This window comes from Aristolochia californica, unplaced genomic scaffold, assembly GCF_029961685.1.
Source record: "Aristolochia californica isolate CCGP_79_NKW_82.1479 unplaced genomic scaffold, dmAriCali1.0.hap1 SCAF_10, whole genome shotgun sequence".
Classification (NCBI taxonomy): Eukaryota; Viridiplantae; Streptophyta; class Magnoliopsida; order Piperales; family Aristolochiaceae; genus Aristolochia; species Aristolochia californica.
Genome location: NW_027181771.1, coordinates 2293684 through 2564687, shown reverse-complemented (window position 1 = coordinate 2564687; position 271004 = coordinate 2293684). Strand labels below are relative to the sequence as shown.

The following is a 271004-nucleotide window of genomic DNA, read 5'->3' as shown; positions in this document are numbered from 1 at the left end:
TGTGTGGCGCGGGAGGGGCTGAGAGTTGGGTTGCTCCGTGTGGGGCCGGAGTTGCAGACGAATGCACGTTGTCATGGTCGTTTGTCGTGGTGAAGTTGGCGAGCACAAAGGAAGAAGAAGAAGAAGACATCGCGTAGGGAGAGAGAGGACAACCGATGTGTTTTGGCAATTATAGTAATTTAAAGATCTACGGATTCTTCACGATCGGAGATTTAAAATATTAATTCATACTTGAATTCACAGATGCTTCCATTTGGAGACGACGACTCTGTTTTCGGAGGATTCGAATTTTTTTCTTTTTGTCGGCCACTTTTTTTGGGTTGACGTGGATCGATTCAAGATGGGGATTTCTGGGTATCCTCTCAAACCCAAGTTTTTTAACCAAAGATCAGAGATTTTGATCGGAAAACCTGAAAACTTTTTGATAGAATACAATCTTTCGATCTGGATATGCCCCTCGTAAATTTTAGTTAACTCAGTTAAGACATGATTCAGTGAGTTGGAAAACTTTGCTTGGATACTCATATCTTATTGGGTCTTTGGAGAATTGGACTAGAATTCCTTGGGCAAAACAAGAAGTGGAGGAGCCAGCTCCGCTTCCATTTTGTGGGGACTTAGAGGAGCGATGACGTGATGATAGTGTTTTCCAAAATTGAAGTTAACTCAGGACTTGACTCAGTGAGTTGGGAAACCTTGCTTGGACTCTATCGTCTTATTGGGTCTTTGGAGAATGGACTAGAATTCCTTGGGCAAAACAAGCAGTGAAGGAGACAACTCCTCTTCCCTTTTGTGGTGGCTTAGAGGGGCGATGATGTGTTGATGGTGCCTTCCTAAATTTAAGTTAACTCAGTTGGGACTTGACTCAGTGAGTTGGAAAACCTTGCTTGGACTCTCTCGTCTTATTGGGTCTTTGGAGAATGGACTAGAATTCCTTGGGCAAAACATAAAGTGAAGGAGATAACTCCTCTTCCCTTTTGTGGTGGCTTAGAAGGGCGATGATGTGTTGATGGTGTCTTCCTAAATTTAAGTTAACTCAGTTGGGACTTGACTCAGTGAGTTGGAAAACAACAACAACAATCATAATAATAATTAGAAGTTTAAAGTTTCAATTTGTCCCTAGACTAGAAGATGGTAGTATTACTAGCAGAAACAATGGACAATAAGATAATAAAACGACAATAAATTGTCATTTTCTTGTTTTGATTTAGAAGTTACCTGCATCATGAGTTTACACATTGAGTCAAGATTTATCACTCTTAAATCCATTTCGACTGGTCCAAAAGCCTTCCCATTACTCTCTCTTGGATTTTTCTTGTCACCCTTGGGTTTCTCATTTCTTTTGGTGCACCTCATAGACCAAATTTTAAGTAATAAACAACTATCCAAAAGTGCTGAACTACTGATGATAATGGATGTAATTTGGGAAAAGAATTGGAGGAAAGCCCCTTCATTTATGATGTATACAACGCCATAAAAAAATTTCTTCTAAGTCTGACTTACCATCTTGTTCCTTTGACCTTCTTCAATAGTTTGTCTCTTCTCTCTCCCAAAACTGGCCACTTTTGGCACCTATCTCTCGTGCTATTATTTGTCCTTTTTGGGACAAGAGATATAGACCAACTATTGAAGGTAAGATTCAACATAGAAGGAGGAATAATAGGACAAAATATTTTGAATCATCTCTCATTGCAAACAAATTTCAGACTTTGAAATTCTTATTCCTTAATCCAAGAGAATTGGAGCATCAGACCACGACAACACTTTCTATCCTGGAGGCAGTTGTTGTTGAGTACTGTGGAATCTGGTCTACACCGCTCGAGTAGATGCAAGTCGGAGAGATATGGGACATGGAGGGCATTTCACATTTCTTTGTTGTTTTGACGTGTGCTGCACTCAAGGAGAAATTAAATCTCTCTTTGTTTGATTTTTTATTTGTTCTCTCTCGGGACTTACAGAAACAGTGTAACTCTCTCGGGACTTTTGTATCTGCGTCGTTGTGTGTTGCTGTGAGAGGAAGCAAAGAGAGGCTTCAGACTCGTTGGGACGAAGCTGCAGAGAGAGTCTTCAGACTCGTCAGGATGACGCTGCAAAGAGAGGCTTCAGACTCACCAGGATGACGCTGCAAAGAGAGGTCGTGGGACTCGTCGCTGCGGGAAATAGTGAGAAGACATTGTTGGGACTCTCGACGTTGGTCTGAGAAACAGAGAGAAGGTCTGGGGGACTTATCGCAGCGGGAAACAGAGAGAAGACTATTGGACTCTTGTCGGTGTGGGAAACATAGTGAATATTAGTCATCCCCACTATTGTATTGTGATTCCTCAAGTAATAAAAATCCTCTGCAGCTCCCGTGGACGTAGGAAATTTGTCGAACCACGTAAATGTTTATGCCACGTGTGATTGTTTACCTTTACTTTATTGTCATCGCTTTTCACAATAATTGGTATCAAAGCTGAGGTCCGAGTCTGAGGGAAAATGATGGTTGGAGACGAAGTGAAGGTAGCAGGGATCGAGAAGTTTGATGACATGGATTTTGGATACTGGAGGATTCAGATAGAGGACTACCTCTTGTCAAGAGGTTGACCAATACAACCTAAAAGACTAGTCGTTTAAGTGCGAAAAACCAACCTACTCAAGAGTGGTGGATCGGAACCACCTTTGACACCCACCCTGACCCTTACCGCTCCCCGCGGGATTCGAAGGCGGGACATGGTGTGCCTAACTCTGATACCATGTCAAGAGGTTGGCCAATATAACCTAAAAGACTAGTCGTTTAAGTGCGGAAAGCCAACCTACTCAAGAGAGGTAGACCGGAACCACCTCTGACATGACAGCGGCTAGCCAATACACCCAAAAGACCGATCTGTTAGGTGCGGAAAGTTATTGCCTACAAGAGTGGACAGAACCACTTTGACACTCATCCCACCCATTCTTGATCGCCTCTCACGGGATTCGAACTTGGGATGTGGCGTGCCTAGCTCTAATACCATGACAATGGCTAGCCAATACACCAAAAGATCGATCTGTTAGGTGTGGAAAGCTACAACCTACAAGAGTGGACGAAACCACTCTGATACCACCCCGCCCATTCTTGACCGCCTCTCACGGAATTCGAACATGGGACGTGGCGTGCTCAGCTCAAATACTATGACAGCGGCTAGCCAATATACCCAACAGACCGATCTATTAGGTGCGGAAATCTATTGCCTACAAGAGTGGACAGAACCACTCTAACATCTCTATGGGAATAAACTCTATCTTCCACTGTTGGGGAATTAACCGGAAAAAATGGAGGAGGCTGATTGGAACCTATTGGATCGACAAGTTCTGGGGGTTATTCGGCTAACCCTGTCGAGATCCGTTGCACACAACGTCATCAAGTAGAAGACAATTGCGGGTCTCATAACGGCTTTGTCAGGTATGTATGAAAAGTTTTCAGCAAATAACAAAGTATATTTGATGAAAAAGTTATTCAATTTGAAGATGGCAGATGGTACGTCTATTGCACAACATCTGAATGATTTTAATACTATATCAAATCAATTATTGTCTGTTGAAATTGAATTTGATGATGAGATACGTGCATTGATACTATTGGCCTCATGGCCAAATAGTTGGGAAGCCTCATAACTATCAGTAATTTTGCCAGAAAATCAAAGTTGAAATATGATGATGTTCATGATTTAATTTTGGCTAAGGAGGTGCGCAGGAGGGATTCAGACGAGACCTCGGGTTCGAGTTTAGCATTGAATCTTAATTCTCGGGGGAGATCACATGACAGGAACTCAAATAGAGGCATATCAAAATCAAAGAACAGGGGTAAGAGCAAGTCAAGGCCTGGTTAGCAAGCAACTTGCCGGAATTGTGGCAAAGTTGGCCACATAAAGAAAAATTGTAAAAACCCTAAGAAGACCGAGAATGATAGTGCTAATGTGGTAATTGAAGAAGTACATGATGCACTATTGCTTGCAGTTCATAGTCCAGTTGATGACTGGATACTGGATTAAGGGGCTTCCTTCCATACATTTTCCCATCTGGAGATAATGCAAAACTATGTTGCAGATGATTTTGGGAAGGTGTACTTGGTTGATGGAGAGATTTTGAACGTGGTGGAGATGGGAGGCATTGACATTGCACTCCCTAACAAGAACAAATGAACCTTGCAAAAGGTCAGGCACATTCCTGAGTTGAAGAAAAACCTCATTTTTGTTGGGCAGCTTGATGATTGTTGCCATTCAGTGGTGTTCTTAGATAGCACCTGAAAGTTCACCAAAGGGGCATTGGTACTGGCTCGGGGCAGGAAAACCGGTACACTCTATTCGACTACTGGTTTGAATAACATTATTGCTATTACCATTGCAGAAAGCACAACAGATTTGTGGCATTGGTGGCTTGGCCATATGAGTCAAAAGGGCATGAAAGAACTTCAGTACAGAGGCAAACTACCAGAACTGAAATCAGTTGATCTCAGTATGTGTGAGAATTGCATTATGGGGAAACAAAAGAAGGTCAGTTTCTTGAAAAGTGGCAAAACACTGAAGACAGAAAAACTGGACCTTGTGCACACAGATGTGTGGGGACCTTTCCCAGTGGCATCCCTTGGAGGTTCTCGTTACTATGCCACGTTCATTGATGATCACAACAGGAAGGTATGAGTTTATTTTTTTAAGCATAAATCTAAAGTATTTAATGTGTTCAAAATTTGGAAGGCCATGGTTGAGACAGAGACAGGCTTGAAATTGAAATATTTGAGGTCCGATATTGATGGCGGGTTCAAAGAGTATTGTGCAACTCTGGGTATCAAAAAAGACCATTCCTGGGACACCACAACAAAATGGAGTTATTAAACGTATGAATAGAACCATAAATGAGTGTGCTAGAAGCATGAGGTTGCACACTGGATTACCACCTACTTTTTGGGCAGATGCAGTCAGTACTGCAGTCTACTTGATAAACAGAGGGCCATCAGTTCCGTTGGATTGTGGATTGCCTAAGGAGGCCTGGAACGGGAAAGAAGTCAAATTTTCTCACCTTAAAATTTTTGGTTGTCTTTCTTATGTTCTCGTTGATTCTGATGCTTATAGTAAACTTGAAGTTAAGTAAAAAAGAAATGTTATTTCATTGGCTATGGAGACGAGGCATTTGGCTTTCGTTTCTGGGATAATTAGGGTCGGAAGATTATAAGAAGTAGGAATGTGATTTTCAATGAGAAGATTGTGTACAAGGATAAGTCCAGTACAGTTGCCGAAGGAGTTCCTCAGGAGTCCGAGTTCGTGAGATTGGATGACCTACCAAAGGCCACAGTGCAGTGCAGATGAGTGACGGGGAGAGTGGGTCCAGTGCACCCATTCCTATTATTCCGCAGTCAGATCCAGAGCCATCCACTCATGCAGCTGCAATTTCCAGGTCAGTTAGGACTATTCGGCCTCTATAGCGTTTTTCACCTACTTTGAATTATATTATGTTGTCAGATAGTGGAGGTCCGCAGAGTTACGAAGAAACCTTGCAAGATGGAAATTCTAGCAAGTGGGAGCTGGCCATGAAGGATGAGATGGATTCCTTGTTAGGGAATCAGACTTGGGAGTTGACAGAACTTCCACCAGGAAGAAGGTATTACACAACAAGTGGGTGTACTGGGTGAAAACTGAGCATGATGGCAGTAAGAGGTACAAGGCTAGACTTGTTGTAAAAGGCTTCCAACAGAAGCAGGGTATTGATTACTCTGAGATTTTCTCTCATGTGGTGAAGACCACAACCATCAGGTTAGTATTGTTCATAGTTGCTATTGACAATTTATTTCTTGAGCAGTTAGATGTGAAGACAACCTTCTTCATGGACACCTTGAAGAAGACATCTACATGCACCAACTAGGGTAGTTAGTAGTATAGGGAAAGGAAGGTTAAGTTTGCAAACTGAAGAAGAGATTGTATGGCCTGAAGCAAGCTCCTAGACAATGGTACAAGAAATTTGGCTGCTTTATGTGCAATGCAGGGTACATCAGATGTCAGGCAGATCACTGTTGCTATGTCAGGCATTTTGACAATTCTTACATTATTCTGTTGTTGTATGTGGATGACATGCTTATTGCAGGGGCTAATATTGATAAGATCAATAATCTGAAGAAGCAGATGTCAGAGCACTTTGCAATGAAGGATTTGGGAGCTGCAAAGCAAATCCTTGGTATGAGAATTGTCAGAGGCACGTTGAGACTCTCGCAGGCTGAGTATGTGAAAAGGGTATTCAGGAGGTTCAATATGGACAAGGCCAAACCAGTTGGCACTCCCTTAGGTAGTCACTTCAGACTCAACAAGGAACAATCACCCAAGTCAGAGGAGGAACAAGATTACATGAGTAAGGTTCCTTATGCCTCAGCCATTGGTTCATTTATGTATGCTATGGTTTACACTAGACCGGATATTGCCCATGCAATGGGAGTTGTGAGTAGATACATGAGTAACCCAAGAAAACAACATTGGGAAGCAGTGAAGTGGATTCTGAGATACCTAAAAGGCTCCTCAGAAACGTGCTTGTGTTTCTCAGGAGAGAGCTTAGAGGTGAAGGGCTATGTTGATGCTGATTTAGCTGGAGATATTGATAGAAGAAAAAGTACCACAGGGTTTGTTTACACTTTGGGTGGTACTGCAGTTTCATGGGGTTCTAATCTACAAAAAACAATTTCTTTGTCTACTACAGAAGCCGAGTACATTGTAGCATCAGAAGCTGCAAAAGAGATGGTCTGGCTACAAGGTTTCTTGGAGGAATTGGGAAAAAAGAATCAGAAGGGCACTCTCTATAGCGATAGTGAGAGTGCCATATTCCTTGCCAAGAACCCAACATTTCATTCTAGGACTAAGCACATTCAAATCATGTATCATTTTTTACGATCATTGTTAGATGACGGACAATTGTTACTTAAGAAAATTTGTGGAAGTAAGAACTCTGCTGATATGTTGACAAAGGGTGTTATACTTGAGTAACTGAAGTTGTGCGCAACTTTAGTTAGTCTTCTAGCATGAAGACAAGGGCAATGAGGTTCAGAGGTGGAGGATATCATGTTTGAAGAAGAGGGCGATACAATGGGTGTACCAGTCTCCAAGTGGGAAAATCGTTGAGTACTGTGGAGTCTGGTCCACACCGCTCGAGCAGATGCAAGTCAGAGAGATATGAGCCAACAAGGGACATGGAGGGTATTTCACATTTCTTTGTTGTTTTGGCGTGTGTTGCACTCAAGGAGAAATTAAGTCTCTCTCTGTTTGATTTTTTTTCTTTCTCAGGACTTACAAAAACAGTGTAACTCTCTCGGGACTTCTCTATTTGCGTCGTTGTGTGCTGTTGTGAGAGGAAGCAGAGAGTGGCTTCAGACTCGTCAGGACGACGCTGCAAAGAGAGGCTTCGGACTCGCCAGGACGATGCTGCAGAGAGAGGTTGTGGGATTCGTCGCTGCGGGAAACAGTGAGAAGACACTGTTGGGACTCTCAACGCTAGTCTGAGAAACAGTGAGAAGTCATTGTTGGGACTCTTGATGCTGGTCTGAGAAACAGAGAGAAGGCGGGGGACTCATTGTTGTGGGAAACAGAGAGAAGACTGTTGGACTCTCGTCGCTGCAGGAAACACACTGAATAGTAGTCATCCCCATTATTGTATTGTGATTCCTCAAGTAATAAAAATTCTTTGTAGCTCCCGTCTCTTTCATGTTTACCTTTACTTTATTGTCATCGTTTTTCACAACAATTGTCTGAACTTAAAATCTTGTTGGTAGTCGAAGCAGCAATCCCTGTCCAACAGGTGGTGGAGGTATTTTTCATGGCGATGAGGAGATGTTTCAACTAGAATATGTTATTTTTGATTGTCATTAAGAACTCAACTAAAACTTGAAGCCTTTGGACCAAATGAACAAAATTCAAAAAAAGGAATCAGGAAAATAAAAACCAACAAAGATAATTTACTGTATGGCGTATACGAAGAAGCAATCCCTCCGACGACTCATTAGTAGGAAGGATAATTCTCTCCTCCGCTGGTTCATCTTTCGGAGCCCTTCTCCGAGAATCAGCTTCTGCCACTGGCTCGACAGTAGATGCCTCTTTACAAAGCAGAGACCAAGTGTACGTCGCTGCGTTCCCTCTGCGAGCAACAAGAGGCCCCGAACAAATGCTCATGTCTGCAACTTACTCTCTAAATATCTGGGATTTGCAGCACTATCTAGCTGTCATTCGAACAAAATCGCCTCAATCTCAGGTTCTCTTCATATCTTGGTTTTTTTCTCTTTTGAGGCACTTTCAGTTAATTCCGTCATTTTCTAGTCTTTCTTATGTTTTAGCAAAGATTGCTTCTCTTAATCTCGTTAAATTGGGTCGAAGGCTCTATCCCAAAATGACTAGCCACTTAAGATTTTTTTTTTCGAGTTAATAAACTCAAGATCTTTGTATCCAGTAATCCATGTGAGATTATTTCTTAACATTCCTCCTCACAACTAATAAACTCAAATCTTTGTATCCATGTGGGACTATTTTTTAACACTCTCCCTCACGTATGGGTCCACTCTCTTTTGTGACTCTACAAGTAGATAATTTAGGTGAATGCCCACATACTGAGTGGCTTGCTCTGATAGCATGTTAAATTGGGTCGAAGACCTTATCCCAAAATGACTAGCCACTTAGGAAATCTTTTTCCCAACTAATAATCCATATAAAACTGTTTCTTAACAAATCTTACATTGTGTTTGATTTTCCCGAGAACCTGTTCATGGCATTTACGACGCTGTGAAGGATTTTATAATAAAATGTTATTATAATTTTTCACCATTTTATTGTGTTTGAGCATTTTATATTATATTACATGTTTTTTTATCATTTTGTTATTTATTTTATATTGTTATATTATATACATAAAATGCATTAAAGGACTTTTTTTTTTCATTTTATATTATATTAAATGAGTGTATATGAAAGGTTTGCTTTCATTATATTTCACAATATATGCATAAAGTATGTTATTAACCTTGCAAATGGGTTCTTCCCCGCCTTAGGGTTTTGTGTTTCAAAGGCTTTGACATCTCCCTTGTTTGCCTCGAGTCAGTTCCAGCGCCGGAGCAGCCATGGTACGAAATCTTCTCTCCGTCGTTTTCTACCTATTTCTCCGTCTTGCATCGTTTTCAGTTTTTTAGGGTCTGTAAGCATTTCTGTTGTATGGCAGGTGAAGTACTCGAGAGAACCGGATAATCCAACCAAGGGTAAGTGTTGATTCTTTGCGGAATTTTCTTTTTCTTTCCCTTCTACTTTTTCTTTAGTGGAATACTATTTTATGAATTGTTATAATCCTATGTTATGAGATAGTTGTTGGTTAGAAACAGGGGTATTTTTTGTCCCAAAGACTATGAATCGTGAGAATATCATCTTTGATCTATGGATTGTAGATTTAACTTCATTTAATATCTAATCCGTAAATTTTTCTAGTATTTGATTGTGGTTTAATATTTTTGGTTGTGGTTTGATATTTTCTCTGTGCGGCATACATGTCTAGCTCCTGTCACATTGAGTTAATTTTGTCTGAGAAAGAGGAAAGCGTGAAGGAGGAGGTAAATTTTCAAAACCAGCATTCTGTTTCTCTAATCAATTTATAAGCAAAAGCGAATATGTGAGTCATCTTCAGGCTATAGTCGTTCTCTTTTTTCCCAAAAAACACTTGCTTCAAGTTTATAGAGATTTGAACTTCATTGCCTTTGAATGGTTTTCTTCATTCGCGATGCTCGAGTCAGTCACTGTTGAATTATTTTAAACATGCATGGGTTTTTAGCAATGGGTGACATATAACTGATTTGGTATGATTTCATACACATTGACGATGATGCAAGATGTGAGGTGTTTGGGAATTTCATCAATCTTTAATGGGTTTTTTCTCTAACCGATTTGTTTTGATGTTCTTGAGGCCCATGAACATCTAAATCCGCTTATTATAATAGGATTAATTAATAGCATTTGCTTTGACTTCTAAATATGTCATACTGAATCTGACTATTCTTTGTCGATATTAGCTTAAATTAGTTAAAACCAAACATGAATGTGCCAAATCCCATCCCTGTAAACATTTTGTTGCAGCCTGAAATTCAATTGGCACCACGGAAATCGAAAAATCAAGCCCTTCGCAGTGGTGCTTCATCTGCTTAAAGTGTGTTTTTTCTTTTCTTCTTTCGGACCTAGTTTAAGCTCAGAAGTTACTCTACTCTTTGGTTTTATGTCTGTCTTAATCATGGGCCTCAATAAAACTCATGTGGTGTATTTTTCTGAACTGAGTTCTCAATGTTGGATTATGATGATTTAGAGAGACCTTGACAAGCTGTATTGAGGGATCAGAATAGAATTGAGCTCAGATGTATAAGGCTATCGGGTTATTTTGAACAAAATAGAATTTTTGTTCTCCAGTAAGCTTGGGAGGAGCAAAGTGGGTCCCTTTAGAAGCAGAATAGGATCCGGATATGGTCATCGCTCATTGTTGCGGATCATCGTTTATCCTTTGCTGATTTACTACTGTTCGAATATCAAGGAAACCTGCATTTTTGCATTTCGTTATTTGGCAGAAACGCCTGCAAGAAGCATTTCGTTAGTCTGCTTGACCCATAAGGGATCAAGTTCGAAGTGTAAGTCTTATTCTGCATGTGCAGAAGATGGTTTTTATCTATTTTGGAGTTTTCATAACTGACATCTCACGACTTGTAGATTATACGAGAAAAGCTACACCACGAGTGCTTGAGGTAGAAGACGAACCTTCGAAATCAAGATGACAAAGTACACAACAGCTTGACCTCCTATTGAATGCTAACTGATTTCGTTATTATTGTCTTCCTTTAAAAGTTTGTGAAATAGATTCAGTATTAACAACGGGTTCGGATTTGTTTGCCTACCAGTAGGGGTAACATCGAACCGAGCCGGTTCATTAGCGGCTCGGTTCGATTCGATTCGATTTATCTGGATCTCGAACAAAGTTCAAGATCCAGATAAGGCTCGTTTGAGTTAACAATTCGAGTTTGACCGAACCATGAGTTCGAGATCCAGATAAGGCTTGTTTGAGTTAATGAGCCGAGCTCGACCGAACCATGGTTCGGTTTGAAAGCTCGTGATCTGGTTTGTTAACTTATCGAGGGCTCAAGCGGGAGTTGTCAACAACCCCTCGTGGGAGCGAGGGCGGGGTGGGGGTGGGGGTTGGGGGTTGGGGGGATTCTTCCTCTCCTCGTCATCGTTGAGCCCCTCCCGTCCACTGCTGTGGTTTACGATTAAGTCATCCAAAACCATTTTTCTTAAATTTTATCTTTGTTTCCATGATCTAATTTTCTAGTTCTTGAATCAGAACGATCTGATGGATAAAACTAATGTTGTTTTTTAAAGGAATGTTTTTATGTTTGATTATTGCATAAAATTTATGTATAATTATGTAACTTTTATGAATAATTTTTTACATAGTATATAAATAATTTTATGCAGGATTAATATATAGAAGTTATGTCCAATTAGAGGTTATACCCAATTTTATGTAAAATATATGTATAATTTTATATATAATTTATTAAATTTGTATTTTATGCGAAGTTTTAAATGTAAGTTAAAACTCAAATTTGAACTCGATTACAATTTTAGGTTCGAGGCTAGACTCGTCTCAAACATAGGTTGGTTCGGGTTTGATGCTATGAAGTTGTAGCACCAATTCTCGAGAAATAGAAATCAAAGATAAAAAGGGAAGATCGTGGTTGATGGACGTCCATATCACTAAATTATCTAGTGCTTACATACGTAGAGGATGGAATTTGTTTGGGAGGGAAGAAGGAACACTAAAACTAAGAGTAAGGGAGAGACCCCCATGCCCCACCTGATGTGGGAGTCTAGAATAGCAGAAGGCATCCGAGTAGCATCAGTATTGAAACAGAGATGGAGGTGGTAAGCCTTGGCTGTGCACTTTGCTGTGCACTTGGCGATGGCAGAGAGGTTGGTGATCCGGTGGATTCTCCGGTTGTTGGTGGGTTTTTGGATACTGGAGGCAGAGGCTGCTCTGCTACATCCGAGTCCTTCAGTACTGGGAGTGGAGCTGCTGCTGGTGGCATATACTGAGAAGTGATTAACTGCAGAAGGGCTCCTGGTTGAACTGGATCCATAAAACTAGGCGCCTCCTTGCCCTTGTTTATACATGAATTTCCTGCTCCAAAACAAAGCAATGAGGTGAATGCAACTTTCTAAAGAACACGACAAACCAAAGTAACGACACTCCCTCTGGACAATTAGCCGAAAAGATGTAGTGTGGGTGGTTTTTGTGTTTGTAACAGGCACAGAAAAAGTAGGCTTTCTGATAATGTACTAACAGGATTTCACAATCATACCCTCCAGTGAACGTAGTGGATTAGTTACTACCACCAAAAGGAACTGTTTGGAGGCTATTAAAGGCTTCAAGCAGGAAATGAATAGTGTACTGATGGCCATTCTTTGATGCTCTATTAGTTTTTTTTTTCTTGCTTAAAAAAAATAGTGTTCTTGGACAAGAACTAGTTGTCTGTCTATCACAATGCTAACAGTAATAACAACAATTAAACGGTTATATCGAATCACTTACTTTTGTATGCCTTGGACGTCCCAGGATAATCAGTGATGATCCCGCCCACTTCCCCTGCCTGGACATAAGTGTTGATCTCCACTATGGGATCAGAGAAGAAGTCCCATGCTTGAGAAACAAACTCATTTTTAAGTGTGAAAACATATGCCTCGAGACCAAAAGCATGCAACTTGCGCACAATATCAGTAGTGCCCAGCAAGAATGCTTTATTATCCGGAAAAATTGAGGATTTGTCAATGGCAACAGAATCTGCAAACCCCTTGATGTCCGCAAGTGTTGAATTTTGAGCATCACGAATGGTTTCATCAACCTTGTACATGAGCTTATACTTTGTTTGCTGCTTGAACTTGGTTAGAATAGCGCTGTCTGTGGATTGGATTGTGATTTCTGGACTTTTTGAGTCATTATAACTTGAATTACGTAGACCAGTAAGAACAGCATTGATTACATCAAGTCCTTGCTTCTCTGCAAGATATGCTGCCCACTGCAAAAATATAAATGAAAAAAAACAAAAGAGTTATCCAACTTTTCACTTTTGTGTAATAAAGAGACATTTACAGCAAACATGTTTCTTGTTCACAAGTTTTCTCTTTTAGGTAAATATAGAGACATTTACAGCAAACATGTTTCTTGCTCACAAGTTTTCTCTTTGAGGTAAATAAAGAGACCTTTACAGCAAACATGCTTCTTGTTCACATGAGGAGAACAAAACCATACATCCATGTTGCAAGATATAACATTAGAACCAGTTCAAGGTAACATCCAATATTTTTCTAAGCAAGCAACAAGTTGACATAACTTATGTGTCCCAACACTTATATACCAGATTAATTTGTTTGAGCTGCCAGAATATGTCCTGTCCAGACTTAATTCAATATACTGAAACCTTTCCTCGACCAGATATGTGTAGATTTTTCTCCCACGAAAGATTCTTGTGAGAAGCCACAGACACAAGCATCAGGAAAAAATACTCTGCTTCACAGTCTGAAGGGTAACACCATAGATAGGCTTGAGACATACAATCAGACAGAATGGCAACTTAGTTATCGATTCAATAGTCTACTGGATGAATTTACATTTCCTACTTTAAAACATTATCTTCATTTAATCAGGCACCTAGGCTTCCACAATCACAGGAATTCTTTTGACCTCTAGCACTAGTATTGTCATAATAAGTCTAGGAACCCACCTTCACGTTAAGTAGAACCCCTGAAATTGGCTGAGTTTTGGCAAACTTTAAAAAATCTTCTAATGTCATGAATCTTCCTGTATTTGCATATGCTGGATTCCTCTGAAGTTTGTAATCCGAAAAAGGTTTGGATATCAAAGCTGCAAGTTAAGCAGATAACACTTAAACACAAATCAATTTACTTTTCAACGTTTCTGGAAGCAAAAAAATACAAGGATAAACATGCATTCTGAGTCATTATGCTTATCTGAAGATGAGAAAGAAACAGGATGTTTTTGAAAAAAAAATAAGTTGGAGCCAAATAGAGCAGTTTTTTACATAAGAACCTAAATGCACGTGTTAAATTTAAAAAAGAAAAAAAGCCAACCCCAACTGTACCTTACAAGGATATTTTTCATTACAATATTTTCTTGTATAAAAAATAAAGATTACAGAAGGGTTTGTACCTGTGCATTAGCTATAATATTGTCCGTAAAACATTATTTATAATACTAACCAATCCTAATTTAACATTATTCGACAACATTGGTCTATTGTATGTCTATTCTCTATCCTACATTCCTCGCCTCAGGGATTTTTAAAATGATAACAATATTTTATAAAACCAGCAAGAACACAAGAGGAAACGCAAAAAAACAGATTAAGCATTTGTGTCACCACAAGAGTTTCTATGATGGAACTTCCTCAAGACAGGCAAAAAGAAGAAGGGATGATGATTTAACTCACGCTTCAAGCCTTGAATTTCAGCCCATGTGGCGTTGAAGGAAAAAACTCCATTGGCATTTTGAATATCTGGAACCTTTGTAAGACGGGCATATAACGGAGATTGAGCAACATTTGTTCCAGTTAACAAATCAATTGAAGTCAAGCAAACAGGGATTCCATCTGATGTCATTTGAACTGAACAATCAATAACCTCTGCACCATCTTCAACAGCTTTCTGATAAGCCAGATCGGTAGAGCCAGGATAGAACCCGCTAGCACCGTAGTGTGAGACAATGACTGGCTTCTCTGAAACACACATAAGGATAAGAAAAAACAAAACATAATAAAGACCGTGTCAGGTCTAAGTTGCGTGGGTTATAAAAGAACTTTATAACAGCGGTTATAGACCCTAGAACTTAAATGACTAGTAAGACTCCCATAATGGTATCATACCTTGTCCAGGGCTTTTTCTGTTTACATGAGCAAAACAACCTGCATCAATTGTGAAAAGAGTCAACAGCTGAGGAGAAAAAAGGGCGTTCCGGCTTGCAGCAGCCAGCCAATGTACTCTAAGATTCTTTGACACAACCTGACTAATCCAGGTAAAGTATGCTCTCTTGGCAAGCACCAGACAGCAGCTGGACAACCCTCGATGCAAGTAAATATTATTAAGTGCATCAAAGAGAAAATTTCACCTATTGCTTCTGACGGTGTTATGGGGAAGTCTGACATCAAACCATCAACAGAGAAGTCGGGATTGTCAATAAATGATAAAGCCTCAGTTACAGGATCATAACTGTAGTTGTATGCAGAAGGAACATCGTTTGCAAAATCTGCAGCAAACACTTGAAGCCCTTCCTTGTGAGCATCTGATACAACCGAAGTATGTGGCAGTAGATACGAATTCACATCAACTGGCCGGATGTAACTCTTGGGAACAAGAATTCCTGAAGCAAAAGTCTTCACAAATGTGAGATTCTTCAAGAGGGAGCCATAAGATTGGTTGGTGGATGGCTCAATAGCATCTGGTAGTAGAAAACGGAAGACCAGTTTTGTACGGGTTGCCCTAAATCTTTGGACAATACTTGTCAGGAAGCTCACTTCAGGTGATGAGATGTAATCTACAACTGTGCGCCTGAATACCCCAAGCACAAAACTTCTCATACTTAAATTATGCTCCCTGAAGAACAAATCATGCTGCAATAAGGGGACAAAAAGAACCATATGAATCAGGTCAGAAACTTAAATCAGGTAATCAACAATCAGACTTTCCAATAATAATATCTTTCCATTCACTTTTTGAATCAGGTCAACAGCAAGGAATAAAATGAAAAAAACATGAGGCCAACAAACAGGAAACTAAAAAAAATTCGATTTTTCCTGAACTGCAAATCCTCGAAGCTTCTACTCCCAAATTCGCTAGGTTAATGGCAATTTAAACCAACCTATTTCTCTTAAATTAAACATTACTTGAGATAGGAAAACAACAAAAAAGTAAGAAAGTTTTACGAGTTACCTGAATATTCAACCAATATCCTGGCGGTTTCACATCGCGTGCCATTTGCTCAACAGTATTGATAGGGTAGAGATTACCATCAAATACACTAGGCCGAGAAAACAAGCCTTGAGTTACTGTACTTGTCCAAGACAGCAAAAACCATTCGTAATAAGAGACAGAATTTAATAATTCTCCAAAATCCCAGTAAAAAGAAAATTTCTCTGAACATGAAATGAAGTTATTCCTCTTGCTTTCATAGAAGGTATTTAAAAAGTGATGTAAAGATTCTTTTTTCTTTTTAATCTTCTTTAAATGGTTATGTCTAGATTTTTAAGATGATATAGAAACATTAGATTAAAAAAGCGAGCATAGGAAAATTGCTCAGGAGTAACTACAAATGGATGTGTTGGTTGATCTTGGAGCTCATCTTACATAGGAGTGATGATTAACAGAAGGAACCGAGATATAATACATCTTCTTCAAAAAAAAAACAGAAGGAACTGAGATATATACTTGTCCACACACACACAAAAACCAGTCTGGTTAAGAATCCAAGCTAAAATATTCTACCTAAATGCATACAGAGCCATGAGCACCACTTCCAACAGAATATAGAAGAGCTTACTACGGAGTTTTATTAGAAACTTAGTGGATCTTGAATCTGTTAATACAGTCTCCATGAAGCATATGTTCTTGCTAGGGAGTTACTTTCAAGTCCCACAAAACCATTCAATCTTTTTTTTTTTTTTTTTTTCTGTTACAGATATATCACTAAAATGGTAAAGCAGCAAGAGAAGTTGCACAGCATTTGCTTATATAAAGTGCATCTAAATAAAATAAAACATAAAAGTTTAGTAAACGTACATGTGACATTTGCTAAGTCATTTAAGGTATAGTCCAGAGAGAACCACCCTTTCTGTGGAACCCCATTCACAAAGTAGGATTTTTGTCCGTTAGGAAAAAAAGAAGCAATATTTGTAGCATTGTTTAGTTTTACATCTGGAGCACATATGCCAATGTTATCCTTCGTTAATTGAACATCGCAGAGCACAACCACATCTGGAAGACTTGTTAGCAAGCTAAGCAAGTAGGCAGTTGTACTAGAATCAGGTAAAAGCCCAGAAAAGCCACCCCTAGCAATCACTATAGGTGCATCCCCTGAAAAAGAACGTAAAAAACACCATGAAATGATAAAGTAAATCAATGATGTGATTCAGAAAACTTTTTTCTTTTGGTTATGAAACAACAAAACCTTTCAGGAATCTCAAAAAAGGATTTGAATATCCTCTACCAAAATTCTTTATCATGTCAATAATAACGAGAAAAATGTCTTGAACCTAATCAGATTACTATCTGAAGTAGGTTAGATGGGTAACAGACGTTACCCATGCTAATCACTTCTCCAGTTAGGGGGCTTATGGACAAAGTCCATCCTTTCATTTTACTCTAATCAGCCCAAACCTCTAGTTGACGGTGCTTTCCCACCATAAATACATTTAAATTTGTTTTGGCGCCTTTTCTGCAAAAATAGATAGTTTTCGCTTCCTCAAATTGTAAGACGGCTATATAACCAATCAAAAAAGAAAAAAAGAAAAGTAAGAGCATGGAGGGGTAAGCAAGAGAGTGCTGATCATCACCAACAACTACACGCCGTTGCAAGATTCCGCAACCATGCTCCCAAAGCATCCCCCCCCAAAAAAAACAAAAAAAAAAGTTCTTCGAAACCTCAAAGGGAACACTGCCCAACCACAAAAATCAAAACGACAAAAATCGTCGCAGATCTCAACTTTTCTCAAACCAGACAATTCGCCAAAAAGAAATCCAACTCTGTAGACCTCCGAACGAACTTTTTGGTACTCCAAACCTCATAAAAAATTAATGCAACCAAATCACCACGAGAACAGCAAAGAAGCCAGAAAAAATAAAAAATAAACAGATAAGCAGGCCGTACCATTTAGAGTCTTCCAGAGAGAAGTGGAGTTCCGACCTCCAGATCTCTGAGCTGCAACCAGAGCTGACTGGACAAGAACGAGAAGCAGAAGAAGTCGAAGGCTCGGCATTGCCTGTAAATGCAACCGGGGACGATATTTCCTGCCAACAAAGCTCGATATTTTTAGGGCTTTTCTGTTCTACTCCCTTCCCTCAAAACGAGAGAGATCAAGAGACACAACCACCCACACCTCCTTCTTACAATTTTATAGGGAAGAAGTTGCTGGAGATGATAGACAATGACAGAGAGCGCAGAAGCAGCGTGGAAAAGCGCAGCCGAATTTCCCTCACCGGTGGCCCGCAGGTACTCCGTTTTCATTTTGGTCGCCTAGTCCTCGCCGGTCCGATTCCTAGATGCTTCCATTTGGAGACGACGACGACTGTTTTCTGAGGAGTGGGATTTTTGTCTTTTTGTCGGCCATTTTTTTGGGTTGACGTTGATGGATTCATGATGGGGATTTCTGGGTAACCTCTCAAACCCAAGATTTTTTATCCAAAGATCAGAGATTTTGAAAACTTTTTGATAGAATACAATCTTTTGATCTAGATAGGCCCCTCGTAAATTTTAGTTAACTCGGTTAGGACGACTCAGTGAGTTGGAAAACTTTACTTGGACTCTCTCTCGTCTCATTGGGTCTTTGGAGAATTCCTTGGGCAAAACAAGAACTGAAGGACTCCTCTTCCCTTTTGTGGTGGCTTAGAGGGGCCATAATGTGTTGATGGTGCCTTCCTGAATTTAAGTTAACTCAGTTGGGACTTGACTAAGTGAGTTGGAAAACCTTGCTTGGACTCTCTCTGTCTTACTGGGTCTTTGGAGAATGGACTAGAATTCCTTAGGCAAAACAAGAAGTGAAGGAGACAACTCCCTTTTTTTTTGGTGGCTTAGAGGGGGCGATAGTGTTGATGGTGTCTTTCTATTTCGCCTTGACCGAGAGGGCACTTGATTCCTTTTTCGGTGAAGTTGGGTGGACTTCAATATCGCATGATCTTTAGTATAATCAAGAGATAGGAAGAGGGGATGCCCCTTCCCATTACATGGTGTAGGATTGTGTTGCCACTCCCTTTTTCATATGACCAAGAGGAGGAACAACATTACTCACCCTTTCTTGCAAGTGAAAGTCGTGTTTCATCCCATGTCTTCCCTACCTTCTAACTCTCCCCCTCAAGCTAAAACACGTAGTTTAAGTTTATTACAAAGTTTGTCTTCTTGTTACATAAGCATACAAAGAACATAGAAAAAATTATTCTTCAATAACAAAAAAGAAAAGAAAAAAAAAGTATCTTGAAGAGACTCAAGTTATGTGGCTTCTAGAGTCTTTAACCTTCAACATCTTTGTTACAAATTCTTCATTTTCCATTATTTCCCTTACTTGAATGTTCTTAAATATAATTTGTGGAATTTTTCATTATTGGTCACTAAAAAAATTTATTGTAGGCTTTTACCAAATATCTCATTTTGTTTACTTCTTCTATTTCTCCCCTTCAAACTGGGGATCAAAAGACACAAGGACCCAACTTGGAAAAAATAAATATAGGAGAAAAAAAAAAACACTACTAGTTAAACGACAAAATTTCACACACCAATTAAAAAAGGGTCAAGTCTGAAAAAAAAAAAAAAAAGGATTGAGATGGGTTATGTAGAGAATTCCAGAAAAAAATACTTGAGACTATTCAAACACTTTTTTGGAATTGTGGTAAAGTATGACATTATCTTATCACAGAGGAATTATATACTTGATTAGCTCAAAGAGACTGGTAAATACTTCAATAGACTCTGCAATAGACACTAATGTTAAGTTATGTATTGGTTCGGGACAAGAAGTTTTATGTTGGGAAGTTTCAAAGGTAAATTAGTAAAGTTGACATTTCATTTGTTATTAGTATTGTCAATCAATGTCTGCATAGACTTCAAGTCTCCCACCAAAAAGCTTTGAAATGAATAATTAGGTATTTGAAGAAGTCATTTAGATATGGACTCGTATATAAATTTCATAGTCATGTGATATCGAGGGTTTTGAAGATGTTGATTGGGTAGACTCTTTGGATGAAGAAAGTCCACCACAGGTTATTGGTCTTTAGAGGTAGTAATCTTATCACTTGGGGAAGTAAGAAATAAAATATAGTTGTTAGGTCTAGTGCAAAGGCTAAGTACAGAGTTATGACACATATAGTCAGCAAATTGTTATGGTTGAAATCTTTTCACTCTAAGTAGAGAATTCCAAAAAAAAATAAAAAATACTTGACCCTACTCAAACACTTTTTTGGAATTGCGGTAAAGTATGACATTATCTTATCATAGAGGAAGTACATACTTAATTAAATCAAAGAGACAAGTAAATACTTCAATAGACACTCAAATAGACACTAATGTTAAGTTATGTGTTGGTTCGGGACAAAAAGTTTATGTTAGGAACTTTCAAAGGTAAATAGGTAAACATGACATTTCATTTGTTATTAGTATTGTCAATCAATATTTGCATAGACTTCAAGTCTCTCACCGAAAAGCTTTGGAAAGAATATTTAGGTATTTGAAGAAGTCACTTAGATATGGACTTGTGTATAAATGTCATAGTCATGTTGATATCGAGGGTTTTAAAGATGTTGCTTGGGTTGGCTCTTTGGATAAAGAAAGTCCAGTTCACATTATTGGTCTTTAGAAGGTTGTAATCTTATCACTTGGAGAAGTAAAGAAATAAAATATAATTATCAGGTCCAATGCAAAGGTAAAGTACAAAACTATGACATATATAGTCAACAAATTGTTATGGTTGAAATCCTTTCACTCTAAACTTGGGTTTCATAAGAAATTACCTATGAAGCTCCAATGTGACAATCAAGCAATTATTCGTATTGCATCAAATCCAGTTATTTGTGAAAGAATAAAACACATTGAGGCTATCTACCATTTCATTCGGGAAAAATTACTAGCTGATATTATAAGCATGGAAAACGCTTTTCTCAGTCAAGTTGTTGTCATATTTACGAAAGCAATCATATTAGGACTCCTTTAATCTACTTGCTCTAAGCTAGTAGTATTGAACAATTCAATCCAAGAAAAGTTAAAAATGAAAGGGAGGAGGGAGACATTCTCTCTCGCTCTCTTGCTATTCACTTTTCTGAGGAATGAAATAGTGGGTTGGGGTAAGAGTACTTACGTCGGGTTTAAAGCCATTAAAAGAGGTAAGAGTGAACCCACTTCTGAATTTGGGGAAAAGACTGAAACATGTCAAAAAATAAAAAATAAAAAAATGCATGGTTAGGAGAAGAATACGATTTTGGAACAGATCTATCGGGCTTTGTCTTCACTTTGAGTCATGCCCGACTCTTCGTCTGTCTTGGTGTCCCCATCCAAACCAAGCCCACAGTCAGCCCTGTTATAACCATGGACAAATATCGAAAACTCTGGAGGCTTTTCAGGTACAAAAAGCACTCTCCCTTGAAGCAGATACGTTCACTAGCAGAAGCACCCGGGAATTGATTCTTTCCCTGCTCATGTATACTATTTACATTGAAACAACCAAAAAGATCTACACAGTAAGACGAACAATCTATAATGTAAAAACACAAAGTGAAAGATGTTTACTTATCCCCGCTAAGACAGTAATGCTAAAAGAAAGTCTAATTCATCTGTACAGAAACTATAATCTTATGTACCCAGATGAAGTCTTCACTTCTCCAGCGTCCTACATCCTACCACATGCCAAAGCTTTGACTGACATGCTCCTGGATAATTATACTGATACGGTCCTGCATAACGGCTAAAGATGGGTACGGAGGCAGACAAAGGCGATAGAAGCAGGTATGCGATGTTGGCAGGCGGTCAGCAGAATCTGCGGCCCTGAAAATGTATAACTTTGAACCTAAGCCACCGAAACCCTCAACAGGTAAATACTTCACTGACGACCAAAAGTAGAGAAGAATCCTTTGCTGCTGCAAGGACATTGCCTCCACAATCTGCAAATTATTCACAAGTTTTTTCAGTTTCCTTGGTTTCTTGAAACCATAAATGAAGCAATGCAAAATACTTGTTATATTGGATTTCTTCTAGATTTCATGATAAATGGGCCTATGTCAACAGAATCCTGATGTTCCTCCTGGTCCATACAAGAAGACAGGCTGAACCTCCTAGTTGGAAGTAACCCAGGATTTTCTTTATTGAAATCCAATTTCTCGAATAAATGATCAAGTACCTATTAAACCAAAGAATTTGGGTACAAAGTAACAAATCACTAAAGACATATTAGTCTGTCTTCAACCAGAACAGTATTGAAGTGAAGCACATTCAATGGGTTAAAATATAGTTCTAACAAAAAATTAAGTGTTCCTTGAAACCATGACAGAGAGAGAGAACTGCTATATTTCTAGACATTAAGGTCTATTGCAACTGCAACAAACAGAACCCAGCAAACTGACAGCCAGTTTTTTCTTTCATTAATCAAGTGCCATGACTTCTATAACACCTTCCACAAAAAAATTGTAAAAGTTCATTTCACTGAAAAGTTTCAAAAGAAAAAAAAAAAACTTGCTCTCAGAAGATACACTCATAGCAAAATTTATTTCTGCAAGCATCTGACTTGTCAGTGAATATTCCAGTATATAATAAACTATAGAAATAAAACAAACAAGAACAACACTTAAACCTCAGTTTATGTAATTCTAAGTTACATTTAATATAACATCGAAATCTTGAGAAACTTTGAATAGAAGCTGACAGATAATGGTAAAATATTAGGTAAGAATTGATACTCATAAATAATGGAAACAATTGTGTGGTGTTCCTGCTAAAACTAGTCTATATCAATTTACATATCATATAAGAATAAAAATGTGTTAACCATAGCAATGCCAGGCAATACTTTGCAGAAGAAAGAATAAACAATTAAGATGCTGTCTATAAAGGATTTTGATGTCATCAGCATCCTTTCTCACCTCATATCTTGGCTGCCCCCTTCTTTATGTGGTAAGTCTACTAAACATTTTCGGATCCTAATCTTTTGTGGTTTGAGCACTTCAAAAATAAGTTTCTTTTGTTAGCAGAAAGAGTAACACCCAGTCTACTCTAGCAGGTCTGGCTATATACTCTTTCCATGGCCTGATTTTCATGACAAAGATCAGAAGAAAAGCATAAAATAAGTTTAAGTAGAAGTATGTTTCCAAAGAAACATAGGGCTTTGGGGCATCCAAAGAAGTATGCTTCCTTGCTTGTCATCTCACACTTGTAACGCAGCCCTTGGTGATCTGACTACTCTCTATGTATTATTTCATGCCTAACCCAATGTGTCTTCTCAAATTGAAGCCAGTTAAAAAGGACAGCTCCAGGGTCATTTAGGTCACTTTCCATTCCTATAATTTTGTCCCTCTTAGTTTACTTTATTCCTTAAAGTTGGTGGAGTCTGTAATTTCATTTTATTTCTTGTTATTATGATGGTATATAACTTGTGGGAATAGCAGAATATGATCATTTTTGTTAAAAGATACCGATGTGTGTAGGGTGGTATTACAGTCAATAGGACAACTCTTCCATACGAGGTGGTATGACTTTGTAATTATACAAACTGATATATGTCCTTCTATGTCTTTTTTTCCCTTAATAGGCATAGTCCTAAGGGTATTATTGACATTGTAAACATCTCTCTACAACTACAAATACTGCCCAAAGGCATAGGGACGAACATCAAGCTCTACCCTCTTGAGCCTCATTCCCTCTTGGAATGTATCCCTTCTCCTCTCTCTCTCTCTCTCAAAAGCTAGAGTTTCCTCTTTTCTCTCCTCTTCTCCTCTCGTTACCTTTTCTCCATCCCTTGAGTTTTCTTGTGTTTATGTGAAGGCCCTAGAAATCAACATATATCAAAGCCGGTAAAGATTTGACATGGAAAAGGAGAAGGAAAATAGGGAAGAAAGGGAGGAAGAAGAAGAAAAAGAAAAAGAAAAAAATGAGGTTTTTTTTGTTTTTTCCTTTAGTCTTATTCATTCCTATTCATTCCCAATTCCTGAGTTTTCATTGGAGTCTTTTTTGTTTTTTCCTTTAGTCTTATTCATTCCCAATTCCTGAGTTTTCATTGGATTTTGCACTCTCTTACCATATAGAAAATTATATATTTTCAAAAAGATCTTTCGATTTAATTTCCAACACAAAAAAGAATTTTTGCAATTAAAGTTTTCAACAAAGAGAAATCGATATCTGAAGCAGCAAAAAAAACCCTCAACTTTCTAAAGGGTTTGTACCAACATGACTGAGAATTTATATAGATAATTCTATCTCAAAAGAAAGCTCTGTGAGTCTACTTTCTATCCCAATAAACCATTTATCAATCCAATCTTTTTAGATAGAGAGATATCCACACTGGAAGAATCAATGGTCATTATAGTAGCCTGTTGCATGCGAAAATCTGAATTTAAACCATTTTTGTGCTTCACTTTTTGAGTTGCTAATCTTGGTTAATATTACAATGTGAGACCCACCATGGTTGCATGAGCTGGTGGGACCCACCATGAGGACGTGGGATGCCAAGAAGAGTCCTCACCCAAGCTGGCACGAGTTAGGAGATAAGAAGCACAAGTTGGAATAAGTTAGAAGATCAAGTGGGACCCACAAAGATACCATGAGCTGGTAACCTTATCAACATGAGCTCGAAGATCATGTGGGATCCACAAAAATAAGACCACGAGCCAACCTCCTCTCTTATGTCCACGTGATTAAAGAAGAGTGGACCTCGAGTAGATTGTGTTATCTTTTCATGATAGGCTTATCTTAGAGAGTTAGAGTTGGAATGTAATTAGGAGACTTAAAGTTTAATTATATAAGGACTCTATCAATTCCTCTACTATAAATAGAAGTGTTGTAACTTGAAATTAATCAAGTTCTACAATTCTTTCTTGAGTAAATCTCTCTCTCTTTGCTTGACAAACATCTTGGTTTCTCTTCTCCTCTTCTCTCTACCCGAGAACCTTCTTCCCTTTTTCTTCTTTTTTTTCTCTCTTCCCTTGCTCGGGATATTAGAAAAGGGGTCCTAAATTCAACAGTTAACTTTCCTATTTGCTTTCAAACTCTAGCCAAAATTTTACCAACTAGTATCTTTCCTTCCTTGGGATTTTCCTTTTTTTAATCTCACATTACATTATTTTCCTAAAGAGAAGTCTGTTTTTTTTAAAAGGATGTATATATTAACAAAAAGAATTACAAAGATAAAGAGAAGTCTTTCCCTATATGAATTTAGTTACCCTTTTGACAAAGTTTGAAAATTTTGAATTAGAAAGTCTTGTTTCTTAGTTTAAATTCCAAATATTAATGTCCTACATCTCCCTCATTCCAGAATTTCTCTCTTAAATATTTTCTTCCCAAATTGGTCAAGCTGTGTTAAAAAATAATTGTCTTGTGAGAAGTCTATTTTTAGAAAGTTTTAATTATTATGTTTTATCTCAAAACTTTCTTATTGGAGTTTTTTTAAGTTTCCTCAATCATCATCTTCATAAAAGAATTATTTTTTTATCTCCCTCTTGAATCAAACCTGGTCACTTTTTATTCATCTATTGGTCTAAAAATGCCTCCTTACTTGGAAGTATGAAGAACAATATTGTGCACCTCCTTTGGTTTGAAGTATGAGAGTTGTTATCTTTTTATTCACACTCTTAATTCCTCAAAGTAATTTATTCAATTTGTGTTTTTTAAAATCGCTTCAGAGCAATGCTTATAGATCCACTACTTGCAAAGATCAGGAGTGCACACAACATCCAACTTAATTCAATTCTTTTTTTATCGAAGTGTATACCCAATTGGTATTTTGAGCTACCCTTAAAAAGTGAGTAGACACTTTTCATTGTCCTAAAATGGGTAAAACCGCATTTAAATTTCAGCGGCAATTCCATACTAGAGTTGGATTTTGTCATTGGGCTAGGGGTGATTATTCTTCTGTCCCTATTATTTCGTGCAAGTTGAGTCTTTTGGTAAAGAACAAAGAGATCTCCAGCTTGAAGGGAAAAAGTAGAAGAAGTACAAGAAAGAGGTAACCAACAATGAAGAATTTCACATGTTGTGGTAATCAAATTTTATGTGACTAGAATATCCAAGGAGGAGAATAAAATAAGAATAAAATGAATACTACAAGCAACACAAGTTTCTTGACCAAGACAATTAACAAAGTTATAATACCAACTTGAGGGGGAGTGTTAAAAGACATCCACATGTGTAGAGTGACATTATGGTAAATAGGACAACTCTTCAATAAGAAGTGGCATGGTCTTTTTTCCCTTAAGAGGTGTAGTCGTATGGGTATTATTGATATTGTAATAGGCATAGGGTCGAACATCAAGCTCTAACCTCTTGAGCCTCATTCCCTTTGAGAATTCATCCCTTCTCTCTGGCCAGCCATTTTCTCACTATATTGGTGGGCATGACAAACAAACCAATAGAGAATAGGTCTACATGGGCTTTTTTTTTTTTTTTTTTGGAAATGATACATGGGCTTTCTTAATTATTTCATTCTATTCCCATAAGAGCATTTAGGTACAAAAACCACCCATCCCTCCTCACTAACATCTCACATTCATTTGGTGTGCCATGACCATTGATTAGCTCAACATGAGGGTCTATGCCTTCCTGTCCCACTCTCTGGCCATATCATTTATGCTCCTCCCACCTTCAGCAAGTCCTTATCGTTTTTTAGAAAGGCAAGATTTATATCAACCTTGAGAGCAAAAAAATTACAGCAAAGAAGGGGGATCCCTAACAATGAGGGATTGGGGGGAAACCCTCCTCTAGCAAGAGAGTCACCCAAGGAATTGGTTTCTCTAGGAACACGACTCCAGGTACAAACAATATAATTGGCTAGATAAAAAATTTCAATGTAGCAGGACCAATGATGCCATGGAGGCTCCGTCATCTTGAGCAGCAATCAATCACACGGTTTGAGTCACCTTCGACATGAAGAGGACCTTGGAATTTGTCTTCAAAGACCAAGAGACCATGCCGGAGAGCCTGCAGCTCAGCAGAAATGGAGTCAGCAACCCCGAGGGGGCAGCTTCAGCAAATTCATGGCCCAGTATTTTTCTTTTGAGCCTCCTCGCTTAAGAAATCTTTTAGGCATATTTTAGTTGCTGCTATCTCCTGTTCAATTTGGAAGGGAAGAAATGATAAAACTTCTCAAAAAAGTAGCTTTGACTGTGGAGGTGCTTGAAAGCATCATTCCTTTCATCCTCTTTTGGACAAACCTTCTGGATTATTTCAGCGTGCATTTTGTTTCTATTCTCTGTCAAATTTGGAATCCATTGCAGAGGTATCCCCCTCCTGGGTCAGCACATTGTTAATTAGAGTCCTCAGCGCTCCCTAAACCTAAATGTTGAAACTACTTTTCAGAATAATACAGGGCCAACTGGTTGAGGCAAAATCATTAAAAAATGTGAGAAGTGTGTTTTGTAATCTTGTTTAAGTCCCCTTAGCAGCATCCAGGGCCAAGTTGGCTTGTCAACCTTCATCATCAAGAAAACATCTTCGTAAGTGGACTCTTCAGTCTATGGCAGAAGAACTCTTTCCCTCTTGGGCTGAATATCCCCTTCACCATCCTTTGTTGTAATTCTTAATAATTTAATGGAAAGGCAGCATACAATCTCTAAAGAAAAAAAAGACAACTATTTCCTACCTGGTAGGGTGCTCGCCTATTTCCTACATGGGTATTCATCTGTTTTATGGTAGAATAATTCCAGCTTTGGGAGCCGGTTGTGAAAAAGCTAGCTAGCAGACTCTCAATATGAAAAAGAAAATTCTTATCACTTACCAGAAGTCTTACAGTCTTGAAATCTTCTCTGGTTGGCATCCCAAGGTTCCTCCTTTCCATCCTCCATCATTTGGCATGTGTGGCACACAAAACTGAAGCTATTCAGAGGTTTCTGCAGAATGGAGCTACCGATAAGTTCGTGTACCATTGGTGAATTAGGGGGAAGTTTGAATACCCAAGGGAAGATGGGGGCTAGGCACTAAAAAAATCAAAAGCCTTAAATGATGCATTCTTTATGAAGTGGATTTGGAAATTTGGGGAAGAGAGCTCCAGCCTCTGGAGACGAAATATTTGTGCCAAATACAAAACTCAGATTGATCTTCTTACTCCTACTGCTACTGGACTCCAATAGCGAGGTAATAAAAATAAAGGAAAGAAATGGGAATAAAGATAAATGAAAGAAAGTTCCAACAGCGAGGTGCTGTCGAGTGACCCCCTCCCTAGCCAGAATATCTGCCACTCCACTGATGCCTCTAAGGACATGCTGCAACAAATGTGTTTGGAGCAAGCAATGTCCTCAATTTCATTGCAATACTCCAAAAGAAAGTCTTGCAGGGAGGCTTTTGCCCCACGCCCAAGATATGACTACAGTTGAGTCTCCTTCAACAACGAGGGGGGTCGTGAATCTCTGAAAATACAATCTTAGCTCCTGCAGGAGAGCCCCGTGCTCTGCTACCGTGGACTCAGTATGCCCAAAGGGCACAGAAAACAAGAAGAACCACACCATGCGAGTCCCTAACACGCACCTCCACCGACCGTGGGACCAAGATTCCATCACGAACTGCAGTCAAAGTTAAGTTTCAACCAATTCTTTGAAGGAGCCATGCAATCTACTGAACTATGCAACATGGGACTGAGTGAACGATTGATCACCAATTCCTTCTAATGAGTAAGCTAGGCAGGTAGGAAGTATCATTTACTTTGCTCGACTAGAAAAAGTTGCAACGTCTTCTCAATTACTTCTTCTAAGGATGTATCTTTGCCCTCAAACACCTTTTACTGTGCTCATTCCAAATATTTCATGCTATCACAGCTGTGGTGAAGCCCTCAAAGTTTTTCCCCTTCTTGCCCCAAGGAATGGATGGCAAGAGAAGGGTGAGGGATTGTGGAAGACAAGATTATAGACCAAACTGGAGGGCAAATGAAGTCCAAACTTGATGAGAGATTGGGCAATGGAGGTGTTCTATAGTTTCTGGTGGCTACTTTAGGGCTTGGAAGTTGGGTTCTCCAAGGTTCTCCCCAGTTCGGAGAGCTGGTCCATAGTGAGGATCTTGCTTTTCATGGCAAGTGAGTCAAAATTTTCCAAAGGGCTTTCCCTAATGGAGGTGCCTCTACACTGTCTCCATACAAGAATGAGTAGTTGGAGGTCACCGTGAAGGTGCCCGAGGGGTCACAATTCCAAACCATGGTGTAGAAGCCCTAATGTCTAATGTATTTGGCTTCAAGAAGGGAAAGGACAATCAAAACTTCACAAGATTCCTCATCTGAAAGGGCTCTCCAGGGAAGGTTCCAATAACAACCATCAGGATGTTTTGAGTATGAATCCTTTACAGACACGATCGGGTTGATAGCCACTCTATAGGCCATAGAGAAGACAGAGGCAAGGCAAGCCTCCCCTGGCCAGATGTTGTGCCAAAAGGAAGTTCCCTCACCACACTTCACATGTAAGGAGCCAGAGGGAATCACCGTAGTTGTATTTTTCTAAATTATACTTTTCCACATACAGTCTCTCTCATTACCAAACTTCCATAACAATTTGGATAAGAGAGCCGAGCACATAACACAGATACTCCTGACGTTGAGACCACCCAATAACTTGGGTTTGCAAACCCCATCCCAATTGATGAGATGGTACTTGAAATCACTTGAGGCACCCCAACCAAAGAAATCTTCTTTCAATAGCCTCAATGTGAGTGGCGATAGATGCAAGACACTTGATGAAGGAACGATAGTAAGTGGGAAGACCAACCAGCGTGGGTTTGACAAGGATGGATCTCCCAACCAAATAGAGGAGGTTCCTTTGCCACTTGGGAAGGCGACACTTAAAACTGTTCAAGGATTGGAGAGAGAGCCTTTCCTGGTCTCCCTAGAAACAATGGCAGGCCCAAGTAGGTCGATGGGAGAGAGCCAATTGACACCCAAGAAAATTAGCCAGAAGTTTCCGTGCAATCAAGGTTGATGTCAATGAGAGCGGATTTGACCAATTCACCCTTGACCAAAGATAAGCTCAAATATTGTCAAGAGAACATAAATGGAATTTCTTATCAGCAAGCTGGAAGGGCTTTATACTTGAATGAAGGGGAATAACCAACTTATTTGGACAAATGATACTTCTGGATTAATTTCAAATGCTTCCAGCTACAAGTTGACGGTCTTGGAGCCTTTGGGGATCTCTAATCAGCCTTCAATTGTTTGGAAGGTCAATGCTCGCCCTTAGTAAAAATTTCCATATGATGCCTTTTGAAGAGGAAAATCCTCACTTGTTACCAGGCCTTGGCACTTCCTTTTTGGGAGCTGTCTTTCATTTCTTCTGTTTTTTGTACTCGATGTGCCTGTCTCTCTCTCATCAGGAGCTCTTTTAACAGAATCCTTGTTCTCATTGTTACACAAATAAAACATAAGTTGGGAATTCTCCGGTGACACATGACCATAGTGACAGTGCCTTGGTGCCTCTTGCTGGAACGAGTATACCTTTACTGCCAAAGCATGATCAATTGGAGGTGTATTTGAGAAAACAGAGCACATAATTTTGCAATGGACAAAAAAATTCCACAATTTCGATGGGTGGCCTGCTGCCAGCATCCAGGAAAACTGGCAAGTTGTTGCTTCTTGCTTTTCTCACAAGCCTGTGAACTTCATGACTTGGGCTCCTCCCCAGGTGGATGTTTTAAAGTTTAACTTCAAAGGGAGCTTGCTTGGGAACCTAGGCCCCTCTAGGTATGGTTGAGTGATTAGGGATTATGACAGTTGCATCACCCTATCTTTCTCTAGTCCCTCAGACAGATTGGACCATACTACTGCTGAGACACAAGGCTACTTGATTGGTCTGAGAATTTATCAAAGGCACTTCTTGGACCTGATAATCATGGAGGGGACGACATTTCATGGGAAAACTGTGAAAGCAAATGTGGTAGAAGATATGATCAACAATTTATCCAGATAGAAGACATTGCAGCCTATGTTCAGATCAGAGGGCTCGCATGCCCTGTGAGGCAAATTCTGCAGGAGACCATTTCGCAAGAATGGGCAACTGTCAGAAAGATTTATTCATTGAATTTATGGAACTTAGCAGAATTAAAGGTATTTCTGCTTTTGCTGACTTAGCTTGGGACTCCTTGACCTTGCTGCTTGTATCATTTTCTTTTTATTAAAATTTCCACCTTTCCAAAAAAAGGCCACCATATCTAAAACCTACATAGTACAATAATATTTAGTCCAGGACAACAATACTAGGTTCCTCGATGAAGCTTGAGACAAACAGCACGCAAGAACCTCTTCATAAATGGACTAAAGTTCCTTCAACAGTTTAAATCTAGAAACATTAAAAAATAAATATGTGCAAAAATGACTATTTTAGATAAGAATCTGATTTTTTTTTTTAAAAAAGTGACCAGAACATCAAATATCATAGACAAGGTAACTGCAATATCATCTCTTTAAAAAACTAAAAAAAGATAATTGCATTATCAGAGCTATGATGCATAAAAGCAAGATCCTATCACTGAGCATCCAAAAAGAAAATTCTAAAAAGCTAAAGAAGCTGTACCTGCCAAAACCAGCATATATGAAGATCATTTTGCTGATAGCCATTATACTCAGTATGTTCTTTCCAGTCCCCGATGTTAAAAGCATCATCACTTCCATATAGCATTTGATCAAGATCCTTGAGATCCAAACTTGCAAAAAAGAATTTCTGAAAGCTTGAATTGGAAAGAATATCACCAAAACCTTGGCAAAAACGAGTAATCTGTTCAGAGGCAGATGTGGCAAACCGATGCCGAATAAGAAGATTCACATATTCTTGTCTGTTCCGACTATCCACATTAATGCTTTTGCCCCCAGGGCAAAGTTCCACAACCCTACGGGACCCAACTTCTTCAATTTCTCTCACAAATGTAAGTCCTAGAGCATCTGAATCAACTAGATCTGCATCTAACTCCAGAAGTTTTCTACAGCTCTTATACAAACATGGGTCCGCTTCCTGTATGTCTTCCAAGGAGATGGATTTCCCTCCTAATTGTAAGAAAAAAGCGCGATCAAATGCAACGCCTACTTGTATTTTATGCAGTAGTGCCAAACCAATCAGGCGACCACAGAAGACAAAGTATTCAAGGTGCAAGGGGTCCACTCCTGACGCTGAAACAACATCAAAAGTGTTACTTGTGTATTCACAAAAATAATAAGTTTCTTTCATTTCTATAAGAACATTTCCATATCTAGGATCTTCTTGACAATGAAGACCCCTACATGCATAAATGGGACCAAAGATAAACCCCAATGAACCCCATACAGTAAAAGAAACTGAGACTATTTCACATAATTATCTTACAGAACAATCTTCCAAGAAAACATAAGAAAGGACTCTGTAGCATGTGATGACTAAACTCACTCCATAGCAATGAAAAAGGTCAATGAACAGTACGTCTGATTTTTTCTTTTTCTGAATATTTATTACACATGCACACCCCCTCTTATCCCTCAATAAGACTTGAATTCAAGACCTCACACTAGAAAACTCCGATGTTACCATTGAGCCAAATGCCCAAAACCACTATCTCTGAATGTTTCAACCAGCATAACCTGCCCTCACTAACTATTCATCAGGTGAATAATAGCAAAGAATCTTTTCTTTAAAAAATAATAGTAAAGAATCGATAAGCCATACTCAAAATTCCACCAAACAACCTGCACATAGTTGGCTTTGATGATCCAACCATTTTATAGGAAATTGAAAGATACGCTCAGTAGAATATCATATTAACTTTTCAGAATAATGTGGCAGACATATCGATAGGTTCGAAACAGTTATATATGAATTACTCTATACCACAGCCAAGCACCACATACAAAAATAGGCAGAGATTTGTAATGAGTTTCACACTACAGGGTTTGGTAAACCAACCAATCTAAGCAACATGAGTAATGAACTTGCAAGATTATTAAGTAGCTGAACTGAAGGCCATTCTCGAAGTCTTTCTATTAACCATAGTATTAGCTGGTTAGTCCTAAATAAAGTCAGTATATAAATTGGGTGATTAGTTAAATAGTCACATATGAATTAGGCTCACATCTCCATAAGATGTAAATTGCAGTAATACAATGTAACAAATTGTTACAAAACTTTTAATGACATCCATGTAAAAACCCAGAAAAGCAATAAACAAAATTACCGAGAAAGCACTTAAATTTGTTATAAGTTGTTAGAAATCACCTTTTAAGAGAAAGTGAGTCACTGAATAGTTATTTTTTATTAAGAGCTAAAGTAAAATATTAAAAATCACAGTGACTAAATCAATTAATAAAAAATACAAAAGAGACATCTAGACATAATAAAATTCAAAATATAATAGGACAATTAACAAAAGCACATTAACACTCCTCCCTGACCAAGCTATTACAGCTAGAAACATTTTTTTTTTTTTGAAATGATACAGCTAGAAACATTGAAACTACCAAAAGGGCATGTCCTTTTGATAAGGACTTTCACATAGACTTCGGTTACTGAATTGGCCGGACGTCTGTTAGTGCAATAATATGGTAAACTTAGACATAAACAGCAAAAAAAAAAACCCATTATTTTACAAAGGTTTTGGACAAAATTGGACCCATTTGATATTCGAGAATAGTCATAGATAAATATAATTGGTGATAAGATACGTGGTGGACAGCGGACCTTTTTTTTCAGGTATTTTGAAGAATAGTCTTGGTTATGAAGATCACTAGAGATGAGATGGATGATGGACAGTAGAACTTCCATCCAACTAAAAACTCCTCCATCCTCCATCCTCCATCGTCGTTGTCTAACTTGCTCAGCAAATTGTACAACAAACTTGTACGTCATGTTAACCCCTTCAGTAATTGTACTCCTGCCAACTAATAGAGTCTGAAATCATTTTATTACTTTTTCTATTTTAATAGAACTACCACTTTTTTTTTTTTTTAAAAAAAGAAAGAATTACCACTATTCGGAAATTGTTATGGAGCTTCACCACTTAAAGAGTATGTTATCATGGTGCATCCCAATCATTGACCAAGAACATGTAAGAGAGGATAATATATCCGTTGTTCACATTTATGACAAACTTAAACAGAAGTTTCTCCAACATGTATATGAGAATAAACCTTTTTGTTTGTTTTTTCAGTGATATAAGAAGAAACTTCAAAAGCTTGAAAGAAAAACAAGCGGTAATCTAATGGAAAATAATTCTACATACCTTTTTGTTTGTTTTATCAGTGATATGAGAACAAAGTTCAAGAGTGTCTGAAAGAAAAAACAAGGGGTAATCTAATGGAAAATAGTTCTACATACAGAATAGAGAAGAAGTAGTAGCTGTTGTCTTATTTACAAACAGAGAATTGAATAAATTATGGAGCTGGCTAAACTTCAATAAAAGTAATAAAGTTGGTAGCACATCCATAAGAAACGAAGAGCTTTCGTTGGTCTCGGCAAAGACATGACATCAAGGACAATGGTGTTACCCCTTGATGCAATGATGCCAATTAATAAATTCAATAGTTATTTATATATTACAGATCCTAGGAGCCACCCATAGGTATTCATTTTTTAATTTTCTGTTGCTCGTTTACAAAAGGGATGTTCTGGCAGGTATGTACTCAATTAACAAAGTGCATACTTACTTTTGGAGCATCAGAAGCTCCCGGATTCTTATTCTAGGTAGTTCTCATTCTTATATAAGTCAACCACATCCTATTCAGAATCTAGATATTTAAGAGATACGATCCAATTCGGTTCATTTCTCACAATTGAGTTCTTGAAAGACACAAAGATTAATGATAAGATTTCCGTTGCACGAGGAAAAACATCAGACCAGCTATGGGAATCTAAAATGAGCTGGCAAAACCAATAAAAGTAATCTCACAATCCAAGTCGGTTCATTTGTCACAATTGAGTTCTTGAAAGACACAAAGATTAATGTTACGATTTCTCTAGCACGAAGAAAAACATCACACCAGCTATGGGAAATAAAATTGAACTGGCAAAACCAATAAAAGTAATCTCACCAGGATTAGGAAAAAATCTCCTGCGGTCATTTGGGCATGACAGGAAGAGAGGGTTTTGGGGGTTGAATATTGCCTGACAAACCAAACAAAACCACTCTCGCAGAACACCAGGTCCAGTAGCTTCCTCATTCTTAAACTCCATGAAAAGACCACCATGCAAAGACTCACGCTCAGCCCTGCCAATATACTCAAAAGATTCTGCCAATATCTGATTACGGTCAATAAGCATCTCATGGAGCTCATCATAATCATCTCTTATATCTGGAAACATCATCATTACTAAGTGCCTCCTCGACTCAAAATCAGTCACATCCTTGTATCGAAGAAGCCAAAGATGGTCATCCCTCCGCCTTGTCTGTTTAATCAGGAAATTTATGCCATTCTTCCTCAGACTCAAAACAGACCGAAATCTCTCCTCTTCTCCTTGAAACATTTTTGAAATGCTGTTCAACTCTTTCAATATGATGAGATACTGAGACCAGCTAAACCGGTAGTTCTCACTACCAGCTAACCCATTCACTGCCAAGTATTCCTCCACCTTCTCAAGGCACTTACCAACTTTCATCAAAAGCTGGCTGAAAAGTGTATGAAAGGATACGACCTCGTCTTGATGTGGACTGTCACCCCAACTTGGTCTCACTGCAATGGGAGTCTCCCCACGCAGATGGTCTTCCATGGCGTGACGTAGGGGCCTCACGAATGCAGTAAACTCATTCACTTCTGCAGCTCCTATTGCCGGGAAAGATGAGCAGCTTATCTGAGCATCTAGACCAGCCAAAATCATGAACGCCAACTCATTTATAAACGGATACAATTCCCCAATCATTTCTGAAGCCTTGGCATAGTCAAAGTAGCGAGAGCCGTGGGCAATGCCTATTGTCTCCAATAACGAGCCAAGGGTGCTACGAGATGTCAGATAAAGAGGGCAACCCGGCGCAGCCCTTCTGAGTAATTTGCAGAACTCTAATACGATGAAAGCGCAATGGTTTTGCAATACTTCGGGCAATAAATCAACATTAGGAGACAAAAAGAGACGAATTGAATCTTCTGCGCATTCTCGATTACCTTTATCAGGGGAAAGGAAGAGCATCACCAAAGCAGAGGGAGCACCAGCCAGGTTGAAAACCTGGAGGTGGCCCCAGGTCATATCCAATTCAGTATGTGGAGCCATCCTCAAGAACTCGTTGACGCGGACCTTTACCGAGCGAGAAGGTGAGACGCCGGGGCCCCGGCAGAGGCGGCAAATAGCCGAGACAGTGTCGTTGACAAGCTGCCACGCACGCGGATGCTCCGTAGACCTCATCCGCCCAACCAACTGTAGCCCGGCATCGTTCTGAACTCCGCATTCCGCCAGAGTCTGGTCCCACGAGAGTTGCTTTCCACGATAAATTAGCCTCTGCTCGATGATCGGAATGCCCGTCATCTGCCTGATCCGCTCATGGACCGATTCAATGGTATCATCGCAATTGGCATGTACGACAACAGTATTACCCCCGGAAATCATCCGAACAAAGAAATGAAGGTCGGGAATCGAGTTCGACAAACTGGTCGGCCCGGAGGCCGAAGCTTTACAAGACTGAGCCGACGTATCAGGGTACCCCTGAGACGACACGGCGGCAGCAGCGTCGGGACTATCTTTTCTCATTCTGACTTGAACCAAATGGGAGTCGTCGTCCTCCTCACCAGGCGCATAATCATCGAATTTCCTCTTCGACGGAATACGATCAGGTCGCCAGTCAATCGCGGCCGTCGAACTGAGGGTTACGAATTCTCCAAGAGACATGGCAGCCTACAGAGAGGCCGTCCGAGCCGATAGGTTTCAGGAGCACCAGTCCGGCAGAAAGCTCGGGTCCATGACAATTCTCGAAAACAGAAACACTGGGTAAAAATCCAAAATCGCCAACAGAGAGAGCACGAGGAATCGAAACGGAAGAGACGAATTTAAGGGAAAGAGAACGGAACCAGCTCCCTCTTTTGAGTTACTTTCCCACTCGTCTTTCGGCTGACGAAACCGAGGACAACCTCCTGCGATTTCACGCGAGGTGGAAGAATCCCAGGTCTCATAAAAGGAACGTTTTAACGCCCACGTTTCCGCGGGAGGATTGAGGATAAAATTGTAATATGTTTTCTACCATCTACCCTCGGTTGCCGACCCTGCTCAACCGTGCTCTCTCCGGTCTAGTGCAATTTGTTCAGCCTCTGACCCGGTCGGGTGGCCGATTTTAGGTCTACTGGCTCAATCGTAATTATTAAAAATATAAAATTATTAATTAAAAATAAATGTGTGCATGAGAAAGGAGCCTAAGCTCTACATGACCACTTGGATGATGGAAGAAGACCCTACCCTCATTATGGTTCAGTGCTTGAACCGGGTCAGCCGTTTTTTTCTTTTTCATGTTTTAATATTATAAACTCGATACATTCGTACAGGTCCAATTAAATATGCAAGACCAACTCATCCGGTTCAGAGTTTGTCCAATTAAATATGCAAGATCAACTCATCCGGTTCAGAGTTTTAAGCGGCAACTATATATTTATGGGGCCTTCCTCGTACTCTGAGAGAGGAACTGATAAGTTTGCACTCCGGCGTCTCCGGGACAAACAGTATCCAGCAAATCTTCATTGAAACGGAGAATTAAATCTGGACTCTACCAGATCGCTGAGACCCGACTGCCAGCTATAGCGGGGCAACCCGTCCTTTAGAGATTTCATTTCCTTATTTACTTTTTGAACCGCTTTGCACACACCGATCTTTCGATTTTCTGACGCCTCGCTTTTCGCTCTCGTCTAGATGCAGCCAACAGAGAGGCGACGATGAAGCGATTTAGTACTCCCTCCGCCTATCATAATGTCTATTGGGAACAGTTGTGTCCTGTTGGAAGGGGTGATAAAGGGAGTGAGGAATTTCTTTACGTTTGACGAAAAATTTTATGTTGTTTGTACCGGTTTGAGAAGTAGAAAAGTGTTTTTTCATGCCGATTCTGGCGATCCCGTGACAGGTTAATCAGGACGGAACTAAAGTAAAATTAGTCTACGATTACTTCGATCGAAAACGATCTGAAAAGGGGCATCGATGGATCGTCTCCCGAGTGAACCTCTCATCATTTTGCTATTTGCATCTCCCTTTCATGTGACTACGACTTCCATCGTCGCCTACGAGTGCCGAAGACGTTAAATATAGAGGTAACGTTTCTAAATGTTTTCGTAATAATCTTATTTTTCATTCTGCCTCTTTTCTTCCTCTCGAGTCTCTGTATCTCTCGGTTACCATTCTTAAAAATTTTCAGTTTGTTTTGAATTTTCTTTATTTATTTATTTACCAACTAGTAGCTGTAGAAGTGACCACTGGGTTTGGTAGAAATGGACTAGGGAATGCTTCTCGAAAGTGAAAAATATTTGTTGTTTTCTCGATTTTTTTTCAGGATTATATTTACTGTTGCTATTGTTCTGTCTTTTGTTTTTATAGCAGCAGTTTGGGGTGGAGCCAGCACTCGCCGCTGCTTTTTAGTTCTATTGAAATAATTGCTGTCATAAGACGAAACCTGGACATGCTTCTCCCATTTGAAGCCATATCCGGTCCACGTGCGAAAGCCATCTACCTCGCCTCCCTCTATAACGGTAACATTGATTTTTTTTCTTCCAAAGACACTTTTATTTTTACTCTTTCACATCGGCTGTAAATTCATGTAACCATGAACCTCGATTTGGTTTTGTGAAGTAAGATAGTTTCTGTGATTTGATAACATTTCTTTCTCCGGAATGTGGTGTTTAGCTTGTACATGGATTTCGATTGCTTTGGATAAGGGTGTTGTAAAGTCTTCTTCATTCTTTTTTATTATTGCAAATACAAGGATGATGATGATGATAAAGTCCCTTTCATTTTTTTTTTATTATTGCAAATACAAGGATGATGATGATAATAAAGTCTCTTTCATTTTTTATTATTGCAAATACAAGGATGCTGATGATAATGTTTATACTCCATAAACTAGCATTGCTAAATGGCCAACTTGGTGGACTCACTCTTTTGACAGAAGTCTAAGGATGGGCTTTAAAAATTCATAACATTTGTTTAACTGTGCTCAGCTATTCTCTTCTCCTTTCGTCTGCTTTTTCTCACTCTCTGGCTTGTCTTCTCTCTGTCAAGGTCAGATACATGCCGTAATACAATTCTTCATTTATTTAACATGATTTTCAGATCCGATTTTTTCAACAGGTGATTGCTGACTGCGTTGGTATAAGATATTGGGTCTATAGACAAATAATTTAGATGGGAATTTTAATGGTAAAAGACTTAGGATTGAACAATTTGCTCAATTAAATTTCATGATAGATTTATGTTTTTGATAATGGTGAGAAAAAGGATTCCATTAAGAGGGCTCCGAAGGGAAGCAAGAGTACAGAAGACAGAAGCTAAAAACAAAGAAAAGAACTCCCCCAAAAGAAGTGTCAAGGAATGTTAGAAGAGAATAGATGCCTTGAGGTGCTGCTGGAAAACCCTTTTCCCTAGCCAAAGTGTCAGCAATGATGTTAGCACTTCTAGGGGTATACTGCCAAGGAACATTAATGTTTTTACGTAAGTTCTCAATTTCATCAAAATACAATAGAAAATGCCCAGTGGGTTCTTTCCCTCTACTCCAGCTGATAATGACTGAAAAATCCCCTTAAATGATTAAAGGGGCAGTGAATTTTCCCACATGGTGTTGGATGCCCTGCAATAGGGCTCTCAACTCCACCATGGAGGAGTTATTTATTGTCAATGGCTACTTAAGGAACTCTGAGAAGTCCCAGAGTAGCTCCAATGTTTAATCATTGGAAAGCCTCTACTGTTGTTCCTGAAATTTACTTGGCCTTGTAGTCTGCACTAACACTAGAACAGTTAGAAATGGAGTCATTAATGCTATTCAGTTAATTTTTCTTTTTGTTATGTTTAACAGTTTTATATTATGATTCATCAAATTGGTATATAACCCACCAGGTTTATTGTAATGTAAGATAAGTTGTTTCAGAATTCACCATGTACTTCACCGTGTAAAAACTGAGCGGTTGCTGAACGTACCACATACTGGGACTTTTCTGTTTTAAGCTACTACATGTTTCCTTAGTTGCAAGAGTTATTCATACGTAAATATTTTGAATGCATATGTTTTTTTTTTTAATGTTTTAGGAATTTATGCTCCTCCGCACATGCTGTGGAAATTGCTTCTATTTCACTATGCTTTGAAGAAGAATAGGTTGTAATATTGTTCAGAATGTACTTTTTTTATTTTTCTTAAGGGATATTGGCCTTATAGTACATACTTCGACTGTAAACTATAAACATAATCCAAGGAATGGACAACTAGGGCAGAAGTGCTTCTTTTTTTTCATTTAGAATATTGTGATGCTTTACTGTAATAGTGGTTAGAAATGAACAAGAGAAGGCATGGAGTAAGTCTAAGCTTTGATTTACAATAGAAGAGATAATCCAACAACAAGATCTCAGGTTACTCCCTCTTTAGCTTATTGAACAGAATATTGTTTGCTGTGATCATTTCAAGAAGAAGATTACTCTTCGAATTCGTCAAATTGGGAACCCATTCTCCAGGAGGGTTAGCTTGCTTGGATGTCCATGTGATGATGGTCGTTGAGTCTCCTTCAATTATCACTGGATCCGAATGCTATTTGCTTTCTTAGAACCTAAGTCATTCAAGAAGAAGATAACTCTTAGAATTCATAAAATATGGAACCCACTCTCCATGGAGGGTTAGCTTGCTTGGATGTCCATGTGATGGTAGTGATTGAATCTCCTTCAATTATAACTGGATCCAAGAAGATTTTGGCAAATAATTGTTACCCCTGTGAGAATAGCCCTCTGTTTGGTCTCAACTGAGCGAACTCATCCATAGACCTGAAGTAAGCCATGGGGAGAGATCTGCTTTGATCTCTTAAAGCACCACAAACACCAGTGGGCTCAGGATTAGTAAATGAACTATTGCCAAAATTTATTAGTTAAAATGGACTATAGTACGTTGAAGTCCTTGAAATAATTTTGCTAACAATGGTTTATATAAGTATTGAACTGTTTTTTTATCGAACAATCATGATGATGTTTGAGATCAATTATTTCTTGGTTGATTGTGATGAATAGTACCAAAAATTCCTTGAAATATCACTTAAATACCTACATGCCTTGAGGTTCTAAATTGATAGTTGATGTTTCTTTCCATACAATTTGTTGTACATCACCGGTGAAGAGCACAAAACAGTAACATCCACCCCTCTCTATGGATGAGGGAGATTGAATGCCTTGGTTGTTAGGAAGATGTGGGTGTTTGTTGATCTGCCCCAGTTGGTTGTAGATGTGTATATATATAGTGAAATATCATGCTAATGGCACTGTGGAAAAAGCTCGATTGGTGGCTAAGGGATACACTAAAATGTATGGTGTTGATGTATTTGTAGCCTTTCCCTTGTAGCTTGGTTTAGCACTTGTCAAATTTTTGCATCAATAGCAGTCAATTAGGGTTGGTATTTATACTAGCTTGATATTAAAAATATTTTTTTATATGGAGACTTGTAGGAGGAGGTGTAGGTAAAACAACATCTAGAGTATGTTGCTCAGGGGGAGACAGGTAAAATGTGCAATCCCCAGATGGCCATTTATTGTTTGAAATAGAGCTCACGAGCATGGTACGAGAAATTTAGTGAGGTGATGGTGTCGTTTGGATTCGTCAGAAGCCATTGTGATCATTCTTTATTTATTTTGTGAAGGCAAATTGGAATTGTTGCATTAGTGGTGTATGTTAATCATATTATACTTACAGAGGATGATGTTGAAGGTATTAAGGATTTGAAGAATCATGTTTGTTGGTTGTTGGGTTGAGCACGGTTCCATCACATAATGACTAACTACTTAGGAGCCCTATTATTCAACCTTATAACCCATGAACTTGTTTTTCTCATTTTTCAATGCGGGACTTTTTTCGACTCAACATCCCCTCTCACATGCAGGCTTACACATATCATATCTGAGACGTGTGCACAAACCCTCTAACAGAGCACAAACTCCTACTTCATGGAGTCCACAACACACAAACTCCTATCTCTGTGAACCCTACTATACACAAACTCCTATCTCATGGAGCCCACAAATTGGGCCTCAGGCCATACACACAACCTGATCTGATACCACTATTGGGTGTTGCATTGACTCCTTGCATTGAGTCCGATTCCATCCCAAAATGACTAGCCACTTAGGAAGCCTATTGCTCAACCTTACTACCCATTAATTTTTCTTCTTATTTTTCAATGTGGGACTTATTCCCACTCATAAGTGGCGAGAAGCAAAAGGGGCATGCTTTTTATCTCAGGAAAAATATGTGATAGATATGTTGAGTGAATATGGATTATTGGGTGTCAAACTTGTTGATACTCCTATAGAAATGAACTCTTGTTTGCATGATGACAATAGTCCAGTACTTAGTGATAAACTATTGTATAGGAGACTGCTTGGACAATTTATTTATGCCACTATTATTGGGCCTGATATATCATTTGATTCCTCCTCTATTATTTCTCTGAATGGAGAAAATTATATTGAGTGGAATGAGAAAATTCTCCTGTCATGCATGGACCTTGACTTGCACTTCAAGTGGATGAACTTCCAAGGCCCGTGGAATCCAGTACCCAAATTGAGAAAACATCATTTGATCTTTGGGAGCGATCCAATCACTTAAGTTTGATATTTATTAAGTCTCATATTGGGAAGAGTATTTGTGGATCCATTCCTAATTATGCCAAAGCAAAGGAATATCTTCAAGTTATTCATGATCAATTTGAGATTTCCGACAAGGCATTAGTGAGCACCCTGATGACCTAAACGTGTTCCATGAAATTTACTGGCACTGGCCAATCTGAGTCAGATTTTCATGCAGATGCGGGATGTGGCCGCAAGACTGAAATAGAAGGAGATTGAGATGTCCGAGTAATTTTTGGTTTACTTTATCCTTAACTCGTTTCCGTCTGAATACGGACCTTTCATGATCTTTTATAATACATAAGGAAAAATGTTCAATCAATGAACTTTTGACCATGTGTGTACAAGTGGAAGGGAGGCTGAATCAGGAGAGGATTGAAAGTGCACATTTGACGACTCGTAACAAGAAACCACTTAGGAAAAGGAATGGGAAAACCGCCTCTTAATCAAGTTAATAAGGGCATTTGTCAAATGATTCTTTTGCAAGAAGAAAAGACATATAAAGAAGACTTGAATTGAAAATAAAGGTAATTTCATCTCTCTAGTGTGTTTTGAATCTAAGATGGTTAATGTTTTTCATAACACTTAGTGGATTGATTCTGGTACTATAATCCATGTTGTTAACACCATGTAAGGTTTCTTAAACCAACGAAAACTGACAAAAAGTGAATCTTCCATCTATTCAGGAAACAAAATGTGTTCTCATGTGGAGGCGGTTGGAACTTGTAGACTTATCCTCAATACTGGTTTTGTTTTAGACCTTGAAAGGACCTTTTATGTTCATTATTTTCTAAAAACCTTATCTCACTTTCTAGACTTTCACCATTTGGTTTTAGTTTGAATTTCCTTGGTAATTCCCTTCATTTGTATAAAGACAATATTCTTGTTGGAAATGGCTTTTTGGATGTTGGGTTGCCCTAGTTTGTCTTTTTTACTTTTGCCATAGTTTATTTTTTCTTCTATTTAGTATACGGGTGTTTTTTCTCCACTTTCTTTTGTTCCTTGATTCACTGCATTTCCTACAAAAAGACTCAAGAGCCTGACCGACTCTTCTCGTCTCTCTAGGCCTCCTTATTTCTCTCTCTTCTTGCTTCCTCTTTATCTATCTTTCTTTGTTTCTGCTCATGAACCAGCTCGCAGGTATGTGCAATTGATTGCGTTGAGAAATAGGGACTTCCTTATTGCTGTTGTTATTTTAGACAAGCTACATGTTTTTTGTTCTCAGTTTTTTTACAGCAGAAGTCTCTTTTTTTTTTCTACCCCCTCATGCAAATTCTCGCTGTCCACTACCCCCCATTCGGTAAGTAGAGAAACGATCAGATTTTATTCTTGCTATGTCGGCAGCATCTGATCGAAGGAATAGGCGAAAAAGGCAGTGTTGAATAATTCAGTATCATTGAGGAGGAACACAAAGAGGATCTTGTGGTCAACTCTAATGCAAGCCTCAGTTTTCTGCGGTGTCATCCTCAGTAGCTTATTATCGGTGCATGGAATGGACTGTTGTTGTGCCTTCAGAATGGTGGTGGTCATCGAAATTGAACACTGTCTCTGAAGTTGCAGAATTGTAGATCAATCTCCCAAATTCGAAGGGGCCGCATATGATCAGAGACCTGAAGTTGAAGCTATCCGCCTCTGATTTTTGAGTCTGCATCTATCCATTGTCTCCAAATTGGACTCCCTCTCCAATTAGAAGTTGCAGAGTCGTTCAAACTCAAACATCGTGCTTGGTCAGACTTGGTGGTTTTTTCTTCAGCATCATGCAACAACCAATTGATTCTCTGGAGATGGATATCTCCTTTTTTTTGGATTGTGATTCCTCTAGCTCCACCTCCTTGAAATTTCCCAATTGGCCAGAAACAAGGCTCTCAGCAGACAATTCTCCTCAGAGATATCAAACTCAAACATTGTGCTTGGTCAGACTTGGTGGTTTTTACTTCAGCATCATGCAACAACCAATTGATTCTCTGGAGATGAATATCTTCTTTTTTTCGGAATGTGATTCCTCTAGCTCCACCTCCTTGAAATTTCCCAATCGGCCAGACACAAGGCTCTCAGCAGACAATTCTCCTCAGAGATATCAAACTCAAACATTGTGCTTGGTCAGACTTGGTGGTTTTTACTTCAGCATCATGCAACAACCAATTGATTCTCTGGAGATGGATATCTTCTTTTTTTCGGAATGTGATTCCTCTAGCTCCACCTCCTTGAAATTTCCCAATCGGCCAGACACAAGGCTCTCAGCAGACAATTCTCCTCGGAGATATCAAACTCAATGTCAAATCTTCATGCTTTCTCTAGCTACATAAATCAGTAAGTTTGATTTTATTTTTATTGCTGCTCATAGTGTCTTGTTGCATTTTTTTTTCTTTTTTTTTTCTCTTGGTTGACCCTCAAAAGTTACCGCTGCTGCTGCATTCCTCATTAAAATCCTCTCAGTTTTCCGGTTCATTTATTTTCGTAAGTTTCTGTGAGAATCTTTTGTTCTGCCTTGTTTGGCAGAACAGACCAGGAGGTACAGCAGGGACACAGAGTAAATTCTATGTCTATTTTCTGGTTTTCATGCTTCTGTTGGCAGCCAAAAATCAATAAATTTAATTTTGTTTTCTGCTGCGTTTTGTTTTGGTGTGGTGGTGTTCACTTTTCCTCAAGAATGAGCAGCCATGGGAGAATCGTATCTCAAAGAAGCATCTAGTATTCTATTGTGCTTGTTGGATGTCTAGGCTATGTCGAGGAACTGCTGTTGTTGAGACACTGATTTGCTTCTACTTTTACGTTCAGAAACTACTGAAAGTTGATTGATCTACTGTTATCTTAATGATTGAAGTGCTGGGAATTTCTGACGCGATCCTATTTGGTACAAGAAGCACATTTGCATGCTCAAAAGGATCAGGAGAGGCAAGGTCTGAGTCATTGATTAGCAGTTCATGAAACTGCTTCATTCTCTCTCACTTTCGGTTTACTGCTGCTGTAATTCTTGCCTTTGTTGACATGCTTCAGAAGCTTCTATTCTGCTTGTGATTGAGCACATTTATTCATTAGAAATTGCAATGGTGTCAAACATGACTGATCTTTGTCCCAATTATTTGATTCTACCAAAGGAGAGGTATTTGGTTGAGAATGGTTAGGTTTGTCATTCTTAATTGATTTTTGAAGTTTCTTTTGTTGGTTGATTTGGTGGTGAATTTTTCTGCTTTAGGGTTTAGGGTATTGGTGCACATACAACGCATGACACCAGAATGTATTGCTGGAACACGCTCAGAAACGGAACGTGTGAGCACAACAAAGGTAGAGGCGCGCGTGGCGCTATGCGAACAGTGCTCAACAACCTCAACGTGTGATGCGGCAGGCAGCAGACCCTTCACGCACATCACACGCGATGCGGTAGCGGCTGCGCGAGACGGATATACGTGCGGCGCATGCACCAGCACTTGCTTCACACGCCCCACGCGCGGTGCGGTAGCAGCAGAACATGAAGAGGCGCACGGCGCACGCGTAGGTGCAAGAGATATGCGCTTTGCGCAAGGCGTGCACGCACACATAGAGGACCATCTTGGCGCAGAAACGGAAAATGCGACTTTGCTATTACGAGCCTCAATAGCAATTACACACGTCAGTGCTTCGCTGCTAGACAGGTTTAACATTTGTCTTTGCCAAGACGCCCAGGCTTAGGCCATTGTGCAAGCTGCAACCTTGGGCGAGACGAGAAGATTCTGGCTTGACGACGGATTGCTCAAGACCAAAGGTAATCGACTTTATGTGCCTAAGTACGATAACCTACGGCGTGACGTCTTGAGGGAATGCCATGACACCTTGTTGGCAGGACATCCAGGTCAAAGAAGGACGTTGGCCTTGCTCTCTGGCCAGTATTATTGGCCAGACTTGGAGAGCGATGTGGAGGAATTTGTGCGCACATGTCTTATCTGTCAACAGGATAAGATTGAACAAAGAAAGCCCAGAGGCTTGTTACAACCTTTGCCCATTCCAAAATGGTCGTGGGAGTCTATTTCAATGGACTTCATTTCTGGTTTGCGTAAGAAAGACGAGCTAGGGTCTATCATGGTAGTGGTGGACCGGTTTACGCAGTATGGAACATTCGTAGCAGTGCCAAGTGATTGTACAACGGCGGAGGCTACTTGAGCATTCATGGCACAAGTGGTGAAACACTAGGGCGTGCCCACAACTATCATAAGTGATCAAAACTCCAAGTTCACAGGAAAATTCTGGACCGAATTATTTAAACTATTAGGAACTACTCTAAAATTTTCCACTAGTTATTATCCTTAGACTGACGGCCAAACGGAACGCATAAAGATCGAGAGGAGTGTCAAAGGGGCAAGCCCCAAAGGACGCAATACTTGGTCAAGTGGCAGGGTCAACCAGAAAGCGAGGCAACATGGCAAGACGTTGTCGAGTTGTGGCAGTTTGAAAAAGAGGTGGCCGACTATCGCCAGGGGACGCAGACGAGGGTGTCTGCCTTATGGCGGTGGGAGTATGAGATGGAGGATGAAGCCATGGTGTGGCCAGACACCAAGGCTGAAGACTGTGCAAGTCCAGTGCACAGCAATAGCAGCGACAACTAATGCCAAGTGCAATGGCACAACCTAGAGGGGCGCACGCATATGGTCGGCTCGGCAGCAGCTGCTGAGGAAGAAGACATATTTGAGCTTGCCAGACAGATGGCCAACCAGCAAGATGCGCAATGACCCCAACAGCCTAGCCAACAGGCATGCAAGCGGGTCGAAATGGGGTTGCGGCCAGCAGGCTTGCAGGCGGGTCAAAATGGGGTTGCGCGCGACCAGGACTCCAGGCACATCCGTAGGCGCGCGAAGCGAGGTTGCACATTCAAAGGCGTGTGCGTGACCAGGACTCTAGGCGCGCGCGTGACCAGGGTGCCTTCGACGCCAGAATTCGAAATTTCAAGAACTGTCGGCTTTCTGGGCGTCTTTAGAGATTTCTGAGAGCCAATGACGGAAGTTGGTTGGTTTCTGAGTATTTCTAGGGCCTTCTAAAGGCCAGGGGAGGAGGCTATAAATAGAGGGGCATCTCCCATTGTAAAGGAATTCGGGGAGATTATTAGCATTTTTTGCTCTTTGAGTGTATAGAAAGAGTTTTTAGCCTTTGGCCTTCAAGAGTGTTTGGCTACCCTTTGTAATATTGTCTTCTCAATACAAAGTTGGTTTTTCTCTTCCATATCTTTGGTCTTTTTATTGTTCTTTTTGTCTTGCAACATCTAGTGTGGAGGTTGGTTGAAGGATCCGAGGTACAAGGAGGTTGACTAGTTCTTGGGAAGAGTTAGGCCGCACAAGGTAGATATTCCGTTTGGATAGACGGATTAGGCTAAATATAACCATGTGACAATTGCGCGCAAGCGGGTCGAAATGGGGTTGCGTGTGACTAGGACTCCTGGTGCATCAGCAGGCATGCGCGCGACTAGGCATCCAGGCGCATCCAAAGGCGCGCGAAGCGGGGTAGCACATTCAAAGGCGCCCGCGCGACCAGGACTCCAGGCGCGTGCGCAACCAGGGCGCCTCCGACGCCAGAATTCAAACTTTCAGGAACTGGCGGGTTTTCGAGCGTCTTTAGAGATTTCTAAGGGCCAGGGACGGAAGTTAGTTGGTTTTTGAGTATTTCTAGGGCCTTCTAAAGGCCAGGGGAGGAAGCTATAAATAGAGGGGCCTCTCCCATTATAAGGGAATTCGGGAGATTCTTAGCATTCTTTGCTCTTCAAATGTATAGAAAGAGTTTTTAGTTTTTGGCCTTCAAGAATGTTTGACCACCCTTGTAACATTGTCTTCTCAATACAAAGTTGACTTTTTTCTTCCATATATTTGGACTTTTCGTTGTTTTTTTTTTCTTGCAACATCTAATGTGGAGGTTGGTTGGAGGATCTGAGGCACAAGGAGGCTGACTAGTTCTTAGGAAGAGTTAGGCCGCACGAGGTAGATATTCCGCTTGGCTAGACGGACTTGGTCTAAATCTAACCGCGTGATAACTGGTATCAGAGCTTACGTTGCAATCAATGGCTTCTACAAGTGAAGAAGATGTTTCAACAGGCAAAGAATAAGTAAGTGACATTAACTTTCGTTTTACAACTCTTGAGCATCGTTTGGACAACGTTGAAAATCTTTGTATGCTCCGGGAGGAGTTCGTTCAAAGGTTGATCGAGGAGCATCAACCAACTCCGCATTGGTTGAGAGGATTTGAGGAAGATGTCCATTCAGCCATTGCCGTCAGGTGGAGATGGAACAATTGGGGAAGGACGTCAAAGACCTCTCTGGGGAATTGCGTGCAAGACTCTCCTTGTGCGAACAAGCCTTGGCAAACGGAGGAGATGTTCACGCACAAGCAAAGATTAAGGTGCCTGAGCCAAAGTCTTTCAACGGAAAGAGAGACGCGAAGGTCATAGATAATTTTCTATGGCAAGTGGAACAATACTTTCACGCTAGCAAGCTCAACCCAAAGCAAGCTTGGTGGCAAGTTTTCTTGGCCGAGTTTGACTTTGAGTGATGTACAAGGCGGGGAAAGCCTATGTTATTGCATATGCCTTAAGTAGAAAGACGGATTTGGCTACACCTTTTGATGGAGAAAAGGGCAAAAGGGTATTGGCACACATACAATGCACGACACCAAAATGCATTGCTAGAACACACTCAAAAAGGGAACACGTGCGCACGACAGAGGCGCGCCTGGTGTTATGCGAACAACACTCAACAACCTCAACGTGTGATGCGGCAGGCGTTAGACCCTTCACGCGCATCACACGCAATGCGATAGCGGCTATGCGAGACGGATATACGCGCGGCGCACGCACCGGCACTTGCTTCACGCGCACCATGCGCGGTGCGGTAGCAGCAGAACATGAAGAGGCGCACGGTGCACTGATCTCCTGGCGTAGGCGCAGGAGATATGTGCTTTGCGCAAGGTGTGCGTGCGCACATAGAGGACCATCTTGGCGCAAAAACGGAAAATGCGGCTTTGCTATTACGAGCCTCAGCAGCAATTACACAGGTCAGTCCTTCGCTGCTAGACAGGTTTTGCACTAGTCTTCGCCAAGACGCCCAGGCTTACAACATTGTGCAAGCTGCAGCCTTGGGCGAGACGAGAAGATTTTGGCTTGACGACGGATTGTTCAAGACCAAAGGTAATCGACTTTATGTGCCTAAGTACGATAACCTACGGCGTGACCTCTTTGAGGGAATGCCATGACACCTTGTGGGCAGGACATCCAAGTCAAAGAAGGACGTTGGCCTTGCTCTCTGGCCAATATTATTGATCAGACTTGGAGAGCGATGTGCAGGAATTTGTGCGCACACGTCTTATCTGTCAACAGGATAAGATTGAATAAAGAAAGCCCAAAGGCTTGTTACGGCCTTTGCCCATTCCAAAACGGTCGTGGAAGTCTATTTCAATGGACTTTATTTCTGGTTTGCGCAAGAAAGACGGGTTAGAGACTATCATGGTAGTGGTGGACCGGTTTACGAATTATGGAACATTTTTAGCAGTGCCAAGTGATTGTATAGCGGCAGAGGCTACTTAAGCATTCATGGCACAAGTGGTGAAGCATTGGGGCATGCCCACAACGTTCACAAGTGATCGAGACCCCAAGTTTACAGGAAAATTTTGGACTGAGTTATTTAAACTATTGGGAACTACTCTAAATTTTTCCACTAGTTTTCATCCTCAGACTGATGGCCAAACGGAGCGCATAAAGACCGAGAGGGGTGCCAAAGGGGCAAGCCCCGGAGGATGCAATACTTGGTCAAGTGGCAGGGTCAACCGAAAAGCGAGGCAACATGGCAAGACATTGCTGAGTTGTGGCAGTTTGAAAAGGAGGTGGCCGACTCTCGCCAGGGGACGCAGACGAGGGTGTTTGCCTTATGGCGGTGGGACTATGAGATGGAGGATGAAGCCATGGTGTGGCCAGACACCAAGGTCGATGATTGTGCAAGTCCAGTGCACAGCAATAGCAGCGACGACCAAGGCCAAGTGCAATGGCACAACCTAGAGGGGCGCACGCATATGGTCGACTTGGTAGCAGCTGCTGAGGAAGAAGACATACTTGAGCTTGCCAGACAGAAGGCCAAGCAGCAAGACTTGCAAAGACCCTAGCAGCCCGGCCAACAGGCGCGCAAGTGGGTCGAAATGGGGTTGCGGCCAGCAGGTGCGCAAGCGGGTTGAAATGGGGTTGCACGCGACCAGGACTCCAGGCGCATCCGCAGGCGCGCGCGCGACCAGGCATCTAGGCGCGCGAAGCGGGGTTGTGCCCAGGCGCTTCTTTAGGCGTGTGAAGCGGGGTAGCACATTCAAAGGCGCTCGCGCGACCAGGGAACCTCCAATGCCAAAATTCAAACTTTCAGGAACTGGCGGGTTTCTGGGCGTCTTTAGAGATTTCTAAGGGTCAGGGACGACAGTTGGTTGGTTTCTGAGTATTTCTAGGGCCTTCTAAAGGCCAGGGGAGGAGGCTATATATAGAGGGGCCTCTCCCATTGTAAAAGAATTCGGGAGATTCTTAACATTCTTTGCTCTTCAAGTGTATAGAGAGAGTTTTTAGCCTTTGGCCGTCAAGAGTGTTTGGCCACCCTTTGTAACATTGTCTTCTCAATACAAAGTTGGTTTTTTTCTTCCATATCTTTGGTCTTTCTGTTGTCCTTTTTGTCTTGCAACATCTAGTGTGGAAGGTGGTTGGAGCATCCGAGGCACAAGGAGGCTGACTAATTCTTGGGAAGAGCTAAGTCGCACGAGGTAGATATTCCGTTTGGCTAGACGGACTTAGTCTAAATCTAACTGTTTGACAACTGGTAAGTTTCTAGAGTCAGTTTTGGAAAGTAGTGTTATATTGTTGCCTCCTCCTGTCTGAATTATACTTGTGTTTCTCTAATATTTTTTAAATTTATTATTTTTCATCACTTCGGAGCACTGCTCAAACTCATTATCTATAAAGTATTGATGTGTGTCCAACATCTAATTTGAGTCAAGTATTTATTTTTTCTCCTAACACCAGTTGGACTTACATTTAAAAAAGTGAGTACTCTTTTTTTATGCCTAAAATTATACCTTTTTTCCGCCTTTTGAAATTGAGCAGATTTTATACATTTCAGACTGTGACTTTTTTTCTCTCGTATTTGTTTTGTTCAAGTTGGGTCTCTCTATCTTTTTTATTCTGCACTTTGAGGGAGAGAAATAGAAGAAAAAAAATACAAAGAAAGAGGTATTTTATTTTATGTGATCAGAATAAACAAGGGGGAAACAACAAATTGTGATTTTACATCTATGAATATTTTTTTTCAACCAAAGAATGAAGATCATAATATTTTTCTTTGCAAGTTTTTATAAACTCTACTTGAGGGGGGGTGTTGAAGAGGATAGAAGAGTTTTACATGATTCGCACATAAAGAAATCTCGCAGAGCAAATAATTATGCTGGTTGAATCTTACGGAAGTCTCACTAGAGTATCTCAATTAAAAAGAGTTTTAAGTTATTTTAGTTTTCTATTTATGTTCAATTGTTTAATTATTCTATGACTTATTTTTAAGAGTTAGACTTTGGATGGATTGAGACATGAGTAGTTTAATTGTAATTTGATTTTATTTATTTATTTTTATTATAAATGGAGGTTTATTGTAAATAAATAAATTGTTATTTTTATTATAAATGGAAGCTCATTGTACTTAGTTATAATTAAGTTAATAAATTATTATTATTTTAGAAATACAATATTTTAATATTTTAATAGAAAATATCATTTTTATTTTTATATATTTATATTATATCATAATTATGTTCTTTTTATAGTTATATTATATCATATTATTGGAAAAATTGAAATGCTTTATAAAAGTTAATTTGTCACTCATTCAGACATAGCCCTATTTGTTGTGATTTTGTATTGGGCTTTATTTATTTGATAATAACTAATCTTGTAAATCTAAACAAAACATGGTCCTGAGTTAATCCAAAAACTTGTATCAAATTCGAATTCAAACAGATTCATTGATAAACACATGATTTTTAATTATTTTATTGAAAATTATACTAATAACTATTCTTATGAAATTTCTAACCAAATTTCTATTAGGCACTAACAAGATTTTGAATTGAAAGTCTTTGGGAAATCTATAACGAGGAAAGCTGTTTCTAGTTGAATTTTGCTTGCATGAGACTCGATTTTTATCGGGACTAGACTCGACACATGAAAATCTGACTCGGATTGGTCGAGTTGGATGGGGACTCGTTGGTTTGGTGTTTAAACTTGGGGTAAGTCAAAGGGGAGTTGGTTGGATTAAAAGAGTCCAATCCTACCCTTAAACTTGGCTCGACTTTTCCTAAAATTCGATCCGATTTGTTTGAGTCATGAGTCAACTTGGTGAGTTAAAAAATCTTGGTGTAGAGAGTGGGTGGCAACTGGTGATACATCTCCACATATAAAACACATAAAAATCTTTTGTTTCTAATTTTAAAATCGTTTGCCCCTCCACTTACATTGGGAAACCATTAAGAAACTTGTAAGTGGCCTACTTGTGGTGCCAACCACCTTTTAATAAGCTAAGCTCACATTTCCAAAGTGTTTGTTTCCAAAAGCTGCCCTAGGCTTTGTTTTGAGATAAAATTCTAGTTATTTGGCCTTATAAGACTATGCGACATTTTGAAAAGAAATTTAGAATTTATATTATTATGGACTCTACAAATAAGAGATAAAAAAAGAAAAAAAATTCCGACCAAATTGAAACTTATAAGAATCCTATTTATCGATATTCATTTTAAAATACGATTATTTAAAGTAGTTTCTAAATGCAACCTACTAATTTTTTGTTATCCTAAGCGTAGTTTTCGAATACAATGGCCTTGTAACTTGAATCTAATGGTTACCAAATTACTAATATTAAAAAATGGGGAGAATGATGGAATAAGGTCTCAAGATTCCTCTAAGTGATCTATGTATGATGATAAAAAAAAACCCAAACATTTAATCATAGCATATAAGTGTAATTTTTGTAGAAAGAACTCCTTTGCATGGGAATGGCTCATTGTACTCAAATGAGTGAACAACCCTTATAGAAGGACAAAAAAGGATTTACCACATGCACAGGAGTTGGTCCCTTTGGTATGAGGAATGAAGAACCTAAGGTAGAAAGGTGTTAACTAACACAAAATAGTGACTTCTAAATTTCACAAATGAGTTGACCCCTTTAGTATGAGAGTAGAGGGCTTTAGAGTGCAAGAAAATTATCTCTTGCTATAGTGATTTTTGAAGCTCCTAAGTGCTCTCTCGAGTTTTTGCAAGTTTTAGTTTCCTCCTAAGCTCAAAGGGATGCCAAATCTCATAATTCACTCTATAGAGAAGTATTTGAATGTTTGTATTTTAAAATCTGATTTGAATACTTAGATATTTGATTGTTTAGTTATACTGTTGAATTCAATATTGAATATTGAGTGTTTGATTGCTTGACTTTCTCATAAACAAATGTTACAACCATTTCATGCCGGTTATTTTCAAATCATACGTTACTTGTGATAGCGAATTCCTGGTAGATTACCTTAGATTAAGTGTTATCATTCATTAATTTTGGTTGATTATTATGCTTTATTGAAAAGAAAATATCCCTAGCATTTTTAAAACCAATCGCGACTTAGATACATTGATTGATAGGTGTTGAAAAATCCTTTGTGGTTCTAGGTACTTGTGTCTAGTAGTTGTTTACCATAAGACCAAAGCGTTGATTAGACAGTTGTTATCTGCTCCTATAGATACCTTTCGACTTTTTTAGTGGTTTTTAAACTTCAAGGTGAAGAAATCTTAGGATTGGTTTGTTGTTGTTTAATTGATTTGCCTCTATTGAATTACCTTTGAATTGCATTAAGAATTGAATTAGGCGTAAAAATTTGATAAAACTATTCACCCCCGACCCCCCAAATTAACACACAGACACACACACACACACTCAATGGTTCATCCTTGTAGAACACATTACTTTTGTAGTGAATGATTAAATATGTTTACATGATCTAACCAATTTTTTTAAGAAAAAATATTTTAAAACTTTGGGAGTGATATCATCTTTTGACCTTAACCCGATTTTAAAACTTGGGAAGCAAAATCTTTATTTAGTTTGTTTTCCCATTTGAGTGATTAAACAAAAGCAAAAAAGGGTAAAAGAAATGTTGTACAAGGTATAGATAATTGGAGTATTTCTCTCCCAAGTCAGAAGGCATCTTTACTTCATGTACCAACAAAACTCCCTCTATTATAAGTAGATACAAAGTTATGCCAAAGACAAACTTTCCCTTGACTTCTCGTTCCATGGATCTGCATCTTCCAGCTCCCCCATTCCTTATCCTAGTCTTTCTTGTGTTGATCCTAGTGTTGAAGAAGAAGGGCAGAAGTTCTGATGGTCGAAAGCTGCCCCCTGGTCCTTGGAAGCTACCAATGATAGGCAGCGTACACCATTTGGCAGGAGGGTCCCTCCCACACCGGATTCTGAGAGACTTGGCCAAGAAGCATGGACCTCTCATGCACTTGAAGATGGGTGAAGTGCCCCTTGTCGTTGCTTCCACAGCTGAAGCAGCGAAAGAGATCATGAAGACTCATGATCGGAGCTTTGCAAGCAGGCCAGAGCTGCCCGCAGCCAGGCATAACACCTATGGGTTCACTGATGTGGCCTTTGCACCATACGGTGCATATTGGAGACAAATGAGGAAGATTTGTGTGTTGGAACTGTTAACCATCAAAAGAGTGGAATCTTTTGGTTTCATCAGGGATGAAGAGGTGCTCAATATGCTTAGCTCCATTTCAGTTTCTTGTAATTCCCTGGTGAACCTCACTAGGAAATTCTATTATCTAACGAACAATGTAGTGGCGAGGGCAGCTTTTGGTCATAGAAGCCAGTACGTGGACAAGTTCTTATTTGTAATCGGGGATGCAATCAAGGAAGCAGGTGGTTTCAGTGTCGCCGATCTATTCCCTTCATCAAAATTGCTTTTTTGGATCACTGGGATGAAGGCCAAAATGGAGAAAAATCATCATATGCTTGATGAAATTTTAAGTAAAGTTCTTGAAGAATGCAAGGTTAGATATAAGATTAAGAACCGAGATGGGGACGACTCTGATGAAAATTTAGTTGATATTCTTCTCAGACTTCAGCAACGTGGGAATTTTGAAGTTCCCATCACCGACGACAACATCAAAGCAGTCATTCTGGTCAGTATTGCCTTGTTGGTACCCAATACTGAGACACCAAACCTTGATTTAATCAGATTGAAGTGTTTTACATAATCTGATCATGTGTTTTTCTTTCAGGATGTTTTCACAGCAGGGACTGAAACCTCAACAAACGTGTTGGGTTGGACCATGACTGAGCTGATGAGAAACCCAAGAGTGATGATCAAAGCTCAGGAGGAGGTGAGAGAGCTTCTCAGAGGAAAAGAGAAGGTTACTGAAGCAGATATTCAAGACCTGAAATATCTCAAACTAGTAGTCAAGGAAACTCTAAGACTGCACCCTCCGCTCCCATTGTTGCTTCCTAGAGAGAGTAGAGAAAAGTGCACTGTAATGGGATATGAGATACCCGCCCAGACCAGAGCCATATCTAATGTTTGGGCAATAGGAAGAGATCCACTGACCTGGGGAGATGATGCTGAAAGTTTCAGGCCGGAAAGATTTGACGATAGTTTGATAGATTTCAAGGGAGCAAACTTTGAATTCCTCCCGTTCGGCGCTGGTAGAAGAATGTGCCCAGGTATCGCATTTGGAATAGCTGATGTAGAGCATCCCTTGGCTCTACTCCTCTGTCACTTCAATTGGGAACTCCCTGAAGCCATGAAGCCTGAAGATATTGACATGACTGAGGTTTTTGGAGCAGCAGTCGCCCGAAAATCAGATCTCTGCTTGGTTCCTAAACTATGCTATCCATTACCCGACCTCTGATTGTTCAACGGGATGCTCTTGTGTGTTTGTATTGAACTCAATCCATTTGACATACACGTAGAAGACATCTTTTGATTCTGTTTCTCATTTCCATGAGTTTCTACTGTTCTCATCTCTACTTTGTTTTGATAATTTTGTCAGACAATTTCACCCACATGAGGAAACTTATTTGTTACCTGAATCTCACGATAGTTATCAGAATTTATCCGAAATTACTTATTTTGCCCAGATTGTTAGCCATTTGGCCTCGTGTGCATCTTCGATAGTTGTTCCTATCAAGCAACACTTCAGCTGTTCTCTTCTCGCCCAGGTGAATTCTTGATGTACCTTTAGGTAAGTCTGGTTGGCTTTTTGCTTAATTTTAATGGCGTTTCTTGGCTGGGATTCTGCACCGTGCAACACCTCACTTTATGAGTGCTGATTTTCTTGCGGATGGGGTCTGCTGTGCCATTCTGCTTCTTCTTGGCTATTTTTGCTTTGATTAGGGTAAGCATCTCCTTCAGCCATGTCTGCAGATTTCCACCAGTTCCCAACTGTTTGCTATTGTGCTCCATTAGGCAAAAAACGAATTTTTCTGTCTGCCATCTAGATTAGTCTCTTTTCTTCTACCCCCTTGATTGTCTTTGTAAAGGCCTCCATGAAAGGTTCTATTTTAGCTCCTGGTAACCTGACAAAGGATCGGGAGAGAGGGCTATGTCAGTTGGTACTACTTGCCATGACTACCGGCCAGTTGACGGAATGTCAGTTTCCTCTCTACGTTGCCTTCTTCACTCGTTCATCAGCCTTCCCCCTCCTCCCACACCTTCCCTCCTTAGCTTCTTCTACTGAAACTCAACATCTCAATTAAAAAGGAGTTTTAGTTATTTTAGTCTTTTATTTATGTTCAATTGTTTAATTATTCCATTAACTTATTTTATGAGTTAGACTTAAGTATGAAAGTCATTGAAGCACAATACCACTTTGTTATATTCTTCATTGTTGTTATTGGAATTTTGCTTGCATCTGCTTTGCAAATTTGCTTCCATGAGACTCGATTTTTAGAGGGACTAGACTTGACACATGAAAATCTGACTCGGATTGGCCGAGTTGGATGAGGACTCATCAGTCTGGTGTTTAAACTTGGGGTAAGTCAAAGGGGACTTGGTTGGAATAAAAGAGTCGAGTCCTACCCTTTAACTGGGCTTCAACTTGGTGAGTCGAAAAATATTGGTGTAGAGAGTGGGTGGGAGCTGGTGAGACATCTCCACATATAAAACACACAAATGTGGGAAGAGTGAAATTTGATTTCTAACTCCAAGAGCCTTTAATTTAACATCTTAGATTTGACCCTAAGAATCTAGTTATTTTTTACAAATTGAAAATGAAAGGTTTTCACTTTGGATCATAAATAACAAATGTAACTATCATCACCATCATCACCATCACTTGAAATATCTAAATAACGCGTTCCCTCCAATATTGCCAGTGCCCTTGTGAGTGAAAGTAATCTATTCATAGAATACTTCAATTCCCTGTCTTCTCTCCCATTACTGGTTTTGTTTCTAATTTAAAAATCGTAGAAGAGCATATTTGGAGTTGCCTCCTCTCATTGCCCCTCCACTTACATTGGGAAACCATTAAAAAACTTGTGACCTACTTGTGGTGCCAACCACCTTTTAATAAGTTGAGCTCACATTTCCAAAGTGCTTGTTTCCAAAAGCTGCCCTAGGCTTTGTTTGGAGAGAAAATTCTAGTTATACAATATGACATTTTTAAACTTCTAAATCTGTTTGGATGGCCCTGAATATCTTAGGAATGAATTAACAATCCATTGGATTCTGAACCACTATAAAAATCTTGGTATGTTGTTGTTTGATTGATTTGACTCTATAGAATACCCCCCCCTTCCCAAATAAATAAATAAATAATTAACACATACACAACTTTAATTGTGTATGTTGATGATATGGTCTTGACAGAAGATGACCCAGGTGAAATGCAAGCTTTAAAGGAGTATTTAGCCAATAAATTCGAAATGAAGGATCTCGAATTAAATATTTTTTGGGAATTAAGGTAGCAAGATAGGAACATAGAGTCTTCCTTTCACAACAAAAATATGTGTTAGATCTTCTAGCTGAAACTGAAATGTTTGATTGTAAACCCGTAGAGACGCCCATAGAAATGAATCATAAGCTCAGAATTCTCCCAAATCAAACCCCAGTAGACAAGGGGCGTTATCAGTGGTTGGTTGGAAGATTAATCTACCTATCACACACAAGGCCAGATGTAGCATATGCGGTGAGGGTTGTGAGTCAGTTCATGCATGCACCAAGTGAAGAACATATGGAAGTGGTATATCGGATCTTGAGATACTTAAAGAGTGTTTTAAGAAAAAGTTTGTTATTCGCAAAAAAAGGTATCTCTAACATTGAAGGATACACATATTCTGATTAGGCAGGTGATCAGACAACCAGAAGATATACGTCTAGTTACTTTGCTTTTTTGGAAGGTAATCTTGTCGCGTAGAAAAGCAAAAGACAGAAGGTAGTATCAAGATCAAGTGGTATATGCGAATTGTTATGGATAAGAAATATACTAGGGACTTAGGGATTGGATATGCTGAACCTATGAATCTCCATTGTGATAATAAGGCAGCCATCGAAATTGCACAAAATCCTGTTCAACATGATCACACTAAACATGTTGAAGTTAATCGTCATTTCATCAAGGAAAACCTAGATGCAAATATTATACAATTTCCTTTTATTCCATCCAAGAATCAGTTGGCTGATATGCTCACAAATGGAGTATCAGGGAAGGTATTTCATGGTATAATTGACAAGTTGGGCATGATCGACATCTATGCACCAACTTGAGGGGGAGTGTTGAAATGAGTTGTAAATACTGTAATTTTAGGATCTAAACGATTTGTTCCCTGATTTTACGATCTAATTTGGATATATCTTTAGGGTGTAATTGTATCATTAAATACCTCCGTTTGAGAGAAGAATACATATCTAAAAATTATTATTTGAAACCTCCGTTTTACAATACCCAAAAGTGAAAACCTTCTTATGGGTGATGGCCATGGAGAGCTGCCTACTGCAACCAGAAAATGTGCAATGAATCAGTGCGAGTTTTGTATTTTCTACAATGATTCTATCAGATTTTGTAATCTTAGGTTTGTGTAATGTGGAAGGATAGATTTTATAAGGGTCTTTGATGGCCGCACACGCTAAAGTTTGAGTGTGATAGAGAGAGAAAGAGAGAGTTTGTGTATTAGCTATTTGTGTTGTTTATTAAGGAATTGTATTTCAGATTTTTTAAAGTAGATATTTAGTGTATTGCGCTGCATTATTTTTTGAATAATTTTTTATGCTCGAGATGGGTCGATGCAACTCAATACATTAAAAAATTAGTACGTTGTTTACTTTTAAAAGCTAAGTTTTACGAAACCATTAAGAACTAAAGTATAAACGATGTTGGATTTATGAAAAAGAGAAAAACTTCATTGACTTGATTTAATTTGAGTATATAAGAAGTAGAATACAATTACAATTAAATTACTCTTGTCCTAGTTGCACCCAAAGTTAAACGCTAAAAGATAAGTCCTAGAGCAATTGAACAACTAAATATAAATAGAAGACTAACATAACTAAAATACATTTAACTGAGACTTTTTTGCGAGACTTCTTCCTCTTATGAGACTCTTCTAAGACTCCACCATAATAGTTCTAGCTCTGCGAGACTTCTTGTTGTGAGAGTTAGGTGAGACTCTTTCATATCTGCTCTTCAATTGTATAAGAGAAATAGGATAGTTTATTATTTCGTAGGTCATTCTGATTATGCATAACTTATATTGAATATTATTGTATCCGATTATTGATACTCGATTTATTTATCCATTTTCTAAAAGGTAAAAAAATAATTAAGTAAATGAATGGAACAATGAAGAAACTTACTTTTAAATGTATAAAAATCATATATTCAAATAGATAAAAGACTAGAAAGATGCCACTCTAGAATCACTAGAATCATATAATACCTCATGTAAAAAGTCATTGAAATCATATAGTATCTCAAATCACATAAGGGGCTTTGACATGGTAGGAGCTAGAGTGAGAAGTGGGAAGAGCAACCTTTGCCTTTCTGATTTTTCTTTACTTGTAAAAGAGAAGAGTAAAAGGTTCTTTAACATGCCGAGAGAAACTAGTTTTCATGAAGCTGAATCTACTCATTAGGATCGCCTAGAAAGAGCTCAAGGGAGCTGGTGCTCTTCGTTGGCATCCTGGACCAGATCATTAATGAAAATGCGCCAACCTGTTAGTTAATGGAAGAAGAGAACTTGTTCTTGGTAAGTAAACATTGCGAGGTTCATAAAATATGGCTAATTTCCACCTTTTCCTTCTAGTAGAAAAGAAAATTCATATTCATGAAAGGCTATAAAATAATAAAAAAGATTCGAAGCTTTTAAGAACCAGCTCAACCAGAATTATATTGTTCCTCAGTAATCGTTATCGACTATTCATAATCTTAGTTCTGGTAATCTGTCTAAAGAGGGTTCCTTGTCATTGTAACAGGTAACGACGAGCTTTTCTTCTTCATTGGATGGTGAGATTAGGCTCTGAACTTCGTTCTCAATTTGAGAGGTTACCTCTGGACAGAAGCTTCGTTGAGCTTGTTTGACAGGCGGACGAGATATTCAACCTGTCTCTTCGCTTTAGTAGGCTCAAGGCCATACATTTCTGAGTTAGTCCAGGAACGAAGACATCCTTGAATTCCCGGAGTTGCTTTATACACTATATACTCTCTCCGATAAACGGAGAGAGGTCGGACGAGGATCGCCAGAGCTTCCAAGGTTGATGTCTTCGAACTCATTGACAGTAGTCAAGGACTAAAGAGATTCAAGTGAAGAGAGTAAATATTGACTTCTCCCTGTTACAGGAGTTTGGAGAAGAAGGAAGAGAAAGAAGGGAAGAAAAAAACGAAAGAGAAGGGAGAAATTTTAACTCGTGGAAGAGAAGAGGGAGGAAAGAAAACAAACACAAGAGAACATGAGCAAAAAAGCTTAGAGCTTGATACTATTATCCAGGCCCCTTGGGTTGTATTTATAGTTGTAGAGAGATGTTTATAATATCAATAATGCCCTTAGGGATACCTCTTAAAAGAAAAAAAAAAACATAAAGAGATATACACTAGTTTGTATAATTACAAAGTCATGTCACCTCTTATTCAAGAGTTATTCTATTTACCATTGTGCCTCCCTTTCACATGTGGGTGACATTTTAACACCCCCTCGAGCTAGAGTGTATACGTTATAAATTCGAGTTGTTTATCTAGAAAATTAGGGCCTTGGTTACTCGTAGATGGGAGATTGAATTGTTTTCACTAGCTTAGATGGAATAAATACTCTATATGTCTTATACTTTTCTACCACATGGACTATGTCCCTTTGGAGTCTCCTTGGGGTATATTGGATTGGTGCATCTTCTGGTCGTTTGTATGAGTCTTGTTCAGATTTACCAATATAGCTTCTTTTTCTCCCATTTCTTCATCAAAGTTATCCTAGTAGAGCCTTGTATTTGTATAGTAAGCTTCTACCCCTTAAAAGGGTTTCTTATCAGTTGTTGATTTTCAGCACTCCATAGATTACGCCATGGAGAAAAAGAGAGAAGGCATATTGGGGGAGAAAATAGGAGGAACAATGAGGTTATGGACTTGTGTCCTAACCCTCCCCTTGAAGCTCTATTTATAAATGATAAAAGGTACAATATTACAATTATGTCTTTCACCCTATGAAGAAGAGACAAGAAACTTAAACTAATTATATTAGTACCACTCTTGGACATGTGGGCCTTTTCCTTGGTCTATAGGCTTGAGCCCATCTTCCACCTCTCTTGGACGTATGGGTCTTCCTTGGTCATGTGAGCTTGAACCCATCTTCTAACACACCTCTCTTGGATGTGTGGGTCTTCCTTGGTTGTATAGGTTTGAGCCCATCTTTTAATATTTCCCACTTAAACTAGAGGTGAGAGAACATTATAAACGCCCAACTTGCTGCAAATGGTGGATAAGATCTTCTTGTATAAAATAATAGTCCATCATATCTTCCAACACTTCCTCTTAATTTGGTGATCTCTTTTACCAAAACACCCAGTTGGCATAATAAAAGACTGAGAGGAGGAAAATCACTCCTAGTTGTATGATAAATCTTTATACTCCAGTCAAAATGGTCATAGTCTGAAATACTCTCCACTCAATATCAAAGGCGAAAAAGTAGCCCAACTATGGGGCACAGAGTTTACTCACTTTCTAAGGAGAGCTCAAAAAACACTACTTGGGTGAATAATAGACTTGACTCACGTTGGATGTTGAGCACAATCTATCCTTTGTAGATAGTGGGTATATAAGCATTGCTCAGAAGTGATTTAAACAAATAATAAGAGGGTAATGGGGAATCACTGGAGGATAATATATTGGGACCACCTTGTGTTGTATTCTATTCGTCAAAATAACCAATGCTGACAATCAGTCAGCAACCAAAGAGTCGAATGTCTCACTCAAAGAGACACAATAACAGTAGCGAAAATGGGCCAATGCCCAAATAACACGTACCAAATAATGAAAGTCCTTAATAAGGACACATGAAATAATCCGTTGAGAGTCCATAAAAAAGTTGTGCACCAAATAATACTTTGACCAAGTAATAAGCTGCCAATTAATTGGGCATTGGTAGAATCGACAGATTAAAATGAGAAGAAAAAAAATAGCAACAGATTATCCGAGTAGATTATCTGAGTAAAAGATTGCAGAAGCAAAGAACTAAGCAGTTTGGAATTCTAAAAAACCACAGCTATGAGTTCTGAAAATTAATGCTCCAATATCATGTCGATTTTCAGGATTTCATGGGTTACGCCATGGAGAAAAGGAGAGAAAGCATGTTGGGGAGAAAATAAGAGGAAGAATGAGGTTATGGACTTGTGTCCTAACCCTCCCCCTGAAGCTCTATTTATAAATGATAAATATGTACAATATTATAATTATGTTTTTCACCCTAGAAGATTGAAGAATAGATAAGAAACTTAAAGTAATTACATCGGTACCATCTTTATGAAATGACTCTTTATTTACCATTATGCCACTACTCTTGGACATGTGGGCTTGATCCCATCTTCTAACACACCTTTCTTGGACATATGGGTTTCCCTTGGTCGTGTGGGCTTGAGCCCATCTTCCAACATAAGCAAAGACAGTTTAAATTTTATTCAATGTACTTAAAACAATGATGTGAGGTAGGTGTTATAATAAAATTATCATGTGTTCATGGCCTTCCAAGCAAAATGCTATAAAATGTATTAGCATGAATTACATATCAAGCGACTCCTACGACCAAATCAAGAACTTGTAGCTTTAGCCTAATCTTTCCCATAGCTCTTTTTATAGCCGCATTGTATTCTTGAATCATCAATTTGGTGTTACCAAGTTTCTTAGGATGAATATTGTTGAAAAACAGGTATGGAAGAATCTCACATGACTCTCACAACAAGAAGTCTTACAAAGCCTTAATTCTTATGGTGGAGTCTTACAAGAGTCTCACAACAGGAGGTCTCACAGAAGATCAATTAAAAGTGTTTTAGTTATGTTAGTCTCCTATTTATATTTAGTTGTTCAATTGATTTATGACTTATCTTATAGGGGGTTAGTGCATTTACCTAGTGTAAGTGTAAGTGTAAGTGAAAGTAAAAGTGAATCATTTGTTGGTGTTAGTTAGTGTGGTAGATGTAAAGTGCACAGGAAAACACTTTCTTGTGTTAGTGATCAACATAAAAAATATAGCGTAAACAAGAGAATGAGTTACTTTTTATAATATACTTAAAAAGATAATTAACCTAAACAAACATGGTTACTACTCTAATAAGTAATTTAATATAGTATTAAAATATATTAATATACTAATTAATTAAGATATTTCATTAATAAAATTAAGGTAAAGTGTAATTTAGTCTAAATTAATACAATAATTACGTGAGAAATTAACTGGTCCACTAATTAATTATAAAAAATATTAAAAAAATAAAAAATAATAGTAATGAATATAATAAACAAATAAATATATTATTTTATTAATAACAAAAGATAGATTTTTATGTAGTATAAATTAATAATATATTTTATAAAAATTACAAATCATTAGTTTAAATAATTATAAAAAATAGAATAATTAAACAAAAATACTTGTTCAAATGCTTACTTTAATAATATTTTAATCATCACTCTTAAATCACTAATTTAATATAGTAATAAAAATAATTAATATAATAAATAAATAAATATAGAGGGCTGGAGGGAGCCTCGATCGGAGGGAAAGTGGATGAACCATGATCATGGTGGGAATCCTGATTCACCCACTTTACTCAGGAGAGAGTTCAAGTGTATAAATTGCGTGTACTAACACATTGGAGTCCAATGAGAATGTAATCACTTACATTTTCACTTGACCCATGCACACACTAACAGCCCCTTAATGTTTAATTTTGGGTAACATTTAGATTTTCGTTAGTCCGATATTGATAAGGGCCGAAACGTTTTGTGGACAACAACTGTTACGAGGGAGTTCGCCTTTTCCAATCCTGGGATCAAGTTAGTGGGACAGTTAAGAATTTTAATTTTAGACGAATCCTCCGGATGAGCATTGGCAAAAAACAGAAAACTACCGATATTATCAAAATCTCGCGAAACTTTCCATTTCGGGCTGTATTTACGAGTATTCCTCAACTTTAGCTGGCTTGTCCAAGATTGCTCCACTTTGTAAGCTAAGTGGCTTAATGGGCCCCACTTGAAGAAAGCAAATTGTAGGCCGAATGGGCCCTCCACCCCTATATAACAGGAGGGAGCAGCGGCTCCTACATTCCCAAACGCTCCTCGCCTCTTAACGTCTCTCTCCCCCTCCCTCTCCCTCGCTTGCACGCAACAGCCGTGTATCATCTCACCGGGACTTCCTCCGCCGCCGGCGACAGACGATGTTTCGCCTGCTGGTCAACGTGCGCCGCGCCCTCATGAAGTCCAGCAAGCGCCGTGTCGCCGACGAGAGCGCGCTTGGCCGCGGCGACGGCGTCGAACGGGACGGAGCCTTGGATCACCGCCGGCCCGACGGAGGGTTTCTGATCATGCGCAGCCTGGTGGCTCTCCTCGGCTGCGTGTCGCCGCACCAGTTCAACGCCGACGAAGGCCTCTGGCTGTCCGGCGAGATCTCGCGCGCCTCCGAGCGGGACTACCTCATGGTACGTGACAGCATGCGCTATGCGATATATGTGTAGATTTAGAGAAAACTGTATACCGAAATCCTTTCGCTGGCAGCCATTTCCCGATTTGCTTCTGTGTGGCGATCGAAAAACACAAAGACTGAAATCAGCGACAAGATCAACAAAAAAGAAAACCTGATATTTCCATGAAATCAGGAATTAGTTTTGTTTCCGCGCAAATCTCATTTCCCGATCGTGATTGTTGTTTGTTACAGAAACGGCCTACTTTCCTATCCCTATCCATCTTAGAAATTTACTGAGTTTGCCATGCCTTTGAATGGTGTGTAGTATACAATACAATACATACTGTGATCGACTACTTGAACTACTAATTTTTTGTGGAGATTAAGATAATTAATCTCATGAATGGATAGACATTACAAGCCAGACCACAAAGTGAAAGAGATCTGCAGTAAAGAGACAAGAATGACCCATCTCCAGAATCTGCAATTATTGTGTGTGAACCTAATAATAACAATCATTCTGTTGGGATCGTGTCAATGAACAGTCAGACATTTGGAGACTCTCAACTTTTCCACTACTCCTTGCTAGTTGCCAATCTTGGTGGCGTCCTAGTGCGTGCTGGTATTATAGATTTCTCTCACTCCACCGTACCAAAACAAACCTTTCACCCTTTCAAATTGGGTTTCCTCATTTGAAAGCAAAGATGTGTCTCGTTTCGGTACATACTACCTGTAAAATATGCATAGTTGTATATTTGACAGCAGAGATGGGCTTGAATGTTGCAGACAGTGCAAATTTGGAAAGCATAAAACTAAACCATAATGAGAATGAGATCTAAGAGGAACTTCTCAAGTTTTATTGGAAATTATTAGGAAACTTTAATAAAATGTCATGGAATCATTTTTGAAACTTTTAGGAAATTCAGACCAACATTCACCGGAAATGTGTTTGAAATATCTCGAAATAAGAGGGTAAAATGGAAGAAATAAGGGATTCAGATTTGCTAGTATATATTACTTAGCAATTGGAGGAGACAACATATCTGATCTAAAATCATGTGATTAAGTAAATTTTTTAATTCAATTATTATTGTCCATAAAGCCTTTATTATTTATTATTTGTTTAAATCAATCTGTTGGAATGTTTCTTGTTTGATTCTTATCCGCTGCTTACAAATTTCTTATCCATTTGTTCATTTCATGTTTCGTAAAGTTTTAATTCACCATGATTTTCCTTTCCGTATCTCATTTCGTTTCCCAGTTTTGTTTCCTATTCTGGAAGCTATGATCAAAATAATTTTTTTTTTTTGATAAAAAAAATGCTGAACATGTGTACTTAAAAGTCTAAAGGCAGCATGGGCAGGTAATACGGTATCAATATGTTCTATTTCCAGTGCATATGTACTCATTACCAAGATGGTCAACTGACTATCTTGATCACGTATATGAACTTTAAAATAAGCTTTGTGTTTTATTAGAAAGCAAACAAACAAGGAGGTTAAGAAAGGTTTTCCATGGCTCATGTGGACCACTAACTGGGAATTTTGCCTCCACTTGCATAAATGGGACCAGATCATCTCAATAATGGAGAAGGTAAATCACATAGTGGTGGGTCATATCCTGATTTCTTTTCTTTTTTCTTATGGAGAAAACTCTTGACTGATAAGGACAATCTCTAAGCCCCTTCATGATTGAGTTTTGCCTGGTATATAATATGAAAGCAAGGACTGCTAGGGGAAGTACCAAAGAAGGTCTGTTCATGGGTGAGACCCACTTCACTCTTACCTATACTTGTAAATGTATATTTCTTCTTTAGGACCATTTGTGCTTTATTAAAAAAAATCTATTGAATAAATTATCTATAACTGCTCTTTTCATGCTTGTCTTCTTGATTTATCTTCCCATCATCTCATATTAGAGTAAGGAAACTGACTTTTTATCCTCTAAAAATTTTTAGAAGAAAAATTGGAGTGCAAAATTTTCAATCCCCATAATATCTTACAAAAACCAAAAAAATTTGGTTGAAACATTGTTTTTTGTAGTTTTCTGTTTACATAAACACATCCTACATAAATATGTAAATAGTTGACAAGCCACATTGTAGTTTACAGTTGCAGAACTGTAAAGACCTTTCTTTCTTTGGGTGGAAATATAGTGACCCACCTGCATCAGTTTCATTGTAGAGGACCACTCAGTCTCTTGGGGTCATTATTTATTGACAGGTTAGTTAGTCAATTGATAGATTTGAAAGATATGAAAGGAAACCACTATAATATTAACTTAACCAGGGTCTCCATTAAACCAAAACTAATATAAAAAGGCACTAGAATAAGATATCTTATTCCCCAGCTTATGCTTGATTGATTCACTACATGTAAAGTAAAGACATATTTTGATCATGGCCAAAAGGTGTACTTGATTGAAGCACTTGGGAGAATCAAATCAGCCAAAGGGGGCTGCATTTTTGTGAGGAGAAAAGCTCCATTGAGGCCTTATCATACCTTATCTTTAAACCAAGGAGAATGTTTGTGGAGGTGAGATTGATTATACTCCACATCTTTCTTACATTTTGTAAGATGTCATCAACGAAAAAGCTGGAGTTATCATGGATTGATTGAACCCTTCCTCTTTCCCTTCTTTCGTGCTACATCAATTTTAAAGTTGATTCTGCTGGCCGAGTTTTAGGCGGCTTTGCGTTTTTGGAAAACAATGGTCTATGTTATCCTTTTGATGTGTCTGGTATGTTCTCTATTGGGTGCTTACATATTTCATCTTTCTTATTACCAACCTGTTCCAATTTTTTTTTCTTCTTATTTTCCGTGTCTTATTACTTTCTTCTTCCTTCTCCCTCTAGCTTGTCTATTTTCACTAGATTTATTGCAGTTCTTTGGGATGGATTTGAGTTTTTGAAAGATAGAAAATGGGAGGTGAAATAGAAGATGATTGAAGGCAAAAAGAGAAATAAATTGTTGGCTAAATATCTAGGATTGTTAGCCAAGTCACAAGCATGAGTAACTAAATTGAGTTTGTGGCATGAAGTATGTACATTTGATATGCACTCAAATGTTGGTATGTACCACGAGTCCAATGATGGTAATACTAAGCATCACTAGTTCAATAGGTGTACTATGTGACTCAGTGACACATCATTTCTTACATGGTATATGACAATTAGTCATTTTCCAATGTGTATGGTGTGTACATGTTTATTGTGTTTATGTTGATGTGCATGTCACTTTGTTTACATGGCATGCTACCTTAGCTTCGTTTGGGTGACAATTAAATTTTACACCTAATTATACGAATTATTCTTGTGTGGAAATTAAAGACAAAAACAAATGGAAATGATAACACAAAAAAATTGTTATTAAAAGCTCCCCTAAAAAATTTAAAATATTATCACTTGTTAAATTTATATAAGAACCCAATAGGTACACACAATGCTTGCACTTTGGGTTCTAGAGATAATGTTTAATTTTTTTTTATATTTACCAATTTAATCAATATGACATCATAAATAAAAATAGAAACCCAAGAACATTGGAAGCACTAACAAAATGTTCCTTTGTTGCTTAAAAACTAAGAATCTGATGATTAAAAATAAATAGTAGCTTCTAAAGAATCTATCCTCCTTTCACTATCTAAGAATGTTGGAAGCACTAAGGGCTTGTTTGGAACCCATAGCAAAGAAAAGGGGAGAGAATGTTATTTTCTGTTGTTTGGTGGAGGGAATCATTGAAGAAAATAAAATAAGAGAAAATCACTCTCTCTTAGTTAATAATTATTTTTCACAAAATGAATGAACTTGGGGAGAAAAAAAAAAAAACTTAAGAGAGAAAATTTTAATAATCAAAATTTTAAAATATTATTATTTTTTTTTTTCATTTTTCACATGTATCCAAACAAGAAAAGTTATATTTCTCTTTCATTTTCTCTATCACGGGCATCTAAACAAGAGAAAATAAACCTATTTTCTTTTTATGTCTTCCAAAGACAGCCTAGATGATGGGATCTTTTATCGTGGACTAGCTATGTCCACCTTCTAGATGATCAATATCAACCATATCCTCAATTATCTTCACTCTAATGTCAAGGATATGATCTTCATATTTGTCCCAAACCATTTATATATCTAAGAAGAGCATTTAAACGACATGGGTTGAAACTATTAGTGTAAATGGCAAGGATTTGGTTTATAGGGATTATAGTTCTTTATAATTGTGACAAGGATTAGTTTGGGGGTTAAGTATTTTCAGTGCCTGAAAATATTGAAATCTTTCTCTCTCCTTCACCAGTTAAAAATTACTCTCATTTCTTCCTCAGTATGTCACAAGAGAGAAAGGGTTTCTTAAAAGGACCCATTTTCCAAACTCTGTTGGAAAATTTAAAACAACTAAGAGAAGGTACTCGTGTCTGTCTGGTAGGTAAAAAGCAGCTAAACAGAGTTGGGTGATATTTGATACAAAAACCAGATTGTGGTGGTAGGCAGCTCTAATTTTAAAGCTGGGGTCACTTCCATTTCCATTGACAATTCAAGTCAAAATGGAGTGGATGGAGAGAATAATGTCTGGTGCATAAATGAGCCTCAGCTGTGAATGGTTGGTAGTAGTGGATTAGAACAGGGTGGAAATGGATTTGGTCGTTGATCCTGGGAGGAAGAAGACTGTTTTTTTTTTTCTAGTTCATACAGCTGCGATAGATAATCAAAGGGGCTACTGCCTTTCTGATGGGAACCAGTTGCTCAAGGCAAAAAAGAAAAAGAAAAAAAGGTTGGCCCAAGGCTTTGTTTGTTCTGGTCAGTCACGTCTGAATAGACTTGCATTTTATTATATTTAAGGATTATTTATAGCTTGTTATGTAATTGGTTGGATTTAAGAGTGTAAACGATATATAAATGAAATAGAATAAGTTATTGTGTATGCTATTATGTTTACAAATAGTATTTCACTAGTATATACAATAAATTGTTTAATACACCGTTTACTAATTTATTTATCAAACTTCCACAACCCCAAATTGTTTAAAACCATGCAAATGTCACTCTAAATTCACTTGCTAGAAGAGACAATATGATTTTAAACTAATGGTATAGAAGTTCTAGCAAGGATTATGTTAAGCAAGTAAAGATTTCAAAATAAAGGCTCAAAAGTACTAACCTCCTTTAGACTTTGGCTTTTTGAAAACCCAAATTTGATCCTTAGATTCAATTTCAAAGTGTAAGTATGCTTAGGAGTGATTGTAAGTGCCACAGGAGTTGAGAGAAATAAATTTTGGTGTAGAATTAACTTTAATGAACAATTTTTCAATGTTCATAAATTAAATCCCCGATATTAGAAAAAAATGTTTCTTTCTTTTAAAACTCATAGTAAATTTTTTACTAAAAATCTTGAGAAACTACTTAAATTTTCTTCTGAAGTGTGAGTGACATAGATTGGTCACTTATAGATTCTGGAGATTTATATTGATCTAATTGAAGCCTTCAATCTCATTTCACGACTTTTCTAGAACATCATGTCATTTAGATAGTTGTGGACTCGTCGATCAGTTTTTAATAGATGCCTCTTTCTTTTTTTCAATATATTTGAATGGATAGTTGAACTATTTTCTCTCTCTAGGTGTTTGACTTCTTTAGCCTTGTTATTTGAACCATTCATCAAATGGATCCTTTAAGTGGCTTTCTTCTAAACTAGGCATTTTGTCATAGACTATTTGGTAGGACACTTCTTCATTGGGTTGGCAGTTTGAACTTCTAGGCATAAGGGCTTGTGTTGCTAAATAGTGTTGAACATTCATCTAGGTCGTTCCAACAATACCTCAAATGGTCTATGCCCAAGAGTTTTTCTCTCTTGCATAGTCAAATGGTACAACTAGGTTACTTGCACTGCTAGAAATTTCATTGGGGTTTTTTTACGTTATTAAGGTATCCTTAGTGTGAACATTAATAACTTAAGTATTTACTATCATAAAAAAATATCTTAATGAGAATCTTAATGTTAAATACTTAGCCAATATAACCCATAAGACCAACTGTTAAGTGCGGAAAGCCAAGTACCTAACCCAGGTGGACGGAACCTAACCCAGGTGGACCGAAACCACCTAGCTCTGACACTTAATACTAACATATATTAGTTTCTTTATCACAAAATTGAATATTATTTTAAAATGTTGTGAGTTATTATTGTCATAAATAATAAAAATATAATAATATATAACAACAATTTAAGTATTTAAATGAATTTCTGTCAACAAATTATCTTTCTTTATAATATAATATAATGGTAATTTTAACAAATGAATTATCATTTTAAAAATAAAAAATAGATCCTTCCAATGAAAATAGGCATTAAAGGAAAAGTGAGGGTCTTCCTCCATTTTGGGTTCTCATGGCAAGTGGGAAAAGATGAGGGCTTTCTTCTCTTTCTATAATTTACTTTGGTTTCTCCAAGAATCAAAATCAATTGTGCAAAAGTTGAAGAATTAAGGATTTTGAAGATTATTCATGGAAAACATTTCACTTTTGAAGATTTTGGTATATATTAGAATGGCATTTTTCTTGAACTTATGTGTATATAATCATATAAATTGTATATTTTTAATGATTTTATAAAAAATTATGTTATTTTTATTATTTTATTTATTTACATGGGTATTTGTTCTATCAAACAATAAATAAATAAATTATATATATAATATATCGTTTTAGTGCCGACTTAAAATAGAAAATCGGAAGCTTAACCTCCCTCAAAACTCTGCTATTATTTCTCCGCCAAACCCAGACACAGATGACAATAGAAAATAAAAAGGGCAGTTCCAGTCATTTCATAATCACCTTCAGTCTTCTGGGGCTTCTGCAACTTCGGGGACTTCGCTTTCTGCTTAGGATCATCACGAAATGGAGATGGAACACCTAGAAGAAGCTCTTAAAGTAGTCAATGCAAATCTCTCTCGCATCCAGTGGCGCCTCCGAGCCGCAGCCAGACGTCGACTCGAGATAGGTTGATCTATTTATTTTTCTTTCACAAAAAAAACGTAATTTCTTCCGTTTTTGGTTTTTTATTGTTTTGGTGTGGTTAATATGTATGTAATTTTAGTTTAGGAGCTTGATATGGGCTCATCGAAGTCGGTAATATTTATCTGGGAATTTGTTTTTCTCCGAGTACTTTCAGTTGCGATTCGGGGAATTGCCTCTCAAGGATCTCACCAATCGGGTCCGCTGCATTTACATCATTTGGGTAGATGACATAATTTCTTTTATATTATGTAGTTACATTGAACATTTATGTAAGCAATGCAGCGGGTTAAGTTAGAACTTTATGTTGCTTGTTGCACCTGATTTTTCAGTCACTAGAACTTCCGCTCCTCAGTGCGTTTGCTTGCTTTTCATCAATACAGATATTGTGGGCAGGCATGAAAGTACTTGTAGACTAAAACGAGTTCTTCGTACTGTTCGTTTTAATTTCTGGTATAGTTTTTAAATTTCCTTCTTGTTTGAGCTTTCTGTGCACTGGGGGCCTTGTAACTTTGCTATCTCTCTGTAGAAACAATCTCTTGCATAAATGCAGATTTTGATGTTCAAGTCTTTCATCTGTTCAGATACTCGGCTATTTACAATTTGGCCTCCATCAGTTCTGGAAATGTGAATCTATTATTCTACTATTAAAAGTATTAACTAAGTATAAGCTTGTCGTATTTTTAATATAGGCATTATGTCGTGATAATTTTTTAATTGTTTTCTTCTCAGAAAAGCATATATTAGAGCTGAAATAGTTCCATAAACACTAGCTCCTAATGCAGTATCACGGAAGAAGACCTAACACTAACACCCAGTACTACTGAATTATACATAAATAAGTGTAGGTAGCTTGGAGTAGCACTTGTTAAATGTTGTGCTTCATGTTAAACATTCATGCAATAGTTGGAGATACCTTGTCTTTATCCTAGGTTTTGTATTGGTCTTCCTCTGCTGTTACTGTTGTCTGCATGTGATAGCCTTGTAGACATTCTTGCAGTCATCTTTTTCCTATAAAAGCTACATTCTTTTCCTTTGCTTGTATTTCAAGGTCGTGTTTTTTTTTTCTTTTCATGCTTAGAACCAGCCCAACCACTAATTCGTTCTCAGGCAATAAATTGAGTTCATGATGAGTGCTATAATTAGTTACACCACTTGGCACTGTATTTTTATTTCAGTTACTAACTCTCTCAAAGAGGTCTTTACTGGATTGCATAAACTTTTTTTTGTCAATAACTTCATCTGTAAGCATTTGCAAGGGCCAATTGTGTATTTCAATACTATCTTATTATGTTAACAGATATTTATATTTTATTTTATTCTCAATTGAAATTTATATCTCAAGTTTGTTTTCTGACAAGAAGTTTCTGTTTGAATTATTTGCGCTATATTTTTTTCTTCATACATTGCAGAATATATTGAGTGTTTTATAATTTCTTTGGCAGATATTCTAGCACTGTGTACAGGTCTAAGGCCAGCGGTAATGGTAGACTATGGTGGCAAAATGCCTGAGTTGCAACAAAACCTCTGTTCATTGCTACGTTTGAGTTCCCAGGTCCAGAAATTAAATTATTTCTTGCCATTAAGTGGTGCATTTGATGTCAGCTTTGTTATGACTCGTGTATTCTTCAAACAGATCACATTGAGTATACCAACTACCATGTCATGTTGTTTTCTTTTTCCTTTCTTCTTCTTTAATCCTGATTCTGATTGATAATTGTAGTAAATTACGACATTGTAATTCATAAAAAAAAAAAAAAATACAACATTGTAGGCAACATTCATGGAATTAATCCCCTAAGATTTCTATTTTTCTATCTAATTTGCTCCCTAAGTGGGTCATACCTATGTTGGTGTACTCTCGCCTGTCCTAAAACAAAAGAAACTTTGTTGGTGTACTCAAATTACCTAAATGTGTCTGGTTTACAGGAATCATCCATCCTGCAGCATTTGAAAGTAATGACCATTGAAGAAATGATTTATTTGATACATGATCAAGGATTTACCGAATACATTTCGTCAAGTGTTGCTTTGCATCAGAAGCTGCTTTTTGTAGACCTAGAACAGGATCCTCCAAAGGTATTCTCCTGTTCACGTAATCTTATGGATTTGTAAAATGGTTTATATTTTTTCTAAGAATGTAAAATAGTTTATTTACTAGCGCGGTTTACATGTTTTTGGTTGCAGATGGTATCACTGACAGAAGACAACTTGGTTGTATCACAACTAGTATCAATTCAGAAGTTCTTTTCATTGGTATTTTGTGCTGATAAACTGGATGAGGATCTATTGTCAGGTGTCAAGCCTGCCAGTGCAGAGAAGGGCAAGGAAATATTAGACAATTCTAACCAAGATGTAGATGAACTCTCATGTAGTGAACCAACTGCCTCTCAATCTACTGAGTTCATTGATCTTAGTAATTGCATGCAAGACATTCAAGTCACGCCTCCAACCCTCAATGGGTAATTCTCTCTTCAATAGCACACTATTAAATTGTTACATTATGAAAATACTGCATAAGCTTACAGGCTAAACCAGTGGGATGTTTCGGCCGTTGTAATAGCAAAAGCTCAAGTATTTGGTCCTAACATATCCTATTTTTAATATTATCCACTCTCTTATTAGGCATGATTTTCATCAAATTTGCAACTTTTAGAACTGATGAACCACTACATATATTTAATATATACAAATCAGAAGCAACAGTTATACCCACTCCTCGTGTCATTGCTCAGCTGTTTACATTATATCTGGCGAGTATTTGAGGGATTTTTATGTCATTATTCGGATATCTTGGGTTGAGGCTTTTACTGTATAGAACACATTTTTCTAATTTATGACAAAAAAAAACTCCATCTCACATGAATTCATTGCCAGGGGCTTAGAATTTGGTCAGCTAAGTAATGAAAAATGCAAAGCTAGTCAATCTGGCAGATAGAACCATTTGTCAAGCCACAAAATATCTAAGGCACATTCTTCCAAAAAGACAATCTAACACCTAACTGAGTTCAAGTGTGGGTCTGCTTCGTTGTATTTTAGTTCTTTCTATGAGCACTTTCATTTGGGAGGACTTGATTATTATAAATGGTGTTTAGCTTGAGTTATTATTAATTGATACTTAATTAACTTGCTTATTTCTCAAAATTTTCATCAATCTGTGAATGCTTTGACTAACAACGGAAGTTTCTAAAAAGTTACCAGAATGGAGATGTTTTTGCCACTCTGCTGTTCTTCATATTGTGTGTTTTTGCTCGATTTTGTTTTGTGCCAATAAATCCCTTAGCGTAGCGAATCATAGCTTATGCCTAAAGCATTTACATAAGTTACAGTCATCTCTTTGTTCGTGTCTATTGCTGCAGATGGCTTCTTGGGTACCCAATCGTGTACTTGTTTGGTAAAGATCGAGTAACTGATGCTGTGTATAATTTATCCACGAAATCTCTTCATATCTTCCAAATTCTTGTCAGCAGGTTCACTTCTTCCTCACTTGTTACATTAAAAACCTTGTGCAAATTTGGTAGTGCAGACTGTAAGAGTATTAACTCAAATCTTCCTTCGCAGAAAGCAAATACATTGTAAAAAACCCTCCCAGGAGGAACTGATGAGGTGTGTTTTGTCTGTTTAACTTAGTTGTTTCTTTTATTCTTAGCATTATAACTGATATCTGATGAATATATTAATAACTCTGGAACTGAATCCAAACATTAGCTATATTTGATCAACATTTCCTTTACACATTCCTCACATTCATTCATTTGTATGCATGCTTTGTTGAACAAAAACTCAAGTACGCCTATGAATGTTGAAATTTGTTGAGATACAGATTCTAGTGGTTGAGAAAATTATAAGGACGTTGTTGGTGTTTGAGCAAAAAAGAAAGAAGCCCATTTATTTTATTTTTGGGGTTTAAGTGCCTGCAAACCCTACTATGTGGCAAAACTGTGGATATACCTGATTCAAATATATGCCTACAAACTTCTGTTAATTTTGATGTACAAAAAAAGCAATATTATCCTCAATAAATTGAGTACTAAGAGTCTTATAGTGGCACCTATTTCCGGCCCAAATCACAGGTCTTCCCTTGCATGCACAATTGACAAGGGAGCCTTTTTAAGCGTTTAATTGACACAAGTTATCCAAAAGGATGTGCAGATCATTTCTATAATTATATAGAGTATGTAGACATTTTTTGCCATATTTCGAGGGTTAGGCACTACTGTTATTTGATGATTAAAAGTGTTCATTTAAGTGATTCTCTGATTTTGGACTCTGACCCATTAGCTGAGGACACAATCTGAATGGTAGTCGTATCAAATAAAGGGTGTTTAGCACTGATACATCCTCAATGTGAGGCTTGTGGGACTTTTTCAACAACAACAACAACAACAACAATAACAACAAAAAGGCCTGTGGGATGAACACTGCAAAACTAACCTTGTCTTTCTTACCCAATTGGAAAAAATTTGGACTTTTACATTTAGCACAATGAAGATAATTCCACTATACAAAAAAAAATAAAAAAATTACTGCAATTCTTAACTTCTTATTTTCTGTTTGATCAGTTTCTCTGTACCTTACGATTTGAGTCTCAGTGGGGAAACTGAGCCATGGGCAGCCGATTTTCTTGCTCATATGCTTGCCAAGTTCGAGAATTGCAAGCAAGCATGGAACTACTTAAGGATGGAGGTAAGTGAATGCTATCCACAATCGATAGCGTTGTAATAACTATAAGAAGCATCAATTCTTCTTTTGTATCAATTGGTAAGAGTAAAGAAAAGGTGCATTGTTCTATTGCTTCAAGTAATTAAAGAAAAAATCATGAAGAATTGGCATCCTCTTAGGTGATTGTCCGCTAAGGGTAATACATAATTGGCTTGTGGAATTGACACTTATGAAACCCATTGAAACAGAGAAATTAAATTGTTCTCGTACATCTGCAATATTTGTTCACATAAGTGGGTATTGGAATTACTGGGTACTATAGATAAGGATTCTACAAGACCTAGGCAATAGGCCATTTTTTTTGTTAGAGATATGAATGGAAACTTCTTATGGACCTGGGCATTGTCATGTCATGGAGCTGTTAGAAGAACCTTGTCCTAATTACTTGGAGAGTTGTTTTTTAACTTTTTTTTAATAATAGTGAGAATTTCATTAAGGGTGAAAGATACATGAAAGAAAGTAAATCATGCCGAAAAGCATTGAAGTTGAATACAAAGTAATTTCTTTCCTGAATACAAAGTCTGCAATTGAATTGGCACTATGTATTGTATGTGTCCGCCATTTTCAAAGAGAAGAGGATAGGTCCTCAATCTTTGCAAAAATGTGCAAAAAATGCCATGGAAGCCTCTTTCTAGAAAAAAAAAACCAGGATATGACAATTGAAGATTCTCTCTCTATGATCAGTAGGGATGAATAGTATTACTTGTATGTTCAGATACTGCATTGAAGGGCATATTGTTCTGTCTCAGTAGAATTGCATCAGCCAAAGTTAACTTCTAACTTTTGGCTACTCATTTTGGGATAGATGTTGACTAACTAAAAGTATTAGAGTGGTTACTTTATCTAAGCTTCCATTAGGTAGAATGTTTAAAATTAGTCTCATTGGGGTCCAAAATTAAAAGATTCATATGTTTATTACTTGGAAATGGTATTTAATTTGGAGTTTCATGGTGGACCTTGGCCGAACTTTAACATGTGAGTGGGTTGAGCCTTTGGTTTTATGACTCCTGAAGTCTCTTAATATATTGCCTAGTCAAGCTTGGTATGGATTCAAGAGGTTAATTACTCAAGCTCTTTGAAAATGTTAAAATTATTCTCACCCTTTAACAGATTAAAAATTACTTCCACCTCTCTAGATTTTAATAAGCCTTGCTTTTGTTTTTAAATGATTCAAAGAGCAAGACTTTGACCCCTTTTTGAATTTACATAAAAATGATTTATTTTTTATTTTTTAAATTTATGGAAAAGACAAAAACTTTACCGATTTATTGTAATTTGAGTACAATGAACCTTTATTTATAATAAAGAAAACAAATAGAATCATATTACAATTAAACTACTCATGTCCCAGTTACACCCAAATTCTAATATTTAAAGATAAGTCATAGAGTAATTAAATAACTAATCGTAATTAAAAATACTAAGATAACTAAAATACCTTTAATTGAGACACTTTTGTGAGACTTCTTTCCATGAGACTCATTTTAGATTCCATTGAGACTTTTTGCTATGAGAGTCGGAAACAAATAGAATCAAAATACAATTAAATTATCCATGTCCCAAAAGTCTAATACGTAAAAAAAATTATTAGGATAATTAAATAATTAAATATAATTGGAAGACTAAAATAACTAAAACATTTATTCTTGCAGTTTTGATTTATATAGCTAGTAATATAAATATTTGACATTTTTATGGCATAAAATTTATTCTAAAATTAATATAAAAAAATAATTAAATTAAAATCACTCATATGGTCCATTTAAAAATATTTTTAATGTATTAGCAAAATACCTAAATAATTAAAATAAAAAAAATACCCTTTTAAAGTAAAATTGCATAAAGCCGCCTTATTGTTTTAATATTCTTACCTATATAAATGCTTATGTGGTAAAAACACTCCTAGTGGTTGAATAACAATTAAATTTAATAAAATTATTAAAATACCCTTACATCACCATTACCTAATTAATACCCTCTTATTTAAAATTTTCACAAATACATATTTTCAGGCTAAAATAATTCATGTGGTCCAATTAAAATTCTTTTGAATGTACTTTTAAAATGACAAAAATACCCTTTTATAGTAAAATTACATAAAATAGCCCAAGTGGTATCAAGTTTTTTGGTAATGTACATATACATAGTAAATTGGTCGAGTTGAGATTGGGTTATCAAGTGCAGTAAAAAATTGTCACCCTTGCATGTATAGGGGTATAAATGGTAATGAGAAAACTTAATTATAATATGTTTAAATGTTATTTCAAATATTTTTAAGCAAGCCCTGGTTAACTAGAACCAATTCAATTCAGTCCAGAGATTGAAGATGAGAGAAAGCAGCAAAGCAACTCAGAATTCAGTTTGTACTGTTTGGTGTTGTAGCCTCGATACATCATCCATCACGGTCTCAGAGATAGTGCAGAATGTGGCATAGTACCTGGAACCAACATCTATGAGGGGATTCCAGAGAAAAGAGCAGCAGTAACCAACTGAAATGAAATAAAGAAACCCACCTACACCATTAATGGAAAAGCATGGTGATGGGAACCTCCCGAGAAGATGATTGGCAGAAGAAATGTCAAATTTCCTCCCCAGGAAACCCACAAAAGTGATATAAATAACTCAATAGGTATATTGATCCAGAAGCACCAGGTTTAGATTATTCTAGTTGATTGGCAGAGAGAGAGAGAGAGAGCAGAAGAAGGGCCAGAATCTGAAATCTTCAGCTTTTAATCTCTGGTAGTTATGTTTGAGATTCCTAAAAACTCTTCCTACTTTCCTCTCTGAGCTTCTATTTCTGTGGAAGCTTCATGTAAAGAGAAAGGAAAGCATTCCCAGAACTAAATCACTGGCAATGCAGAGTTTCTGAACCCTTCAAATGAAGAATCTTATTATTCTCCAGTACACTTGGTTCAGTTTCAGATAGTATTCTAATACACTGATGATAATGACTACAAAACTAAATCAAACCACACTGACAATATTGGTTATGAAACTGATTAAATTAGAACTCAAAAGGGTACAGCAAGCTTCAGTTTTTTTCATCAAAACATTTCATTGCTTCAGTCTTTGGTTCTCATTAAGAACACTCAAATGCCAGGACCCATGAAGAAAGATTAAAAAAATCCAATTCATAATAACACCCAAAGACCCTTTTCCCCACCAGGTTCTGTCCCCAATTTACCACCACAAACCCCATCTGCCTTTCACAGCCTTTAAATTTGGGAAAACTAAATCTATCCACAGAAGCTTTTAAATAGTAGGAAACATACCCATTTGTGACACCCTTCTTCAATCCACTTTCCCTTGCTTCAATGGTGGATCCACACCAATATCTGTAAAGCAAAGAGAAAAAAAAAATGTGGCATGAGCTGGCCATTTAATTCAGCAATGGGCATTCAATTTCAAATCTCTGAATCACAGTTCATGAAAAGGTAACAAAAAAGAAGAAACACAGGGGTTACATCAATGCAGGCAAGACCCAAAGCGTCAAAATTCAAAAAACCCAACTGGCGATTCCGTGGAACGAGACAAGAGGGAAGGAACTTGGTCTGCAAGGAAGGAAAGGGAAGCTGGAGCCACCAAGCGAGTTTGCCAGATTGGGATGGAGAACAAGTGAAAAAGAAAAAGGGCGATCAGCGCAAGGGGAGAGACACGGAATGAGGGGAAAGGGAAAAGGAAAAAGAGCTTCGGTGTCGGTTTCATGTCATGTGAGAAAAAAGTAGGAGAGAAGCTTCCGTATGTTTCAGGAGAGAGTTTAAGAGGAGAAGGGCAGAGATGGTATTGTAAATTCTAAACCAGACGGAAGCAATTGAATTTCGTTTTCTATAAGATTCCACACCCTCCCCTAACCCCATTATCGTGTAGCTCACAGAAAATGGTAGAAATTCCTTCTCTCTGGATGGCAAACGAAAAAGGGAGAATCTGAACTCTTCCACCACCAACCATGTCCAAAGGTCAATGGAGACCTCTTTCCCACTACCATGATTTTAGTTGAGTCGCCTTAGCAACTTGATAAAAGCACTACGACTGCTCCTGTTATTTCAAAATGAAACCAATCTTACCACCAGTCTGGTTTTTCTTTCTTTCCTAATCCTATTCCAGTTTTTCTAGATTAAATCCATAGCTAGTTGGTTCCACAAAGTCCTTTCTCTTTTTTTTTCTTCCTCCGTTTTTCTCTATCCACATGTTCTATTCCAAAATGTTTAAAATTAGTCTAACAATTATATCAAATTTGAAAGATCTTCTTCCACGGGAGCCAGCCTCCAGTTTAGAGAGGAGGAGGGAGAGGGTGAGAAGAGAAAAGAGAGGATAGGAATCAAGTCTTCCGATATTTTTGCACTGAGATAAAAATTACTGATAAACATATGACGTTTCATTTGAACACGGAGTCAAATCCACCTGAAAACCGACTTGGTCAATCTGATTCCTTATTTCCTTTCGTTTCATTCAAACGATGAATCAATAAAAAATTATATCTTCGCCTTCAGATTGAGTCTGTGACGAACATGGGAGACCCAAAAAGGTCGGCTTTGTTTGGGTTTGACGATTCAAACCTAAACAAAAGAGATTATCAGATGAATTCGTCTTTATCCATTAAAAGCAAACTTGCAACTGGTCTTCTGTGTGGGTGAGAGAGAGAGAGAGAGACCACAAAAAACATAAAAAAAAATTGCAGAGTTTGTAATTGTAAGCTTTAGTATTATTTACATTTTACAACTTCGTCACCAATTAATATCTTCTCTTTCATATGAAGAAAAAAATAATAATCAATGAAATTATCACAACACCTCTCACACACAAACTGAATTTTACCAGACTGAAACAAATTTGAGAAAAAAAAAAAAGCAAACCCAGAAAAAAAGAACGAAAAAAGACCACAAAACCCCATAATTCTATACTTTTTTTATCGTAATCATCGTGTTTGTTACGCATCGTCTAGACCGTTGAAGAACGGGTCGCAGAGAAGCTCGGTGGCCGACGGCCTCGTTCTCGGCTGCGCGAGGCACCGCTCTATGAACTCCTTCACTTCCAGGTTCTTCATCTTGGTCAGTGCCGCCGGCCGGACACCCGACGTCACCTTCCGGTAGATTTTAGCCACGCTGTCGCATTCGCTGTAGGGTATCTCCAGCGTGACCATCTCCAGCACGCACATCCCGAATGAGTAGATGTCTACCAGCTCCGTGTAGTCCTCCTCGTACAGTTCGGGCGCCATGAATTCCGGGGTACCTAGGATCGAATGCGCCGCGTGGCTCCTCCCCACCGCCGCCGCCAGTCCTAGGTCGCCTATCTTCACCTGACATCAAATAACATGCCACGGCTCAGATCGAGGGTTCGGTCGCAATTCTCAAACGAGCTAATCGATCAAAGTACCCTGACGGATCCGAACCCCGTCGTCGTTCGTAACACCCATTAGATACCAGAACCCAGAAGCAATAAAAACAACAAAATAGCAGTAGAATTGTGTAGGGTGTGGAATATATATATACACATACCTGACCCACATTGCCGTTGATGAAGACATTGCTGCAGTTGAGATCCCTGTGAATGATGCAGGGCTCGTGGTTATGGAGGTACTCGAGCCCCTTGAGGATCTGACGGGACCACTTCTTGAGCGCCTTGACCGATACGTGACGATGCTTCTTCCGGTACTCGCGCAGGTTACCAGAGGTGCAAACCTCGGTTATGAAGTTGAGCGTGTTGTGCTCATCATCGGTCCAGACATTGTAGAGGTGAATGATGTTGGGGTGCTTCAACTTTCGCAGCAGCCGCACCTCGGAGAAGAGACGATCGATAACCGTGCGGTCGTCACTGAAGTTGCGTAGTTTCACCTGGTTCCACGCCACCTCGATACCCTCCTCCTGATCAAACCCGCGGTACACCTTCTTCACCGCTCCAGCGCCGAGCAGCTCGCCGTACCGGCCATAACGGCCGGTCGGGTCTACTTCCACGAACGGCTCGCCGTCTTTGTCCGATAAATCCGCACTCAGGCAGCGCATATTCGCCTTCGAGTGACGAAAGCTCCCAAACTCCAAACGATCACCCGACGCAACCCTAGTCGCGGTGATCTTTCCTTTCACAAGCTCCGTTTTCGAAACCAAGAAGACACACAGCAGTATTCTGCAGCAGAAAAAAATAATAATAATAAGAAACCACACTATTAATCCCTCACCTGAATCAAGAAAACTAACTCAATCTCAGCCCCCCCTTAGAACCACTATAAGCGACAGAAACCCACACGAAACCCTAAAACAAGAAATAAATTCTAAAATATAAAAGAACCCATTGAACCCTAGATCTGCCCTTAATAAAAAAAATTCTAAATAGCTCAACAGAAACCAATCACGAAGCGAAAAGAAACCCGGCCTATAGCGGAAAATTACCTAAAGAAGAAAGAAGAGCTCGGGCAGTGAGCTTTTTTCCTTCACCGGATCCCGACAAGTCAGAAAACACAGAAGAATCGAAATCGAAATCGAAATCGAAATCGCCAAGGATGAAAATTCGGAGTGGTGGAAGGAGAGGGAGTCTTATAGGACTGCGTTGGAGAAGATAGGTGAGTAGGAGCCTCGGGTTAAGTTAACCGGAGGAGTTTTAACTAGGGTTAGTTTTGACTCGAGTCCGGAGGTCAGGGAATGCCGAGAAAGGAGACTTTTGTTTTGGTTACCGTTAGGGACATCATGTGGGCCCGTGTTGGTTTTAAAGATTAATTGATCGAACGGTTGAGATGCGAGGTGAGAGATGTCACAGAAGGCTTGTGAAAGCCTCTTTCCTCCTCTTTCTTCTACATCCACAGGGCGGCGGTGAAGCATCTCCTCCTTACGATTCTTCTCTTTCTCCTTCAATGACGTTGTAAGCGGTATTTGATACAACTTTGTCCACCCAGAATGCTCTGAAACCTGTCTCCTCTCGTGATCGGACACCAGTCTGAGCCGTCGGCGAAAACTTACAGAAAGAAACTCAAGAGACGCAGAGAGGAGAACGAAAGCGCCAATGGTGCTCTGGCTTTGGCATCGTGATCGTGTTTTATAAATATGTCTATCTAGATATAATTTGATTGATCATCCCAACAATGGTTGCTCCATCAATATTTATATAGATGGTTTTAGCCGATATCGATAGTTGTTACGGTAAAGACTATGATACAACCTATCTCTACTAAAGTTGGTATGATATTGTCTATTTGGGCTTAAACCCTCGTGGATTTGCTCTTGGGTTTTACCCCAAAAAAGCCTCATACCAATAGAGATAGTCTCCACAACACTTTTATATCCAAGATCGTTTCCACTTCTAACCAATGTGGGACTTTGGTTATATACCAAATAGTTACCAAGGTATGAGTGATCATGTTGTTTAACATTGTATATCATTAGGTTCAAAGCATAACTAAGGCAACAAAAAAATGTTGGTTTAAAAGTTCGAAAACATTGAAATGAGATTTGAAAACATGATTATAGAAAAAATGAAGTTTGCCCGTCTATTCCCTTACATGGCTAGAGTTCTCGAGATTTACTTTTTAATAACAACAATCTTCAATGGGTTCTTTTTTCGGGTGTTGAGGTAGCAACTTAATTGATCATCATCTTGTCTTGAACTTTTGCCATAGATTACCAAAATTTGTGTTGAAAAACATACATCTAACATATACTAATAACACCGCTAGTAACACGTTTTTTAATTACCCATTTTGTAAACATCAAAATAATAAACCAATATGATTTTACCATTGGTCTAACAAATACTTCTCTATTAAATCTTAACTTCCTCATTGATATAAGAAGCTTGCAAGCACAATCACAATCCAATAATCCAATAGAAAGACACAAATAGGGGTGGCATTAAGCCGAACCGAGCCAAGCCCCAAATTGCCTATGTTCGAGTTGAGCTTGATTTAAATATTTCGAGCCGAGCTTCAAGCCGAACCTCATCTCAAGCCTAAAATAGTTATCGAGCTCGAGCCCAAAAATTTTAACCGAGCTCGAGCTTCAACATACATTTAAAACTTTTCAAAAAATCTATATAAAATAAATTGTATACAAAATTATGCATATATTTTACATAACATTGGGCATGACCTCTACATAAAATTGGGCATAACCGATATATATATAATACATATATAAGATTGGGCATGACCACTACTTAAAATTGAGCATAATTTATGTATATAATACTTATATAAAATTCGGCATAATCTATATACATAACACCTGCATAAACACTCCATTAAATTGTCTATACATTCCATAAAAACTTTATGAAATTGTTTATACACTCCATAAAATTGTTTATACATTCTATGAAATTGTTTATACACTCTATACACTCCATAAAATAGTCTAAACACTTCATATATTGCATAACATTATGAATAAACTTCAAACAATAATCAAACACAACAAAATTAAATGAAATATCACTATCAATTTACAATCACCTAAATAAAAACTATAAATCTTTTAAATAAAATTCTATTACTATTAGAGACTTACTAGAAAATTACAAGAAATATTTTAATTTTTTCTTAGGAAAGTTAAATGGACCTCTTATTGCCTTTTCTAAGGAAATAAATAATAATTAATAATTAATCTAATATATTACTATACTTATCGATAATTTTTTAATCAAATAAAATGTCAAACACAAAATTGCTATGAAAATTGTCTCATGCTAAAAGTATTATATCATCAACTGTCAAATACTTATTCAAAATTTTTCTATACGGTTTTCTAGCCCATCTAGGCAAGAAAATCTTACATAGAAAATTATATGATTTTTTAACAAGAATTAATAATTAGAAAATTATTTTCAAAAAACATGAGGCACTAATGGTCCCTATATTTCTACTAAAAATGTCTTTTCAATATTTATTGAAAAAACCACTAATAGTCTCTAGAAACGTCGTATTTCTACTAAAATATCTTTTCAATTTTTTCAAGAGCCATGAGGAAGGGACAAAGAGTTTTTTTTTCCCCTTATTTATGATCTCGCACTAGGGGTGGCTTCAAATAAATTATATATAAAATTATATATACATTTTAAAAAAAAATGATATGGGAGGTTTAGGATTGAATTTCAATAATGGATTAAAATGCACCAATATTAATCTTTTTTACTCCAATTTTTGTCTAGCTTGTTTTGTATTTTTGAATATGACCATAAATTTACTATGGCCTCCTTAGTGCCTCTAGATGTAAATTTATATTGTAGGAAAAACTAGAAATATTTTCCTGTGATACATATTCCCAAAAAAATATTTAAATAAAATCTTATTACTATTAGTAACTTATTAGAAAATCACAATAAATCTTTTAAATTTTTCTTAGGAAATTTAAATGGACCTTTTATTGCCTCTTCTAAGGAAAATAAATAAAAATTAATAATCAATTTAATATATTATTATACTTATCAATAAATTTTTAATCAAATAAAATGTCAAACACAAAATTGCAATGAAAATTGCTTCACACTAAAAGTATTATAGCATCTACTGTTAAATACTTATTCAAAAATTTTCTATACAATTTTCTACCCCATCTTGGTAGGAAAATCTTACTTAGAAAATTATATGATTTTTAATAAAAAATTTCAATTAGAAAAATGTTTAAAAAAAACATGAGACACTAATAGTTCATAGAAACTTATTTCTATAAAATGTATTTTTAATTTTTTTAAGAGCTACGATGAAGGAGAGTTTAAGGAAATTTTTATTTTTTTTAATTTTATGATCTCGCACGTGCGAAATCATCTTCGCGTTGGGGAGGGGAGATATTATTTCTTCCCTAAATTTATTGGTTCTGGTTTTCCGCCAAGATGATGCGGAGGGAAGAGGGTTACGGCACCGAGGAGAACCTGTCGTCAGGGATAACGACTACGACAGAGGAGATGGTAATAGAAGGGGCGGTGACGAAAGCGACGGCAACGAAAACAGAGGCGACAACGAGGAGAGGAAGAAATCGAACGGACGGCCACAGAGGCGGTCGGCGAGCAACTGTTGACGGCGATAGAAGCGGCAACAACAGCCGACGGGAGGTGATGGTGACGGAAATAGAGGCGACGACGAGGACAGGAAGAAATTGAACGGACGGCCACAGAGGTGGCCGACAAGCAGTTGTCGATGGGAGGGGCTCGGCGGTAATGAGGGGAGGAAATCCGCACCCCCCCCCCCCCCCCCCCCCCCTCACTCTCGCTCACGCTCCCACTCCCCTGATCCCGACTCACCTCGAGCCGGTTCGTAAGCTGACAAACCAAACCTAGCTTCTGTTGAGCTCAGCTCGTTAATTTAAACGAGTCGATTTCGGAACTTGAGCTTGAGAGATAACAAATTGAACCGAGCCGGTTTGGTTCGAAGCCACCCCTAGACACAAAGGTAGATATAGAACGAATTTAAGTAACAGAAACTTAATATCCCATCAAAGATTCAATTCAACATAAAACATTATAACCAAAACTCCAAAAGAGAAAAATATAAATAAAAACCAAACAAAACTTCGAGATTCATAGAGAACTCACACGACTACTAGGAGCTCTTTCTTCATACCTTTTCCAAACCAGACATGAGGGAGTTCCTTTCCATGGCAATAAATTAAAGGAACTGTTCAAATAGTAAATCAGAATTTTGATCAACTCTTTCTGATGCAGACTGGAAGCGGAATGTCTAGAAGGAATTGTAGGTTGAAGAGCCACCAGATCCAAAGAGACATTACTATTGATATCTTCACTGGTCAAACCAAAAAAAATCCATATCCAGACTATTTTACTTCAAATAATTCCACCTTTGGGGGAATGTATTGCTTCTATGGCAAGTCTAGTTGTCACTGACATCAATAGAGAGAATGAAAAGCAATAAAGTATCAAATAAGTAGGCTTCGGTCATTTCCTCTACTTTCTTAAACCAAGTCTACTCATCCAAAATTCATCTATCTCAAGCCATGGTTTCACTGTCTGTGAATCTGGGTTTCACTCTCCCTGATACTCTGTACAGAGTTCCTGTGAATCTGTTCTTGGACTCGGGGAAAATTGATCCAACTCGAGTGACCCACCATAGATTTCTGTAGAGACGAGATGGTCTGAGTAGGGGTTACACTACCTTGGTCTGCTCCATGGCTACAAAAATGTTTCCTTGTGGAGATGGAGATTGTGGGAGAAAGCAATCACCGACTCGTCTACCCAAAACGCTCCCTTTTTTCCGAAGCCGTGCCGTCGAGGGCTCTAAAGGGCCATGTGATGTGTTCTCTGGCACGCCGAGAGAGATCAAAAGTCCTCCCAGTTATTCTTCATAGGCGAAGCGTCTTAGAAGCTTCAAGGGCCGTTGGTGCTGGCCTGAGGTCATCCAACCCGTTCATCTTGATGAGTCTACATCATGAAACGAGTTAGTATGAAAAGGGAGTTTTATTTTTCAAATATTGGGAGGATTCCGTGCTTCTCACGCACTTCTCACAATAAGTTTCTAGTGCAGTTCATATTTGTCTGGTTTTTCTATTCTCCAATTGGCTCAAAAAAAGCCATGGATTTCAACTTCTCAAGGTTCAAGAACGCTTTAGCTGCCTTGAATTCTGGATCCAAATTCCATTCGTGTGCACTCATTTATTACAGTTCACTCGTAAGGTCCTGTACCATAAAATATTTGCTGGAGTCTTGACTTCATCGAAGGGTGAGTTTAACTGATAACCTACCACCTTTTCAGGTTTTTTTTTTTACAGTATCGAGTTCCAGAAGCTCTGTTGACATAGTCATCTGTTTCCTTAAGACGAGTTGTTTGATAATTCTGCCTAGGTTGAAGCTCATTGATGAGTACCTAAAGTTTTTTCTTCCTTTCTGCAATACGCATATGCTTCCCAGGAGGAAGGTCTGCTCCTGCTGTGATTGAGCTATATGAATTTTGAAAGCTCAAGGGTCTAATGGATTTCGCAAGTTCCAGAGGGAGTTCTTTAGTTTTGAGTCCTCTGTCATGCCAAACAGTAAGGGAGTTGCTCAGGATAAAAGCAGTTGCATGGTATTCGCTCCTTTTCTCGTTGAATATTTGTTTCTTCAGTCTTGACTTTCACAGGATTCTCGACTTAGTTTGTAAGCTTTTTACCTTTCAGGAGTCAAGAAACTGGTTTACCTGCATCAGTTCATGTAATAGTTAAGGACAAGATCTTCAATCTACACAAGGTAAAGAGAAATGGGAAAGATGATTTTTTCCTTCTTTTTCAGTTTGTTTTCTTTAATTGCCAAATCTTTAATGCAGAAGTGTGGGAAAGAAAAAAATAGTGTAATTGTTTGAATTTATTTTCTGTCTCATCTATCTTTTCCCTTTTTGTCTCCAAGGAGTTAAACATGGGAAAGTTAATAAATAAATATTTATGATAAAATGGTTTTTAGTATTCCACTTCTTAGCTTCTCATAGGTGGCATATCTTCCTAGTGCTCTAGGTGGGGAGAAGAGTGATTAGATTCTAATTCTTCCTCTTTTTTCCTACTTTGCCTTCTCTTCTATGTCTGTGATCATCGATATCAGCAGACAAGAGAAACAAGTTTGATGTGAAGATCTTGAGGCTTAAAGAACATTAAAACTTGAGTAGATGTTTCCAAAACCACTTTATTTGATTGGTTTTTAGAAGTTTTTTTGGAAAACGTCCAAGCATAATAAGGTAAAGAAGTCAGAAAATTAAGAAGCTACCATGTAAAACTTAACTACCTAACCTTTTTCCTTTTATGTGCCAGCATCCGTTGTGTTCTAAGAGCGGATACTTCAGAAGGATACTGAAAGAATCACTTGATTTTGAATTACCTGATAATTTCCCTGGAGGATCAGAAACCTTTGAGATGATTGCGCTGTTTAGCTACACTTCTTCTCTTCCAATTGATCCTTTTAATGTCACAGCCCTCCGTTGTGCATCTGAATTTCTTGAAATGACAGAGGATTACAGTTCAGGCAATCTGATTGAAAGGTCAGACCTCTACCTGAACCAAGTGGTTCTACAGAGTTGGAATGATACTGTAATTGTTCTTCAAAAATGCCAAAGTTTGCTTCCGTGGGCTGAAGACCTTCTAATCGTGAGTCGTTGTGTGGAATCCTTAGCTTTTATGGCTTGCATGGAAATTCTTGACCCGGAACAGAGAAGAGACTGGCCAGTGATCACCTTACAGGCTTTGGCTGGGCAGCCTTGGAATTGTGACAAAGTAAAGGAGATAGCCCGTCAGGAGCTATGGATCAAAGACCTCACAGCTCTACCATTTGGATTCTTCAAGAGGATAATTGGATCCTTGAGAAGACAGGGAATGAAGGAAAAATATGTTAGTCCATTGATTGCATTCTATGCCAATAAATGGGTATTATCAAAGAAAACTCACCAGTTTTGGGAGAACATGGGAGACCACAATGAACAACAGGATGTGGTAAGCATGGTTTCTTTGATTCTGCAAGGAATAATTGAGTTACTTCCACAGGGGGAGAAGGCAAGTAGAGTGATTCCAGTTGGATTTTACCTTGCTTTGCTTTCAAATGCTCTGAACCTGGGATTAAGTGCTGCCAGTAAGAACAAGCTAAAAGATAATGTCACGTCTTTGCTCCATTTTGCACAAGTGGATGATTTTCTCCTCCCTGCCAATGATAAAGAGTCCATTGCATCTAGCATAGAGTTACTGACAATGGAGAAAATAGTTTCTTCCTCAGTATTATCCAATTCAGAGAAAGGTCGGACACCTTCAGTTAACAACTCTGTTGTAGCTGAGCTATGGGATGGATATCTTTCCAAAATTGCTGTTGATTCAAAAATAGGGCCTAAAAGGTTCACAGAGCTTATAGAAATTGTGCAAATGTCAGATAGGCAGACACATGATCATCTCTATAAAGCTATGAGTATTTTCTTATTTGTAAGCTCTAAAACAACTTCAGCCCTCTTACTGCTTCAATTTTAGCTGATTTTTTTTCTAGCTAACTTATTTGTCTTCATTTTTGTATTTTGGACACTTTGAATAATTAGGCACATCCACAAATATCACAGGAAGAGAAGGCTTCAGTCTGCAAATACCTCAACTGCCAGAAGCTGTCACAGGACACCTGCATCCAAGCAGTTCAAAACGAGTTAATGCCACTCCGCATGATAGTCCAGGCCCTCTTTGTTCAGCAGTTAAACACCCACCAAGCATTCAAAGACTACTCAGATTCTTTTCGATTTGCACAATTTAGTGATAATTCCGGAAGTCTTTCAGGCTCAGGATGCCAGAACCCCAAAAGCCAACAGATGGCAGAGAGCCCATACAAAAGAGATGGGGCAGAATCCGCTAGTGGCACCTTAAGTTTCTTGCAGGAAAAGGATCTCAATCTGCAGAGGAAAGAGGACTATGAATCCACAAGTTTTCGGATTCAAAGCCTGGAGCAAGAACTCGTATCCTTGAAGAAAAACCTGCAGTGGCAGCATATCTCAAAGGGGCCAGAGCAGAAGACAGCACAAAGCTTCAGGTTGCTCGAGAAAAGATCGCTGAGGAAGAAGGCAAAGCCTGTGCCACAAGTTACCACTTGCATTGGTTCAGTGAACTGGGCTTCACAGAGAAAATATGCAAGTAGGTTGTTGAAGATCTTTCAAAGGCTAACCATGTTCAGCAGCAGCAAATCAAAGAGAAAACAGGTGGATTCAGGGTTTTCACAAGGAACCAGCCCATGTAGAAAGATCCAACATTTGCATGATACGTATGATCATTAAAAACATGCAAACAAGGTCAAGCTTGTAAATGGCTGTTGGATAGCTGATCCTATTACAATTTTGATTAGATTAACATAAGCCATACATACTCCGCATTGGCCTGTCCATACAACCTAAACCTTTCCACCCTAGCCATCAAATAAAGACTTGAATCTTCTCAACATTTACAAATGCTGACACATATTTGTTCGCCTAAGTAGCATCTAAATCATAATTAATTGCATGAACAGCTTATTTCAAGAACAGATTACACTAGACTTGTAAACAGAACCAAAAATTCTGCTCTGCACATTATTCAACAATATCAGCTGCCAAAAAAGGTTGTATGATGCATAAATATGGTCTTGAATGTGAAAATATATTTGAAATAGCATTCTTGTGGTAGAGCAATTGAATCACATAAAGTGACGCGATCTCTCTCTCTCTCTTTGGATACAAGATGAATATATTACATATATAATATACATAGCAGAGTATTAAAGCATTCCATAGATTGTTTTCATACTGTGCAGGCCTAAATCAAAAGCTCTAACACTTAAAATTCACTCTGTAATAATAGCTGATAGATCAGACTCTAAATAGGCACTGCAGCTGCTTCCGGGGCACTGGAGCACACCATCTTCTGAGATTCAAGAACATTTTTTTCTGCTTCAATAACCACTTGCCCACTAACATAGTGACATCAGCAGACTGGCATGTAAACATCAGCCCACCCAATGAGCTCTGCCTGGGTCTACTCTGTTTTTCTCAATGTAAAGAAAGCTCGCTTACCACAGCGCACACAGCGAGCAGCTAACTTCGTTACAGAGTCAGCAAGGGGAATTCTATCAAGAACTGAGCCAAAGTTCCTTCTGCAAGTCAAAATTTTAAAATGACTTAGACCTGGTAGCAGAATTCAAGACCTAAAATAAAATTGTGAACTAATATCCTGGCATTAGGATATCTTTTGACAGTTTCACCTTTCCTAAAATCCTTAAGTGTTATATCAAAACTCCAATCAAAAGTTTCCATCAACCATTTTTGACATATAAGTGTACTCCAGCAACACATTGTTCACTTTCCATGTATCAGGAAAATATATACAAACTAGTACAGTATGAGAAGACAAGAAAATGAACAAGTTCAAGGGTATTAATGAGTTCAACATAAAGACCACAGTCAAGATTAGCAAAGACAAATGACCCACTCTCCCCTGCTTCTATGGGATTAGTTCTTCCTAGGCTTCATATTCTCATGGTGTTTTGTTCAAAAGGACAGAGCAAACAAAGATAGTGTAAACTCATTCAGATTTCTAAGAACCCCAAAAAACCACCAATCTAAAGTTAAATACACAACATAAACAAAGCATATAGGAAAATCAGTAACTTAAGCTTTTAAGCCAAACATTTATCCAAGACTAATAGCCTCAGCATGATACAGATTTGTACATCAAATGTGAACAATAGATATTGAACTGTACCTCAAGTAATCTCCATCCAGGCTAGCAACAATTACAGTCTTGCCATCGTAATCAGCAGCTTTAGAGCAGAAAATAGTAAAGGTCCCCAAAAAATTGACCATCATCAATCCCTATTACATCCGGCCGGAATAAAAATTCAAGTAAAAACAGGGAACTGTACATAAATAAAAATATTTTCACATGTCTGCATAAGCTCTTCTAGAAATAGAACTAGCAGGTAAAGAACAGCATTTCATTGGTAACAGAGTACAAACACCAAGTAACCACCATCTTTGGGCTAGTTCACCAGCCCGCAAGCACAACTCCTTGGCACAGAATATAATCTCAAAGTATACCCCAAAGACTCAAATATAGTAACTCAAGAACGTGGTAAGACCCTTGCTGTGTTCCCCAACAGCATGGAGCTTCTTAAATTTCTCCTCTTGAATGTAAGGTCTTTGAATTAAGTTGGAGCATGGAATTTTTACTGATGATTACACCCACAAACACTTCCACAGCACAAGCACATTTAAACTGATTTCTCACAATGTCTACAGAAAATAACCCATTCCACCTGCAACAGAAAAAATAATTCAGAAGCTCAGTGGCATGTATGCATGATCAAGGCCACCTTTGATTAAGATTACTAGCAATATTGCTTATTCCTAACTAATACAATTGAACTGCTGAGATCATCTGCAATTTTAATTTAATGACATAAAAGGACAATGAAAACTGTCTGAGATCCCAACATGTGTCATCAAATAAAGCATATAGACACCAGACAAATGCAGGCTCTAATTTCTAATCAACGCAACTATGTTCGCTCCATTCAAGACTTCAGCTGCCTAAAGCAGTCACTTGTTTCTAGCCAACAGCCTCCACTATATCATGCAGATTTAGGTAGGTTGGGCATCATTTATATTACAACATAATAAGAGACTCAAAGCAGAGGGGTAACAAGAAAGAATGAAAGAATGAAAGAAAGAGGCAATCACACAACTATTGCTCATTTTTAGGAAATATTTATAAGATAATCAGGTGGAACTTTTGTTTGGGAATGAATACCTGTTCATAATCCTCAGCACCAAGTTTCAGTTTAAATGTAGTAAGATCCGATAAGGCCCAGCAAGGCATTGACGACTGAATCCAAGCAATGTCGTATATCCTTGTTAGATATTATTACTGACACTTTTCTGCAGGAGAGATAATTTTAAGAAAAAATTAAAGCATTCTGTTAGTCCCCCGATCACTATCTTGAATATACGAAAAACAAAGAACTTGAAAAAAAATGGGAATCAATAGATATTATTTCCAAAAACCAAAATTGAAGGCAGTTCTACTCTACATCAGTATAGTATATTCCACAAGTGGCATAAAATGAGCTTCATAAAGAACAAAAAACTAAAAAACATCCATGAGAGAGAGGAAATGAACCTGCCATAATCGCACTTGGACTGCAGCCGTCGAAGTAGAGTAGTGGTTTTCCTGGCAAACATCGGCCCCACAATGACATGCATCTCCCCGGAAGGCGAAGTAGTTTCCATAGGCAAATCGTTACTGTTAAAAATGGTGTTAGTTGAGAAAGAAAGGTGGTAAAAGAAACGGGAGAGGATCGCAGATACAGTCAGGTCCGCATAGATGAGATGGATGGTTTGGAGAAAATTGTCGTGAATAATTTTGGTGAGAGCTAAAGGGAATTAGGGTTTCAGAGAAAGGGGAGGAACGCAGAGAAGAGAGAAGGAATTTCATAGTGGAAATGGATGGCATGGGAGCGAAATCGAGTTATAGACGCAATTTTCTGTTTAAATTGGACGGAGTTTTCAAAAAAGGGATTTGAAGACCTTTGAGTTTGAAGAGAGTGGGTCTCCCCCTCTCAGCCCCAGCCACTGCTTTGGGAGGGAAATCCGAAGTTGAAGAGAGCACACCCAACCGAGAGAAGTATGCCTGAAATGGAGAGAACAGAGGAGGATGAGGAAGACGGGTCGCACAGACTCGAGTAGCTGGTCATCAATGAAAGATGTATCAAAAATCTCAAACGTAAACAGGAGTCAGGCCAATGCTGAAGGTGGGTTTTGAATTTTTGAATCTTTGATGGCGTAAGATTACTTTGTTTTGAATTACATTACTTGAGGAGTTGAAAGTTGAGGTGGTTTCAATTCCAACTTCAAGCAACTTAATTTAAAAGATGATAAACCCTGACCGACTCATTTAGAGTTCGCTAGACCTTTGAAGTTTGTGTCTTGAAGGAAATGTATTTGAAATATTAGAATTACAATTGCTAACTCAATTAAATTTATTATCATCAAAATTAAGAAAGAAATCAATGCTCTCAATAGTTATTGTTCGTTCAGGAAGACCGGAGAGTGGAGAGGAGAAGACTGAACAAACTCCCAATTTTCCTGAGTCTTGAATCCTCGATTCCCCGAAGCACTGAAGGTTAAGTAAATGAGCTAACTTACAAGCTCGTGAATCGAACCATTGCTTGCTCAAGTTCAAGTCGCTTACTTTAATGAGGACAACCTTGATCTTGAGTTCAAGTACAAGATAAATCGATCCAAACCAAACCGATGCCAAGCCGAGCTCGAACTATTGGTGAACCAGCTCGGTTCGATGCCACAAGAGAAATAAAAGTAAAATCATCGTGGGCACCATACCTGAGTCACTAGCAGACTGCACAAGCATGACCACATTGCATTTGAGTAGTAATTTGCTTCATGGGGAAATCCCTACTTCACTAAGAAATCTGAAGAATCTCCAAGGCTTAGATATCTTAAATAACAATTTTTCAGGTCTCATCCCAAATTTCACTCAGGCACCTGAGCTTTTACACCTAAACATCATGAGACTAGCTGAAGTCAGTTCCATGAGAAATACTGTTATGTAGTAAAATATATGGACAATGGGTAATAGTACTCTGCAGTACTTTATTTTTATCTGTAAACTTTAGAACTATCTAGTAATGAAATAACTATCCAGATCCATATTCACCATTGAATGAGTTGCTCTGGGACATAACCAGAATTCTTCATAATTGGATCCAATTCCTTGATGATATCATAGATCTACTTAATCTGTTCATGAGAATTATCTCCAACACAGCCAGATCCATATTCACCATTGAATGAGTTGCTCTGGAACATAACCAGAATCCTTCATCATTGGATCCAATTCCTTGATGATATCATAGATCTGCTTAATCCGTTCATGAGAATTATCTCCAACACAGAAACTATGAACCTTGCTTTGTACCTCAATCCAACTACAACCTGGCTCCTTTTTCATTCCCAGTCCCTTCATCGTTTCTCTCACATCCGAAGCATTTTCCCATAAACCGAAGGAAGCATAAGCATTTGACAGTACAACATATTTTCCAGCATTTTCTATATCCAAGTTAAAGAATCTTTTTGCAGTAATCTTCAGCAGCTCTACGTTTCCATGAACCCCACAAGCACCAAGCAAAGCTCCCCAAATTTGTGAGTGACCACAAGATGGTGACCTCTTCACAAACTCATATGCCTCATCCAGCCTTCCTGCCCGCCCCAAAAGGTCGACCATAGCCGCAACATGTTCCACTCCTGGCCTAATGTTATATTCTCTGGTCATACATGAGAAATATCTTTTGCCTTCATCAATAAGCCCACCATAGCTACAAGCTGAAAGAACTGCAACAAAAGTAACATAATTTGGCCTGCAGCCTTCTTCAAGCATCTGCTGAAAGACACTCAGGACCTCTTGTACTCGCCCATGGTGGCCATAACCTGATATTAGGGCCGTCCATGTAATCACATTCTTCTCCAAGGATTTATCAAAAACTAGACGGCCATCTAGGGGACAACTACATTTAAAATACATATCAACTAATGCACTATTAACAACCACATTGGTTCTAGTTTGGACCTTGATCATAACAGCATGCGCTCGCTTCCCCTGCTCTAGTGTTGCCAAACTGGCACAGGCTCTAAACACCGAAGCAAAAGTGAATTGGTCCGGCTCCAAACCAAGTCCTCTCATTTGGTAGTAGAGACTAAGACCCTCTTGATCAAGACACTTCTGTACATAACCTGAAATCATAGCATTCCAAGAAATCAAATTTCTGTCGCGAATTTTATCGAATAGGTAACTGGACGTGCCCATATCTCCATGCTTTGCGTAAAGAATGATCAATTTATTCATCAGATACTGATCCGGCGAAAACCCAACGGTTATCATTTGCGCATGAATTCTCCGTCCCCGGAACACGTCTTTCCGGTTTATGCATTCTTGCAAGAGAAAAGCGTAGGTTTGTGGATCTACCCGTGAGCCTCTGAAGCATAAGATCTCAACAGCTTCGGCTAGCTTCCCTGAAAAGCAATGACCCCGTAATATTTCATCTAATTCGGGTAGTTTTCTTAAAACTCTGAGAGGACGAGGAAGACATGATAAAGAGAAGGGCATATGGGAAGCCGATGAACAGATTTGTAACTTGAATATGCAGGGAGCATTAGTGCCTTAAAGAGGGGGCAGTACACCGAGTATTGTTCCGCTGGATGCCAAGGACTTCTGCATCAATGACAAAGGCGGGAGACAGCGGCGAGTAAAGGAAAAAATGAGGAAAAAGATCTGCTTGGTTGACGCAGGAGAAACGGCACTATATAAAAGGTATTCGTGTACGAGGATTTCGCTGACCAAGTATAAGACAAAGGAGATTACACATCCATTCCCCAAAAAGGTGGAACTCCAAAGTGAAAAAACACACTTTCAAGGTAGATCAACAATCAAAGATTGAATAGTAAACCAATATAAATCTTGTTTGTGCGTTAGATTTTATTGCTTATGCTTGTACTTTGATTAATTGTGCCTACACCTTAATTGTAAAATTACACATGCACATCATATTTATTGGATCAAGAGTTACACACCTAGAATAAAGTTATAAATGAGTCAAAATCGGCTACTAAACCTATTCACACACTCCCCTCTTTAAGTTTGTTGCTCACAATGACTCAACTCCTCCCTGAGAAAGGAGAGGAGAGGTCTTCAACCATGTCTGAATTAGCCAGCTTTTAGCTATTCTTAGGGCCTTCAAGACCCGATTCCAAAAAAGGGAGGTTTGGTTGAACATGATTGAATTGAATACCTGAACCCCAAAAAAGGGACTTGGTTTGATTGAACATGTTGAATTGAAGACCTAAACCCCAAAAAAGGGACATGGTCTTGTTTGATTGAACATGATTTAACCATCTGAGCCAGTTGAACACAGTTCAACTAGACAAGACGGATCAAGTCGGGCGGTTGAACCCTGTTCAACCGAACCGGACTGTTGTTAGGTTGAATAGTGTTGAATTGGTCTATCTAGTCTGGGTTTTATAACACTAATTAATGATGTTACCTTAATTGTCCATGCAACTTCAATATTCAAGGTCTTGTTTCAAAAAATGACACATAGGAAACCACTTTTAGAACTAAATTTGAGAGGGTCAATTTAAAATTTACCAAAAACATTTAATACTTAATATTACAACTTACAACAAGAGAATTTCTTTTTTTAGGGAGTTAAACTTTCATTTTTAAGAAATAGAATTATTATTTTTGAAAATATGTCGATTCCATGTTAAAATAGAAGATGACTTTAGTTCTCCTATCTCTAATAACAATATCTCTCCACTCTTTTCTTATCTTATCGCAATGATGAAAATGATGAAATACTTCTATAACTTTATTTCTTATGTTATTATTTATAACCTTCTTTTATCATATATCACAAAAAAAGATAGAATTATCCTTTTACCAGTTTTTACATGTGTCACGTAGAAAGTAAATTATGCCTTTTTCATGCTTAGAAAGATGATTGATATAGTCGGGGTAAACCATCTATTAATCTCCCTTTTGAGCAGATAATCACAAGAATTTTGACGGAAAGATCATTTGATACTAAGGAGAAATTGAAATGAAGGATTTAAAACAAAATAAAAAAGTGTGGATTCATAAAAAAGAAAGGAGCATGGTTGAAGAGCAAGAAGAGGGTTGATCATGATATCATCAATGAAAGATTAATAAAATTGAAGATGGTCAATTTGCCAATGTTAAGGAAGATCATTATAGTCTTGGAGAGGAGATGACAAATATGTAGAATGTTTTTTAATGAACTCTGGCACACCTTAAGCCTCCACCACCACCTCAAGACTAGGTTCTAGATCTAGTTTTGTTGATTGTAGACATTTTTACTTAGGTTAAACCTTTGATGTTTCTTTGTAAATTAGGCACCTTATTTTGATGTTGTTGTGTATTCACTATGATTAGGTCTAGATTTTTTTGACTTAGGTTGATCCTTTGATGTATCTTTGAGTTATGCATCTTATTTTGAAGTTATTATCTACTCTCTATGATGTCTATTTTTATTCACCTTTTCTATAAAAAGATATTGAATTTTAAATGAAACTATTTGACCTATTTTCCATCTTGGTTAATACTTGTCTTATTCCTTTTTAATGCACAACAAAAAGGGCAGATAAATTGAGCAGCTGAGAGGAAGAAGAAAAAGTGTTTATCGATAAAATTGAAACCTTAAGTGGGAGCATATTGAAAACGTATGAATGCACAAATTAAGGGGGAGTAATTCATTTTGTCATTTTTTATAAGATGAGGTTTTGTCATTACAAAAAAGGAGGAGATTGTTGACTTAGGTTGGTTCAAATGCATGAATTTGGATACCCATTTTTTTACAATAAAAACATTAGTTTTTTATGATTAATATGGAGTATAAAGTATTTTAGGTAGAAGAAATATCATTTGCCTTTTAAGTGACACATAATCAAGGTCTATGGGGAAGAATCATCAAATAAAAACAAGACAAAAGACCACAAGCTTGAAAAAAAAAAAAGATCAAATCACCTTGACAACCAATCCAACTTCTAAAACTTCTATAAAATTTGAACGTGAGCACTAGAACTTCAAAACTTTGCAAAACAATGCACTAACTCATCATTCTAAAGGCTTTGAAATCACCCAACATGTTTTCAAGAATTTATCGAGGCTAGTGTGATTTTGGAATCATAAAATTCTAACTCTAAAGATAATTGGTTATAGGTTAATGGGATAACAAGTTATTCTAGGGATAACCAGTTTTATGTAAAAAAACCTAAAAAACTTACTGTAAAATTGATAACGTGCTATATGTTATAAGGCATAATTGATAATCCAAACTGCTAAAAATTCCAAAATACACCGATAACTGATTATACTTGTAAAAACCATAATTGGTTATGGAGAGGTTAACTAAATATCCTCCATGAAGCATAATTGGTTTTGCTTTCGTGATTGCTTCTCTAAACGTTTCCAAAAGAGCCGGTTTTGTTTTTAAGGGTATAAATAAGGGACCTAAGCATGTCCTTGGGCATCTACTTGCTTATGTTGCATATGCAAAACCTCCGAAAGCCTTTAGTCATATTTGCACTCATTGTTCCTTGAAAAGAGAAGTGTTTTATTTTATTTTCTCAAAAAAATTAATGTTTTTCTTCATATATTCACTCATTCCTAGTTTTCCTCAAGCTTTACATTTATTTTAGTCATGCTTAAATATTTGGAAGCTTGGATTCTAACTAGGAGTGTGGCTATCTATCCTTAAACATTTGTAAGTAATAATTTTACTTCTCTTTTGATTTCCTTTTGTAAAGTTTTTTTTTAGAATCGTGAAACTAGAAATGGAAGCGCTAGCTAGAGCGAGAATCTAACTAATATAAGGAAATCTCTTTGACATAGCTTGTGTGCACAACAAATGAAGATGACACTTGTTTGGCCTAAATGAAGCATTGATCTCTTTGTAATTTGAGCTTGGAAATGGATCTTTTGTTCAATTGTGAAACTCAACAAATTCTCAACTAATATTCTCTACGAAATACTCAAAATTTTCAAGATGAGTTGTTAATCAAATCTGTTGATTTTCAGGACTCCATGAATTTGGCTCATGGAGAAAAAGGGAGAGAAACCCATTGGAAAAACTAGAGGAAGAAGGGTTATGGAATTGATTGATCCTAACCCTCTCCCTGAAGATCTATTTATAGATTTATGAACTACTGTATTATAATAATACCCTTGAACTTAGAGTTTATATTTTAGGGTTTTAACCTTGGAACATTAAATTACTTACATCAATGTCATCTCTATGAGATGACCCTTTATTTACCATCCTAGCATCTTGTATGTGGGCTTACGGGCCTTTTCCTTGATCAGTGGGCCTTGAGCTCGTCTTCTATTTCTTTTGGATGCATGAGTCTTCTTGCTCTTGGGCTTGGGCTCATCTTCTAATACACTTGGATATGTGAGCCTTTTTTGGTCCTATAGGTCTTCCAACATGATGGGTTATTTGTAGATTTTAGAGACCTATCTTGACTTATTTGAAGCTATAAATCATGTTTTACTTCTTTTTTTGAATGCTTCATTTGAATGGTTGTGTACTTATTGAACGGTCTTCTTTAGATGCTTCTTTCTTCTCCGTTGGGCATTTGGTTTCTTTGACTTGGCCATTAGGATGGGTCGTTCAATGGATAGTTCTAGTTATTTTCCTCTCTCTTGGACAATCCTTATTTTAGTTGCGTGACCTTCTTTATTGGATCATATTTCTTCTTTTCTTCTTCTTCCCTCTTTTGTGCTTAGCCATTTTGTTAGCTAAGCAAATGGTCCTTAGATTTTTATCTCTCTTTCCGGTCGGACAATAGGCTTCTCTCTATCGAGTTGGATGGGCTTGACTTGCTTGTTGTGCTGACTGCTCATCTAATCATGTGGTTCCCCAAATGGTCTCTTCTAGATAGTTTTTTCTCTCTTGTTCGATTGAATAGTGTGCTTTTTGGCATGAGTTGTTTACTCCCTTTTTATGTGGATTGTTTAGATGATCTTTTGCCAGTTAAATGACTATGGTACCAGAATTTTCCTTCAGGCTTTTTGATTTGTAAGGCGTACTTAATATATATCATTAATAACTTAAGTGATGTTATCATCAAAATGATCTCAACGAATATCTCAAGACCAACAAAGAATCACTCTCCTCTTATTTGGTTTTCACTATCATTTGATTTTTTATTTTTTATTTTTGGGTTGAGAGACTACCCTAATTCGTGTTTTTCGGTTTTAAGCTTAGTGATCGAATCGATAAAATTAGCCAAATCAATCATTTCATGAAGCTTTTGATGAGATCACATTCAATAGGATCAAATTCATTGACCTATTTGATATAGGTTTAATAACATTGATTCAAATATCCTTTTTTCCTATAAAATTTACTAATATCTTCTAATAAAGGAAATTATATAAAATCAAGAGCTATATTGAAGGTCAATCTTAAACAACCATCAAGTTATTATTTGATCAGAGTCAACTCATATAGGAGGCAGTATTTTATTTTTCTTGTAGGGGAGGATCAACCCAAATCATCCTACAACAAGGTGAGTCTCTTCAGTCAGCTAAGTAAAAGAGAGAGAGAGAGATTACAAAAAAATTGGGTCAGGCTACCCTGAGATTTCTAAGCTATGGCTTTCAATTCTTTAAAGAGTTAACAACTAAGGTAGGTGAGGTCAAGGCCAAAGCCAACTTGACCCATTACTAAGCCATTAGAATTTTGGTACTTATTTAAGTATATCAAGCTACCCCAAGTTCTCCTATTAATTTATGTCTTAGCCTCTAGTTTGACTAGGATTTATATTGACTTATTGTGCCCTTGGCTGAACTCCATCTTCTTCTTCTCACCTGCCTCAATGTTGTATCTATTAGTTATCTTGATTCATTTCATGCATGATTTTATTTCATATTAAAACTTAAAAAATCTCAAATAGCAATTTATATAAGCTTGTATTATATAAATTATAATATAATTCTATTTGGTTCAGATCAAATTTATTTAATTAAATAATAATTAGAAGCCGAAGATATCCTTTCGTTCGTTCATGCGAACTTCAGAAGGAGGAAGAGAAGAGAAGAGAAGAGAAGAGAAGAGAGGGGTTCCTTCCTTTTTTTAGTTTTTTAAATAATCAATTGATAATTTAAAAACTCTATAAATACAAAAAATATAATTATTTTTGTAAAACCAGTTGAAGTGGGCAAGAAAAGGTAAAAAATAAAAATAATTATTAAATAAGTTAATATATATTTCTTGAAAATATAGAATCAATATTATTTGTATTTGCACATATATTATTTATTAGAATTGCAATAAATTTTAAATAATTTTTTATTAAAAATAAAATAAATATTTAGTATTGCAAATATGGATTCCTTTATGCAAAAAATATAACAAAAAGAACCCTCTCCATTTTTAAAGAATATATAATTAATTAATTATTTTTTATATTTTAAAAATATTTTAAGTCTTTGATTTCCTATTTACCCATAAATGGATGATGGATAATTTTGTAATTTTGATAATTTTTAAAGGAAATTTAGTAACTAATCCAGTTTTTATTTACTAAATGAACAAATGGTATTTTAGTAATTTGATATTTAATCGTATTTCTCATAATTTATTAAAAAAACTCAAGTAGATAACGTTTCATGATGCATGGGTCCCCCAAATGAGGGGGTCTACAAAATGAACGGTCCAGATCAAGGGACCATGACCTTATATCTTTTATCCTAGAATATATATAACCCATACATTTGAAAATACCCTTATATTTCTATTATGACGATTATATCCTTTTTTGGTTAAATGACAAAAATACCCTAAAGGGTGAGAAGACATGTGAGTCCCAAAAGCAAGGAAAAGGAGGCGACTCACAAGTCACAAGCAATCCCTTCCGTCCATTTCGCACCCTCGAAATAATTTTTGGTAGATAAATAAATAATATTTGTTAAAAAAAAAAGTAAATAAAAATTAATATATATATATATATATTTTATTTTTGAAACAGGGGAGTCGGATTCCATCACCCCATCATCCCGTCATCGCTTCTAATTTCTAACACCAGAGATCGCCAATCTCTCTCTCTCTCTCCCCCTCCTTTATATTCTCTTTTCTTTCAATCTTCCAATCTCAGATTCCATCTCTTCCCATTTCTCCTTCTCTCTCCTCTCTTTTCTTTTGGAGACGATTTCAATACCTCTACGCTCTTTTTTTAATTGACTAAGAGACGGAATTGGAGGAGGAACATAAAGGTGGGAGGGGGCTTTTTGGGACCTCAGTTCTTCAAATACCTCCTCCCAGATCTTGATTATCTCGTTCCGACTTCTGGGTATCCCCCAATCGGTGAGTTTTGCTTGCCTTGTTGCGTTGGATTTTTCATCCGGTCGATTGCTCGATCCGTCACGGAATGTTACGCGTTTCTGATACGATTGGATTTTTTTTATTTTTTTTTATTTTTTGTCTTTTGGCTGTTCAAGGATTGTCGGATTGCGTTTCGGTCGATCCATGAAGGATCCGATGCTCTTCGACTGACTTCGAGAGTGACCATTTCGTATTGGATCGCGTTTTTGCTTTAATTTGAACGGGAGGTACGGTGTAAATGATTTGCCAGTTAGCTTTTTAGCGTTAGATCTTTCACAATTCAGTTACAGGTTGATCGGGGATGAGCTTTTATCTGCGTATTCGTTTTCTCTCTTGAATTCTGTTTTCAGATTGGATCTAGCATAAATCAATCTGTTTTACATTGAATTGGACGTTGGATTGTGAGGCCAAGGGAAAAAAGCTGCCAGTTGATATTTTCCAATTTTTTTTTTTATTCGAATTGAGTGTTTATAACTCCTTATCCTTTCAGGCTGGAATTATGAATCTGACTGGTGATGTAATTTGATGTGCAATTCACAGAAACATGGAATCAGATCTTGGTAAGCTCTTCATTGGAGGAATTTCTTGGGATACAAATGAAGATCGCCTTAAAGAGTATTTTAAAGCATTTGGAGAAGTGGTTGAGGCTGTGATCATGAAGGATCGGACCACGGGCCGTGCACGTGGCTTTGGCTTCGTTGTCTTTGCTGACCCTGCTGTTGCTGAGCGAGTTGTTATGGAAAAACATATAATAGATGGTCGGACGGTAAGTCACCTATCTCAAGTACTAATTGAAAGAAACAGGAAACATGGTAACTGTTCTCGAAGCAAAATGCAAACACATTCCTGGAATCGTATACACGCATGGAATTCATGGAATTGTTAAAATCCAATATTTTCATGCAGTTGCAAACGCAAATGATGAATTTCTTTCTCTTCTACTCTCGTGTTTTGAGAATTCAATTAATTCTCAGGTTGAGGCAAAGAAGGCTGTTCCTCGGGACGATCAGCACATTCTTAATAGGAACAACAGTAGCATCCATGGATCACCTGGTCCTGCTCGAACTAAAAAAATATTCGTAGGAGGATTAGCATCCACAGTTACAGAAAGTGACTTCAAGAAATATTTTGATCAGTTTGGAACCATAACGGACGTGGTTGTTATGTATGACCACAACACCCAAAGGCCTAGAGGATTTGGGTTCATCACATATGACTCAGAGGATGCTGTGGAGAAAGTCTTGCTCAAAACCTTCCATGAGTTAAATGGCAAGATGGTTGAGGTCAAGAGGGCAGTTCCAAAAGAGTTGTCACCTGGACCTAACAGGAGCCCTATTGGGGGTTACAACTACGGTCTCAACAGGGTCAATAGCTTTCTGAATGGATTTGCTCCAGGGTACAGCCCAAACTCAGTGGGAGGCTATGGCATGAGGATGGATGGCAGATATGGTCCGATTGCTAGCACTAGAAGTGGGTTTCCTCCGTTTGGGCCTCCTGGTTATGGAATGGGCATGAATTTTGAGCCTGGTCTGAGCCCAACCTATGGAGTTGGAACAAATTTCAGCACTAATCTAGGTTATGGACGTGGACTGAATCCTTATTATAGTGGAAATTCGAGTAGATTTGGCAATGCTATTGGGTACAATGGGGGCACTGGAGGAAGTGGTTCTGTTTTAAGTTCTGGTGGACGAAACGTCTGGGGAAATGGAGGCCTTAACTACACTTCAAGCTCTACAACTTCTAACGCTTATACGGGTTCAGGAAGTGGCAGTCTCGGGTCATTTGGGAATAACACGGTGAACTGGGGCTCTTCTCCTTCAATCTCAACTCAAGGTGGGATGAGTGGCTCTGGCTTTGCTAGTGGAAGTCTTGGATATGGAAGTGGTGATAATAGTTATGGGGGTTTGGGTGGGAGCACTTATGGAAGGAACAGTGGAACCGGTGTAACTTCATCTTACTCCGCATCTAATGGTGGCTATGATGGAGCATATTCCGATCTGTACAGTGGCAGTTCAGTTTATGGAGATCCCACTTGGCGGTCTGCATCCACTGAGCTGGAAGGGTCAGGTCCATTTGGTTATGGACTTGGAAATGCAACGTCAGATGTTTCAGCTAAAAGTTCCACTGGATATATTGGTGGTTATAATGTTACTAGTAGTCAATCAAATAGAGGTAAACTGTTTCTTCACTTTGATTATAGCATTATGTTATAGAGAGTCATATTATGAGAAGGGGGTACTACGATTTCCTTTATGGTGGTCATGAATCTTTTACCATTTTATTGGCTATAAGGTGGATGGGAAACAGCAAAATATATCAGAAATTTGATGAATGTAGCCATTAAATGAGTGCAATATATCTCAAACAGCACTTCCTTCTAATTAAAGGATGCAGCAGATCCATGCCAGTTAGGCTAGGTCATAGTCTCAACTAACACAGTTTTATAAAACTTCTGTTAGGGCTGACGTAGAGATATGTGCTAATTGTATGCCATGATGTGTTGTTATTCCAGACCTTGGTGCTCTCAGGATTAGAAATGTTCCTAAACTTTTGTTCTTAGATCATACTGATCAACATTGGTTTGCTTATGGATATTTAGCTTAGATTCGAATATAGTGCATAATTGTAACATGTCTCCACCATGCTATCTTTCTTCATTTGAGATTAGCATAAACCTTGTCTTTAACTGTGGCTTTTTCAGGAATTGCTGCCTAGGAGGATGATTCTTTCTAAAAAAATGGAGCTTATTGTAGGTTGAAGAAATCCGGTGAAAACAGGTGCCCATCTGTGAATTTTCACATTGTCTTGTCGTTAAATATTCCAGTTAATTTGATTATCTAGAGCTAACAGGAGTTTGTTTTGAGAATTCAAATTCAGAAGAGCATCAGTATAAAGGGATTTTGTGTAAGGTTTGAGATTTGAGTTTTAAATTTTCTACAATCGAGTGTAGGTTTTGTTGGGCTTTGATTGAGATGTAAAATCAGATTGCGGGATATTTTCAGAAGAGTGTTTTGTTCCAAATTTGCACGTCCTAGATGGCGCCGCACAAATAGACTTATTATTATTTTTTTTCTTTTTCCCCTCTGGTTCCTGTCAGCTATGTTTAATTTCTTCCTTCTATTTTTTTCTTTTTCTGTTTAATCAGATGTACCAGAGATCTTGTTGATCTTACTCTTATGTGTGAAAACTTTGTGGGGTATCCTTCTGGCTCCCTTGGAATAAGTTTCCAAATATTCTGATTCATTTCAATTAAGGAAAAAAAGTGCTTGGCTACTTGAAACTTCATCAGTGTAATGACTATCTTTCTCCAAAGACCGTTTTGGTATGGTTAGCTGATATACTGACTTCTAACATTATGATGGCTCAGTACCCCATTATTTTTTCTATATATTTCTCTTCTAAGGATCAGCTCTACACATTTTTCAGACTTCCTCATGGAAATGTAAGCTCTAGCCTGTATGATAAACTCATAAATCTAACATTTTAGCTCTCTTTTTTTCTGGAAAATTAGAAGATAAGCAAATGTGGGTCTTGTAAAAAAAAAATTTACAGACAAGCAGGTGGGCAGCATTACTAACCTCAGATTCTTGTCATATTTGAATTCTTAGAAGATGTGTATACATTGGTGCAAATACATTAATTTTTCTTCTCTGTGTTTAAAAAGCTGCTTATTGTGCTGCACTATGCTGCTATCTCCTTTTTTTGTCATATGAATAAAGTGTCAGAGTGGTTCCGTCCACTCTTGTAGGCAGTAACTTTCCGCACCTAACAGATCGGTTTGTTGGGTAGTATTGGCTAGCCGTTGTCATGGTATCAGAGCTAGGCACACCACGTCCCGTGTTCGAATCCCGTGAGAGGCGGTCAAGAATAGGCGGGGTGGGTGTCAGAGTGATTTCGTCCACTCTTGTAGGCGGTAGCTTTCCGCACTTAACAGATCGGTCTGTTGGGTGTATTGGCTAGCCGTTGTCATTGTATCAGAGCTGGGCACGCCACGTCCGGCGTTCGAATCTCGTGAGAGGAGGTCAAGAATGGGCGGGGTGGGTTTCAGAGTGGTTCCGTCCACTCTTGTAGGCGGGGTAGCTTTCTCCACCTAACAGATCGGTCTGTTGGGTTTTGTTGGGTTGTATGACAACGGCTAGCTAATACAACCCAACAGACCGATCTGTTAGGTGGAGAAAGCTACCCGCCTACAAGAGCGGACGGAACCACTCTGACGCCCACCCTGCCCATTCTTGACCTCCTCTCATGGGATTCGAACGCATGACCTGGCGTGTCCAGCTCTATACCATGACAGCGGCTAGCTAATACAACCCAACAGACCGATCTGTTAAGTGCGGAAAGTTACCGCCTACAAGAGTGGACGGAACCACTCTGACATAAAGCATTAAAAGCTGTAGCCCACAATTTCTTCTTATCTTTCTTTAACTACTATTTGTTGTTCTCTCTCTTGTTCCTTATTCTATTGTCGAGGCATTTTCTAGCTGTTTTGGCTCCTGAGTTAAGAGGGGATCCCTATCTCCTCTTCAATTGTTTATCTATCTTAGGTCCCGCCACTATTTAGCCCACTAAGTATATCTTGGCTGGTGTCTGACTAGCTGCCTCTGCAAGGCTGTAGACTTGTAAATATTCCAGGAAACTATCAATTTTCTTTTTATACTTCAATTTTTGTTGGGTTTTTTCTAGTTTGGGGAGAGGTTTTTTTTTTTTTTTTTTTTAAATGAGAGGTTTTTGGGCGGAAAAATGATTGAAACCTTCAAAATAGATATTAAAGATGGGAAACGGAGAATAGAGAAATGTTTTTCTTAGGATACACATTTCTAATAAACGTTCAGATAAAATCCTATTAGTGTTTACTAGGAAATTACATGAAAAATTAAATGGCCCGTTAATGCCTTTTTTTAGGAAAATAAATAAAAATTAACAACCCATTTGATAAATTTTTAGTAAAATCAAATATCAAATACAAAATTGCCGTGAAAAAATTCCTTGTGTTAAAAAAAGTTTTACATCATAAATTATCAAATACTTATTCCAAAAATTTTCCTTACTGTTTTCCGGTCTATCCTAACAAGAAGATTTTATCTAAAAAATTATATGATTTTATTGATAAGAATTTCTAACTAGAAAAAGTGTATTCACGGAATAAGAGGCACCAATGGTCCTTAGAAACGTATTTATGCTAGAAATACCTTTCCAAAGTAACATGTTTTATTAATGATAATTTTAAACAAATTTAAGGTTTAGGGTTTAGGGTGATGTCTTAAGTCATTATTATTCCAAGTGGTCAGTCTCATCCATTATTCTACTGGATATTCAACTGACTGAAAAACAAAAAACTCAAAAAGGAACCCAGCAGTTGGGTTGTTTAATAAAACAGTTCCTTAGAGAGTGGGCAAGAATATCAACGTCTCTCCATCTTTAAGCTACGCTGTCATGAATGCAAGCATCCCCAAAAGCGAACCAAAAGCCATGAATTCTCAGTCAAAATGCCCTCATTCTTCCTGGGATTGGTTGATGCGTTTCACCCAAATTGATAAGAAATCATGAAAGCTGCTTTTGTTCCCAATCTCTGATATTTGAAGCTCCTTTGCCAAACTTTTTTCTACAAGCTGGATTAGTGCTTCCTACTGTAAAGAAAGTGACCACAGGTTTTTTTTTTTCTCATTTTTTCAGTGAACCCTAGCCTAAGATCCACGCTATGTTGATTGGTCTTTCAGATTTAATGTAAAATGGTTTCTTTAATCCATATATTAAGTGTACATGTTGAGATTTTAATGTAAATTAATATTTAAAAACACTAAAAAAAATTCTCTTACGAGGCCAAGAGGCTTCAAATAAGTAGTTGTTATCGGACGGAGAGGTTCGAGAAAGAAGAGGAGAGAAAAGGTGGGGGGTCCTTCTCTTTGCTTTGTTTTGTTACCTTTTGGTCTCAATCATGGTTTTTTTTTAAAGGGCGAGGAAAGGAGAACCCCCTCTAAACCCTATACCCTAAACCCTAGATGTCGATCATATAAAATATAAGGCAAGATAATTTATATTTTTCTTATAAGAGTTGTTTGTAGGGCCAAAAGGGTATACGTCAAGTTTGGTTGTATTAAAAAATAAGACATCTAGATGGCTATATAATTGAAAATACAACATCTAAAAGACTTGTCCTTAAAAATAACTTGATACGAAAAAAAATATTAAAAATTTCTCGATTGGCCCAACTTTCTATTTTAGTTCTTGTCTGTATTGTTTCGAATAATTCATTATACTTTCTTGTTTGTTTCTTTTATATAGTTTTCTTCTTGCTCTCTATATACCTTTTTTCTATTCAAGTGAGCTTTTGTTTTCCTATGGAATGTGTCACAAGCTAACAATTAAGGATGGGTACCCTTTACAAAGGCTCGCCACCAACCGATGTGTCTATCTCAAGATGTGTAGAGGTGGCCACTTGAAGTTGACGACCTAATTGGTATAAGTCTATAACAATAGTAATGAAGAAATAATGAAGATAAAGTTTGAATCTAAATCTTCCACAATAGCTTTGAAACTCAATTTTCGTCCAAATTGACAAACCAGTAGGAGAAACGTTTTCAACTATAACTCAACCTGGACAACTCAAAACAATTTAAACTAAGTATGAACAAACCTTGTGTGAAAGAAGAAGAGAGGAAGCAAATATGAAATGGTGGGTTTCAAACCTAATCTTGTAGGAAAAAATGTTTAAAATTAGTTTTTAATAATTTTTATTGTAAGGACAAAATAAGAAAATTGGTTGGGAATAATTGTTTTCGACTAGGATAATTTTCAATAGAGAAAATGGTAAAAACAATGAAATTTTCTTTTAACTTTCATTTTTCCTTTGGCATTCTAGTTGTCTCATTAGTTGTTGATAACAATAATCATGTAAAGCTCCTTGGCCTCTGCAAGGTTTAAAGAAAGTTATTTGTTTCCGTTGTATTCATACTAGATCAACCTCCAATTGGTCTTCTCTATTAAGATAATTTTGATGATAAGAAATGCTTAAATTACTAATGATGTGCATAATATTACCTTGTAGCTCAAAAATTCTAAAGGAAATTTCTAGCATCCTTATTTAATTAGCCAAGGTTTGACCAAATACCTCGTAAAAAAGGAAAAAAAATAATGTCAAAAAGCACATCGTCCGAAAGACCAAACAACATCATTGACCTAGACTGGAGAGAGAAAGCACTTGGGAAGAGACCATCTAGGACAATGTCTAACTAGTCCACAAGGACGTTCAACTGGAAAAAGTGAAACCAATTATCTTACTGGACAAAAGAGAAGAAATGTATTATAAGTATGCATTTGGCCACTCTATTGACACATTGAAGAAAAGATAAGTGAGCGATTTAGGATGGCCATTGAATTGGATTGGGACCGTCGAGAATGAAGACAAAAGAGAAAAGGCATTGGACACATCAATTTGGTGAGTTGTTCAAATGACCCCGCAAAAGAAGCTAAATGCCCTAAAGAGACATGTAATGAAGTCATATTGGCCGATTAAAATTTTTCCAAATGACACGTTCTAGAAAAGTTTTAAATGAGATTCATGGCTTCATTTTGGATAAGATAAGTCTCCAAAATCTGTAAATGGTCTAATTGTCGGACCAAGTGGTGTCTCAAGAGGGAGGTGAATTGAGTGTAAAAATTAAAATTATACTGCTTAAGGTGTAATTAAATGCAAGTAAATAAGCAAAATGTAAGCACATTTACAAAACTACAAGGAGGGCAAGATTTTTTTTTTTTATGGTAATTATGGCCCAAAAACCCTTGCTTAGGAAAAAATCACTATTTTACTCTACTAGCAAAAATTAGAAAAGTGATTTCAGCTCTCTTTAAGCCAATTGTAATACCCAATTACACTATCCCAATATCTCCCAAAGAGATTTCTTTACCACTAGATTCTGACTCAAGTGACACTCCCCTTACAAAATTAAGGCTCTAAAAAATCTCTTGAAAGAAAGTGGAAAATACAAAAGAAAAATAAAAACTTATAATGAGATCTCAAGATTCCAATAACTTAGACACGTGCAAAGAAGTACATATAGCTTGGGAGGAACTAGGAATGCCAAGAAATGTAGAAAGATTTGAAGAATTTGGGTACAATAAGGTTCTTTTTCTTGTAAACGTAAAATTGGAAGATAATACTCAAAAATATTTGTTGAATGCTTTGGAATGCCAATAAATGTTCAATGAATGCTTACAACGAGTTTGAATCCTTATTTATAAATTTCTTGGTAATACTAGCTATTTTAGACCATTGTACAAAAACCTGCTCAAGGAGGTTGATCCACCACACCTTTTCAATCAATTAAACACCCTTGATGGCTATATTTTTGAGTTTGTATGGCCTTATGTAGATGACTGATCGTGCTTTTTAGTAGTATACACCATTAAAATCTACTCATTATATAAGTCAATTGTAAATGAATAAAAGGTTCTAAAATATGAGTCGAAGCTTGAAAATAATGATTTTAGAAAACATTGTGTGTCTTATGCACCAAAACATACTTTTACCTAAGAATCAAAATCTTGTTGGCTAACCTCTTATAAAGTTAGACTTCTTGAGATTTTCTAATTGACTTAGACTCTGGGTCTTCGAACCTTCATTCTTCCTATAGGTGCTTCTTCAAGGTAACTTATCATGTCATTTGGCTTAAGGTCTTTGTGTTGGATTTGCCAGTTCTTCCCCATAGACCTTGAAATTGTGTCTGTTGAAGGTAATGCATATGAAATGCTTGAAATAAAATATTAGCTCAATTAGCTTAAGTTTTGTTATCATCAAAATTAGGGATATGAGTCAACCAAAGTCAATATTGATGTGAGTAGTAGTTTAAAAAGAAATATTAAAGTATTTTATCATGAATTTTAGTTGAAATTTCATTGAGTTTTACTAAAGGATAAAAGGTCCTTTTCCAAGCTCAACGATTCAATTGCTATTTAAGTTGTTTTCAGCCCAAACAATGTTTCTCTCGATTTAGAAGATAAAACAACCACTCCTAAGCGCTCTTACACATTGAAACCGACTTTGGAAATTTAATTTGGGCATTTGAAAGTCATCCTTTAAAGAATTAAGTACTTCTTGTGCTTTCATTTTAAAATCTTATGTACTTAACTTAATCCTTGTTATATTTCGTATTCAATTAATTAAAATCATTTTGATTGTTCTAGCAAGCAAATCCGAAGTGGCATTTGCATTGTCATAAAAAGTGTCAACATGCACTTTACTTTAAAATCTTTTAATTGATCTTGGTCAAGTACATTGAACTTATGCCATTGCACCTTGATATTATTCTTCAATGTTTAGATTACTACATGTAGGTTATACTTTGATATGAATCTTTATATTGAGTTGTTGTATCTGATTTCCCTCTATTTGAAAAACCAATCCTATTTTACTTTGAGCTCTGATTTAAAATCTCATCAATCAATGACTCATTTAGTTGCTATTACATAGAATAGGTACTTACAATTGGTGTATCTATTCATTTGTAGTTGCATTGTAATATTTTCAAAACGCTATAAAAAAAGGCTGAAATTAGAAAGCAAACAACCTTTCGTAAGCTTTAATTAGGTCATGTGAAGGCTATAATGTTCTCATATTAAATTGTTTGAGAAAAACTTGTGTGGCTAAGAAGTAAATATTAAGAAACTTTATTTGTTGTTATATGAGTTATTAGTCATTGTGTAGGCAGGTGATACTGAAAATCCCTTTTGTGCATCTAGGTTGGAGTGCTTACTAAGTTGTTGAAAATCCCTCCATCCTTATATTAAATTATTTGAGAAAAGTTTATGTGGCTGAGTAAATACTGAAAAAAAATTATTTGCTATTATGTGAGTCATTGTCCTTGTATAGGCAGGCAATGGTGAAAATCCCTTTTGTTGGTCTAGGCTATTCCACATGATCCATGGAACTAGAACACTGTCAAATCACAATTTCATCAAATCAAGCATAATCTTACTATTCCACATGATCCATGGAACTAGAACACTTTAAAAAATCTAATAAATGACTCATTTGTCTCCTTGGTTGGACCTCAAAACCCAAAACATTACCCTCATCTTTGGTCAATTTGGACTATTTGATCAAAAGGTGTTATCTTCTTTCTGTAGAAACCCTAGCTAATTTATGATCACTCATTTTGTTACCAACTTTTTGGCCTGACAAATTGATAGCCTTAATGCCAAGAGGAGACCACTGCCTTCTCTCTCTCCAATGATCACCTTTTGATTGGTTATTGTTGACATTTTTACGTTGTCGAGAACTTTTTGACATTCTTTTTTCACATATCTTTCTAACTATTTTTCGTGGTAATACATAAAACTCATATAAGTGAACTTGAACTTGGTTAAGACTTATATGTGGTAGGGATGACAATTGGTTAGGTTCGAGTTGGGTCAACTTATACTTGTCAACAAGTTGACTCGAAATTGACCCATTTATTAAACGGGTGTAAAATGTACAGAGGTTGGATTAACCGATTTAAATATTAATAAATTAAAAATACATAAAAATATAAAAAAGAAAGTATTCATACAAAATTACAGGATATAAATTTTCTAAAAGAATTTTATTATTAAATATTTTTTTAAAAAATTAGTAAAAACTCAAGAACAAAGTGTTTGGTCTAGTTATAAATATTCTGATCCAAGATCCATCCCTTTTGTTGTTACCTCCTTTACTCCATTCAGGACCAATGTCACCTTTAGTCCATTAGGTGCCCCTACCCTCTTGTTTTTAATTGCCAAATATATGAATAATTTTAATTTCTGTAAAATATATTTTTAAATTCTTAATTTTTTATTTTAATATATGGATAGAATTTGGATACCCACATAAAGGATTTTTAATTTAAATTCTATTTTTTTAAGATATATAGACACTATAGAGAGTAGAGACCAATTTAAAAGAATAAATTAATTTTTAATCACCAATCGTGAAACGATTTGATTCGAACAGTGCTTGACTTCCGATAAGTTTTGCCTTGGAGTGAATTCCAGACTGTCTCCTTCGATGCGAATGATCTCGATTTTGGAAGCGTCCCACACCCACCAAACTCGATCATAAAAGCTTACGAAGATCAGGTTGAAAATTCACAGTAGGACCCACCAAACAGCCGATTCTCCGCAGCACATCCGTCACACTGTAGAGACGACAACCGACTGCATGTGTCCAATGGATTCAGAGACCTCGCATGAATCAGTGACAGCAAACCCAGTTTTTGTCCTTCAGTGCCAATCTCACTGCCCATCCCCACTTTTTCCTTCCCAGGATCTCATCTCAGCCACTTGAGCTTTATCTCCAGGATGTTACCAGAGAGATCCCCAATGGACAGCCACATTTAATGCAGAACAGCCTGTTTAGAAGCTCTATATATGAAGATTAATGGGGGAGATGAAGACGACGGGGCGAGGCGAGTGAGGAGTGAAGAGTGAGGAGAAGAGAAGGGAAGATGACGGTTGTTCTTGCAATGATCTTTCTGCAAATCTCGTATGCAGCCATGTATCTTATGACACGGATGGCTCTCAACAAAGGGATGAGTCACTACATCTATGTCGCATACAGGCAGATCATTGCCACCTTTCTTCTGTCTCCTTTTGCTTATTTTGCAGAGAGGTCAGTCGTAGATACTAGATACCAGACCCGAAATTAAATTAACCTCTTTGGAGTTGAGTACTTTGATCTTTGATCTTTGATGGTTGATTTGATTTCCTTCTTTCTCATTTTATGTTTTCTGTTTTTGTGCAGGAACCAGAGACCTCCATTGAGGAAGAAAACTCTGGGACAGATTTTTATGCTTGGACTACTTGGGTAAATCTCAAATGAGTTGAACTTGGAAGCAGGATGAATTTGGACTGGTTTTGGGTTTTGATTATAATCTGTTTCATCGTTTTGCAGGATTACATTGAATCAGAACTTCTATAACGCTGGCCTTTCTTACACAACTACCACTTTTGCCTCCACGATCGTCAATCTTATACCTGCAATCACTTTTGTCATGGCAGTATGCGTGAGGTGAGTCTCCCCTGGTTTCTGTTTCTGGGTTTTCTCTCCTTTTCTCCCTCCTTGATGTTGTATTTATGTTGTTTGTTTTGTTTATGCAGGCTGGAGACTGTGGATTTGAGAACTAGAAGAGGGATGGCCAAGGTGCTTGGAACGGCTTTTTGTGTGGGAGGAGCCATTTTTATGACACTCATCAAGGGCCCTGCACTGACATCCATTAAGCTTCATGAAGTACCAAGAAACGTGGTTTTGTTTGTGGATTACTTCAAATCAACTGATTTTAAAGCAACAAATTGGATCTTGGGTGCTTTCTTTGTGTTTGCCAGTGCTTTGTCTTGGTCGTCATGGATGACCTTTCAGGTCTCTCGCTCTCTCTCTCTCTGTCTCTCTCTCTCCATGAACTAACCCATTTGCTTCACAGGTATTTGTAACAAAAGATTACCCTTGTCGATTGTCATTAACCGCCCTGATATGCAACATGGCTGCACTTCAATCCATTATAATTGCACTACTATTTGAGAAACCCTCAGCTTGGAAGGTGAAATGGGATATACAGTTATTAACCTGTCTCTACAGTGTAAGTATTTCAAATCTTTTCACTCCTTTCTCCTTAAATGAATCTTAATTTTTTTTAAAAGAGAAGCTTGGATAGGGGTGTGTCAGCTTGAAAGATGAGAAATGGGTTCCCATAATTTGTTAATTGCAGATATTCAGAACTGCTCATGCTTGAGCCACTTTTTTTGGCTTTTGCAAATAAAAGGGTGGCATTTGAATTGAAATTTACAGGGTATGGTGCCTTCAGCAATTGGATATTTCATTCAGGTGTGGGGTGTCAAGGAGAAAGGACCTGTTTTTACAGCAGCTTTCAGTCCATTAACTACTGTGCTGGTAGCCATCTTAGAGCCTCTGTTTCTCCATGTTAATCTTCACCTGGGCAGGTCACTCCTCACCTTCACATCCTCACATTTACCAATTTGATCTTTCAATCTTAAAGCTTTAATTTATCTTCACTTTACCATGAAGTGGAGAAATTTTCAAGCTGTGACTCGCATTAATCTGTCAAGGTTGACATCTATTCTCTTCTCTTCTCAGCTTGTTGGGCATGGTAATGGTGATTGGAGGGCTTTACAGTGTTCTATGGGGCAAATCCATGGATGAGAAGGCAAGAGAAAGGAGTAGTGGTCAAGTGAGAGATCAATTGGAGGCAGAAGAAGCCGGCATCACAGAAGCTTTGCTAGCAAAAGATGTAGCAAAGCAGTGAAACCATGGAAGGCAAGTGGAAGAAGGGGGCAGGGTACTGGTTGACATCAGAAGACGATGATGTAATACTGTCCAGAGAAAAAATATATAAAAACGACCTGCCTGGAGTAATTCATGAAGGTTACAGAAACTTCATTTGTTACAGTTCTTTTGATTGCGTAGAAAAGGTTGCCAATACCAGTGAAAGTTTGCCGTCTATGCTACCCTTTTGGCCACAGAGAGATAAAAAGAGAGACAGAAAAGTCGGCAGGTGGTAGAAGGAAACTAAATAAAGAAACACAAAAGAAATAAAAGAGAAAGTTTGTGGTTCAAATCAATCGTCTTTCGTTCATGTCATCGACCTTTCGATTTCCCATCATCATAATAAAACACATGTAGGGGGGAAATGTAGGGGAGGGTGGCGATTCCCGGATCTTCCCATTTCTACATAGTTGAGAAGAGGCTCCGCCCTTGCTTATAAGGAAGGTGTCCCCTCGTCTCCTCTGTAGGCGATGGCTGAGGTTCCTCCCCCATCAGGAAGAAAATACAAGTAGTTTCCGCCGTCGCTAATCATTCATTTGTTCACCGGAGAGGAAGGTGTCCCCAAGTACTAGATAACATATCTAATATTGAAAAATATACACAGGATTTTGATTATCCATTCTCAAAATTCAACGACCCATTTGAGTTCTTGAACGTGCACCAAATTAAGATGTGAGATAAAAGGAAGACAAGGATAGTCTGTCAATAGGCCACCCATGTTCAACAGTACAATTTATGCTTATCCATTCTCTAAACCTTTCCAGAGTTCTTTTAATTTGGATTATTTTGGCTTTTCCAGAGTAAGAAAGCTTAAGGCTATACCATAACTCCTCTGGATTTCAATTCCTTCTACTTGTGGTAAAAAGTCCTCTAAAATAGTAGCTTTATTATCCATGAATAAATTTCATAATCATCTGCTTCCCAATCCTCATAAAGAGATTGTTAACGCCAGTTGTTACTTGAAATGGTTTTCTATGGAACATTGCCAAGACACTGGATAGCTAATTTCGTTAGATCTTGCCAGGATAGCTCGTGATGGTAAGTCTCATGGGAACTTGATTCACTACCTGCAATTCTGCAACTAGTTGGTGAGTGCGGTTTAATTCATTTATTGTCTCGATCAACCTGCAATTCTGCAGTAGGCATAGATGTCCGCATCGTAAAAACCCATCTGTACAACAAAAAAATACTTAAAAAACGAGAGTAGCGATAAACCAAAAACGTCATGTGCCCACTGACCCGTAAAAAAAAGGTCGTCGCTTACTCTCTGGGGAATTTAAAAAAAACCGCATCAATTAAGGGGAAGGGTGGATGTGGAAGAGGAGGAAGAAGCTTTGGAGTGGGAAGAAGGCAAGATGAAGGACTGCTGCCTTCTTTCTGCAATGCTCTTTCTTCAAGTATGCACTGCGGCCATGTATCTATTGACACGGGTGGCACTTACAGAAGGCTTGAGCCACTATATCTATGTCTCTTACAGGCAGATTATAGCTGCCACCATTCTTTCTCCTGTTGCATACTTCACTGAAAGGTATTGTCCAGTTGATGAATTCTTTGTTAAAAAACTCAGAATTGGTACATGGGTTGTCCCTATATTGAGTGAAGTTTGTGGATTTTTGCAGGAATCGTAGGCCTCAACTGAGCCTGAAAAATCTGTGGCAAATTTTTTTCGTTGCACTGATTGGGTAGGTCTTGGACAGGTGCTGCTGGGTCCTGTGAGAACGATTTTTAGTTGTTTTGTGACAAACGAGCTTTTATTAATTATTTTTAGGACCCCTGAGTGAGAACTGGATTGTTCTTCTTATGCTTTGAGTAACTTTTGCAGGATTACCCTGAACCAGAACCTCTATTATGCTGGACTTTCCTATGTTTCTACCACTTTTGCCTCGACTGTGACTAATCTCATCCCTGCGATCACTTTCATAATGGCTTTTTTTCTGAGGTTTAGTGCTTCTGCCTCTCTCTCTCTCTCTCTCTCTCTCGCTCGCTGTCTCTATCTCTCTCTCTCTTACACACACACTCTTTTCCCTCTTATGTTCAGACTTGAGATAGTGAACTTAAAGAGCAAAAGGGGGTGGGCTAAGGTGATAGGAACAGTTGCATGTGTTGGAGGAGCCATGATAATGACCATGATCAAGGGACCAGCACTGAAATCCATGAAACTTCAGGCAATACAAGAAAATGTGATTTCACTTGTAAGCAGCATCAAATTTACTGAAACCCCCACAAGTAACTGGTTGTTGGGTGCAATGCTCCTCTTTGCAAGTGCCCTCTCATGGTCAGTATGGATGATCTTTCAGGTTTGTCTTGTACATCTCTCGTAAACAATTTTCTCTGTCTATTTGCCTGTATAAGGCCAATGCCAGTAGATACAGTAGGGGAATGTGAGGAATTTTCATTAAGTTAGGATTTTCATCAAGCTTTCAGGTAAAGGTGAGTAGAGATTATCCTGCTCAGATGTCTCTAACAGCTCTGATGTGTACAATGGCTGCAATACAATGTACTGTAGTTACCCTTCTGTTTGAAAAACCATCAGCTTGGAAGGTGAATTGGGATTTACAGCTATTAGCTTGTGCTTACAGTGTAAGTTCTTCAAATCTTATTTCCCCTTTTCATTTCGTAGATTTGCATATAACTGTATGAAGGTCTTAAAAATCAAAAACCCATATCAGGATTAGCTCTTTTTTACTTCTGTTTAGAAACTTACTGAAACTTTAACTGTATGAGGCCCTGTTTGGTACAAACGGAGACAGAAAGAAAACTACAGCAAAGAAAATATTTAGAGGAAAAGAGATTTTTTAAATACATCAACTTTTTTTGAAATCAATTGATTGTGAAATATTCAATGTAAACAAATAAATCAAAGTGACAATTTTTTCTTGGGTTATGACCATGAACTCGTGATATGTGGGTTCATTTTGGCTTATTTGTCATTAATTTGCAGGGACTTTTTACTTCTGCAATTGGGTATTTTATACAAGTATGGAGTGTGAAAAAGAAAGGACCTGTTTTTGCAACTGCTTTCAGTCCATTAACAACAGTGCTAGTAGCCATCTTAGAACCTTTCATTCTCAGGCTGTATCTACACTTGGGCAGGTATCCCCATCACTAAATTTTCAAATGCTCTTTACATTATATACTCAGGCTTTAAATTTGAATTTCTTTTTAAAGTGTTAGTGTGAATATATGCGTTTATGTTGGGGAGTTGTGGGAATGAGAGAAGGTTAATTACTGTCACTGCCCTGAAAATTGTAGAATCAAAGTGTTTGTTTCGACTAGAACAAAGCGAACTGGACTACTGATTCTAATATTTTAAAATGTTCAAAATGATGCTTCATTGATATTTTTATATATATTTGAAAAAATTGTATTTCTTTTAAAAATTTTAAGCGATCCGAATGTCGCCCATTTTTATGCCTACCGATGGACAATCACTAACCAGATGGATTAGATTTCCTGAGTGATTTCTTTATTCCTCATGCAACAAATGTAATGTGTTTTTTGTCTTCTTTTTAATCAGCTTGGTGGGCATGTTGCTGGTAATTGGTGGCCTCTATGCTGTCTTATGGGGCAAAGCTACAGATGAGACGACAATAGGGAGTAGTTATGAAGTGCAAAGTAGACTGGAAGCAGAAGAAGCAGGCATAACAGAACCATTGTTAGTGAAAGATATAACAGCCCAATTAAACAATAGCTTGCTTACCCAAGGAAGCAGAAGGTAGATTTCATACAAAGCTCCTTCAAGAGTTTCTTGTAATAAACAGTTGGTGGATTCAAAAGTTCCGATTGGTCAAGCAATTTCTTTCTCTGTTAATCCATGGATATGCTCGTTTTAATTTAAAGGTTGCCTCTATGGTGCTAGTAATTGACGGTGTCTTTGTCTCTCTGCCATGATTAGATGATCTAAGGTTCATAAAAAAGGAAAACATTCAAAAGTCATCTAGTTTTAAAATCCATTTTTATCTCTTCTTAAGAGTTTTAATGCTAATTAGCATGTTGATGGAACTTTTATCTGTCTCTTTTAGAATCCTTAGTGTTGAGTTAGAAACTCAAAATCTAAATATGTTTCCTCGATGCAAAAGATGTCACTATTATTTCATGGATGAATACTCTTTTATCTACAAATTCTTGAAATTGTTTTCTCTATAGAAAATAATATTTCCCGATGATATTACTTTGATTGATACATGTATTTATAATTACAGGATGATCAAGGATTTACATGAATGTAGAGTTACACATGTACATGACTGTAGAGTTAGAAGTTGAGACAATCTCAACTTCTCTTAATCTGATCATCTTGATCTCTATCATGCCCCCACAAGTTGAAGCTCCGAGAAGAGATTCTAATCGTGGTCTTCAAGAAGAGAAAGCGTGTTCTAGGAAGCGATTTAGTAAGAGCATCGACTAATTGATTAGCAGATGATACATGAGTCACCTGATGAGCACCACTTTGAACGTGTTCTCGAATGAAGTGATAATCCAAAGCTACATGTTTCATTCGCGAGTGAAAAACTGGATTGGAGCATAAATTGATAGCACCTATGTTGTCACAATAAAAGATCGGCTGTTGTGGAAGAAAAACACCAAGGTCAGTGAGAAGAGAGCAAATCCAACGAATCTCAGTTACAGCGATTGCAACAGATCGATATTCTGGCTCAGTAGAGGATATAGCCATAGTCTGTTGCTTCTTAGAACTCCAAGAGATAGGATTGCGACCGAGGTAAACAACATAAGTACCGGTTGAATTAAAATTATCTTTGTTACTGCCCAATCAATATCAGAGAACGCATAAAAGAACAAAGAAGATTGTCGATGTAAGACGATACCATGATCCAGAGTCCCACAAAGATATCGTAACAAACGTTTGACAATATCCCAATGATCAGTGGTGGGGCAATGCATAAACTGAGATAACTTATTTACCACATAAGCAATGTTAGGGCGAATGAGAGACAAATATTGCAAACTTCCAACAACTGTTCGATATTCAGATGCATCATATAGTGTTGTGCCAGACTGAAGTGTGAAAGTAGATGATGTGGCAAGTGGTGTAGCGACATGTTTTACATTGGTCATGCGTGTGCGAGCAAGGAGATCACAGATAAACTGGCGTTGAGAGAGAAGAAGGCCTTGAGAACGAGGAACAACTTCAATACCGAGAAAATAAGCCAAGGGGCCAAGATCCTTGAGTGAGAATCTTTGAGCAAGTAGGTGAATGAAAATTGTCATAGTTTGATCATTGTTTCCTGTAATAATAATGTCATCAACATAAACCAGAATATACACCACATCTGAACCTGTATGTGAGATAAATAGAGATGAGTCTGCATGAGAGATGGAGAAGCTCGAAATAATGAGGAACTGGCGCAACTCATGATACCAAGCACGAGGTACTTGCTTAAGACCGTAGATAGCCTTGCGAAGTTTGCAGACAAGATTCAAATTATCACGGTCAGTGAAACTCGGTGGTTGTGTCATAAATACATCATCAGATAGAGTGCCTTGGAGAAATGCATTATTAACATCAAGTAGGCGAAGAGACCAACCACGACTTATTGCAAGGCTAAGAACAATGCGAATAGTAGTAAACTTGATAACTGAACTAAATGTTTCATGATAATCAACTCCAGGGCACTGGTGAAACCCTTTGGAAACTAAACGAGCCTTGTACCTGTCAATGGAACCATCAGAATGATATTTAGTATGAAAATTCCATTTGCAACCAACCAGATTTTGCGAGGGATCTGAGGGAAAAAGTTCTCATGTACCATTCCGAACAAGAGCATCATACTCATCAGACATAGCCTGACGCCATTCAGGATTGGTGAGAGCTTGAGTTACAGTTGTGGGATCACGGTTGGCAGATGCGGGAATTTGGGCTGTGAGGTTTAGTTTTTGGATGGGTTTGGAAATATTGTTCTTGGATTTGGTGACAATAACAAGGGGGGTGATGATGTAGATAGGGATGATGGGTGGGGGTCAGCCAAAGTGGGACTATGGGTTGGAGGGGGGAGTGGTGATGGAAAGGGCCGGGGGGGGGTCATGAACTAAGGGCGCAGGGATCGAACCTGCAGATGATGTGGTGGGATCAAGACATAGATATGCATTGAGTAGTAGAATACCCTAAGAAAACACACAGAAAGTAACAAGGAGTGAGTTTGTGAGAAGAGTATGGCTGAAACCATGGATAACAAAGACAACCAAAACTGCATAGTTTAGAATAGTTAGGAGGATTGCCAAAAAGTTTGGCATAAGGTGAAAGAAGACTTAATGTGGGTGTGGGAAGCCGGTTGATGAGATAGACAGCAATGGAGAAAGCATATGACCAGAAAGAAAGAGGTATATAAGCATGCGAAAGAAGTGACAAACCTGTTTCTACAATGTGACGATGTCGTTGTTCAGAATACCCATTGTGTTCAGGTGTATGAGGAGGAGACGTAAGATGAGAGATACCATTGGACGCCAAAAAGGACGACATTGATTTGTATTCCTCTCTCCCCCCCCCCCCCCCCCCCCCCCCCCCCCCCCCCCCCAATTTTCAGAGTAAAGTGTCTTAATCCGTTTACCAAAGAAATTTTCAACTATAAATTTAAATCAGATAAAGGTATCAAGTACATGTGATTTTTGTTTGAGATGATAAAACCAGATATACTTTGTAAAATGATCCTCAAAAATGACATAATACTTGAAATTATCAATAGAATAAATTGGAGAGGTCCAGACATCCGAGAATATAATATCAAGAGGGGAAGAAGAGAAGTGTGGAGTAGGAAAAAGATAATTTGTGACTCTTATTGCACTAACAAGAATTGTAAGTAAAATTAAAATTTAGAAGATGAGACAAGTCTAATTGAAAAGTGGACATGATATGCCGTAGAATCGGAGACGATAGATGACCTAGACGATGATGCCAAGCAGACGAAGTGGTCTTGACACTAGAGAAAGCAATTATTGGTGGAGACTGGACTGGGGACGATGGCCATTCGTACACACCATCCTTAGTTCGACCCTGAAAAGTGTTACCCCCGTACGAAGTGGGTAAGAATTCAATGGAAGTATGATTAGTTTGGCAAAATTGAGAAATAGAAATAAGATTATTTTGCATGGTGGGAATACAAACAACATTATTTAATAAAAATGTACGAGAGGGTGTGGAGAGAGATTTGTAACCAGTGTGCATATTAGGAAGACCCATGCCATCACCAATCATGATGTCATCAGTACCGTAATAAGGAGTATGAAGAGAGATATTACTCAAGTCGGTAGTGACATGGTGCGATGCTCCACTATCCAGAAGCCAAGGAGAACCAGTAGAAGTGGTGGTGGTGGCAAGATGAGCATGTGGTTGCCATGATGTCGCAGGATGATGTTGCCAATGAAAGGTGGTGCAAGGAGCCTGGGGAGGTGGCAGAGACTATTGCATCTGGCGAAAGACAAGACATTGGGGAATGTTGTGTCTTTTTTCCCGGCACAACTAGCAACGGCCGAGATAAGGGCGATGTTGAGATTGACCATTCAAATTAACTATATTGTGGAGACCAGAGGTAGTACCTGGTTGTGAGCGTGATGAGGGCGCCCCTTGCTGTCTATGATTGCGATCATCAGTCCTACTAGAATTGAATCGAACACCGGTAGGATTTGCAGAAGTTGGAAATGGAGAGGAGTGAGTTTGTTGAACACGTAGAGAGACTTCTTTGTTGATGGGTTTTTCATGCAGATCATTAAAAGAGATGAGCGTGTCACGACCATTGATATTATCAATAAGTGGTTTGTACTCATCATTGAGCCCATCTAGAATTGTCCCAGTGAGATCCTCTTGATCCATGGGTTTGCCTAGGGCCACAAGTTCATCAGCTCGCGTTTTAATATACTGCATACATTCGTAAATCGATTGAGATCCCTTAGTGGTATGTTTGAGTTGATCCTTGATCTATTTAATGTGACCTCACGAGGGCTCAGCATATGTAGTGGCCAAAATAGTTCAGGCTTCATGAGAGGTACTTGAGTGAGTGATAAGTGGAATAGTAGATGGCATGAGAATACCAATAAGAGCTCCAAAAATAAGTTTATCTTGACGAAGCCATGTAGTGTGTTCAAGATTCGGAACTGCATAATTATTGATCATCTTTGTGGCAGGCGGCAGAGAATAAGAACCAGCAACGAACTTGAGAAGATCATAACAAAAAAGAATAGCTTCTATCTGAGCTTTCCAGCTAAAATAATTTGTGGAGGTGAGCTTGACTGAGTTGTGGATGTGGAGTACCATCAATGGTGTGATTGGGTCGTGACCATTGGGAATAATAATACGAGATTCTTCAAAAGCCACGAGTAATTTTTTTTTCGTGTGGAAATCACACATGTAAAATTCGCACGTGTGAAGATCGCACATGCATAACTTCTTCTTCCCGAAAATTAAACCGACCTCGGATTAAACTGAAGGTCGCGGGAAAATAAAAAGCGGGAAGTACCTGGCTTGCTGCGGCGACGGCGTGCGGTGGCGTCAAGCGGCGACGAGCAGCAGCGGTGAGCGACAGCGGCTTGCGATGGAGTGAGGCTGCCTATTCGGGCTTGGCAATGAAACTTTCAACGGCAACAAAAGGTTCGACGGTGACGGAAGCGGTCGGGGACGGAAGGTTCAGCTGGCGATGGTTTTCGATGACGACATGGCGACGGTGCAAGACCGTCAACGGGCGAATGAGCAAAACAGAGTGTTGGAACTCTGGTTAGCCGCCGCGGCGTGCGGCTGCTGGCTGTGGCAAGCGAGCGGCGACGATGACGACGACAAAGTCATCAACGGTAGCGACAGTGGTAGTGTGCAGCAGCGGCTCAGGTAGGCTTTGCAGAGACCTTCTGGGATAGAGTGGAGGGGCTCAATAGAGAAGACCAAACTGAGCTCGGTGTCAGGATGCGGAAGCTTAGGGACCAATCGTCAGTGGCAGGGGCGGTAGAGAGAAGAAAAAAAAATATCAGATCATATGCTTTGATACCATATAGAAAATAATATTTTTCGATGATATTACTTTGATTGATACATGTATTTATATTTACAGGATAATCAAGGATTTACATAAATGTAGATTTACACGTGTACATGACTATAGAGTTAGAAGTTGAGACAATCTCAATTTCTCTTAACCTGATCATCTTGATCTCTATCACTCTCTACCACAAGTGTTAAGTTGTGGAGTTTAATTAATACCTTACGCTAAGTCGGTACGCAAATCGACCTTTACGGTAAGGTTGTCGTGGGGGTTGGAAGGGGGGCGGAATCCCTGAAAGCTCCACAATATATTGATTGTTGTTTCATTAAGGGTAGTTTGGAGATTTTATTCTTGTACTGCAGTTGCCTTAATTTTCTCTTTATATTTGGGGGCAATGCTATTAGGGCTTGTTATCGAAGAAACATCAACAGTTGCGGCTAAGAGAGGTTAGAAAAAAACACCAGTGTGTGCGATTTCTCTTGTAAACTACTTCATCATTATAGTAAAATATTGTAGTGGCAAAAGACAAAAGGTAGTTTCACCTTGACACAAACTTGTTTAAATCTTATGTTTTTCGTACTACGATTTTTATTGCTCTCGTTAGTATTGAATTAGGGCGTCCAATTCCTAACAACAAGTACAACGGGGAATTATGGTTGGCTATCAAAAAGAAAATTATGTTCTACAAGGATAAACTTAGAGTGGGTTGTTAATCCACTCCTAAGGCATTTGCAACACAAAATTAATTCACTATGTTCAATAGCTAAATGACATCTATGCAGTTGACCATAAAGGTCTAATTACAATAATTAAATACACTTAGGGACTCGTGGTCTGTAATAACTAGCATTTTCACCTATCAATTAGTTTATCTAAGCTTAATTGATTGGTTTACATATGCTAAAATTGCTAGTTTAAAATTATAGCACAAAATCTCTGAGTAAGTAGATATTATAATAATTAATACACAAATGAATACAACTAATCTTAAGTGATTATACCAAAAGAATATTAGTTCAAATTTAATCTTGAATAAGATTTCAAAGTAAAGCTCAATAAGATTTAAAAAACTCTCAACCTGAAATTAGACTGAACTGATTTCAAAGTATGAAGAGCAATTTCAACTTGACAAACTCTAAGTTCTACCAACATATTCTAAGGTAAGAGAAAATGTTGCAATGGTTAGAACCTTTTTCGCAAACCACTTAGTCTTGAACCTTTCTCTTAAATTCAAAAATCTTAAATTGATTTGGATGTATAGGAGAGCTTGAAAATGCCTTGTCCACTTATGTCATACTTGATGAACAATGTAGGACACAATTTTGTTTAAATAAAGCTCAATTAAAAGATAAACAAACTACCTATTTTTAGCCATTTTTCTAAGAAAATGACCCTTTGTCGTATCAAGCAAATAATATCATAAAAATTCAGTAAATTTTTTAATATTATCAATTTGATATGTTAAACATAATGGTAGGTCCCTTACAAATCTTGGAGACCCACTGTGGCCAAATTGAAGCTTTGAATCTTCATCCGTAAAAGTTTCTAGAATGAGTCATATTAGATCAATGGTAAAATCATAATGGTCTCTATTATTTTGATGATAACAAAATAGCTAGCCTGAAAGTGTACTATTAGCAATGTGATCAGTGTATTTTAAATAGATATTCTAACACAAACATTATGAAGTCTATGACAAAAACTCAAAACAAAAGAATGATCCATCAAGTTGCCAAGTCAACACCTGAAGTAGAAAGTCATTGAAGATTGTTGGTGTGAAGAAAAACTTAACTAAGAAGAAGATTGAAGATTTAAAGACTAGAGTCCAAGCATCATTAGAAAAATCTAAAGAACTTTAGTTATGTAAGTAGATAACCAACCAAATTTTGATTCTTAAGCACAAGTATGTTATGGAGCATTCCATTTATATTTTCAAACCATACTCAAAATCATCATATGCATGTTATAGAAAATTTCTAGAATTATAACATAAATTTTCATCAAATATAAACTTTACTAGAAACTCCAATCTCATGTTTTTTTATTATAACGGTCTTTTAATTCAAGAAAAATATTAGGGCATAAAATATTTTCCAAAAAATTATTTTTATTTGCATAAATATTTTGAAAAAATTATGACCCTTATCGTAGCCTATATCATGCTTAGAAAAGACTTTTGCACATTGGTAGTAAGCATGATCAATCATCCTACATAGGCTTGATTGATCATCTAAATGCAACTTGACAAATTTCATAAAACATGACCGATCATCCTACATGGGCATGATCGACCATGCATCTGCAAGTAAGAACCTGTGATAAAGCTTCTTGAATTGATATGATCAATCATTCTGAATTAGCACGTTGATCATCCTGAACTAGCACGATCAATCATCCCAAAGTTGCACATTGGTAGTAAGCATGATCAATCATCCTACATAGGCTTGATTGATCATCTAAATGCAACTTGATAAATTTCATAAAACATGACTGATCATCCTACATGGGCATGATCGATCATGCAGCTGCAAGTAAGAACCTGTGATAAAGCTTCTTGAACTGATATGATCAATCATTCTGAATTGGCACGTTGATCATCCTGAACTAGCACGATCAATCATCCCAAAGGCATGATAAAACATCGTAAATTGGCATGATCAATTATCCCAATGGCGTGACCTATCATCCACTATAGTATGATTTATCACACTGAACACTACTTGACCAATTCTATAAAGCATGATCTCAATGAGACATGATTGACCAACAAGTTTTCTAAAAGGTTGAAAACTTGTTGATTGATCATATTTTTTTTTATTGATCGAGCAATACTTTTTACAACTTTTTATAAACGGTAAAAAATAGCTATTTTGGCTAGAAAACCTATAAATAAGCTCCTGAACTTGTAGAGGACAATTTATTGAACTTATATTGGCATACCAAATGTCTGAAAATTATTATTTTTATTCAAATTCTGATTTTTAGCTCTTTGAAGAGAAAAAAATCCAAATTTACCTGAATCTTCAAATTTCTTTTCGTATTCATGGTAATCAAAGTTCCATCAATCTCAGTAGAAGAACGAGTACCTCTTCAAAAGAAAGTTGCAAGTTTTGTTTTTTTTTTTTTTTTTTTCTAGAAAGAGAGATTTGGCATTCTAGAGTCTTGAATTTAGAAAGGGAGTACCCACTATAGCCAAAATCTAGTTGTATGAAAATCTCTTGGGGAAAGACTGGGATAGTGTAATTGAGGATTACACTTGTCTTAAATTTTATTTTACACTCAATTCAGCCTCCCTTGAACTGCGACCTGAGCCAACAATTGGTATTAGAGTAAGCCTAAATCATTTAAAATCTAAAATTATATTTGATTTCATTGAATTAATTTTGTAGCATCCCAAGAAGATATCATGTTCCAAGAGGGTCATGATAGTTATGAGGAACCAAACAAGGAAAAACTTATGAGAACCTAGATGAATCCATGTCCTTACATAGAAGAAAAGAAAAGAAAATAAGAAATTAATAAGGTAGCTTTCGAAATTAGAAAAGGAAATTAAATTATTGGAAAGCTAATTGTTCCTCCAAACTAGAACAACTTAAAAAGGGAAAGGCTCATCTTAGAATGTGAGAGACTTGAACTCCATTCTTAAAAATTCATGAGTAGATGAATGAAAATGACAACCTTTGCTTAAAGATTTTAAGAATGTCAAGAAAAAAACAAAGTACTATGAGTAGATGAAGGAAAAGCCTTTGACTCATCCCATGCTTTAGAGAAATTAACTTCAAGTGAAGTCCTTCGGATAAATCAAAATATAAAAAAAAAAAAGTGAGAAAAGCAAAATTTAGAGCTAATGTCCATGAGACTAGAAAGGTGAGAAAATTTAGAAATTCTCATAGGGCGAGTGCGACAAATATCAGAACATCACCAATGCATAATAATACATATTACAAATGTGAGACTATAACCCATTATGCATTTGAGTGCTAAGCCAAAAGAGCACAACTAAATGGCTTAAAGAGAATTTGGATTCCGAGGGGAAGCCTTAATTTCTCTTCAAATATTGAGATGGTGCAACACAAACAAATTTGGGTAGCGAACGTCACTTGATCTTCAAGCAATGAGTGGAATCTCTGAACTAAGCTATACTCTAAATGAACATAATCTTAATAGGTTGTGGGATAAGAATTATGCAAATGGAACTTAATAATTGATATTCATGTCAATTCAAAGATTCTTACATGAGATTTGGCTTTGATGATTGATTCAATATTATCATTTAACCTCATAATACCAATCCTTGACTAGTTTATGTAGACTTCCAATTTTTATTAAAATCAAAATCCTATGTGAACTAGAACTTTAGTAACCATTGGCTTAAGGAACATTAGATTGTCTTTAGCCAATAACATGTCAAGAAAAGATTATATTAGTTTCCAACCAAATCTGATTTTTCTGGAAATAACATTGGTTGTTCTTAAGTAAGACTAGCCAATCATTTTTCCCTCGTCAGATAGATTGATTCAATCATTCCTCCCTCCCCAACCTTTGTTCAAGGAGTTTCTGTATCATTCTATCAATGGATGGAGCCAAACCAATTGATAGACCTCCTTGTTTTCTGAAGCTAAAAGTGATAGATTGAACTATTTTTTACGTCTTTCGGTCCTGGATTTGATCGATGTGGCAAGAGGTTCAGGTTGAAAATTTTGAGTACTCTGCTCCAGGCTAAGACATTTTAGTGCATTGAATTTCTGGAAGTAAAACAATACATTTGGAAATCTTGTAGTCTTCTAGAAGTGAATGCTTTGAAATATTTCATTTTGGTAGCAGCGACCGCTTTAGATCTTGTTCCTCTGCAGTTTTTGTGCATATTAGTAGTAATGTGATTAGTTTTGATGCATAGTTCTTGTTCAATTAAGTGGTTATGCTCAGATGATTCACTCATGTCTACATGAACAATCTAAACTCAAATTTTGAAATCCATGTCCATCTTAATCAATACAAGGGATTTATATGAATCCACCCATGCCCAACTCGAACAACTAACCTTAAGGGGATAAAGCCTACTCACTAAGACATAGAAGACAAACTTTTTTAAAATGAGTAAATTTCCTTGCTTATGTGTTGATGCATTCCCTACCTTCTCATAGTTTCAAACAAGAATTCATAATTGAGAAATGACCATGCATCTTATTGTTTTGTAGTATCTAAAGAGCATGACAATGTTAGGAATTAGACGTTCTAATTCCAAACTAACGAGAACAATAATAATAATTACTAAAAAAAACAAAAAAACAAAAAACACAGGAAGATTTATACAGGTTTGCCTCAAGGTGATACTACGTCCTGTCTTTCACCCCTGCAGTAATCCACTATGAAGATGAAATAGTTTACATGAGAGTGAAATTTCTAAACTACCCTTAATGAAACAACAGTCAATATACCATGGATTTGGCGAGGGCTCTACCCCCTTTCAACCCCCACGGTGACCTTACCACGAAGGTCGTTCCATCTATCGACTCAACGTAGGGTGTTGATTAGGCTCCACAACTTAACAGACAAGTCACTCTTGATTATTAGATATTGTCTACCTTATGGTGTTAGTGGTTGGATTTGGTCCTCCATTGCAAGCATCCACTTTCATCAGCCGGATAGACAATTGGTATGGAAGCACACCATTAAACATTTGAAATCAAAATCTTACTTGATTTCATCAAAAGATTTTAATGGCATATCAGGAGAAAATTATTTTTCCCGAAGAACAGTTCGTCAACGGTCCCCCAATATTTAAAGAGATAAAGTACATGCATTGAAAGGTAAGAATAGAATTCTTCCTCCAATCCATAAATTGGGACATTTGACATATCACAAAGAATTAACCATTTGTACCATGAAAAATGGTTAATGGTCAACTCATCTCCAAGTAGGGGACTTAAACAAGAAGATAAAATAGCAACTTCGAACAAACTCTAAGGCAATTAACCTCTTATTATGTATATGAAGTCTTGTATGCGTTGAAAACAGCCAAAGAAATTTGGGATAAGTTAGAAGTGATCCATGAAGGAACTAAAAGGATCAAGGACTCTAGAATCAGACGAATCAATTGCTAACGTGAGTTCTAGGTTCAATCATATAATAAATAAGTTGAATATACTAGAAAAGGATATTTTCCTTTATAGGAGAAATTATTACAAGTTTCCCAAGGCGCTTCCAAAGTCATTGGACATGAGGAAGACAATCATCCCTGAGAATGCTAACTTTAGAATAACAAGCTTGGAAAAACTACTTAGAATCCTCCTCACATATGAGATGGAACCTCAAGAAAAAGAAGTAGAAAAACTTAGAAGGAAAAATATTGTTCTTAAGGCCAAGTCTAGTGTGAATGATGACTCTAGTGAAGATAGCTAGGGTGATGTGAGATTCATCACTAGATATCTTCAAAAGATATAAAGGAAAAAAAATATTTTAGTAAAGGCCAATTCAAACCTAATAGTGATAAGTAAATTAAAAAGACTGATATTTGCTTTGAGTGTGGAGAGGCAGGGCATAAAATAAACAAACACCCAAATATTAAAAGAAGAACCACATTAACTTCTATTAGTCTTACTAATGTCAATATGTAGCAGTTTAAAGAAAATTCCAAGGCTAACGAAAGAGAGTTACGTCTAGAATCCAGGGTCTTTTCCCCTATATGAAGCTCCTTAAAGCTCTCCTCTGTTTGTCTGCCACACTTTGCTTTTCTCCTTTATTGGATGCTGTCTTTCTTTTGTGAGCATGACGGTAAAAGAACAGAGAATGAGAGAAAAAGTCTTACAAAGAGACAAATCTTTTTTCTAACTTTTCCCATTGATGGCAGCTTAAACCAGATCCCACTAGCTACAGCATTCATTAATCTACATCCGTTCACACTTTACAATACCTTTGAGCATCTCCTGCGTGGGTGCCTGACTTGGGAATAATTTGAATTTTCTGAGTCATGTTTCTGCAATTCAACTGAACATGGAAAAGCATAAACTGGTACCATCTTCTGAACATGAGAAAAAGAAAAAGTGTTTGGTCTCATTGAGCTGGAATCCAGAAGGAGAGGTTGGGATCAAGAAGCTTTACGACTTCACGTTGGAGATGATGATCAACTAACCGAAGCCTGTACAAGCAAACATCTCTCTGATGCTGCTTCATTCAAGGTACCATTTACATCATTGTTAAGGCAGGAAAAAATTTCCACCTTTTGAGGAAGCTACTGGGAGTTTCTTCCCTGGATTGTTCCTTTATATTGGAAGGGGTTGAGTAATTTTTCATAATCTCTGCACAGACGGTTTGCATTTGGAAAAGTGGAACTCATTTTTAAAAGTTTTCGATTCTTAAACAGATAAAGACAAGCAGCACTTACCTGCTCTTTCAGGGTTGTTAAGTGTCCAAAGATCTGCTGATCTATCCATTCTTCTAGAGAAAAAGGCAATGGCTTCCCAGCAGATTCTCAAAGATCTCTCTTGGGCTCTGCAAGTGTTCCAGTCAGGAAATCTCAATCTTCACACAGTTTCCTTCTACAATTCTCAGCCAACTTCAAGCTGCTTCCAAGAAACAGAGAGCTCCATGTGCATAAACATTTCCAAAGACAAGGATAACATTCAATACTTCCCTCATCTCCTTGCAGCCCTAGCAGCGTCAAAAGAAAATCAAAACTCTCTGAAGACATTAGAGTTTCACAGGGTTGACTGGGAGTTGCAACAAGTCCGTAAGCTTGGAATGTTACTAGATAAGAATTTTAACATCAAGCAAATTACATTCCAGACAAACAAATTCAATCCTGAAGGGTTATCAGAGCTCTCAGAAATCCTCAGGAGAAACTGTGGGATAAAAGAAGTTATATTCTCCGAATCAAGAATAGGATATGAAGGAGCCGCTTTCATTGCTTCTGCATTGAAGAGAAATGAAACTTTGGAAGAATTGCAGATATGGGATGACTCAATCGGTTCAAAGGGAGCAGAGGAGCTTTCAAAGATGATAGAGGTGAACTCAACACTTAGACTCTTGATACTTCTTGATTCTACTCCTCTCACAGCGACCCCTCTTATTTCTGCTGTTCTGGCAAGAAACAGAGCTATGGAAGTTCACATTTGGAGTAGCACAAATGGAGAAAAAAGCTCCAAGATTGTAGAATTTGTACCTGAAAATAGTACCTTGAGAATTTACAGGCTTGATGTATCTGGTTCTTCCCGAGTTGCGTGTGCTTTGGGATGGAACACAACAGTCAGAACACTAGATATGACTGGGATCAGGCTAAGATCTCGCTGGGCCAAGGAGTTTAGATGTGTTTTAGAACAGAATCGTATATTAAAACATGTAAAATTATCTAAAACCTGCCTCAAAGACAAAGGTGTAGTCTATGTTGCAGCTGGGCTTTTCAAGAACCAGAGCATAGAAAGTTTAGAGGTGGATGGAAATTGGTTCAGTGGAGTAGGGGTGGAGCATTTGTTATGCCCATTAAGCAGATTTTCACCTCTGCAAAGTCAAGCAAACATTTGTTTGAAATCCTTAACTTTTGGAGGTGGCAGAACCAAGCTAGGAAGAGATGGAACTATCGCAATCTTACGACTTATGGAGACAAATCAAAGTCTGACCCATTTAGGTATCCATGATGATGAAAGCTTGAGACCAGATGATTTTATACGGATTTTCAGAAGCTTGGAGAAAAATGCCACCCTGAGATTTTTTTCTCTGCAGGGCTGCAAAGGTGTTGAAGGGGAAATGCTGTTAGAGGCCATAATGGATTCGTTGCAGCTTAATCCATGGATTGAAGAGATTGACCTTGAAAGAACTCCTTTACATACTGAAGGGAAAACCGAAAGAATTTACCAGAAGCTTGGTCAAAATGGAAAAACAGAACCTGAAATAGAGTTCTTTAAAGACATGCCACTAACAATGCCCAAGAGTTGTCGAGTTTTCCTCTGTGGACAAGAATTTGCTGGTAACAAAACAAAATTCAAGCATTATTTTTACAAATAAACTTTTTTTCCTGTATCATTATTTTTACTAATCACAGATTTTCTGTTCTAGAAACATTGACAAAATCCACATACGAATTTCTGACTTGAGTGTATCAGTGGCATATTCAAGAAGGCTGGCATTCACATTTTGAAGCTCTTAACTCTCTGTTTTAACCATCTCATGATTTCTATAAACCTTCACAAATAAATTTTTCTACAAGACATACAGAAAGGCATCAAACTTGTTTACACATTTGCTGTTTTATTCAATTTCTTGTGTTGATTTCAGTTCATCAAAATATGACTCTCTTCAGGTCAATCACAAACCACTTATCTATTCATTTTTCATGCCTGCCTATTTCATAAATGCCACACCACATCTAGGTCATCTTTTTTCCATATTAGTTTGGCGTTTTCTAATTCCTACAATATTCACAGGTAAAACCACGCTTTGCAATTCAATTTCACAGAACTTCTCTTCATTCAAGCTACCTTACTCAGATCAGATTAGATCTCTGGTAAATCCAGTTGAGCAAGCAGTGAGAAGTTCAGGAGTAAAAATCAAAACTTTCCATGATGAGGACACAAAAATTTCAGTCTGGGATCTAGGTGGCCAGCATGAATTTTTTGCCGTCCATGATCTCATGTTTCCTGGCCATGGAAGTCCTTCATTCTTCTTAATAATCAGTAGTCTGTTTAGAAAACCAGGCAACAAAGAACTAAAAGCAGCTGCTGAGATTGAACAAGATGTACTTTACTGGCTGAGGTTCATAGTCTCCAATTCAAGGAGGGCCATATCTCAATATATGTTGCCAAATGTAACAGTTGTCCTAACCCACATGGACAAAATCTCAAACCCAATTGAAAGCTTGCAACCTACAGTTATCCTGATGCAAAAGTTAAAAGAAAGGTTTCAAGGGTTTGTAGAGTTTTATCCTACAATCTTCACTGTCGATGCAAGATCAAGTGGCTCTGTGGGCAAACTGACGCATCACCTTCGGAAGACTAGTAAAACAATTCTTCAGAGAGTTCCACAAGTCTATCAACTTTGTAATGATCTGGTACAGATCTTGTCAAGCTGGAGAGCAGAGAACTACAACAAGCCAGTAATGCGATGGAAGGAATTTTGCGACTTGTGCCAGGTGAAGGTCCCAGCCTTGAGAATCCGATCTAGAAACCATAATCTTGAAAAGGTGGAGATGAGGAGGAAGGCAGTGGCAAATACTTTACACCAAATGGGGAATGTGATCTACTTTGAAAATCTGGAGTTTCTTATCTTAGACTGTGAGTGGTTCTGCAGGGAGGTTCTAGGCCGCCTTGTAACGTTAGATGCCAGAAAGCCAGGTTCTCAGGAGAAGAGTGGGTTTGTAAGCAGGAAAGAGCTGGAGAAATTTCTAAGGGGAAGCTTACAGGGTCACTTAATGCCGGGGACGGATTCAAGAGTATTTGACAACTTGGAGGAGGGAGATCTGGTGAAAATGATGTTAAAACTGGAGCTTTGTTATGTGCAAGAACCCAGTGATCCAAATTCTCTTCTTCTGATTCCAGCATTTCTTGAAGAAGGAAGGGGGAAAACACCAAAATGGCCCCTGAACACGCCTGGTTGTGTTTATGTGGGAAGACATCTGGAATGTGATGATTCCAGCCATATGTTTCTGACTCCAGGCTTCTTCCCCAGGCTCCAGGTAACTACAGTTATAATTTTGAAATAAGAAATATATAAATAAAATCTGTTTTTGAGTTTTTCACTTCATGAAATTTTTTGCAATAGAACAAATACTGCTAAAGAAGTAATTCTACAAACAGTAGAGGAAATTGAGGTTAATAATTTTCACATTGTACAAAATAAAAAGGAATCTCTTTCCAATCTCACCTTTTTATGAACCCAGGTGAATCTGCATAACAAAATATTGGGATCGAAAAATCAGCCTGGAGCTACATACAGTCTGGAGAAGTACCTTATATCGATAAACATTAATGGGATTTACATCAGGGTGGAGCTTGGAGGGCAGTTGGGTCACTTTATAGATGTTCTAGCATGCTCTACAAAGAATCAAACTGAAATTCTAAGGCTCTTTAGACAACTTCTAATTCCAACAATCCAGGGAATGTGCCAGGGTATTACCTTGACAGAAAGCATCATCCGACCTCAATGTGTTCAAAATCTGATTCCTCCAAGATACAGAAAAACCCAATTTGTTCCTCTGCAACAATTGAAAGAGGCCCTTCTCACAGTTCCAGCAGACAGTATGTATGAATACCAACATACATGGAGCAGTGTATCAGATGGTGGTAGATCCATCTTACCATCTGGATTTGATTTTGCTAGAGATCTCCTTTCTGAGGATGATTTCCATGAAATACTACATAGAAGGTACAATGACCTCTACCATCTTGCCATAGAATTGGAAGTCCCACTTGAAAACACCCAAAATCCACCTGAGGATGAACATGACAGTTCAGTTGATCCGTCATTATCCGGTATTGCAAAGGGTGTTGAAGCTGTTCTACAAAGGCTGAAGATCATAGAGACAGAAATCAAAGACTTGAAGCAGGAGATACAAGGTTTAAGATACTATGAACACAGACTCTTGATTGAGCTCCACCGGAAAGTGAACCACATAGCAAATTTTAGTGTCCAACTAGAAGAGAGAAAAGTACCCCACATGTTTTATTTTGTCCGCACTGAAAATTACACAAGAAGGTTGGTGACCAACATAGTTTCAGGTATGATGGCTCTCCGGCTTCATTTCCTGTGCGAGTTTCGGAGAGAGATTCATGTTATTGAAGATCAGATCGGATGTGAACTGATGAAAGTAGATAACAGAGCAGTCCAGTGCCTCATTCCATACATGAATAAGTTCATGAAACTAGTGACGTTTGCTTTAAAGATTGGAGCCCACTTGGCTGCAGGTATGGGGCATATGATACCAGATTTGAGCCGTGAAGTGGCTCTTCTTGCTGAATCAAATTTCGCCTATGGAGCAGCTGCAGTGGGGGCTGGTGCTTTAGGGGCAGCAGCCATTGGAAGCAGGAGCAGACACTTGCAAGGAGACAGGTCGAGGGATGTCAGACAAGATCTCAGAGGAGCTCATCAGTGGGTTGTAGATTTCTTGAGGAACAATAACTGCACAAGTGGAAAGGATATAGCAGAGAAGTTTGGATTGTGGAGGGTGAGATACAGAGATGATGGGCAGATAGCTTGGGTATGTAGGAGGCACTTAGAAACAAGAATAAATGAAATAATAGAAATACCCATTTGAGTTTATGCTTTATTCAGATCGGACATGGTCACTCCTATCAATGACAAAGATGTTCTTTCCCCTTTATGTTTGTACTGTAAAAATGTGTTTCTTTTAATTCTGTATTTATCCTAATATTGACCATTTAGGAATTAATATGAGAAAAGCAAACATGAATAATTAATATCCAGTGAATATTTATGATGTTTAAAATCTGAGTGCCAACTAACATTCCAATGTCGAATGGTAACAGAGATTAAAATTGGATTCTTTCAATTGCAAAATGGTAACAAGTACAAAAAGGAAACATTTGCTCAAAAAGAGATGTAATATTGTTCTTCACCGTAGAGAAACCAGTGCTTTACCATGATGATCAGAGACGAATCCTACCAATATAAATCTTGTATCTTTATTATTTGCTGCATCCATCCCTCCTGTTCAGATCTATCTTCATGGATTCTTGTCCTAGTCTCTCTGACTCTCTCTCTAATCCATCATCAACACATTCTACCACCACAATATGTAAACAGTAAAAATGAAATCATCAATTTCTAGGAATTTCACACCAACAAACGCAGAGCACACAAGTGGAAATAAGGACATTTGCCATACAAATCATAAGAAGATACAGAAAATCTCATACACATTGCAGTTGTGAATGCTCATACACATTATAGACTTCCTCCTTCTCAAAGTTATTCCACACACAAACACAAAACAAGACTCTAATACCGACATACTAAGATGATCAGTCCTATCCTAGAGTCACAAGTATTTTTATAATTATATATAAAGAGTCAACAAAATGCTTCAAAAGAAAGCTCTACTCCCATAAAAGACCCTTGAGCCAGTTCCCTTCTGCTGGAGTTTCGATTCAGAGGTTGAATTACTATTTGCTGGAGCAGATCCACCATTTTCAATATCCATGGGAAGCTTCATCTTGGCCAATGATTCAGTAAACTGCTGCATGCTCTTCATATACATGTCCACTATCTCCTGCTGCACCACCTGCTGTTCAGGCTCAATCTTTATATTTATAATTGGCTGTGGGAATTTACTACCAGCTGACCCACTAGATGAATTAATTTCAGCCTCTCCAGCATCTGCATTTTTCTCCACCTTGGATGAAACCTGGTCTTGAGTATCAGAAACTGATTGAGTACTAGTGTGGCCGGCAGTAGAGGGGGATCCACTTGATCCATTCGTTGAGACACTGCTTACAGGTGTATCATTCTTCAAAGACTCCTTCGTGAAGCTTTCCACAACCTGAACATCTACACCCGAATCTAAATTATTGCCATTCTCTGAAGTGATTAAGCTCTCAGGGCTCTGAGCATCCAAATCAGTGCACGGAATCCCAAAATATTCAGATACCATTAGTTGGTTTTCGTTCACAATATTCGGATCGGGGAACTCAATCTTAGTGTACTCACAAGGGAGTGAACTAGCCACCTCGGAATCAACTAAAGTTTCACCTTGGGACAGCGATGCTTGGGGGGGAGGAATAGCCAACACCTCCGGTGAAGAGCCAACATATGAAAGAGATAGCTGCACAAAGCCTGCTGGAGAATGGAATAGATCAGTCGAAGAAAGTGAGAATTCTTGCATCAATTTCCTATTCCCCACCAAGATCTCTGAAAGGGGAACCAAAGCAAAGCCCAATAGCTGGTCTTCCAGGTAGTTTTTCACCCGGCTAAGCATCCATATCTCACATTTAAGAGATGAATCCCCAGTTCGAACCTTGAGTTGCAGGCTCTCATTGAAGACTGGATTCTTCCCACCACCGTTAATGATCTGAGTTGACACGGTTATTTCCGGGTCACTGGTGAGGTAGATCTTTGCATAAACATCTTGTTTCTGGTAAATGCAGATATTATGGATATCTCTTGCCTGATGTATGTAAACGTCAAGAACGCCAACACAGCCCTCCGAATTTCCTGAGACTGCAAGCTTCTGCTGAGGCTGAGCTTCAGTAAAAGTGGCCAACTTCAAAGGAGTGGTTTCATATTTTTGCCTCACAGTTTTCACGAGGGTGGAGTCCGCAAGGGAGGAAGAGAATAACTGATGAGAATTCATTTTCAGAAGAAGAAATTACAGTTTGGGTAGCAGAATCAGAAGCAAACAAGCTGCAACACGTCAAAAAGGACACCACGCAGGGCCTTACCTAGGAGGAAACTGCAAATAGTTTCTCAACAACAGATTTGCATAAGAATAAATGGTTCCCAAAGCTCCACAACTTGCCTCTATGGCGTCTAGGCTCGGATTCTAAACTCCCAGAAAAATCAGAATTAAGAAGAGACGACTAGTCGCATCAAAAGAGGAGCTAAAAGCAGGAGCAAGGACAATGACTTTGCCTGAATGAAGAGACCAAAGTGACTTTTGGGACAGAAACCTCAAACCCTAAGTTAAAAAATGAAAGAAGCCAAAATACACATGGATTCTTCTACTGCAAAAACCAAGAATCCGAAAAGTGTTAAATAAGATTGGAGATAGTTCTTCCAAACACCCAACCACGAACCTTATACCTTGGAAGAAGCTTAAACCCAAAACCCTAAAACAGCATGAGCAAACTGAGGAGACCGAAACCACTTGGCTCAAAACCCTACCATGGACTATACAGCAGAAGAAGTGTTTTCGACTCCTTAAGTCCAAGACAAGATCACTGACAGTAGGGCTTCACGACCCAGAAAATTCCACTGCTCAAAGACTCCGCACCAAATTTCTAAATTTCTGAGAACCTGATGGGTTTAAAGTTTCGGGAAGTCGCAAACTGAACACCCAACAGCCACACTTCAAGTGCTTTCCTTTTCCCGAAACCCAAAATCAGAACTCGGAACGCGAACAGAGACCCGTCAACAGTTGGCTCCAGGAGCTCGGTGCAGCATCCAATAAAGCTACCATTAACAGAGGCAACACAACCAGAACCCGAGGAAAACAATAACCCAATAAAGATAAAGAGGAGGGGGGCAAGAACTGGAATCAGATTGCACCACACACCATTCAAGGATAATTTCTACGTCAAAGAGTAAAAGAAATACAAACCAAACAAACAAACAAAACACGGGTAGACAACGAAGCCTACGAATGACAACCCAGAAGATTTAAAAAGAAGAAAAAACCAAAACGGGTTTTCCGCCTTCCTGCCATTTCCTCAGGTTTTTTGGCCAAAAGTCAATAAATTCCGGTAGATCTTGCGGCTCTTATCCAGAGTCGGACAGACTGACAACCGCCCTCGTGAGTCGAGTAACACAGTTAAAGAATTAAAGTAGCCTCTGCTATTGTAACTGCAAATCAGATGAGGAGAATAATCCACCGGCCACTTGCCACAGGCCACCATCTTCCACCTTCCTCCTGAGTGGGTCTGCAACGTCTCCTCCCTTCGTATTTTTATATTTTTCCCATTATACTCAAATTTAAGCCTGCCGGTAATCTAGAAGGCTTTGTCCCCTCGTCTTTAAAGTTATGAAAAGGGGAAATTCCCTGGATTTGAGGATATCTGCCTCTTTGTCTGCTTGTATCCTTCTCCATAATTTTCAATCCATCCATGACATTAAATGGACCCACAAAATATCTGACCGTTGATTCTTTTCCTAAGTCTTTTTCACTCAAATATTACATATACACCCATTTGAAGGGTATTTATGTCCAGCTTTTTTATATTTAACAATTACTTGGTGATGGGTTTTGAAAGGAGAAAGTAAAGCTGGGCCAATGAGAAGAAGAAAAGTGTGAATTGAATGCTGCTTTTAGTACCAAATCCTCCACTTTGGTAAAAAGGAAAGAGCACTATGATATGCTTATCCCAACACTCTCTCTACTACAACTATTATTGAAAGAAACTTCAGGATCATAGTGCCCTTAAAACAGAATAAAACAAAGGGAAACCAAGTGGAGGAGGGGGGGATCCACCCCCTTGGGAGTTCAATGACTAGGGGGGTCTCACAATTCAATGTTTCTCAAATCATCTCTCAATCCAAACAAGACTTTTGTGGGGGGGAGTCCACCTCTTCAATTGGGTTGATAAAGGTGGTTCATATTGATGGAGATATCTGTGATTTGCCCATTGATTCTCTTTGTTTATAATTAATGAAACCCATTCTTCTTCCTCAAATGGGTTGATTGGTAGGAAAAAAATAAAAAGAGTCTTGACCTGATTCATCATTCATGTCCATTGACCCAATGTCACTATTTTACACTGTTGCTCTTCAAAGGGTATCAATGATGTTACAAATCTTGGCTCGTATGAGTTATCAGTTGATGGATTAGTTCATTGCAATAAAGCATCTTCTTACTAAGGCCTTTCTAAGATTGAATTTTCAACCAAATTTCTTTAAAACTGTTCCATGACATCTAAGATGTGTTTATGAAAGTACCATAGTATGGGAAATGTTTCTGTTTAGATATCATTTTCTTCCATAAGTGCAGGTTTTAGCCTTACGGAATGAAAAATTCTTACCCACACTGACAGAATAGCTTGTTACACTCAGCTACGAGTTCATCCTGTAAGTTTGGCATGTTGATCTTTGAAAAGATTGTAGAGCCTGGGAAGAAGGGCTGCCATGTCCCTTTAGTACTATCAAGAGAGCTCTAGAAGGACTAAATGATTGCTTTTAATTGGAAATCCAACAACATCTTAGATGTAGATAAGATAGGCCTTTTGTAACCTCCGCCTATGAATTTTTCATCTGAGTAACCCCTGAATAGATGAGACGATCTTCTGCTTTGGGAATTTGATCGACATGGCCGGAGGTAAGCATTCTTTCGTGCTTCTGTTTAAATTCTATTTTCATGAATTTCATAACGCTATAGAAATTCATATTTAGGCTCACAAAAATGTCCTGCAAGAAAATTCTGAAATACTGTTAAACAAAGGAGTTGTTTGGAAAGGATTCTGAAACAATAACCTATCAAAAGCTTATTGGCAAGCAGTTATCCTGTTGTTGGTCCCCTTTCCTGCTTGAGGTGCAATAGCTTTTCTAAGAGACAATCTTCTTTTTACATCCCCACTTGAAGATCAAGAAGATCTTTGCACGTTAGGGTTTTTCGTTGAGCTGGGTTTCGAATCATAATGTGCTTCCTGCTCTCCCATGAGCTTCCACTGAAGTCTCTTCTCTTCTTCCTGCATTTCATTTCACAAGACCACTCAGTTCCTCTTTCTTCACGCTTCAGAATGAAAATCTATTCGAGTCTTAAGATCTGGATAAAAGTAAAAGCTTAAACCAGAATACGTAAACTCAGGTCCTCTTTCACCATCCCATGCTAAGCCTTTGAACACTAAAGCATCTGCCATAGCTTATCGTTGATGTAGTCATCCACCAAGTCAGGAATGAGAATGAGAGTCTGCACCAGGTAAATGAGTACTTCAACAGGAAGATACAACCAGAAGGATCAAACCACTAAAAATTTGTTAGTGCTTTACCCTTCTGTACTCTTCAAAGCCAGGATTCCTCCTTACATGCTGCCAGCCATTTATCAACCTTTTCAACTATCTCTTTCTAGTAAAGGCTTCCTCTTTAACATTTGCAATCTGAAGCTCAATTTGGCCAAGAAGCATCCTGGATCAACAACACAGGTTCAAAGGGGAGAGAAAAATAAGTTGAACCAAACCTTCAAAAGATGAACAGCAAATTAAATAGATGCTACGAGATAAGTAAACCAGCCAAGCCTTTTTCTAAGAACAGCCAAACTTGAAATCTTCAAGTATACCCAAGATTAATATTTGATATAAAACAAGTATTTCATTATTATAGATAATAAATTAGTAAATAAAATATATTACCATATAAAATAATTAAATACATTATGTTGGTAATTGTTTAATAGTTATTAATTGTATGTTCATAATTGATAAATATAATAATCACATATATTATATGAATCTATAATATGTTAATCATATATTAATTAATTCATTACCTATTACACAACCCTCACTAGCAAATTGTCCACTCCCAAAAAATAACTTTTTTCCACATTGGTGGTTTGCCACAATCTCAAAAACAATTCAATTAACAACACATAAAAGCAATCAACTATCATAATATTTTACATAATCTATGTTCATCAATGCAATTACCCTAAAGCTTAAACCCTTAAACTTAAGAAATCAACTATTAAGATTATTTTACTATATACTAATTGAACCCGAAACTTTAGGTAGTTCAATCGAGAAAAAAAAATACCTACGAGGGGGCTAGAAGATGACAAAGGATGGGAGGAGGAAGGTCTAGATCTAGGTAACGACTAGGCCTCGAATGACAAGTTTCGGCACAGAACAACCAAAAAACATTGAATCCCACAATAAAACTATTTTGGAAGTGAACGAAATAGGGAAAGACATCGGAGGAGGGGGGACATTGTCAAAAAATGGCAAGAAGCTGACTTGGAAATGAGCATAAGTGGGAGGAAGGTGATGAGGTAGGAAGAAACGAAAGAAAAAAAAAACCTAAATTGTGGTTTTTTTTTTTGCCATATAGATGTTCTAAACAGGGGAGTCGAGTCGGATTGGCACATTTGGTTTGCAACTTGTGACTCGCCATAGCTCCATATTTGACCCACCCAAATATTGAAGAACATGTATGGAAGAGTTTTACATAACTCTCACAACAAAAAGTCTCACAGAGCCAGAATTAATATGGAGTCTAATAGGAGTCGCATGGAATAAGGTTTCACAAAAGAGTCTCAATTAAAGGTGTTTTAGTTATATTAGTTTTTTATTTATATTCAATTGTTCTAGGATTTATCTTTTAGTGTTTTGACTTAGGGTGTAACTGAGATAAGGGTAGTTTAATTGTAATTGGATTTTGCTTGTTTCCTCTATTATAAATAGAGGTTCATTGTACTCAAATTAAAACAAGTCAATGAGGTATTTCTCTTTTTAAGAAATTCAACATGGTGTAAAAGCAGGTTCTGTGAGTTGACTCAATCAACCCACAGAGATAATGTGATTCTTTTTTATTTATCATCTCTAGTAGTTTAAATTTGTATTCTATTTTTTTCTTCCTTGCCATAAAACTCGTTGTTTCGTTGGCATTTTCACTTTTATAGTGTAGTTTTATATTATAAGTTATATATTTGTGAAAATATTTTTGAGTCTATTTTCAAACTCAAAAAGAATTTTGGTAATCAAAGTTTTCTACAAAATTTGTAGCAAAGGTTTGACAACAAAAGAGATTTAAGCAACTATAGAAAGCTTCAATTTTTTATGTGTTTTGTGCAATCAAGAATGAGACTTTATATGGAGAATTATATGTCAAAATAAATAATTTTAAGCCTATTTTTAACCTATCTAATCAATTCTCAATATGAGTTTTCTAGAGGGAGATATCAAAATGGGAAGAGTCAATGGTGAGGTTCCCCAAAGAAGAAAGAGTACTCAATTAAGCTAGAATATAGAATCTGAAATATATTAATTTTTATCCAAAAATAAGTATATTTCATATTAAATGTTATATTTTAATGAAAGATATCGAAGTCTAGTTTCAGGAGGAGCAACTTTCATGTAAATCCGATTTATATGTAAGGAGATATTCCCATTGGAGTTGGCAAAAATCTTTCTACTAAACAAGGAAAATCAAGTAGTCATAACAGATTCATGAATGAAGCTTTTTATCTCAAATTTTCTATCAAAATAGAAACCTTTGAGTCTTGTTTCTTTAGCAAGAAGTTGTTTATGATTTTAAGCTATATTTTTGGAGATATTGATATTAGAAGTACTAAATGTCAGTTTTATCAAAAGACTCTCCTTTTTTCTATTTTCTCTCTTATTACCTCTCCATGCATTGACGTATAAATTGAGTTTTCTTTTCTCCTAGAGTCAAGTTTTTTAGAAAAATGTCTCTTCTAATTAGAGATTTTTGGTCAAACTTAAGCACTCCATGGTGTGCTCATTCAAGGTATGTGATATCCTGCTTGGATATTATTATTTTTATGTTTTTGTGTTTTTGTTACATGGTTGCGTATCTTTAGCATCGTCAAAATTATGATCACCCCCAGAACTTTCTTTGAGGTCATACTTGTTTTCTATGTTTACAATTCTATAATTACAGTCTCTACTTTTTTTCTTTTTAAAAAAAAAGAAGGTCACATTCTAGATTTTTTTTGAAGTATGAGTGTTACATAGATGTCTCATTCAGATTAAATATATATTTTCTCTTATATTTCTTCAGTTTATCATTTTTTGTTTTCATTATTTCAGAATAATACCTAGACCTAGTACCTAAAAGTAGAGTGTGCCCAACATCCAACTCGAGTCAAGACTTTTATTTTTCACCTAAGAGGTGATTTGTGTTTGAGCTACCCTTGAAAAGTAAGTAATTTCTTTGTTGTGCCCTAAAATTTTACCTTTTTCTCGCTTATGAAATTGAACAGTGTGTTTCAGACTGTGACTATTTTGATTGGTGTATTGATTTTGTCATACCGTTAGGAGTGACTTTTTTCTACCATATTATATTTTATCCAAGCTGGGTCTCTATATCCTTTTTATTTATGGCTTGAGGGAGAGAAGTAGAAGAAGAAATACAAGAAAGATGTATTTTTTTCCACATGTTGTGGTAGTTTTTGTTGTGACCAAAATATTCAAGAAAGGGAGAGAACAAAAGATGAAGATTTTGCATCTATGAAAAAAAATAGCCAATGAAGATTGCATACCAAGATCCTTTTTCACTGCAAGCTGAAACTATAAACTCCAGCTTGAGGGTGAGTGTTGAAGAGCAGGTATGGAAGAGTCTTACATGTCTCTCATAACAAGTAATCTCACAAAGCCAAAATTATTATGGCGAAGTCTAAGAGGAGTCTCATGGAAGGAGGTCTCACAGAAGAGTCTCCATTAAAGATATTTTAGTTATGTTAGTCTTATATTTATGCACATTCGTTTAATTGTTATAAGACTTATCTTTTAGTGTTTGACTTTGGGTGTAACTTGGTTAAGGGTAATTTAATTGTAGTCGGATGCTACTTATTTCCTCTATTATAAATAAAGGTTCATTGTACTCAAATTAAAACAAGTCAATGAAGTTTTTTTTCAAGAAATTCAACACCAACTCTCATAATCCAAGGCATGTTACGTATTCAAGATGATTCTACTCCCCATGAACCGACTCAACTTCACCAAAATATATGTTGACTTGTCAGAATCGCAAGTCAACCTAGCAATTCACAAAACCCTGATTTGGAGTAGGCTTTTTGAAGTTTAAGCTTGCTTTTAATTGTTTGAATAACATTCTTAATATTTTAAGATACAAGATTCTATTTAAGTGTTTTTAGTCGCATAAGCACAAATTTCAAAACACAAAGAACTCTACTTCCAAAAGTATAAATATTTGTAAAAGATAGAAAAATTGTTTTCAAAAGTTAATAAACTCAAGCTTAATCGAGGTTGTATATTATATATATAAAAATTTAATATAGTTAATGATGTCAACTTGTCGTAGACTTCCAAATCAAATTGCCAAGGTTAGTATATTAGAAAGTAACAAGATATAGTGACAACATTAAAATCTCATCCTGCGATGCTTAGCAACTGTATTCCCACTTTCTATTCTTAAATTGTTCACGACTTTAGAGGTTGTGTTTTCACAAGTACTTGAATCAAACATAGTAAAATGTTTTCGACTATCAAAGAATGACATAAAATAAACAATATATTTTGTTCTTAAATGGGTAGGTCTCGTTTGATAATTGAGCTTTAAACCTTAAATGGTAGGTCACATTCTTCTTTATTCTCTAACTATTAGGGTCGATGTGTTTGGATGTCTTTTGTATGTAACCTACTTTCTCCTTCATATTCTAGAATGGTAGATCACTATTTACATTTTGGGAGACTCATGCCACTTTAGTAAGGAAGACAAAATTATCTAATCCTCATCTTTTAAAATCATTTACTAGCCCTCTCCAAGTGTATAGGTGAAGTGTCTCATTAGTAGATAATGAATTGATGGAGAAATAGGGATAAAACGTTTTAGACATTATGCTAATAACATAGGTTTCTCTAGTTTCTAAGTTAATTTTTATTCATGACCATCCAAGACATACCTATACCATGAAATTCTAGAAATATATATGTGTTGCTCCTTCCTTTTAAGATTAAACCATTTGAGTTTCACACAAAATTTATAATTTTTAACTTGAGACTGGAAAAAAGATATGGGTAGAGAAGTTAGTGACACTTACAATTATGTTGCTTTTCCAAAAACTTAGCATAAAAACATTTGAACGACTAATCATATTAGAAGGAACCTCTAAGATGTTGCTCATTCTTATGTTCTTGTCTATATTTTGGGTTATGTGATCTTTTGTAACATTGTATGGTTGAAGTTGTCTATGTGTAGGAAATATTTTTGAATTTTTTGTTTTTTTTTTCTAATTTAGTTTACATTCTAAATAATAGATGATAGACACTTCATGCTATCTTGATCTTATTTACTTCACTTACATAAACCCTTACCTTGATAAAAGAAAGTCCTAGATTCATTCTTAATTCATATATATATATATATATATAATTTTTTTATTAATAATTAATTTCTAGACACAAAAAAAATAGCAAGCACCATAAAGTTAAATCGGCTAGTACTTCTTCAGTTTACTTTTCCCAAAACTCAAAATTTTCGATTGCATCTTAGATTCCCCCAAAAAACTGAGAAAAATAAATTAGATTGGAAATTCTCCCTTCTCGTGATGAAAAATAAAGATTTATTTTGTTTCATATTTCAGGGAGTTAGATAGTGTTTACAAATATATGGACAACCCCGACAGGAGAAAATATTGGAAATTCATTTAATGGATGATGTTGAAAACCTAGTTTATACAGCAAGAAAAGTGAAATATGGTTCAAGAAATTTCAAGCTCTTAACTTGATACATATCATGTGATCAAGTATTTTTAATGTATTTTAACCCCTCATTAGATATCCAAATAAGTTTTGTTGAAATTCTTCTTTTTTACTTTCGGACCAGCTTTTAAAGATGGATCTTTTCTTCTTATGGAAGAACACAAGCAATTTGCATAAGTGGGAGTTTTGAATTTTAGGGTACCATAACATTGTAGTAGATTTTTCAATATAAACCATGTTACATTTTAGAATTTTAGAAAGGAGGTTGGATTCAACTCTTGCAAGCTTTATCTTAAAAACTAGCTTCATTTTACAAGAATATGATTTACTTTATTATTTTATAATAATGTCACTATCTCTAATTTATTATTAAAATATAAAAGATTATCAAATGAAGATCAACACAAATCATTTAGATAATAAGTGAATTATTCAACTTAAATTCAATGTTGAAATTAAAAATTAGGAGCTCCTGAGCTTAGATAAACTTTAATCCACACCCTTTTATCCCAATTACATTGTCCAAATATAAATGTGGTTTTTCTTCAGTAAGACCTTGTTAGTGCCACTAACTAGAAATTTACGTCCAAAAAAAAAAAAAAAAAACTAGAAATACTTTTCCGTGTTAAAAGTTTCCTAAACATATTCAGTTTAAAATCGATCTCATTAGTTATCTGGTTGGAAATTTCATAAGATTTTTTCCAAGGAAATGGTAGAAAATTTCGTGTTTTGCATGTTAATGAATCAGCTTGAATTTGAATTTTCACAATACAAATTATTGGATTGCAAAAATTCAACTTAGATCATAGTGTTGCAAGATTGATTATTGGGGTGTAGGATTTAGGGTTGGTTGGCAATAGAGAGGTCTTTTTCTAGGGTTCTATTGGATTGTTTTCTCCTTACAGGATGGAAGACGACCTTATCAATAAAATAAACGATTATAAAAAAAATTTAAAAAATGAACCAGATTTGAACCATATTCTTGATGTAAATGGCCTGCAATCAAACATCATATCTTCATTAAAATATTTGAACCAAAACTGGAGATGATGTTCTTATTGACTTATTGTAATCCAACTAGAGCCTTTGAAGAGGACACCTTGTGCTGCCAAATGAGAGCTTAACTGGATCCCATAAGTGATGATATTATCACAACTTACTATTTCATTGTTTATTAGACCATATTCTAAGTCATTGTTCATAAGGTCCTCTTCATTTCTTTATTGACTTCAAGAATGAATATATTAAGGAATAAATCTTTCATTATTATTATACTTATGAGATTTTTTGCAATTTTTTCCTTTTAATGCCTAATTAGTAATTAATAACTACTATTTTACTCATCTTTTAATGTTGTTAGTTGTTTAATGCATGTTTCAAATATTTAATCTTGTTCACTAATGGCCGACCAAGAAAAATTTTCTCCTTAGAGAAGGGACCATGTGCCCTAACTGAGGCCCTGAGTTTAGTAATGTAGTATGATCATTATTAAATTATTACTTATTAGTGATTATAGATTAATTTATTAATTTATTAATTATTAAAAGATTATAGATTTTACTACAATCTATTATAAAAAAAGGATTAATCGATAATGTGGACCAATATAGTTAATTTATTAATTATTAAAATATTATAAATGTACATGACTAATATTAAAATATTAATATTAGTTGTGTACATTTCAAAAATAGTTACTAATTATTAATTTACTAATAAGCATAAATAAAATTTAAAATATAGTTAGAACAAAATAAAATAATAAATAATAAGTAGTACATAATAATAGAGCAATAATAATTAAGGAGTATGATATTTATTACTAATATAGATCTAAAAATAATTATTAATTATTAATTGATTTCTAATCAATTATTTAGAGCAATAATAATTGATAATTATAGTTAATAATAATAGCTAATATTATATTTGATTAATAATTTTAAATAATTAAAATATGAATCTTAATTGAGATTAATTATAATTAACTAAAAATAGTAGTTAGTAAGAAAAATATATTAAATAATCGATTTTAAATAATAATTACTAGTTATCAATGATTGTTAGTGTTTAAAGTTTTAGAAAACACTTAAAAATTATTAGTAATTAAGATAGTAATAAAAAACTTTAAATTATTTAATAAATTAAAATTTTATTATAAAAATCATTAATTTAATTAATTGGATTTATTATTTATTAAATTTACCATATTTAAAAAAATTATTAAAATTATAAATTATTTATAATATTGTTTTCAAAAAATAAATAACATGAGTCATTAATTAGCATCCATAATAAATAATGGAAACAGATTTTGGTTGGTAAGAAAAATATATAACTTTAGGTTTTCAAAATAGTAATTACTAGCAGTCAATAATTATGGTTTAAGATTAAGTTATGGAATGAATTCCAAAATTTTAAAATAAGTCATTTAATAAATTATTAGGACTCATTATTTATTAAGGTATACATTATTTCAAATAAAATGCTGACTTAATATTCTTAATTGTGAAGGTTTAGGGTTTTAAAACCATTAAATTATTAATAATTAATTTATGAATTGATGATTTAATATAAATTAGTAAATAATTATATAATTAATTAAAATAAGTCACTAAATTAATAGGACTCGTTACTTATTTCAAAAAAAATGATTACGTAATATTATTAATTGTTAGAGTTTAGAATCTTAAAAACCCTTAAATTATTAATAATTAATTTTGTAATTTAGGATTTAATATCAATCATTAAGTCATGTAATGAATTATCGCAACTATTAAATAAGAAATTATTTATTATTTAATTTCATCAAATAAGTAATTTTGTGATGAATTCAAGAAATTATGATGTTATTGAATTACTTACTTCTAGACAACAATAATAAAATAAAAGTAAGGACCTTAAGTTTCATCAAATTGGACTTTTGGCTCATTAGCTACATGGGGTTTTTATTGGTTTGAGGTCAGTTTTAGGCTGAAATCTTGTTGGGGCTAGGTGTCGTATATGTATCTAATATCCAAAAAAATATTAAAAAAATATTTCTATTCAACATCTGGCTTTAGCTGTCATTTAATGCTTCACAGCTATTACCATTTCTAGATTGTAAGTTGGGTAGAGAAACCAAATTTAGAAAAGTTGGTTGGTGTTTCTCTTCTTTGTATTATTGGCATTTGGCTTAAGAACTCGTGACACTGTTCTTGTTTGTAAGTTGGGCAGAAAGTCTCTTCGTATTCAACTCCATAACACTATGTGTACCCCTTAGCTACTAGAAGGGCTTTGAGACGAGCCACAAAACCATTAGGATTATGCTTCATAGCAAATACCCATTTACAGCCCATGGGTTTCTTATTGGGAGGAAGTGGGTGCAAAGTTCAAGTTTGATTCTCATATAAAGTAGTCATTTCTTCTTCCATTGCCGCCTTACACAAGAAATTGATGCAATAAAATGGCAACAAGAAGGAGACAAACGATGATGAGAAACAAAATTAGATATAGGTGAGAGGTAGATGGCCTAGTACAAGTCTGACGTTCCTTACGAAGAGCAATAGGTCTAGTGGCAAAAGGTCGACCAAACACAGGAGGAGAAGGACTTACCTCAGAAGGATTCGTAGACTCCAAAAGTGTAGTATTAGTCAATGCTTCAGGGGCTTATAGAGAGATATCTGGATCAATAGGCACAACAATAGGAACTGAAGAAAGACCTAGAGGAACATCCTTGGAGTAAAAGGATTTATCTTCAAAGAAAGTCACATCCCTAGAGACAAACAATTTACGAAGAGAAGGGTAGCCCAAAAAGATACACTAAATAACCCTCAGATTTAACTTACTTTTATTTGGAAATGTGACATGTACGAAACATGTACAACCAAACACCTTCAAGGGAAGTGAAAACAAGTCATCACCCGGGAATAACAAGGAATATGAAGACTTATTATTAAGTATGAAGGATGACAACCTATCAATAAGAAAACATGTTGTGAGAATGGCATGTGGCCAATAAAAACAAGACACATTCTTGGAGTAAAGAAGGCCACCAGCCAATTCAAGAATATATCGGTACTTTCTTTCAACTACATCATTTTGTTAAGGGTGTAAGTAAAAAGAGGTTTTATGGATAATGCCATTATTACTACAAAAGGTTTGAAACCCTCCTGACATATACTTTTTGGCATTATCAGAGCGAAGTCCTTGTAATTTGTGACCAAATTGAATTGAAACCATGACATAAAATGATTTTAAAATGGAAGGGATTTCAAATCTATCCTTGAATAAAAATAACCATGTTACTCTAGTGATATCATCAACAAACATAATAAAGTACCTAGCTTGAGAAATATTTGAAATACTCAAGGGTCCCCATACATCATAATGGACCAAGGAAAAAGGAGCAACACCTTTAGGTTCAACTTGAGGAGAGTAAGTAGTTCTTTGGAGTTTGCTCAATTGACACACCTCACAATTTAAATGGGAAAGAGACTTTAAATAAGGAACTAAGTGCTACAGTGATGACAAAGACAGATGCCCAAATCATGGTTAGTTTGAGATCCAGATAAAGCTTTGTTTGAGTTAATGAGCCGAGCTTGACCGAATCATATCTCAGTTCGAAAGCTCGTGAGCCAGCTCGTTAACGGGTTCGGGAGTCGGGACCGAGAGCGAGAGTGAGGGGGGGAAACTCTTCGTCACCGTCGAGCCCCTCCCATCCGTTGTTGTGTCCGCCTCCATCGTCGTCGACAGCTACTCACCGACCGCCTTCACCGCTGCATGATTTGATTTCTTCCTCCCCTCATCTGCCTTCGATGCTGCTTCCGTCATCGTCGTCTGCCCCCAACAATAGGTCCTCGCCTGCGCCACTAGACCCCCTTCCCTCCATATCATCTTGGCGGAAAACTAGAGACCTAAGTTAGGGGATAAATAATCCCCCCCCCCCCCCCCCCCCCTGCACGTGAAGACATCGTGCGACTTTTGCACGAGCGAGATCATAAGCAACTGAAAAAAAAAAAAAAAAAACTCTTTCTTGAACTCCGATTGTCCCTTCCTCATGGCTCTTGAAGAGACTCAAATTGTTTGAGGTACTCTCTTAATCCTAACTCCACTAAAGTTTTTCAGAAAAAACAGATTGGTAGCATTTTAGAACTGTTGCTGTATGAATCCATGCTCCGAAGAAAAAATAAAAATGGGCATACGATTAAGTCATCCAAAACCATTTTTCTTAAACTTTTTCTCTGTCTCCATGGTCTGGTTTTCTAGTCCTTGAATCAGAACGGTCTGATTGAGTACAAATGGACAAAACTAGCGTTGCTTTTCAAAGGAATATTTTTATGTTTGATTATTGAATAAAGATTATACATAATTATGCAATTTTTATGAATGATTTTATGCATAGTGTATAGATAATTTTATGCAGAGTTAATATACAGAGGTTATGTCCAATTTTAAATAGAGGTTATGCCTATTTTTATGTAAATGTATGCATAATTTTATATACAATTTATTTGACTAGTATTTTATGGAAAGTTTTAAATGTAGGTTGGAGCTCAAATTCAGCTCGAGCTCAGTAAAAATTATTGGGTTCGAGCTCAATTACAATTTTAGACTCGAGACTAAGCTTGGCTCAAACTCAAGTTCGAAATATTTAAATCAAACTAGGCTCAAACATAGGTAGGTACGGGCTCGGCTCGATGCCACCCCTAACCACAATCTCATTTTCTTTAAAAAAAAAAAAATATTTAGCTATTGATTGAGTTTCTTCCTATCCCATTTTGTTTGTTATTTATTTATTTTCAAATTTTGACGGGTTTGATTTTTTTTTAATGTGATGTATTTAATGCTTGTTTTGAGACAAACGAGGTTAGTAAAATTCACTATATGCTATGTTATATGTATTTGAAGGCAGTACCAAGTGACTATGGTTATTAAGGAAATTTAAAATTTTCAATGTAACTTCTCAATAGACACTAAGGCAATGTTAATACACAATGAAAAGGTATTTCTAGTAGAAATATGTTTCCAAGGACAATTAGTGACGCTTGTTTCCTGGTAACACTTTTCTAGCTAAAAATTCTTACCATAAAAATTATATAATTTTCCAAATAAGATTTTCTTACCAAGATGGGGCGGAAAATAGCATGAAAATTTTATGGATAATTATTTGATAATTAATATTATAATACTTTCACCACAAGACAATTTTGTATTTAATATTTTATTTTAATTAATTTCTAATTATTTCCCTGAAAATCCACCATGCATCATTTCATCCATGCTTCAAAGGAATTTGGGTCCTACACCTGTCCTCATCTAATACATTCAATAATGAAAATGTCCGTTCCACTTTATTACTGAACACCTCAGCAGCAGAGCCGGTGAAAAACCACGTTGGCCGGTGATATTCTCCAAAAAACAACAAAGACTGCCAGCCCACTTGTTTCCACTTTGCCGGTGACGCTTTCAAGCTGTGACATCTTTTATTAACTCGGAACTCAAATGATAAAAAGTGTGTGTTGACGTAACCGGTCAGTTGACCTCCTTCCTCTTATAAATTAATGCGTGGGCAGCACCAATTTGGACACATCATAATCTGTTAATTACACTTTCAATTAGACCACAGCGAATGTGCCCGGAAACATTTCTCTAGGTAGGGTCACAAAAAGTTCCTATTCCACCAACCATATTATTACTGGATTAGATTTTCTTGGGATTTTATGTGACAGCCGTCACCTAGGGACAAAATAAATTAGACCCTCGCAGCCTTATCGATCACAAAAGTTTTAAAAAAAAGCACACCCCTCGTGGTGTCTGTCAAGGTGGGTCTTAACAAATTTTAGTCGGTCCTGCCAAATCTTAAAGAGGGTCCCATAAAGGTTGCATCTTTTAACCCTCTACTCCAGAGTCAGAATCCGTGTCACATGATGTCACATAATTGGAAGTGAGATTTTAGTAATTTATTTATTAAACTGTCACCAACGTGACAGCTTGTGACACATTTATGGGGAAAATTCTTTTCATCAATACCCACTTGGGAAAACCACATTTAAGTATGTATTTGTACGTTTATTAAAAGCATGCAAGTAATAAAAATATATTTTTCTCCATTTACCAAGGCCACGAGGTGCGACCACATTTAATGATGTATCTCGTTACATGATACATGTGTTGTGTATTACCATTTTGAAGTGAATAAAAAAAAAAGACCCTTATATTAACGGTGAAATTAATTATTTTTTTAAATATGAAATGGTAGATCTCCGCGTGCTGACGTGTTACACTGTTCTTGTCCACGTGTTTCTTTCTCTCGTGTCTGTCTATTCTTAACGATGACTGTTTTACTGGCGAATAGATTTGGACGGTGTATAATTCAGTACGATCCTTCGACGGTTAAGATTATTCGTTTTCTGTCGGCTACTTACACGTGCTCACTCGCAGCGTCAAGCATCTGTTTACCGTACCGAGAGACCCTCACGTGAGCTTCCTAACCGTTAAAAGAAACGCGAAGCTTCCTGGAAAGTGGAAACAGCCGAGCCGATTTCAGCCGAGCCGACGGACGCCGCTGTCTTCTTGCTTAAACTGGGGGTCCAGATTCCAGAGAGTCCAGGAAACCAGAAAAGGTTCTCTCTCTTCCTCTCTACACAACAACCTTTGTTTCTAGAGCTTCCCTTTACCCTCTCTTGCTGTAGTCCACCATGAGAGTTCCCCGAACGAGTCGAAGCGAAAACCTAGTTTAGCTTTTCAAAGGCTCAGAACTGAAATTTCTGTTGTTGTTCCCGGTAGATTCGAGCTCGAGCTGTGTTTCTTCGAAAATGGTCTCGCTCAGAGACTCCAATTCCGGTCACCTTCCTTCGTCTCAGACGGCGTTATCTTCTTCTCCGGCTCGGGATACTGTCAAGGTGCATCGGACTCTCGGCCGGTCCATGCGGACTGTCAGGTCTAAGATCTTTTCCCAGAGCGGCGCGCCACCGGAGCAGAATTTCTCTGAGACCCTGACGGATTCGGTCATCGATTTCAGACTGATTGAGCTTGCTGTCGGTGACGGTGGATCTCATAAGTCGCCAGTTCCGGAGGTGACGGATTTTCTGGAGCTTTCGCAAACTTTCAGTGATTTTTCCGCTTACAGCAGTGATATTTCCGGCGAGTTGGAGCGACTCGCGAAGCTGCCGGGAACGGAGGAGTCGAGCCATCATGGCGCCTCCGACATCGAGTCCGAGTTAGGGTTAGGTTTCCTCCATCGGGATAACATGACTTTGGAGATCTTTGAGAGCGGTTGTTTGGAAAATCATCACCCTACTGTTCAGATCTGCGTGAAGGGTCTGCAATCACCATGCGTTACCGACCAGAGATCGGCCGCGGCGAGGCTTCGCCTGCTGGCAAAGAACCGGCCCGAGAATCGGGAGTTTATTGGGTCCTCCGGCGCGATTCCGGCGCTGGTCCCGCTCCTCCGCTCGGTGGACCCGTGCACGCAGGAACATGCGGTGACGGCGCTGCTGAATCTGTCTCTGGACGAGCGGAACAAGGAACTTATCACCGACGCCGGAGCGATCAAGCCTCTGGTTTACGCTCTGAAGACTGGGACTGCGGCGTCGAAACAGAATGCCGCCTGCGCGCTGATGAATCTGTCGCTGATCGAGGAGAACCGGCTGTCGATCGGGGCGTGCGGCGCGGTGCCGCCGCTGGTGGCAATGCTGATGGGGAAGAGCAACCGAGGGAAGAAGGATGCCATGACGACTCTGTACAAGCTGTGCGGGGCGCGACAGAACAAAGAGCGAGCGGTGAGAGCGGGGGCAGTGGCGCCTTTGGTGGAGATGGTGGGGGAGCGCGGGGGCGGACTATCGGAGAAGGCTATGGTTGTATTGAGCAGTCTGGCAGCAATCTCTGCCGGGAGGGAGGCAGTGGTAGCGGAGGGAGGAATTCCGGCGCTGGTGGAAGCTATCGAGGACGGGTCGTCGAAGGGGAAGGAGTTCGCTGTCTCGACACTGCTGCAGCTCTGCGGGGACAGCGTCACCAACAGGGGGTTACTCGTCCGCGAGGGCGGTATTCCGCCACTTGTGGCTCTGTCTCAGTCCGGCACCGCCCGTGCCAAGCACAAGGTACTGATACTCTTTTCTATGCCTCTGATCCAACCCCATCTTCCCATCTCGGCTTTCGAACTATTATGTTTTTTTGGGTCTTCAAAATCCGGGTGGGAAACGATTTTTACAGTGAAAATAAGAATTCTCTCTGGAATTTTTCGATGATAATTGCGGATCTTTTTTCCCTCTGTGATTGAGAATTAAGAACATTAAAGTGACGCTTATTCTGAGCACAAATAGAATTACTGTGAAAAAATGGAAGAAAATTGAATTGGCAAGTTTCCTTGATCATCAAAATTGAACATTTTGCTGATTACCAGAAATTTCTAATCCTGTGTTCTTTGTAACAGGCGGAGACTCTACTCAAGTATCTGAGGGAGCATAGACAAGAGGCATCTCCTTCGAGTCCTTAAAATGATTTTATTGCAAGAAGAGAAGGAAGGAGCTTGGTGTTTTTGTTTGATTTTGTTTTTTAGGAAATTTTCCCCTTCTCTGAACTGATTCATCGTGTTTCATGACTGTAAATAGGGAGTTTCATGGTTTGTGATTTGTACAGTGTGGTTTGTAAGAGTTCACCAAAGAGATAGTAGAAGTCGATGAAAAAACATGGAAGACAGTAGACTAACCTTAGCAGTAGTGAACAAAGGTTAGAAAAAAGGATGTGTAGAGAGCTTGAATTCACTGGTTTGCTTGGACATTGAAGAAATGCCAATTTAGGAGGTTGAGATTTGGGTTCTGAGTGTTTTTTTGTTTTTGTTTTGGGTGATCCAAATTCTCTTGTTTGATACTGCTACTTGACATGCTATTTGATGTAATTCAGAAATGCTTTTCTGCTCTTTTTCAATATAGTACCAGCAACTGAGTTGGAAGGATTTTGCTCATTTGTTTATTAAGCAAGGCAGGCTGTTAAAGATTCACTTGGAATAAAGTAAGTGGAAAGGCAAAAGCCCCTGAGATGCTTTTATATCAAGTGAGCAACAGAATAGTGGCATTAACCAGTGTTTATTCCTATTAATCTAATTCACTTCATCAAAGTCAGTGTCAACTGTCAACAAAAGTTGAACTAAAACCTCTAAACATACCTGATAAAATACTCTCACTTGTTGCCAGTATTTTACCTCAAAAAATTGATTTCTTCATCTGTTTTGTTGAAGAGCATATATACGCAAAATCTAACGAGAATCTCATGGGAGAAAGTCTCACAAAAGTGTTTTAGTTAGAGGAGTTTTAATTATGTTAATTTTCTATTCTTGTACAAATTTTTTAAGTATTCTAGTAACTTATGTGCGAGTGTTTGATTTTGGGTGTAATTGGGTTATGAATAGTTGAATTGTAATATGATTCTACTTGTTTCCTCTATTATAAATAGAAATTTATTATACTTAATTATAATCAATTCAATGAATTTTTTTTTTTTTTTTGAAAATTTAATATGGTATCAAAACAAATTCTATGAGTTGACTTGGTAAACCCACAGAAATAATGTGATCCTTTTTCTTTTGTTAGTTTAAGTTTATGTTCTTCTTTTTCTTCGTAATTGGTGTTTTCTAATATATGTGCCCATTTTTTTTCCCTTGATGTTTATTCCACACTAATATTATTTTTATACTACAAACAATATATTTAAGGAAAGTCTTTTTAGTCTATATTCCAACTCAAATAGAATTTTATCAATAAAAGAGAAATCAACATCTAAAGTAGCAAAAGTCGGGCAACAGGAAACATTCAAATGACAACAAAATGATTCATTTTTTAGGTATTTTATGTATGCAATAACAGGAATTTATATGGAGATTTATCTCTAAATAAATATCCTTGAGTCTAGTTTCTTTAAAAATAATTTTTTTATTATTCAAAGCTATAGTTTGGGTCATTTCTTCTTTCTTATAGTTTTGGTATGACTTAAACACTCGTGTTGGCATCTACTAATTTGGTTTCAAGAGAAGATCGCTAAACAATTTGGGCTAGGGTCTCCTCTCAGATGTTGGTTTGCTTGTTTGTATGGATTGTCTATATTATTAGGCTCTACCATTACAATCTCCCCTATTTTGTTCAAAAATCGAAGGTCAAACTTAATATTGATTGGATAAACAAGTTATTATTATCTTTAGAAAATACTGCTCAGACATGTTCTAGCAACAGGACTTGTCCCCTTCATTTCCCCCTGTAACAGTGTTTCCTTTATATTTGATCTACTTCGCAATCACCCAAACTAAAAAAGCCGGCAAGAAACAATAATTTTCAAAATCAGTCGTCAGTCTCTGCAGTGTTCTCTACCATGGCAACAGTGTCTCAGGTCATCAGAATCCGGGATTTGATCCCCAAGGGCCGAGGACTAAAAAATGAAACAAATTCCATGAGTAGAAAATGAGGAAAAACCTATGCCAGAAATCTTCCGTGGTTAACACTGCTACAAGTCTGTCAGAACTTTTGAAACTTCTCCAGCACAGAGGTTCTCCTCCAGTTTAAAAAAAAACAGGGACACTCTTAACTTAACCTTGATTTTTCATCTCCTCCACAATGTTAAAGTTAACAAAAACGGATTTCCTTGCTTACCCATTGATCAGCTTGCTTACCCATTGATCAGCTTGCTCACCAAAACTGCCAGGGAGAGAGAGCTCATTGGCACCACCACTATCCGGATCTCTTTTTAAGTCTACATAAATACCAAAAGCAAGCAGCTTTGTTCTCTCAGATGCCAAAGAACCCAAGTTCACTGGCTTTCTCCTTCTCAAATGTCTCAAAGTACTGATATATGATTGTCACGGCAAGCAGGATCCCTGTCCCTGAACCAATTGCTCCCATGAAATCTGCTAGCACAGTTAATGCACCAATACACACGCCGCCAAATGCAGCTGCAGTGGGAATGTAACGGTTCAGTTCCTTCTGCAGATTCGATTCCCTGTGACCAGGCATCACCATTTGTTGTTCCTGCACATATAAGCATAAGAACCAGACTTGATACCAACAACTAAATATGAGCAAAGGGTTATCTTTAATCTTCTATTTGGAAGTTAACTTCACAATTAAACAAAGTAAATCCAAGATGGCATCTATTCTCCAGGAAAGGTTGGATGTTGATCCTAGGATCTAGAACGTGAAGAAACTGAAAAGAAGTAAACTGTCTACCTTAAGTTGCTTAGCCACATCTTTAGCAGAGGATCCAGACACTTCTATCCAAGTTTTTGAGAAGAGTGCACATGCAGAAAGCATAAACACAACGTAAAAGAGTGCATGGAATGGATTAGCTGCCATATCTGCCAAGCTGAAAAAGAATGAAATGCATCTTCAGTATCACTGTCACCAGAAACTGTTTCCAAAAAAACTGAATTAAGTGGAAAAATAAGGTTTAATCACCTAGCCGGGGCTGTCATGTAGTATGCAAGGCCGCCAACAGGAATGTACTGACCACCTGAATACTCAGATTCTTTCCATTTACCCAGTAGATTCACGAGGAAATTTCCACTGTACCTTCTATATAACAACTGCAATAGATATAAATAGCATGAGCAATTGCTTTGAAAAAAGAAATTATGTTCTCGTCCTAATATCAACCAGTATTCAAGAGGTTAGGTACCTGTGAGATAAAGTAAAGATTTGAAACAAGTGCTGACTGTAGAATGATTGGCATGTTAGAGGTGTAGAACAGTTTGATGGGATATGAGCCTTGCTGACCACGGGCATTCTTTGACCTCACTGGTAAAACAACACGGAATCCCTGAAAGTAAATCACAATAAGGAAGACCAAAACTGTTGCAAGCAAGTTCGTCACATTCGGAAGATTCTGTCTATAGAATGCCTCGCGCAGAGCGCGAACCTTATCAGTTCGAGTTATAAGAAGATGGAACAAAGCAATAACAGCTCCTTCAAATTCAGCTCCTCTGCCACTGTTGATTGTGGTGGGACTGAAAGCTTTCCAAATGATACTTTCACTGCAAAATATAGCAACATAAAGAAAAAAATCAACATTTATACATAACATTACTAAAAGAATGAAGAAGAAAGTATGCAACTAACCAGATATTGGTGGCTATAAACAAAGAAATGCCAGATCCAAGACCATATCCTTTCTGCAGGAGCTCATCTAAGCATATTACAATCAAACCAGCAAAACACAGCTGAACAATTATGAGGATTGCATTTCCCACACCAAGTTGACCCACGCTGCCATACATCCCAGAAACAACATATGCAACAGCCTCACCCACAGCAATGAGGATTCCCAGTAACTTCTGAGCACCATTTCTATAGAAACAGATACATGATAGCCACCTTTAGATGAAAATCTAAGCACAAACCAATTAAAAACCCACCAATATGCCATAGTAAACGCACAAGGACACAAATGAATTTTGTCAAACATGTAGAAGATGTCGCACATATATATAAATACATATACATTCTGAGAAAGGATGGGCAATCCCAATGATTTCAGAGAAGCGATCGGCAGAAATGCATGCATGTAGAATAACTGGTCAACTTTACTAAAAGCCAAATTTCTCAACTTGCGAGCAGATTACCATCTTCCACACACATGGCCATCTCATAAACAACTAGGTAAGATGCTCTCGAGACGATTTAGCTTCAGATCAAAACGATCCACCAGACCAGCAGTAAGTAATCGGTCAGCAGGCAAAGTTTACAGAATTATCAGCGAATTACACAACTACAAAAACCCAATTGTACAGGAAAGGCCATTACTCAGACTAACCCACCGAAAAAAAAAAAAAAAAAAAAAAAATCAACAGAATACGGGCTTTATAGGAAAATACTTACAGTAGGGCTCGATCCTCGCGAACACTGTTGTCAACTTCAATTATTTTAGAACCTGCCAAAAGTTGCATCACCAACCCAGAAGTCACAATAGGGGTAATTCCAAGTTCCATGACAGTGCCACGGTTCGACGCAAGGATAACACGCATCCAGTAGAAGGGATCTGCTCCTGTTGTTGAATGAATGCCATACAGAGGGAGCTGACTGCAGACAAGGAAGATAAAAAGCGAAATCACGGTATAGATAACCTTCTCTCTGAAGGGAACCCTCCTATCGGCAGATTGTACCTCAGGCAGGATCGAAAGAAAAGGTCTAACAAGATGAAGAACTCGAAATCCTCCACCCATCTTTTCTTGTCAAATCTATTCCAACAACTGTAAAAATCAACCTAAATAATTAATCAAACAACACCATAGATCAACAACCGGGGAAAATTCAGGCCAGATCTTAGAAGAAAATACAATCGAACTATTCAAACCAAGAAATACCTTGGACGGATCTGGGATGGATGGATCTGGGAAGAAATACGTATTTCAAGAATGACCAGCCAGAAACCCTAAGAATCCACCAGGTCATCTATATATAGAATATAAACCAGAGGTTCGGCATCCACTGTGGCCTCCACATCAGCTCTCTGGATTTCTTTCAAAAGGAATGATCCTATATCCAGTTTTATCACTGGCAGAATTTAAAATTCAATTCACAACTTCGATAAACAAGTAGAGAGGTGATAGTTATCAAACTCAATTTATAGAGAATTTTAATTTCTCTATTGATGTAATGTATCATCTGGTTCAAAATGGTTACCAAATTTCTATTTAAAAAAAATTGACTTCATTGAGTTTATAGTAGCTTCCCTTAAAAAATAACTTCTCTACCCCTCATACAAGAACTCCATATATCTCCATAGTTACATCTCCAAATGCTACAAAAATTGAACCATAGACTAAATATGTACTCTCACTAACATGTATCGACTTTGTTAAATGACCAATCTACCCATTAAATTATATTTAACACTTTCGTTGTTCTATTCGGCCTCACCCTCGATGCCTTCCTCTCAGTTGTCGTCTCTTCCTCTCAATGTTGCGCCCAATCTTCGTCTTAGCCACGTCTTCTCTTTTTTCCGACCGCCATCTCTCACCCTTCTTCTCTATTCAACCTTTCGCCTCCTTCTCAAACCCTAACATTTCATCCTCTATCTGCCCCCCTCTCTCAAAACCTCTTTTCAGCCTCTAAAGTCAAATTTTAAAGTATAGGTATTTTTTTATTTTTTTTATTGTATTGACTGTTTTAATTATCTTCAAATATTCAAAATTTCCATTAAAATTTTATAATCCTATTCTCACACCACCACCGTTCTCTAGGTTTGTACTTGTAGAACATAACAACAGTCCAAACGACAAATACATGGTGGTGGATCCATCGTTAGTATGTTACAATATACTCAAACTAGAACGACCAACTAGGTTTCAATTACTATCTGGTTAACTTAATCAACTAGAAGGGCTTCTCCTATGCAACCAATAGGGGGAGATAAAGAGGATAGGGACCCTCTCCCTCCAACAAACAAAAAGGGAAGAGCTCCTACTCTCCCTTGCATCACATGGAGTTGTTGATGGGGGAGGAGTCGTTCATCTTCTCAACAATGGAGAACCTCAACATAGCCTTAGTCTCAAACACAATCTTATACGCATATATATGATCTTGTAAACCAAAAGTACCATATAATATCATACAGGATTTTCCTGGTTTGCTTTTGTTACTTACCATTGCGCCAAAAGACCAGTCTGTTAGCGAAGGCACAGTATGCATATTAAAGACAAGTCATTCCAACACACCCCTGCACGGGGAACACCCATGTACAAATGCAAATGCACAATTTCACCTATACAGGGACGACGGGGAAGAAACAAACAGGGAGAGCGGGACTCAAACTCGAGACCACCTGCTCTGGTACCTTGTTACTAACCATTGCGCCAAAAGACCGGTCTGTTAGCGAAGGCGCAGTATGCATATTAAAGACAAGTCATTCCAACAGCTTTTACGTTGTGGGAAAGCAAATCATACAACATTCGACTTTTGAGATATAATCAAAAGAATTTATTTTCATGTTTCCTTTATTACATTGAAATAATTAAATAAATAAATAAATAAATGAAATTTAAAATGAAAAACCAAATAAAAGTTCCAAGAATTTTATGAAACCCTTAAACATTTATCAACTCTTCTCTCAAGGAAATGACTCCAAGTTCTCATCATCATTTCCTGGACCCTTTGGATCTCTCTGGCAACGGTTCCCTTTCTCACAACCTCTAGTATATGGCTTCCCAGAAGAGGCTCCTTCATGACATTTATCTCTGTTCTTGGGGCCACAGGAGGGGACCTCATCCCTATTTAGGTCTCCATAATTTAATACTGAATTGGTCTCATCAATGTCCTCCGATGTTGCATGGTTGGCATTGACATTTGACAATTCCATAAAGAATATGCAGTGCAATAGAGCCAACACCACGAAGAACTTCATTTGAATGCTTGCCATTTAAACTCAGAAGTTGAAGGGGCGGGCTCAAGCTAGAGAGAGATTAGTTGGAAGCTTGTGATTTCAGCTTTAGAAGCTCCCTAGAATTTATAGGAAGCTCTTACAAAAACTAACCCAAAATAGAATTCGGTTGTTTGAATTAATGGTTTGAAAAAGAACAGTTTGTCCTGGTTTGAAGGGTGTTGAAACCGAAACAAACGTGAAACCTGAGAAGGAGACGATGCTGAAGACGACGATAATGTAATAACCTTACGAAAGGAAGCATGAAAAAGGTCATTTGGTTGTTTGAATTAGTGGTTAAAAAAGAACAGTTTGTCCCCTAGTCTGAAAGGTGTTGAAACTGATTCGAAGGTGAAAGCAGACAACGCGACGATGCTAAAGACGATAGTGCAATAACCTTCTGAAAGGAAGCATGGAAAAGGTCATTTGCTTGTTTGGATTAACGGTTAAAAAACGAACAATCTATCCTGGTCTGAAGGGTGTTGACACTGATTCGAAGCTGAAGACGATAATGTAATAACCATTTGAAAGGAAACATGGAAAAAGTTCTTTTAATTATCTCTCAAAAATGCAGAAGCAACCCAAAAAAGGGAACTCTTCACTAACACCGTAGTTGCCATTTCTCATCATCAGTGCAAGATTTATTGAGAGGTAGATGACGAGCCAGCATCACTTGCCCAACTAGCTACCCTGGCTCATGCATCCGACTTCGGTGCAGGAACCGTGTGTAAACCCAATACAATGGTACAGTCAACAGTGCTTAATCAAGTGTCAATCCAGTGTGAGGGTTCAAATCCAACCTACTACTCAGTTCCATCTGTGTTGGTAATCAGTCAAGAAATCCACCTTTTTTTCTCACATTTGCCTCCACTACCCTCCACCTATACCACCTTAGGGATTTGGATATGACATGTAGATCAAGTGTGCAATCTACATAAGGGATTCAACATAACCTACCTATCAACTTATCATTTGGTCAGGTTATTTCTCATTTTTTACCCAAACTGGCCTAGTTTTTATTCAAAGAAAAACTAGTATGATTCACCTCATTTTTCTTCCATTTTTATGTAAACTTTATCATTTAATTTTAAAAAAAAATATTTGTTATTTCACGTAGGGGGACGAATTGAAAAGGATTTTAAACCTTGATTTAGTACGGAGATTTTTTTATGGTAGTAAGAATAGAGGTTGTAAGATAGACCAATCTCATATCCTATATCTTTTACAAAGATAATATACATTTAAAATTCTTGCATTAAGCTCACTTTCACCATTATCTCACTTCATCTCTTTCGTTCATTTTTTTTATTTTTATCACCTTTTATTTACATTATTTGCTTGTCATTTTTCTAGGATGGAGATGGGACATGCTAAACGAATAGGCCAAGTTTCCCTAGATTTATTCTAAATATTTTGATGATAACAAAATTTAATCAAATTAATGATTTTAAATTAAGCACTTTAGATGTTATACCTTCAAGAAACACAATTTCAACGGTATTTGCAAATGAACCAATAAACTCATCTCAAGTTCTTAATCTTAATGAAGTGTCAAGTAATCTTGAAGAAACATCTACAAGAAGTTTGAAAACTTGAAGACTAGAATGAGTTGAGTATAAACACCTCAAGAACTCTAACAAAAGTGAAATTTATTAGGAAAAGTTTTTTTCCACGAAAGGTCATTTCTTGGAGAAATCATTTACAAGCCTAACGTTAGTACCTCACCTAGCTTATAATAAATAGCTCAGATTCTCCAATGCTAACGTATAGATTCATCGCTTCACCTTCAACCAATATAAAAACAATCAAAAAAAAAAAAAACCCAATGCGGAAACGGAGGAGCTCAAACTGGGCGTACAAGGTGTTTGACGAAATAACCAACTAAGAGATTAGATTTTGTGGATCAAGGAAACGGAGCGCACATTTGGTCTTTGAGGTTCGACAACGTAAACACTACAAGAATGTGGCTCAAAAACATGTTGGTTCCATGATAAATCACTATCAAGATCCAACCGAGGTTTCATCCACACTCATGATGAACAATAACTTTTTCATCTTTTGTCATCCAATAGAGTTTTAGTTGGGCAATAAACTTCTAAAACAACTGTTACGCATGCAACGACTAGTTAATTTGACTCGATGGGAGAGGGTGTATTGTCAACTTTTTGTCCAAGTAATTTCTTTATCCACATTGCTCATTTAAATATCAAAGTAATTCTTAAATGTTTGTTATCATCAAAATTAGCTCAAAGAGACATGGCATACCAACAACAACTATGTATAGGGTGCATTGAAAAAGAATAAGCTCCTCATGCGTCATTTTTAGAGTTGTCAATCAACACCTCATGGTATCCAATATATTTCTACTTTTATTTGTCATAAAGCATTTGTAACTTTAATACTAAATAAATTTGTTTGTTCTTCGTGTATGCCTATATATGTTTTACTTTTTTGTCATCTTAGGTTTTCAATATCAATTTTTATCACAAAAAAACTTTTAGTGAAGAAATAAATAAAAGAGACAGATTTAATGGTGAATACTCCCTTTTATTGACAAAATTAGTTTTCCATTTAAACTCCCTTTAACAATGATAGTCTTTGGTCGTTCAAAGTGAGTTTTTACAACAAATGGAGTTTTGTCGTTAAAATTTTGTTTTAATAAAAATTTTACATTGCATTGCTCAATGATTTTAAATAAAAAAATATTTTTCATTAAAAATCTAATTTCATTTTTAAAAATCAAATTTATTATTTTGCATTCAAAGTTTCATTGGGTGCCAAAACATTAATTTGCATGATAGACCTTCATGTTGTTACAATATACCAATTTTCGCCATCACCTATATTATAAGAAGTTCTTGCAAAAACTAACCAAAAATAAAATTTGGTTGTTCAGATTAGAGGTTAAAAAAGAACAATTTGTCCTAGTCTAAAGGGTGTTGAAATTGATTCAAAGGTGAAAGGTGACAAGAAGACGATGTTAAAGACGATAATGTAATAACCTTCTGAAAGGAAGCATGGAAAAGGTCACTTGGTTGTTCAAATTAGTGATTGAAAAAGAATAGTTTGTCCTGTTCTGGAGGGTGTTGAAACTGATTCAAAGGTGAAAACTGAGAAGGAGACGAAAATGTAATAAACTTCTAAAACTAAGCATGGAAAAGGTCATTTGGTTGTTCGAATTAGCAGTTAAAAAAGAATAGTTTGTCCTGGTCTGAAGGGTGTTGAAATCGATTCAAAGGTGAAAGTTGAGAAGAAGATGATGGAGAAAACGGTAATATAATAATCTTTCAAATGAAACATGGAAAATTTTCTATCTCTCAAAATGCATAAACAACCCAGAAAAGGGCACTCTTCACTGCCATATGGGTCTTTTGATATTATGTATTTGTTTTATTTAAATTGTACTTTTGTTTAAAAAATAATGATAAGTTATGGAATTTCTCTTTGATCATGGAATGGTAGTAGTCTTAAGAAGAAACCAACAAAATTTCACCTCAAATTATCTTATCTCATGAAATATTAAAGGGAATAGAGAGAGAAATAACTTTCCTATTTCTAAAATAGGAAAAGTATGGAAAAGATAGGCCTAGAAACTTTTCTCAGAAAATTATTGAAATAAATTTAATTTCTCTGTTGTTGGTTTTTTTTGTTTTGTATGACTGTAGAAGCCGCCTCTAAAAAGGACCTTTGGTCAAGGTTTCTAGCTTTCTCCCAACTATATCATTAAGAATTAAGAAGGAAAAAGTTCTCATGATTATCTTTTCAGAGTTGAATATAGCATGTATTTACTTATTTTTTGGAATTTCTCTTGGTAATTTTCAAACATGGCTCTCCCAAAATTTATATTTGAATTGTGGTAGAAAAAATGGCATATTTTTTAGCCAGATTTTAAATTGAATATTATAAAAAATTGTTTTAACAACATTAATAAGTCCCAAAAAAGGAAATAACTAACTTTATCTTTAAATTTTTATTTTTTTGAATATTTTTTATTTAGAATAATAAAAAGGAGGGAGTGCCCCTCCTCTTTCTTATCACTCTAATAGAGAGAGAGAGGGAGAATGAGAATTTTTATGTGATCTTCTTGACTTCCTTCTATCTTTATCTCGTCCTTTTCCCTGTCATTCCTCTTCTATTTCCTTTTCTTGCATTTCATCATTTATTCCTTTATCCTTTTTTGGCAAGATTTATTTTTTCCCTTTTTTGGATGTTTTTTTGTACTCCTCTTTGGTTATTATTTTCAAAGGGAATGGAGTCATTTTCATAATTTACAAGTGGATTGTCTCTTCTATCTATATTCCCCACCATTATCTTACATGTCATCGTTATTATTAATGTTACCAAACTAATTGATTTCCTTAAGCATAAAGCGTATTAATACACAAATATTATACTAACGATACACCCTCCTATGCAAAGTTACTACAAGTAACAACAACTCAATTTAAATCTCAAGCAATGAATTTCAAAATACTAGTTGAATGAGATTTGTATGAACTTTATGCCTAGAGTTTAGAAGTTGAAATGTAATACGAACTGAAATCAATTCAATTTATTTTAAAATAAGTATAAAAATTCATAAAGAAAAACGCTAAGTAATCAAAGAACTTCACAGTCAACAACTCAAATGGTTAGCTTTTATGAAATGCTTCCTTAGTGGGCAATCAAAATTTAATTTGAAAGTAACAGGGCAAGAGTATGCAATGGAAGTTTAGAATTCACTGTAGGTAGCTTGGTAAACAATGGAAGGTGTCAAATAACTTAAATAGCCTCAATCAAAATGGGGAAAAAAATAGTTGTTTGAGTGTCTTTTAACCTAGAAAGTAACATTTTGTTTGTTTGAAAAAACCTGGCAAGTCAATCTTACAAATCATGAAAAATATTGTAAATCTTTAGTTTGTGTTGCTAAAGACAATAGTAAATCACATACACGCTATTTGTGATCTGTGTTGGTCGAATCAAGCAGCTGAAGCATTTCTACATTTCAAATTCCATTAAAATCATTCAATTGAGTTGCCAACATCTTGATCGTTATTTATCCTGCTTTTGATATGTTCTTCAAATCACCTAACTATTGTTCAACAGTTTGTCCAATTGAGGTGCTAAAAAAGTTGCCAGAGAACTTTCACTCCCAAATCTTTCAATCAAATTGGAATAGGTTGGTCTTTCTATAGATTCTCTTTCCCTCTTTTCTTTGTGCAACTTGCTCATCCAATCATCCCGATGCATGACTTCAAATAAATTATATTTCTTCTTATGTCATCCAATAGAGTTGTAGTTGGATAGTAGACTTCCAAAACAACTATTGTGCAACCGACAACTAGTTGATTTGACTCGATCGGAGAGAGTGTATTGTCAACATTCTGTCCAAGTAATTTCTCTATCCACATTGCTCATTTAAATATGAAAGAAATTATTAAGTATTTTTTATCATCAAAATAAACTCAAAGAGACATGTCATACCAACGACGACTATATAGAGGGTGCATTGAAAAAAGAATAAGCTTCTCATGCGTCAGTTTTAGAGTTGTCAATCAACGCCTCATGATATCCAATATATTTCTACTTTTATTTGTCAAAATGTATTTGTAACGTTAATACAAAATAAATTTGTTTGTTCATGGTGTACGACTATATATGTTATAATTTATAGTCATCTTAGGCTTTCAATTACAATTTTTTATAACAAAAAACTTTTAGTGAAGAAATAAATAAAAAAGACTAATTTAATGGTAAATACTCCCTTTTATTGACAAAATTATTTTTCCATTTAAACTCCCATTAACAATGATAGTCTTTGGTCGTTCAAAGTGAGTTTCTACGACAAATGGAGTTTTGTCATTCAAATTTTGTTTTCACGACAATTTTGCATTGCTTTGCTAAAATCCCCTTAACAATGATTTTAAAGAAAAAATTATTTTCATTAAAAATCAAATTTATTATCTTGCATTCAAAGTTTTATTGGGTGCCAAAACATTAAGTTGCATGATAGACCATATTGTTATGAGATACCAATTTTCACCATCACCTACAATAAACTAAGTTGTACTAGCACCAACATTAGTAGATTGGATTTGGAGGAGAATAGATAAAATGGTACATGCATGCAACACCTTAGGCCTTAGACCAATAAATACATTAATTCTAGGAAGCAAGAGTGGAATATACTCTTGGGAGATAGAAAAAGTTTGAACCAAATAGAAAATAAATTTGAAATGCGTATTTGAAGCAATCCAATCCTAACTCAAATGAAGTCATCAATATATAAAAAATGTCATTGGTGACATCAGGAATAATAAGTCATTTGCTTTTTCTCAAACAACCATTTGAAAGAAAAGAAGAATTCAATAATTTTCTCTCTTCTTTTGTACAAAAAGGGATGCAATTGCCATTTTTCATCAATGGTGCATGGTTTATCGAGAGGTAGATGAAGAGCCAACATCACTTACACAACTAGTCACCCTGGCTCATGTATCCCACTTCGGTGCAGGAACCATGTGTAAACCCAATCCCGATGGTACCTATTCTGCAGTGCTTAATCAAGTGTCAATCTAGTGCTAGGGTTCGGATCTAACACGTCAATCTACTACTCAGTTCCATATCTGTGTTGGTAATCAGCCAAGAAATCCACCTTTTTTCTCACATTCCCCTCTACTACCCACCACCTATACAAATCAGGTGTGCAATCTACACAAGGGATCCGACCTAACCTACCTATCTACTTATCATTTGGTCAGGTTCTTTCTCATTTTTTACCCAATCGGCCTAGTTTTGATTCAAAGAAAAACGAGCATGGTTCACCTCATTTTTCTTCCATTTTATGTAAATTTAAACCCTAAAAAAATATTTGTTATTTCATATAGGGGGACATATTGTAAAGGAATTTATACCTTGAATCGGGATTTTTTTATGGTAATAGGAATAGAAGTTTTAAGATGGACCAATCTCATATCCTATATGTTTTACAAAAATAATATGCATTTAACATTCTTGCACTAAGCTCACTTTCACCATTATCTCACTTCATCTCAATAATATGCATTTAACATTCTTGCACTAAGCTCACTTTCACCATTATCTCACTTCATCTCTTCCGTTCATTTTTTTTTCATTTTTGTCACCTTTTATTTACATTATTTTCTTGTCATTTATCTAGGATGGAGATAGGATATTCTAAACAAAAAGACCATGTTGACCTAGATTGATTCTAAATATTTTGATGATAACAAAATTTAATCAAACTAATGATTGTAAATTAAGCATTTAAGATGTTATACCTTCAATAGACAATTTCAACGGTATTTGCAAATGAACCAATGAACTAGTCTCAAGATCTCAAGATTAACGAAGTGTCAAGTAATCTTGAAGAAACACCTACAAGAAGTTTGAAAGCTAGAAGACTAGAATGAATCAAGTATAAACGCCTCAAGAACTCTAGCAATATTTGAGAATAGTCAACTAACCTTCGATTGAAAGATACACAAGTAGTTTTTGAGCTTTAGGACAAAATCTTTTAAAATTATGTTTTGCCAATGCATACTAATAATTAAAACTTGCTACAACACCTTAAGATAAAATTTATCATTCTTAGAAGTCCTTTTAGAGTACTGGCAAATTGGAATGATCGATCATATTAATGGTCATGATCAATAATCCAGAGTGTAGTCTGGCAAACAATATAAAGCATGATCGATTAACCCAACTAGTTTGATCTAGACTGATTGATTGTCCACAATCCCGCCAGAATGATCTATAAAGCATAATCGATCATCCCAATGGGATTGATCGATCAAACTAACTCCAACCGTAATGAATTATAAAGCTTGATCAATCATAACAATTGGCTTTATTGATCAAATAGAAGTATACCATAGAGGGACATAAAGCATAATCGATCATATTGACTTTTGTACAACCAGGGCTACAAAGCATGATTGATCAATTGAATAGGATTGACAAATCAACCTTGATTTTCTAAAAGATATGAAAACATATTGTTCAATACCTTGAATGATCAACAAGCCTAAGGAGTCATAAAAATATAATTGTTACACATGATTGATCGATCATGTCTTTCTAGTTATCATTCAATGCGTCTGTCAACTTTTTACAAATAGTTAAACGACGACTACGTTGGTTGAAAACTTATAAATTACCCACCAAACGTCTTTTACAACATTGATTAAGCATTACTTGCAAACCAAAAAAAAAAAACTTTTAATAGCCTTCTACTCGAAATTTCTACTCAAACCGATTTTTTAAAGAAAAGAGCTTGATTTTATAATCCTACTTAAATTGTCACTAAAATTTTTTGCATCCTAGTTTACTTTAGCTCCATCATATTTTACTTGTGTTCAAAAGGATTGGAGACTTGGATCTCACTAGGAGAAGGCATATTCGCCCTCCTCAATGTGTAAGTATTTTTTTTTTTTTTTTGTATTTGAATTCTTTTAGATGTTTTCTAGAACCTTAAATCTAGAATGCCCACTAGCAGAGTTGTAATTGTGTAATCGGGTATTACATTTGGCTTAAAGAGAGTTGAAGTCTCTTTGAAGTTGTAATTTTCAACTAACAAGCAATTAGTGGATTTTCTTGAGCAAGGGTTTTTGGGCGGTAATTACTAATAGGAAATATCGAGAACAAAAATTCTTTATACCCTTTTATGGTGTGTGACTGAATATTTCATAATTTGTATTAATCCTTATTTATCACTAAAATTTTAATTTATATATCTCAATTCACCCTCTCTTGAGGAGCCACCCACCTTCCATTTGCCACACGGCATCTCAAAAATTCCACCACACACATTGTCATTCCTTGTGCCATTAACAATTGCACCTCTAATTATTAACAATAAAACCATCACACAAGATATTGAGACCCATTCACAGGCTCTAAGACCTTGATTTGTCTCCTCAACTACTAAGTAGACTTTAGAATTTCATTATTAGAGACCAAAATTGGACCCTGAAAGTTACATTTAATTTTGGTTAATTCTTCGATTGTTCAGTAGTGATCCTCCCGGTCAGTTTTTAAGGACCAAGGGCCTTAATTTGTTCATCACCCTCTTCCCCAGACCTCCCATCTCCGGCTCCGATCATGTCTCCGGCCCTCTTAACCTGTAGATTCCAGTCCGTCCTAACTACAAGTAACCCTAGCGCGACAGCGCAAGACAGTTGAGCTGCAAGTAAACCCAACCACAGCCCTACAAAACCCATCCCCACCCAAAACCCTAGAGCCAAAGCGACGGACAGCCCCACACCGTAAAAGCCCCACAAGTTCACGGTGGCGCCGCGGCGAGCCCGGGCGGAGCCCCTCAACACCCCGCACATCGTCGTCTGCGGGCAGTTTCCCAACTCACACAGCCCCACTATGGTTAGGGCCGTCGAGGTTAACTTTAACACTCCGGCCCCATCGGTAAACATGAGGCCCCACCACCCTCTTGCCCATACAGCGAAGCTCATCGCGACCATCCCCACGAGGACCCCACACCATGTCCCCACCACGGCGGCTAATCGAGCTCCACGTGCCCGCCCTGCCCCCAACTCTTGAGCCACCCTTGTGGACACGCCGAAGCTCAACGAGCATGGGAAGACGTAAACCAGAGATGTTATTTGAATCAAGATGCCAATGGCGGAGATGGTCTCCTCAGGGTTGTCGAACAGGCCGCAGAGCAAGATCATCAACTCGTACCACCACCACTCCAAGCATATGGAAATGCAGCTGGGTATGGCCAGAGCTAGAAAAGATGGCCACTCTCTGACGCAATCACCGGAGAGGGGGATCCATGTCTTTTTGTGCACTCCAGTGAAGTAAATATAAGACGACAAGAGCAGAACAAGAATGAGATTTGAGGCGACAATGGCTGTGCTCACCCCTCTGATACCCATGTCTAGAGCTAGTACAAACAGGTAATTAAGAGGTGTGTGGAGCAGAGAAGCTACAATGGAGCAAATGGCAATTGGTCGTGTTATGTTCTGTGTTCGCAAGTAGATCCTCAGCGGGTGGAAGACGGACTGGAGGACCAGATCAGGTATGCAGTAAAGAAGATAAGTCCTGGCTACCGTTGTCATGGTTTGGTCTTGGCCCATGTACAGGAGTATCTGCTCTGCGTTGAGCCAGAGGAAGGAGATGGGGAGAGAGATCAAGAGGAGGATCAGGACGGTTCTCTGTAGCGTGAGACCTAGGAGAGTGAATCTTTGGGCTCCGTAAGCCTGGCCGCATATGGGTTCCATGCCCATGGCCAGGCCGAAGATGACCGAGTAGCCTGTGATGTTGGCAAAGCCGATGGCCAGGGCGCCTGCAGCGAGCTCCACTTCACCCAGTCGCCCAAGGAAGAGCATCGACACGAGGTTCCGAACGTAGATGAGGAGTCCGGTGACAATTGTTGGTGCCGAAATTCTGGAGAGAGCTTTCATCTCTTCCACAATCTAACAAGAGGAAAACCAACACAAGCAAGGAAGTCCATTAATACCCATCTGTCTCCTTAGATAACACAGTAGATCTACAGTGCCATTAAAGTAATCAGTTCAAGTCCATCCAAAATGACTGCTGTACCTCATATGGTGCTGCTGGGAGGTCTTGGGTACCGTCTCCCCTCCAAAGTAATGGTTGAAGAAGAGGAATTTCCGGTGATTTAACCAGTAAGAATTTTCTGAAATCGCCATTGCTACCCAAGCGATTCTTATCTGAGCCATGATCAGTCGACACATCTTCGGAGGGAAAAAGGACGGAAAGCAAACACATGGGTGTGGCTGCAATTGCCAGTGAGATAGAATTACCAGTCAATTGCAGGAAGGGAGGGAAGGCCGTTCAAACTTCTCTGGTTTATATAAGGAGCGACGAAGATCCAGTCCGGTGTATGCAAAGCAAGGAAACAGCTTACAAACAATTCGACGACGGAGAGATGGAGGGAACCCAATGAATGGTCGATCCCAATACGAGGGGAGGAGTTCTTGTCACTGTTCAAAACACAGTAGAGGGGGAGAGACGGACAGACTGAGAGTGAACAAACAAAGAAAGAAGGCCAAAGGGACGGTAGAAAGAGTTAGAGCTAGGGACAAGAGTTTATCTACAAGCAGGGATTGAGACAAAGAATTAGTGATGGATTATTAGCTAGCAAGATCTTTCATCTTGGAAGAGGCTGCGAAATTTTCGAAGAAAGGATAAGAAAGCTGACTAGGTTTACTACTGAGAACGCTGGAAGATCATTACTAACTAGACACTCATGATAGGCTTTCGGTTTCGATTCTTTTTTCTTAAACTACGAATGCTCAGAATGATCAGAAACGGCGGCCATATAATATGTTTCAGCATCAAGGTGGCAAAGGAAACATAGTATACGACGGTGGCAATGGGATTTGTCAATCTTGATGCATGAAATAGAAGATATCCAAGTTAGAGACATGATTCTTCTTGGTTATTTTAAAGAGAGGAACGCACAGTCCTTTGAAACAATCGCCATCTGCATTGTTCCATGAACTTCACTTGAATCGCCGAGTCTACTGAAACTTGTTCCCTTCTATGGAGTAAAATTTAATACTCGGCGTAAGAGAAAGCTCTGTAACCAGTCTTCGTCAATGCATTAATCTCGAGAAATTTCACTGATTTTCAGAAGAATTATAGCTATCCGGTCCATACAAAGAGGTCCACGAAGTATAGAGAGAAAGATCCAGAATGTTCTTCGCGATCTGACTAATATTCTTCGTTATTGTCTTCCTTTTCTCTAAAAATATAGCATATCCAGTTCTGGGTCGTTCATCCTTTCCCAGTTAGAGGTTTAGTAAGATGAAGATCATAGATTATATAACTTTAATACACCCAAAAATCGATCTCACTAGAAAGAAAGAAACGGAGGTACAGCATTGCTGAAACAACCAAAAAACAACTGGTTTCTTCAAATAGAGTCAGTCATGGAGGACGAATCAATTAATTAAAAAAATAGTGGTAGAGAATGCCTCCGCGGAAAAGTTAAAGGGGGAGGAGAATTAATCCCATTTCAGTTGACATCAGATTTAGTTTTTAAAACGCATAGAATCACACATAATAGGACTAGTTAAGGGAAAAAATAATATAAAAACGACAATCAGAAACGGAGAAGATCAGTTCATGGTCTGATGCATCGGTTTAGCTGATTTCCGGCACTTTTGTTGACTCTAATTTAAAGTCTATGAGATTTCCCTTGGATGCAGCTAACACAAGATGAATCCAACAAGTTCACATCACAATCAACGAGATCATTAAAACATAAAATAAAGATAAAAGTTCACCAAGAAAGTAGATCATCTCGTTCCTTCGTTTAAACGATAGAATCTAAAATTTCACCTCTCATAAGTGGATTCTATTTTCTATTGCATCTTGTGCTGCAATTTGTGATAAGGTTTATCACTTTATCTTTCTTTCTTTACAAATTGTGCTGCAAACTTTCAATAAATAACTCTTTCAGGAGTTGCCCAGGGTTGCTCTGGTTCTGCTGGAAGAAGCCGTCTAGATGCTGCAGAAATTGAATAAGCAGGAAGAAGGGAAAACCAAATTAGTTTGTTTTCTCATATGCTATCAGGGCCATCTTTTCTTTTCTTTTCTTTCAACTAGAAATGCAGGAAACCAAAATTTTAAGCTGACAGATGGTTCATATTTGGCTTTCTTGAGCTTTTCAAGCACCTGATATGAAAGGGAAAGGAGAGGTGTTCTCTTATAAAAGTCTTATCATGAAAAACTCAAGACTTCTTTCCACTATAGATGGATGATGGATCACTCTGGTAGAATGCCAACCTCTGCTCCCATTTCATTGGGTGCTAACATGTTCTTGCTGTGGAAGAGGCATTGTTGGTCTCCAAACAGTGCCATCAGGGCCATCCATGAGAGCAATCCCCTTTGAAGCCAAGCCTTCCCTGATTGCATCTGACTTCTCAAAATCCTTATTCTTCCTTGCTGCAGTCCTTTCCTCAATCTTCTGCAACACTTCATCTTCCGCCAGCCCAGCCCTCCTCAATGCCTTTTCCCTCAGCTCCAGCAAAACCTGTGAAAGAGCAGATAAGCAGGGAAAGAGAAAGTAGAAACACTAAGCAAGTTTCAATTTCACATGCCTGGGAGTAACTTGAAGGCATTAACCCCAGCACAATGAGAATAGCCTTGACTTCCTTCTCGAGTGCCACAAGAGATTCAATCCTCAATTCCTGTTTTCTCCCCTGCATTCGTTACCCCACAACAACGATATGCATGATAGTTGTGTTATCTTTGTTTACCTCATAATACAACAGAAAGATAAGGCATGTTGTGACAATACCTTCCGTGTATGCAGGAGATCATTAATGGTTTTCAGTGGCTCTGAAAGAGCAGCCAAGACAACGGGAGTATGCAAATCATCTGACATTGAAACCTCAAAATCAGAACGGAATCTTCCAATGCAGTCCAAAGTTTCTTCAGGAACTATGTCCTTGTGGATTTTATCAGATTGTTGGCTCAAATGCTCAACACAATCATGGAGGGTCTGCATTAACACACACAAGCCCATATGCAAGTGTTACAAATGCTTCAGAAAAACATCCAATTGCAATAAGAGGCAGCTGATTTGCATTTTATACCTGATAGATATAATAAAGTCGGTCCGAAGCACTTTCAAGCTGTAAATCTGAGTAATTAACAGGTGACCGGTAGTGGGTACCCATCAAGAAAAGCCTAAGAGCCAGCGGATGATACAGCTCTATAACCTGTGACAAAAATAAATAAATAAATACATATAACTTTTTGAGAGTTTAACAATAGAAACAGAAGCAGGTCCTTGGCAAGTTTTCTTATTAAATGCCGGTTGAAATTCACAAACCTGCCGTATGGTGAAGAAGTTACCAAGAGACTTTGACATTTTCTCTGAGTCCACAGTAACAAAGCCATTATGCACCCAATAGCCTATATGGCTATTACTACAGGCAGCACAACTTTGAGCAATCTCATTTTCATGGTGGGGGAACACAAGATCCATCCCTCCACCATGTATATCAAAAGAATGACCCAAATAAGCAGCACTCATTGCACTGCATTCAATATGCCATCCAGGCCTCCCTGGCCCAAATGGGCTCTCCCAAAATGGTTCGCCCACTTTTGCTGACTGCAACAATGGCAGATAAAATATTTTATTACAAAAACAAGATAATGAACTGATGCCACAAAAAAACTCTTACTAGATGTTTATCAAATAACTCACTTTCCATAAAGCAAAATCAGCAGGATTTTGCTTCCTCGAGTCCACAGCAACCCGTTCACCTGCTCGATTATCCTCCAATTTCCGTCCTGACAAGCAGCCATATGCAGGAAATGTTTCTACTGAAAAGTACACATCACCATCTACTCTATAGGCACAGTTGTTTGCAAGAATCTGTCAACAAACAAGATCAACAAAAATCATATTCTCAGTAAGAGGAAGGCATAGTAATGACAGACTAACAGGATAAGCAAAACTGGGCCCAATAAGAAGTTTCAGAAATTATGAATAGATGAAAAAAAGTCCATAACCTTTGATGATCTGATTCTATCACTTGTCACAAGAAACTTTTCAGCTGCTGACACAACCAGCACCAAGGCAAGTTGGACAAATTACAAAAAGAGATGCTTAAATGAATAACTCAAAAACCTCCGACAATTTGTCTCTATCATCAATAAAAGAAAATTGCTGGCACAGACAACAAAGACTATTTTCCTTTAGACAGGGAACTTTCTTTGCTAGGACTCTGATTGCAAGGGATACAGTAAGTGCTGAAACTATATAACACAGAAAAGTTCTGTAAAATCCAATGATAAATGAGTGAATTCAACCCAAATCAAGAGAACAATTTTGCAAGAATATAACTCAAACTGTACAAACGAAAAGTAAATCCAGTTCTACATACTCTTTAACTTATGCTTAATGAAGCTTATCATAACAAAGCCCAATGTAAAGAAATGACAAATTATTCACCATAAACAATGAAATTCTCAAAACAAAATATCAACTTTGCTAAGAAACTTGTCACAGCATGTTGACAAAGAAAAGCAAGCTTGGGTGGACAAAATCTCATCAGCAATTATGACTATCTCCGTGGCTGCTGAGACACAGAGCACCCTTTACTCTCATGCCCCTTCTCTATGAAAGCAGATGCAAGAAAAAGATCCAATAAGAAGAGCACCTGAGTTGAAGTGGTAGAACCTAACTATGGTAGAATTTTATAAAATGACGTCGACTCAAGCAATCATAAAAAATAGCACAGTAAACCTCTACATAATGAGTTGTAATGTATCTGGTGACATGAAACAAGAAAGAAAGAGGCATACCTGCTCAATCATCACAATTATCTGTGGCATGTGATCAGAAACACGTGGCTCTACAGAAGGAGACAAGCAATTAAGATAATCCATGTCCAAAAGGAATTCGTTGCAGTACCGACTGCTCAACCTTACCGGATCCTCTCCTAGTGCACTTGCTCTCTGAATTATCTACATAATTCGAAAAGGGAAGATCTCAGGTTTCCTGTCATACATGTATCAAGATGTTGGTAATGTATCTTCGTAAATTTAACCCACACTTCGAGCAACCCATGAAAAGCAATTAACTAACACAGTTATGCCAGATCTTAGAGCTTTTTTATCTTTTCCCATGAGAGAGGAGAATGATGTTTGTCTTTTTTTTTTCATCTAATAATCTATAATGACTGTAATTTTTGCTTGTAAGTAACTGGAAAGACATCTTGCAATCTTTGTAACACAAACAGACAGCTTCTGATTCAGCTTAATAGTTGCAGCTTGAGACTCCATTTCCTACTTAACTCCATGGCTGCAAGTTGATGTTTTTGTCAGAGATCCCATGGCATCAGAACCATGTTTTGTTTTCACTGCAGATTTAGCATGCTCATGCTCTGCATACTTTCTTCTAGGGAACTCTTTTTCTGTCAATCACAAAATTGATCTTGGTTCTGAAGAAAAATGAGGTGCAATTGAGAAATACGGCTTCAGGAGTTATAATGAACTTCTTCCATTTCGAGCTCAATTTCAGGCTATTTACTTTATTCCAAAGCAAAAAATTTCCTAATCCAGCAGTAAATGTTTCTTCCCAAGTGAATTTACCCTTAACAGTCAAAAGGAGCAATTAGTAATCATTGCATGCCTCACATCTGCTCCCTGACTTTCAATGTGATACATGTTGGTATAATTTTGCTAAATGAAGTCATTATAATTGCTTCAATTGCTTCTGTCCAAAATCACGTTTGAGCAATCTTTCCAAACCTACAAACCCTAGTACAGTTAAATTGAACTTTTTTTTCTTTTTTCAAAAACAATGATAAAGAGATTTAATCAAGAAAATGTATCATAATTTCTGGATTTTCTTAGGTTGCAATTTACTACAGGACAAAAAATATATACCTTTTGAAAAGCACAAGCTCCTAAAGGAGGGAACACCAAGACACAATTAAATGGAATATGCAAAGTTGAAAAGACACTCGAGAGTTCACTTTCCATTTGATATGTACCATGGAACAAGATTTTAACTAAAGACAAGATTCTTGAGACATAGGATGTCAAATATCAACAGAATCTGAAAGCTCGTGATGGATGTGAAGAGAAGATAGACCACTTGTTGTTTTTATTTTTGAAAAGCAAAACCACTAGTTGTTACATTGCTCATTTCTCATAACTCTAAATTTGACATTGTTGGTGCTGGCATTTTTTTTATATCATATCTCACAAAGTATCAATTCCATCTAAGCTGGGTATCATCATGTGGAAGGTTTGCATTGTTATGATTCCATGGCATATTCGGAAACAAAGGACTCAACGAACTTGTCAAGGACAACAGAAGCTCCATTTTTAGGGTGATTCCAAAGTTCACTCACTCTAATTCTTTCTTTGTGGTTCACAAATGAGGAAACAAAAACTTTCTGGTGCTGTCACCAACAAGGAATCTTTCAATATAGCTTGAATTTGATCACCATCTATTTCTTGGACTCCCCCTTTCATGCTTTATTAAATTAAATTTTGGTGGTAGCTCTATGGGAAATCCAGGTCTGGCTGGTTATAGAGGATATTTGAAGAGACAGTAAGTTGCATTGTCATAACTTATTTAGGTCTTCTTAACCTTCCTGATTTTAATAACACTGAGCTAATAACAGTCCTCTTCAGTCTTATAATTTCTAGAGAAGCTTTCAGGGCCTCTTGTAATTGAAGGTTATTCTAACTAAGTTATTATTTGGTACAAGCAGAACTGTGAGTCTCAGTGATTATGTTGGTATATTTTAGGAGATGTTCAAGACATCTTGAGGAGTCTTAATATCTCTTGGTATAATACTCCCACCCAGTAAACAGTTATGTTGACAGGCCAGCTAGGTGGATCTCTATCACCTCGCTGTGCATGTTCCCTAACCCCTCTTTTCTTTGTTAATCAGTTGTAAGCTGGCTAAGAAAGGGGTTGATCTTCAATCTCTTGTTGTTCAGATCCCCCCCCCCCCTACCCCACTGTTGTGTTTTTGCCTTCAACCTTAATGAAATCAACTTTTTTCAAAAAGCAAAAAAAAATGCTGTTGTAATTTGCCATTGGGCTACCTTGTATTATGTTGTTTCAATATAATCTCATCATTCAATAAAACATATCTTTGCAACTTAGTTGAAAATTAAATTGTCCTGCTTTTAAATAGCTATAACTATTTTTCTGGTCCATTTATATGATCCTTATGATATTTGCGAACTCACAGCAATGTTTTGGAATGATTTATACAAGGAAATGCCATTTAGTGTAGAGTGAGTGTGTAATCACACTCCGAGATCTGCAAATTCAGCAGCAGATGTGCTTGCCAAATAAGGAGCATCTCTTCAACATCTTGTTGTTAGGAATCTGCTCCCTATCTCTTTGTAATTTTTTGCCTTTTTAATGAATTGCATCTTTATCAAAAAAAAAAAAGTGAGTGTGTAATCATCATTCAAACAAAATGCTATCTGGCTTTTTTAACCATTTACTCCAATCTTATCAAATTTTTAGCTAGATACATGACTACAATTTCACTTTTGGAAGTTTTTACACATTTACTTTTCAAACAATTTAATTACTTTTTGCAGTGACTTGCATGAGGTACATTGTCCTATTACTTGCCAAGAGATAACTGCCCCTCTTCTACAAGTAACTCTTGTTCACTTGAATCTTACACTAAAGCAGTACTCATATAGACACATAGACTTCCTAGCGAACTACAATGATATGCACAAATACTTCCCAGCGAATTACCACCAGCATGCAATTATACTGCCTATTAGCTTAAGTTACCTACAAATCACCAACACACATGAATACTTCTTTTCTCTTTTTTTCCCTCCACAATTTCAAATTACATCAGGAAAAACACCAATCCCAATCAAAACAGATCATTTAAAGATAAAAAGGATTTTCAAATGAGCAGCTACCAATGCACTCACCTTGTCATCAACGTCAGTGAAGTTGCGTACATAGAAGACTTCATAATCCAAATACTTTAAATATCTGCCTAATTAACAGAAATTGACAATAATATTAGTCTAAACAAAAAATAAATCTGGAAGCAGTGAGAGTTCATTCATTTTTTAGTATGTACTCATAAATTTACATTTGAAAAGAGAAAGAAAAAAGAACCTTCAAGAGGAAAAATTAAAATAAGTTTATGAACAGTGAATAACACAATAATGAAATATGATACTGCTAGACAACTATCACATTGTAATATGTCCAAGTAATACATTCTATGAATATGAAACTACTGCTTTTGGGTCCAGAAAGACAATAATTATCAGCAGTCCATTAATAAAAGGGTACTTTAAAAATGGAAATGCCAAATTTTATAGATTTCTAAAAATAAATAAAGAATAACGAAAGGAGTCCCAGCCCAAAAAAACAGGAATGGAGTGATCTACGCAAGCCTCAGGTAAAGGGGGAGACAATTGCTCACCAAAATCTGGCTTCGAGAGACTCCTTTTGCTAAGAAGTCAGAGTTCGATGACTTCCTCCAAGCAAGAAGGATAATGTTCCCTGATAATCATGATTAAGCATCCAATGCCCCGAGTGCAAGAATATCAAAACACACTACCATCAAAATTTAATTTTAACTAGCCTAGAGAAAGTAGAGCAAAAGGAGAAATGTTAGGAATGAAATGAGCTCAAAAATTAGTAATAAGCTTCTAATGGATTATAGTACTAAGAGGAAGAAGCCTTTTGAATGGGAAGCAATAAGCATCCTAAGAGGAAGAAAGCTTTTGAATAGGAAGCAATAAGCTTCCTACAAGGAAGAAGGCTTTTGAATAGTACTATGCAATAGAGAATGTCCCCGACAATGCATCCTAGGGTGCTACCAGATCCACTGAAAGTACCCTTAACCCACAGATCCGGTAAGAATACCAACCTCCACAGGAACCAACCTGTCTTAGGTAGATGTCAAGAGTGAAAATGTACAAAGGAGTGCGGAACTGAACCAACCTAAACTGACCCCAAATTTGCTGAAAATAGAATGCCAACGTGTTAAAGCGTTGGGGGATAATATGGTTGGTTAACTCCTCAACTACCCTGCAGACCTCGTAGAGTGTGTTGATGACCTGTGACCTCTTTTGCATAGTCCATCACAGATAAGAACTTATGTGCGCTGCCCACCATATAAAGTGGAGTACTTTTTTGGGGATCCAAATAGAAAATTTTCAGTACTGTCACCCATTAAAAAGCCATAGAAAGAAGCAACCGAGTACCATCCAGGAGAATTAAGGCTCAAAACTGGCTTTTCTTCTCCAACATATTACCCTCTTAGCTCGGTAACAGATCTGAAACCTCTTAAGATTCTTCATCATCTTAAGAGGAGTTCCAACCTAAAGGCTGACCATGTAGGCTTCATGAGCACTGGATGAAGATGGACTGGCCTCTTGCAAGTCTTAACAGCCTATGAGACCGAAGTAGCTTAACCTGCTTTGAAGTTCACGTGCATACATGAAAATTTAAAAGGTCATCAACCAGATTTTCCCACATGACAATGGATTAAGAATACACGAGAGAAGCAATCCTCTTAAGAAATCACTCTTCCAACCACAAAGTAGATTGGTTATGGCCTTGTCCCCTAGTTTTCTTTTATCTTCGTTTCTAAAAGTTCCGTTTTTTTAATTTTCAAAAAATTCTATATTATGCAGGAAATAATGATTGTATTCGTTTTCATTGCTTGATGGATTAACGTAAATCCCACTGTCCTTTAAGACGGAAATCTATCATAAGACAGAAATCAGTTCCTTAAAAATTCAAGAGCTTATCCTTCATAGCTCTTTCTATAGTCATCAGGGAAAAGCACATAGCGCGATAAACCACCACCCATGTCACAGTTGCAAACAGAATATCCGGGTTTTGAATCAAAAACATAAAATCCCCAGAATGTGAACAACCTACCTGTAGAGAACATCAAAAGCCACGTACACACGGGCGTGGCCGATATGGCTGAGGTCGTACGCGGTAATCCCACAGACGTACATTCCCACTTTTCCGGGGCTTTTGGGCCTAAAGACCTCCTTTTGTTTACTCATGGTGTTGAAAAGCTGCAATTCGCACTTCGAAGATTGAACTGACTTCCCGTTTGTGTCGCTGGTATTATTAAGCGACAGAGTTGTGCCTGAGTGAGAGGAATTTGAGGAAAAAGAACTTATTCGGAAGCGTTTTGTTGTCCCCGAACGCAGACTTGGGAGTCGAATTTTCTGTCTTATTGCCGCAGCGACACCATGGAAATGGGGCGGGAACAACGCCACCCGCAGCAGAGTCCCCATGGCTCCCAACCTCTCGTCGGATATGGATGGTTACGCAGATTAGTTGCAGCCCTTCACTGAATCTATCCCTTACAAACAACAATCAAGTGAAGAGAGACTCGTAAAATATTTTCAAATAACATTTAATGTTAAATTATATATAATGATACTTTCAAGCTGATTTATGTCATCAATAACGAAACTTTATATGAAAAATATATATTAAAAAAAAAGATATATATCTATTTTCTTACCTATTCAACCAATTCTTGTCTTATTTTTTTATATGGAGATATCGAAATCGAAACAGCCAATCGTCGTATTGGCCAAAGAATAAAGAGTACTCAGTTCGACCAGATTACTATGTCCAAAATATATCAGATTATTTATCTCAAAAGAATTATATTTGATTAAGATAAGTTATACTTGGACGAATATTTAGAAGATCATTATGACAAATAAATTTAGAATATTTAGAAGATCGTTATGAAAGTAAATTTCCTTGATTTATTTGTCATAGAGAAGAAGTGTTCCTATTATGAATTATGGGAACTTCCAAAAAAAGTAGTTATTTGATTTAATATTGCAAATAACAGAAGTATCTATGTCAGGAGATTCTGATCAATGATCATATTCAAAACATGTGTTTCTTCTCTAGTTATGAGAAATCCTTGCAGCATATTAACAGTATGTTGGAACAGCACTTGGTGTACTTGTCCCCTTATGAAGTGAGCACAACCTATTACTCAGTTAAATACTTAGAAGTTATAACTGGTTTAGCCTCAAGCTTTGCCTTTGGTTTTTATCTTGCCATGTAGAATCGGTTTCATTCTGTAATTACATCTCTAAGTGTGGACTATATTTAGAAACATGACACTTATGTCATTGGTTGCTAATTAGTTAGTTTAATATGGCTAGCTCTTGATTTGGTATTTGAATTAATCACTAATACAGTAGGCATGGAAGCAATATTTATTACTATTTTATTCATTCTTCTTTGCTTTCGAGAAGACCTTGCAACTGCTCTAGGAACCAGCAACATTCAATTTAGTTATTCTTTTTTAGAAGATTAATAATACTTGGTTAAACTTATTGGCAATTTATTACTCGGTTTTGGCTTATTATTTGGTACACATATTCCTTATTCAATGATGGACTTATTACAAATTATCTCATGTGATTGAGACATTATTATTGAAGAAAACTCCTCGGTTGCTTGCCTTGTTCATATAATGAAAATTTTGAATTACTTTGAAAAATAAAGTATATGTTGACCCCAACTTCATCTTATCTTCCTATTGATTCCCCATTATCCTTTTATTATTTGATAGTCTTTTTCCTACCATCCTTTATTTGGCTTTTGTTTACTCCCTTTGGCCAAACTTTTTTGGTGCGCTATTATGGTTGGTCATTTTTATATATAGGTGTTTTTAAGTCCATTGAGACTTTTTTATTGGAACCTTTGGTTTTTTATCGTCGTCTTGTGAATGACATGCATTATCCACTTTAGCGATTATTATCACTATATTTGTTCGAAATCATTTGATGTTAGTTTTCGACTTATATTTCAACACTTGTTTCTACCCTATGAGAGTTTGTACCCAGTTTTGTATTTATCCTTGGGACACCATGTTAGAATAAATTCTTACTACATCTATGTTATTTGTTTCAAACTAGAATTACTGTCATTACCTCCTAGCTTGAGGGAGAGTGTTAGAAGATATGAATATGTTATGTCATTGATATAATTAGTTTATATTTTTTGTCTCTTCTTCATTTTTACTAGGGTGCAGGGTATAATTGTAATATTGGTATATTCATCCCTTATAAATAGAGTGTAAGGGGAGGGTTTGGACTAAGTTCATTAACCTATCCTTCCTCTTATTTTCTCTAAAACCATTTGCTGCGAAACAACTATCTCAACCGTCTGATCATGATCAAACGGTTGATCCAATACAAAAAGTCATTTGGTGCAAAACATGCAAAACAATTATCTCAGTCGTCTTATCAGAAGATTGAGATGGTTGTTGATCGGACGACTGAGATAACCATTTATCAGACAGCTGATATAGCTGTTGATCACGATCGGACGACTGAGATAGTTGTTTCATATATTTTGCACTAAATAGTTTTTAGTATTAATCTAAACTTAAAAAAATAATTTTATATAGTAGAATTTAGACATCTTGTTCGGTGGTAATTTACCATATCGAGCGTGACATGGGCATGTCTCCTTTATTCCCCATTAAGGAAAAAGACCTTGGCCATGCAATTTGCAAAGTCTGACCAAACCGCCTCTCGCTCACTCTCTCGTCATCCTGACATACTCACCCCCATGTTCGAGAAACTCAATATTACAACCGGGTCCACTTCTCGGTCCACTTACGAGAATAATCTGAACCACACGTCGCAACTTGCCCTCCGGATCACTCTGGACCCACAAAGAACCGTTGAGGTTCAGTATCGCCACGTCTCCAGATTAGATATTTAAATTTCATTTAGATTTGATTAAGATTTGGAAGTGCGAAAATTGACGTCTGCGAGGTATCAGCAGAGCGTCATCATTGAGAAATGCCCGCGGGTTCAGGTTGCGGGGAGGACGACCGATGGCTTGTAGTTGACCACATGTATTCAATTCGATTCACTCGAGATTGGAAAATCAGTTTGAGAATCTTCAATTCGTTCTTTATAAATAACGAAGTGGTTGCCAATCTCATACCATCGAAGCGCAGAAAAGAAAAAAAGGAGAAAACAACGGAGAACTAAAGCTTTTTCATCGTCTTCTTCGTTCTTCTGGTTGTGCCGTAATGTCTCAGAGAGAGAGCGACAGTGTTGGTTCGAATCCACGTTTCGTGGTCAGGAAGTTTCTGGCCAGGCCACAGCATGAAGGAGATGGAGCCATTGTTAGGAGAACCATTGGAAGGTGATGAGAGCTTCGGAAATGAACCAAACATTGTTTTCTCGACTCTGTTTTTTTTTTTTTTTCTGTTAGCGAGATTCTGTGTCTGAAATCTTAATGGGTGTTTCCTTCTCAGGCTAGATTTGAAGTATTTCGATCCGTTCCTTCTTCTTGATGAATTCTCAGGTGGGCTTTCTTTAATTCGTACAGAAGTTTGGCGTCGAATTGAAAAAGTTCTCCTTGGATTGTATTTGATGTTTTCTTGTATAAATGGTTTGAATTTTACAGTTACATCTCCCGCCGGATTCCTAGATCATCCGCACAGAGGTAGGTGTTTGATACTTCAAAGAAATTCTCCAGTTATTTGTCCAATCTCTTTGTCATTATCTTTTCCGTTTGAGAATTTACTTGGTTCAGGTACTCAAGTTCTTTCTCTGTTTTTCCGTTACAGGCTTTGAGACTGTTACATACATGTTACAGGTCAGTCCTCGATGAATATTCATGGCGTCAACCAATTTCGTTCGTTTCTTTTGAAATTCCGTTCCAAACCGAGATGATTAAAGTAGATAACTGTTGGCCTGACTGCAGACAAGCTGCGGTTTTTTCTTTTCTTTCCACTGGAAACAAAAAGTTGACAATTAACAATCGGCTAATGATCAGTTCTTAATCCTCACGATTACTCTTTGTGGGTTGATGTAATCATCAGGGAGCTGTAACCCACGAAGACTTCGAGGGACACAAAGGCACCATCAAAGCCGGCGACCTGCAATGGATGACTGCCGGAAAAGGCATCGTGCACTCCGAAATGCCCGCCAGCCAAGGAACTCAAAAGGGTCTCCAACTATGGATTAACCTCTCGTCCAAAAACAAAATGTAAGATGTTCCACAAACCAAGTTTTATTAACAAAATCTTAACTCATGAGTCTCTTGCATTTTAACGGAAAAAAAACTGCAGGATTGATCCCAAGTACCAAGAACTCCAGAGCAAAGACGTTGCCAGAGTTGCGAAAGACGGAGTCGAGGTCAGGATTATCGCCGGGGAAGCCATGGGTTCGCAGTCGCCGGTGTATACAAGAACCCCGACCATGTATCTAGACTTCACTCTGAAACCGGGAGCGCATCTCCAGCAGCCAATCTCGCCGACATGGAACGCATTCGTCTACGTTCTGGAAGGGGAAGGCGTTTTCGGAAGCCAGAGAGCTGCGGCGGCCACCGCTCATCACCTTCTTGTGCTGGGCCCCGGTTACAGGCTTGATGCATGGAACAACTCTTCCAAGCCTCTGAGGTTCATACTCGTAGGTGGGGAGCCTCTGAACGAGCCGGTTGTTCAATTCGGGCCATTTGTGATGAACACACAGGAAGAGATCGACCAGACGATTGAAGACTACGACTGTTGCATGAATGGGTTTGAGAAGGCCAAACATTGGAGATCACAGGCCATGGCTGATCTTAAGTTTTAGATTCTTTTCTTGCTCTGCAACAACAAATGTTTCGTGTATGTTAGGGTCACAATAATTTTTGTTATTTCTAACTTCATTATGTAGTCAAAGTTTGATGTTGGGGAAGGGTTTGCTACAAATAGTACTAGCAGTTGTACACATTCTATTGAAATACAAATATTGATGCTCATCGTTGTTCAGGTTTCTGATTTCACCTCGCGGGTCGGAGACGGGCAAAAAAATGATCCATTCATCAACCAAGAATGCTAATTTGGCAAAAAGAGAAATTGGGTGTTTAAGCGTTCGACTTGGCAGAGAGATGCAGAGTAATCTTTATACTCCAGAGTCCAAAGCGCCTTCACGAGACTAAGCTTATTGTTTATCAGCTCAATGCAACCTGTCTGATTTATCGATATTCATATGCTTCTCTTGCATACACAGCTGTATTGCTTTACTGTTTAAATCATCTGGATGAAATTGACGAAGCTCAAATTACGCTCCAAAGTGGACAGTACTGGTAAATTGGGTAGAACTACAAGCAGAAATTTCAGCCCAGAAACCACCTGCTTCCAGCATTTAGTGCAGAACTCGATCTGCAACGGACCTCATAAAACAAGAAGACAAAACATGCTGGCAATGTGAGGCTCTTTCTTGCATCAAGTTTGGATCTTTACATATTCCACTGGAAGGGGTTTTAGTCTTATCTTCTTTAATCATCAAGGCATCTACAGTTGCATTTGAAAGTACCACCAGGAAACCAGATTCATCTAGTAACCTCCGCCAGGGAAAAACCAGTCACTACATGATCAAATGAGGGCCAAGAAATTTATAAAATACTATCTGGCTACTCACATGAGTAATAACAGCTGGTTGGGTGGGAATAATTACTTTCTACGAGGAACTCTACTATATTTCACCTCAGAAAAGGTTATAAATGCACAGACAAGCCAGCAACTGAGGTAAGCAACTCCTTGCACTTCGGATTATGAACTGATAGTTCCAGGGTTACCTATCAAAACAGAAAAACGAAAAACACGAATATGAAAATGACAGTCAAAATGAATAGAAAATGGAACTAACACAAGCTAATCTGGCTTCTACAAACAGTAGTCTAATTTCAGTCTCTTTAATTCAAATTTAGCAAAATTACTTTTCATTACTTGATAATAGTTAGGAAGTAATATATGTTTCCCGCAATGAACATGTCAGCTGGCAACAAGAATAGGACAAAAACAATACACAGAAAGAAAGTCTCTCACACAACCGGTTCTCAAAAACATCTGCATCTTAAAAAGAAGAAATGAGCAAGAAAGAAAAATAAGCAGAATGAAGGGCCGCAATTCCTCACCTCTTTGAAGATTTCACTATGAGTAATGTCTTCAAATCCCTGAGTACATACCACAAGCATGATGAGTGAGAGAGTGAGAGAGAAGAGAGAGAGAGAGAGAGAGAGAGAGAGAGATACCATTTTTCTGAATAGATTTAATGATGCAGCATTTGACTCTCCAATTTTAGCACGGAAGGTTTGGATGCAGAAATTCTCGACTGCAAAAGCCATCATCATCATAACTGATTCCTTCCCCAGTCCTTTGCTCCGGCTATGCTAAGAAGGACACAACCATTAGCAACCACATAAAATTTCAATTTCACACAGAATAACCATGTAATGAAGAGCATATTGATAAGATTAAGGAAAAAAACTTGGACAAATTTTCCACCTTCCGAACAATTACTTAATGAACAAAAAACTAGATCTGGGATGATAGGCACATGTAGAATTTTTCTCTTGTGTGATGGAACAACATAGCAGATATTTTTCATGGATTCTTTTTAATCTATACCATCTCTAAGTTGAATTTTTGGGTTTTGACCAGTTTTGAGGTTCCTTTGGCAAAATTGAATTTCAGTAGCTATTTGTATGAAATTTTTAGAAGATTTCTCCTAATTATAATATGTCCCATGTATTAATATTGGATCCCGCTACAACCCTTTCTCCCACCTTTTTCAACAAGGTACACGTGTGTTTAACTATATTTAGGGTCTTTGATCCTATGATCACATAGGGGAGTTTCTAGTGTGAGATCTTGGGTTCCAGTCTCACCGAGGGTTAAGGGGGTTATGCATGTGTCTTCAACATTCAAATAAATAAATAAATAGAAAACTAGCTACATATTGCAATAATTAGTTGGAAGTCCTGGATAAGACATGTTTTGTGATCCTTTGGCATATTAATTTTCACCAACAGGATTGAAGCACACAGATATCACGAGAAAATGCTGATTCCAAACTAGGTGCTTAATCAAGGATAAATATGTCCCCATTTTGTCCAGTTTCCCATCATCAAGCACTCAAATCAGTAGAAGGAGACATATTATGATACTAAATGGAATAGATGTCCCACAGGCCTCTTCCTAGATAAACAATGAAAAAAAACTAACTGAATTTTTTTCAAAAGTTTCCTTCAACAAGCTACATAACAGATTACAATGTGATGCCACCCAAGTAAGGAGTATTAAAGTAAATTTACCCTTCCTATTTGGCATATAAGTGCAAGAGATTCATATCATTCAGAAATTGTAATTTAGTCATTTAATTTCAGCAATTAGGATTATTCATTTGCTTGATTTCTCGTTCCGCTCTCAGTTAATAACGCACTAACTATTAAGTGAGAGGGGGCAGCGAAGTAATAGAAAGGGTACTAAAGTGAATGTCATTTTACAAGTGAATGGAAGGCCGCAGGGTTTAATACCTCAGTCGTTAACTTTCTCTCATCTCAGCTACGAAATCTGAAAGAAAGCTACTATTTCTCCTCTCCATTCCCGAATTCATTAGATTTTAGGTTATAAGCACTAGGACGGTTTCCTAAATTTCAATCCAAATAGGGTTTCTATAAGATCTAGGTGAATAGTAATAATCCAGGTAAGTCTCAGGTCGCAAAGAACAAAATTAACAAAAAGTAAGAGGGCCCAAAGATTCATCAACAATTTGATAGCAATAAATGTGCAATGGACAGTTCCATTAGTACCTTTTTGGTTCAGCTATCATTATTTCAATCTCTGCCAGGTGCAAATCATCAAGGTCGTTCATGTAAATGTTCACATCGCCAACCATAGCTGCATGAAGAATGCCGCTAATCTTTTAAATAAATGAAAGCATCATCAATTGATTAACCACATAATACATGTAAAATCCAAAACAATTAAACGGAAAAGCACAAATACATTTAAAAAAAAGTCCAGAAGCGAAGGAATAAGCATGATTTCTTAATAACTGAAAAGGAAATAATAGTCTCTCGTATGCTTATGCTCAAATCTGATATCTATCTGAATCGGATAATATACAACAGCATCTAACTCAATCAGAGCTTTATGCAAAGAGTGGTAATCGCTCAGTGATATAGTTTGAGTTTAGAGGGTATGTTGTATTGTTGCCTATTCGACTATAGTTCATAGGATTCCTTCACCAATACTCCAAAAAAAATATCTTAAGGCATATTTACTAATGGAAGCATATCAAAAGTCAACTTCCCAAGGGAGAAGTATTAAACATCTGTGATAGTCAAGGATGTCAACACTGCAGAGAGCCAGACGATCTCACTGTGACTTGTCCGAAAAGGAGCTACCGCTAATAAGGAGGAAGGCTTCAAGTGAACATCAAATAGAATTATCCAGAGATAATTTGAATGTGCTACGATATATCACAAAGTTGAGGGAGATGTTCTGAAATTTTCTGGTGCACATGAATAGCCTTTGTTACATTCTCCCTGTAGTGCATTGTGATAGAGGAGTAGGAACCATACAGTTAATTATGAGTTTGCTAAAACATGTTTTGTTAATGAAGAGACCATACAGAAACCTTCTATATAAGTTACAATTAGGGCAGCATGTTTTGCATTGGAAGCTTTCAGGCACTAGCACAAAGAAATCATTAAAATCCGTAAAACAGAAATAAAATACATGAAGAAATCGTTGCAACTATCAGACGTAACATAGTTGATTAGTTGACTAGAATGGTTAGAAGAAAGTCATTGACTTCGAGTAACCCATATAAAGATGGATGAGAAGAGGGGAAATAAAAATTTTAAAGAAAACAATTAAAAAAAAGCCATTTGATTTTACTGTCTATACCTACTACTACAAGATTCTCAGTATTGATTGATTGAAGCAAATGATAAAGTGTCTTGGGTATTGGAATTATCACCTCATTAACCCTTACAGGAAATGTAAAGGCCAATCAGCAAAGTGTTCCTTACCGGCATCTACATGAGGCTACAAAATGGCGTGCTCATATCAACTATGTTATATAAAAGATTGTTTCTTCTTCTATTCTTCTTTTTTTTTCTTGATACAAAGATTGCTCTCAAATCAAACAAAACAATCACAAAATTACACTCCCTGTAGTTTTAAGTAGGACATTATTCTTCAGTCAAAGAATCCAACTAAAACCAACAAATAATGAAAAAAAAATTGCTTTTTGAAGTACCAACCAATTATGAAGCTCAAGTAGAACCTCCCAGTTTGATCTGATTTAGTTTACAGACATGCTTGACGTGTGAACCAAAATTTGATTCTTTCAAGAGCCAGATGTCTTTATAGAAGCTAAATAGGTGTGGTTCAGGAGCATGGCTGATGTTCCTAAAATCAGCTCTGTAGCATTGGGATTTGCCACAGACCTGATAAACTTGAACTATATGTTCTTCAAGAACACGGCAAGGATTTCCAGAATAAAAAGTATTTCATAACTCGCTCTAAGATACAGAGGAACCCAAAATTCAGAAACAGTTCAACCATTAATATGATATCCATAAAATCAAAACCATGCAGAGGAACCCCAAATTCAGAAACAATTCAACCATTAATACGATATCCATAAAATCAAAACCAAACACAGCAAGTTAATCTCATAAAATTGGCAATCTTAATCTCCAAACACATGAAAATTTCATAACACTTCCCAAAAGAAAAGGCTAACCTTCCGTATGAGCACTCCCATCAACGAACTCTCCAACAATCAAATCCTTATCCAGCACAATGAACGTCTGCTCTGCCGTACATATACATAGCCAATCATTAAAAGAGTAATGTTTTTTGTTTTTCTTCGTTCTTAAAAAAACCAAGGATATAGCAAACCAATATCGATTTAATGAAGAAGAAAAGAGATAAGGAGGATTTACTTTGTGAGTCCTGATTCCAAGAGAGCTGAACGTCGTATTCTTCTTGGAGAGTGAGAGGTTCCGATCCAGTGGCCTGCAGGAGGCTGAGATCCTGCATCCACTGGTGGTACTGCGGAACGTGCTCCTTCATGTAAGGAACCAATATCACCTTCTTCCCCACCAAAGTCGCTCTCATATTTCCTCGATGATTCTACCCTCGCCAAACCTCAGGCCTCCAGAGACCAGTAAAGAGAAGCGCAGGCTGAGCCGATTCAGTCTTCAGAGTACCCGTCTCGCTCGTGTTAATTTGGAACCTATAATTGTACTTTTATGTGCCCTAAGCTATTGCCTATTTTTTATAAGTTAAATATCGAATTACATAATTTAATTTATGTTAACATTTTTATGGGTTTATATAACTTTAAAGTTATTTTATAGAAATTTTATAGCTATTTCATTTTCTTTCCTTTTCTCACATGCCCATTTTTTTTATCACATTCACCAGCTTTGACTATCTTCATTGCCCTCAAAACACACTAGACAAAATATTCTCCATGCAACCCTCTCAAGTTCTAGTCTCTCTTTCACTGATCTTCATGCATTGAGAGGATGCTTGTAGTCTTCTTCTTCTTTTTTCTCGTTGCTTCTCTGACGATCCGCCCCAAGATCTACAAAAAGTGCTCACACATAGTAGCAGTGATCTCCAATAAAACTATTTAAGTGTTGAGTTTAATGCATGTTCCTAAAGAGTTTTCAAACAACAACAACATCTTCAATTTTCTTGTCATCATGCCAAGATTTATAGGTCCAAAACTTTACTAATCAAGTAAATGCCCTTGAAGGGAAGTAGCATGGATAGCAAATAATTGGTAGAACCACAAGTGAAGGAGTTCACATGATGGTATTTTGGGAGGTTTACATATTCAACTAATAAAAAATAGTTGTAGTGATTGTTGTTAGGACACAAATCAAAGACTAGAGAAAGAATCTAAAAACTAAGATCTCACCAGAATAAGGCTCCATCGTCTCTATGAGTTACAAAACCTATTACCATGTTGAATTTATGGAAAAGATAAAACTTCACTAATTTGTTCATAACTGAGTACAATGAGACTCTGTTTATAATAGAGGAAATAAGTAAAATCAGATTATAAATAAATTACCCATGTCCCATTTATACCCAAAGTCTAATACTTAAAGATAAGGCATAGAAAAATTAAACAACCAAGAATAATTAAAAAACTAATATAACAAAAAAAATCTTTAAACTGAAACTCTTTTGCGAGACCTTCTTCTATAATAATTCTAGCTCTTAAAGACTTTTTGTTATGAGAGTCATATGAGACTCTTCCATAACTGCTCTTCAACAACACTCATAAATAGAAGTAGGGGAGAAGTGGGATGAGCTCAAGACTCTAACCTTAATGTTCTCTCTTTTCCTTCTTCAAATCTCTCCACTCAAATCTAAATTGGAAATTTCCCTAAAATACCCATTTGAAATAAATTATTTTCAAAAACACTGACATCATCAAAATATTTCTAAAACTACCCAACTTTGACCGCTCAAATGCCTATGTGTGCAATCAAAAGCGACATGTAAGCTTTGATTGCTTATGTGTCACCACGTAATTAGTGTAGTAAACATAGATCGACACGTAGTCCGCCATGTCATTATTTCACCTTGTCATCTGCCACATAAACCGACACGTCATTAAATAAAAGATTAAATATTTTTTTTAAAATAAAAAAATCAAATACATTTCGTGCCACGTAAGCCCTCACTTAAAGTTAAGATTTGATCAAATTTTCTTATTTATTTGTTAATTTTTTATACCTGCAGAGAGTGGAAGGAAATAGAGGTTTCCTCTTCTGTTCTTTTGTTATATTTATTGATTTTTTTCTCATGAAAGTACGTCTTTTGGCTTGGATAAAATCTAATGCTACGTGGTGAAATTGCAGAAACCTTCTCTTAAAATTGAGCCAAGCGAGTGTCAAATCCTTAAACAGTGGCAGTCTCATATATGCATAGAGGTTGGAATTAGAATTTGAAATGTGCTTTTCTTCGTTTTTTCTGCAAAATGAAGCTTGGAATGTGGAAAGCTCATTTACATCCTACCCCTGTAGTATCATATCATCATCACAACCGTTATCGTCATCAAAATCCATCCTATCGAAGGCGAATTCCAGAAGTCTAACACAATCACAACCTACTAAGTTCTCTGTAAATTCTTCAGATATGATCCTTTCTCAAGTAACATTCTCTGTAAGAATGTAATCCAAATCTCTTTGGAGTAGAACTTACATCAACAGGATTATAAACTGTCTAACCTGTAACTGTCAAGAGTTTGATACTATTTTTGGATAGTTTCTCGGAAAAATATGATCTTTGCTGCACATCTGCAAAAAAATGTACAAACAAACCACCATCAACCAAGAAACCCATGATAGAGTATCAATCAAACTACATCTCCCATGTCACTTGGTCTTTCAAAAGCATCCTCTTCTCATCTTATATAATTACTTCTCGACCTAGTTATCTTCCTCCCGGATTTGGTACTCTGCTCACTGTTCTTACTCGAGGCACCAAATTCCATGGCTTCAAGATATAAAACCTTCACCAAGTTCCTGAATCAACGTATGAAAGTAGGCAACCGTGAGGATGAACAGAGGGGAGCGAAAAAGAATAATAAAAGATGAGGTTGAGACTAAGAGAGAGCAGTTGAGGGGGGGGGGGGGGGGGGGGGGTTCGAGGGCTAGGCCAAGCGGCGACAACGGCTAGAGGAGAGGGGGCGAGAGGAGACGCGAGGAGAAAGAAAGATTGAGGAAGAGAGATTTTTGAGAAAAAAACATAAGTGAGGGCTTACGTGGCACGAAATGTATTTGATTTTTTTATTTAAAAAATAATAATTTTTTATTTAATGACGTGTCAGCTTATATGGCAGATAACGTGGTAAAATAATGATATGGCAGACGATGTGTCGATCTATGTTTACTGCACTGATTACATGGTGACACATAAGCAGTCAAAGCTTACGTGTCGCTTTTGATTGCACACATAGGCATTTGATCGGTCAAAGTTAGATAGTTTTAGAAATATTTTGATGACGTCAGTGTTTTTGAAAATAATTTATTTTAAATGGGTATTTTAGGGAAATTCCCATCTAAATTTCACTCCTTTGTTTCATCCTTTCATCTCTTTCCTTATTTTCTTCATCTTCCTCCACGTATCTATCTTAAATAGTTATTAGAGGTTAATGAATGGAAACTTAGAATCTAGCAATAATAGAATACCATAATAGAGAACAAAGAAAATCACAACTTTCCTTGATGTGATTACCACAGATGACAGCAGGTCAATTTATAGAGAGAAATTAGCTTGAAAACACAACCACAAGAGTATTTCAATTCAATAGGAGATTGAAAATGTGAAACTCAGTTAAGTCGTCCTTTACAAGTAATATTTTTTAAGAACCCAGAAGATTTTCCACCTAAAAATGGTTAATGTTTCAAAAGCAGGTCGCCTACTCTAATTAACAAAGGGCGAAGCCACGAAACGTAGCACACAGCATCTTCATCTTGTTTGCTTTCATCTCCCTTGATTGGAGATATGGATGGGACTTCCATTAGAACAATCCCGAAGGCTTCGATTCCGACAGTTTCTGCCCTAAAATGCTGCCGGAGTTTCATATTCCTGAGGCCCTCTTCTCGTCAGTCAGTGGAGAAACAGAGTAGCGCCTCCCACCGGAGCTTAAGAGCTCAGCAGGTGATTCATTAACTGCTAATTGCTTAATTTTATGAGGCATTTTCAGTTTGTTTCAAATAACTTTTTGACACGGAGGGATATGATTGGAGAGGGGATTAGTATCAGAAATGGCGGTACTTACATATCCCATGCTACCCTCCGCATTGTCAGTCACTGGACGAAACTACAACGATTAAAGCAAATAATTAGTTCAATCGCGTTCGACTTTTATCACCCTTCGGTTGACAAGCAACTGGTCCCATTTAATAATCATTCAGAAGAATTGTTGGAGATAGGAATGATACTGTTCCTCCTTGTGCCCTAAAACTCACATTCTTGTGAATGTTTAGCAACAAATGGCGATTTTAGGGAGGACTGAACAAGGCTTGGTTGGATGCTCATACTTCATATTTTTGAAATGTTTCCTTTTTTTTGTATTTGTTGTTATGTTAGTCCTAATTGAGCAGCTGAAGTAAATGATTCTCATATTTTTCTCCTCTTCATCAAAAAAGTGATTTCCATCCAAAGAAGTTCAGGTGAATGAGATATGCTGCATCATTTTCATATATATATATATATATATATATATATATCTTCTATATTAAGATAGTTTACTAATCCAATATGCTTTTGGTTTCATGGAAGAATGCTTTCATATTTTGCGAAACTACCTTGTTAAACTCAATATATACACTCGAGCTATATCTGTAAAACTAAAACCCCAGTTTGAAATGATGTACCATCTGTAGTTGCTCTTTAAGGCGTTGCCTAAAAATAAAGACAAGCATGCACCTTTTGATGTTTGCAGTCTGAAAGCAAGGATGGATCTGCGTTAATTTCTTCTGCTGCTGACTCTCTTGCAAATTCTCTTGAAATCAAAGACTGGGAATTGGGCATAATGCAAGATGAAATAGCTGCCAGCCAAGGCATCAGAATCAGAAGACGTCCATCTACTGGACCACCTCAACATTATGTGGGCCCTTTTGAATTCCGACTTCAGAATGAAGGCAACACTCCTCGGAATATACTAGAGGAAATAATTTGGCACAAGGATAAGGAAGTCTCACAGGTACTTCCAAACTTACCCCCGAGTTGATTCATGTCCTTCCTCCACTTGAAGGTTATCTTGTTAATTGCTACTTTTACATAAGAAAATAATCTATGCTTCCTGAATCTTAAGTTTCTCTTCCCATGAACTTTATTTAGTTGAAAGAGCGGAGGCCTTTGTCAGTTCTGGCTAAAGCACTTAACAGTGTGCTTCCAGTTCGCGATTTTGTTGGAGCTCTGAAGGCATCTCATTTGCGAACTGGTCTGCCAGCTCTAATTGCTGAAGTGAAGAAGGCTTCTCCAAGTAGAGGAGTTTTGCGAGAGGACTTTGATCCTGTAAGTATAATCTCCTGGCCTATAGTATTTTGGTTTGGTTTATGGTCTTAAAAGGGCAAACATGTTATTTCTGTGTGGACATGATCTTTTGGGGCGTTCCTTCATTCCTGTAGCATATGTTCACTAAGTAACAGGTCCTTTATATGCTGTATATGGTTTTGCTTGTAGCTTGAACTGGGAGCCTGGCTCTACATGTTCTTTTTTATTAATATGGTTGCCATTTTTAGAGGGATAGTAATATGAAAAATGCATGAGGTATGCTTCATCAGGGTATATGTGTTTCTTTATAATCAATCAGTCATGAAAGAAAAATGTGTAACAGTATACTGTTGTTGCTAAATACTTCCATCATGTTTAATGTTTATCATTATGTTTGATTTCTCAAAAGTATAATTCTGTTTTCTCCATGACAGTTGTGAATTTTGTGATGTTAATTCAGCTGCACTCAGGGATTTCATTAAATTCTCTCTCTCTCTCATGTGTGAATAATGGACCTAAATCAACTCATGAGATTAGATGCATATCATTTGAGAAGTTTTTGTTGCCGAGTTTAGATACATAACATTTGAGGAGCTCCTAGCAGAGGTCGGCACTGATCGACCCCCACGAGGAACCCGAACCCAAAAAATCCTGGACGGTGTTGATTTTTCAGCCTCATCCCTACCCCGTTATTCTATCTTATGAACTCATCTCCATCCCTGATTGACCGTGTCGCATCTCCTCGCCCTCAAAACCGAGAGGCTGCTCACTTCAAAAATATATAAAAAAACATTCGTAGAAGAGTGTGTAGTACAATAGAGCTGCCAAAAAATAGTAATAATGAACAAGTAAGTATCAATCATGACAAACTAAAATATGAGGACAAACTAAGTCATCCTAAACCATTGAAGGATATGAAAGGAGGAAGCAAAAAAGGAAAGAGGAAAACTGAAAAGACGACAACTTACTATTTTTGGAAAGTACTATGGTTTAGTTCCCTTTCAAATGAAAGTCAGCAAGTTTCTTCTTTTATTAGTTTCCCTAGTTGTTGATGAGTTCCAATTAGGAGAGTTTTATTTAGGAAAATGTTTAGTTAGTAGTTTCCTTTATTAGTAGTCAGTTTAGGAAAGTCATAAATTGTTTATTGTTAGTAGGTAACCTAAAACAAGGTTGCTGATGCTCTTAAGTAGAAGGTTTACCCTTCTAAATTCCATGAGAATGGATGTATTTGGATTAGAATTATTTAAGGATCAACTGCTAGAAAATGAGCTTGTTAGATAACTAGCCAATACGCCAAAAGCTCCAGAGCTGATGGAATGTCAAAAACTAGGCCTTAAACCTATCCCGTACTAGGTTGGCTCAACCGGCGGCCATACCCCGGGTTGGGCCCCACATGATCATAACAATCTACTACGCTACTGTGCCGACGTCTACAATGGTCCACTCTATGATGGCTCCCACTCTAGACCAGATAGCCCCTTTCACCTTTGTGATAGCTTTCACTCTTGCACTAACTAGCCCTTTTCATTGGTCGCCCCCTCCGGGATTCGAACACGTGACATGGTGCCTGATCTGATACCAAATGTTAAATACCTAGCTAATATGTCAAAAGCTCTAGAGTTGATGGAATGCGAAAAGCTAGGTCCTTAAACATATCCCATACAAGGTGGCCCAACCTGATGCCCATACCCTAGTTTGGGCCCTACAGGACCATAACAAAGTTTTTTTGGGAAGACATTACTTGGTGAAGGTTGGTTATTTATTCAAGGTAATTCTTGATGCATTCTTAATGTGTCTCTTTGACAAATTATCATCAAGGAAGTACACAATTGGGCATTTTGGTAAAAGATAAGACTATTGGTCTTGTTATGTACAAAGGTGTCGCACATGCCAAACAACCAAAGGGGTTTCATCTAATTCTGCATTATATACTCCTTTACCTATCCCTTCTTACCCTTGGATTGATATTTCTATGAATTCTGTGATTGTTCTTCCTCACACTACAAGAGGCTCGGGCAACATATATGTTTTTGCTAATCGATTCTCCAAGATGGCTCAGTTCATTCCTTGTAAGTCAATGCATAATGCATGGAAAGCAGTAGACTTGTTCACAAGTGGCTCTTTTTTTATGGTTTACCGAAAACTATAATCTCAGATTGAGATTCCAAGTTTATGTTTACATTTTGAAAGGTTTTGTGGAAGAAGCTTGGCACTACACTCAAATTTAGCTGTCCTTATCACCCACAAACAGATGGGCAAATAGAGGTAGTTAATCGAAGCTTGGGCAATATGTTGAGGTTGTATGTTAAGGTGATTGGAAAGTGGTATCTTGCTTTCTACAATTGGAGTTTGAATTTGACAGTTCTAAGAATCGTACTATTGGATTCTCTCCATTTCAAGTAGTTTTTGGTGACAATTTGATAAACCTCCAATTCATTTTACTTACTCTAGAAAGAGTAAGCAGTAGCTGAAGGTTAATTAAAAGAAATAACAGTTGATGATAGATTAATGAGGACGGGTATTTTTGGTATACTATCGGTTGAGTAGTGGGGGCAATTTTCTGAAGTGGAATTTTACGGTTTTGGCTTAGGGATTTGGAAAAGTTTGTTATGAGAATCGTGGGTGAATATAGGTACAGCGAGAGGGAGAGGAGGGGATTGGGATTGGTTTCTTTAGAGCTTTGCTTAGGAAGAGTACTGGTCTCTCGAATACCAGTGGCTATGTTCATTTTTTTTCTTTTCCTTTAATTTTAACAGTGAATAATCAACGTTTCTTTCTATTTTTATTTTGAAAAATTTCTCTACTGCTATCGAGGGTACATCATCTAGTATCAAAGCATCTAGTCGATCCTCATGGCTACTACCAGAATGGAGTCGAGAGTGGATTCGGTGGAGGGAATCTTGAGTTCAGTAAGAGAGGAGGTGAGCTCGATCAAAGAGGAGGTTCGAAAGATTCCGGCCATGGAGCAAGGGTTGGCGACGTTGATAGGGCGAGTTGAACAACTCTTACGTACCCAAGAGGAACTCACTCGGAATCTGGCTGCGCAGAGTAAGTCGACGACGTCAAAACAAGGGCTGAACTCGGCAGTTGGCGATAACTCGATCCAGAGAAGTACCGGAAGCGGACTAGACGGTGACGAGGTTGACCGGAATATGCATGGCCGATTTGAAGTGCGACCGAGAAGGTTAGAGTTGCCAGTTTTTGAGGGAGAAGACCCCGATGATTGGATTTACAGAGCTGAGCGATATTTCTCACTAAACCGAGTATCTCAAGTTGAGAAATTGGAAGCTGCCGTAGTATGTCTGGAAGGGGAGGCGTTAAAATGGTTCAAGTATGAAAATAACAGGAGGGAGATCATGAACTAGGAAGAATTTCAGTATTTATTGCTCAAACGGTTCCGAAGTTCCGAAGAAGGCTCTCCTTATGAGAAATTCCTGTCGTTGAAGCAGGTGACCACTGTGAGAGTTTACAGAAGGCGATTTGAGGCTTTGGCTTCCACGTTGGAAGATATCCCAGAGAAGGTGTTGGAGTCTAACTTTGTTAATTTGCTTAAGCCAGAAATTCGGGCCGAGGTGAGGGTGTTGGAGCCCAATGGGCTGGGAAGGACCATGGAGCTGGCCCAAAAGTTGGAAGAGAAAAATAGAGTTATTAAGCAGACTCAGTTTGGGCTGGGTACTCCAAAACCAGCGGGGACCATAGTTGGGGGTAATGGGAGGACCATGACAATGGCAGAAACGACTAAAAATGGGATGGAGAAGAGGGCGCCATTCAAGAAACTCACGGAAGCCGAAATCCAATACCGGAGGGAGCGGGGTTTGTGCTACCGTTGTGATGAAAAATTCTTAGCTGAGTATAGATGTAAAAACAAGGATATGCAAGTGCTGATTTTACAAGAGCTGGAAGAAGAAGTTATGGAGGATGGCGACGACGGGAAGTGTGAACAGCAGGAAGAAGAGGTTAGGGCGATTGCTCAAATAGTGGTAGTGTCACTGAATTTGGTAGTTGGATTAACCCTTCCGAAGACCATCAAGATTGCAGGAAGCATCGAAGAACAACCAGTCGTTGTGCTCATTGATGGAGGAGCAACCCATAATTTATTTCTACTACAGTGGTGGAAAAACTGCATCTACCTTTATCTCCAACAGATTGGGCACAAGTGCGGCCCTTCCCAGGGAAGGAATTTGTAAAGGGGTTCAATTAACTCTTAAAGGAATAGAGATCGTGGAGGATTTTCTGCCTTTTGACTTGGGAAGCACCGATGTTATTTTGGGTGTACAATGGTTGGAGACCTTAGGAGGAACATATACGAATTGGAAAACCCATGTTATGAAATTTAGATTGGGTAAGACAGTGGTGTTACAGAGAGATCCCTCCTTGCACAAAACTCTGGTTTCACTCAAGGTGATGATGCATACTATCAAGCATGAGGGACATGTGGAGTTGGGGAGTACCACAGTGGCAGTGTCACAACCGAAGGAGGACATGACAGCGATGGTGAAGAGAGTTTTGACGAAGTTTGGGGATGTTTTTGCTATGCCCCAAGAGTTGCCACCAAAAAGGGAGAAGGAACATGCCATAATTTTGAAGGATGGAGCTTCACCGGTGAGTGTTCGTCCATATTGGTACCCCCAAATACAAAAAAATGAAATAGAGAGATTGGTGGGAGAAATTTTGGCTACTGGAATAATACAACCCAACACTAGCACTTTTCAAGTCCCGTGCTCTTTGTCAAGAAGAAAGACGGAAGTTGGAGATTTTGTGTGGTCTATAGAACCCTTAAAAAAGAAACTATTCCGGATAAGTTTCCTATTCCCGTGATCGATGAGTTGTTAGATGAGCTTTATGGAGCACAGGTCTTTTCGAAGCTGGACTTGAAGTCGGGATACCACCAAATCAGAATGAAAGCAGCGGATGTGCACAAGACAGCTTTCCGGACTCATGAAGGACACTACGAATTCTTGGTCATGCCTTTTGGGCTTACCAATGCACCGTCTACATTTCAATCCCTTATGAATGAGGTATTCAAACCTTTTCTCAGGCGATTTGTATTGGTATTCTTCGATGATATTCTGATATATAGTCCAAGTTGGAGTGCTCATTGTGATCATTTAGTAGATGTTTTGGAGAAATTAAAAGAACACAGATTGTATGCTAATTCTAAGAAGTGTTCTTTTGGGAGAGAAAAGATAGAATACTTGGGACATATCATCTATAGAGAAGGGGTGTCGGTTGATCCTAGTAAGATACAGGCTATGGTTGATTGGCTAGCACCAACCACACTTTAGGAATTAAGGGGTTTCCTTGGTCTTACAGGATACTACCGGAAATTTGTTTCGGGTTATGGAAATATTGCTAGATCCTTGACGGATCAATTAAAAAAAGATAGATTTGGGTGGATGGATGAAGCAACCGAGGCATTTGAGCGTTTGAAGGAAGCCATGACTACGGTACCGGTTTTGGCTTTACCTGATTTTTCAAAGCTGTTTATTGTGGAGATTGACGCTTCTGGATATGGGCTAGGGGCTGTTCTACTGTAAGATCAACGGCCGGTTGCATTTTTCAGTCAAGTATTGAGTGAACGAGCCCAACTGAAGTCTATTTATGAAAAGGAGCTAATGGCCATTGTGTTGGCTATTAAAAAATGGCATCCTTACCTGTTTGGAAGGAGGTTTTTGGTGCAAACCGACCAGCAAAGTTTAAAATTCTTGCTGGAACAACGTCTAGTAAGTGTTGAATATCAACGCTGGTTGGTGAAATTGATGGGCTATGACTTTGACATTCAATACCGACCGGGGGCAAGTAATAGAGTGGGGGATGCACTCTCGCAAACCTGAAATGATGAATATAACTGCAGTTTCGGGGGTGCAATGGCTGGATATGGATGTTTTACAACAAGAAGTAGCAGCGGACTCATTCTTACAACAAATTATCACATGGTTGGCAGTTGGTGACAAGGTTGTGGGGTTTCAAGTTGAACATGGGCAACTCTTTTACAATTGTAGGTTGGTTTTATTTGAGACTTCTTCCCTAATTCCAACCTTAATGCGTGAATACCACTGCACACCTATTGGGGGCCATTCGGGAGAGGTTAAAACATATAGAAGAATGGCTGCTGTACTTATATTGGCCGGGTATGAAGAAAAAAGTGACTGAATTCGTTCAGAATTGTGAGGTTTGGCAAAAGAACAAACACTTGGCAATGTCCCCAGCTGGTCTTCTACAGCCTATTGACTTACCAAAGCTGGTTTGGGAGGATTTGACCATGGACTTTATTGAAGGGTTGCCAAGGTCAGAGGGCTTTGATACTATTATGGTGGTGGTGGATAGGTTGAGCAAGTATGCTCATTTCTTGGTGTTGAGGCACCCATTTACAGCCAAAATAGTGGCTGATTTATTTGTGAGACAGGTGATTCGATTGCATGGGGTGCCCAAGTCTATTATTTCAGATCGGGATAAAGTGTTTATGAGTCATTTCTGGCAGGAACTCTTTCATCTCCAAGGGACTGATTTGAGACACAACACCGCCTACCACCCTCAAATAGAAGGACAATTTGAAGTGGTTAACAGGTGTTTGGAGACCTATTTTCGATGTTTCGCTTCTGACAAACCAAAAACTTGGGCTAAGTGGTTATCCTGGGCAGAATATTGGCATAACACCAGCTTCCATTCATCTGCTGGTACCACTCCATTCCGAGTCTTATACGGACGTGACCCTCCTTCCTTGTTGCACTATAAGTCAGGGACAACTACAGTTTCTGAAGTAGAACAAATTTTAGAGGAACGGGATGCGTATCTTGACGATTTAAAGATGCAATTACTGCGGGCTCAACAGAGAATGAAGGCCATGACTGATCTTAAAAGGAGGGATGAAGAGTTTTAGGTTGGGGATCGTGTGTTTGTCAAACTCAGGCCCTATCGGCAACGCTCTTTGGCCACTCGGCGCAATGAGAAGTTGGCAGCGTGTTTTTATGGACCTTTTGAGGTGGTGTCATGAGTTGGAAAAGTTGCTTACAAACTGCAACTACCACCAGAGTCCTCCGTGCATTCGGTGTTTCATGTCTCCCAACTTCGTCGAGCAAAAGGAATATCACATTCATCTCCAATTCTTCCTCCACAATTGACTGCTGAATTAGAGATGTTGGTTGAACCTGCTGCCATTTTGAATGTACGAAGAGCGGAAAAAAAATGGGCAGCAACAACTGGAGGTTTTGGTGCAATGGAAGGGACTACCAGAGTTTGAAGCCACTTGGGAGGATTTTAAGGCAATGAGGCTCCAGTTTCAAGTTTTTCACCTTGAGGATAAGGTGAAAGTTTGGGCGGGGGGTGGTAATGATAAACCTCCAATTCGTTTTACTTACTCTAGAAAGAGTAAGCAGTAGCTGAAGGTTAATTAGAAGAAATAACAGTTGATGATAGATTAATGAGGATAGGGGTATTTTTGGTATACTATCGGTTGAGTAGTGGGGCAATTTTCTGATGTGGAATTTTCCTGTTTTGGCTTAGGGATTTGGAAAAGTTTGTTACGAGAATTGTGGGTGAATATAAGTTCAGCGGAGAGAGAGAGGAGGGGATTGGGATTTGTTTCTTTAGAGCTTTGCTCAGGGAGAGTACTGGTCTCTCGAATACCAGTGGCTATGTTCGTTTTTTTTCTTTTCCTTTGATTTCGACAGTGAATAATCAGCGTTTCTTTCTATTTTTATTTGAAAAAATTTCTCTACTGCTATCGGGGGTACATTTCAATTCCAAGGTCCATTTAATCTCCTCCTTATCCCAAATACTGGGAGACCAAACTGAAAGATTGAAAACATGGTTGTTGGTCTAATTGCACTTCATGAATAGGTTTGAGCTATCATTCAAATAAGCTATGCTAAATACAAGGAACAAGCTAATTGCACTTCTTGAACAGGTTTGGGATAACATTGGAACAAACTATGTTAAATACAAGTGCTGGGCTGATAACACAAAAAGGAGGTTACTTTGATATCGGTGGTGAGGTTTGGGTGTATCTTTCAAAAGAAAGGTATCCTACTGGTGAATATCTGGGCTCAAGCCTATGAAGATAGATCCATGTGGCAATTGCCTACAAGGTACAATGCCTACAAAGTACAATTGCTTCCCTAGTTGCTCATCAGTGATACATTCAACAACAAGCATTTATAACCTTATTATGGTGAACATGAAATTGAATCTGCAAACTCGAGGTCTTTCAAAGAGGGGGTGAATCACGTAATACATTTTTTTTTTAAACTGATGAGTCATAAAGTCATAAAGTGGTCACTGTTGGTAGTTTCTATTTTAAGTTAATTTGTGGAATTCTTTCTAGCAAGTGGTTTTCAATTTAGTATGTCCGAATTCATTTATAATTAGGAAGACTAGTCCTAGGAAAATTCTGCCAAAATGGTGTAGCTTATTTGGCAAGCACATGGTAGTTTCAGAGTCTATAAATAGGGAGAGATGATGTAATTTCACAATTTGTTCAAGAATAATACAGCTTTTCTCTTTGGCTGCTGGAACACCATTTTTTTTCTTTCTTTCGCTGCGAATAGTTTCTCGGTGTAATTTTTCTGCAGTGCTAGTTACTGTTAGTCATAAAACAACTCTTGGGTATTCAAGTTCTTTCCCTGGAACTTGAAAACCAGAAATTTTCTAGAGTTGAGAAGATAAAGGTTGGATTACCCATAATCCAGCTTTATCTATCAGCTTTATTTTTGTAATTCGGTAGTGTTAGCACTTTATTTTGGTACTTTCTATATAGGGAAAGTCAGCATTGTTTCCACCTAAGTAGAAGAGCTTTTAAGGGAAATCTCTAATTAGCAATTTTTTTACTAGTAGTCGATATAAAAAAGTTTCAAAGTTAGTAAGTTCATTGTTGGAAGTTTCTATCTCTGATAGTTGTTGGAATTCTTTTCCTGCAAGTGGAATTAATTTGGTGGCTTAGTCCTCTTTTGGTGATGTTACTTATTTTGTGAAGTCTTTAGCTGAGTCTATAAATAGGTGAATCTGCTGTAACTTTGGAGAAGTTTTGAAAATCAATACAAGTTTTTCTTTTTGGTTGGTGGAGTACCATTGTTTCTTCCTTCTTTTGCTGAGAATAATTTCTTAGTGATTTATCCTCTTGTTCTAGCTACTGCTAGTTACTAAACAGCACCTGAATGTTCAAGTTCTCCCCTTGGAACTTGAAAATAGGAATTTGCTAGAGTTGAGAAGATAAAGGTTGGATTGCCCATATTCCAGTCTTGTCCATCAACTTTATTTTTGTAATTTGGTGGCTTTGGAAAGCCAAAAGATTTGGACTTGAATAGTAAAAAATTTGAACATCGCACTTGTCCCTGTTGGAAACCTTGTTTGGGATGTACATGACTTGGACTTAATTGACATAATCACATCTTGTCTTCTTCAATACATTGGCTTTCTGTTGATAAAATTCTAGCATGTAGAGTAGAAGTTGTAATTTAAAGCATTCAACTAAAGAGTTGTTATGGAAACTGGCAAGAAAATTGATCTTGTAAAGGCCCTACAGGCTCCCACATTTCTTTCCTTTGTTTATTTCTGTTTTTTTTTTAAATTATTTCTTTCTCTTGTTACAAAAGATTTTGTTTGATTTCTTTTTCTTTTCCTGCCTTTCTCCATACCCAGGTTCAAATAGCTAACGCTTATGAGAAAGGTGGAGCAGCATGCCTTAGTGTTTTAACTGATGAAAAATACTTCAAGGTAAATATTTTTGTTTCAAGATTGTTAGATTAGACCCACATGAATCTAGGGTTAGAAAGGTCATATGGTTATTACTTGGGGCAAGGTCACATAACTTTGGCTTGCCATTTTGAAATGGACTTGGACCCAAGTTTAACAAAGGTAAATATTTATTAGCAACTTCATGCATTTAAGTTTTTTACTAATTGTAATTCAATGTTGATTAAGGGAAGTTTTCACAACCTGGAAGCTATACGTGATGCCGGAGTAAAGGTCTGTTTTTGTGACTTAAGTTATTCAAACTTAATTCTTTGTCTTGTGATACTTGTTTCATGTTAAGGTTTATGAATGCAGTGCCCTCTTCTTTGCAAAGAATTCATTATAGATGCATGGCAAATATACTATGCTAGAACAAAGGGCGCAGATGCAGTTCTTCTAATAGCTGCAGTGTTGCCTGATCTTGATATCAGATATATGATAAAAATATGTGAAAAACTAGGCCTGGCAGCTCTAGTTGAGGTATGTAGACTAATTTCTTGACTATGCTCTGTTTTTTTTGTTTTGTTTCTGGAAAGGGCATTTTATGCTATGGTGTTACTTGTTCACTTTAAGCTAGGTATTGTATTTCTTTCATGGTTTATTCTGCCCCTTCTTTTGGGAACCTATTCCACTCATTTTATTCATCATATCAGATACATCCACCAAAGATCTTCAGGATTATCTTTTCTTTTTTTCACATCTACTTGCTTTAGATATTCAGTGACAAGTCCTTTTGATGCTCTACCTGGTTCAAGGTGCATGATGAAAGAGAAATGGATCGGGTTCTTGGAATTGAGGGGATCCAGCTAATTGGTATCAACAACCGTAACCTTGGTAAGCTACTGGAGACAGTTCAAATAAGTTGTCTGTTAGCTTTCTTGTAGATTCTCATAGGTATGTAGTTCAGTGCATCATTAAGCTCTTCTTTGAAGTTTTACATTATGTTCTTCTACTTGTACATGCTGGAGAAATCTTCTCTGGGCATTATTCTTAAAAAAAGAAAACGAGCTACTTCATGTTATTCAAATGATGGACATGTGTCTTAAAAAAATAAACTCAGCATGACGTAGAAAAAGGTCATGGGAAAAGTTGCATGTAGAATATAAGCCTTTTAAAAGTTATTCTCTGCAAGTAAGCCTTTGAAAAAAACCCTCCACATATAAATCTAGACTAGTTTTCCCTTCAAGGAAATTTGTGTTCACAATTACAAAATTGTTTGGAAGAACTTACATATTTTTTGGTCTAGTTTTTCAAATGTAAGTTCCTGTTTATTCTGTTTTCATTATCAGAAATGGAGAAATATCTTGATGAAAACTCCACCCTCATCTACTTTCAGGCTGATGAAGTTGTGACTAGTAGCACTGGTAGTTTACCTAATGACCCATCTAACATTTTACCAATCCTACTTAAGCATTTTAGCTTTTTTTTTTATGTATTTTGTGGTTTTTTTTCTTCTGAATTTTCTTTTGTAGAGCTTCTTGCCATTCAGGCCTCTTAGTGATGCTGTCAATCATTCAATAACATAAAATAAAAAGATATGAAACTAAATTTCTTACATGCATGAGGATTTGGGAAATTCTAGCTGTTACCGTTGACTGAACGAAACATTCAGGGGTAGGATATCTTCCATACATGATTACATAGTTAAATGATGGTACTTTCTGATTTGATTTCCCTTCTATAATACCCATTGTCTAGCTTTCCTTCCTCTCCCTGCTGCTGTTCTCCCTTTCCTAACTCCCTTTGCATGTCTCCGAAGCCGTTCCCTTTTTTTCTCATCATCAATTTTCCAACATTCTTGTTCTCCTCTTTTATCATCATCAATTATCCAACATTTGTGTTCTCCTTTTGTTCTCTTGCTCTCTCTTTTCCTCACAATTCCAGGTGAAAAAACAAGCAATGCGTACGCCATTGCTCCTCAGAAGGAGATGGATCACTCCATACTAATTTGACTTAATTTATTGGTATTTTCACTTGCTTGAAATTATTGTGATTTTGGTGATTCCTTTTTACCTTTCACTTGCCTTTCTTTTTTTTCTTATTTTTCTTTAATTTCAGTGTTTTCAAAGCAATATTACACCTGGTTGGGTGGCTATCCTGAAGTAATCATGTCAATGAACATAAAGATATACCCAGACAAACTGCCTCTCCATAGGAGAATTTTCTTCAGTTTGCTTGGAATACAGACTAACAAGTTGTCTTCTGTTTTTTACTGGTGGGAGGAGTCCAATGGACCAACTTGTGATTGTTTGTTTAATCTTAAACTGACTTTCATGTCGATTGTCCCCTGAAATCTCATTTTTAACATTCTTGCAGAAACATTTGAAGTTGATATTAGCAACACCAAGAAGCTTCTTGAAGGAAAGCGTGGCAAGATTATACGTGAAAGGGATATAATTGTGAGAGTGCCTATTTGTTCATCCATTTTCTTTATTAACCATTTGGCTCAAAGTCAGACTTGAAATTACATGTTGCCATGAAAATTCCCTTGGGACCTTGATGCATATACTCAAAGCTGTGGTAACTTCTTCCAGGTTGTCGGTGAATCTGGGCTTTTCACTCCGGATGATATTGCTTTTGTGCAAGAAGCTGGAGTAAAAGCAGTAAGAATTTTCTATATCTGATCATGTGGAAATAATATTTTACATTTTCTCTTGTGCGAACTAATTTTTCAGGGCAACTGGTCACATGTTAAAGTAATGAAGGAATATCATAGATATAGAAGTGAAAATATTATAAAAAAAAACATAGAAAAGTGGTAAGTGATAACGTATTAGAAATCATATTCACAGCTTTCTGTTGTCCAAGGTAAGTTTCATGGGATGTGATCATGTGGAAATGTAATAAAAAGGATGGACGGTATAGAAGTGATAATTGACTTCCCCATGTATATCTATGTACATACTTTTCTTTGAATTTTTTCTTTATTCTGATCTCAAGATTTACATGAACATATTTGCATGACTAAAGAGTATTTGTTCTTGCATCATTTACTCATGTTCAAGCCTACGTGCATAAATGGAGAAATATTCTGTTTTGTTCAGGCAGTTGGGGGAACCCAACAAGCAGCTTTATATGGGATAGGTTAGGAGATCAGCATCTGTGCTCATCATGTCTCTTGTGTCCATTTTGGCCTGTGATACTAATAGATCAAGCTAGCCAGGAGAATTTCAGTATCTTTATGCAATAACTTCAACTCTAGATCTCCCTTGTTGTCTCGACTTCCATGTCTTTTATTTGCTGTAAATCTGCTGTACCTGATGTACATAGGTGAATCCTCAGTAGACTTTGTCATCCCATTTTTGCAGGTTCTGGTGGGTGAATCTATTGTCAAACAGGCTGATCCATCTCAAGCTATCTCGGGACTCTTTGGTAGAAACATAGCTCCCGCTCCCGCTCCCTGATGTTTATATTCTGTTTTTCAGTTTTAAATGCAAAAATATAGCTTCAAACAACAACTTTAAATTTACCCATCTGTAGTTCATACTCAATAGTCAATATTATCTAATGAAATGAAATTTATATAGAGTTTTAACATTGTTCTTTTTCAGTTGCATTTCCATTTATGTTTTTTAGTGCTTTAAACTGACAGGACTGGAGAACTGGTTCTTATGCCATCTATTTTTAAAAGCTCACTGTTAGAATGAAGAGTTTTAATCATGAATATGTACTGGGTTATTGATCATATCATATGAAATAGTAAAATAAAACCAAGGAAAAGGTAGAAAAGAGCAGCAGGTACAGACTAAGTATTATAAAAATACTGGTAGGAAATTATAGGAGAGAAATGGTTAGCAGGATTATTATTTTAAACTTTATTATAAAACTATAATACTAGTAAAAACATTACTTACAAGTAATCTGATCTTAGGGTTTACTTAATAAATAAGCAAATTTGATAAACTTTGCATCAAATTCCCTTTTTTAATTTCCAGGACAGCCATGGAGCTGCACATGCCATTTGACAAAGAGTCCCATTTGACAGATTGGACGTGTCCCTTGAAATGGGATGACAAAAGCAGCAAAGAGTGGTCCATTCTCTGATAGGAAGCATTATTGATCCTCACTTGGCTCACACTTTGACACCTGTTCTCTCCTATATAATGCCCGACAAAATTAGTCGACATGAAAGATCAATCAAGCACCCATGAATGCCTCCACCAGTCAAGGTTTTATGAACAAGAGTCCTACACGAACGAACGATCGAACGATTACAACTACTGTTGAAACGATCCCAAATCACTAGCAGTCAAAAGGTTTTGTTTTTAAGAGATTCTTCCCATCTTAGTTCGTTGTTCTTGTTGGTTATGGTAATTGGTAAGGTTTCGTTTTATCTGCTCAAATTCACAATTGACATGTCTCTTTCAGAATTACAGAAAATTAATGGAAACAATATTCATGGCTGAAGCCTATCAATATGACTCACCATCTTTATCAACGACTCCTAATATTTGAAGATGCTGAGATTTGTACAAACTGGACCCTCAAACTTTGAAGTTTGAATAACCTTACCAGTCTTACTCAAACTCTGATTGCTTCCTTGAAACTATTTTAAATTACAGGAAATTACATATTAAAACGATGTTCTACAGAGTAAGTCGCTCAAATCTTCTTGGGTCATCTTCTCTTTCATTAAATTGTGCTATTCAGTTCCATTTCTGGCCTTTAAAAAAGATAAAATACAACACGAGTGGATCAAACCACACAGTGGGATTCTTCTGATCGCATGCAATCCTCTTACATGTGATTCACAAATTTTATATAAATTTTTAAGGCTGTGAAATGAAGCTAAAATGATCGATGATATAAGTCAATATTCTTTATATATTTCTGACGAACTCATCTACAGTTGGGCTGCTGCTTCTCGTGTCAAATCTTCCAATTACTCATTCTTGCAGAGAACCTGGATATTCAAGGACGTGTCGTTTCTAACTGTCTTCTCTCTCGGCGACCTTTTTTTCTTCTTTCAATTCACTTATTCAAGTTTGATTGAATCATTGAGTTCCTTTTATATCTCTCCACCCAGATACCCATTTGAGCTCTCAGAGGCATTCGCACCCAGAACATGGATCATTCGAAGACCACCCCATTACTTCTACCAATCCAATCCTCTACTCCAAATCAAGGAGGCTGTCTTGCCTTTCTGAAATCAGTTTTAACTGCAAACAACCTCTCCATAGCAGCAGGCCCAGTGACATGCTTGCTCATTTACTTCTTTGTCACGCTTGATGGCTCCAAGGAGACCACAGCCATGTTGGCAGTGCTTTCATGGATATTCATATGGTGGTTCACTGAAGCTGTGCCCATGCCCATCACCTCTATGACACCTCTCTTCCTCTTCCCTATCTTCGGCATCGCCTCGGCCGATGCGGTGGCGAAATCTTACATGGATGATATAATCGCCCTGGTGCTGGGTAGCTTCATACTGGCCCTGGCAGTAGAGCACTACAACATCCATAGGAGACTCGCCTTGAATGTGAGTTTCTTGTGAATTTTTCACTTTCTTTGCCTTTTGAAACTCAGATGAAGAGCTAGCCTGTTTGTCAAATTTTAACTGTTCTCTGTGATCACCGATTTATGCTGCATGTTTTGTTGTTCATGGAAGCTGATGGGGCTCTTTCTAGTGGAACAGATAACCCTGCTCTTTTGTGGAGAACCTCTGAAACCAAGACTCCTGCTGCTGGGGATATGCGCAACAACAACTTTTGTAAGCATGTGGATGCATAATGTGGCTGCAGCAATGTTGATGATGCCGGTGGCGACCGGAATTCTCCAACGGTTTCCGGCAGGCAGCTCGACGGGATCGGATATCACCCGGTTCTGCAAGGCAGTGGTCCTCGGGGTGATCTACTCGGCGGCAGTCGGCGGGATGAGCACGTTGACAGGAACCGGTGTCAATCTCATATTAGCAGGGATGTGGCACAGCTCCTTCCCTAATGAGAAGCCTCTTAGCTTCAGTACTTGGTTTCTTTTTGGGTTCCCACTCGCCCTGCTCATTTTCTTTGCCCTCTGGGGCATTCTCTGCATTCTTTACTTGTCAAAAAACTCTGCAACTACGCTTGCGCCTTATTTGGATAAATCCGATTTGAAGAAAGAGCTCCAATTATTAGGTAAAATTGATACACATATTTTTTGCATTTGATCAGATCATTCGTTTCGGTATTGCTTTATAATGCTTCGATTTCTTGAATATTAAGAGAATTCTCAATTGTGATGCTTTGTTTGTGCTTTAATTTACTGGGTTTACTTTGTCAGGTCCAATGGCTTTTGCTGAAAAGATGGTTTTGGCTGTCTTCTCTGTATGTCTCAAGAGATCCAAAATTGAATTTCTGAAAGATTTTGATGGTTTGGATGGGACAAATAATCAAATTTCCTTCTGGGTCTGTGTAGATGCTTGTAGTTCTGTGGATGACGAGAAGCTTAACAGATGACGTCCCTGGATGGAGTGTTCTCTTTCATGGCCGTGTGGGCGATGGTTCTGCCAGTGTAAGTTTGTTTTACTACCATCACATAAAAAAAGAAAGAAAACAGCACTCCAGTGATCCAACAAACTGTAATTTTAAAAATGGTTTCTTCAGCAGAATTGCAGGTTTATATAACTTGGGTTTTTGGTCATGTAGGTTTTGATGGCAACCCTATTGTTCATAATCCCAAATAGGAAGCAAAAAGGGGAGAAGCTGATGGACTGGAACAAATGCAAGAAGCTGCCATGGAACATAGTTCTACTACTTGGTGCTGGTTTCGCCATAGCCGACGGTGTTCGCACCAGCAACCTTGCAGACGTGCTCTCCAATACCTTATCTTTCTTAGAGACAACTCCATATCTAGCTGTTGCTCCGATCATCTGCCTCGTAAGCAGTGCCATCACGGAGTTCACATCCAACAATTCTACAACTACACTCGTTCTTCCTCTCCTCATCCAACTGGCCAAACCCATGAACATAAACCCCCTTCTTCTAATGGTTCCGGGTTCCGTTGGAGCACAGTTTTCGTTCCTCCTGCCAACGAGTACACCGTCCAACATTGTCGGATTCTCAACAGGACATATTGACATCAAAGACATGATCAAGACTGGTTTGCCACTGAAGGTCGCTGGAATTGTGACACTCTCTGTTTTGATGCCTACACTGGGTAAACCACCATAGATACTTCAGAAAAATCTCCTAGTGCAATGTTGAAGTTTCTCTCACATTATTCTACTTTGACATCTGCAGGTCCTCTCGTCTTCCGAGCTACTCATCAGTTTGCATGACATGTACAGCACTGGAGACAGGTTAGCTGCAAGTTCCGCTGGTTGAGATGCCCACCGCTGAGAGAAATATTGAGATTGTAAAACTTGCAAGCATTTCTGTTGACAATCAAGCACGTTATTTGAATTATCTGTTCTGCATCTCTTGGACATCAGCTATAAAGAAGAAGGCAAACAGGCAAACAGAATAGAACATTTAGCCAACACTCAAGTCTCTTATGCAAATTTGAATATCATTTTTTGATTTACACTTGTATAAATGTTATTTATCTATAAAAATTATAGAATCACAAGGCAATCTATGTAAAGCGATGGTTCTACACTGACGTTCGGTCTTGAACAGCATCCTGAACTCGGTTGATGAAATCGTCAACAGTCATGGTCCCAAGCTCCCCACTGAACCTAGATCTAACTGTAACGGTTCCACTCTGTACTTCTTTAGGACCCACTACTGCCATCAAAGGAATCTTCTGCTTCTCTGCAGTTCTTATAAGTTTAGGGAGACGCTCTCCATGACAGAGTTCGGCTCGGATTCCTTGAGATTTGAATTTGCTAAGCACTTCATTGCAGTACGTAACCTAGAACATAAAATCAAGGTCAAACAAGTAATGATATATCCAAGCATTTGTCAACACGCTCATCCCAAAAATCATGCCATTGATGGTCAATAAAGTAAAAAAATTGTCCCAAAACTCATTTCCCAAATGCCCAATCAATCATCTCCTCTAATAATTCCTAAGAATAATTATATAGCCTTTTTCGTATTAAATACCTATTTTTAGGTAGAATGCTGATCACACAAACACACTATACCCCATAACCTCAGATAGACTTGAACCCAATACCCTACACTAGAAACCTTCCCATGTGGCCTGATCAAGAGAGAGAGGGAGGAAGAGAGAGAGAGAGAGAGAGAGAGAGTAAGAGATCAAACCTCTGTATCAGTGACAGGAAGTATGCGGGTTTGGATAGGTGCAAGCCATAGTGGAAAATCACCAGCATAGTGCTCTATCAGAACCCCAAAAAACCGCTCCAAGGATCCAAGTACAGCTCTATGGATCATTATAGGACGCTTCTTGCTTGAGTTCGAGTCAACATAGAAAATGTCAAACCTCTGAGGTAAATTGAAATCCACCTGCAATCATCAAGAGGCATTATCAATATCAAATTTTATGGGCAAACATGTTAGAGTGAAAGATAGATCTTACAAGAGACCTTCTGCTTTGGAATGTACTTTCGAGAACCCTTGACAAAATAAAAATAATGAATGCTGAAAGATTGATGTTTCAAGTTCACAAGTGCTGTCATCTAAATTGCATACTCATATTAAAAATATAGGGTGGTTGACATTAGTTCACAAGATGAATGACAATTCTGAGACTGGAAGAACTTCAAGCCCTGGCTCACCCACACTAAGATCCTTTAATTAGCATGTAAATAGAACTTCAAATTAAGTATTCCGTTAAGGCAGCTGCAGAGCCGTTAAATATCTACCAAAATAAAATACCTGCACAGTGGAGCATTGCCACTTCCTTCCAAGAGCATCTTCAATCTTAAGATCAATTTTTGGACCATAGAATGCACCCCCACCCTCGTCTAATCGGTAGGGCCACCCTTTGTCATCTAGGGCTTCTCGAAGTGCAGCTGTTGCCTTTTCCCATATATCATCACCACCCACTGATTTCTCTGGCCTTGTAGAAAGATTCACTTCATACTTCCTAAAACCAAATTGAAGTAGTATTTCTTCAGTTAGATCGAGGACTCCCCTTATCTCATCTTTAATCTGATCCTCTAAACAGAAAATATGTGCATCATCCTGCAACAAGTATTAAAGAAGACCTTTCTGTCAGCAAACAATATAAATTGCCGCATAAGATGACCCTTCCAAGAATTCGGTTTTTGTAAGCCAAGTGGTTCTAAAATGCATTTGGTACCTTGATGAGTGCCAGAGTGAGGTACTTGATAGAAAGGAAGATGAAAAAGCATAATTTAATTTAATAATCATATTTGCACTTATGGTCCTATTTGTAGCAACTAACTTGATTTTGTTGAGCATGAACAATTCAAGAATCACACAAGACATACTCTCTCAATATTTCTTTGACCTAATCATTCAAAGAAGGACTAGCATCAGCATTACCAAAAGTAGCTAGGAGATTATTGCCTAAAATCTTATAAGCAAAAAGTTGTATCAACTAGTTACCTTCCAATTGAAAAAACCAAGGCATAAAGTTTGCTAAACTAATAAATACCTCTGATCAATTTGTAGATCCAGGGTTCCAAAACAGATAACTAATATAATAATCAAAGGTTATTTAATGAGCTTCCAAATAGATACACAGTGTGCATTAACTAAGTTACAAAACATAATGCGCTAATGAAATAAGATTACTTGAGTAAAAGTACAGAAGTCTATGATGACAGTGGCATAAACTATTTGTTAATGCCAGAGTAATAGCCTCGGTAAATCCTGCTCTAAAAAACCACTCTAAATTCCGTCAATACCTCCTAATCAGGGCAGTTTTGCTACAGACAACAGTGGCTTTAACCATCTCTTTTTTTTTCCTTGTGAGATTAAGTTGGATTGCAAAGATATTTTTCTGCAAGACTCTATCCTGTGAAACATAACTGTAGCATCCTATAAATTAGTTACGATAGAGGACTATTACTGGATAGGTTACCTGGGTGAAGCCTCTGACACGAAAAAGGCCATGTAAACTTCCAGATAACTCATACCGATAGACTGTTCCCAACTCTGCAACCCTGATTGGAAAATCTCTGTAAGAGTTAAGTTTCCTTTTATAAACCAGAATATGGTATGGACAGTTCATTGGGCGAAGCTGATAGAGTTCATCCTCAATTTCCATTTGATCAAACATATTTTCTTTGTAGAAATCCAAGTGACCACTGATCTTCCAGAGTTCACCTTTTGCCACATGGGGAGTATATAGAAACTCATATCCATGTTGCATGTGAATTTTTCTCCACGAGTCTTCAATTAGGTGTCTAATTATGGCACCTTTTGGATGCCAAAACACTAGCCCTCCACCTGCTTCATCCTGCAAAATGGAATTGGAAGACACTTGTCATTCTAATACCAGATAGAAATATGACAAATCATTTCTAAAGAAACTATAAGTTACTGAAGGATGCTTTCCGATGGAAAGGAGCAGGTTTGAGAAAATTCATCAAAACAACAACAAGAACACATTGAAAACCAATAATATAAAGCAAGGGATCAAGAAAAAAAAATTGCGTTGTCTTTCAGGAAGTAAAAATCAGTGGAGGAAGACATGAGCAGGAGGTTGCAGAATGAAGACCAGGATCACATGTTCCACCACAATGCATGAAGCAAAAATCTCATAACAAATTTGTTAGTCCCACAACACAGACTGACAATCAGCCATTTGCACCTTGAACCTGAAGTTCACAATTAGGTTTTCAGACAAATGGATTTGGTGACACATATCCGGATGGTACAATCTTATTGTTACATCTCCCCAACCAAAAAGCAACGTGTTAGTGTAGCCCACTTGAATAGAGAATCAGTCTGAACGAACTTATTTGATGGACAGGGAGGTGGAGGCCACTTTAAATGTAGGCTAATAAGGGAATAAAGCATTGTGAAGGGTAATCAGGCAGATGGAACAACTTTCCCTACACCCTAAATGTAAGATAGTGAAACATAAGTACCTGAATAGAGAACAAATCAAGATCCTGGCCTAGTCTCCGATGGTCCCGCCGTTTTGCCTCCTCTTTGAAGTGAAGGTATGCTTTCAATTGCTCTTCAGTCTCCCATGCTGTGCCATAGATCCTTTGCAGCATAGGTTTGGTCTCGTCTCCCCTCCAATAGGCCCCAGCAACAGATTCAAGTTCAACGGCCTTTCTATTTATATTTCCAGTTGTCTCCACGTGGGGTCCAGCACAAAGATCCCACCACTCATTCCCTGTTTAATATGTAAGTTGCAGTTAATAAAACTTGAGAAATCATGCTGCAAGAATATTATGGAAGTGTTCAGAAATCCTTAAGAAAATAGACTTCTAAGAGAAACCAGAAGAAAAGAGAGAACATGAGATTATACACATAAAACAAACACAGCATATATAGGCAAAAACAATGGATCCATACAACCCATAGACCAAATTGTTAGACCAGTCTATCCAAGGATAGGATGAACAAAGATAAATTGTGAATGTACAGACCAGAACGAATTCAAACTTGGCTACCATTGCAACTGCTGAAGACGCTCAAAACAACCTGATATATTGCAGGCTAGTTAATGTCATTATGATATTTGTACTGAGAAGAAAGAAAGGTGTATACAGAAAGTATGAAAGAGAATATAGAGCAAGCTTCATTCTGGAAAAGAAAACAACAGGCTGCATTGGTATCTGAACTCAGAGAAACTGAAGTTCAGACAGAAGCAACTTAAATTAATCAAAATGAAGGTAAAAATAAAACTTACCTATATGGTAGATGGTGATAGGATCTTCCTTGATGCTTTCCAAGATCTCCATTTTGTAAGGTTCACCAATCGCCATAATTCTCTTTTGAGCTTCATACCTTGAAACTTCTTCCCTCACTAATGGTAGATCTCTGCTTATGATGCGATCCTACAGATGATGCAACAAATAAATTCCGTACCCTGAAACCATAAGTTAATGAATACTTCCCCAAGCTATATACATTTGGTAATTCCTTTTAGAGGAAATGGAAGATACACTATGGTTGAAGGATTTTCTCTCACCATCTCCTTCTTAATCCTCTTCAAATCTTTGTCCGTTAGAGGTTCCGTATCAAAGTCATAATAAAACCCATTCTCTATCCATGGACCTATAGTCACTTTAGCGTTGGGGAACAATTTCTGAACAGCCATAGCCATAACATGTGCACACTGCAATTATACAAAATCTAACGGTCAAAGAAGCAGACACATTTAATGACATGATGAATAAAGTTCTATATTACAAAGAAGGACATCTTGGAAGTCAAAGAAAATCGACAAAAAAACAGAAAGATAGAAACCAACAATAATAACAATTGTAAAAATAACAGTCATAACAACAACAACATTAATGATGATAGTAACAAACTGCTGTCTCACACTGCTGTCCCTTTGTATATCAAAAAGAAAGAAACCTAAGAACTGTTGAAAGTAAAATAGCTCCATTAGACCTATTACTGAAAGCACAATCCAGCACAATTGTTTCTTTTGGGCAAGTACTCACAAGAAGCCTACTTGCCTTTAGCTGGAAGAGATTATCAGAAGCTCCTATGTAATCACAAGAAGCTTACATCTAAATAAATGCCACAACCAAGAGATTCTGGAAGCTAATAGCCTTAGCTGGGAGCAGCCATCAAAAGTCTCAAATACATATACTTCATGAAAAGGTAATCTCAAATGTAATACTTATGGCGCCTCCATTCACATTCAAGATCCAGCTGACAATGGAAGGGTGCTTTTAGGACCACAATGAACATATTTGGTCCCTTTGCATTAGTGGCTCTACAAAACCAGACCTTCATCCTTTTCCAAGAATACCAGATGTATCTCCAGTTCTTATGAGAACCTTCAATCATTGATAGGGACCCAGTAAACACTAACTAGATTAAGAAGGATGATCAATCGCTTAAGAGGCCAGAACATTATTGTGAAGCAGCTTATGATCTTGCCATTTCCAATTCTATTTGTTAGAGTCAATGGCCGCACTAAGTTAAGATTTCAGCAGATCATTCACGTTAAAAACAGTATACCTAATGAAAACCTTGTCATGTATGGTCACTTGTCTGATTGAACCTGGTCCTTTTTCTTTTGTACTTTTCTACATTTTTCTCTTGTGTGGACCTGCCTACCTCTCCTCAAATGTTTTCTTCTCTTTAATATAAACTCAAATTCAAATAAACTATGATAACATAGTATAGTAAGAGCCTACTCTATGGCCTCATTGTGAAACCTTCAGTTTAAATCTCCAAGGCCTTTTACTGTATCTTGGAGGGTGCATCTGACTCAAATAACAACAAGAACAATAATAATAATAACAACAACAACAACAATCATAATAATAATTAGAAGTTTAAAGTTTCAGTTTGTCCCTAGACTAGAAGATGGTAGCATCACTAGCAGAAACAATGGACAGTAGGATAATAAAACGACAAAAAATTGTCATTTTTTTGTTTGATTTAGAAGTTACCTGCATCAAGAGTTTACACACTGAGTCAAGACTTATCACTCTTAAATCCATTTCAATTGGTCCAGAAGTCTTCCCATTACTCTCTTTTGGATTTTTCTTGCCACCCTTGGGTTTCTCATTTCTTTTGGTGTGCCCTCAAAGACCAAATTTTGAGTAATAAACAGCTATCCAAAAATGCTGTACTACTGATGATAATGGATGTAATCCAAAATTTTCTTCTGAGCCTCACTTACCATCTTGTTCCTTGACCTTCTTCAATAGTTTGTCTCCCTTCTCTCTCCCAAAACTGACCACTTTTGGCACCAAACTCTGGCTGCTATTGTTTGGCCTATTTGGGACAAGAGGTATAGACCAACTATTGAAGGTAAGATTCAACAAGAAGGCGGAATAATAGAACAAAATATTCCTAATCATCTCTCATTGCTAACAAATTTCAGACCTTGAACTTCTTATTCCTTAATGCGAGAGAATTGAAGCATCAGATCACGGCAGCACTTTCTATCCTGGAGGCAGTTGCCCGGGGCTTAAAATCTCGTTGGTAGCCGAAGCAGCAATCCCGGTCCAACAGGTGGTGGAGATGTTTTCACGGCGATGAGGAGATGTCTCAACTAGAATATGTTATTTTTTATTGTCATTAAGAACTCAACTCCATAAAAATTTTAGTAGGCCTTGGCTTTCTCCCACTCAAGTAATTACCTTTTTTTAGGACACTACAGGCTAAGACATCAGAAGAACAACTACGTCCAAAACTCTAGAGTTCAAGTAAATAAATCCCGCGACTATGTTCTCTAACGCACTCAAAAATTTATAAACTTGAAGCCTTTGGACCAAATTAAAAAAATTCAGAAAAAGGAATCAGGAAAATAAAAACCAACAAAGATAATTTACCGTATGGCGTATACGAAGCAATCCCTCCGACGACTCATTGGTAGGAAGGATAATTCTCTCCTCCGCAGGTTCATCTTTCGGAGCCCTTCTCCGAGAATCAGCTTCCGCCACTGGCTCGGCATCTACGGCTGGGGCAGTGGCTGAAGAGGAGGCCGCAGAAACCGACCTGATTCGATGAACAGATATCCTGGCATTGCCCGGCAAGGCGCGTTTGGAGACGGTGAAGAAGGTTTTGAAGCAGGGGAGGACGGAAGAGTGAGACTTATTAATTGAACTTTGTATACGGAAAATGGACGAAGAGAGGACGAGGGTTGGAGAGGACGACGCTATTCTGTGTAGAACATTCATCCCTCACTCTCGTGTGGTGGTGAAATGCTGTAGGAGGTGGCGGAGCCAGTGTGGCACAATCGAGCTTTATCAAAACACTTTGTTGGGCCGCGTTTTGGGTTAGACCCCATACCCATGAGCCCAGCATTGTGCGAGACGGATGTGTAACGTACTCTACTTTGCTGGGCCCATTAGTGGTCAATAAAAATGGATCATATGGGCCAGGTTTGAGAATGTTTGACGGGAGTGAGAGGTATTTTTTTTTTTTTTTGGTGAGAAAGCATTTTATCTGCAGCAACCAGAAAGCAGAAAGGATCGAGTACCTAGATGTCGTCTGTCTTCGTAGCTGCTCCAAAATCCTCTTTACAAAGCAGAGACCAAGTGTACGTCGCTGCGTTGCCTCTGCGAGCAACCAGAGGCCCCGGACAGATGCTCATGTCTGCAGCTTACTCTCTAAATATCTGGGATTTGCAGCACTATATGGTCGTCATTCGAACAAAATCGCCTCAATCTCAGGTTCTCTTCATATCTTGTTTTTTGTTCTCTTTTGAGGCACTTTCAATGAATTCCGTCTTTTTCTAGTCTCTCTTATGTTTTAGCAAAGATTGCTTCTCTTGATCTTGCAAATTGTCGTCAATGTGTTTGCTGAATTTTGCTGCAATTATACTGTACTGCATGAAGGTCTTTGTGTTTGATTTCCAACCTGAAGATCCCGAGAACCTATTCGTGGCATTTACGGCGCTGTCTGGGAGACAAGTTCCAGGTGAACTCACTGGTGAATAGCTTATTTCTAATTTACTACTTGCAAATTCTGAACGACTTAATATATTTACTTATGTAACATGTAATCCTTTAACCAAAACAAATGTATGTGAAGGCAATGAACCTAAATTTGGGTGGTATAATGCAGTTCTAGAGTTTATGCTCTGCTGCTTCACCTCTTAATCATATGATTACTTTGGACATTTTCTACTTTATTTTGTTCACATGTTTTGGTCTCTAAATAAATTTTGGAGGACGAGGTAGTGTTAAGAGAAGGATGTAGGATTATATCTCGTGCTTATTACTTAGGAAGAAGTTTATTAACTTCAACTAGTCATTTTGGGATGGATGCGGTGACATGCTATTAAAACATATATCTGTGTTTGAGCTTCTGCACAAATTTTTTCCCTATGTAGAAGGCATAGGTAGAGTGTGTACATGAAAGGGAGTGTTAAGAGTAGTTTCAAAAGGATCCATGATTTGAAATATCCACTGTTAGTTAGAAAGAGGCCTCCTAACTTCAGCCATTGATTTTAAAATTGACTAGTACCCAGCTCTAACTTGGAAGCTTTCTACTTGAATATGATGGAAGGCTTACTGAAACCTTGTAGAACAGTAGTACCTTGACACATTAACTAGTTTTGTACCGATTCTGCTGAAATTCCTAATTTTACCCAAATCGTAATTGACAAATTATCTCACCAGCTCTAACATGCCTCATATCCATTTCTAGGAGTTGTTCAAGTGAGGAAGCTCCCAAAGTTGCCTAAAACGAGATGCTGGTTAGTTGGAGTTTCCAATGCTGATGCTGTAGCTCAAGCTAACGAGTTCAACAAAAATTGGAAAACAGACCTCAGAATTGGTGAACATGATTGCCGCAATTATACTGGAGGTATCAAATTTTTTTATCGAAAATTTTACTTCAGTGTCATGTCAGTATGTTGGATTTCTGAGTAGCTCTTCTCTCGTTTATCTGTTTCTCTAGAGTTGGTCCAGTACCTTACTGGTGAACCAAAGGTGTTGGAGTGGCTACGGAGTTCCAATGGTTAAGTTTTTGGTGGTATGTTTGGTTCATTGCATGAGTTGGAGCCACTACTAGGTGATATTTTTTTTGGCTTTGCTCCACAAAATCTTCTGCTGATCAAAATCTACTTGATGATAGGTCAAATTGTAAATTCTCCAATTGCCTAACTGTGATCAGAATTGAATTGACTCGATGAAACTCTACAGGAAGAACCATACAGGGGTAAGCCAATTTCATTATAAAGTCACTGTGATGGATGGTCCTCACTGTATTGACTCGTAGAAGAAGCATATTGCTGGAATTTTTGACATATGTAGTGGATATATACATAAAATTAAATCTGGGTCTCTAAACGGATTTTTGTACAACCATCCCCAATCCCAATCATCCATCAACATCATCATTTTAAGTTCATGAAGTGTTTATGTTGTTCAACTATAGAGATTCATAAAAATAATTTTGAACATATCACATACACATTAGGAAAAATCATATCATATTAAGAAACGAATTGAGATAGACCCATTTTGAGTAGGACAACCAGTGAGAGCTTTTCCTCTCATCCAAAGAAGGGAAGCCTGGATAAAGCACCAATGTTTGATGGGTTCTCACCACTCGGTCTGTTAAACCTCAGAGAAAGCATTGCAAGTCTAGAAAGATTGGTGGTCGAAGAAGGAATCACCCCTGTGAGCTGATTCCTTGTCAACAGAGGAAAAGCAGAAGGGTGATTTCAATGGGGATCATTTGATAAAATTCGTTAAGAGAATTTTTAGACAGAGAAATTTATAACTAGATTTTAGATATTTTAAGAAGGTCATTTTTTTGGTTTAAGGTGGTAAACACAATGGCTAGTGATTTACAAAGTTGAAGAACAAATTTGCTTCAATTGAGGCTCAAAAATCTCTTTGGCAACGTTTCTGGGTTGCACCATTTGAACAAACCATTTGAATGGTGGAGTGATCATTTCAGTTATTGTCCAAAGATTACAAACAATAGGTGAAAATCAAGTCCAAGAGGTGAAAATTCGGATAGAACTCATAGAACAGAACAAACCATTACACCTAGAAATATAACTCCTAATTAGAATAGAACAAACCATACACCTAGAACAGAACTCCTAATTAGAATAGATTCTTCATTTATCGTACGACAAACAGTTAGAGATAAAGCGAGAGATAGAGAGATGAGAATCTGATCGAGTTATGCCTTTTGAGTTTCTAAATTCAGAAACTCTAATTCAGTTTTCCGTTCAAATACAGAAATCGTGCTTGGACAAAGAATTGATGGATTTGACTTCCTTAGCTTTCTCAGTTCCGTCAACTCAATTGCAACTTGAGGCTCCTTTCTAGTTTTTCCAAGTTTGTGTTACGTGTTCATTGTCTCTCCTAGATTTTTAAGAAATAAAATTGGTTATTTTTTATTTTGATAATTTTTTATTTTCATAGGCTATTAAACCTCTAATATTTATTTGATATGTCTTTTATTATTTTTATAACTTGGGGGTATTGCTTATAAATCCACTACTGCAAAGAATAAGAGTGTACACAACATCTTGCTTAAGTCAATTCTTTTATTATTTACCCAAGTGGTATTTTTTTAAGAATCAATATAAAGTGAATAAACTCTTTTTCATTACCCTAAAATAGGGTTTTGTTTGCCTTTGAAATTTAGTGATCTTTTTTCTAACGGATGTATGGAGTTTTGTCATTTGGTTGGAAATTATTTTTATTTTTCACATATTTATTTTTTGCAAGCTGGGCCTCTAAAAAGGAAGTATAAGAAAGAGGTATTTTGTGGTATCTGATACAACTTAAATTGTAGAGTTCCACATGTTGGGTTATACCTTTTTTATGTGACAAGAATATTTGTATAAGGAGGAGAACATGATGACAAACTTTTTCAGCCAAATAAGATTCAAGACTAAAAATCATTTCTTTGCAAGTTGAAGTTTTAATGTCACATGGGAGGCTCCCTAATTGTAGTGGTACCCTTCATGTAGGATTAAACTATGCCAACCTCAAAGCTGTATTACAATTCCAACATTATAAAATAAAAAAGTTTGATTATCTTCTATTCGTTGCCATTAGCCAAAATATCCTTATTTAATTGTCTCACAAATAATTTCTCTACATGATTTGACCAATTCTTTAAGAAAATTTATTCTAAAACATGAGGATTGATATCTTCTTTTGGCCTTAACCTGATTTTAAAACTTGGGAAACAAAGTCTTTATTTAGTTTGTTTTTGTTTTTCCAATGCTCACCAAGTTGCTTAGTCAGGGATCCCGAGGAAAATTATACTTTAGGATTGTCATGATCGCAGGTGTCCTAGTGAGTGATTAAACTAAAGAAAAAAAGGGTAAAATAAATGTTGCATGAGGTGTAGATAATTGAAGTGTTCCTCTCCAAGTCACATGGCATCTTTACTTCATGTAACAACAAAACTCCCTATTATAAGTTGATACAAAGTTATACCAAAAGACAAAAAAATTTCCTTCCCTTCCATAGATTGCATCTTTCAACTCCCCCATTCCTCATCCTAGTTTTTCTTGTTTTGATCAGTGTTGAAGAAGAAAGGTAGAAGTTTCGATGGTCGAAAGTTGCCCCCTGGTCCTTGGAAGCTACTAGTGATAGGCAGTGTACACCATTTGGTAGGAGGGTCCCTCCCACACCAGATTCTCAAAGACTTGGCCAAGAAGTATGGACGCCTAATGCACTTGCAGATGGGTGAAGTGCCCCTTGTCGTTGATTCAACAGTTGAAACAATGAAAGAGATCATGAAGACTCATGACCAGGGCTTCGTCAACAGGTCGGAGCTGCCTGCAGCTAGGTATAACACCTGTGGGTTCATTGATGTGGCCTTTGCACCATATGGTGCATATTGGAGACAAATGAGGAAGATTCGTGTGTTGAGCTGTTAACCATAAAAAGAGTGGAATCTTTCGATTCATTAGGGAAGAAGAGGTGCTCAATATGCTTAGCTCCATTGTAGTTTCTTGAAATTCCCCGATGAACCTCACTAGGAAATTCTATTATCTAACGAACAATGTAGTGGTGAGGGCAGCTTTTGGTCATAGAAGCCAATACATAGACAAGTTCTTATCTGTAATTGGGGATGCACTCAGGGAAACAGGTGGTTTCAATGTAGTTGATCTATCCCCTTCATCAAAATTACTTTTTTGGATAACTGGGAAGAAGGCCAAAACGGAGAAAAATCATCATATGCTTGATGAAATTATAATTAAAGTTCAATTATTGGTCTTTACCTTATCTAATATTGCTTATATCATACAATTTGCACTTGATCACATAAAACTGAATTATTGCCCAAGTATTGTAGTTCAATTATATTAGTTACAACCCCATAATAGTCAAGGTAATTTTCATACTGTCAGAGCTAAGTGGTTTCGTCCACCACTGATGGGTTAGGTACTTGGCTTTTCGCACTTAACAGACCAGTCCTTTTGGTTGTATTGGTTAGGCGTTTGACATGGTATCAGAGCTGGACACCAAATTCCGCGTTCGAATCCCGGCGAAAGCGGTAGGGAACGAGAATGGTGGGTGTCAGAGCTAGGTGGTTCCGTCCACCTGGGTCCACTTGGGTGGTTCAGTCCACCACTGATGGGTTAGGTACTTGGCTTCCCGCACTTAACAGACCAGTCTTTTGGGTTGTATTGGTCAGCCGTTTGAGACATACTACTATCCCTTTTACAACAATGTCGTTGTGTTTGAGTCATATGATTTACATCAAATTGCTCAGTGTGACTGCACATGCTATTAAAATGCAACTTGAATATCTTCTACTTGATCTAGGACCTATAGCAAGCAGGTTGATATCACTGTTTAAGTCAAGTTGGCTACATACTACTAAAGTTTTAACCTGTAATATATTACATGACATCAGTGATATCAACACTTATTAAAATTAATATTTAAGTTAAAATTATCTTAATGAACACATCTTATCTTATGTTTAAACCAAGCAACAAACTCTTTCTCGGGTCATTGGTCTAGGTTGGTTACACCATCAATTTGTAGTACTTCCTTGTGTTCACTACTTAAGATACGTACTAAACGATTAACAATCATATGCAATAGTTCCTACGAAATGAAGTCAACAAATACTTACAAAGAGATATTTGTCAATCTCTTTGTAGTTGTTTTGTAGAACACCCAACATTTTTTGGTACAACTTTGGGTGAAGAATTAATTCAGTTCTTCCACTTAGCTTGTAAGTTGTGTGTGTCGATACTGATCTTTTACCCTTGAGGCTATCGACATCTTCATCTTAATTCCATTCTATTCGATTAAATCTTCTTTCAACACCATCTAAGTACATAGAGCAAAACGTTAAAGCTTCATTGTCAATATATGTCTTAACAATTGAACCTTTTGGATGAGTTTTATACCATACCAATATTTTCAATATTTGAAGAAACTTCTCAATCGGGTACATCCATTGATATTTTACGATTGATAACATTATCTTTCGTCTTTTCTCTTCCCATTTTGTCTTTGAATTCATGTAGTACTTTGGGCCATATATCACTTCTCCATTGGCCATTGGCCATTTCCTAATTTAGATCCTTTATAGACCTCCTCAGACAAGATAGTAAGTATAGTCATACATCATGAGGAGTCCATGTTTCATATAGTCCTTGTTATCGCTTAGTAATTCCTTCAAACATCTATAAGATACCATACAATGAATTTTACTAAATTATATTTTTTAGAAAAATATTAAGCACATTTTACTACTGAAAGAACATATCGAACCTTAAAAGCGCAAACTCTCAAATCCTCTTCTATCTACCAAAAAGACCGCCCACAATGAAACAAATCAATTTTTTTCTTGTCTTTCACTTCATGTGCCTCTTCTCTCACCATCTCCCATCTCCCACCTTCGACCCACTTCACAACATGAGCCTCATAATTTCCAATTCAAAAAGGAGTTTTATATATGACAACATTTCATTAAAATCACACGATAGCGCATTCTGTTGCGTACCAACCATGCACACGTGACACATTCACACACAATTATGATTCCTGATCACCCACAATGTAAGATAAATATCAGACTTCATATTTAAATATCTAACATAAAACTATAATACATAACACCAATGTTGTACAAAAATATTTCATACTGGGTAGCTATCACTAGTTCATGTTTCTAAATGTTATAACTAGTTAATTAAGCTTTCTTACCTTATGCAGAAGATCACAACAACCAGAAACAGATGTGCTTTACAGTCTAGAAACATGAAACTGATTAATAACCACTTGGGACAAGATAAAGTACATATAAATAACTCCAACAAAAAAATTAAGAAAAAAACTAGTAAGATTCAACAATTCCATATTCTAGAATTGTCAAGATCACCTACTCATGTTGACACTACCAGTTACCAAAGACATTCTTAGTTTTCATTAAATATGTCCATGATTTTCAAGAGAGAACAATAATTTCAGCTTAACTTCAATTTTTTTTTAAAACATTTTCTAAAAATAACTCCAATTATGTAATAATTTTGTAAATATTTTAGTTTTTTGGTATGAGTTTGAGATAGTTTCCTTATTTGGAGATATTTAGAGACAAGTTAAGTAGAAGTCATTGAGTCTATTCACTTAATTCTTTTATCCTGTGAAAGTGAATTAAAATAAGCACAAATACCAAACATACATGTCGAGTCATCAATGTGGATGTTGAATGCCCTTTAATTTAACTTTGCTATAAAAGTTCCAAACAAAGTTTCAAATCCTCTTTCAAAGTTTAAATCGATATTACCACGATAATTTTATCCAGGTACAGATTTGATCAAACTTCAGGTCACTCTTCAACCTCAACCAAAAAGCAGAATTTCGTGAGAGCATCTACTTTCATGGCTGACATTCAATTCGGGAGAGAAGATGAATCTGTTTCAGGGGATCTGCCCCTAGAGACAGTAGAATGAAAATTAAATTCTCATAGTCCATGATCGAGAAGCTGTTCAGTGAGGCGCGTCAAAGCATCGTACGACGACCATCCTGCATCCACTGCTCTTGAGGCCCAAAATTAAAATTACCATGATTTTATGAAATAAAATTACCATGATTTTATAGGCATGAGGCCTACTTCTAAATGCTTTGTCATTGGATGTTCAGTACAGGGAATAATGACCAGCACATCCCTCTGTAGAGGTAGATTAATTGGGTGTATTGACTTAGTGGACACATCCCTTGGGAATAAGGAGATGTATCTCTCTTGAGGGGATGTATCTGTTGTGGACTCAATAGCACACCGAGTCACACAACGAAGAAGACAACAACAACTCAGTCAATAGGATTTAATTCTTATAATTCTTTGAGTAGGATTTATTTCTAATATTGTTTTAAGTAGGATTTATTTCTTATATTGTTTTAAGTAGGAGTTATTTCTAATTACTTTTTATGTAAGGGCATTATGGGGAATTATTGTAACCCTAACCCTAAAACTCCCTATTTAAGGGATAGGTATGAATGAAATAGGTAAGCTTTGAGATTTTAGAATAACCTAGTCTAAATAGGTTGGGATCACCTCTTGATCCCGAGTTTAGGGTTTACTCCAAAAATCCAACCTATCATTCACCCTCCATTGCCATCCATCTTCACCCAAATTCATCCACCATCATCCCTATTAAGAAAAGGAGCTTCCTGCCCCTTTTCCGAGCCCAAAGAGGAGATCTATCCTCCTTCTTGGCAGCAGCAACAAGAGAGGCCCAATTCCTCCCTTACCAAGCAGCAAAGTGAAGATTTTTATCCTCAAATCTTGAGCAATTCCTGGTGCAACGTGGGAGCTGATCATAGCATCAAAGAAGAGGTATTAATCTATCCCAAACTCGTGTTTCAAGTTATTTAAGAAAGAAGGATTGCATTCTTAGCTAGAGCAGCAACAAAGAGGGCCAAACCCTCTTTGCCGTGACCAAGAAAAGAGAGCACCTTGCTCTAGCAAGGTCAGCATTGTTGTGGGGTCTTCTACCTAGCACAACAACTTGGTAGGACCCTCAAAAGAGGATCATTCCTCCTGGCCAAGCATTGGTTAAGGAGAAATACTCATACACAGACCCTTGACGTGAAGTGAGTAAATTCTGAGTGCTGGATTCACAAATCCCACGCCGTGTTACTCGATCCATGACTCGGGACCGTAACAGTATCTCTCCTTAGAGGATGTATCCTTATGAATACTCATTAGTGCCATACCCTTTGGAAATCTATAAATTCCTCCATGGTCTTACAAGTGAGGCTAATGCTATTTGCACACCCAGTTTGGCTGAACGGGAGCAAGTTTATCACTTGTAAACGAATTATTAAAGGTTATCTTGTGCACTTCAAGTTTTATTTATATTCTTCAAGATGAAATGTATGCTCTCTTTATTCTTCTTATTTCAATTCTATGATATATGTATGGCTCTCATGATAAGGAGAATTATGGAGGATTTAATATCTATTTCTAAGATGTTTATTTTATTATTATTAGACATCAAGTCTAACAATTACATGTGATTTATGCCTCTACTTGTATCATAGAGATAAATTCTATTTTCTATATTTTTCATATTTTTTTGGATTTTTTGGCGATTTATTTGTGAATGGATATAAGCCTAATTTATGCTTATTGTGTTATGGGGACGTAGGCTAGGGGCTTCATGCGCGCTCGGCTTCATATGCGCGGGCCATCATGCACGCAGGCTATTATGCGCGGGCCTGCCAATGCGCGGGCTTGTGCGGTCCAAGTCTGTAATGACCCAGGACCATGAACCAAACCAGGTTTTGCTTATATAATGAGCCAGAATGTGTTTTAAGAGTTTTTTTTTTTTAACCCAGAATTTTATTTGTAATGAAATTTTCATGTTATTTGGAATTTATTTGGCTATTTGAAGATTTATATGTTGATATTTTATAAATAGTTAATATCTAATTGGTTTAGTTTGTTGTTTGTTTTTAATTATTTCTTTGCTATAATTTCTTGAAGTATTTATAATTTGTCTTATTGCATGACTTGTTATATATTTATGTATTTTTATATGAAAATTAATTTAATTATATAATTTGCAAAATCCCCAAAGGGTAATGCATTTTATATAGATTAAATTAATTTTATGTGTGTTTATTTTGAGTATAATTTGTTTTATGTGTTTACTAATTTCATTATACGAATAGCAAAATCCACAAAGGGTAATGCGACTTGTATAATTAGATTAGTATATTGTAAATTAATTCATATGAATCCCCAAAAGGTAAGTATGATTTTTTTTTTTTTTTTTGTGATGTTGTTGTTTGTTTATTATGTGTGGAATGATTTGGCTAGTAACTCTCACGAATCCCCAAAGGGTAAGTGGGAGTACTAGATGGTTGAGATGATTGTATAATTACATATATTCTCCCAGATATTGAAATATTTTCTGGATGACAGGAACATCCAGTAGTGGACATAATTTTGCTGAGTCCCTAAAGAAAAATGTACTTGATGGGACTAATAATGTGATCTGGTCACAACGGGTTGACTTAATGCTACGAGGCTATAGGTTTGATAAGATTATCAAAGTAGATACTCCTCCTCAAAGACCTTCTCGAGTAAACTACCCCGATAATCTGAAACAGTATAAGGACCTTAAAAAATTCAAGGAATTAGATGATGCTAATGAAATTTCTAGGTCACATATTCTTGGGGCTCTAAGTGAGAATCTCTTGAGGTCTTATTTTCATGTCCCCACTACAATAGAGATTCTCGACCAGCTTGAGGCTAAATATGGTAAAAAGTCGTCTACTCACATCAATAACTTAAGGCAAAAGTTCACTCGTGCCAAATGCGAAGAAAATGCTAATGTGAGAAAACATGTAAATGATATGCTTGCCATGGCAGAAGAGTTACAATATCATGGTAGACCAATGGATGAAGAAACTAAAGTGGTCGCCATTATCAACTCTTTACCCAAATCTCTCAAATATATTCAAGATTTTTATTCTTTGTCGAAGACGAAGTGGACTGTATTTGATTTGATTAATATGATCGACCACCAGTCCGATAGACTCAATCCAAGTATTAAGTTAGATAAACCTTCACCTAGCGCTAACATAGTTTTGAAGCCGAAGAAGAAAAATTTTAAGAAGAAGGGAAAGAACTTTCGATTTCAAAACTTCAATGACAAAAAGGTCAATCAACAAAGGGTTGAAGTACATGCAAATCAACGTGTTTGCTTCTTCTGTAATAAGCCAGAACAAATAAAGAAGTATTGTAGGGCTTTGAAAACCATGCAAGAGGGGCAACAAGAAAAAACTAGTGAGTCCTTATCTCTTGAAACTTGTACTATTTTTATCAAGCCTTTTAGTTGGTGGGCTGATTCTGGTGCAACTGTTCATGTATCGAATGAGTTGTAAGGCTTCAAGGAGCCAAGAAAGATTGAGGAAATAACAAACTTTATTTACATAAAAAATGATGAAAAGGCCATTGTAGAAGGTGTAGGAACTTACTGGCTAAAACTTGTTGATAAAAAGTTTTTTGATTTAGAAGATTGTCTTTATGCTCATTCTATGAAAAGAAGTCTATTATCTGTATCTTGTTTTGAGAAACTTGGATTTACATTTTACTTTGGAAGTGAAAGTTTCTTATGTTACAAGATGATAAAGTTATTTTGAGAGGTTTTTGAAATTCTGATTTATATCAATTGCAACTTAGTGGAAATATAGTGTTCAATATTTCTACTTCTTCGGGTATTAAGGAAAATGAATTGTATTTGTGGCATTTACGACTAGGGCATATAAACAAGGATAAAATTATAAGACTTGTGATACAAGGATTATTGAAAAATCTTTCACATAATGATTTTCCTATTTGCGAGTGTTGTATATATGGGAAAATGACAAAGATACCCTTTCCATCCAAAGACTCAAGAAGTTCCCATGTTTTGGATATTATTCATTCTGATATACGTGGACCTATGAATGTGAATACTCGTAGTGGTAATTCGTATTTTATCACATTTATAGATGATTTATCAAGATATGGAAGAGTATATTTACTGCATAGGAAAAATGAGGCCTTAGATTATTTCAAAACCTTTAAATTGGAGATGAAAAATGCCACAAAAAGGAAGATCAAAACATTGCACACCAACAGAGGTAGAGAGTATTGTTCGGAGTTATTCTCTGAATTTTGCAAGTCAAAAGGGATTATCCATATGTTTAGCATGCCTTATACACCTGAACAGAACGGTATTGTTGAAAGGAGAAATCGAACCTTACTAGTGATGGTAAGATCTATGATGGCACTTGCAAATTTGCCAATATCCTTTTGGGGCGAAGCACTATTGACAACTACCTATATCTCAAATAAAGTGTCTTCAAAATTGGTTGAGAAAACACCTTATGAGGTATGGTCAGGCTAAACTCCTAGTTTTAACCATTTTAAAGTATGGGGATGTGTTGCTCATGTTTTAAATCTTGATCCTAAGGATAAATTGAAGGCCAAGACTCGAAGATGTTTATTCTTTGCGTACTCTGAACAGTCAAAAGTATATAGGTTATATGATCCCAAGGAGAAGGTGATTATTGAAAGTAGACATGTAAAATTCATTGAGGATAGATTTGATTGTGATGAAGATTTAGGTACGAAGTCTCAATTGGAAGAATATGTTGAAATGTCTTCTTCTGAATCTCCTTCTAATATAGAGAATTCCACCTAAATGGATATTCGAAGAGGGACTAGAGAAAGAAAACCTAGTCAACTCCTATCATCTTTAAATTTTTATACCTATGCTGGAGAAACTTATGAAATAACAAGGTTGAATGAAGACGTTACTGATCCTAACACTTACGAGAAAGCACTCCTTGATATGGATTCTGACAAGTGGAAGTCGGTAATGGAAGAAGAGATGGACTCTATGTATAAAAATGAAGTTTGGAAACCTGTAGATCCTCCTACATCGGTTAAGCCCATTAAGTGCAAGTGGATTTTTTCAAGGAAGAGAAATGTTGAAGGTAAAGTTGAAAGATTCAAAGTTTGTCTTGTTGCCAAGGGTTTTACTCAACAATACGGGATTAATTATGATGAAGCATTTTCTCCTATTGTACGAATACAGTCTATTCGAGCTCTCCTAGCATTGGTTGCATATTATGACTATGAGTTGTTCCAAATAGATGTTAAAACCGCTTTTCTAAATGGAAATTTGGATGAGAAGATTTATATGGAACAACCACGTGGATTTGTTAGACTTGGAACTGAAGCAAAAGGTGTGTAAGTTGGACAAGTCTATTTGCGGTTTAAAACAAGCCTCAAGACTATGGAATATCAAGTTCAATGAAGCAATTACAGTGTATGGTTTTATTCAGAATCCAGAAGATCACTGTGTTTATATCAAAACAGTGGGAGATCACATTGCCTTTATTACTTTATATGTAGATGATATTCTATTTGCCGGGAATAATATTCAGTTACTCCAAGGTATAAAGATATGGTTGTTTCAGACATTTGATATGAATGACCTTGGGGAAGCTTCTTATATTTTTGGCATTAAAATTCTACGGATAGAGCTTTGCGAAAATTGAGTTTGTCTCAAGAGAAGTATATCGACACTCTTCTAGATCGGTTTTACATGTCCAACTGTATACAAGGTAAAGTACCTTGTGATAACACTAAAAAGATGAGTCAGGTGGATTGTCCTTCTCGCCTCAAAGATAAGTTGGACAAATCTAAGTATCCATACGCTTCTGTTGTGGGGAGTTTTATGTATGCTCTTATATGTACAAGACCTGATCTTGCTTATGTTGTTGGGGTTCTTAACCGGTTTCAGGCTAATCCAGGTTTCACTCATGGGGAAGTGGTTAAATGGGTAATGCGCTATCTAAAACGAACAAAGTCATATGCTTTGACTTATCAGGCGGATAAGTTGGAATTGATTGGTTATTCCGACTTAGATTATCAAGGATGTATTGATACCCGCAAGTCTACTTTTGGTTTTATCTTTATGCTTGGAGGAGGTGCCATTTCTTGGAAAAGCAAGAAGCAAGACTGTGTCACGCAATCAACTATGGAAACCGAATATGTGGCTATGAACTTAGCTACAAGGGAGGTTGTCTATCTTCACAAATTCTTGCGAAGTCTTCTAGTGGTAGATTGAGTGAAGCGACATATTCCTCTCTTTTGTGATAACACATCTGCTATTGCTATCACGAAAGATCCGAAGTGTCACAACAAGGCGAAACATATCGAAGTGACATACCACAACATATGAGACATGCTGATGAAGGAGGAAGTTGTTATTTATAAGAAATCTTCTCCAGACAACTTAGCTGATCCACTAACCAAGTGTCTTCTCGTGACCAGTTTCACTTTCCATGTGGGGAACATGGATTTGATTTGTTTATAATTGATGAGACCAAGTGGGAGAACATTGTTTTATATAGAAATTTTATACAAACACAATTATAACTTGTTTTTCCGTTTACCTGAATAAAAAGTTGAAGCTACATTACTCAAACTTTCCCGCACAAAACGGCGGCTCTATAAAAGGATTAGCTACATTTTTGGGGCAGAAAATAATACGAATGAACAGTTTTCTTTGAATAAATTGAAAATATAACCTGTATGACAAATCACAAATCAACGATGCTGCCACTCATTTCCTTAAGATCCTTGTTTTAACTCCCCCTGCAAACCACAGTTATTGATCAGAATGCATGGTAAAGAATGCATGCTAATGTATAATAGCAAACGAACTGCAGCCAATTTTAGTATAATCTTCATTTGAATATTTTGTCTAGTAAACAACTCTCTCATATATCAGCCCAATGTTTTGGTGTCTCCGTTCATGAAATTAACCAAGAGATAGAATTAGAGAAAGCAAAGACATATGAAGAAGGCACAGGACAAAAGTAGCAACTACCTTCAACTTCCTCAAATTCCACTTCTTTGACCAGGTCTGCACCAGCATTATATTCAAATCTAACAAATGCCACAGAATAATCAGCCACAAAACTGAATAAAGTTAAACATTCCACGTATGATAAATGAAACAGTGGTTTTGATTGACAATATAAATGTCCACATAACATATTCCTAAAGTAACTAAACAAGAATAAGAATAGAGGCACAAATTTTTCAATGCAAGGTCTTGCTCCAGTAGTAGACCAAGAAAAGCCTTCATATATTGGGTAAAATTGTCCAAGCCTAACTGGAAAAGTTTTATATTATAGATAACACAGTTCATAAAGCAAGTTCATCTCCCCAGGATGATATGGTCCCATAAGGGCCAAATTTTATGTTTTCAAGACCCTGGCCAGGCAGGTTCCACATTGGCTAGTCCTGGGCAGATTTTCTAACTTTTATTTCCAATAATAGGGTCTTCTTGTTCAGAAACTGATTGCTTTTATTTAAAAACGATATCACAGATTCAAAGGATCATCGTGAACAACCAGATGTTGCAGATCAACACCTCGTTAGTTAGCTTGGCTGCTACAAAAATTTACAGATCTAGTACATGAGACCAAAGTAACAGAAACACATGTCAGTAATATCAGATATACCTCCAAAAAAGTGGCTAAATCTCCATGGAAGTTTTTTCTTCTTCAAACATCAAATCGATATTCGAGGAATCTCTACCACTAATTAGGCCTCCAAACTATTATACCAAAGAACCAGATTATAATGTTTCAGTTACTGGCAACAGTCTGGGCCATTTATTAATTTTTTAAAATATTTTTAAACAATTATTGGTTAGCAGTACTGATACTTCTAAAGGTTGTATTACCTTAGCCTAGAGTATGATAAAAAAAAAAAAAAAAAAAAAAAAGAAAACTAGAAAACTTCCTATGTTAGCACAGTATTATAAATAAATGAGGTGCAAACATCACCATCTTGGATAAGATGTATATGAAGTAATACTGCCTTATAGCCTAGAATGTATATAAAGTAATACTTCCTTACAGCCTAGAATGTATTGGAGTTCCCAACCTAGGTACCTTCATTTTGCAACAGCCCCCAACTCTTCCAATCTCAGATGAGCGAACTTGGGCTTTCATGGATGAAAAAGTGCACTTTTCAGATTATATAGTTGGAACCAACCAAAGTTACGTGTCTAATATGCTCTGCTAAGGATTTTAATATAGAAAGAGCTCAATAAAGAATAACAATTTCAAAAGTAACTAGTACACCTTAGTTTATGATTCCACAGGATACAAAGAACCATAATGGAAACCAAGTCTATATCCAGAATAGAGATTATGAATGGCTCATAAGGCTTTTAGCCATACTTCCTAGTTTATATTTCAGATACTCTCTGAACAACCAAGTCTAATGGGGCCCAATGAAGGAAATTGTCCATGTATTAAGAAAAGAAACAACTCAAACACACTTGACATCACTAGTTTTCACTTTTATGAGTTAATTAGTAACTTATTGTAGCTTTTTTAGCTCACATTTAGCATTGAAAACCTCAAATATCATAAGAAACAGCACACTCTGACCAAGCAATAAGCGATCAACATGACATTGGATATTGAGGCACTTTTGACAGAAACAATAATATAGTAATCTTACTTGTTGGAAAATATCACCTCCAATTCATACTCTGATGTGCTCTTGGTAGCATCAACTAGCACTTTAGCAATTTCTGTTTTTCTAGTGCTGGCCATGAGGAGGTCATATTCACTTGGAACAATTATAGCAAAAAAGTTATCACACAGTTCACTCAAGCACAACTTATCAACAGCAGCAAGAGCAATCCGCCTTTTGAGAGCATTAATTTGTGGGTCCACAATATAAATAGCAAAATCTGTAATTAGCAGAATTCTTCTCTTCATTTTCCCCGATGCAGTAAATTTTAGAACCTTATCTGCAAACAAAACTTGTCGATCCCCTGCAAAGATGGAGGACAACAAAGACATTGAAACCCTATACCATCATCAAGGGAAATAGTAAAATCCTGGAAGCTTTACAGTTGATTAGGGTATAATTACATTCACTAGTGACAAGTACATGCTTACTTGAATCAATCAAACAGAAAAAAATAATGAATTTTGAGGAGAAAATAAATCACAATAAACATTTCAAAATTCAACCTTCATGAAGAACCTAAAGAGATCTAACCTTGCAGCATAAAATAAATCTACTTCACTGTCACAAGTAATAAGATCTGTTTACAAACAGTTTTAATTTTGAGCTTGACAGCATCAAACATAATGCAGGTCAAATCATGTTGTTTGAATAGTTCTTATGAGCAACACCTTATGAGCAGTACAAGTGCCAGTGCCGATGGAGAAAGATTTCTTGAAAAGGACTGACAATATGTTTATCAGTGATAAATATTAAACGATGGAGGAGGAAACGATAACCTCCCACAGATAGTCAGATTTCAATGCAACTAAATGGTCCTTTATAAAAGAACCGAACAACACTGAATTTCGCACCCTCCAAGGTTCCACGTCCAAATACAAAAACAAAATGTTTCATGAATCACATATACAGGACCTACTGTGCAGTGATCACCTTTCTTTTAAATACCTAGAAGTGTCAAAATTCAAACGGAAAAAGGAAGGAGGAAAAATCACCTTGTTTCTCCAAGATTTTCATGAGAAATGGATCGGACTGAACGTTGAGATAATCGCCCGAGTAGTCTTTTTGAAGAGAAGCTTCCCTTCGAACCTTAACACCCATGAACGGTTCCTGATCTTCGGGATCATTCTTATTCGAAGGCCTGAGAGGGAGTCCTTTGTCGCCGTCAATGGGGATTTCCGAGATGTCTCCCCCTTTTTCACTGCTGTCAGGGACTTGGATTTGAACCCTCCGCAGAGATGGTTTGAATCGATCCATCTCGACTATCTCCGTTGTCCAGAGAGGCGGCCAATGTGGACGGACGGAACTATTTCTCAGTTTGGTCTGAGCATATGTGAGACGAGAGGCAACCAGCCGAGTCCAGACGGCACGCCCACACGCCCACCACACAGCTCCAGCACAAGAGAAGGCAATGCGCATACGGTAGAGGAAGCGCGTATGGCAACCATCCAAGTTTGGGAAGCAACGCCAGCAAGCTTAGCGCACAAGGCCGAGCCAATCGCACGCAAGGCAGCGCACCAGCAGACGCGCAGAGGCGGGTCAAAATGGGGTTACATGCGGCTAGGACTCCAAGCGCACGCGCGCAGCAAGGACTCCAGGTGGGGCGCACGGCAAGACTCCACGCGGGGCGCCCGCAGGACTCCAGACGGGCCGTGCACAGGACTCCAAGCGGGGCACGTGCGGCCAGGCCCCAGGAGACACCAGAAGACTCCTGAAGGCACCGGAAGGCGCCAGAACGCGCCAGAAGTGGAGATATCTAGAACCAAGGAGGTTTCTGGGCACCTCTAGAAATTTCTAGAGGTCAAGGACAGCAACAAGGCTTCTAGGAATTTCTAGAGCCTTGTAAAGGCAAGGGAGGAGGCCTATAAATAGGAGGGGTCTCTCCCATTGTAAAGCATTCTTGAGCATTCTTTGCATTCATTGCTCTCCAAGTGTATAGAGAGTTTTAGCCTTCAATAGAGTTGAACTTTTCTCTTCCATCTCTTTGGTCTTTCCATTGTCCATTTGTCTTGCAACATCGAGTGTGGGAGGTTGAGAAGAAGATCCGAGGCACAAGGAGGCTGACTAGTTCTTGGGAAGAGCTAGGCCGCACGAGGTAGATATTCCGCTTGGCTAGACGGACTTAGCCAAAATCTAACCGCGTGACAACTGGTATCAGAGTAGCATTTCCAACCATGGCATCCACGAGTGGCGATGTAGCAGCAAGAGGTATGGAGTCACCCTCTGAAAACAATGTACGTTTTTGCGATTTCGAGTCCAGACTTGCAAGCATGGAGGATCAGTTTTCAAGACTGGAGGAGTATGTGAACGACCTTGCACATGCACGGTTACCTGTCCCGGAATGGTTCCAAGGGTACGAGGACGATGTGCACAGTACTATGGCCGTGATGCGAGCCGAAATCAGGAGGGTCGACGAAGAGGTCAAGACCATTGCGGGAGAAGTTCGGGCAAGGCTCACCCTATGCGAAAGAGCCCTTGCGAATGGAGGAGGTTCGCAAGGGGGTGCAAAGATCAAGATACCGGAGCCGAAAGCCTTCACTGGAAAACGCGACCCAAAGGTAATAGACAATTTCCTTTGGCAAGTGGAACAATATTTCAATGCTTCGAAGTTAACCACTGAAGAAACCAAAGTCAGCACTGCATCTATGTTCCTTGCGGAAGATGCTATACTTTGGTGGAGGAGAAGGACTTTGGGCGAGCAAGGAGATGAAGCGCCGGTAGAGACCTGGGAGGACTTCAAGAGAGAACTCCGACGCCATTTCTTTCCGGATGACGTAGACTACCAAGCTCGGAAGGAGTTACGTGCCCTCAGACAGAAAGGTACGATTCGAGAATACGTCCAAGCTTTCACTTCTCTTATGCTCTGTATTCCTCGTATGTCCGACGAGGATAGGCTCTTTTCCTTTCTGGCCGGGCTAAAGCCTTGGGCTGAGACCGAACTTCGTAGAAGGGAGGTAAAGTCCTTGGCTGCTGCCATAGCCACGGCTGAAAAACTGACCGAGTACGAACGAAAGTCGGAGGACAATGCTGATCGGCCAAGCAAAGACAACAACTATAACGGCCAGAAAAAGAAGAAGAAGCCAGAGAAAGAAAGGGAAAGGGCCGAACCCAACGACACCCGCCATACTAACAGCAAGAAGAAGGATGACAAAGGTAAGTCCTTCAAACGCCCTCTTAAATGTTTTATTTGCGAAGGGGAGCACATGGCAAGAGACTGCCCCAAGAAGAAATTGTTGAATGCTACCCAATTCGAGAACGAAAAAGAGGAACCGCGGATGGGGGCGCTATCCTTGCTCAATGCTGTTCGTTCAAAGGAGCCAAAAGCGAGTGTCAAAGAGGCAAGGCTGAACCGCAATCTCCTCTACTTGGATGTCATCATCAATGGATTCCAAGTAAAGGCAATGGTAGACACCGGGGCTACTCACAACTTCGTCTCGGAAGAGGAAGCGAGGCGTTTGAAGCTTAAGGCTACGAGAGATATCAATAGAATGAAAGCCGTGAATTCTGCAGCAAGAGAAGTCTCAGGAGTAGCCAAGGTTGTGTCTGCCAACGTTGGAGAATGGGGTGGGAAGTTGGACTTCACCATCGTTCCCATGGATGACTTCAAGGTCATTCTCGGCATGGACTTCCTCACAACTTGTAAGGCTTTCATTTTACCTTCATTAGGCGTAGTAGGTATTCTCGACGAGGGGGGGGGGGGGGGGGGGGGGCTTGTATGATCAATGGTTTCAAAACCAATGTAACCGAAAATATTGAATCAATTAGCGCCCTCCAGCTTAAGCGGGGTCTTAAGCAGGGCTATTCCACCTACTTAGGGCCTTCTGTGAGGTGAAAGAAGACGTGGCCCAAGTGATTCCCAAGGAGATGACGGGAGTCCTGAACGAGTTCAGGGATGTCATGCCAAAAGAGCTACCCCCTTGTCTGCCACCAAGGAGGGGAGTGGATCACAAGATCGAGTTGGAACCTAGAGTGAAACCGCCCTCAAAAGCCCCTTACCGCATGGCGCCTAAGGAGTTGGAAGAGTTGAGGAAACAACTAAGCGAGCTGCTTGAAGCGGGGTTCATTCAGCCATCCAAGGCTCCCTACGGGGCACCGGTCTTGTTCCAGCGCAAGAAAGATGGTCTATGCGCCTATGCATAGACTACAGAGCTTTGAACAAGATCACCATCAAGAACAAGTACCCCATACCATTGATTGCCGATCTGTTCGACCAGCTCAGAGATGCCCGAGTCTTCACAAAACTCGACTTGAGGAGCGGCTACTATCAAGTCAGAATTGCGGAAGGAGATGAACCGAAGACGGCTTGTGTCACCAGGTACGGATCATACGAATTCCTTGTGATGCCATTCGGTGTAACTAACGCACCAGCCACATTTTGTACGCTTATGAATGAGGTCTTCAAAGCGTTCTTGGACAAGTTCGTGGTGGTGTACTTGGATGACATTGTCATCTATAGCCACACAATGGAGGAGCACTTACAACACTTGCGTGAAGTGTTTCGAGTCCTGCAGGAGAACTCCTTGTTCGTGAAGAAGGAGAAGTGCTCCTTTGGCCTAAAGGAGGTATCATTCCTTGGTCATTGGATTGGAGGAGGCCGCATTTGGATGGACGAGACCAAGCTGCAAGCCATCCGAGAATGGACCGAGCCAACCAAGGTAAGAGAACTTTGTAGTTTTCTTGGTTTGGCTAACTACTATCGCAGGTTCATAAAGGGGTTCTCAGCCTTGGCGGCTCCCTTAACGGACCTCCTGAAGAAGGCGCAAAAGTGGTACTGGACGGACAAGTGCCAACGTGCTTTCGAGTCACTCAAGCAAGCCATGATGGAGGGACCCGTCCTGCAGCTTGCGGATTTCAGCAAAGCGTTCGAGGTGCATACGGACGCATCCGACTTCGCAATTGGAGGAGTCTTGGAGCAAGATGGCCATCCCATTGCCTACGAGAGTCGGAAGCTGAACGAGACAGAACAGCGGTACACAGTCCAAGAAAGGGAGATGACCACTGTGGTGCATTGCTTGCGCACCTGGCGCCACTATTTGCTCGGGTCAAAGTTCGTTGTTCGGACGGACAATGTGGCATCTAACTACTTCCTCACCCAGAAGAAGCTATCCCCTAAGCAAGCAAGATGGCAAGATTTCTTGGCAGAATTCGATTTCGAGATGTTGTATAAGTCGGGAAAGACGAACGCAGTAGCGGACGCCTTGAGCCGGAGGGTAGACCATACAACCCCTATGGAGGTGGGCATAATACTTGGTGACGACTCCAACACTACTTCTCGTTTGCAAGGTGTTGTAGCTATCAACCAAGTAAGTATCCCTATCCTTGATCGGATTCGAGTTGGCCTACGGACGGACACGCAGGCCTACAATCTTGTGCAGTCAGCAGCACTTGGCGAAACTCGGCGGTTTTGGTTGGACGATGGCCTACTCAAAACCAAAGGGGGCAGACTATATGTTCCAAAGCATGATAACCTGCGGAGGGACCTATTGCGGGAGTGCCACGATACCCTTTGGGCTGGCCATCCGGGTCAGAAACGAACCCTAACACTGGTGTCTAGACAGTACTTCTGGTCAGACATGGAGCAAGACGTGGAAGAGTTCGTTCGCACTTGCTTGGTGTGCCAACAAGACAAGGTGGAGCAGAGAAGACCCGGAGGACTTCTGGACCCATTGCCGATACCCGAAAGACCATGGGATTCCGTTTCCATGGACTTCATTTTTGGCCTTCGCAAGAGAAATGGCTTAGGCTCGATTCTCGTCGTGGTCGATCGGTTTAGCAAGTACGAGACGTTCATTCCAATCAACAACAATTGCACCGCCGAAGAAGCTGCTCGAGCCTTCATGGCCCATGTGGTCAAGCATTGGGGAGTGCCGACCACAATTATCAGTGACCGAGATCCACGGTTCACAGGTAAATTCTGGACTGAATTATTCAAGTTGCTGGGCACAACTTTGAATTTTTCTACGAGCTTCCACCCTCAGACCGACGGACAGACTGAGCGTGTGAATGCTTTGCTGGAGCAATATTTGCGTCATTTTGTTGATGCAAATCAGAAAAACTAGCCAGAGCTGCTAGATGTGGCCCAATTTCCTTACAATCTGCAGCAAAGCGAGTCAACCGGACATAGTCCATTTGAACTCGCAATCGGGCGCCAACCGTCTGTGCCAATGAGCATCATTCCAGACGTATCTGGAAAGAGCCCAGCGGCACACCAATTTGCCAAACGCTGGAAGGAGAAGCAAGAGATGGCCAGGGTCTTTCTTCACCGTGCAGCACGGAAGATGAAGAAGTATGCGGACTTAAAAAGGCGAGCAGTAGAGTTCAAGGTAGGCGACCTTGTCTTGATCAAGATACGAACAGAACAATTCCGATCCCTACGCACCAAGAACAAGGGTCTCATCAAAAGGTATGAAGGACCTTTTCCTATCACCAAACGCATTGGGAAGCTTGCATACCAAGTCCAACTACCAACCAGGCTTAGGATACACAATGTCTTTCATGTGAGCAACCTTAAGCCCTACAACAAAGACCCTGACCCGGGACGTGTTATTCCTCCCCGACCACCCATTGATGTAACTACAACCTTTGAACGGCACGTAGATTACATCATAGCCGACCGACAGTTAAGCCAAAGGGGGAGACCGTGACTGACAGAGTACCTCGTCAAGTGGAGGGGCCTTCCAGAAAGCGAAGCAACATGGCATGAGGCAGCCAAGCTATGGCAATTTGAACCAGCGGTGATGGCATACCGTGATGGCACGTAGACGAGGACGTCTGCATTATGGCGGTGGGAGTATGAGACGAGGGGCAACCAGCCGAGTCCAGACGGCACGCCCACACGCCCACCACACAGCTCCAGCACAAGAGAAGGCAATGCGCATACGGCAGAGGAAGCGCGTATGGCAGCCATCCAAGAAGCAACGCCAGCAAGCCTAGCGCACAAGGCCGAGCCAGTCGCACGCAAGGCAGCGCACCAGCAGACGCGCAGAGGCGGGTCAAAATGGGGTTACATGCGGCTAGGACTCCAAGCGCACGCGCGCAACAAGGACTCCAGGCGGGGCGCCCGGCAAGACTCCACGCGGGGCACCCGCAGGACTCCAGACGGGCCGCCCGCAGGACTCCAGACTGGCCGTGCGCAGGACTCCAAGCGGGGCACGCGCGGCCAGGCCCCAGGAGACACCAGAAGACTCCTGAAGGCACCGGAAGGCGCCAGAACGCGCCAGAAGTGGAGATATCTAGAACCAAGGAGGTTTTTGGGCACCTCTTGAAATTTCTAGAGGTCAAGGACAGCAACAAGGCTTCTAGGAATTTCTAGAGCCTTGTAAAGGCAAGGGAGGAGGCCTATAAATAGGAGGGGCCTCTCCCATTGTAAAGCATTCTTGAGCATTCTTTGCATTCATTGCTCTCCAAGTGTATAGAGAGTTTTAGCCTTCAATAGAGTTGAGCTTTTCTCTTCCATCTCTTTGGTCTTTCCATTGTCCCTTTGTCTTGCAACATCGAGTGTGGGAGGTTGGGAAGAAGATCCGAGGCACAAGGAGGCTGACTAGTTCTTGGGAAAAGCTAGGCCGCACGAGGTAGATATTCCGCTTGGCTAGACGGACTTAGCCAAAATCTAACCGCGTGACAATCTGTCTATTTTCAGTTTTCAGTTACCACAAGGCAACCCATTTAATGTTCGAATGGCCCGAGTTCCGTTACATGGGATCCCAACTAGGGTTGCCACGGACTCGAACCCTGACCAAACTTGAACCCAAAACAAACTTGAAAAACCCACAGAACATCAAACGTTACTCCGACTCAATTCCGCAATACCACTACGGCCTTTGTCCCCATAAATCCGACTTAAACCCGACTCATGTAAACCTGACTCATGTCCGCCTCGTACCCATCAACTCGACTTAAATTCGATCCAAGCCTGCTCTATCCTTGCCCTTGATTAAGAGGAACAAAGTTTTTGGCCCCCCCTTGACCTTCATATAGCCATGCAATTCATGTCATTCTTCAGTGCTTCGATTTGCAAGCATTAGAAATGTGGCAAGTAGCCTCATGACTCTTGTAATGACGTGACCAGTCACCTTGGTTCAACTTGAAAATGTTGTTGAGTTATTTTCCCAAGGTGATGGAGGTAGGAAGGTCCTAAACCTTAAATCATTACTCTCATGACTAGAACCTATTTGAAAGTGTTACTAGTTGAGTCATAAATCGACATTTTTGTGACTCGGTCCTATAGGTAGGGGTGACATCGAATCGAGCCGAGCTTAACCTCGAGCTTAAAATTATAATCGAGCTCGAGTCCAATAATTTTAACCGAGTTCAAGCCCAATAATTTTAACGGAGTTCGAATTTGAGTTCGAGCTCAAGCCGAGTTCAAGTTTCAACCTACATTTAAAACGTTGTATAAAATACAAGTCAAATAAATTGTATATAAAATTATGTATACATTTTACGTAAAACTGATCATAACCTCTACTTAAAATTGGACATAACCTCTGTATATTAACCCTGCATAAAATTATTTATACACTATGCACAAAATTATTCATAAAAACTGCATAATTATGCATAAACTTTATTTAATAATCAAACACAAAAATATTCTATTGAAAAACAACGCTAGTTTTGTCCATTTGTACTCAATCAGATCATTCTGATTCAAGGACTGGAAAACTAGATCATCGAGACAGAGAAATTTTTTAAAAAAAATGGTTTTGGATGACTTAATTGTATGCCCATTTTTCGTTTTTTCTTCAGATCATGGATTCATACAGCAATAGTTCTGAAATGTTAACAATTTGTTCTTCTAAAAAACTTGAGTGGAGTTAGCATTAAGAGTGTACCTCAAACAAAATGAGTCTCTTCAAAAGCCATGAGGAAGAGACAACCAGAGTTCAAGAAACAATTTTTTTTTCACGTGCTTGTGATCTCGCACGTGCGAAATCGCACGATGTCTTCGTGCGCGTAGGGGGGAAAATTATTTCTCCCCTAACTTAGGTCTTTGGTTTTCCGCCGAGACAACGCAGAGGGCTCTAGCGGCGCCGACGAGGAGCTGTTGACGGTGACGGAGGTGACCACAACAGCGGACGGGAGGGGCTTGGTGGTGATAAGGATGGTGACGACAGACGAGGGGAGGATGAAATTGAAGTCAAACTCGAAGAGTCGAAGACGACTCCTGCCTCCCGAGCCCTTGTTAAAGAGCCGGTTCACGAACTTTCAAACTGAACCTTATTTGGATCTCGAACCCTATTCGAGATCCAGATAAATCGAATCGAACCGAGCCGAGCTCGAGCCACTCGTGAACCGGCTCGGTTCAATGCCATCTCTACCTATAGGTCTTGAGGCAGGCGAACTAGTAGTCTTGTACTATTTATTTGCCTAATCACCCTAATCAGTTAAAAAGATGCAAGTTTCAACCGTAAGCCGACCTTTCCTAACCTTGATTCGGGTGGATAGAATTTTTGGTTCCCCCTTCACCTTTAGTGCCCTACTTACAAGCATTGAGGTAGGTGGCCTTGTGACATCTGTATGGGTTGGACTATTGATGTGAAATTTAATTACATCGGCTTTTATACCTCGCAAGCGTACGAATCGTTCATGTAATCTAGTGGGAAGCGAGAGTCATATCCACAGGGAGGACTGAATTTTGTGTATTCTTCAGTCAACTAGCCTAACCAAATATGATGAATTAATCTGAACTAAACACTAATTATATCCTAAATTATCAAGCAAAAATCTAATTAAATACTTGCACAACAGGAAATGTCAACTCTGGATTTTACTGTGATTCGTGCCTTTCTCGAGCGCCACGTAACCATGAATCCGGATTCTCAATCCTTGCGTCTAGCCCCTCTCGGGCACCTAGAGTTAATGACAGAGATCGAATTACAATAGAATGCAGAGAATCAATTTCCTATTGTGGCGATGCTAAAATTATCAACTCTGGATTTTATCGTGATTCGTGCCTCTCTTGAGCGCCACGTAATCACGAATCCGATTTCTCAATCCTTGCATCTAGCCCCTCTCGGGCGTATAGAGTGAAAGACAGAAATCGGATTAAAATACCAAAATCCAACCTAAATTACAATACTACCCTAACTAGCTAATTTAATCAAATATCCCAAAAAAAAATATTCCATAAACATTAATTCTCAAATCAAACTTAATAAACATTCAAAACCTAATTTCAAACTATAGGAAAATTAAATTACAAAATGATGGATTACTCCCCTTCTCCTTCCTCTCGCTTGGGCAACACAGGCTAGTTCTCACGGGTGCTGCAATTTCTAGAAATTGATGGCTTCGGGTTGCAAGAGCAAGTGGCCAGAGGTAGAGACGATGCCGATGAAGAAGGATAGAAACCCACAGATGGAGGTGATGAACGACGTTCGACGGAATGGAGCCGAAATCATCTGACCGGCTCTCTCGAGTCTCGGTCGGAGTCGGAATAGCTCCGGAAATGGTCGAAAATGGGTAATCGATGTTGGAGGATGGTCGAAATGCGGAATCGGCCTGGAGGAGCCCTCTCGGGTCACCTCTCAACTTGTCCAGTAGAAAATGGCAACGCCGAACTCTCCGCGACGGAGACTCTCTTGAGCTCTCCTCGGGTCTGTTCTCGGTTGCAGGATGGGGGTGGACGACGGTGACGAACGGCGTTCGGAGGGAGCCCTCTTGGGTCTTCCCTTCGAACGGTCGGTGGCCTCCCCTGTTTCTCCCCCTCGAGCTCCCTTTTCTTTCAAAACGATTTTACCCTAAAAATCTATCTCTTTTTCACTAATGGCATTTTGGTAAATATCTCCTTCTCCACTAAAATTCTCCTGAAATTCCATAATCCATAAAAATTATTTCAGGAATAAATAAACCCTAAAAGCAATGAAATATAATTCAGGAGAGAAAAATATGCAATATAGACAGTGATTAATGCCAAATTCAATAAATGCACGTTTCATTTGAAAACAGATAAATAAACCAACTATAACACAATTATAAGGGTTATTCTATTATAATTAACCTAGTTCTCATGTCAAAATCTGACATCTATCAACTATTCCCATGGGTTCAGTTGAACAATGTTCCTAAGATATTTTCCTAAGTTAGTGTGGTTGGAATATCAAACAAAGCAAATGTAGAGAGATACAAGACGATAAGAACAGGAGCATTTGGCATTGTTAACTCCAAAGTAACCAAGACTGACCTAGGTAGCAGAAGAAGGTCTTCATTTGGATTCTTTCAAACTGTTGAGCTTGTTACTATCAAAAGTGTTGCAATGATATGAATTGAGATAGGCCCTTTTCAAGTGTTCATGTGGTACTTAAAACTATTTGTTGTCAACTAAAAGCCATGGTCTTGTTGTATGAAGCCAACATGAAAGAGATCTTGAGAAAGAAAGTGTAGGATGGAACTGCTATTTAAATAAATTAATAGTTCATAATTATATTTAAAATGACTAAATATTGTAAAATATTTATTAAATTATATTCATAAACATTATATTTAAATGATTTCTTCATTATAATTACATGTTTGAGGAAATTTAGACAAGAACATGAATTAGGTACAATAGCTTTTTGAGAATGTCTCCTTAAGCTTTACCAAGACAACGCTTTCAATTCTCGTGTGATGTAATTCTGGAGATATTATGGAGAATTTCCCTACACCCGTTATTTGTTTTACGTTTTCACCTTTATATTTCTCTCTTGCTTTGTTCAGCGTCGGGGAAGAAGACTTCTCTGGTTTTGTTTCTCGTGCATAGACAAAAAAAAGATGGATGTTAATATTCGGAAGTCCTTTGGAGGGTGCTCTTATCATCAGAATATTTATTTATGGAAGATCTATCTGCCTCATCTGCTATAATCCGATTGTGAGTCAACATTAATTAGCTCATCGCAGAGTTGCAACTGAGATGGATTGATGCCGAAGCATAAGCAGAATGTTAAAAAGAGACTTTCGAGTTACTTTTGCCTCTCCTCTTCCCAGAAATCTATTCTTGGCCTTATCTGCCAGAAACGTGTTTGTTGAAAAAAAACCAGAGACATTATTTGTGCCGAAGACTCTGCCCTTCATGGAAACACGATGGAAGATTATTTCCAAAAATTTGATTTGCCTTGCTCCTCTGCTGGTCTTGTTGTCATCGTGTCGTTGTTGTTGATTTATTGCCGCTTGATTTCCGGAATTTTGATCTTGATCGTGCTGCTGCTTATTTGGTTATGCCAACGTCGCACTGGAAGACATTAAGGTTATTTTCTGTTCATCCACAACTCTATTGGTATCGCAGGGGATAATGACCCCATCCTCCACAGAGTTATTGAATTGTTGTCCATTACAGTTTTCGCTGAGGGGGAGAAAGAAAGTTTAATCTGGTTCCGAGTCTGCTTTGTTTGGCGTCGTTGTTAAAGAAGAAGAAGAAGACCGTTGTTTGGCGCCATTGCCGAAGAAGAAGAAGACTGTTGTGATTAAACTTTCCTGGTTTTGAGTCCGCTCTGTTTAGTGTCGTTGCCGAAGAAGAAGAAGAAGATTGTTGGGATTAAATTTTTCCAAAGTTAGGAAAATTTAATCAATCGCCAATTCAGCGCCTGCGAAAACTTAGACCGGACTCGCCAGTGAACTAGCAACCCGAGGATCACTTGGTTATGTTTCGACTGAGTCAACCCGGTTCGGGTCAACTCAGGTTCGGGTCAACCTTACTCACCCCACTTATTTTTTGCCTCAGTTATACAGGTCTGGGTCCCAAGTTTTACATATATTTTTGCTACGACTCGGCTATATTGGTCTCCTATTTGACTCGACGCAACTCGATTCTATTTTTTCGGCTGGATTATTATTTTGAGGTATTCACAACACATTCATTGGTCAACATATTGCATCGGATTATTTCATGGGTCATTTTATAAGGTTTATTATTTTGGTTCGTGTTATATGGGCCCATGCCCATTTCAGCTGCTGCTATTGTGTCTCTTTGGATGAGACATTTTTATTGAAGAAGTGGTGGCCTCAGTATCCTTTCTCGTACCATTGACTCTCACATATATCTTTGGGCCAACCTTTATTGTAAGCTTTTGAGTATTGCTTTGGTTGGGAATTTAAGTCTATCCCGCATACATATGGGTGTTTTAAGTCCATTGAGATTTTTTTATATATATACCCATGAGTCTTTTATCGTCGTCTTGTGAATGACAATCATTACCCATTTCTCATCCATTTCTACCTGTGAGAGTCGGTGCCTAGGTTGGGACACCGTGATGGAAGAGCTTATTACTACATCTATGTTATACCCCCTTAATTGGTATTTATTACTCGTACCACTTGAGAGTCATTGTCTTGTGGAGGGACACGATGATGGTGGATTTTTATTGCACTTTTGAGCATTGCGTATAGACCCACTACCTACAGAAGATAGCAGTGTGCCCTACTGGAGTATGGAGTAATGTCATACGACTTGGAGTTATTTTACTCTCACTTATCTTATGTTAGCTGGGCCTCATGGAAGAGCTACCAGCGTGAGGGGGAGTGTTGGAAGATATGGAAGACTGCTATTTTATACAAGAAGATCTTATACATCATTTGTGGCAAGCTGGGAGTTCATGATGTTCTCTCACCCCCAATTTGATGTGGAGTGTTGTAAGATGGGCCCAAGCCCACACGACCAAGGAAGACCCATATATCTAAGTGTGTTGGAAAATGGGCATAAGTCCATAAGACCAAGGAAGACCCACATATCCAAAAGTGTTGGAAGATGGGCCCAAGCCCATAGGATATGGGACCCACTATGATCATGTGAGGTGACATAAAGAAGTCTTACACAATAAGAAGTCTAACATAACTACAATTATTATGGAAACAGGTCTCACATAAGAGTTTCAGTTTAAAGGTGTTTTAGTTCTGTTAGTCTTCCATTTATTTTGGGTTATTTAATTATGTTATGACTTATCTTCAAGTGTTAGAGTTTGGGTGTAATTGGGACAAAGTTAGTTTAATTGTAATTGGATTCTACTATTTTCCTCTATTATAAATAGAGGTTAATGTACTTTGATTACAATGTCAATGAAATATTTATCTTTTCCATAAATTCAACAATTACAAGTTCGATTAATTGACCAGTGGGTAATAAGGGATTGCAGTTAAGTACAGATCTAATTTTCGGCGAACAACAGCTGCAACTTCTTCGGCCATGCTTAAATCATCCGGTTTCATGCCATTAGGAAGCTCCCAGTTGAAATAATAGAGAAGGTGGGTTAATGGAAGCTCCACGTTAGCTATGCCAAATGTAATTCCTGGGCAAATCCTTCTACCAGCTCCTAAGGGGAGGAACTCAAAATTAACTCCTTTGAAGTCCATTGCTGTATCAAGGAATCTCTCGGGCTTGAACTTCTCAGCGTCGTCTCCCCAATACTTGGCATCCCTTCCAATTGCCCATACATTGATAAACACTCGGATCCTTGCTGGTATCTCATATCCCATAATCTCACACTTTTCTGTGGATTCTTTTGGAAGTAGCAGTGGAAGTGGGGGATGTAACCTCAGAGTTTCTTTGATAACTGCTTTGAGGTAGTTCAATTGTTGGAGATCAGCTTCGTGTACCTGAGCATTTTCTCCAACAGCGTCTCTTACCTCTGCCTGCACTTTCCTCATCACATCCGGGTTTCTCATTAACTCCGCCATGGCCCATATTATAACTGTAGCAGAAGTATCACTACCTGCTACAAACATGTCCTGGAAGAAGATAAATAGATCAGCTTCTGTATAAGATGAGATAAAGGTTGTGTTGTTCACTACTTTTAACTATAGATACTCACCATAATGAGAGCTTTGACGTGATCATTTGTGATTGGAACTTCAAGATTCCCATCCTTTTGAAATTTGAGAAGGATATCAACAAGATCAATATGCGAGTCTTGCGTATCAGTGCTGGAAATGGTACCTTTTAACCTGTGTTCGTCAATTATGTCACTGAAAATGTGATCAAGCTGCCGGTGGAACTCTTTCAGTTTGAACTCGAGTCCACTGATGAAAGAAAGTAATCTGGATGATGGGAAGCAATGTTCTAGTTTGAAACCGATGCTATTTTCTAGTAACTCCTTAGTTATCGATAAGAACTTATCTTGGTGTTTGTTTCTGACACCAAAAGCAGCTCTAGCAATGACGTTGGTCGTAAGTGAGAAGATTTTGCTAGTGAGGTTCACCGGAATATTCGCTGAAACGGCAATAGACTGCAACAAGCTTGATACCTCTTCTTCTCTAATAGATCTGAAGGACTCCACGCGTTTGGCAGTTAGGAGCTCTAACACACAAAGCTTACGAGCTTGTCTCCAGTAAGCACCGTAAGGCGCCAAGGCCAGATTTTTGAATCCGTAAGTATGATACTTCATAGAGGACACCATTGCCCTATTTGCAAAGTTCTGATCATGGGTCGTCATTATCTCTTTCGCAGCTTCGGCTGAGGAGACGATGAGGGAGGAGATCTCTCCCAGTTGCAGATGCATGAGGGGTCCATAGATGTTGGCCAAGTTTCTGAGGGCATGCGCTGGGCCTTCTTTGGAGCCTCTGAAATGGTGCATGCTGCCGATGATGGGTAGCTTCCAGGGGCCTGGAAGCGGTTTATAGCGGCTAGTTTTTTTCTGGGGTATCTTCCCTTTCTTCATCGCTATGAACAAGGTAAGAAGGAAAGATAAAAAGAGAAGGAAAAAGGGTAGAGTGAGAGCCATGGAGCAGGTGAAAAAATGCTTGCTGCTGCTATAATCAAACTCCAGAAGTTTTATAGGCATTTGGGCCCATATTTGGTAACTGCCGCTGATGACTGTACGAGTTGATTTCAGGAGTTGCCCTACCGAGTTGAAGTCGTGCCACCCGTCTCTAGATGTTTGAGGAAATTACCTTCTTTTTTATTTCCTCGAGGAAGCTCCAAATTCTGCTACGGTGAAGCCTTCGTGTTCCTCACGGAGAGTGGCTTTGGGTACAGCTCGGGGACGATTCCAAGACTTGATGGAAAAAAATAAATATTACAGAAATGACAATCAGCCCAATTTTTTTGACCCCTGGACTGTATTCCCGAGAATCTAATCAGCCACCTTTTATGAATAGTAGGGAAGAAATGACAATGGATACGGCACTGTTGGCTGCGGAAGAGAAAGCTCATGCACATAAAAATTCAAGCCGCCTCTACTGAAAAAGTGAGAAGGACCCTTGAGTAATGCAACGTGATTGTTCAATTGTATTAGTTTCCATTCATTGAACACTCTCGGCCCATAATGAGTGTATCGGATTTTTTATACAAGGATTTCATAGTATTAAGATCTTCGGTAATGAAGAAGAAAAGGAAGAAGAAGAAGGGAGAAGAGAAAGAAGAAGACGAGGAAAGAGAGGGAGATTATTGAGCATTTATTTGCAAACTTACTACACCCACGGGTGTAGTGGTGGCATGACTAGTAAATAAAGAGAACTTTCATAGAGATGACATAAAATTGTAATTATCCAAGTTGGTGTACATTCTCTTATGTCTTTTTTTCTTTTTGAAGCATGTAGCCTTAAGGGCATTCTAGTCAATGTAAATACCTTCTCACAACTATATATACAACCTCAAAACATGGGGTAGAACATTCAAGCATCTTCCTCTTGGCTGAAATTTGTCCTTAAACCTCTCTCTCTTTTCCTCCTCTTTCTCTCCCTTGGTTTCTTTTCTTCTCTCCTTCCCTTGAGATCTTTTGTGTTTATGTGTTGGCCCTAAAAATCAACAATATCAAACTCTAAATGCACTTTCATTAGTGCTTCAATGTTGGAGGCTTAAAATTCCAAAGGAGAAAGTTATCTCTCCACCAAACTCAATGGATGTAAGCTTTTCTTCTTTTTGTACTTTTATTCTTTAATTTATAGGTTGGTCTAAAACCTTTAATTCTAGATAGAAGAGCTTTCTACAGTTAGAATCTATCTGATAAATCTCAGGTGAGATTGTTGTAATCGTGCATATGAGCATACTCGTGGCTTATAAGAGAGCTAGAATTTATTTTGTGTAAATGTCAACTAGTAGAACTAATTAGTGGAATTTTCCAAGCAATAAGCCATCTAGACCAACAAATTACTCTCCAATTAGTTAGGGAACTTATTTATAAGATTTCTAGCCAAAATAATCATTTTTTTTACCATTTACAAAAACCTGCAAAATATCACAATTGATGAACAAAAAGGTATGATCAATCAAGCATGTATAACAACTATATTTTTTGAGTTCCCTAAGCCCAATGATTGATCAAGGCATTAATCAACAAGTTTTCAACTTTCTAAAAAACTCATTGATCGATCATGCCTCATTGATTGATCGAACTTGCTTTATAAAATTGGCCAATTAGTGTTGTATGATCAATCATGCTAAAATGGATGACCAATCAGGCCATTTTAGGATGACCAATCATGCTTTACCATCCCTTTCTTGCAACATTCTATCTGATTGATCAAGCCTATGCAGATGATGGATCATGCTTTATAAAATATGTCATATTGCATTCTAGATGATCAATCATGCCTAGTGTCAGTGTGAAAAGATTATTTGTAAGCATGATTTAGGCCTTTCTTAAGGGAATTAAAATTTTCAATTTTTTTTATGCATCTATAAAACATGTTGCTAGTAGAAATTGCAAGCCCTAAAGCTCCAATGCTCACATATACCTTAGGATTGAAATTTGGTTGGTTATCCTTTTATAAAGCTAGAGTTCTTAAGATTTTTCTATTTGTCTGGACTCTAGAATCTTCAAATCTTCAAGGTTCTTGTCAAAATTTCATCCACATGTAGGGGTGGCATGGTAATAAATAAGGAGAACTTCTATGGAGATGGCATAGAATTGTAATTATAGAAGTTGGTGGATGTCATCTTATGTCTTTTTTCTTTTGAATAATGTAGCCCTAAGGGTATTATTGTCCTTGTAAATACATTCCACAACTATACATACAGTCTCAATGCATGGGACAAAGCATTCAAACCTCTAGCCTGTTACCCAATTCATCCCTTTCTTCTCTCTCTATTTTGTGCTTCTTTCTCTCCCACCTTTTCTTCTCCTTCTCTCCCCACGAGCTCTCCCTCTCCCTCTCCCTCTCCTTTTCTCCTCTCTTCTTCCCATAGACCCTTGTAATTATGTGAACAAGGCCCTAGGAATGATCATGATATCAAAGCTAATGATCTAGAGCCTTATTTGAAGGATGCTCAGTATTATTCCTTGTGAGGAGATTGAACTTGTTGAAGGAAAAACCATGGTTAATCAAGCATGGCTGGTGTAATTCCTCCTAAAGATAAGTTCTTCTTCCTTGTGAACTTTGATTTAATTGAGTTTTTTTTTATTAAAGATGATCAACGAGTTCTTTTTTTATTAACTCCTCTTCAAAATTTTAGTTTTTGCTCCATCTCATGCAAGGATCTCATTTTTTCTTTAGAAGGGAAACTCCCCTCTTTAAAGCTCTATTTATCTTTTTAATTAATATAAGTGCAAAGTCAATATTACAATTTATATTCATGCATAATAATATATCAAGTACATACAAGATTTTTAGGTGGATCACAATCCTTTTGGGGATTCCTAGTCCACCCCCAAGAAGTTTCAACACCTTGAAGCTTCACTAATTTTGGTTTGCCCTACAACATCTATTACAAATTACCTCTAAGGTCAATTACAAAGATGTCTACCCAAAGATTTATGCCACTCAATTGACTACAACTAGCATCTAGCTAGGCTCATTAGCCTAAATCCACAAAAGGATTTTCTAGTGGCTCACTAGGCTACATCAGCCTAGACCTGCACACGGATTTTAATAAACTCACTGGACTCATCTGCCTAAGCCCACAAAGGAATTCTCAGCATTGCCTACCTACAAAAGGTCTTACAAATTATAATAGTTAACACCACTTTTCAACTTCCATACTTCAACTCAAACAACTTCTCTCACTTAAAATTCAATAGACAACACACTCTCTCAGTAACGAAAATTTAGCCGCTACAATTTCTCAACTTCTACACCTTTGCTACCAACTTCCCTCAAACACCTTTCAGCAGCCAATACACCTTCTCCTCCTCAACATCTCAACCACTAAACTTCTCTCAAATAATTTATAGTAAGAAAGGTTTCGCCTACCTATGGCTTGACCCAGGTAGCAAGAACTGCTTGCTCATTATACATCTCAATATAATTTGCCTCTCAAAATGCAGATTTAACAATTCAATCTCAAACTAATAGGCACTTCAATTCCTAAGTACATTCTTAAGTTAATCATCAGTTAAAAGTAGTCCTTAGTGACTAGATATGAAAATTATATGTCATAGTAAAATTGGAGTTGATTTTCAATAGGGTTGCACACCAATCAGCTCTAGTTCGGTATACTTTACAAATGTGTTCAAAATATTTCAAAGCTTTTTGCATAGAAATACTTGGATTTGAAATCTTATCCTGAAGTTCAATCTTTTCCAAAACCCCTTTTAATTGCCCCCACAAAATTAGAATTCCATTTATATTAGGGTGACTTGAAAATTGAAAGCTCAAGCAAGTTTAATAACAAGTGGAAGTCAATAATACAAACTTTCAAAATAAAATTACTGAATAAAAAATTATGTTAAAATTATGTTTAAATCCATAATAAATGGGTAAGAGTTAGATTTTTTCTATTTATAAATATTTAAAATTTGTAAATATTATTATTTTTTAAATAAGGTGATAAAAAGTATACAAATAAATTGTATTTTTAAACTCTAAAATAATTTTTTTGTTTTTTTAATTTATAAATATTTTTAAACTAATTAATTTACTTATTTTATTTTTTAAAATATGAAGAAATAAAAAGTGTAACGATAATTTTTTTAATTAATAAATATTTTAATTATTATTAAATGGTGTTAAATGAGTAAGAGTTAATTTTGTAATTGTTTATTAAAAAATTTTAAATAAATTTTATTTTAGATATAAGGTAATAAAAAGTGTATTTGATTTTTTATTTTTTTTAATTTATTCAAAATTTTATCATATAATGACGTGGCAGATGACCTGTCAATAATAATGACATGGTATCCTATGTGTTCATCTACAACATCGCTCTGATGATGGGCGACGCGTAAGCAGTCAAAGCTTACGTGTCGCCTTGGACTGTCCACATATACAGTGGACCGGTCAAAGTTCGGTAGTTTTGTAAATAATTCGAGATCTTCGTTATTTTCATAAATAAATTGTTTCAAACCGGTATTTTGGTAAAATTCCCTAAAAAATAACAAATAAACAGTATTAAGAGAGAGAGAGAGAGAGTAGAATGACAAGAATAGTTACATCGGAAGCTTAGAACACAACAAGCAACTAGTAATAAATCCACCGACAGAGAAACAGAACAATTTCAATTAAATTTGGATGATCAAAACTTCGATTTCTCACTAAAATCAGGATAGCCGAATCCATGAACTTTTTGCTTTCGGAGGTCCCTAACTGGACAGAACTCTTGATCATGGAGGAAACACATCGTTGTTCAGAGTACTGCAGAAACCATCACTGATATTCATTTCCATCAGCCCAGCTATTTAGTGCCATGCCCCAACTGCAGTATCCGTTGTTGAAGAGGGCAAGATAAGAGGAGAAAGCAAAGGGATGGGAACCTTCCATTGACAGAAAGACGAAGACGATGACAAGGGAGAAGAGGTTGACGACGAAGAATTCAGATTTACATTACCAGAAGCACCCTCCATTCCGGCCATGTCTGTGGAGCCTACTGTTTGAGCTGAAGGGGAGAAGGTGCCTGTCTTTGTAGTCTGCTGAGAGGCCTTCTCACTGTAAACCCATCTTTAGGAACACATGCATGGAAGCCAGGAAAGGCAACATCAGACTCCTCCATGCTCACATTCATGGAAGACCTCACTCCCCTCCTCAACTACAGGGAGAAGATGTGGAAGAAGGAGAAGACCTCATGTCTGATATGGGTTTGACTGGAGGATAATGAAGGAAGCAACAAAGCTGTGATTTAGCTGTTACGGTATTTTCTTTTCTAAATTTCTTTCAGTTTATCTCTGGTTCATTTAATGCTTTGTGGACTCTGAGATCATCCATGTGAAGGAGAGTTTAATGCAGCAGGAAGCTCGGGATTCTTCACATGAGATGGGTAGCAATGAAAATAAAATAGAGGATAAAGAAAGCTCCAAAGCACATACCATTGAAGATTACTCTTGTTCTTCAGATGTAAAATCCACGAACACTTCAAAACTCAATATAAAATACTGAAGATGTCAGCTTTGTTCTAGCAAATCCTGAAAGACAAATCAATAGTGTTCTTTCTGGGCTCGCCTTGTGATTAGCCCTCCATCTCAACTCCTTACAAACTTTAAATGATCCGACGAACGTTTTTTCTTTATTTTTCAGTTTTTTAATGTTAAAACTTTTGACTTAGAGAGACTGTTACCGTAGGCCGAATATCAGGGACCCTTCCCCTCTGCTCCCCCTCCCTTTCCTCCCCTCGTGTAGCCAATCAACCAAAGGACAACGATAAAACTAAAAGAAGAACAAAATTACTCTTACACTAAAGTATTGTAGCATCTTAATCTCATACAGGGGTGGCACAAATTGGATTAAGTAGGGAACTTGACTCAAACTGACTTGACCCTATTTCCTCAGGGATGGGGTTTTTCTTCACCCCATAGAGTGGAGATAGGATGAAAAAGAAAAGCTGTGCAGATATGGGGAGGTGACAAGTTTTCTTATATTTGCTCTGAATCCGACATATAGGTTATACTTATACGGTGTATTTTAGAAATGACATAAATTTAAGGGAATTTTACTAAACTACCCATTAAAAAAATATTTATGAAAATAACCAACTTACAAACTTAATTTTAAAAATACCCTACTTTGACCAATCAACTGACCAATTGTAAAGTCCAATGCAACACATCAACATTGACCGTTTAAGTGCTGCCACATCATCCACCACATTGTCATCCCCAAGAAAGCATGTGACACATCATGACATCACCACGTCAATGTCCACATAGGCTGATGGGCCAACATGCCACATTTGCACACCTTTTTTTCTCCCATTTTCCTTTCATTATTGATTTAAATTCTTTTGTAATTTTAAAAATCTTATTTGTTGGTACATGTTTCATTACCTTCTATGTATTATAAAAAAATTATAAAATTTGTATATTAAAAAACATTTTTCTAATATAATCAATACCTTTCATTATTGATCTAAGATATTTTCTCTGTCTTTCCAAATCTTTCATTATCGACTCTTGATCATTACTGCCACATGAAGTTGCACATGTGAATGCTGTCCACTATGTCTATTATGAAGATTCAGAAAACATGTAGGAAAGGAAGCATTGAAACTAAAGATAAATTGTATCATAGGTAAATCGGTGCAACCATTACATGTATTCATGTTATTTTCAAGGAGAAGAGGAAGAAGGAGAGAAGAAAGAAGAAAAAGAAGAAGAAGAAGAAGAAGAGAAAGTGAAAGAAGGAAGAGAAAGGGATAGCTAGAGGAGAAGAGAGGGAGCATGCAGAGGAGAACATCGGGAGAGATTAGGGTTGTGTTGTGATGCCTAATCCTCCCCCTTAAGCTTTATTTATAGTTGTCTAGAATACATCAATTACAAGTATACCTTTTATCCTACTAGGTGTGAATAAGAAACAAAAATAAAAGGGTTATTACATTAATGACATTGAAGTTTGACCATATATTCCAACACTTCCCCTTAAGTTGGTGGTTAGAAGACATCATATATGCCCATCTTGGTGTATATAGTGGAGAAGACTTTTGATCTGACTAGATTTGTGAGTATTTCAACAAGTTGACTGTGGAAAGAAACATGTGTAAGACATATAATTCCTACTTGCATCTTTTCTCTAATAAAGAGACAATCTACTTCTCTATGCTTAGTTCTCTCATAAAAGGCTAGGTTAGAGGCAATGTGCATTGCAGCTTGACTATCACAGTGGAGATCCTTTGGTCCTCCTTTGTTGAAACCCAATTCTGTTAAGAGGAATTTAACCCAAAAGAGTTCAATTATGCATGTGTCATAGCTCTATATTTAACTTCAGCACTGAATCTTGCAACTATATTTTGTTTTTTAAATTTTCCAGGTCACTAGGTTGCCTCCAACTAGAGTTCAATATCCTGAAGTGGGCTTTCTACCATCTAGAGATCCAACCCAATCTGCATCAGTGAAACCTTCAATTTTGAGGTGCCCATGACATTTGTGTAGAAGTCCTTGTCTTGAAGACTTTTTCAAATGTCTGAGAATCCTTTCTAATGTCTGCCGATGAGAAATCTGAGTTTTGTGCATGTATTGACTGATCACACTAACCATAAAGAAAATATATGGTTTAGTCACAATAAGATAAATCAACTTCCCAACTACCCTTTGATACTTGCCCATATCAAGATCTTCTCTAAAACCAACACATAATTTTGTATTGTATCCATGAAGGTGTCTATAGGACGACATCCCATCATTCTTGTATCTCTGAGTAAGTCAAGTACATATCTCCTTTGTGATAGGATAAAGTCATGTCTGAATTGAAGAACTTCAATACCAAATAAGTACTTTAGGAGTCCCAAATCTTTCATCTTGAACTCACTGCATATCTTGTGCTTAACTTGATTAATGTCGTCAATATCACTGTTTGTCAAAATAATATCATCCACATATATGGAAAGTAGCACCACATCTGCATTAGTATGCTTGACAAAGACAGAGTGATCTACAGAGCACTGTGTGAACCCAAATCAGAGAATAACTTGACTGAACTTGTCAAACCAAGCTGGTAGAGATTGTTTCAAGCTATATAATGATTTCTATAAGCAACATACTAACCCCCCTCAACCACATAACTAGGTTGTTGCTTCATATATATTTACTCTATAATATCACCGTTGAGGAAGAGATTTTTTACATAGAGCTAGGAAATAAACCACCGAGAGTTAGCAGCAAGAGAGAGTAAAAGATGTACCAAGTTAAGCTTGGCAACAAGTGAGAATATTTCCTCATAGTCTACCCTGTAGCATTGAGTGTAACCTTAGCCACGAGGCGGGCTAAGGCAGACCACAAAACCATCTGGATTGTGCTTCACAGTAAAAACCTACTTATAACCCATCGACTATTTATTAGAGGGAAGTGGAACAAGTTGCCAAGTCTAATTCTCATAAAGGGCTGCCATTTCTTTGTCCATAGCCGTTTTTCATCCTTGATGCTGGAGGACCTTTTGATAAGACAGTGGAATACAAGTAGAAAAATTAGAAGCAAGAAAGTGACAACAAGATGGTGATAGGCGATGAGTAGATACAAATTGAGATATGGGGTGAGAAGTAGACGGTTGTGTGCAAGATCGAGGCTCTTTTCTGAGAGCAATCGAACGAGTATCAAATAGAGGACCAAACACACGAGGAGGAGAAGAATGTACCTCAGGAGGCTCTTTTCAATCATTGCTCGAGGGGGCTGAAGAGATACGTTATCACGGCGTGGAGATGTCGAATCATCAATGGGCACAATAGGCTTCATGAATTCAGTAGTGGAGGAGAACCTAGGATTTGTACCTATATGTAAGTAAAAGAGTTGGTTTTCAAAGAATGTCACATCTCTAGACACAACTCTGTTACAAGGAGAAATAGTGTAACACACATATCCTTTTTGAGTATGAGAGTAATCCAAAAAGATACATTTAATCTCTCTCAGATCCAACTTAGTAGTGTAAGGAGACGTGACATGAACAAAATAAGTACAACCAAATACATACACTGGAAGGGAAAAAACATGTCATCACTAAGAAAAAAATGAGTAACGAGTAGCACCATTAAGCACCAAATACGGTAATTTGTTGATAAGAAAACAAGCTATAAGGATGGCTTATGGCCAATAGAAGTGAGGCACATGAATGTGGTGCAGAAGGTGTTGTGTAGCCTCAAGGAGGTAGTGATTCTTTCAATCAGCCACACCATTTTTTTGAGGTGTGTAGACACAAGAGGTTTGGTGAATAATTCCTTTATTAATACAAAAGGAATCAAAATCACCCGACATATTTTCCTTGGCTTTATCTAATCGAAGAACCTTTATGGTGGTATTGAATTGAGTATAAACCATGGCAAAATTGATTTAAATATAGGTAAGACCTCTGATCTATCCTTGATAAAAAAAAAATAACCACATAACCCTCAAGAAATCATCAACAAAAGTAATGAAATACTTGGATTAAGAAATATTTGAAACAGTTAATGATCCTCACACATCAGTGTGGACTAATGAAAAATGAGTGACACCTTTAGGTTCTTCGCAAGGGGAATAAGTACGCTTGTGTTTACTCATCTAACAAACTTCACAATTTAAAATGGAAACAAAATGTAGTGAAGGAAACAAAATTTCAAGTGACTGTAAAGATGGATGGCCGAGTCTATTAGGCCTTGTGTTGTAAGCTGGATGTAGCAGTAGTTGTTGGTCGATCGAGATAGTAGAGCCCCCATTGTTCGTGACCTTCACCAATCACCTATGTTGTCTGCATGTCCTGAAAAACACAAATAGGGGAGAAGGTAATGGAGTAGTTAAACTTTTTGGTTAATTGACTGATAGAAAAAAGATTCAATCGAAATTGTGGAACAAATAAGACATCTTCTAAGGGAAGTGTCAGTGTAGTAAAAGTAGATCCCACTCCATGTACCTTGGTTTGGGACTCATCGATTATAGAAACAAACTTGTTAGTCAAATAAGGAGAGATGGAACTCAAAATTTTACCATCACCTATTAGGTGCTTGGAGGCCTCATAATCAATAATCTAGGACGGAGAAGGTGAAGTAGCCAAGACCATCCTGTTATAACGATGGTTGTAGTAGATGAAGAAGCCTTGGGAGGTGCCATCATGGTCTTTATTTTCTAAAGTAAGTCAAAATCCTTCTCATAAATAGTCTTCTAGCCTTTGGTTTGCTCAACTTTGGCCTCGTCTTTATCACCATTAATGGAGGAGACTTGATTTTTTGTAACCCAATTGGGTATGCCATGAATTTTTCAGCATGCCTCCACTGAGTGATTTGTTTTTCCACAATAAGTACAAACCCGATCATCAGATTGGGAAGAATTTTGACCAGATCTGCCTCCTTTGCCACGGCCTCCTTTATTATTTCTGCCTCAACCCCTATTTCTAGAACCTCCAACTCTATTGTTTGAGTACATAGCTGAAGAAACATCAATTTGTGTGGTATAGGATGGGTCCAAGATACGTATCAATGTAGTTGATATATCATCAAAGGGATGATGGGCAGTCGAATTTGAGACTTAGCTACCTCTAGATAGGTTTGATACTAGCAAGGCAAATAACAGCTGCTAATGCTTTTCATTGTATCTCTTGGACTACAATATCCATAAAATAAGGTTGACAATCTTCCATTCTTGTATAAGTCCTTGAAATCGAGCAAGATAATATATTATCCCCCTATTTAGTATTATACATTGTTTGAAAAATATCATATATTTTTTGGAGACTATTAGCACTGAAGTATAACTTGGCAAAAGTATCCCATACTTGTTTAGCGGTCTCGAGATGGACAATATTATTGGCAATATTTTCTTCCATACTATTGATCTTCCAGCTAAGAATTTGTGTATCTTTTTTAAGCCACTTCATGTACACACTATCTTCTTCATCCACTGGAGGAGGGAGTTTACTTAAGTGACTCAGTAAATCATGAGTAACGAGAAACCTATGACCTTCACAATCACAGGTTGATTAGTTGAAGCAAAATCAAATAATATAGCTAAATTTTGATCATCTTCCACATCAATATTTTCTAAATATTTTCTAAACCAAAGACTACAATATCTTCTTCAGGTGCTTGGAGGCCTCATAATCAATAATCTAGGACGGAGAAGGTGAAGTAGCCAAGACCATCTTGTTATAGCGATGGCTGTAGTAGATGAAGAAGCCTTGGGAGGTGCCATCATGGTCTTTATTTTCTAAAGTAAGTCAAAATCCTTCTCATAAATAGTCTTCTAGCCTTTGGTTTGCTCAACTTTGGCCTCGTCTTTATCGCCATTAATGGAGGAGACTTGATTTTTTGTAACCCAATTGGGTATGCCATGAATTTTTCAGCATGCCTCCACTGAGTGATTTGTTTTTCCACAATAAGTACAAACCCGATCGTCAGATTGGGAAGAATTTTGACCAGACCTGCCTCCTTTGCCACGACCTCCTTTATTATTTCTGCCTCAACCCCTATTCCTAGAACCTCCAACTCTATTGTTTGAGTACATAGCCGAAGAAACATCAATTTGTGTGGTATAGGATGGGTCCAAGATACGTATCAATGTAGTTGATATATCATCAAAGGGATGATGGGCAGTCGAATTTGAGACTTAGCTACCTCTAGATAGGTTTGATACTAGCAAGGCAAATAACAACTGCTAATGCTTTTCATTGTATCTCTTGGACTGCAATATCCATAAAATAAGGTTGACAATCTTCCATTCTTGTATAAGTCCTTGAAATCGAGCAAGATAATATATTATCCCCCTATTTAGTATTATACATTGTTTGAAAAATATCATATATTTTTTGGAGACTATTAGCACTGAAGTATAACCTGGCAAAAGTATCCCATACTTGTTTAGCGGTCTCGAGATGGACAATATTATTGGCAATATTTTCTTCCATACTATTGATCTTCCAGCTAAGAATTTGTGTATCTTTTTTAAGCCACTTCATATACATACTATCTTTTTCATCCACTGGAGGAGGGAGTTTACTTAAGTGACTCAGTAAATCATGAGTAACGAGAAACCTATGACCTTCACAATCACAGGTTGATTAGTTGAAGCAAAATCAAATAATATAGCTAAATTTTGATCATCTTCCACATCAAAGATAGTAAAAGCCATGTGACCAAGTGGAAGTTTGGCCTTAATAATCATTGGGTGAGTATCACCATCCCACCTAGTGACTCCGTACATCATCACTAAGAACTCACTAAAATTACTCGACTGTAATCCCTATGAATCTTGATTGAGCTCTATCATAACCAAAAAAAACTTCTCCTTCAATTTCTTATTGTACCAACAGAAGGAACGAACAACTGACGCCATATTATCTACAAAATCTATATAAACATTTTATAGCACTTCAAAAATTTTCAAGCACAAAATCATAACACTTCTAAATTTGATCAAACCTACATTTAATTGAGCTCTAACTATCCAACCTAGTAACTACAACACACACAACAAACCCACTCGGCCTGGTTTGAATTGGATCGAACCC

General features: G+C 37.8%; 25 protein-coding genes and 1 long non-coding RNA gene across 38 annotated transcripts; 14 read left to right on the top strand and 12 right to left on the bottom strand.

Annotated features, from left to right (window-relative positions):
* The first annotated feature begins 9005 nt into the window (after nucleotides 1-9005).
* On the top strand, nucleotides 9006-10973 carry LOC137933887 (uncharacterized). 3 transcript variants are annotated; one of them, XR_011109138.1, is made up of 4 exons: nucleotides 9006-9094; nucleotides 9190-9226; nucleotides 9517-9571; nucleotides 10710-10973. It is a non-coding gene; the product is annotated as an uncharacterized lncRNA (long non-coding RNA). The 3 variants fall into 3 exon arrangements; XR_011109137.1 differs by lacking the exon at nucleotides 10710-10973 and adding an exon at nucleotides 10092-10306; XR_011109136.1 differs by lacking the exon at nucleotides 10710-10973 and having other exon boundaries at nucleotides 9517-10083.
* A 675-nt stretch (nucleotides 10974-11648) lies between these two features.
* Nucleotides 11649-18384, bottom strand: LOC137967229 (glycerophosphodiester phosphodiesterase GDPDL4-like). 2 transcript variants are annotated; one of them, XM_068813749.1, is made up of 10 exons: nucleotides 18172-18384; nucleotides 17932-18071; nucleotides 16845-17138; nucleotides 15999-16114; nucleotides 15178-15679; nucleotides 14936-14974; nucleotides 14504-14788; nucleotides 13778-13917; nucleotides 12589-13072; nucleotides 11649-12177 (listed from the first exon to the last, which is right to left on the bottom strand). In XM_068813749.1, the coding sequence occupies exons 2-10, from the start codon at nucleotides 18038-18040 to the stop codon at nucleotides 11867-11869; spliced, it is 2280 nt and encodes a 759-aa protein (XP_068669850.1). In that variant the 5' UTR covers nucleotides 18041-18071; nucleotides 18172-18384; the 3' UTR covers nucleotides 11649-11866. The 2 variants fall into 2 exon arrangements, with proteins under 2 accessions (XP_068669850.1, XP_068634053.1); XM_068777952.1 differs by having other exon boundaries at nucleotides 15280-15679; nucleotides 18172-18383.
* Nucleotides 18385-21405: 3021 nt separating this feature from the next.
* Nucleotides 21406-36996, bottom strand: LOC137967214 (E3 ubiquitin-protein ligase UPL5-like). The gene is made up of 3 exons (XM_068813724.1): nucleotides 34982-36996; nucleotides 31506-32095; nucleotides 21406-21923 (listed from the first exon to the last, which is right to left on the bottom strand). The coding sequence occupies exons 1-3, from the start codon at nucleotides 36762-36764 to the stop codon at nucleotides 21660-21662; spliced, it is 2637 nt and encodes an 878-aa protein (XP_068669825.1). The 5' UTR covers nucleotides 36765-36996; the 3' UTR covers nucleotides 21406-21659.
* Nucleotides 36997-48959: 11963 nt separating this feature from the next.
* LOC137939567 (premnaspirodiene oxygenase-like) lies at nucleotides 48960-56640 on the top strand. The gene is made up of 4 exons (XM_068784847.1): nucleotides 48960-49118; nucleotides 49363-49440; nucleotides 55117-55914; nucleotides 56014-56640. Exons 1-4 carry the CDS (start codon nucleotides 48960-48962, stop codon nucleotides 56638-56640), a joined length of 1662 nt encoding a protein of 553 aa, XP_068640948.1.
* A 16093-nt stretch (nucleotides 56641-72733) lies between these two features.
* LOC137942709 (uncharacterized) lies at nucleotides 72734-77900 on the top strand. Its single transcript, XM_068788443.1, has 7 exons — nucleotides 72734-72879; nucleotides 74339-74448; nucleotides 74823-74972; nucleotides 75081-75355; nucleotides 76253-76363; nucleotides 76455-76499; nucleotides 77456-77900. Exons 1-7 carry the CDS (start codon nucleotides 72777-72779, stop codon nucleotides 77613-77615), a joined length of 954 nt encoding a protein of 317 aa, XP_068644544.1. The 5' UTR covers nucleotides 72734-72776; the 3' UTR covers nucleotides 77616-77900.
* A 4438-nt stretch (nucleotides 77901-82338) lies between these two features.
* Nucleotides 82339-84095, bottom strand: LOC137941397 (probable serine/threonine-protein kinase WNK11). Its single transcript, XM_068786788.1, has 3 exons — nucleotides 83999-84095; nucleotides 83111-83735; nucleotides 82339-82911 (listed from the first exon to the last, which is right to left on the bottom strand). Exons 2-3 carry the CDS (start codon nucleotides 83612-83614, stop codon nucleotides 82543-82545), a joined length of 873 nt encoding a protein of 290 aa, XP_068642889.1. The 5' UTR covers nucleotides 83615-83735; nucleotides 83999-84095; the 3' UTR covers nucleotides 82339-82542.
* A 5417-nt stretch (nucleotides 84096-89512) lies between these two features.
* LOC137939555 (BTB/POZ domain-containing protein At5g48130) lies at nucleotides 89513-92301 on the top strand. Its single transcript, XM_068784839.1, has 4 exons — nucleotides 89513-89607; nucleotides 89699-89768; nucleotides 90320-91471; nucleotides 91582-92301. Exons 1-4 carry the CDS (start codon nucleotides 89513-89515, stop codon nucleotides 92299-92301), a joined length of 2037 nt encoding a protein of 678 aa, XP_068640940.1.
* Nucleotides 92302-92650: 349 nt separating this feature from the next.
* On the bottom strand, nucleotides 92651-98396 carry LOC137940255 (pentatricopeptide repeat-containing protein At4g16470). 2 transcript variants are annotated; one of them, XM_068785206.1, is made up of 6 exons: nucleotides 96731-98396; nucleotides 96397-96572; nucleotides 95177-95299; nucleotides 94808-94935; nucleotides 93761-94313; nucleotides 92651-93152 (listed from the first exon to the last, which is right to left on the bottom strand). In XM_068785206.1, exon 1 carries the CDS (start codon nucleotides 98174-98176, stop codon nucleotides 96854-96856), a length of 1323 nt encoding a protein of 440 aa, XP_068641307.1. In that variant the 5' UTR covers nucleotides 98177-98396; the 3' UTR covers nucleotides 92651-93152; nucleotides 93761-94313; nucleotides 94808-94935; nucleotides 95177-95299; nucleotides 96397-96572; nucleotides 96731-96853. The 2 variants fall into 2 exon arrangements, with proteins under 2 accessions (XP_068641307.1, XP_068641315.1); XM_068785214.1 differs by having other exon boundaries at nucleotides 93761-93870.
* Nucleotides 98397-104631: 6235 nt separating this feature from the next.
* Nucleotides 104632-108246, top strand: LOC137967203 (heterogeneous nuclear ribonucleoprotein 1-like). Of its 3 annotated transcripts, XM_068813691.1 has the most exons (5): nucleotides 104632-104954; nucleotides 105089-105199; nucleotides 105513-105738; nucleotides 105947-107144; nucleotides 107674-108246. In XM_068813691.1, the coding sequence occupies exons 3-5, from the start codon at nucleotides 105517-105519 to the stop codon at nucleotides 107685-107687; spliced, it is 1434 nt and encodes a 477-aa protein (XP_068669792.1). In that variant the 5' UTR covers nucleotides 104632-104954; nucleotides 105089-105199; nucleotides 105513-105516; the 3' UTR covers nucleotides 107688-108246. The 3 variants fall into 3 exon arrangements, with proteins under 3 accessions (XP_068669792.1, XP_068669800.1, XP_068669811.1); XM_068813699.1 differs by lacking the exon at nucleotides 105089-105199; XM_068813710.1 differs by lacking the exon at nucleotides 105089-105199 and having other exon boundaries at nucleotides 105463-105738.
* An 8157-nt stretch (nucleotides 108247-116403) lies between these two features.
* On the top strand, nucleotides 116404-118485 carry LOC137942718 (protein WALLS ARE THIN 1-like). The gene is made up of 7 exons (XM_068788452.1): nucleotides 116404-116598; nucleotides 116731-116793; nucleotides 116881-116997; nucleotides 117087-117345; nucleotides 117407-117562; nucleotides 117772-117923; nucleotides 118078-118485. The coding sequence occupies exons 1-7, from the start codon at nucleotides 116435-116437 to the stop codon at nucleotides 118244-118246; spliced, it is 1080 nt and encodes a 359-aa protein (XP_068644553.1). The 5' UTR covers nucleotides 116404-116434; the 3' UTR covers nucleotides 118247-118485.
* A 1046-nt stretch (nucleotides 118486-119531) lies between these two features.
* Nucleotides 119532-122128, top strand: LOC137942651 (WAT1-related protein At5g07050-like). Its single transcript, XM_068788379.1, has 7 exons — nucleotides 119532-119794; nucleotides 119886-119948; nucleotides 120089-120205; nucleotides 120305-120563; nucleotides 120691-120846; nucleotides 121208-121359; nucleotides 121784-122128. Exons 1-7 carry the CDS (start codon nucleotides 119622-119624, stop codon nucleotides 121983-121985), a joined length of 1122 nt encoding a protein of 373 aa, XP_068644480.1. The 5' UTR covers nucleotides 119532-119621; the 3' UTR covers nucleotides 121986-122128.
* Nucleotides 122129-134699: 12571 nt separating this feature from the next.
* On the top strand, nucleotides 134700-139614 carry LOC137940636 (protein TORNADO 1). Its single transcript, XM_068785790.1, has 3 exons — nucleotides 134700-136209; nucleotides 136667-137913; nucleotides 138118-139614. Exons 1-3 carry the CDS (start codon nucleotides 134700-134702, stop codon nucleotides 139489-139491), a joined length of 4131 nt encoding a protein of 1376 aa, XP_068641891.1. The 3' UTR covers nucleotides 139492-139614.
* A 377-nt stretch (nucleotides 139615-139991) lies between these two features.
* Nucleotides 139992-142556, bottom strand: LOC137967195 (uncharacterized). Its single transcript, XM_068813678.1, has one exon. It carries the CDS (start codon nucleotides 141544-141546, stop codon nucleotides 140281-140283), a length of 1266 nt encoding a protein of 421 aa, XP_068669779.1. The 5' UTR covers nucleotides 141547-142556; the 3' UTR covers nucleotides 139992-140280.
* Nucleotides 142557-157904: 15348 nt separating this feature from the next.
* LOC137967186 (U-box domain-containing protein 4-like) lies at nucleotides 157905-160238 on the top strand. The gene is made up of 2 exons (XM_068813667.1): nucleotides 157905-159381; nucleotides 159714-160238. The coding sequence occupies exons 1-2, from the start codon at nucleotides 158098-158100 to the stop codon at nucleotides 159774-159776; spliced, it is 1347 nt and encodes a 448-aa protein (XP_068669768.1). The 5' UTR covers nucleotides 157905-158097; the 3' UTR covers nucleotides 159777-160238.
* A 1339-nt stretch (nucleotides 160239-161577) lies between these two features.
* LOC137967166 (uncharacterized) lies at nucleotides 161578-164785 on the bottom strand. 3 transcript variants are annotated; one of them, XM_068813646.1, is made up of 8 exons: nucleotides 164625-164785; nucleotides 164140-164510; nucleotides 163381-163608; nucleotides 163181-163295; nucleotides 162941-163081; nucleotides 162721-162848; nucleotides 162493-162628; nucleotides 161578-162294 (listed from the first exon to the last, which is right to left on the bottom strand). In XM_068813646.1, exons 2-8 carry the CDS (start codon nucleotides 164481-164483, stop codon nucleotides 162055-162057), a joined length of 1332 nt encoding a protein of 443 aa, XP_068669747.1. In that variant the 5' UTR covers nucleotides 164484-164510; nucleotides 164625-164785; the 3' UTR covers nucleotides 161578-162054. The 3 variants fall into 3 exon arrangements, with proteins under 3 accessions (XP_068669747.1, XP_068669756.1, XP_068669739.1); XM_068813655.1 differs by having other exon boundaries at nucleotides 162941-163295; nucleotides 164140-164340; nucleotides 164424-164524; nucleotides 164625-164770; XM_068813638.1 differs by having other exon boundaries at nucleotides 162941-163295.
* A 10925-nt stretch (nucleotides 164786-175710) lies between these two features.
* On the bottom strand, nucleotides 175711-178142 carry LOC137939538 (protein DETOXIFICATION 48-like). Its single transcript, XM_068784821.1, has 3 exons — nucleotides 178121-178142; nucleotides 177471-177676; nucleotides 175711-177108 (listed from the first exon to the last, which is right to left on the bottom strand). Exons 1-3 carry the CDS (start codon nucleotides 178140-178142, stop codon nucleotides 175711-175713), a joined length of 1626 nt encoding a protein of 541 aa, XP_068640922.1.
* Nucleotides 178143-178901: 759 nt separating this feature from the next.
* LOC137967142 (cysteine--tRNA ligase, chloroplastic/mitochondrial) lies at nucleotides 178902-187474 on the bottom strand. 4 transcript variants are annotated; one of them, XR_011116500.1, is made up of 10 exons: nucleotides 187083-187474; nucleotides 185108-185171; nucleotides 181982-182143; nucleotides 180879-181049; nucleotides 180501-180782; nucleotides 180262-180387; nucleotides 179964-180167; nucleotides 179764-179865; nucleotides 179339-179696; nucleotides 178902-179171 (listed from the first exon to the last, which is right to left on the bottom strand). XR_011116500.1 is itself a non-coding variant. In XM_068813606.1 (10 exons), the coding sequence occupies exons 1-9, from the start codon at nucleotides 187451-187453 to the stop codon at nucleotides 179463-179465; spliced, it is 1716 nt and encodes a 571-aa protein (XP_068669707.1). In that variant the 5' UTR covers nucleotides 187454-187474; the 3' UTR covers nucleotides 178902-179171; nucleotides 179450-179462. The 4 variants fall into 4 exon arrangements, 3 of the variants coding, with proteins under 3 accessions (XP_068669707.1, XP_068669698.1, XP_068669716.1); XM_068813606.1 differs by having other exon boundaries at nucleotides 179450-179696; XM_068813597.1 differs by having other exon boundaries at nucleotides 178902-179696.
* Nucleotides 187475-190168: 2694 nt separating this feature from the next.
* On the top strand, nucleotides 190169-191965 carry LOC137967159 (pirin-like protein). The gene is made up of 6 exons (XM_068813627.1): nucleotides 190169-190355; nucleotides 190468-190517; nucleotides 190620-190658; nucleotides 190783-190811; nucleotides 191038-191204; nucleotides 191287-191965. Exons 1-6 carry the CDS (start codon nucleotides 190240-190242, stop codon nucleotides 191789-191791), a joined length of 906 nt encoding a protein of 301 aa, XP_068669728.1. The 5' UTR covers nucleotides 190169-190239; the 3' UTR covers nucleotides 191792-191965.
* Nucleotides 191966-192398: 433 nt separating this feature from the next.
* On the bottom strand, nucleotides 192399-197197 carry LOC137940246 (GCN5-related N-acetyltransferase 9). Its single transcript, XM_068785196.1, has 6 exons — nucleotides 196944-197197; nucleotides 196742-196813; nucleotides 194796-194883; nucleotides 193236-193368; nucleotides 193119-193157; nucleotides 192399-192779 (listed from the first exon to the last, which is right to left on the bottom strand). The coding sequence occupies exons 1-6, from the start codon at nucleotides 197116-197118 to the stop codon at nucleotides 192699-192701; spliced, it is 588 nt and encodes a 195-aa protein (XP_068641297.1). The 5' UTR covers nucleotides 197119-197197; the 3' UTR covers nucleotides 192399-192698.
* A 3179-nt stretch (nucleotides 197198-200376) lies between these two features.
* On the top strand, nucleotides 200377-215272 carry LOC137940237 (indole-3-glycerol phosphate synthase, chloroplastic-like). Its single transcript, XM_068785187.1, has 10 exons — nucleotides 200377-200685; nucleotides 201473-201733; nucleotides 201871-202047; nucleotides 211663-211737; nucleotides 211945-211989; nucleotides 212071-212235; nucleotides 212511-212589; nucleotides 214072-214154; nucleotides 214290-214358; nucleotides 215064-215272. The coding sequence occupies exons 1-10, from the start codon at nucleotides 200530-200532 to the stop codon at nucleotides 215157-215159; spliced, it is 1206 nt and encodes a 401-aa protein (XP_068641288.1). The 5' UTR covers nucleotides 200377-200529; the 3' UTR covers nucleotides 215160-215272.
* A 1332-nt stretch (nucleotides 215273-216604) lies between these two features.
* On the top strand, nucleotides 216605-219145 carry LOC137967132 (tonoplast dicarboxylate transporter-like). The gene is made up of 6 exons (XM_068813586.1): nucleotides 216605-217231; nucleotides 217388-217865; nucleotides 218011-218054; nucleotides 218146-218241; nucleotides 218376-218886; nucleotides 218970-219145. The coding sequence occupies exons 1-6, from the start codon at nucleotides 216821-216823 to the stop codon at nucleotides 219005-219007; spliced, it is 1578 nt and encodes a 525-aa protein (XP_068669687.1). The 5' UTR covers nucleotides 216605-216820; the 3' UTR covers nucleotides 219008-219145.
* A 54-nt stretch (nucleotides 219146-219199) lies between these two features.
* Nucleotides 219200-226454, bottom strand: LOC137967123 (threonine--tRNA ligase, chloroplastic/mitochondrial 2). The gene is made up of 8 exons (XM_068813575.1): nucleotides 226085-226454; nucleotides 223753-223899; nucleotides 223471-223618; nucleotides 222698-222951; nucleotides 221686-222063; nucleotides 220512-220820; nucleotides 219939-220139; nucleotides 219200-219582 (listed from the first exon to the last, which is right to left on the bottom strand). Exons 1-8 carry the CDS (start codon nucleotides 226430-226432, stop codon nucleotides 219322-219324), a joined length of 2046 nt encoding a protein of 681 aa, XP_068669676.1. The 5' UTR covers nucleotides 226433-226454; the 3' UTR covers nucleotides 219200-219321.
* A 217-nt stretch (nucleotides 226455-226671) lies between these two features.
* On the top strand, nucleotides 226672-228572 carry LOC137942700 (uncharacterized). Of its 2 annotated transcripts, none has more exons than XM_068788436.1 (5): nucleotides 226672-226927; nucleotides 227093-227174; nucleotides 227907-228065; nucleotides 228159-228233; nucleotides 228336-228572. In XM_068788436.1, exons 1-4 carry the CDS (start codon nucleotides 226739-226741, stop codon nucleotides 228221-228223), a joined length of 495 nt encoding a protein of 164 aa, XP_068644537.1. In that variant the 5' UTR covers nucleotides 226672-226738; the 3' UTR covers nucleotides 228224-228233; nucleotides 228336-228572. The 2 variants fall into 2 exon arrangements, with proteins under 2 accessions (XP_068644537.1, XP_068644536.1); XM_068788435.1 differs by having other exon boundaries at nucleotides 227093-227186.
* An 11284-nt stretch (nucleotides 228573-239856) lies between these two features.
* LOC137939528 (secreted RxLR effector protein 161-like) lies at nucleotides 239857-240333 on the top strand. Its single transcript, XM_068784813.1, has one exon. It carries the CDS (start codon nucleotides 239857-239859, stop codon nucleotides 240331-240333), a length of 477 nt encoding a protein of 158 aa, XP_068640914.1.
* Nucleotides 240334-240597: 264 nt separating this feature from the next.
* LOC137942766 (uncharacterized) lies at nucleotides 240598-244118 on the bottom strand. Its single transcript, XM_068788508.1, has 4 exons — nucleotides 243761-244118; nucleotides 242751-243069; nucleotides 241099-241157; nucleotides 240598-240863 (listed from the first exon to the last, which is right to left on the bottom strand). Exons 1-4 carry the CDS (start codon nucleotides 244020-244022, stop codon nucleotides 240832-240834), a joined length of 672 nt encoding a protein of 223 aa, XP_068644609.1. The 5' UTR covers nucleotides 244023-244118; the 3' UTR covers nucleotides 240598-240831.
* A 12723-nt stretch (nucleotides 244119-256841) lies between these two features.
* LOC137939492 (desmethyl-deoxy-podophyllotoxin synthase-like) lies at nucleotides 256842-258394 on the bottom strand. Its single transcript, XM_068784777.1, has 2 exons — nucleotides 257549-258394; nucleotides 256842-257465 (listed from the first exon to the last, which is right to left on the bottom strand). The coding sequence occupies exons 1-2, from the start codon at nucleotides 258392-258394 to the stop codon at nucleotides 256842-256844; spliced, it is 1470 nt and encodes a 489-aa protein (XP_068640878.1).
* Nucleotides 258395-271004: the final 12610 nt, after the last annotated feature.

What these genes read in the sequence shown, in the direction of transcription:
- LOC137942766 (XM_068788508.1), bottom strand. Translation starts at nt 244,022, where the DNA reads ATGGATCGATTCAAACCATCTCTGCGGAGGGTTCAAATCCAAGTCCCT. An exon ending in GAAAATCTTGGAGAAACAAG is followed by an intron (nt 243,070 to 243,760) that starts GTGATTTTTCCT and finishes CCATCTTTGCAG; the next exon opens with GGGATCGACAAGTTTTGTTT. An exon ending in GGAATTTGAGGAAGTTGAAG is followed by an intron (nt 240,864 to 241,098) that starts GTAGTTGCTACT and finishes TGTGGTTTGCAG; the next exon opens with GGGGAGTTAAAACAAGGATC.
- LOC137940255 (XM_068785206.1), bottom strand. Translation starts at nt 98,176, where the DNA reads ATGCCCTTCTCTTTATCATGTCTTCCTCGTCCTCTCAGAGTTTTAAGA.
- LOC137967123 (XM_068813575.1), bottom strand. Translation starts at nt 226,432, where the DNA reads ATGAATGTTCTACACAGAATAGCGTCGTCCTCTCCAACCCTCGTCCTC. An exon ending in AGAGGATTAAGAAGGAGATG is followed by an intron (nt 223,619 to 223,752) that starts GTGAGAGAAAAT and finishes CATCATCTGTAG; the next exon opens with GATCGCATCATAAGCAGAGA. An exon ending in GTGTCAGAGGCTTCACCCAG is followed by an intron (nt 220,821 to 221,685) that starts GTAACCTATCCA and finishes TACTTGTTGCAG; the next exon opens with GATGATGCACATATTTTCTG.
- LOC137967229 (XM_068813749.1), bottom strand. Translation starts at nt 18,040, where the DNA reads ATGCCGAGCCTTCGACTTCTTCTGCTTCTCGTTCTTGTCCAGTCAGCT. An exon ending in TGACTTAGCAAATGTCACAT is followed by an intron (nt 16,115 to 16,844) that starts GTACGTTTACTA and finishes GGACAAGTACAG; the next exon opens with TAACTCAAGGCTTGTTTTCT. An exon ending in GATATTGGTTGAATATTCAG is followed by an intron (nt 15,680 to 15,998) that starts GTAACTCGTAAA and finishes CCCTTATTGCAG; the next exon opens with CATGATTTGTTCTTCAGGGA.
- LOC137939492 (XM_068784777.1), bottom strand. Translation starts at nt 258,394, where the DNA reads ATGAAGAAAGGGAAGATACCCCAGAAAAAAACTAGCCGCTATAAACCG. An exon ending in ACGTCAAAGCTCTCATTATG is followed by an intron (nt 257,466 to 257,548) that starts GTGAGTATCTAT and finishes ATCTTCTTCCAG; the next exon opens with GACATGTTTGTAGCAGGTAG.
- LOC137967214 (XM_068813724.1), bottom strand. Translation starts at nt 36,764, where the DNA reads ATGTCTCTTGGAGAATTCGTAACCCTCAGTTCGACGGCCGCGATTGAC. An exon ending in GAGATTTTTTCCTAATCCTG is followed by an intron (nt 32,096 to 34,981) that starts GTGAGATTACTT and finishes ATGTTGTTTCAG; the next exon opens with CGTCAGGAGTGGACCCCTTG. An exon ending in ATATATGCTGGTTTTGGCAG is followed by an intron (nt 21,924 to 31,505) that starts GTACAGCTTCTT and finishes AATAATTTGCAG; the next exon opens with ATTGTGGAGGCAATGTCCTT.
- LOC137939538 (XM_068784821.1), bottom strand. Translation starts at nt 178,142, where the DNA reads ATGGCGATTGTTTCAAAGGACT. An exon ending in GGCGATTGTTTCAAAGGACT is followed by an intron (nt 177,677 to 178,120) that starts GTGCGTTCCTCT and finishes GTTCACTCTCAG; the next exon opens with TCTGTCCGTCTCTCCCCCTC. An exon ending in ACGGCCTTCCCTCCCTTCCT is followed by an intron (nt 177,109 to 177,470) that starts GCAATTGACTGG and finishes TCCTCTTGTTAG; the next exon opens with ATTGTGGAAGAGATGAAAGC.
- LOC137940636 (XM_068785790.1), top strand. Translation starts at nt 134,700, where the DNA reads ATGGCTTCCCAGCAGATTCTCAAAGATCTCTCTTGGGCTCTGCAAGTG. An exon ending in CTGTGGACAAGAATTTGCTG is followed by an intron (nt 136,210 to 136,666) that starts GTAACAAAACAA and finishes CAATATTCACAG; the next exon opens with GTAAAACCACGCTTTGCAAT. An exon ending in GCTTCTTCCCCAGGCTCCAG is followed by an intron (nt 137,914 to 138,117) that starts GTAACTACAGTT and finishes TTATGAACCCAG; the next exon opens with GTGAATCTGCATAACAAAAT.
- LOC137942700 (XM_068788435.1), top strand. Translation starts at nt 226,739, where the DNA reads ATGTCGTCTGTCTTCGTAGCTGCTCCAAAATCCTCTTTACAAAGCAGA. An exon ending in CAAAATCGCCTCAATCTCAG is followed by an intron (nt 226,928 to 227,092) that starts GTTCTCTTCATA and finishes TACTGCATGAAG; the next exon opens with GTCTTTGTGTTTGATTTCCA. An exon ending in AGTTCCAGGTGAACTCACTG is followed by an intron (nt 227,187 to 227,906) that starts GTGAATAGCTTA and finishes ATCCATTTCTAG; the next exon opens with GAGTTGTTCAAGTGAGGAAG.
- LOC137942651 (XM_068788379.1), top strand. Translation starts at nt 119,622, where the DNA reads ATGAAGGACTGCTGCCTTCTTTCTGCAATGCTCTTTCTTCAAGTATGC. An exon ending in TTTTTCGTTGCACTGATTGG is followed by an intron (nt 119,949 to 120,088) that starts GTAGGTCTTGGA and finishes TAACTTTTGCAG; the next exon opens with GATTACCCTGAACCAGAACC. An exon ending in CTGTATCTACACTTGGGCAG is followed by an intron (nt 121,360 to 121,783) that starts GTATCCCCATCA and finishes CTTTTTAATCAG; the next exon opens with CTTGGTGGGCATGTTGCTGG.
- LOC137939567 (XM_068784847.1), top strand. Translation starts at nt 48,960, where the DNA reads ATGGAACAATTGGGGAAGGACGTCAAAGACCTCTCTGGGGAATTGCGT. An exon ending in CAACACTCAACAACCTCAAC is followed by an intron (nt 49,441 to 55,116) that starts GTGTGATGCGGC and finishes GATGGTCGAAAG; the next exon opens with CTGCCCCCTGGTCCTTGGAA. An exon ending in ACATCAAAGCAGTCATTCTG is followed by an intron (nt 55,915 to 56,013) that starts GTCAGTATTGCC and finishes TTTTTCTTTCAG; the next exon opens with GATGTTTTCACAGCAGGGAC.
- LOC137940246 (XM_068785196.1), bottom strand. Translation starts at nt 197,118, where the DNA reads ATGAGAGCGACTTTGGTGGGGAAGAAGGTGATATTGGTTCCTTACATG. An exon ending in TAAATCTATTCAGAAAAATG is followed by an intron (nt 193,158 to 193,235) that starts GTATCTCTCTCT and finishes GTATGTACTCAG; the next exon opens with GGATTTGAAGACATTACTCA. An exon ending in ATAGTGAAATCTTCAAAGAG is followed by an intron (nt 192,780 to 193,118) that starts GTGAGGAATTGC and finishes CTGTTTTGATAG; the next exon opens with GTAACCCTGGAACTATCAGT.
- LOC137942718 (XM_068788452.1), top strand. Translation starts at nt 116,435, where the DNA reads ATGACGGTTGTTCTTGCAATGATCTTTCTGCAAATCTCGTATGCAGCC. An exon ending in CGTCATGGATGACCTTTCAG is followed by an intron (nt 117,346 to 117,406) that starts GTCTCTCGCTCT and finishes TTTGCTTCACAG; the next exon opens with GTATTTGTAACAAAAGATTA. An exon ending in GTTAATCTTCACCTGGGCAG is followed by an intron (nt 117,924 to 118,077) that starts GTCACTCCTCAC and finishes TTCTCTTCTCAG; the next exon opens with CTTGTTGGGCATGGTAATGG.
- LOC137967195 (XM_068813678.1), bottom strand. Translation starts at nt 141,546, where the DNA reads ATGAATTCTCATCAGTTATTCTCTTCCTCCCTTGCGGACTCCACCCTC.
- LOC137939555 (XM_068784839.1), top strand. Translation starts at nt 89,513, where the DNA reads ATGGATTTCGCAAGTTCCAGAGGGAGTTCTTTAGTTTTGAGTCCTCTG. An exon ending in AGGATAAAAGCAGTTGCATG is followed by an intron (nt 89,608 to 89,698) that starts GTATTCGCTCCT and finishes TTTACCTTTCAG; the next exon opens with GAGTCAAGAAACTGGTTTAC. An exon ending in CTATGAGTATTTTCTTATTT is followed by an intron (nt 91,472 to 91,581) that starts GTAAGCTCTAAA and finishes TTGAATAATTAG; the next exon opens with GCACATCCACAAATATCACA.
- LOC137967142 (XM_068813597.1), bottom strand. Translation starts at nt 187,453, where the DNA reads ATGGGGACTCTGCTGCGGGTGGCGTTGTTCCCGCCCCATTTCCATGGT. An exon ending in TAATTGTGATGATTGAGCAG is followed by an intron (nt 181,050 to 181,981) that starts GTATGCCTCTTT and finishes GTTTGTTGACAG; the next exon opens with ATTCTTGCAAACAACTGTGC. An exon ending in ACTTCTTCACCATACGGCAG is followed by an intron (nt 180,388 to 180,500) that starts GTTTGTGAATTT and finishes TTTTTGTCACAG; the next exon opens with GTTATAGAGCTGTATCATCC.
- LOC137967186 (XM_068813667.1), top strand. Translation starts at nt 158,098, where the DNA reads ATGGTCTCGCTCAGAGACTCCAATTCCGGTCACCTTCCTTCGTCTCAG. An exon ending in CCGCCCGTGCCAAGCACAAG is followed by an intron (nt 159,382 to 159,713) that starts GTACTGATACTC and finishes TCTTTGTAACAG; the next exon opens with GCGGAGACTCTACTCAAGTA.
- LOC137940237 (XM_068785187.1), top strand. Translation starts at nt 200,530, where the DNA reads ATGGATGGGACTTCCATTAGAACAATCCCGAAGGCTTCGATTCCGACA. An exon ending in GGAGCTTAAGAGCTCAGCAG is followed by an intron (nt 200,686 to 201,472) that starts GTGATTCATTAA and finishes TGATGTTTGCAG; the next exon opens with TCTGAAAGCAAGGATGGATC. An exon ending in AGGATAAGGAAGTCTCACAG is followed by an intron (nt 201,734 to 201,870) that starts GTACTTCCAAAC and finishes AACTTTATTTAG; the next exon opens with TTGAAAGAGCGGAGGCCTTT.
- LOC137967159 (XM_068813627.1), top strand. Translation starts at nt 190,240, where the DNA reads ATGTCTCAGAGAGAGAGCGACAGTGTTGGTTCGAATCCACGTTTCGTG. An exon ending in CTGTTACATACATGTTACAG is followed by an intron (nt 190,812 to 191,037) that starts GTCAGTCCTCGA and finishes TGTAATCATCAG; the next exon opens with GGAGCTGTAACCCACGAAGA. An exon ending in CTCTCGTCCAAAAACAAAAT is followed by an intron (nt 191,205 to 191,286) that starts GTAAGATGTTCC and finishes AAAAAACTGCAG; the next exon opens with GATTGATCCCAAGTACCAAG.
- LOC137967132 (XM_068813586.1), top strand. Translation starts at nt 216,821, where the DNA reads ATGGATCATTCGAAGACCACCCCATTACTTCTACCAATCCAATCCTCT. An exon ending in GAAAGAGCTCCAATTATTAG is followed by an intron (nt 217,866 to 218,010) that starts GTAAAATTGATA and finishes TTACTTTGTCAG; the next exon opens with GTCCAATGGCTTTTGCTGAA. An exon ending in TGGTTTTGGCTGTCTTCTCT is followed by an intron (nt 218,055 to 218,145) that starts GTATGTCTCAAG and finishes GGGTCTGTGTAG; the next exon opens with ATGCTTGTAGTTCTGTGGAT.
- LOC137967203 (XM_068813699.1), top strand. Translation starts at nt 105,517, where the DNA reads ATGGAATCAGATCTTGGTAAGCTCTTCATTGGAGGAATTTCTTGGGAT. An exon ending in ATATAATAGATGGTCGGACG is followed by an intron (nt 105,739 to 105,946) that starts GTAAGTCACCTA and finishes ATTAATTCTCAG; the next exon opens with GTTGAGGCAAAGAAGGCTGT.
- LOC137942709 (XM_068788443.1), top strand. Translation starts at nt 72,777, where the DNA reads ATGGAGATGGAACACCTAGAAGAAGCTCTTAAAGTAGTCAATGCAAAT. An exon ending in CAGACGTCGACTCGAGATAG is followed by an intron (nt 72,880 to 74,338) that starts GTTGATCTATTT and finishes TTTCTTTGGCAG; the next exon opens with ATATTCTAGCACTGTGTACA. An exon ending in TGCTACGTTTGAGTTCCCAG is followed by an intron (nt 74,449 to 74,822) that starts GTCCAGAAATTA and finishes TCTGGTTTACAG; the next exon opens with GAATCATCCATCCTGCAGCA.
- LOC137939528 (XM_068784813.1), top strand. Translation starts at nt 239,857, where the DNA reads ATGAGTCAGGTGGATTGTCCTTCTCGCCTCAAAGATAAGTTGGACAAA.
- LOC137967166 (XM_068813638.1), bottom strand. Translation starts at nt 164,483, where the DNA reads ATGGGTGGAGGATTTCGAGTTCTTCATCTTGTTAGACCTTTTCTTTCG. An exon ending in TTTATAGCCACCAATATCTG is followed by an intron (nt 163,296 to 163,380) that starts GTTAGTTGCATA and finishes TATATTTTGCAG; the next exon opens with TGAAAGTATCATTTGGAAAG. An exon ending in ATCTTTACTTTATCTCACAG is followed by an intron (nt 162,849 to 162,940) that starts GTACCTAACCTC and finishes TATCTATTGCAG; the next exon opens with TTGTTATATAGAAGGTACAG.
- LOC137941397 (XM_068786788.1), bottom strand. Translation starts at nt 83,614, where the DNA reads ATGCGCTGCCTGAGTGCGGATTTATCGGACAAAGACGGCGAGCCGTTC. An exon ending in TCAACGGCAATGTGGGTCAG is followed by an intron (nt 82,912 to 83,110) that starts GTATGTGTATAT and finishes ATTTGATGTCAG; the next exon opens with GTGAAGATAGGCGACCTAGG.